Source organism: Nycticebus coucang, chromosome 2 (assembly GCF_027406575.1).
Source record: "Nycticebus coucang isolate mNycCou1 chromosome 2, mNycCou1.pri, whole genome shotgun sequence".
Classification (NCBI taxonomy): domain Eukaryota; kingdom Metazoa; phylum Chordata; class Mammalia; order Primates; family Lorisidae; genus Nycticebus; species Nycticebus coucang.
Window position 1 is genome coordinate 8561119 of NC_069781.1, and position 230991 is coordinate 8792109.

The window sequence follows — 230991 nt, forward strand, 5'->3', positions numbered from 1 at the left end:
GAGGCTGTGGCAGGAGACTCCCTTGAGCCCAGGAGTTTGACGTTAGAGTAGGCTATGATCAGGTCACTGGACTCAACCTGGGCAACAGATTGATACACTGTCTAAAGAAAGGAAAAAGAAAGAAGGAAGGAAAGGAAGGAAAGAAAAGCAAGAAAGAAAGAAAGAAAGAAAGAGAAAAGCAAGTCAGGAGGGAGGTGAAGAGAAAAGCACCTTAACTGAGACCAGAAGGCACAGAAGCAGTGTGCTGGATATGGATGGGTGCAAGTGTTTAGTTTCTAGCCGGGCGTTGTGGCGGGCGCCTGTGGTCCCAGCTACTCGGGAGGCTGAAGCAAGAGAATCGCTTAAGCCCAGGAGTTGGAGGTTGCTGTGAGCTGTGTGACGCCACAGCACTCTACCGAGGGCCATATAGTGAGACTCTGTCTCTACAAATAAAAAAAAAAAAAAGTGTTTAGTTTCAAAGGAATTATTTGAGCCTATGGGAGAGAGGGGGATCATTGTAAGAACCAAAACTGCTTTAAGCTGTCAGGTTGAACAATGGGAGGGGAAGGTAAGGGGACAAGAATGAGAAGCCAGAGAGAAAGACCAGACAGATCATTAAAGTCTTTGTGCTAAGAGTTGTCAGAGGGCTGCCTGATTTATAGTTTGGAAAAATCACTCTGGGACTGCGAGTATGTGGAGGCTGTGAAGGGAAAGGGCAGGGAGTTCTGTTAGGAAGCTGTTGCAGAAATCCAGAGAAGAAATGGTGGTAGACAGAAGTTGGCCCCCCTGGGGGAGGAGAGAAGGGGCTGGTTTGAGGGATGTTTAGGACTTGGTGAGTGGAAGAGGCGCTGAGGGAAGTGCACTCCCAATTGCTCCCGCCTAAGCTCGGTTGCCTGGGGGTCCCTTCACCCGCTCGAGGTGTAGGAGCACGTTTTAGAGGGAGGTGAAGACTGCGTCTGGCCGTGAGTGTGAGCTACCCGTGACCAGCCCGAGAGATGTTCAACAGGGCGTTGGATGGAGAGGGCTGGAGCTCAGAGTCAGTCCTGTCCTTAAGCGCCGCCCGGGCTCCAGTGAATGGCTGCGTCACAAGGTCACACGAGCGAGCCCCTCGAAAGCCTGGGAGCGCCCCTTGAGGGCGCGTGCTCTGAGCCTGGGGAGCCGCGACGCTCGCTCCTCCACGCGTCCGGGAACGAGCCGCCTGCCGGGCCCCGGAACCTTCTGCAGCGCCTCGCGCGTTCGCCGCGGGAGTCATCGGGGGAACCCGTTCTCTGTTGCTAAGGGGCGGCCCCGGAAGTGACGCGCCCGGGGTTTGTTGACAGCGGAGGCGGCGGCGGCTGCAGGCTCCGAGCTGTAGGAGCCGGATCGGGGGAGGGGCCGGGCCCGGGAGCCAGCACCCGGTAGCCCACAGCCCCGCCGGCAGCCCTAAGGGCAAGGTAACGGCCGCGGGGTGCCTGTCGCGACCCCCTCCCGCCCGGAGCTCCAGTCCCCGGATCCCAAGCTCCTCCCCGCCGACCCGGTCTCCCCCGGACCCCGGCACTAGCCTGACGAGATCCCCAACCTACTGAGGCGCTCTGGCCCCAGATTCTCCCGGGCTTCATCCTCCGCTTCTCCTCGCCTACGAAGCATCCTGTCCGCCTCCCAACGCTGAGGGCAGCCCCATCCCAGGGTAGGTCCTGGACCCCGGGCCAAGGGATGTACCTGCGTCTCCCTCCTTCGCCTCCAGCCTCCAGGGCCTAAGCATCTCCGCTGCAACCGTTTGCAGAGGTCCATCTCAGCCAATGGTGGGAGGGCTCCCTTCTCCATCCCTGCCGCCAGATCTGAGAAACGTGCTGTTAAAACTGAGCTCCCTTCCTCCAGAAAGAAAATGACGCCCTGTCGGATGCCCCTACAAGATGGGGGATCGATGTAGGGCTGAAAGGGCCAGCTTCTGCCCCTCCTACCTGTTGGATGAGTTTAAGTTCCCTCAGAGCAGTGCTTAAAAGCTCAGGGACGACTTGGATTACGAGTCAGCTCCCAAAAGGGATGACAAGGTGCAGGGAAATCCAGCAGGGTGGGAAAGAGATGGGTGGGGTTGCCACCTGAGGGCAAAGGGAGCCTGATAGGTGAGTTGAAAGTGGAACTGACTCTACTGGCCACTATAGCTTTGTGGGTGGAACTTGACTTGACTACTCTTGGACGGAAGGAGTCCAAGATTTCCAATCTTTGCCTGTTCCTATGGGTGCATTCGATTTTTAAGGGGGAGGGGGAAATGCCTGATGCCTTGGGAGAATCCTCCTATATGATATTTACCACGGAAGTTTCTCATTAGGGTTCAAACTGGCTAGGATGAGCATGAAAGACAGATTTGAAAAGGGTCACATGAAAGACAGATTTGAAAAGGGTCATCTGTATCTCAACACTCTGGGAGGCCTAGGTGGGTGGATCACTTGAGCTCACAAGTTCAAGACCAGCCTGAACAAGAGTGAGACCCCTGTCGCTTTAAAAAAAAAAAAAGAAAGAAAGAAAGAAAAAGGAAAAAAAAGGTGGTCGGGGCAGCAAAGGGGTAGGGCGCCAGCCCCATATGCTGGAGGTGGTGGGTTCAAACCCAGCCCCGGCCAAAAACTGCAAGAAAAAAAAAGGTGGCCTGTAGCACAGTGGTTGCAGCACCAGCCACGTACACCAAAGGTGGCAGGTTCAAACTCGGCCCAGGCCAGCTAACCAACAATGACAACTGCAACAAAAACAACAACAAAAATAGTCGGGCGTTGTGGCAGGTGCCTGTATCCCCAGCTACTTGGGAAGCTAAGGTAAGAGAATTGTTTGAGCCCAGGAGTTTGAGGTTGCTGTGGCTATGACGCTACAGCACTCTACCAAGGGTGACATAGTAAGACTCTGTCTCAAGAAAATAAATAGGGTGGCGCCTGTGGCTCAAAGGGGGAGGGCGCCGGCCCCATATGCCGGAGGTGGCGGGTTCAAACCCAGCCCTGGCCAAAAAAAAAAAAAAACTGCAAACAAACAAAAAATAATAAGAAGAAAATAAATGAATAAATAAATAAATAGCCGAGCATTGTGGTGGGCACCAGTAGTCCCAATGCACCAGCTACTCTGGAGGCTGAGGCAAGAGAGTAGCTTGAGCCCCAGAGTTTGAGGTTACTGTGAGCTATGATGCCATGCACTTTACCGGGCCCCAAAAACAAAAAGGGTCACAGGAGGCTATACTTAGAGCAGGAGGTGGTTGCCTGAGATGAAGGGCCTCTCTACTTTGATTCATTTGTTCATTCAGCAAATAATAAACATATAATCTGTAGAGTGGTAATAAGTGTTGTGGAGAAAAATAAAAAAAGAAGAACCATGAGGAGGGGCAAAGAGTGGGAGACACCTTTGTATAGAAGGTGGTCAGAGACGGTCTCTAATAAAGTGACTTTTGAGCAGAGATGAGTGAGGGAGCAGGCCGTGCAGCTCCCTAGTGTCAGAGTATTCAATAGCAAGTACAAAAGTCCTATGTGGTATGCCTTTTGAAACACAAAGAGGACAGGGGTGCTGGAGTAGGGTGAAGGAGGGGAAAAATGGTTGGGGAGGAAGTCATAGAACAGTGGAGACCAAATAATGGTGGGCGTGTCAGCAGATGTCTGTGTGATATAGGGCCACAGGGTATCTAACGGGGCACCCTTTCAGAACTGTACTTGTTGAAGGGTCTGGTAGTTGGAGAAAATACAGATTTGTTTTACATGACAAATAGCTATTGTGTTCTGGGCTTGTGTTATAAGTATGCCTTTTCCATCTTTGTAATGACCATTGATGGAATAAATACAAAGAACCATGTCCATAGAGTAGCATTTTAGATGATGCTGCTTCCTGGTTGTGTTTGGTCAAGGGACCTTTGTCCACCTCAGTCTTCTTATCTGTACAGTAGGGTTATTGAGCTAAATGAGATCATACGCTGACATGCCTAGTACAGTGTTTTGCACGGAGTAAGTACTCAGTATATAGTGATTGTGATAATGAGGATGGTGTGATGATGAGGAGTGTTTTCATGTGTTTCTCAGAGCCTTTCCTTAGCACCAGCTTGTGATGTCACAAGCTCTGGCTGCCTCCTTGAGGCACTGAGATTTGGGGAAATATAAGGGAGGCAAGGTAGAAACTTCATGACACTCCTTAGTGGTAACAGTGGTTGCGTATTCTACAGGGAAGATGGCGGCTTTTTTGACACCAGTAGAAGGTGATGGAGCTTTTAAAAAGAACCCAGAATCCCCAGCACTTGGGAGGCCGAGGCAGGTGGATTGCCTGAGCTCACAGGTTTAAGAACTAGCGTGTACCAGAGCGAGACCTCATCTCTAAAAAAAATAGCCGGGCGTTGTGGCAGGTGCCTGTACTCCCAGCTACTTGGGAGGCTGAGACAAGGTAATCACTTAAGCCCAGGAGTTTGAGGTTGCTGTGAGCTATGACACCATGTGTGACAAAGTGAGACTCTGTCTCAAGAAAAAGAAAAAAGAAAAGAAAAAGAACTCAGAATCCCTATTCTGCCACATAAAATAATTAAAGTGGCTTGGCTCCTGTAGCTCAGTGGTTGGGCGCCAGCCACATGCACCGAAGCTAGTGGGGTTGAACCAGGCCTGCTAAACAACAACGACAACAACAACAACAACAACAACAAAATAGCCAGGCATTGTGGTGGGTGCCTGTAGTCTCAGATACTTGGGAGGCTGAGGCAAGAGACTTGCTTAGGCCAAAGAGTTTGAGGTTGCTGTGAGCTGTGATGCCATGGCACTCTACTGAAGGTGACATAGTGAGACTCAGTTTCAATAATTAATTAATTAACTAATTAAATTAAATAGTTAAAGTGATGATGGTGTTGAAATGAATGTGGCTTGGAGACAGATTAGGAGGGGCAGTGTATGCTGGGCCTAGATGTGCAGGTGAGGTGGGTGTGGTCAACCCGCGAGTGGAGACTCCTGATCCTGAAGTGCCCAGAAGAGGCCAAGGTTTTGCAGCCTACCTATGGGGGACAGAACTACAACTGATCTCCTTCCTCGCCTCCCAAGCATGGACTATGTCATCAGACCTGGGTCACAGGCTGAGCAGGGCAACTGGGCCACAGGATTTGAACATGAAAGGTGGGAGAGCTTAGAAGCTGAGAGCCAGGCTCTGCGCCTGTGGCTCAAGTGGCTAAGGCACCAGCCACATACACCTGAGCTGGCAGATTCAAATCCAGCCAGAGCTTGCCAAACAACAATGATGGCTGCAACCAAACAACAGCCGGGCGTTCTGGCCAGGGCCTGTAGTCCCAGCTACTTGGGAGGCAGAGGCAGGAGAATCGCTTGAGCCCAAGAGTTGGAGGTTGCTGTGAGTTGTGATGCCATGGCACTCTACCCAGGGCGACAGCTTAAGGCTCTGTCTCAAAGAAAAAGAAGCTGAGAGACATGTTAGATCAGGCTGAAGGGAGAATCAGAGTCCCAGGCTAGTGACCTGGGGATCTGGTTCAAGACCCAGCTTTGCTGCTAGCTCACTGTGTGGACTCAGGCAAGTTCCATCTCCTCTCTGGCCCTCAGTTTTCCTGTTTGTATACTGAGAAGGATGGCCTTCTCATACCTCCTGTTAAATCTGATGGCTACTGGAAGGATGAAATGAGACACAGGTTATGAACGAATTAGGCAGACTATAAAGCTCTCTACAAAGTAAAGGTTCTTTTTTTTTTTTCTTTTTTTTTGAGTTTTTGACCAGGGCCAGGTTTGAACCTGCCACCTCCGGTATATGGGGCCAGCGCCCTACTCACTGAGCCACAGGCGCCACCCGTAAAGGTTCTTATTATCATTACTGCCACCAGGATTGGTGAAGATACATTTTGAGGGCACACTAGGGAAGGTCCTATTCTTGGCACCATGGTTTTTTTGTTTGGCTTTCCAGCTGTGAGTTCACAGACCCATGTCAGTTTATCTATTCGGGGGCCAACATATCTTATACCTGGTTCAATCACTAATGCTGATTTTCCAGCTTCAGAAATGAGAAGGGTCTCTCTACACATTATTTTTAGAAACATTCCCATTCATAATTACTGGTTACCACCTTCCTGCTGTTATTTCATAACATCTCCACAGTAACCCCACAAGGCAGGTGCCATTCACAACACATTGACAGGTAAAGACCTTGATGCCTATTGAGGTTAGAAAATATTGGCTTATAGAGCTGAGTCTCCTTCACCTGCAACTATCCATTCACACATTCGTTGTGTAATTGAGGCCCCAGGAATTGCAAAGTGTCCCTCCCTCAGGAAGCTTCCAATCCTATGGCCAGAAAATGTCATATGCCCATGGAATGGTTGCCAGCAAAACTGGATCATCTGTGCTCAGTGCAGACAGAGTTGTAAGGAATCAGTGGAAGCTCATATAGCAGGAGGGAAAGCTGAGTCTTGGAGAAACAGTTTCTGCCTGTAGCATAAAGGTAAAGAGCCCGAGCTTTAGTTGGGCACTTATTGGGGGACTTTGCATAAGCCATTGGATATTTTTAAATCACCATAGTTTCTTCATCTGGGAAAGAAAGCTCGAAATACTGAGTCTTGAACTAATGAATATATATATATGCATATCTGTTGTACACATACATAGTCCATGGGAAACTATGTCACCACTCAGCTTCAGCTACTTCTGTAAGCTGTAGATTATAACTCCTGCCTTTTTGGATGTTGAGATAATTAAATGAATTAGTGCTTATCAAGTACTTAGCAGGGTTTTGGTGTACACTTGGTACTTAGCTCGGGTTTGATCACTAATATGTTTGATTACAAGAATAGAACCCAGGCAGTCTGATTCCTAGCCTAACTCAGCCTCCCAAGGCCTCTCTGCCTCCAGGTAGCACCAGCAGTCCCTTAGCTATGATGGGTATTCCTCCCTCATTCCATTTTTACATCTTTCTAACAAACCTTCCCTGAAGATTTAGTCTTCACAGCTTTTTCAGGCCAGATAACCTCTGGTCATCACCTGCACTCCTGGAGACCCCAATGCTTGCCCTGACTTCCTTCACAGTAGTCTCAACACCTGCAATCTCTGGACCATGATCTGTTCCTCCTGGAAAGCGTCCAGCCCCTGTAAATAGGGCATTTGTTTGGGTTTCCCCCCCAGCTCCTGGGTTAATATTTCACAGGTGGACATAGCTCCAAGGCTCAGAGCTGCTGGCTTCTCCAGTCACTCCATCCCATACTTCCTCCTCTGTACCTCAGTTTCTTACTTTCCTCTGTCATGTCAGTGGCTGGACTGAAGATGGAATGATGTGGTGAGAAGCATGGGTTTGCTTTAGTTTGCATCTCACTCTTTTTTTTTTTTTTTTTTTTGTAGAGACAGAGTCTCACTGTACCGCCCTCGGGTAGAGTGCCGTGGCGTCACACGGCTCACAGCAACCTCTTAACTCTCGGGCTTACGCGATTCTCTTGCCTCAGCCTCCCGAGCAGCTGGGACTACAGGCGCCCGCCACAACGCCCGGCTATTTTTTGGTTGCAGTTTGGCCGGGGCTGGGTTTGAACCCGCCACCCTCGGCATATGGGGCTGGCGCCCTACTCACTGAGCCACAGGCGCCGCCCCTCACTCTTTTTTTTAAGAAACAGAGTTTCACTTTATTGCCCTTGGTAGAGTGGTGTCACAGCTCACAGCAACCTCCAACTCCTGGACTTAGGCAATTCTCTTGCCTCAGCCTCCTGAGCAGCTGGGACTACAGGGGCCTGCCACAATGGCCGGCTATTTTTTTGTTGTAGTTTGGCCGGGGCGGAGTTTGAACCTGCCACCCTCAGTATATGGGGCTGGCGCCCTGCCCACTGAGCCACAGGTGCCGCCCTGCATCTCACTCTTGTCAGTTTTGTGACTAGCTTCTTATTAGTTGTGTGCACCTCAGTGTCTTTATCAGAAAATGGGGTAGCATTCTCTGTCTCAGTGAAGTACTGAGATAATTCCAACAACAGCAAACCTTTGTCCTGTTAAATGCCCTGCACTGGTAGTGCTTGCCCCCCCAAAGCAGATGTTGGTCCTGTCCTGCAGGGACTCACAGGCTGGGGGAGGGATCAGCAAATTGTTACACAAATGATTAATAAGCTACAAGTACAGGCTGTTAGGAAATGTTTCATTGGTTAAATGAAAGAAGATAATGTATGAAATAGAGCCCGTAAGGAACTTTAGGACCACATCTGGAAACATCCAACATGGAGGCAGTGCAGTAGTGATTACTGCTGCTGCTGTTTTTTTCCCTTTTCTCTCCCACTGCCCATCTCCAAGGATGTCCTAAGTCCCAGATCCAGTTTTAGAGAATCTGCAAGGGAAGGAATGGAGAAAGACCACAGATACGGTAGTCTGTCATAGTCCCCTCTCTCCCCAAGTTGCCAGGATTCAAGATGGCCAGTGTCTGCCCCAAGAATGAGAACCCCTAAAGGCGGAGTGGGTAGAGATGGCTGCCTCTTCTGGGTGCCACACCTGCATCTGAGTGGGGTGCGTCGGAGGGCTGGAGCCCTAGGCCTCTCTGCCTCAGTGCCAAGATGAGGATGGCTTCTTCCTTCTCCAGCTCCCCCCAATCCCAAGAAGCAGGGTTGGCACGCCAAAGGGAAGTCAACAGATGGTACCATCTTCCCAGGTCATCTTTGGGGGGCTTTTGGTGACCTTGGTGACTAATATACCCTGTTTCCCCGAAAATAAGACCTACTTACAGGAAAGATAAGATGTCCCCTGAGAATAAGACCTAGCGCATCTTTGGGAGCACACCTTAAAATAAGACACTGTCTTATTTTCGGGGAAACAGGGTAGTGTTGTTTCTTCCACCTGTGCAGCAGTGTTAAGGCAGAGTAAGCTACCTGGGGAATGGGCTCAGACCTCCGGGAAGAAGGCAAAGCCTTGGTGGCTCTTTCTCATTCAGTGTCATGAAGTGTCATCTGCAGTCACGGGGTGCCCAGCAGTGCCTTGGGCACCAGGCAGGGAGAATGCAAGAGCAGAGAACACGTGCTGTGCCTCCAAGGCGTCCTGCAGATCACAGTCTGTGGGTCCTTCTTGGTTTCTTTCACAAGCCTTTGTTGAAAGCTGCTGTGTGGCAGGTCCTATGCTGGGTGCTGAGTGCTTTCTTTGTTCATTTAGCAGTCCTGTACCTGGGCCTGTGGTGCCAGTGCCCCATGCACCCCCTCTCCTTGCAGCCTGGGTACTTCTTTTCCTCCTTCCTCAGAGTGCCTTTCCCTTCCTTCTTTTTCCACAACAAGAGTTAACTAGGACTTTTCTTTTGGGTCTCAGCTAAAATGTCACTTCTAAGGACACCTGCTCTGACACCAGGGTCCAGGGCAGGTCCTCAGGTTAGGCACTCAGAACCTCAGAACACTGGTCCCAATTACATGATATGCATTTATGTGCTTTTTAGGTGGGTAAGGTGGATTCTCTCTCCCTCCAAAGCTGGTTTGCAAGGTCCTGCCTGGCTTGCTCACATTGGACCCACAATGTCCAGTAGGTGGTTACTGAGTGAACAGTCCCAAGGGTGCCATGCCAAACAAAACAGACTGCTTCTGCCATGGTGGAGCTGGCCGTCTGTCAGGGAAGCAGATGATTAAAGCAGCATCAGTACAAAGCGTTCATTGCTGTGGGAAGGCCTGCACACACAGCAGGAACACCCTGGCAGGTCAGGGATGGCTTCCCAGAGGAAGTAACTTTGACACTGCAAACACTGGCAGCAGTTGAATTTGGATGGGGTCCATTGAAGAAGAACAGGGAGGCAAAGATCTGAAGGTGACCTGTGCCTAGGGCCCATTGCTGAGGTGCTGAAGTGGGCCAGGCTGGCTGGAGTAGGGGATCAGTGGGGACCAAGTAGGCTAGAAAGCTGGATCTGATTCTGGAGGCCCTGCTAGACGAGATTGGACTTGTCACTTTCCAGCAGGGCAAGGTCTCTCTGCCAGTAGCACTCCCTTCAGCTCCAGTTTGCCAGGCAAGAGAGGCTGTAGGGCTCCTGACAATCTGGAAGTAAATGAAAGCAAAAGAAGGCCATGCCCTTTGTGACTTCCCTTGAGGGTTTTACATTGCCAGTGGGACAGTTAACACAATGTGCCTTGTGGGAAACCCAGGCCTCAGAAGCACAGTCCCGGAGCTGGGCTAGGACAGATCCTGCTCCTTGTAGAGATGAGGTCTCTCACTATGTTGTGCAGACTGGTCTTGAACTCAGGACCTCTACTAATCCTCCTTCCTTGGCCTCCCAAATTGCTAGGATTACAGACATGAGCCATTGCACCTAGCCTTAAAAAAATTTTCTTTGAGACAGGATTTTGCTATATTGCCCACACTGGTCTCAAACTCCTGAGCTTAAGCAATCCTCTTGCGTTTGTTTCCCGAGTAGATGGGACTACAGGTATGGGTACCATGGCAAGCTAAAAAACTTTTTTTGGGTTCAGCACCTGTGGCTCAAGAGGCTATGGCGCCAGCCACATACAACTGAGCTGGCAGGTTCGAATCCAGCCCAGCCTACCAAACAACCATGACTGCTACAACCAAAAAAAAATAGCCGGGCATTGTGGTGGGCCCCTGTAGTCCCAGCTACTTGGGAGGCAGAGGCAGGAGAATTGCTTGAGCCCAGGAATTGGAGGTTGCAGTGAGCTGTGATGCCACGGCACTCTACCCAGAGCTTGAGGCTCTGTCTCAAAAAAAAAAAAAAAAAAAAAAACTTTTTCGAAGTATAACATACACAAGGAAAGATGCACAAAACATGAGTGTAGAGTTTGTTGAATTTCCACAAGTGAGCACACTGTCCTAGCACTCCCAGAAGACTCTTCTGCCACCTTCTAATTACAGCCCGCCTGCAAAGGTAGTCACTACCCTGGCTTCTAACACCATACATTAGTTTTACCTGTTTTTTCCCACTTTCTCTGATATAGACCCTGGTAGGAAAATGTTGGCTTGGGATTAATTTATGCTTGTTCTTCATTCTATAAATGGTTTATTGTTCCTCATTTGAATGTGAAGGTACAGTTTTCATTCTCTATAGCCACTCAGCTGGGAATGCGCTATCGGTCGGATTATCACTTGCCTGAAGCCTAAACTTCTTCTAAATGTGGAGCTCTTTGGTGTCCTGGCCACTTCTTAACTTCAGTTATAATATACATTTGTAAAAGTGCACACATCATGATATACAGCCCTGGGGTTATTCACAAGTGAATATACCTGCACCCAGAGAAGCCCATCAGCACCCAGAAACTCCCTTCCAGACACCCCCCAAGTAAAACCACAGTCCTAACTTCTTCTCACACCACAAATTAGATTACCCTGTTTTTGAAAAACATTTTTTTTTTTGCAGTTTTTGGCAGGGGCTGGGCTTGAGCCTGCCACCTCCAGCATATGAGGATGGCACGCTACTCCTTTGAGCCACAGGCACTGCCCCTTGAAAAAAAATTTTTTTGAGACAGTCTTACTCTGTTGCATTGGGTAAAGTGCTGTGGTGTCATAGCTCACAGCAACCCCACACTCTTGGGCTCAGGTGATCTGCCTGCTTCAGCTTCCCAAATATCTGCAGATGCCCCCCCTATTATGCCCAGTTAGTTTTTCTATTTTTGGTAGGGATGGGGTCTCACTCTTGCTCAGGCTGGTCTTTACCCCTGACCCTACCTCTACCCTGGGCTCAAGTGATCTCCCTGAGTGTTAGGATTACAGGCGTAAGCCCCCACACTGGCCTTTTTTTTTTCTTTTTGAGAGAGTCTCGGGGGGGGGGGGACCTTGGTGTGCGCCACACCTTTTGGAGGCAAGACACGATTGTAAGAGGGACTTTACCTAACAAATGCAATCAGTGTAACCTGGTTTCTTGTACCCTCAATGAATCCCCAACAATAAAAATAAAATAGGGCGGCGCCTGTGGCTGAAGTGAGTAGAGTGCTGGCCCCATATGCCGGAAGTGGCGGGTTCAAACCCAGCCCTGGCCAAAAACGGCAAAAAATATAAATTAAATAAAATAAAAATAAAAAGTATAGCAATCAAAGTAGCTATACTTTAAAAATAAAACAATAAAATAAAATCTATTTTCTTAAAAAAGAGAAAGAGAGTCTCACTCTGTTGCCCAGGTGCCATGGTATTAGCCTCTATCACAGAACCTTAACTGGGTTTAAGTGATCCTCCTGCTTCAGCCTCCTGAGTAGCTGGGGCTGCAGGCCCCTGCCACCACACCCAGCTAATTTTTTTTTTTTTTTTTTTGTAGAGACAGAGTCTCACTGTACCACCCTCGGGTAGAGTGCCGTGGCGTCACACGGCTCACAGCAACCTCTAACTCTTGGGCTTACGCGATTCTCTTGCCTCAGCCTCCCGAGCAGCTGGGACTACAGGCGCCCGCCACAATGCCTGGCTATTTTTTTGTTGCAGTTTGGCCGGGGCTGGGTTTGAACCCGCCACCCTCGGCATATGGGGGCCGGCGCCCTACTCACTGAACCACAGGGGCCGCCTCTTTTTTTTTGTAGAGACAGAGTCTCACTTTATGGCCCTCGGTAGAGTGCCGTGGCCTCACACAGCTCACAGCAACCTCCAACTCCTGGGCTTAGGCGATTCTCTTGCCTCAGCCTCCCGAGCAGCTGGGACTACAGGCGCCCGCCACAACGCCCAGCTATTTTTTTGGTTGCAGTTTGGCCAGGGCTGGGTTTGAACCCACCACCCTCAGTATATGGGGCTAGTGCCTTACTGACTGAGCCACAGGCGCCCTCTTTTTTTTGTTTTTTTGTAGAGACAGAGTATCACTTTATGGCCCTCGGTAGAGTGCCATGGCATCACACAGCTCACAGCAACCTCCAACTCCTGGGCGTAAGCGATTCTCTTGCCTCCCGAGTAGCTGGGACTACAGGCGCCCTCCACAACACCCGGCTAATTTTTTTCCATTTTTAATAGAGACAAAGTTGGGTGGCGCCTGTGGCTCAAAGGGATAGGGCGCCAGTCCCATATGCTGGAGGTGGTGGGTTCAAACCCAGCCTCAGCCAAAACCACAAAAAAAAAAAATAGAGACAAAGTCTCACTCTTGCTCAGGCTGGTCTCCACAAACTCCTGAGCTCAAGGGATCCTCCCGCTTCAGCCTCCCAGAATGCTAGGATTACAGGCATGAGCCACTGTGCCTGGCCCATTTTTGAACTTTAACTAGAGTAAAACATAAAGGGATTGATACATTATATATTCTTTTTTTCTTGCCCCTTTCACTAAACCTTTTGAGGGTCATCCAAGCTGTTAACAGTTGGTTGTATGTTCTCATTGAATGAGTACTTCATGAGTGAATATATCATAATTATCCGTTCTAATGTTAGTGGATATTCAGGTTCTCTTTCATTTGAGGCCATTACAAGTAGTGCTACCGTGAACATTCTATTTAGTTTACACTCAGTCTCCGGGTTCTGTAGCTGTGTTATTAAATTGAATTCGTACATAAGTTGGAACAGGTACATTTATTTTTTTAATTTTTTTAATTTTTTTTTGTAGAGACAGAGTCTCACTGTACTGTCCTCAGGTAGAGTGCCGTGGCGTCACACGGCTCACAGCAACCTCTAACACTTGGGCTTACGTGATTCTTCTGCCTCAGCCTCCCAAGCAGCTGGGACTACAGGCGCCCGCCACAACGCCCGGCTATTTTTTGGTTGCAGTTTGGCCGGGGCCGGGTTTGAACCCGCCACCCTCAGCATATGGGGCCAGCGCCCTACTCACTGAGCCACAGGCGCCGCCCCAGGTACATTTATTTATTATGTGTAATAGCCTCCATTCATAAGTTCATATGTCAGATATTTGTAACTCAGACACTTACCATAATAGCTTCCATTCATAACTGTGAATTGTACACAGTAGGATCTTTGTAACTCGGGTGCAAATTTACATATGTTTCTGTTGGGTATGAAACTAAGTGTGTGAAATTGCAAAACATTGAACACATGAATATGTTCAACTTTAGCAAATAAGGTTCAACAAGTATTCCAAGGCACGATATGGTAGCTCACATCTGTAATTTTAGCACGCTAGGAAGCTGAGGCAGGAGGATCACTTGAGCTCAGGAGTTAGAGACCAGCCTAAGCAAGAGCAAGGCCCTTTGTAGGGGTACATACAGTCCCAGCTACTTGGAAGGCTAAGACAGGACGATCACTTGAACCCAGGAGTTTGAGGTTGCTGTGATGGAGGCTAAGGCCATGGCACTCTAGCCTAGCACTCGGTAGAGTGCTGTGGCGTCACACAGCTCACAGCAACCTCCAACTCCTGGGCTTAGGCGATTCTCCTGCCTCAGCCTCCCGAGTAGCTGGGACCACAGGTGCCCGCCACAACGCCCGGCTATTTTTTTGTTGCAGTTTGGCCGGGGCCAAACTGCAACAGGAAGACACTATCTCAAAAACAAACACAAAACAAACAAACAAGTGTCCCAGTTCACACTAATTTACACTCTGACCAGTAGTATACAAGATTTCTCACTGTTCTGGGCGGCGCCTGTGGCTCAGTGAGCAGGGCGCCGGCCCCATATGCCGAGGGTGGCGGGTTCATACCCGGCCCCTGCCAAACTGCAACAAAAAAATAGCCGGGCGTTGTGGCGGGCGCCTGTGGTCCCAGCTACTCGGGAGGCTGAGGCAGGAGAATCGCCTAAGCCCAGGAGTTGGAGGTTGCTGTGAGCTGTGTGACGCCACAGCACTCTACCGAGGGCAATAAAGTGAAACTCTGTCTCTACAAAAAAATATATTAAAAAAAAAAAAAAAAAAGATTTCTCACTGTTCTGGGTAATGTCTATGTTGTTTTCTATTGAGCCAGCTGGTGGGTGGGAAATGGCCTCTTCTTGTGGTTTTACCATGCATTTCCCTAATACTAATGAAGCTGAGAGCTTTTTATATGTTTATTTTTTTCATATGTTTATTGTTTGTCCATTTCACGATCCTCCTTTATGAAATGCCTGTTTAAGTCTTTTCCCTTTTTTCTTTTTGAGACAAAAGTCTCAAGCTGTTCCCTGGATAGAGTGCTGTGGCATCATAGCTCACAGAAACCTCCAACTTTTGGGCTCGAGCAATCCTCTTGCCTCAGTTTTTCTATTTTTAGTAGAGATGGGGTGTTCCTCTTGCTAAGGCTGGTCTTGGTCTCCCAGAGTATTAGGATTACAGGCATGAGCCACTGGGCCCAGCCTCTTTTCCCATTTTCTAATTCTCTGTGTCTTTTATTTTTCCAAACTAATTTGTAGAAGTTGCTTATGTAGGTCGGACACGGTGGCTCACGCCTGTGACCCAGCACTGTGGGAGGTGCAGGTAAGTGGATTGCTTGAGCTCATAGGTTCCAGACCAGTCTGAGCCAGAGCAAGACCCCATCTCTAAAAATAGCCAGGCGTTGTGGCAGACACCTATAGTCCCAGTTACTAGGGAGGCTGAGGCAAGAAAATAACTTGAACCCAAGAGTTTGAGGTTGCTGTGAGCTAGGACACCACAGCACTCTACCCAGGTGACAGAGTGACACTCTGTCTCAAAAAAACAGAAAGCTCGGCGCCTTGTAACTGAGTGGTTAAGGGTGCTGACCTCATACCCCGGGGCTGGCGGGTTCAAACCCAGCCTGGGCCTGCTAAACAACAATGGCGACTACAACAAAATAAAATAGCCAGGTTAGGTCAGTGCCTGTGGCTCAAAGGAGTAGGGTGCCAGACACATATGCCAGAGATGGTGGGTTCAAACCCAGCCCTGGCCAAAAACTGCAAAAAAAAAAAAAATAGACAGGCATTGTGGTGGGTACCTATGTCCCAACTACTTGGGAGGCTGAGGCAAGAGAATTGCTTAAGCCCAAGAGTTTGAGGTTGCTGTGAGCTGTGACACCACAGCACTCTAACTAGGGCAATAGTGTGAGACTCTGTGTCACAAAAAAAAAAAAAAAAGTTGCTCATGTATTTGAAATACAAGTCCTTTGTTAGATATGCTATTATAAATACCTTCTAGTTTATGGTTTGCCTTTTCTTTTTCTTAGTAGTATCTTTTAATGAACACTTTTTAATTGTGAGGCTGGTCACTTTATTAATTTCTTTCTTTTTATGTGAAATCATTGCCTACTCTGAAGTCATAAAGATTTTTAAAAAGATACACTCCTAATAAAAAAACAAACAAACAAACAAAAAAAGATACACTCCTATGTTTCTTCTAGAAAATTTATTCAGCCGGCCAGGTGGCTCACTCCTGTAATCCCAGCACTCTGAGAGGCCAACAGGTGGATTGCTTCAGCTCACGAGTTTGAGACCAGCCTGAGCAAAAGCAAGACCTTGTCTCTACTTAAAATAGAGAAACAGAAAACTGAGGCAAGAGGATCACTTGGGCCCAAGAGTTTGAGGTTGCTGTGAGCTAAGATGCCACAGCCCTGTACCCAGGGTGACAGCTTGAGACTCTGTCTCAAAAAAAAAAAAAAAAAGAAAGAAAAGAAAGAAACTTATTCTACCTTTGACATTTACATCTATCATCTAACTCAAATTAATTTTTGCATATTCATAAACAGATATTTCTTCACTTCAGTGTGTATCAGTTATGGTTAGCTTTCTTTTCTTTTCTTTTTTTTGATAATGAGTCTTACAGCTCAGGGCCCATAGCACAGTGGTTACCACGCCAGCCACATATACCAAGGCTGGTGGGTTCAGAAACCGCCCCAGGCCAGCTTTACAACAATGACAACTGCAACAAAAAATAGCCGGATGTTGTGGCGGGCTCCTGTAGTTCCAGCTACTTGGGAGGCTGAGGCAAGAGAATTGCTTAAGCCCAAGAGTTTGAGGTTGCTGTGAGCTGTGACGCCGTGGCACTCTACCGAGGGTGATATAGTGAGACTCTGTCTCAAAAAACGAAATTGCGTCTTACTCTGTTGCCCAGCCTAGGGTGCAGTGGTGTCATCATAGGTCATTGCAGCCTCTAGCTCCTGGGGGCTCAACTGATCTTCCTATCTCAGCTGTTCCAGTAACTGGGACTATAGGTTCAAGCCAACATGCCCAGCTAATGTTTTTTTCTTTTTTCTTTTTTTTTTTTTTCAGAGAGTCTCACTCTGTCACCCTGGGTAGAGTGCAGCGGCTTCCTAAAAGCTTACGGCAACCTCAAAGTCTTGGACTGAAGTGATTCTTTTGCCTCAGCCTCCCTAATAGCTGGGACTACAAGTGTTAGCCATTTTTAGAGACAGAGTCTCACTCTGCCTCAGGCTGGTCTCAAACTCATGAGTTTAGGCAATCCACCCACTTCAGCCTTCCAGAGTGTTAAGACTACAGGTGTGCACCACTGTGCCTGGCCTGTCCATCTTACTTGTTATGGCCATCCTAGTCGGTGTGGAGCAGTTTCCTATCGTGACATCTCCCTGATGATTGACATTCAGCATTTTTTCATGTGCTTGTTGGCCACTTAGGAGTCTTCTTTGGAGAAATTCAGAGTTAGGATTTGCAAATATTTTCTCCCATTCCATGGGTTGTCTTTATTTATTTATTTTTTTGAGAGTCTCACTTTGTCACCCTTGGTAGAATGCCGTGGCGTCATAGCTCACAGTAACCTCCTACTCTTAAGCTTAAGTGATTCTCTTGCCTTGGCCTCCCAAATAGCTGGGACTACAGGTGCCACAGTGCCCAGCTGTTTATTTATTTATTTATTTATTTTTTTTTTTTAGACAGAGTCTCACCTGTCACCCTTGGTAGAGTGCGTGGTATTACAGCTCACAGCAACCTCAAACTCTTTGGGCTTAAATGATTCTCTTGCCTCCGCCTCCTAAGTAGCTGGGACTACAGGCGCCCACCACAACACCCAGCCATTTTTTTGGTTGTAGTTGTCATTGTTCTTTGGCAGGCCCAGGCTGGGTTCGAACCCACCATCCTCAGTGCATGTGGTTGGCGCCATAACCACTGTGCTATGGGCGCCGCCCCCAGCTATGTTTTTAGAAATGAGGTCTTGCTCTAGGTCCAGCTGGTCTCAAACCTGTGAGCTCAATCCACTGCCTTGGCCTCCCAGAGTGCTAGGATTACACGCATGAGCCATCACATCTAGCCTTTTATGTTTTTTTTTCTTTTATGTTTTTTATAGAGACAGGGTCTCACTATTGCCTGTCCTGGTTTTGAAGTCCTGGCCTGAAGCGATCCTCTTGCCTGCGCTTCCCAAAGTGCTAGGATTACAGGCTTGAGCCATCGAGCCAGGCTGGTTAGCACCTTTTGAACCCTATTTAAAAAATCTTTACCTGCCCCCTAGGTCATCAAGATAGTAGGAGCCTTCACTTTTTTAAATAAGGATTTTTTTTTTTTTTTTTGAGAGAGAGAGTCTCACTTTGTCACCCTGGGTACAGTACTGTGGTGTCATAGCTAACAGCAATCTCAAACTCTTGGGCATAAGCTATTCTCTTGCCTCAGCTTCCTAGTAGCTGGGACTACAGGTGCCTGCCACAATGCCCAGCTATTTTTAGAAACGAGGTCTCACTCTGGCTCAGGGTGCTTTCAAACTTGTGAGCTCAGGCAATCCACCTGCCTTGGCCTCACAGAGTGCTGGGATTATAGGCATGAGCCCCCATGCCCAGCCTAAATAAGGATTTTATTGAGATACATTATTATTCACATGTCTTGTCAGTAACCCATTTAAATTGTACAATAAAAAAAATTTTTTTTTTGAGACAGAGCCTCAAGCTATCGCCCTGCGTAGATATCACAGCTCACAGCAACCTTCAACTCCTGGGCTCAAAATAAAATGATTTTTATTTATTTATTTATTTATTTTCTTTGATACAGAATCTCACTCTGTGGCCCTGAGTAGAGTGCTATGGCATCATAGCTCACAGCAACCTCAAACTCCTGGGCTCAAGTGATCCTCTTGCCTTAGCCTCCCAAGTAGCTGGGAACACAGGCACTTGCCACAATGGCCAGCTAGTTTTTCTATTTTTAGTAGAGGTGAGGTCTGGCTCTTGCTCGGGCTGGTCTTGAACTCCTGAGCTCAGGTGATCCACCTGCCTAAGCCTCCCAGAGTGCTAGGACAAGAGGTGTGAGCCACCCCACCTAGCCAATAAATAGAATAGTCCAAGAGTGTGTGCTCATCATCACAATCAATTTTAGAACATTCTATCACCCTAAAAAGAAACTTGATCTCCTTTTGTAGTCACTCCTCACTTCCCCCAACCACCAAGCCACTTCTGTCTCTGTAGATTTGCCTATTCTGACTGGACATTTTATATAAATGGAATCATATAACATGACTTTTTGTAACTAGTTTCACGTAACATAATGTTTTCAAGATCCAGCATTATGGTACATATAATACTCAGCATTGTATGACTGAATAACATTCCATTGCATGGATACACCACATTTCGTTTATCTATCAGTTGGATATTTGGATTGTGTACACTTTTATTTATTTATTTTTTATTTATTTTTTTTTGTAGAGACAGAGTCTCACTTTATGGCCCTCAGTAGAGTGCTGTGGCGTCACACAGCTCACAGCAACCTCCAACTCCTGGGCTTAAGCCATTCTCTTGCCTCAGCCTCCCGAGTAGCTGGGACTACAGGCGCCCGCCACAATGCCTGGCTATTTTTTGGTTGCAGTTTGGCCGGGGCCGGGTTTGAACCCGCCACCCTCGGTATATGGGGCCGGCGCCTTACCGACTGAGTCACAGGCGCCGACCGGATTGTGTACACTTTTTAACTATTACAAATAATGCTGCAATGAACATTCATGCCCAAGTTTCTATGTGATCAGGTTTTTTCTTTTCCCTCAGGAGGAAGGAACCATCATTTTTTGTTTGTTTGTTTGTTTGTAGTAAGACTCTGTCTCACTTTCTTGCCCTCGGTACAGTGCCGTGGTGTCACACCTCACGGCAACCTCCAACTCCTGGGCTTAGGCGATTCTCCTGCCTCAGCCTCCCGAGTAGCTGGGACTACAGGCGCCCACCACAACGCCCGGCTATTTTTGTTGTTGTTGTTGTTGTTGTTGCAGTTTGGCTGGGGCCGGGTTTGAACCCGCCACCCTTGGTATATGGGGCTGGCGCCCTACCCACTGAGCCACAGGTGCCGCCCTGTTTGTTTGTTTTGTGACAGTCTCACTTTGTCGCCATTAATAGAGTGCTATGGTGTCAGAGTGCACAGCAACCTCAAACTCTTGGGCTTAAGCGATTCTCTGCCTTAGCCTCCTTGGGGAAGCTGGGACTACAGGTGCCTGCCACAATGCCTGGCTATTTTTAGAGATGAGATCTTGGATTTGCTCAGGCTGGTTATTGAACCTGTGAGCTCAGGTATCCACCTGCCTCGACCATGGAGCCATCATTATTTATTTATTTATTTATTTTGGAGACAGAGCCTCAAGCTGTCGCCCTGAGTAGAGTGCCATGGTGTCACAGCTCACAGAAACCTCCAACTCCTGGGCTTTAGTGATTCTCTTGCCTCACCCTCCCAAGTAGGTGGGACTACAGGCGCCCGCTACAACGCCCAGCTATTTTTTGTTTTTTTTTGGTTGTAGTTGTCATTGTTGTTTGGCAGGCGCAGGCTGTATTCAAACCCGCCAGCTCTGGTGTATGTGGCTGGTGCCTTAGCCGCTTGAGCTACAGGCACCAAGCCAAGCCAAGCTACACTAATAGTGTAGCTATTAGGGTTATGGGAAGCAGATCGTAAAAGTCCCTATCATCTCCATCCATGCATTGGGTCCCCAACACATACATGTCTGCCCACCCTAAAGCAAAGAAATGGTTGAACAAGGCCCATGTTCTTTGCAGGTCAAATGAACAGATCGTGACACAGCAGAAAGGAGCAGAGACGGAGTCAGGAGTCTTGGGCCTGGCCCTACTAAGCTGCTAATTTGAGAGATTTCTACGGCCTCAGTTTCCCTGTTCAAAGGGTGGATATGAGACAGCCAATGGCTCTCGCCCTTATGTGTTGCTCAGCTTCTTTCTCATTCCCCAGGCTCCAGCTCTGCCAATGATCTTGTGAGGATTGGGGACTTGTTATCGCCCCCTGGGGTCCTTATCCTGGAGTGGCCCACCTGCCTGCCCCCAGCATGGCATCCGACACTCCTGAATCCCTGATGGCCCTCTGTACTGACTTCTGCTTGCGCAACCTGGATGGCACCCTGGGCTACCTGCTGGACAAGGAGAGTTTGCGGCTACATCCAGATATCTTCTTGCCCAGCGAGATCTGTGACCAGCTCGTCAATGAGTGAGCAAGGCCCAAGCTGGGGGTAGAAGCAAGGGTCTTAGCATAGCATGTGTGGAGAGATTGGGACTGTGTATGATCGTGGGGGGGGCGCTGTGGGTACTAGTGTGTGTGCACATGGATATCCGTGGGTGCGAGAGAAGAGTGGCGTGTCCATAACCTCAAAGGTATATATGTGTGCATGTAAGTATGTGTATGGAGGGTGGGCATGTGAAGGAATGGGTGTGTGTACACATTCAGGCTTATGTAGACATAAGGTGTGTTTGAGTGTGAAACTGCATGTGTGCATTTAGGGATATAGTGGTGTAAAAGTCTGCATATAAATGAGGGAGTTATATGCTGTTTCTACATGCACTTGTGTGTGTGCATGTTCATGCACTCACCTGTGAACCAGCTGAGCATGGACACATGTGGGTCCACATGCCAGTGCCACAATACTTGATCCATGAGCAGGGATGGAATCATCCAGAGGATCTTTATGTGGCCTCTCTGAGGGACTCCCACTGCTAGGGGTGCTTGGAATCTGCCTTCACCCGATTCTGGGAGTTTGGTCCAGATGCCCCAAAGGGAAATTATTAGCCCAAACAAGTGCACAGGAAAGCAGCAGCCTGTGTGGGACCCGAGGGAAGAGCTGGATTGTCCCCTTAGTATTTACTGTGAGTTAGGCACTAGGTTGAACGTTGCAGATAAGAGTTATGTCTATTTTACAGATGAAGAAATTGAGGTCCAGGGAAGTTCAGTTACTTTTGTGAAGTTGCCCAGATTGGGAGTAGCCAGGATTTAGATTCCAGAGTGTTTGAATCCAAAACCTTTTCCACCAGACCAGGATTTCTGCACAAATTAGTACCTCAGTAGGGCTTGCCTGTTTCAAAGGGTTCCAGGAGGGGCTTAAAGAAAGTGATGTGTGAGGTGTGTGACTATGGGGGTGGGGCTGCTGCTGCAGTGTGCGTGGAGGGCGTGGGCATGTGCATTTGGAGAGGAGGCATCAATGTCCATGTTTGTCCTGGTAGTGTCGAGGCTTCCAGGGGGGAAGAGCTCAGGATTTGCTATTGATAAGAGGCTTTGAATCCCAGGAGTTACCTGGAGAGCTACCTTTAGACTCTTCCTCCCTGGGTACCCTTAATCTCACCTGTAGTGTAATCAGGATCCAACCAGATACTACCAGGAGGAGGAGAAGGCTTCAGGGAGGGGAGGGCTTGTGCTTTGAAGGGAAACCCTTCCTCTGAGCCAGGTCTTCTTCTCTCCCAGGTATGTGGAGCTGGTCAACGCTGCCTGCAACTTTGAGCCACACGAGAGCTTCTTCAGCCTCTTCTCAGACCCTCGCAGCACCCGTCTCACCCGCATCCACCTCCGTGAAGACCTGGTACAGGACCAGGACCTAGAAGCCATTCGCAAGCAGGTGAGAGCTGCTCACCAGGGCACCAGGGCACCAGGGCACCAGGGCTGGCCAGATCGAGTCTGGCCCAAGGGGGTCAAACACTGAGAGGGGCAGGGCTGTTGGCCTCCCACACACCCCTCCCAAAGCCTCTCCAGTGCTTTCCCCAGCTGTGCAACCCCCCTTCCCAGCCCTCCTGGAGCCCAGGGCAAGGCCTGGGGGGAGGAGGGCAGTGGCAACAGTGATAATGATGGTGCTGTGACTGCTACCAGGACCTGGTGGAGCTGTACCTGACCAACTGCGAGAAGCTGTCCGCCAAGAGCCTGCAGACGCTGAGGAGCTTTAGCCACACCCTGGTGTCCTTAAGCCTCTTCGGCTGTGCCAACATTTTTTATGAGGAGGAGAACCCGGGGGGCTGTGAAGACGAGTGCCTCGTCAACCCCACTTGCCAGGTGCTGGTTAAGGACTTCACCTTCGAGGGTTTTAGCCGCCTCCGCTTCCTCAACTTGGGCCGAATGATCGATGGGGTCCCTGTGGAGTCCCTGCTGCGGCCGCTCAACTCTCTAGCTGCCTTGGACCTCTCAGGCATTCAGACAAGCGACGCTGCCTTTCTGACTCAGTGGAAAGACAGCCTGGTATCCCTTGTGCTCTACAACATGGACTTGTCAGATGACCACATCCGTGTCATTGTCCAGCTACACAAGCTGCGGTGAGCTGCTCACCAGGGCAGGGGTGGGCAGGGAAGTGGGTATTGTCAGTCCCACAGGGTTCAGAAGCCCCTGACCAGGCAGAGGGTAGGGGTGGAAGAGACTTTCCCATTCCTTAAACCTAGTATTTCAGCAGGATATGGGCTATTTAGGGTTTTTTCCCAGAATTTCCTGGAGCAGTTGTGACAGGCATGCACCCCCAACACTGCTAAGGACTAAAGGAACATGGGTCTCCAAGGCAGTCCCACCCTGTCCCCAGATCCTGACCCATGGTCTCTACCCCAATCTCCAGACACCTGGACATCTCCCGAGACCGCCTTTCCAGCTACTACAAGTTCAAACTGACTCGGAAGGTGCTGAGCCTCTTTGTGCAGAAGCTGGGGAACCTGATGTCCTTGGACATCTCTGGCCACATGATCCTGGAGAACTGCAGCATCTCCAAGATGGAAGAGGAAGCGGGGCAGACCAGGTAGGGGTCACCCTCCATGGTTGTTAGCAGGGAGTCATTCAACAAGCCTTTACCCAGTGCCACTCTGCCAAGTGCTGTGCTGGGCACTGGAGATTAAGAAACAAATCAGGCACTGCTCTCTCAGAGTCTATGAGCTGGTGGGGAGAGACAACTCATTATAAAGGCTGTGGTAGGGGAAGTACAGGGCTTGGGAGTTGCCCTGAGGATCAGAAAGGCAGAAGGAGGAGGAATGGCATCTGGACTGCCCTGAAAGCTCATTCTGAGTTTTCCAGATGAGGGGTATGATAGCATAGGGAACAGCATGTGCAAAGGCCAGAGGTGAACGCATAAGGATCCACCAAAATGACCAGACGCTCAGACCAGCCGGAGTACAGTATAGTGGGGAGGCTACTATGGTGAGGCTGGCAGCATTTGCTTGTCGGTGTTGCTGCAGGTAGGCCAGCTCCTAGGTGGGTTTGGTTGAAAGCTCCAATCAAACCCTACCAGCTGTGATGGCCTAACCCCGGCCATGCTTTATTAATGTTTAGGTGACGAGCTTGTCCCTTCATGATTGTTGGCAAAACCTAAAGGTTACATACCCTTACTAGAGGTTACAGATCCTTGCTAGAGGTTACACACCCTTACTAGAGGTTACATACCCTTACTAGAGGTTACACACCCTTACTAGAGGTTACACACCCTTACTAGAGGTTACAGATCCTTACTAGAGGTTACACACCCTTACTAGAGGTTACATACCCTTACTAGAGGTTACACACCCTTACTAGAGGTTACCGATCCTTACTAGAGGTTATAGATCCTTACTAGAATGGCAGATGGTATTTTCTAAAAATGGTGGCAATACACAACATCCCACATATTTCTCTACAACGTGACCATGACTCCTGTGCTTAAAAGGAATGAGGTTGGAGGACAGAACATCAAGGTTCGGTGCCCATAGCACAGTGGTTATGGTGCCAGCCACATATACCGAAGGTAGCAGGTTTGAACCTGGCCCAAGCCTGCTAAACAACGACAAAAAATAGCCAGACATTGTGGTGGGTGCCTGTAGTCCCAATCTACTTGGGAGGCTGAGGCATGAGACTCGCTTAAGCCCAAAGGGTTTGAGGTTGCTGTGAGCTGTGATGCCACGGCACTCTACCAAGGGCGACATAGTGAGACTGTCTCAAAAAAGAAAGAAGACAGAACATCGAGTAAATGGCTAGCCACCTCCAGGGGTAGGCCCAGTTCAGGCCTGGACCCCAAGCCACTGACCCCAGCACCCTCTTTCTCTAGCATCGAGCCTTCCAAGAGCAGCATCATGCCTTTCCGGGCTCTGAAGAGGCCACTGCAGTTCCTCGGGCTCTTTGAGACCTCCCTATGCCGCCTCACCCACATCCCAGCCTACAAAGTGAGAGGCAGGAGGCGGGGGTGGGGGCAACCATGGAGTCCTGGGAGAAGGGATGGGGCTGGCCTGGGAACCAAGGGTTAGCTCTGGAGCTAGAGACTAAGCTGGGATCTGGAATGCCATCTTCTGGCCCCTTCTGGATTGTTCTGAGCTTGTCTAATCCTCAGGTAAGTGGTGACAAAAATGAGGAGCAGGTGCTGAATGCCATCGAGGCTTACACAGAACACCGACCTGAGATCACTTCCCGAGCCATCAACCTCCTTTTTGACATTGCACGCATTGAGCGCTGCAACCAGCTGCTGCGGGCCCTGAAGGTCAGTCCATACCTGGGGCACTTGGTTCCTATCCAGCCCCACCTGGAGGGTGCTGAGCCTCCATGTCTCCAGAGACCCTGTCCCCAGATCACAGGCAGTTCTGGCTCCTGAACCCCACCCCTACCCCCACACACCTGAGTTGTTCAGCAAGGGCCTTGTTCACCAGCCCTGATCCCCACTCCTGCCTTGGTGGGCAGTACCGGCACAAGCCCAGCCTCTCACAGACCCCAGGCCCAGCCCTGCACAACTTTCACAGCACTTGCCAGCCCAGGCTCCTTCCCTGTCTTCATACAGCTGGTCATCACAGCCCTCAAGTGCCACAAGTATGACAAAAACATTCAAGTGACAGGCAGCGCTGCTCTCTTCTACCTGACCAATTCTGAGTACCGCTCAGAGCAGAGCGTCAAGCTGCGCCGGCAGGTCATCCAGGTGGTGCTGAATGGCATGGAATCCTACCAGGAGGTGACGGTGAGCCCCCTACCCGCTATGGCCCGCATGCTCTGGCCCAGCCACCCCCTGCCTGTGCCCTGTGCTGCCTCCCTCCCAGCTCCTCTGTCCCCAGCAGCACTCCCAGACACGTGGCACTCAGGGGCCCCAGCCCCACCCATAGTCCGTTACCCCAGATGTCCTCCACCCTCTTCCACCTGCTCCACATGAAGGCCGAGGGCTCTAGCCTCCTGCCTCTGGGCCTCTGCCCAGGCTGCCCCCTTAGCCCTTCTGCCCCATAACACTCTCTGGGGGGTATTTTTTCCAATAGCTGCTCTTGTTATACAAGTAATACAAAAATTTTACTATAGAAAAATTATAACTACAACTCGGCACGGTGGCTCTGGACTATAGTCCTAGTACTTCAGGAGGCTGAGGTGGGAGGATCGCTTAAAGCCAAGAGTTCAAGACCAGCCTGGGAGAACTCATTTCTACAAAAAAATAGAAAAATGAGCAGGTGTGGTGGCAGGCCTGTAGTCCCAGCTACTCAGAAGGCTAAGGTGGGAGGATTAATTAAGCCGAGGAGTTTGAGGTTGCAGCAAGCTGTCATGATACCACTGCACTCTAGCCCAGGTGACAGAGAGACTGTGTCTAAAAAAAAAAAAAATAAAGGAGGGGCGGCGCCTGTGGCTCAAGGAGTGGGGCGCCGGTCCCATATGCCGGAGGTGGCGGGTTCAAACCCAGCCCCGGCCAAAAGAAAAAAAAAAAAAAAAGGAAATTATAACTACAGATAGACAAAAATCCTCGCAGCCCCACCACCCAGAGATACGGGATACCAGTTGTTTGGATTGCAGCCTGTGCAGATGTACGCATGTTTAGAAAATGGAATCATTCATGCAAACTGCATACTATTTGCATAATGTGGACTTCAACACTAAAAATCACATGTGAATGTGAACATCTCTCATATCAGCAAATATATTTTTACAACAAAAATTTTAAAATAATTTTTCTTTTCTCATCATAAAAGTAAAATACCTAGTGGTAAAAAAAATCAAGCAATACAAGAATGCATTGGATAGAACGTGAAAATGGGTCGGACGTAGTGGTTCACACCTGTGATCCCAGCATTCTGGCCAAGGCGGGTAGATCACTTGTGATCACGGGTTCAAGACCAGCCTGAGCAAGAACAAGAACCTGTCTCTAAAAATAGCCGGGCGTTGTGGTGGGCGCCTGTAGTCCCAGCTACTTGGGAGGCTGAGGCAAGATAATCGCTTGAGCCTAAGAGTTTGAGGTTGCTGTGAGTTATGACACCACGGCACTCTACTGAGGGCGACAAAGTGAGACTCTATCTCAAAACAAAACAAAAAAAGGTAAAATATCTAGTGGTTTAAAAAAATTAAGTAATACAAGAATGCATTGGATAGAAAATGAAAGTTGACTGGACGCAGTAGCTCACACCTGTAATCCTAGCATACTGGGAGGCCAGTGTGGTGGATTGCTTGAGCTTAGGAGTTCAAGCAGCCAGCCTGAGCAACAGTGAAACTCCCATCTCTACTAAAAATGAAAAAATAGCTGGGCGTTGTGGCAGGAGCTTGTAGTCCCAGCCACTCAGGAGGCTAAGGGAAGAGGATCACTTAAGCCTAAGAGTTTGAGGTTGCTATGAGCTATGATGCCACGGCATTCTACCCAGGGTGACAGAGTGAGACCCTGTTTCAAAAAAATAAAAAGTGAAAGTCCTTCACAATCCTGTCTTTCCTCCCCCAGAAATAGTTGGTTGTTTTTTTTTTTTTGTAGAGACAGAGTCTCACTTTATGGCCCTGGGTAGAGTGCCGTGGCCTCACACAGCTCACAGCAACCTCCAACTCCTGGGCTTAAGTGATTCTCCTGCCTCAGCCTCCCGAGTAGCTGGGACTACAGGCACCGCCACAACACCCAGCTATTTTTTGGTTGCAGTTTGGCCGGGGCCAGGTTTGAACCCGCCACCCTCAGTATATGGGACCGGCGCCTTACCGACTGAGCCACAGGCGCCGCCTGAAATAGTTGGTTTTAACAGTTAAATTTCACGTTTGCTGACACCAGCATAATGTTCAGTGTCCACATCCAGGGAGAGGCTACTGTATTGTGGACAGGTGGCTAAGCCCCACACCAGAGGGGTTGCAGGTAAAGACCCTGTCCAGGGCAGGGCTGCAGTTGTTGAATCAGCCCCCTTGGATGGACGTGTAGGTTGCACTTTTATCTTTTATTCCTTAAGTAATGTTTTGCTATAAGTATACTTAAGTGATTATCCTTATACTACATTTCTTTTTTGTTTGTTTTTCTTTTGTATTTTTTTTTGTTTTTGGGCAGGGCTGGGTTTGAACCTACCACTCTTGGTACATGGGGCTGGCGCCTTACTCACTAAGCCACAGGCACCACCCCCTTTCCTTACAATACATTTCTAAAAGTAGAATTATAAGGGCCAGGTGCAGTTGGCTCACAACTTGTAATCCTAGCATACTGGGAGGCTGAGGCAGGTGGATTGCCTGAGCTCACTGGTTCAAGACCAACCTGAACAAGAGCGAGACCCCATCTCTAAAAATAGCCGGGCATTGTGGCAGGTGCCTGTAGTCCTACCTACTCAGGAGACTGAGGCAAGAGAATGGTTTTGAGCCCAAGAGTTTGAGATTGCTGTGAGCTATGATGCTACTGCACTCTACCAAAGGTGACAAAGTAAGACTTTATCTCAAAATAATTTTAAAAAGTAGAATTATAGAAGCAATACATATGTGTATTCTTTTCTTTTCTGTCTTTCTTTTTTTTTTTGAGACAGAGCCTCAAGCTGTCACCCTTGGTAGAGTGCCGTGGTATCACAGCTCACAGAAACTTCCAACTCGCTTAAGCGATTCTCTTGCCTCAGCCTCCCAGGTAGCTGGGACTACAGGCGCCCACCACAATGCCCATCTATTTTTTGGTTGTAGTTGTCGTTGTTGTTTGGCAGGCCTGGGCTGGATTCCAACCCACCAGCTCCGGTGTATGTGGCTGGTGCCTTAGCCGCTTGAGCCACAGGCACCGAGCCACATATATCTATTCTTCAAGCATTTGGTATGTATTACCAAATTGTCCTCCAGAGTCATTAGTGAAGACATAGCCTCTGCAGGGATGAGAACATCTGCTTCTCTGCTGCCTGCCAACTCTGGAGTGGTTGTTTCTACATTGAGATTGGTTTTGTAATCAGGCAAAGGAGAGTTTTTTGTTTGTTTGTTTGTTTTTGTAGAGACAGAGTCTCACTGTACCGCCCTCGGGTAGAGTGCTGTGGCGTCACACGGCTCACAGCAACCTCTAACTCTTGGGCTTACGCGATTCTCTTGCCTCAGCCTCCCGAGTAGCTGGGACTACAGGCGCCCACCACAACGCCTGGCTACTTTTTTGTTGCAGTTTGGCCAGGGCTGGGTTTGAACCCGCCACCCTCGGCATATGGGGCTGGCGCACTACTCACTGAGCCACAGGCGCCGCCCCGAGATTTTTTTTTTTTTAATGAACTCCCAAATCAATTAAAAAACCCATCAAGGAAATGGAAACTAAAATAACAAGATGGATGGCATCTGTGGCTCAGTGAGTAAGGCACCAGCCCCATATACTGAGGGTGGCGGGTTCAAACCCAGCCCCGGCCAAACTGCAACAAAAAAATAGCCAGGCTTTGTGGCGGGCGCCTGTAGTCCCAGCTACTCCCGAGGCTGAGGCAAGAGAATCACCTAAGCCCAAGAACTGGAGGTTGCTGGAGCTTTGACGCCATAGCACTCCACTGAGGGTGACGAAGTGAGACTCTTGCCTCTAAAAGAAAAAAATAATAAATAAAAATAACAAGATAACGCATTTCATCTTAAGAGATTTGGTGATGCTCATTGTCAATAAAGGCGGGAAAGAGCACCCTTGTATACTTTCTATTGGTGAGGGATGAACTGAACTACCTTTCTTGTGTGCAGACGGTAGGACTTGCCAAAATTGTAAATGCACTAATCTTTGAACCGAGGCATTCCAAAGTTAGAAATGTTCTTGAAAGAAAAAGATATACGTACATCTGCCCTTGTTTGATAAACTGGAAATAAGAACTAAAATGCTTTAGGAACAGGGACCTGGAAAGGTAAAATATGATCCATCTACACAATGGGATATTAAGGCAGAATCTGTACATCATAACCTAGAAATATGTCCATAGCATATTCACAACTAAAGAGAAGTTCTGGGCCAATATGTATAATATCTTCATTGCATCTCCTCTCCCTCAAATGTATGTTTAAACATAATATTTGCATGATGGAAAAATCTCGAAAGATAGGGCAATGCCTGTGTCTCAGGGTAGGGTGCCGACCCCACATACAGAGGGTGTTGGGTTCGAACCCAGCCCTGGCCAAACTGTAACAACAACAACAAAAAAATAGCCAGGCATTGTGGCGAGTGCCTGTAGTCCCAGCTACTTGGGAGGCTGAGGCAAGAGAATCGCCTAAGCCCCAAACTGGAGGTTGCTGTGAGCTGTGACGCCACTGCCCAAACTGGAGGTTGCTGTGAGCTGTGACGCCACTGCACTCTACTGAGGACAACAAAGTGAGACTCTGTCTCTAGAGAAAAAGAAAAATCTTGAAAGATGTACACCAAACTTTTAACAGTGATTACACCGGGGGAATGAAGTGGAAGGCTTTAACTTTCTGCTCAGATAGTATTATTTGACCTTTTTACAGTAAGTATTGCTTTTTTTTTTGAGACAGAGTCTCACTTTATCGCCCTCGGTGGAGTGCCATGGCATCACAGCTCACAGCAACCTCTAGCTCTTGGGCTTAGGCAATTCTCTTGCCTCAGTCTCCTGAATAGCTGGGACTACAGGCACCCGCCTCAACGCCTGGCTATTTTTTATTGCAATTTGGCCGGGGCTGGGTTTGAACCCGCCACCATGGGTATAGGGGGCCAGCGCCCTACTCACTGAGCCACAGGCGCTGCCCCAAGTATTGCTTTTTATAATTTAAAATAAACTTTTTCTCAAATTGAGGGGAAAGGAGAAAAGTTCATTGATATTCTTGGCAGTGCTCAGTGGTTCACGCCTGTAATCCTAGGACTCTGAGAGGTCGAGGGAGATAGATTGCTGAGACCAGCCTGAGCAAGAGCAATACCGTGTCTCTAAAAAATAGCCAAGTAGGGCTCGGCGCCTATAGCTCAAGTGGCTAAGGTGCCAGCCACATACACCTGAGCTGGCGAGTTTGAATCCAGCCCAGGCCTTCCAAACAACAATGACAACTACAACTAAAAAATAGCCAGGCGTTGTGGGAGGTGCCTGTAGTCCCAGCTACTTGGGAGGCTGAGGCAAGAGAATCGCTTAAGCCCAGGAATTGGAGGTTGCTGTGAGCTGTGATGCTACGGCACTCTACCCAGGGTAACAGCTTTTTTTGTCTCAAAAAAAAAAAAAAAGCCAAGTAGGCTAAGGCAAGAGAATTGCTTTGAGCCCAAGAGTTTGAGGTTGTTGTGAGCTATGACACCATGGCACTCTACTGAGAGCAACAAAGTGAGTCTCTGTCTGAAAAACTAAAAAAGTTATGGCTCTGCGCCTGTAGCACAGTGGTTATGGCACCGGCCACATGCACCAAAGGTGGCAGGTTCGAACCTGGCCTGGGCCAGCTAAACAACAATGACAACTGCAACAACAACAACAACAAAATATAGCCAGGTGTTGTGGTGAGCACCTATAGTCCCAGCTACTTGGGAGGCTGAGGCAAGAGAATTCCTTAAGCTTAAGAGTTTGAGGTTGCTGTGAGCTGTGACGCCATGGCACTCTACTGACTCTGTCTCAAAAAAAAAAAAAAGTTACATTCTCTAAATTACAAGATTAATGAAGTATGATGGACTAATATCTAATAAGAAAAAAAGGAAGGAAATTGTGCTGAGAATGTTGTAAAAAAATTAATAAACCTGCAGACATTTCAAAGAGAAATTGCAGGTATGGAGCAACTAGAAATCTCATACCCTGTTGGTAGGAGTGTAAGCTAGTGTACTCGGCTGGTACTACCTAGTAAAGTTGAAGACATGGTGTATCTTGTGGCCCAGAAGTGCCATCTGGCATGAACATCCTAGAAAAGCCCATGCCTGTGGACACCTGGATGCATGTGTAAGGCATTGTTCACAGTAGCCAACCACTGATGTCACATCAGATGTCACATCCATCAGCAGTAGGGTGAAAGAAGTGGGGTGTCATTATGGTGGAATACTACCCAGCAAATGGAAAACTGAATGCATTTCAGTTACATGTAACAGCAGCTTATCTTGCAAACCTACAGAACCATACATATAGAAAAGGAGGGGCTGGATGCTGTGACTCATACCTATAATCCTAGCACTCTGAGAAGCCAAGGTGGAAGGATCCTTTGAGCTCAGGAGTTGGAGACCAGCCTGAGCAAGAGCAAGACCCCATCTCTACTAACAATAGGAAAACTAGCCAGGTGCTGTGGCCCGCAACTGTAGTCCCAGCCACTTGGGAGGCGGAGGCAGGAGTTTGCTTCAGCCCAGGAGATTGTTGTTACTGTGTGCTAGGCTGATGCCATGGCACTTTAATCTGGTTGAGAAAGTGAGACTGTCTCAAAATTAAAAAAAAAAAGCAGGGAGAATGGTTCTCCCCATTGGAGCAGAGAGGCCTGTGATCAGGAAGAGACAGACAGTGACTCCCAGGTAGTGCAATGCTCTGTTTCTTGACCCAGGTGGTGTTACATGTTTATAACCACTTACAATTGCTTGTTAAACTGTCTATTTGGGCTTTACGCATTATTCTGTATGAATATTTCATATTAAAAATATTTTTTAAAAGAGCCTCACAGCCTCCTTTTCCAGAAAGCCTTCCTGGACCACCACAGCTCTGGATGATCTCATGTCTCTACAGAGCTCCAGCTCTGCTCCCAAGTCTGACCCTGAATGTGCCCCACTTGTCTCCTGTCCTGGCCCAGGTGCAGCGGAACTGCTGCCTGACCCTCTGCAACTTCAGCATCCCCGAGGAGCTAGAGTTCCAGTACCGCCGGGTCAATGAGCTCCTGCTCAGCATCCTCAACCCCACACGGCAGGACGAGTCGATCCAGCGCATCGCTGTGCACCTGTGCAATGCCCTGGTCTGCCAGGTGGACAATGACCACAAGGAGGCAGTGGGCAAGATGGGATTTGTTGTGGTACGTGCAGGCAGGCTGCCCGCCCTTTTCCCTCTGAGCTCCGCCACTCTCCACACTCCTCTACTTTGGGAGTCTCAGAGGAGGCCTGAGCCTGGGAGTCAGGGCTGGGGAGGAGAGTGTGCTGAAGCATGAAGGGTTTAGGCTGGACCAAAGGAAGAATTTCTTAACGGTGAATGTTGCTTATGACCCTGTAGGTTTTTTCCACCTAGAACACGCTGTCATCCTCTCCCACCCACTCTGATTTTGTAAGCTCCATGGGGAAGGACACTGCATTCTCCTTCCACCTTTGTGTCTGCAGCACAGTGGGATGACAAACATTGCTGGTGAAATGAAGGAAAGAATGAGATGAGGGAGGAACGAATGAGCATCTGGTCTCCTCTCATTCTATTGCTAGGGAAACTCAAGCTGAAAGTCCCATAGGGCATCAGCACAGAGCAGGGCACCCAGGCCTCTTGGTGCTAGGTGCCAACGGTCTGTGCGGTGGATGTCTTCGAAGAGCCTCTCAGATGCAGAGATTGGATATTGGCAGGATATGTGAACAGAACCCACGTCTCTGACTCTCCTCCTCCTGTCTTGGGTTCTGAAGGGATGTAGCGGTTCTTGAGCTCTGGCCTAACGTTTTTTTTTTGTTTTTTTTTCTGTCCATAGACCATGCTAAAGCTGATTCAGAAGAAGCTTCTGGACAAGATAGTAAGTTAGGTCTTCATAGAGCCCTTTTCCCAGCCCTAGAGAGGACTGGTTTGCCCTTGGGGGATGTCCGTGTTTTGTCAAGGGACCCCTTCCGGATGCTCTGAACCTCAGCAGAGCCCTGTCCTCCTTCTGTAGTGTGACCAGGTGATGGAGTTCTCCTGGAGTGCCCTGTGGAACATTACGGATGAGACACCTGACAACTGCGAAATGTTCCTCAACTTCAATGGCATGAAGCTCTTCCTGGACTGCCTGAAGGTAGTGCCCATCTCCGGGGGCAGCAGCCACCTCAACTGCCCCCATGGCCACTCTTCTGTCCCTAGGCTCCCCACCAACCAAATCTGTTAGCACCCTTCATCCATGGTTCCCGTGGAAAGGCAGTGGGGGTCACCTCACAGGCCTACTAGCCTAGGATTTGCTGCTTACAGAAGCTCCAGAGACCTTCCCTGACCCTGATGGCCTGGCAGGACCCTCTTTTTTTTTTTTTTTTTTTGAGACAGAGTCTCACTATATTGTGTGGTGTTGTCACAGCTCACAGCAACCTCAAACTCTTGGGCTTAAGAAATCCTCTTGCGGGCAGCGCCTATGGTTCAGTGAGTAGGGCGCCAGCCCCATATGCCGAGGGTGGCGGGTTCAAACCCAGCCCCGGCCAAACAGCTACAAAAAAAAAAAAATAGCTGGGCGTTGTGGCGGGCACCTGTAGTCCCAGTTGCTGGGGAGGCTGAGGCAAAAGAATCGCGTAAGCCCAGGAGTTGGAGGTTGCTGTGAGCCGTGTGACGTCATGACACTCTACCGAGGGCGATACAGTGAGACTCTGTCTCTACCAAAAAAAAAAAAGAAATCCTCTTGCCTCAGCCTCCCAAGTAGCTGGGACTACAGGCGCCCACCACAACGCCTGGCTATTTTTGGCTGTAGTTGTCATTGTTTGGCAGGCCGAGCAGGGTTCGAAGCCACCAGCTCTGGTGTATGTGGCTGGCACCCTAGCCCCTGAGCTACAGTTGTCGACCCAACTTTTTTTTTTATAAGAATCAGAGTTTCACTCTGTCACCCAGGCTAGAATTGCAGTGGTCTGATCATAGCTCACTGTAACCTCAAACTCCTGGGTTCAAGCTATCCCCCCACCTCAGCCTCCTAAGTAGCTAGGACTACAAGCATGCACCACCACGGCGGGCTAATTATTTTAGTTTTTGTAGAGATGGATCTCACAGCGATGTTGCCCAGGTTGACCTCAAACTCCTAGCCTCAAACAATTCATTCTCTATTTTCTTTTTTGAGACAGAGTCTCATTATGTTGCCCTCAGTAGAGTGCCATGGCGTCACATCTCACGGCAACCTCAAACTCTTGGGCTCAAGCAATTCTCTTGCTTCAGTCTCACAAGTAGCTGGGACTACAGGCAACCCACCAGAATGCCCGGCTATTTTGTTGTTGTTGTTGTAGTTGTCATTGTTGTTTGGCAGACCCAGGCTGGGTTCGAACCCACCAGCCTTGGTGCATGTGGCTGGCACCCTAGCTGCTGAGCTACAGACACCAAGCTGATATTTTGTGCCTTTGTAAATATAACCACGTCTGTCCCATAGTTCAAACCTCTATTCAGCCTTTGTCTTTGTGGCAAGGAAGCTCCACTTTTTAATCCCTTATTGTGTGTACCCAGCACTGTCCTAAGTACACTGGAAGGTAGGAAGGCAGTGTATTGAATCCCCTTTGTCGAGCTGGAATGACCAAACAGACGTCTATGAAACTTTTTTTTTTTGTAGAGACAGAGTGTCACTTTATGGCCCTCGGTAGAGACGTCTATGAAACTTTAAAGTTAACAATACCAGATACTAAATAATTAAGTACTAATTGTGGCTCCAATGGCTCCTGTTTTCCCAGGAATTCCCAGAGAAACAGGAACTGCATCGGAATATGCTGGGACTCTTGGGGAATGTGGCGGAAGTAAAGGAGCTGCGGCCTCAGTTAATGACTTCCCAATTCATCAGTGTCTTCAGGTTGGTACCTTTTGCCTTGTTCCTTTTTTTACTGCCAAGATGCTCAGAGCTCTAATCTGTGCTCAGCTGCAGCAATTGCTCTTAGCCCAGATTTCTATTATAAATGGCCTTCACCCTGTATTGTGGTTTCTTATTCATTCAACCCTCCAAAAATGGTCCTCTTACAACTACATCTTAAGCTGACAAATCGCTTTTACAAGTAGTCTAAGTATAAACAAATGATAAAGAAATAAATATTACCTCTGGCATTTGTTTTATGAGGTGGGGGTCCAACAGCTGGTATCCAAAGAAGGATTGAGGGAGTGGGACTCCATTTCTCTCTTCCTCCCACAGCAACCTGCTAGAGAGCAAGGCCGATGGGATCGAGGTTTCCTACAATGCCTGTGGCGTCCTCTCCCACATCATGTTTGATGGGCCTGAGGCCTGGGGCGTCTGTGAACCCCAGCGGGAGGAGGTAGAGGAGCGCATGTGGGCAGCCATCCAGAGCTGGGACATCAACTCACGGAGAAACATCAATTACAGGTGCAAGGAGGGGACAGGGAGTGGGGTTAAGCACTGAGGCAGAGAGTGTACCCCAGCCGGGAGTGGTCAGAGCACCCTGCTTCTCTTCTGGTCCTCTGCCTGGTTTTTCTTACTCACTGAGGCATAAGGGCATAGATCTCACCTACGTCTTTCAGGCATAACACCTGCATGTACCCAAAGTCTGCTCTTTACACACATTTGATACATGTGTATTTATGGGAGGAAAAGAAGGAGAAAATTCAGACACATAATAGCAAATGAAACAGGAGTCTCACATAAGCTCACTCCCTGAAAGAGAACCCTGTTGACGTTTTGGTATCTGTCCATCCAGCAGTGTTTCTGTGCAAGGATTTTGTTACTTTAAGTCAAGCTGTCATCAATTCCTACTGTATTGTGACCAAACATTCAGTTACCAGGCCAAGGTCTCCCGTGTCATTTTAGGACACCATCGCTTTCTACATGTCATCATATACTGCTGGACATTTCAGGTGAAAGCTGTACTGGAAGAAATGGGCTCATGCTTATAGGTTTACTGATACTCCATGTACTGCAAAGCTGGGGGAGAAGGGAAGAGGAATCACAGGCCCAGACGATTCACAGGCACATTGCAGGTTTTAGAGCACAACTCCAGGATGGCCCACACGAGGCCCTTATAACAAAAGCAGTCATACTTGCTCCCACGTGAACTCTTCTCCTCCAGGCTGGGTCTCCCTTCCTGAGGTTCCTAGCTTTTCTGCTGCACCTAATCTGGGTCCCTCCTGCCTCCCTCATGTGCTTGTGCATCCATCTTCTCTCCCAAGGGAGCTCCTCTGCCGAGCCTCCAGTGGGGTGAAGGCCCAGGTGGCTCTTCTCTCTGGCACTCTACCAGCCTATCAGTTGGTCCTCAGGGGGAAGACACCCCAAGCCCATCAGAAGTGACCTTGCTTTCTCTTTCTGCAGGTCATTTGAACCAATTCTCCGCCTCCTTCCCCAGGGCATCTCCCCCGTCAGCCAGCACTGGGCAACCTGGGCCCTGTACAACCTCGTATCTGTCTACCGTGAGTGCCCACTGCCCTTGGTTAGACGCTTGCCCAGCCTAAAACAGATGTGCCCTCAGGGAGCGCGTATCAGGAGGGAACACTGAGAAAGCTGCTGTCAGTTTTGGTGCCTCAGAGCAAAGAGCCCCCCACTCCCAATGTTCATGGGATGCCTAGCCTAATGGCTGCCCTGCCTCATTACCAGAAGCAAGCCTGGCAGGGAAGACAGTCTAGGCAGCTCCCCCCGCGGCTCTTAATGCTTCCTGCCTCCCTATGAGGGAACAGTCAAAAATCTCCATGTCAGCCAGTGCTGTGGCCCATACCTGTAATCCCAGCTATTCAGGAAGCCGAGGCAGGAGAATGGCCTGAGGGAGTTTGAGGCCTTAGTGAGCTGTGATCATGCCTGTGAATAGCCACTATGCACCAGCCTGGACAACATAGCAAGACCTTATCTCAAAGAATTTTTTTTTTTTTTTTTTTTAATTAAGAAATCCCTATGCCGGGCGGCGCCTGTGGCTCAGTCGGTAAGGCGCCGGCCCCATATACCGAGGGTGGCAGGTTCAAACCCAGCCCCGGCCAAACTGCAACCAAAAAATAGCCGGGCGTTGTGGCGGGCGCCTGTAGTCCCAGGTACTCGGGAGGCTGAGGCAGGAGAATCGCTTAAGCCCAGGAGTTGGAGGTTGCTGTGAGCTGTGTGATGCCACGGCACTCTACCGAGGGCCATAAAGTGAGACTCTGTCTCTACAAAAAAAAAAAAAAAAAAAAAAAGAAATCCCTATGCCTTTATGCATGACAGAAGACCACCAGCTGGCTCCGACCTATCTGGTCACCAGAAGCACTTGGTGGTATTTAAACATGCAAATAATGACAGGTCTCTGCATCTGTTGAATCAGAATATCCAGGGGCAGGGATATTCTTAGGAATCTATATTTTTACAGAAACTTCTCAGAGGATCATCATGTTTAGGAGCCACTGGTTTGGGTGATATTTACCATAGGAAGAGCTCTGGAAAAGATGCAACAACCTCAAACCAAAGTAGGGAAAAGACTTTTCCAGCAATTCATCACCTGCTTCCCCCAGGTGGACATGGGAGCTGGGCCCTGTGGCTCACTGTTCCCAGCACTGTCCTTCCACCCAAGGCCATGGCTTCATCTGCCTCCCACCAAGGGTAGTCCTGACAGCGAGGGTGGGTTTCTGGGCCTGGGCTGGTTAGAAGGAAGACCCATCCTGGGCATCTGCTGTCTGCTTCTATCCACAGCGGACAAGTACTGCCCCCTGCTGATCAAAGAAGGTGGGATGCCCCTTCTGAGGGACATGATCAAGATGTCGACTGCACGGCAGGAGACCAAGGAAATGGCCCGGTAAGAGACAGCAATGTCTTTCTGCTTGGAGCCTTGATTTGGGGGAGTAAGGGACTTAGTGGGGGCCCTCAGGCGGGTAAAAATGGCAAAAGTTCCCAGGGGCAACTCAGAGTTAAATGTGGAGGTGTATGGTGTTTTGATGTCCCACTGGGGTCTGTCCAAGTATCATCTGGGCCACAAATGTAGCTGGAAAACAATGATTATCTCATTGCCCTCATTTGTAAGCTTTTTTTTTTTTTTTTTATTCCTCCAAAAGTCCATCTGCTCATTACTAGGCATTAGCTAGTCAGGTCAGAACTTCTCAATATTTTTGAGCAAAAACATTCCAACTAAAGAGAAGACACAGTGTGGTAATATACATTCTAGAGAAAAGACAGCACAGTGCAAGTGAGTTTTGAAGTGCAGGTCATGGACGTGGCAGAGTCACCGCCTTCCATTGCTCTGTGACTTTCACTGCAGTGTCCAGAACATCACTGGCTCTGGTTCTCTGTTGATCTAGACACAAGAGAGATTCTTAGGGATGTTGTGTGTCAGTAGTAGACATCTTGCTTTCTTTAGGATCCATTCTAGTGGGGAGTATAATAGGTTGACCCTCATAGACTTTTGTCATAGTTCTGAAATTGGTACAGAGCAAAAGGTCACGTCCAGGAAGGCCCGGAGCTCAGAGGTTCCCCAGATGGTGACTTGCTGGCTACAGTGGTGTCAGCTGGCTTTGCCATTATTTCTGGCAAAAGTCACTACTAATTGACAGATTCATCTCAGTTTAGGAATGGCAAAATGAGTGGTTCTCAAACTTAATCTCCCTAAAGAATCATGTTTTTGTTTCTTTTTAAGAGACAGGTTCTCATTCTGTCACCTGGGCTGGAGTGCAGTGGTGTGATCATAACTCACTATAGCCTCAGACTCCTGAGCTCAAATGATCCTGCTGCCTCAGCCTCTTGAGTTGCTGGCATTACAGGCATGAGCCATGGTGCCCTACTGGAAAGATTGTTAAAAATGCACAAGGCCAGGCGGCGCCTGTGGCTCAAGGAGTAGGGCGCCGGTCCCATATGCCGCAGGTGGCGGGTTCAAACCCAGCCCTGGCCAAAAACCAAAAAAAAAAAATGCACAAGGCCTTGGGCAGCTCCTGTGGCTCAAAGGGGTAGGGCACCAGCCCCATATGCCAGAGGTGGCAGGTTCAAACCCAGCTCTGGCCAAAAACTGCACAAAAAAAAAAAAAAAAAAGTACAAGCCCCAGGTGGCACCTGTGGCTCAGCGGGTAGGGCCAGCCCCATATACCGAGGGTGGTGGGTTCGAACCTGGCCCTAGCCAAACTGCAACAACAACAAAAAAAGCCTAGCATTGTGATGGCCACCTGTAGTCCCAGCTATTTGGGCAGCTGAGGCAAGAGAATCGCCTAAGCCCAGGAGTTGGAGGTTGCTGGGAGCTATGATGCCACAGCACTTTACCGAGGGCAATAAAGTAAGACTGTCTCTGAAAAAAAAAAAAAATGCACAAACCCCAGGTTTTCTTTTCCAGTAGGTCTTGGAGGTGGGCCTAGAAATATTCATGGTTAACAGGGATCCCAGGAAATTTGAGAAGCTCTGGGTAAGACTGGCCAGTAACCTACTCCAGTCATTTCGAACATTTCTGAGATGGGTATTTAAGCTACCTAGCCTATCGGACAGTGAGGACACTTGGGAGAAGAAGGTCTTCAACCTATCCACAGCTCCCTGTTGGCACATAGATCATACAGTGAAACCCTTCCCATTCCAGAGGCTCAGTGTTGGGTGGGAAACGTCATACCTGACAGCAATGGCAGCAGCTCCCAGGAGTCAGGCTGAAGTAAGCGAAGCTCAAGCTCTAAGCTGGAGTGCTGGGGCCTGGCTGGCATGGGGGACAGGGGCCCTTGCAGTAGCATGGCTGCCCTTACCCCACCCTGGACCTGCTGCTAGATCACAGCCTCTGGGTGAATCTGATGTGTAGCCAGTTTGGGGACCACCATGAGACTTCCAGAAAGAGAAAGATCTGATGTGCAGGGAAAATAATGAAGGAAGATGTTGCTAAAGAAGGACCAAAGGGTTTTTGGAAGTCAGGCTTGAGCTGATTTGGGGACTCCCTATTGACAGATCCCCAGGAGTGAGGAGATTGGGAAGGAAAGTCATGGAAAGGAAGAAGGGAAGGGGATGGTGATGGGTGTCAGGCCACAGGTGCCATTCCTTGGACACCCAGCACATGCTGGCCACTCTGCCAACCACTCTCTACATGTCCTTCGGTCAGCATCAGCATCAATTAACACGTGTTAACCCAGCTGCCCGATTGCCCAGGCAGGCTGGACTCACCCACCTGAGCCCACCCTCCAATTCTGTCTCCCCGTTGTTTGCAGCAAGGTGATTGAGCACTGCAGTAACTTTAAAGAGGAGAACATGGATACATCCAGATAGAGGCCTCTGCCCCCACTGCTCTGGATCACAGGCCGGGAGGAAGCGTGCTCAAGCAGCCCAGCGGGTAGGCCCTTTCCAGGGATCTCCCACAGGACGAAGAGACACAGGGGACTTTTGCACAACTGATGCTTTTCCTTACATTAGTGAGATATATATATTATATATATATATTATTTTTTTTGGTTAGGAAGTGTGAAGTTTTGTGTGTATGATTTCTGTACAAAAACAAAAGAAACTCCCTGAGTCCTTGCAGCTTCCTTGGCCATTCTCAAACCCAACTCAAAGCCTTCATCGCTGCCACACTCACTCCTACCCCAGCCAGACTAACGCCTGTAATGTTGTGAGTGTCTGGTCCTTTTCCAGTAAATTCAGGCCCTGGCCTGGCTTCCTGTTGTGAGAGGAGCAGGCCTCTAATGGCCTAGCATCCTACATACTGCCCTAGCCCAAGGGTGCCATTTCAGCCCCAGGTGTGGCTGATGGAGTTTGGGGATTAAAACTAACCCCACTGGGTCTCCCAAATGCCTTGGTGCTCCCAGCTGTGGGCCATCTGGGGCAAGAAAGTAAGCAGTTTAGGGTGGCGCCTGTGGCTCAGTGAGTAGGGCGCTGGCCCCATATGCCGAGGGTGGCGGGTTCAAACCCAGCCCCGGCCAAACTGCAACAAAAAAATAGCCAGGTGTTGTGGCGGGCGCCTGTAGTCCCAGCTGCTCGGGAGGCTGAGGCAAGAGAATTGCGTAAGCCCAAGAGTTAGAGGTTGCTGTGAGCCGTGTGACGCCACGGCACTCTACCCGAGGGCGGTACAGTGAGACTCTGTCTCTACAAAAAAAAAGAAAGTAAGCGGTTTCTAGGCCTAGGTCCAGGCAGCGCTGCCCCAGAGGACCCTCAAGGAGTGGGGTGCCCATTGGCCTTGCTGCTCTCCGGCCAGGCCTGCCTGAGGCCACGCTGCTAGGGAGGCTGCCTCCTAGTCTCCCATCAGGTCCCAGGCTGTGGAAGGCCTCTGCCCAGGGGTGGTCAGAATGAAGTGGCAGATTCTACTGCCTCTTCTGCTAGACACTTCTAGAACCTGCTCCCAACTCTGGACGCCAGCATCTCCTGGGGCCAGGACCCTGCTGCCTAGCTCCACAGCCCTCATCTACCCACAAGCACCTGAGGTGCCAGGCACTCCCACCAGCAGAACTGAGCCTGCCTCACCCACCCAGCCTGGCCCCCCACCCCGAAGACTCCACACCTCTCTCAGATGCAGGAGCTCCCCTCCCCAGCCTTTCACTTACAGCAGCCACAGACAGCTGCCTCCAGACCAGCACTTGGACTGCTCTGCAGTGGCTGCTGGGCCCTCACTGGGCCCTCCATAGCCCCTCGCACCCTGCCCCAGGCTTTACCTTGGAAACCTCTGTGCTGTGTTTCAGAGAAGTGTGAGAGGCAGCTGAATCTCTACCTTGTGCTTCTTTCTCCATGTAACTCTGAATTGCTTCACACCCAACACACTTGCAAAACCCTGGAGGCAGCCTTTGGGCAATGGTTTTGCTTCCTTCTTCCTTCCCTGGGCCTGTGTTTGGATGGCCTAGCATCTCTGCCTCCAGGGAGAATAGGCATGGGGAACACCCTCAGGGGAGAAGCACCTGGCCTTTTTCTCCTGGGGCCTCCCTCTCCTGGCCCCAGAAGGGGGCAGCAGCCCTGTGTTACCAGCGTGGCAGGTGGCTGCATCTGCCCTGCCCTTCCATCTCATGCTCAGCGGCCCTAGCCAGACATGGGCAGAGCTCATCACATTGCTTTACCACCTGGGGCCTGGGGAAATGTCTGTACTTTGGGGATGTCACAGAAATACATTTTTGTGCAAAGTGGAGAAGAATGGAGTTTTGTTGTTTTTTTTTTTTTTTGTGGAAGGGGTGGGGATTGATGTCCTGGCTTTTGGCCTCAGAAGATGGTTTGGGTTGCCCCCCATAGGGGGCCTGAAGTGTGGGCCATTCTGCAGTGGGAAGGAGAGTATTTGGGGTGCTTGTGAGCCAGGCCCACGAAGCAAATCGACGACAGATGGCACAGTGGGCTGGAGAACTTGATTCCTCTGAATTCTCCTCACACCTCTGTGCCCAGACACAGCTGACAAGCAGACCAACAGGGCCTCTGTCCAGGATGGCTCAGGATGATGGGAGAAACAGATGGTGAAAAGAGAGTACCACCCTGTGGGACAGGGAGAAGGTGCCTCCTGCAGGCTGGCAGGAACAGGAGGGCGGGCAGGAAGATGAGGTGCCCACAACAGGGCTGCAGGGATTGAGAGGAGCCAGAACGCCGTTCCCGAGGAGTCTGAGAAGCTTCCCACGCAAGGAGACAGCTGGGCTGAATCCAGCAGCAATGCACGGGCTGCCAGGAAAGAGTGTCCTAGAGAGGCCCCTGCCAGGGAGGACATTGAAACAGCCCCATGTGGCTGCAGGAGAGGACAGAGAAGTAGCTGGGCCCAAATTGTGAGGTGACCAGACTCCAGCTTGGTTCAAGACAGTCCTGGTTTATACCTGTGGTCCCACTGTAACCATAAAGTGTCATCTCTCATTCTCATTTATTGTGCCTTTGCTGCAATGATAAATGACATGGTCATATTACTTACAGGCCATGGTGAGGGGAAGTTATTAGAGGATTCAAGCCAGGAGCATCAGGACCTGATTAAACATGCCCAGAACCTGAGCACCAGGACTACTTCCATCTCCTATATGGAACTGAGTTCCCTTTATTTCCCCTCTTTTCCCCCAAAGCAAGGCCTGCACCAGGCCTCTCTCTCCCCTGGGTGAGAGACCCTGCAACTGGCCACCCATAGGACCTGGGCAGAAAGGGCATCAGAAACGGTGGTTTGGGCTCGGTGCATGTAGCTCGTTGGTTAGGGGGCTGGCCACATACACCAGGGCTGGCGGGTTCTAACCCAGCCTGGGCCTGCCTAACAACAAGGACAACTACAACAAAATGGCCAGGCATTGGGGCAGGTGCCTATAGTCCCAGCTACTTTGGGAGGCTGAGGCAAGAGAATCTCTTAAGCCCAAGAGTTTGAGGTTGCTATGAGCTGTGATTCCACAGCACTCTACCCAGGGTGATAGCCTGAGACTCTGTCAGTGGGTAGGGGGCAGCCACATGCACCAAGGATGGCAGGTTCAAACCCAGCCTGGGCCAGCTAAAGCAACAATGACAACTGCAACAAAAAAAATAGCTGAGCGTTGTGGCAGGCGCCTATAGTCCCAGCTACTTGGGAGGCTGACGTAAGAGAATTGCTTAAGCTCAAGAGTTTGAGGTTGGCTTGGCGCCCATAGCACACTGGCTATGGTGCCAGCCACATATTCCGAGGGTGGTGGGTCAAACCCGGCCTGGGCCAGCTAAACAACTGCAACAAAAAAATAGCCGGACACTGTGGCGGGCACCTTTAGTCCCAGCTACTTGGGAAGGCTGAGGGCAAGGGAATCTCTTAAGCCCAAGAGTTTGAGGTTGCTGTGAGCTGTGACGTCACACCGAGGGTGACGTAGTGAGACTCTGTCTCAAAAAAAAAAAAACAAAAACAAAAACACTGAGGCTCAGCGAGATGAAATAACTTCTTGCCTCAAGACTGCCATAGTAATGAGGAAGGAAAACAAGAGCTTCCCAGATGTGTCAAGTGCTCTTCCCACCATTCTCAGCCCTGGCACCTGCCATTTCCTGTGTGGGGAACACTCTTAATTCCTGCTCACCCCATCACAACTCCTGCTTTCCATGAGGCTGAAATTGCTTTGTCTGCCTCCACTATTGAACCGTGAGCAACCAGCTACATAAAGGTTCTGCTACAGCCCAGAACAGAGCACAGACTTTGGCACACCAACAGCTCTCATTAAAGACTTGCCAAGCAGTCAGGCATGGTAGCTCATGCCTGTTATCCTAGCACTCTGGCAGGCTGAGGCAGGTAGACTGCTTGAGCTCAGGAGTTCGAGACCAACCTGAGCAGGAACGAGATCTCATCTCTAAACAATAACTGGGCGTTGTGTTGGGCACCTGTAGTCCCAGCTACTTGGGAGGCTGAGGCAAGAGGATCACTTCAGCCCAGGAGTTTGAGGTTGCTGTGAGCTATGATGCCACATCACTCTACCCAGGGTGAAAAAGTGAGACACTGTTTCAATAAAAGAAAAAAAAAAAAGACTTGCCAAGCCATGTGTAGTGGTATGCACCTATAGTCCTAGCTACACAGGAGGGTGATGCAGGAGGATCCCTAGAGGCCAGAAGTTCAAGGTTGCAGTGAACTATGATGACACTTGAGAATAACCACTGCATGCCAGCCTGAGCAATATAGCAAGACTTTATATTGCTTTTTTAAAAAAAAATTGCCATGAAACTAATTTATGGCTTTCATATGAAAGCTAAAACCCAATTATAACATAAGAATATGGAGAAGCCGGAGAGGGAAGGGAGGGGAGAGGGGAGGATGGGCAGACAGAGGGTGATTGGTGGGATCACACCTATGGTGCATCTTACAAGGATACATGTGAAACTTACTGGATGTAGAGTGTAAATGTCTCAACACAATAACTAAGAACATACCAGGAAGGCTATGTTAACCAATATGATGAAAATATGTCAAATGGTATATAAAACCAGTGTATGGTGCCCCATGATTGCATTAATGTACACAGCTATGATTTAATGATAAATAAATAAATTGCCAGATTCCCTGGTGATCTAGGGGTTAGGAAAACAAAAACAAAAAATAATTGTCAGATGAATGGAAAACAGGGAATATCTTAGCTGGTTTGTGCTGCTATAACAAAATACCTGGAAATAAGTAACTTAGGAAAAACAGAAACTTATTTCTCACAGTTCTTGAAGCTAGATGTTCTGATCAAGGTGCTAGCAGGATTGGGGTGTCTGGTGAGGGCTGCTCTCCACTTCTAAGATGGTGCCTTGTTGCAGCATCCTCCAGGAGATGGGTGAGACTGTGTTCCAACATCCCAGGAGGGATGGAAGGGGAAGAGGGGGACAATCGCTGTGTCCTTGCTAGCAGAAGGGCAGAGTAGAATAGGCAAAGTGCCCAAGCTAATTCCCTCCCTCCCTTTGATAAGGCCATAATCCATCATTAGGGTGAAAGATCTCACCTCTAATACCACTACTACCACCAAATTCACTTGGTGAATTTTAGAAGGAACACATTTAAACCACATCAGGAGGGCTTTGGAAAATCTCTGTAGCCCAGGATCCAATCCTCTGTTTCAAAAGGTAAGAAATTATATTTTGCCACTTAGTGCCCTCAGACATGACCCACCTCTCCAAAAGTAGACTAATGTCTAAACAAGAAAGCCTTATTGAGTCTCCATAAGAAATGTGATCCCACTGAGAACTAGAATCAGTGCAAATCTCTATGTGAAGCCTGATGTCAGGCTAAAGATGCTCAAAGGATGCAATCCTTGAGCAAGAAGGTTGTGAATAGCGGGGGTCACCAAACTGTAGTCATCTGAGGTCACCCTCTCCACTGTGGGAAGACCTGAGCAAACTTCCACCTGAGATGAACCCAGCTTCCTGCCTGTCCTATTGCCCCCCCCAAAACTGTAATCAACTTATGTCATGTCTTTGCCCAGCAAGATGTGAGCCTTCTCAAGGCAGGGATCAGTCTCACCCTGGACCAATTAAGGTACAGGTAACAAAAACCCACTCTGGATGTCAGAATGTGGGAGGGCTCACAAAACCAAAGAACAAATTGGTCTATCGGGCTTAGGAGGGGTATACACCATGGTGACTTGGGGAACTAGCTCACAGGAGCCCATAGCCAGTCTCTTTAGGGCACTGCCATCAGAGTGATGAATCCTTCCCAGCTGTGGCCCTCCACTCAAGATTCAGAGTTCTGGATTCCAGGAGAGACTGGCCAGCTTGGGGGCTGTGGAGGTCTGAGCACTCTGATGGTGCCACCAAGGCTGCTCCCAATGGAGGAGGGCTCTTTCCCAAAGAATAGTCTAGATAATGGCACCAGATCAGGGGAGAGTAGAAGCCAGGCAGGTGTGTACCCAGTGTCTAGTGAAAAGATTCTCTCCTTTTTTTTGGTTTGAGACAGAGTCTCACTTTGTCACCCTCAGTAGAGTGGCATGGTGTTATACTTCACAGCAACTTCAAACTCTTGGGCTTAAGCAATTCTCTTGCCTCAGCCTCCCAAGTAGCTGGGGCTACAGGTGCCTGCCACAACGCCCGGCTATTTTTAGAGACGAGGTCTCACTCTGGCTCAGGCTGGTCGTGAACTCCTGAGCTTGGGCAATCCACCTGCCTCGACCTCCCAGAGTGCTAGGATTACAGGCGTGAGCCACCACACCAGGCCTAAAGATTCTCTCCCCCAGCAAACTCTAGCCAGGTTCCTCCAAGCCCTCCTCTTAACTAGGCCTCAACATTGGCCTATAAAAACTACAGACTCGGCACAAATGAATTCATCTGTCCCCTTCCCCTACATTAAAAGACTAAACAAACACTATCCTGGCAGTATGTGGAGAGAGGGGAACACTTTTATGCTGTTGGTGGGACTACAAACTAATACAGCCTCTTTGGAAAGAAGTATGGAGAATCCTCAAAGAACTCAAATTAGATCTCCTATTTGATCCTGCAATCTCATTACTGGGCATCTACCCAGAAGAAACAAAAAAAATCATTTTATCATAAGGACATTTGCACTAGATTGTTTACTGCAGCTCAATTTACAGTTGCCAAGATGTGGAAACAACCTAAGTGCCAACCCTGGAATGGATTAACAAACTATATGAATACTATTCAGCCATAAAAAAGATGAAGACTTTACATCTTTTGCATTAACCTGGACGGAGTTGAAACACATTCTTCTTAGTAAAGGAAAAGCAAAATCCAATTTTTGGATTTTGCAATAAGAGGGGCTAGTGGGAACTAACTCAACTTCTATTTGTGCAGAAGTGGATCTAATACCCATATAAGAGAAAAAAATTCAATTCAAGTTGGGGGTAGGGGGAGCAAGGGAGAGAAGAAAGAGAAGACAGAACTGGTGTGCTCCCATTTAATGGGCACAATCTAAGCTATGGTGTATGGCACACATTTTGGGTGCAAGACAACTACAAAAGGGACTCTACCTAACAAATGTAAACATTGTAATCTAGTTCTTTGTACCCACACCCAGGCCCACGCCTCTTCAGGCACCTGTTGGCTTGAGGACCCACTGGGCCGCAGCTGCTATCCAATAGGAAGTCTCCCTGCGCCAACTCAGCTCCGCCCATCGCCAGGATTCACCAATCCTCGCCCTTTGGGGTGAGGGGCAGCCTCTCCAGAACCACATGTGATGGGAGGAGTCAGTTCCCCAACAGAAAAAGGGATGTCGAGCTGACAAGAGCAACAGATGTCAGACTGGTATGCAGGAGCTGGGATGGGGCCAATCAGTGGAGTCAAAGGTGGATGATTTCCACCTTTGCCTTCCACGTCAGTGGGAGGTGCCTTAGAAAAGCAGGGCTGAATGAGGAAGGCTCTGGAGCCTCCCATTGGCTTGAAAAGTCATCCTAGCAGAGGGTAGGTGGTGGCTTAGAGCAGTCAAGAAAGGAGAGTCCTAGGGTAGGTACTGCCTTTCCATCATTTAATTCCCCCAACCATCTTATTATCAGCCCCCCTTATCAAGATAGGAAATAGAGGCTGAGGGGTTCAGTAATGTGCCCAAAATCACAAGATAGGAAGGGGCAGTTCTGGTATTTCTGACTCCCATTGAAGGTGGCCTGTGCACCTCGCGGACCTCCACTTTTCTTTCATTCATTCGCAGTATCTGAAAATAAATCGCAAGGAGGTAAGAATGTAACCAGAGAGCAACCCTGGGTGAGCCGTTCCCCTCCCGATGCCTGAGTCATCACATCTTTGATAATGGGCACAATTTTTTTGTTTTGAGACAGAGTCTCACTATGTCGCCCTCAGTAGAGTGGTGAGGCGTCGCAGCTCACAGAAACCTCAAACTCTTGGGCTCAAGAGAGCCTCTTCCCTCAGCCTCCCAAGTTACTGGGACCACAGGCGCCCGCCACAACGCCTGGCTATTTTTGTTGCAGTTGTCATTGTTGTTTAGCTGGCCCAGGCTGGGCTGGAACCCGCCACCTTCGGTGTATATGGCCGGCGCCCTACTCACTGAGTACAGGCGGCGAGCCTTTTGCAGTTATTGTTGCTTAGCTGGCCCGGGCTGGGTTCGAACCCGCCAGCAGTGGTGTATGTGGCCGGCGCCGTAACCACTGTGGCATAATTTTGCCACCCGGAGCTAAAGCAACTCACCCGGCTTTTCGAAGCACCCAAGGAGCTGCACGCATGCGCGAGCCTGTGAGGGCGGAGACACAAGCCTACTCCCTGGCTTTCAAAAGTTACCTGCAGTGGGGGCGGGAGTTGGGGGAGTTACCGGCTGCGCGCGCGCTGGCCCCGCCCTCAGCCTCTTCAGGCACCTGTTGGCTTGAAGACCCACTGGGCCGCAGCTGCTATCCAATAGACAGCCTCTCTGAGCCAACTCAACCCCGCCCATCTCCAGGATTCACCAATCCCCAGCTGGCCACTGCCCCGCTCCTGCAGAGGGCCCGCCCCTCTGGGTGTTTCTTCCGGGTAGGGGCCCCGGGCCGAGGCGATGGCGCCCTGGGCGCTCCTCAGCTCTGGGGTCCTAGTGCGGACTGGGCACACCGTGCTGACCTGGGGAATCACGCTGGTGCTCTTCCTGCACGATACCGGTGAGCCGGACCCCGCGCGACCCTGGACCCACCCGATCCCGCGTGGTTCTTCAGACATTTGGGTCTCACGGGGTCCCCACCTAATCCCCAGATCCTGGGATTGACCCAATCCCTGCCTGCTCCTGAAGCCCCCTCTCCATCTATCATTCCAAGCGCCACCTGCTTCCCGTCTGATGTTCAGTTGATCCCTAATTAATCCCAGCATCTTTCTGATCACTGCCAGATGCCCTGTCCATCCCAAGACCCATCTGGTGTCCCCCAGGCCCAAGCCCCATCTTCCCTGATCCTTCCCAGAAGTTGACTCCCAACCTTCTTGTCCATGAGGATTCAAGGACTGGCATCCTGCCTACACCCTTTCCTACCCCCATAACCACTAGCTGCCCAAGTCCATAGGGGGCCTGTCTCCCATCTTCCTATGGTAGTGCTCATTCACCCACCCACCTCCATTCCCATCATTCCCCTCAGTAGCCCCCTACCCAGTGCTTTACCTGCCCACCTCAATGTTCCAGCCTCAGGACTGGGAGCCCTTCTCACTTTCCCCTCAAGATCTTATATCTCTCCCAGGTCCCCCCATTAAAGGACACCGTCTCAAAAAGCCCATTCCTTCTCTGCTCCCCTTTACAACCAAGGGGCACCAGAGTTGTCCATACTCGGCCAATGCTCCCTCATTTCCCACCACCCCCCACCTCCCCAGAATCCTCAGTCGCTCCCTTGGGCTTAAAGTGGATGCTTCCTGACCTGGGCCCCCCATCATGTCTCCCACCAACTCCACCCTCCTGTCTATCTTGGGCATTTCAGACATGGCCAGTCTCCCTGCTGGAGAGCCAGAGATCCAGGACCCCTCCTCTCTCTTGCCCATGTCCAGTCAGGTCTGGCCTCTTCCGCCTCCTTTTCCTCTCCCTGCCAGGCCTTGTTCAGCCACCCTCTTTTCCCTCTTTGCCAGACTACCACCAGGCTTCCCCTCTGATCCATCTTTTCTTTTTTTTTTTGAGACAGAGCCTCAAGCTGTTGCCCTGGATAGAGTACTATGGCATCGTAGCTCACAGCAACCTCAAACTCCTGGGCTCAAGCGAGTCTCCTGTCTCCACCTCCCAAGTAGCTGGGACTACAGGCTATTTTTTTTTTTTTTTTGGTTGCAGCTGTTATTGTTGTTTGGTGGGCCCGGGCTGGATTCAAACTCGCCAGCTCAGGTGTATGCGGCTGGCGCCTTAGCCACTTGAGCCACAGGCGCCGAGCCTGATCCATATCTTCTACAGCAGAGGGCTTTTAGAAAACAGATCTTGGGCGGCGCCTGTGGCTCAGTGAGTAGGGCGCCGGCCCCATATGCCGAGGGTAGCGGGTTCAAACCCAGCCCCGGCCAAACTGCAACAACAAAAAAAAATAGCCGGGCGTTGTGGCAGGCGCCTGTAGTCCCAGCTGCTCGGGAGGCTGAGGCAAGAGAATCACGTAAGCCCAAGAGTTAGAGGTTGCTGTGAGCCGTGTGACGCCACGGCACTCTACCCGAGGGCGGTACAGTGAGACTCTGTCTCTACAAAAAAACCCAAAAAAACAGATCTTGCCCTATAACCTTCCATGGTTCCCTATCACCCTCCAAAGTGCAGATGAACTGCTGGCCACCCATGGAACCCCATCTCTAGGCCTTTGCTTTGCCAGAAACCCATTTCCCCACCACCCCAGCCCCACCTCCTGTTCTGCCCCGGGCCCAGCCTCACTATCCTCCTCTGGTCTCTCCAGAGCTGCGGCAATGGGAAGAGCAGGGGGAGCTGTTCCTGCCTCTCACCTTCCTGCTCCTGGTGCTAGGCTCTTTGCTGCTCTACCTGGCTGTGTCACTTATGGACCCAGGATATGTGAACGTTCAGCCCCAGCCCCAGGTAACCAGGGCTCTTACGGGACTGTACCCCTTCTCCTGCCAGCATGAACTCAAGGCCCTAGTAACAGTCTCCATGGCAGGACTTGTGCTACACATTCTTGGGGGACATCTCAGTGAATCCTCTTGCCAGCCCTATGATGAGGAAACCACCAAGGCCCAGAGAAGGGAAGCTACTTGCAAACGTTACACAGCTCAGTCCAGGGCACTCTTTCCAATCCTACCCCCAAACCTTCATTCTGGATGGGATGGGCCCCATGCAAACTCTCCACACCCAGGAGTAAATTGGCCCCAAGGAAGAGGCCCACCGGTGTCATTTGCCTCCCAGGGACCCCATCTTATACCCTGTCCCTCATTTTCAGGAGGACCCTAAGGAGGAACAGATGGCCATGGTTCCTCAGGCCATCCCACTGCGGCGCTGCAGATACTGCCTGGTGTTGGTAGGTGATGCAAGGACCCCTGTGGGAGGAGTCAGGGCAAAGTGGAGACTCCCTGACCTCCTGCCCCAGTGCTCTGCCCTCACACCTCCTCTAAGGCCTCCCAGATTCAGGCCCTGACCCCTAGCCCTCTCCTCCCCTCAGTAGTGGGCCCAAAGGGGGCCAGTGTTGAACTCCAACTCCCGTCTATACTTACAGCAGCCCCTGCGGGCCCGGCACTGCCGTGAGTGCCGACGCTGTGTCCGCCGCTATGACCACCACTGTCCCTGGATGGAGAACTGCGTGGGGGAGCGCAACCACCCGCTCTTTGTGGTCTACCTGGCGCTGCAGCTGGTGGTGCTTCTGTGGGGCCTCTACTTGGCATGGTAGGTGCCACTTGGGGGAAGGCAGGCAGTGTGCACCCGTGTGTGTAACAGAGCCAGGGCTCCTTGGGGCCTGGCACAAGGAGGGAAGGGCTCCCCTGGCCTCCCCCAGCTCCGGGTCCCTGTCCATCCCACAGGTCAGGCCTCCGGTTCTTCCAGCCCTGGGGGCTGTGGCTGCGGTCCAGTGGGCTCCTATTCATCACCTTCCTGCTGCTGTCTCTCTTTGCACTGGTTGCTGGCCTGCTCCTGGCCTCACACCTCTACCTGGCGGCCAGCAACACCACAACCTGGGAGTTCATCTCCTCATACCGCATAGCCTACCTCCGCCAATGCTCCAGCAACCCCTTTGACCGTGGCCTGACCCGCAACCTGGCCCACTTCTTCTGTGGATGGCCCTCGGGGTCCTGGGAGACCCTCTGGGCTGAGGATGAAGAGGAGAGCAGCAGCCAGGCTATTTAGGCTTACTGGGGACAGGGCGGCTATCTTGTGCCTACAAACCAGAGGGGCTCTACCTGCTGAGTCAGCCCTCGGGGACCTGGGGCAGCTCACTCCTGCCCTTCTCCTGGGCCTCTTAAAGCAGGCTTTAAGACAGAATCCCTGCCTCAGGGGGCAGCTCTACCTTCAAAAGGAAGAAGGGAAGAGGACCTGTAGGGAACACAGGCCCAAACAGACCCTGTGCTCCCAGATGCCCCAGGCCAGGATGCCTCCAAGCACAGTTTTCAAGTTTAATCATACATAAAACAAGTCAAGTATTAAAAAGAAAAACCAAACCACTCCTCACTGTGGCATCCTTGCTGGTCTGGGTCTAGCTGGGAGGCAGGGAAAGGGTGGGCAGAAAGAAACAGTGACATGCTTCTCCAAGTGACACTGAGCAAAGCCTCCAACAGCAACCTCATGGCTGCCACCACAAGTCCCAAGGGCTCAGAAATGCCAGGCAAGGCCTGGGCCTCCATGCAGGGCACACAAGCGGGTGAGCACGGGGTTTAACCATCTGGGCAGGGGGCAGAGGTGCCAGGAGTATCTCTCAGGGCTCCAGGAATTGCTCTGACACGAAGTCAAAGTCCTGGAAGGCAGCCTGCTGGCGGGCACTGAGGGGGCTGCAGGGTGCAGGTGGGGTCAGGGCAGGCGGCAGCCCAGTGAACTCGCCCTCGAAGTATCGCAGGTCTGCAGGGCCACAAAGCACCGGCACAAAGGGGGGCCGGACAGTGCGGGCAAGCAGGGCTTCCCAGTCAGTGGTCTAGAGGTAAGGGCAGAGGTGCCTGAGACTGCAGGAACAGCAGTCCCCCAGGGTCACACAGTGCTGCCCACCTTGCTAGGTGCTGGGGATCACAGCTACCCCAGCCACTCACCCTGAAGAATGGCTGGACCTTGATCTCCTCAGCATCCTGCTCACCTGCCCCCAGCCGCTTCTCTGGGCACTTATGGAGGAGCTGGGCAAAAGGACAGGTGTCCAATGGGGCATCCAGCCCCAGACACTGCCTACCCGCCAGGGACCCCAAGCACAGGAGGCAGAGGCACCCCTAAAACACTCACCTTCTGAATGAGCTCAAGCCCCTGCACGGACAGAAAGTGGGGGTATGGGGCATCTGCGTTGATGATGCAGTCAAACACCTCCTCCTCAGTGTCCCCTGGGAAGGGGCACTGTGGAGATAGAGGCTCAACAGACAGGGTGCCTGGGCCACCACCACCACCCACCAGGGCCCTGGCAGCCCACTTCAGCACGCACCTCGCCTACCAGCATCTCATAGAGCAGCACACCCAGCCCCCACCAGTCCACAGCCCGCGTGTACGCCTCCTGGGTCAACACCTCTGGGGCCAGGAACTCTGGGGTGCCACAGAAGGTGCTTGTCCGGTCCCCAAAGCCAATCCCTGCAAATCAACACACATACAATGCGGTGTGTCCCATTCAACCTGTGCAATTGAAAGAACCAATAGCCAACCAGGAGGATTCTAGGAACCCAAACTTGCCCAGTGCTGCCTGGTACCTGAAGAGCTGGAAATGATTACAATGCCATGTGACTGCATGAGGAGACAGAGTCTTGGCCACACTCACATGGTCCCACAGAGGGCAGGACCAATGCCCAGACCTGACCAGAGACTTTCCCTCTGGCCAATTGTAGGCTAGGGCTCTTTGAGAGCCTCTAGGGCCAGGAAGGAGAAGCCAGTGTGGCCAGCTGTCCCCTAGAACAAGGGCTGGGGTGGGAGGGTACCAGGGCATCCATAGATGGGCAGAAGATTTCTTGGAAGATTCCACCTGCCCACCACCTGCCAGCCTTGGTTGGGTAGGTGATGCTGGAGGATATGATCCTGACAGGTGACCCCCACCTTCCTTGCATAGCCCAAAATCTGCAATCTTCAGGAATCCCTGGGCATCTAGCAGAAGATTATCCAACTTCAGGTCCCTGAGTGAGAGGGGAGTGCATCACAGCGGCTGAGAAGGGCTAAGACCCAGGGAACAGCCACTGCCCCCAGAGCAGCCCAGGAAGAGGGTAGCATCTGCCCCTTTCCCACCCCACCTTCCCCATGGACCCCTGAGCCAAAAGCTACCTGTAAATGATCTTCTTCTCATGTAAGAACTGGAGCCCCAGGACCACACAGGCCAGGTAGAAGCTGTAGGGGTGGCATATGGGTAAATTCAGGCCCAGTATAGGCACAAGGAAGACATGGCCCGGAGACATCTGGATGTCCTACCCAGAGTGACATGTGGGCAAGAGACTGTGACAAACATTATGCCTGGAGCTGGGGGACTCATTCAGTCAACAGTCCAAGGTGGTCCTAAGATTGCAGAGCACTCAAACCCTATCCTTCCTGGGTTCTTACCCAGTGTCCTGCACCCCTTCCTTCCCGGGCATCCTCCCATTACCCTGCAGCTGACATTCATTACGCCTATTTTGCAGATGAGGATCTGAGACTCCACATAAGTGACCTAACAGATGTGGTCACACAGCCAAAGGTAGGGATGGGCTCAGTGGCTAGGGTGCTGGCCACATACACGGGGGCTGGTGGGTTCAAACAATGCTAAAAACAACAATAACAAATACAACCAAAAGATAGCCGGGCATTGTGGCAGGTGCCTGTAGTCCCAGCTACTCGGGAGGCTGAGGCAAGAGAATCGCTTAAGCCCAAGAATTTGAGGTTGCTGTGAGCTGTGATGCCACAGCACTCTACTGAGGTACTCTACTGACGGTGACATGGTGAGACTGTCTCAAAAACAAAAACAGGGGTGGCGCCTGTGGCTCAAGGAGTAGGGCGCTGGTCCCATATGCCGGAGGTGGCGGGTTCAAACCCAGCCCTGGCCAAAAACCACAAATAAATAAATAAATAAATAAAGCCTTGAAAATGTTTAAAAAAAAAAAAAAAACAGGGATGATGCCAGTTTAGGTCTAACTCTAAAGCCCTCCAGAATAACTCTAAGAGGCCCTCTTATAAATTCTCCTCTCATCTATGCACCAACTATGGGAAATGGTTATTATAAGCCTAATGCACAGCCTCATAAACAGAGGCCCAGGGCACAAATGCTGTCAGGCTGACCAGGATGTGAACCAAGGTCTCTCTGACTGTGACTCCTCTGCTGACGGGCACCCTGGAGGAAGCAGGATGAAGGGAGCACTGTAGGGAACCAGGGGAAGTTTGCTGGAAGAGGCGGGCTGGGGAATGGGAACCCACCAGGCCTGGGGCTCAGGGAAGACGTCCTCATGGATCTGCATCATGAGGTCACCACCAGACACAAACTCAGTCACAAAGCAGGCATGGCTAGGGGTCTGGAAGCAGGCGAGAAGGGAGAGCAGGAAGGGATGCCCCGTGCGACCCACAGTCTCCAGGATCCGCTTCTCGCAGTACAGGCTGCAGGGGAGGGTGGGGGTCTTGGAGGGAAGGAAAGCCTCCCCCAGCTGTACCCTGCTTAGTTGGGCCCTCAAAGTGCTCAGGGGGTAGAGCTAGTTTCTATATATCAAGGGCTCACGTGGGTCATTGAACCTAATCTCCCCACTTTACAGAAGAACAAACTGAGGTGCAGAGAGAAGAGGAAACCTGTCCAAGGGCACATAGTTAGCTATACGCACCAACAAGGGAATGCAGCAGGCCTGGCTGGCCCCACAGGGTTACCTTTCCAAAGCCCTAGGGGCCTTCATCTGCCTTCTGGGTGATCAAACCCCAGGCTAGCCATCTGGGGCAACTTCTGGGGTCAAGGGCCAAGGGCCCACGTGCCTGAAGCCCGTGAGCCCCATTACACACCTCTCTACCTCGTCCCGGCTGAGAACCTCCTGTTTCTTCAATGCCTTGATGGCGTAGTATTTCCCTGTCCCCTTAAACTGGACCAGGAGGACCTGGGTATCAGGGAGAGGGTGGGCTCTAGGTGGTCCACACAGGGGCCTTAACTTCCCCACTTGCACACATTAACCAGTATCCTCCTGGTTAATGTGCTAGGGCTCCCCATCCCACCACACACTCCTCAGCCCACTACCTTCCCAAAGTGTCCCCGGCCAAGCACAGCCACGCAGCGGAAGTCTTGAAGTCGGGGTGGTTTCCTGCAAGAGAGAGGGCACAGGAAGCCCCCAGGACAAGGGCTGGGTCTCCGCCCAGAGCCATTCCAAGCCCTCCATGCCCAGTCTCAGGCTGTCCACCTATAGGGCTGGAGGAAGGGCCTGCAGTGAGCACTCCTAGAGGAGTGGACCCCTGGGGTCTGCCACACCGCTGGGCTAGGTAATGTGGGTATAGCAAGTAAGACCCTGGGAGCCAGCATACACACAAGGAGCCACAGAGCAGTGCAAGGATGGGGACACCAACACTCAGGTGAGCAGATGAAAGTCTCCAATATACTGCACTCTGGGCAGGGTACCTGCTAGGGGAGACTGGTGGCGATGGTCCAAGTACAGTCCTGGGCTCCATGTGGGGGCGTTTGGTGCGCTGTGAGGGCAGAGGGGCTTAGGGCAGGGCTAGGTGGCCTCCCCACTTTCCTTCCAGGCTTGCCAGCCCCTCCCGGATAGCCCCCAAGGCCCACGAGCCCCACGAGCCCCTCACCGGGGTCTCCTCAGGGGTGGGCTCCTGGGACAGGTAGAGGCGTGGGGGCTTCGGTGGGGGCTTCATCTCCTCTGCCAAGAGGCTCTTCTTGGGCAAGAAATTACTGTGGGGAGGAAGCAGACATATGGCCCAGCACAGGCAGATAGCTGGAGGGACAGACACACAACTGTGGGAGACAGACAGACAGACACCTACTGAACTTGGAGAAGCATGCAGGCTGGGCGAGGCACCTCCTCACCTGGGGGAAGCAGGTTTGAATGCCCCCTGGGGTGTGGTCAGGGTCTGAGGACACCCTTTGGGAGGACTGATTGTGCTTGGGGAGCTGCAGGGGGGCAGCAGGCTCATGACCAAGCGTCCCCAGGCCGCCATGCTGAGGTTCATCTGGGAAGCCCTCAGGAAGTCCTGGCCTGGGAGCAAAGGGGGAGCTCAGTCCGGCCCCCTGGGGGCCAAGCCCTGCTCCCTGCCCACAGAGCCCCACATCCTCCACACCTCTGCGTTTAGAGAAAATGCGCTTCTGCCTCTGTAGCCGGGGCCGTCTCTCAATGACAGGATCACAGAAGGTCACCTGCAGGAACAGAGGTAGGATTGAAATCTAGTCCCCTCCCACCCCATCTGCCATGGCATCTCCTCTGCCCCAAGAGTTCCCAGTGTCAACATATGCAGGAACCAGAAAAAGGGCTTCAATATCCTCACTGGTACTAGAGGAAAAACTGAGGCCCAGAGAAGAGAAGCACTTGTCCAGGGTCACACCTGAAGCAGGGCACAGTTAAGACGAGGACACAGGCCTACAGATGTGGCCCCCTAAGGGCAAGAGCACTGGGAGTCCTTATTCCTAGAGACCACCTCTCTCTGGTCCACAATCTATGCAAGGCAGGTCAGTCCCGAAGGCTGATCCGCTTTGTATAGACACCCAGGGGCCCACCAGGTCAGAAGATAGGGGCAGTGAGCACCTGGGTGAAGAGACGCCCCTGTGGCACCAGGCTGAGGGACAGTTGGTGACAGGCATTGTCTAGGAAGTCCTCAAGCCTCAGGAAGGCCACGCCACACAGCTGCCGCCAGTCCCGCCAGTGCACCCCGATCTCTAGCTCACGGGCCTACACAAGGGAGGCCAGGCTCATGACTAAACCCTGAACTGGGCAGCTCCACCCCAAGTCCCAAGGTCAACCCAAATACACAAAGGCCAGCCTTACTCGCTCCAGCGTGATGACGAAGGTCTGATCCCAGGCTTGCTCGCCCATCCGCCCCCAGCCTGTCTGGCCCACAATGCGGTTGTCCACCTTCAGCACAGCCAGCACCTCACCTGCAGGGCCAGAGCTAGGGATCAGAACAGGCCTAAGGCAGAAGTCCCCTGTACCCCACAACAGCTCCTTCCCCACTCACAGCCCAGCTCGCCTCCACCACGCTGTTGCTTGGCCCTGGTACGAAGCCAGCCCTCAGAAGGGCTGCCAGCCAGTGCAGCCACCGGAGAACGTCCAGGCACAGCGGTCAGTAGCTGCTCACAGCCCTGGAGGTGAACCTGTAGGGTCCCTGTGGCGGAGTGAGGGTAGGGGGCATTGTCAGCTGCCATCTTCCCCCTGCCACCACCAATGTGCCCTGACACCCTAGGAAGGCCACTCTCTCCAGAAGTGGCCGAATCCAGATCCTACCCACATTAAGCCATGGAAGCCCCTAATATCCTCAGGCAGAACAAGTGGCTTTGCCCTCCATATGTGAGGGCAGCAGGAACACAGGTGAAGAGCAGGGCCTAGACACTGGCCAGGCTGCACGTGACAGAATCCTGTCTAGGGCATGGGTCCAAGACATCACCAAGGCAGGGATAAGAGTTTGGGGCAGGTTTATATAAATATATTTTTTCCTCAATAAAAAAAAAAAAGAGTTTGGGGCAGGGATCAGGAAACCCTGCTACCTGGGCCTCAGTTTCTCTATCTGAACAATGAAGGTTAAGTCCCAACTCTGCCTCTTCCCTCAATAATCAAGAAACACATTTTGCCAACTGAGTAAGTTCATTCTTAGGTTCATTAGAGTTTTGTCTCTCAAAAGGTAGAGGAAGCAGTGGGAATCTAGATGCTTTTGAGGATATAAAGAGGGCCCAAGAGCACTGTTTAGAGAGTCCAGGCCTGGGGGCTACATTCAGAGAAACCTTATAGACAAAGGCAAGTGTTCAGGGTGGGAAGATCTTGGAAAGACTAACTCAAGGAACTGGGGCGTTTAGCCAGGAGCTAGGATAAGGTGGCCCCAAGTAGGTGAATTCCTTTTAACAAGCTGTTCCCTCTGCCTTCCCCAAATTGTCTGTAAGTTCTTCAAGGGCAAGCTCAGATACCACTTCCTTTATTCACTGATTTCTCAAGACCAGGAAAAGGGACCCAATCCAGCCCCTGTACTTCCCTTCCTCTTCTCAGCCCTGTGACAGAAGAATGGGGCCCATCTGCCCCGCACCAGAGCCCCATGCAGGCAGCTGCTGGCTCCTCCAGCTCACACCATAGCTCAGGTGGGAATGGGGCTTCAAAGTCCATGTTCTCGGATTATGTGTTTTTTGGTTTTTGTCTTTTTTTTAGACAGAGTCTCACTATGTCGCCCTCTATAGAGTGTGGTGGCATCACAGCTCACAGCAACCTCAAACTCTTGGGCTTAGGCTCAGCGTCTGTAGCTCAAGCAGCTAAGGAGCCAGCCACACATACCACAGTTGGCGGGTTCGTATCCAGCCTGGGCCTGCCAAACAACAATGACAACTACAACTAAAAAATAGCCGGGCATTGTGGCAGGAGCCTGTAGTTCCACCTACTTGGGAGGCAAGAGAATCACTTAAGCCCAGGAGTTGGAGGTTGCTGTGGCACTCTACCCAGGGTGACAGCTTGAGGCTCTGCCTAAAAAAAAAAAAAAAAAAAAAAAAAACTCTTGGGCTTAAGTGATTCTCTTGCCTCAGCCTTCTAAGAAGCTGGGACTACAGGTGCCCGCCACAATGCCCGGTACAGATTATGTGCTTTTTTGGTTTCTTTTTTTTTTTTTTTTTGTAGAGACAGAGTCTCACTGTACCGCCCTCGGATAGAGTGCCGTGGCGTCACACAGCTCACAGCAACCTCTAATTCCTGGGCTTACGCAATTCTCTTGCCTCAGCCTCCCGAGCAGCTGGGACCGCAGGCGCCCGCCACAACGCCCGGCTATTTTTTTGTTGCAGTTTGGCCAGGGCTGGGTTTGAACCCGCCACCCTCGGCATATGGGGCCGGCGCCCTACTCACTGAGCCACAGGCGCAGCCCGTTTTTATTTTTCTTGAGACAGAGTCTCACTATGTCACCCTTGGTAGAGTGCCGTGGTGTCACACCTCACAGCAACCTCAAACTCTTGGGCTTAAGCAATTCTCCTGCCTCAGCCTCCCGAGTAGCTGGAACTACAGGTGCCCGCCACAATGCCTGGCTATTTTTTGGTTACAGTTGTCAGTGTTGTTTTAATAGACCCAGGCTGGGCTCGAACCCGCCAGCCTCAGTGCATGTGGCTGGTGCCATAACCACTGTGCTACAGGTGCCAAGCCCAGATTATGTGTTGATTGCCACAAGAAGACATTATCTTAGCACAAGATAAGAAAGGACTAGGTGGCGCCTGTGGCTCAGTGGGTGGGGCGCTGGCCCCATATACCAAGGGTGGCGGGTTCAGACCTGGCCCCGGCCAAACCGCAACAAAAAAAAATAGCCGGGCGTTGTGGCGGGCGCCTGTAGTCCCAGCTACCCGGGAGGCTGAGGCAAGAGAATTGCCTAAGCCCAGGAGTTGGAGTTGCTGTGAGCTGAGACGCCACAGTACTCCACCAAGGGTGATAAAGTGAGACTCTGTCTCTACAAAAAAAAAAAAGATAAGAAAGGACTTTCTGTTTTTTTTTTATTTTTTATTTTTTTGTAGAGACAGAGTCTCACTTTATGGCCCTCGGTAGAGTGCCGTGGCCTCACACAGCTCACAGCAACCTCCAACTCCTGGGCTTAAGCGATTCTCTTGCCTCAGCCTCCCGAGTAGCTGGGACTACAGGCGCCCGCCACAACGCCCGGCTATTTTTTGGTTGCAGTTTGGCCGGGGCCGGGTTTGAACCCGCCACCCTCGGTATATGGGGCCGGCACCTTACCAACTGAGCCACAGGCGCCGCCCAAGAAAGGACTTTCTAATAGTCCAGGCTACCAAGAACTGGGTACCAAGGCCTCCAGGCCTGTGGGCCTCCTAACACTAGTGCCTGAAGCATTATTAGTTGTTTAAAAAATAGCTACACTGTCCCAGTGCAGACTCTGGCAGGCACTCTACCTGAGTGCTTCATTTGCAACAAGGCACTGTACTTTTCTAGCAATCCTGCAAGGGAGGTGGCTTTTATCAACCCCATTTTATAGATGGATAAACTGACATTCAGAGAGAAGATATCAGTTGCCTGAGGTCACACAGCTAGTGGGTGATTCCCTGAAGTGTTTCCCCACTGTGCTTCTGGGTCCTCCCCAAAAAGGAAAGAGAGCTCTGAAGTGGGTGGGACTCCTGTTTACCTGTCAGAGCGATGGGCTTCACAAGTGTCCCCGAAGGTAGGGTGCTCCTAGGCACAGCAGTCTGCAGCTCCCGGGCCACTCTGCTCCGCAGAGGGTGGGCAGGAGGCAGTCCTTCCAGCAGCTGCTCCAACGCCAGCCGCAGGAGGTCCAGTTTCTGGGAGGACTCCTGGAGTTGGGCCTGGGCCTACAGAGGGGACTCAGGCAGGGGCAGGCCCATGGGTATGTGGGGCAGCAGTGGTCTAGGCCACCCAGAGACACCCCACTGCATGACATCTCCACAGAAAGTACCTCCCACCCTGGTAGACCCTCCTGCCAACTGCCATGAGTTGTATGGGAACAGGCAGACCCACAGAGGGGCAGCAGGGCCCCTGACCTCAGCCAACGCCTTGCGATCCTGTGTCCTCCGGCTACCGAGCAGCTTCACCACGTTCTTGGCGCCCTCGGCCACAGCAGCCTCAATGCGCAGTCGGTGCTGCAGCTCCTCAGCCAGCAGCTCAGGCCCTGGGCGGGGAGCAGGACAGCCCTTAGCCCCACCCAACCACCCCCAACACCACTGCCTTCTTAAGAACTCACCTGTCTCAGGGGACCCACTGGCCTCCAGGCTGCTGATCTTCATCCGCAGCAGGGCCACCTTCAGCTGGCTGTCCCGCAGCATCTCCTGGGCAGCCTCCAGGAGCTTCTTCTCCTGTGGCATCATGACACAGACCCCATCAGGCCGGGTCTCAGCCACAGCCTCTCCTATCAGACCAGAGTGGGGGGAAGGGGGTGCTCACAGGCTTCTCCATCAGACCAGCCAGATCTGGGCCTAAACTTCCTCTATCCAATCAGGGCTGGGCCAAGCCTTCTGTCAGACAAGGATGGGGGCTCCCACATCATACTGGGAGGTGGGGCTGGGGGCAGACTCTGCTGGACCAGCAAGGTCTTCACTGCTAGTCAGGACTTAGAGCCACACCTTCCCAGCCCAGCTGCGGGTTGGGGTGGTATTTCCCCCATCAGACTGACCTACAGGGTCAATGGCTGGGCTGTATTTCCCAGTCAGGATCAGGGCAGAGCTGCACCCCCCCCCCCCCAATATCTGAGGGCCAAGTCCCTCCCACCAGAGTAGGGGCCAGGACTATATCAGGCTGGGGAAGGCCTCACCTTGGGGGTCCCACTGGCACACGTGTAGGTCATGTTCTCAGCCCCCTGCTTCACCTTCAGCTCCACCTGCAGCTGCCTCCGCAGAGCCTCCAGATGCCGGGCCCTTGGCTGCTCTGCCCGTGGCCGGGGTCCCAAGCCTACAGGTTCTGTAGCAGGGAGAGTGCCTGTCACCTAGAGCTAAGACTCCCATGGCCTAACTCTCCCCTCCTGCCCCTCCTAGGCTATCAGCCAGGGCTCCAGGAGGAGGTTTAGGGAGGTGAGAAAGTCTGGGCATAGAAGTCAGCGCCTGTTTGGCCCACAGCCTGCTGCGCTGAGGGGTCTCAGCTCCTCACCAGCCTGGCCAGGCAGCAGGATGCGGGCGTGCAGTTCCCTCAGCTCGCCTTGCAGCTGCTCCAGCCGGTGGTTGGAGGAGCGCAGCAGCTGCTGCACGTGGCCCAGGTGGCGGCGGTCTGTGGCCACCCGCCGCAGGTTCTCCATGCCCTCCTTGATTTTCAACTCTTTCTGGATGGCACGACGAATCGCCTCTTTCTCATCCTCTGGAGGCCGCTGGCCTGGCGCAGGCTGCAGAGGGCAGGGAGGAGGCATGGGGTACAGCCCCACCAGCAGCTCCTTCTCCCCAAGACAGAGTGGGCAGAAGGACCACACCCAGGCCCCACGTACACAGGGCTTGGGAAGCATCTCTGTCCTTACAGCTCAGGATGCCTCAGCCAGACGGAAAGCCCAAGGCCACTCACCCATGCTTCTGCCCTGTGCCATTTAAAGACGGGGAAGGGGAGATCACTAGTGCTTACCTGGTGCTTACCAGGCCAGGTTCTGTTCTAAGAGCTTGGCAGGTGTCATCTCATCACTCCTCCCAGCAACCCCACCAAGTAGGAGTTACTATGCCCACTTTATAGATGAGGAAACTGAGACCCAGAGAGGTGAAGTAACTTGCTCACAGCTGAGGCACAGAGAGGCCACTATCCCTCAGGCCCAGCTTCTTCCTACCAGCCATGGGTAACCAGGCTGCTCTAAATCTGGGATGCAAAGTAAAATCTAGGAGCTAGAAAAAAGCTCAGCACTGAGAAGGGATTCACCCAATGTCACATGGAGAAGGCAGCCAGTGGCCTGTGAGGCCAGGGCTTGTTCCTGATATCCAAATGCCACAGGTGGCAAAGCAGAGTCACAGAGAGGGACTGGGGAGGTCTTGGGGTGCACGCTCCCAGCCTGGCTCTTGGGAGGAAGTACAAGTCTCTCTCACTGCCTCACCCTAGCTGGAGCCAGGAAGAAGAAAACCTCCTTCCCAGAGGCCAACATTTCAAACCAACCTAGTGCCAACAGTGACCTCAGGCCAAGGTGGCCCATGACTCCCCTCCCAACACAGACTTTTACAGGGACCCCACCTTACCTCTCTGTGTTCCATCTCCTGAGCCTAGTGGAAGTGACCCCAGCCTCAGGGACCTCCCACTTCAGTCCCAGGCTAGGTCTGCTGGCTGAGCTGTCAGAAGGCAAGGGCGAGGCTCAGGAAATCCTTTGGCGGCCCTAGGCAAGAGGGCCAAAGCCAAAGGTCTGAGCAGACAAAGATCCCATGGAGCTGGAGGCCCAGCCACAGGGGTCCTGAGTCACCCAGCCACCCGCCACAGGGTGGAGGCTTGCAGGAAATCGGAAAATGTGTACCAGCCACGGCTGGAACAGGCGCGGGTACCTCCGGAGGAAGGGGACTGGAGGGAGTAGACCCAGCCTGAGGCTGCTTAAGCAACTGGGACACTCAAGGAGTCTCTGTCTACTACACCTCACCCCACAACACACCCCATGGACCTAGAGCAGAAATGTAGGCTGGAATCACGACACACCTCCTCTCTGCTCAGCTGGGACCCTGTGTGATACACAAGTGTCCTCGCCCACTCCCACTCGCTCGGGACCAGGACACCATCTTTCTCCTCGTAACAGACACACATACACAGACTTGGCCCTCAGGGCCCGCGCACACCTACTGCCAGCTTTGGGCAGGAACCCCTTGACCCTCTCCGAATTCTGGAACACTTTGTACCCTAGGGTTCCAGCTCCAGCGCTGGGTAGGCCCCGCCTCCCACGCCTCGTGGACTTTGGGAAAGACCCCGGCCCCGAGTGTGCACACGCATCCCTCTCCCCGGGCCCCCTTTGCTTGCCCGCTAATTCCTGTCGGCCTTGGAATCCCACCAGGAAGAGCCGATTTTAGGGAACTCTGGGGCCCGCCCCGTGGAGTCAGATGTGCCGCAGGCTGGTCTGACTCGAGGCTCCGAGTCCCCTGGAGGAGGACCTGGAGTCGATCTCCAGGGCCCGTGACTGACCTAACCCGGTACTCAGGTCTGCCCTGCGAAGGTGACCCTAGGGCCCGGGCGGGGCGGGAGCCGGGAAGGATCTGGGAGGGTCTGGGGACTCCGCGAAGGAGCCTTCCCGCCCCCAAGTCCCAGCGTAGCCCGGCCATCCCGGCGCTGTTCACCTGCCGCGGAGCCCCTTCCTCCATGGCGCCGCCCCGGCCCCTCCTCTCGACCACCCGGTTCCGGAAGCCCGGGCCCCTCTGCCAGGATTTTCAAACTTGAAACTTCCCGGGAAGCGGCGCTCGAGACACGGGATCGGGCGCCCCCTTTCGAGACCCGCGTGCCCTCCGGGGACCTGAGCCCAGCGCCGCCTCTCGGACGCAACAGATCAACGCCGCAGAGCCTGGGGTCCAAGGCCCAGAGTCTACGCCGATCCAAACTTCCGCGGGATTCTGGGCCCAGTACCAGGTCTTCTACAGTCACAGTTCCCGCTCGGCGTGACACTAGCCTCTGCCCCGGGGCGGGAGCGCAGGAGGGGTAACCCCGGGCCCAAGTCCTCTAGCATTGCCCCTCCGCGGTCTCAGAGGAGCCGGTCCGGGTGGGGACAGCGCCCCCTGCCGGTTGTGGGGCCCTAGGTCACCCAATTGAGGCGCAGCCTGTGTAGTGGGTCCACTCTTGCCAAAGGCTGCCCCTCTCCCGCCGGGCCTCGACCTAGCCGCCGCCCCTAACGCGTTAGGCCTCCTCGCCCAAGTTCTTCAAATCTCTCTTGGTCTCAGATGTCGTGGGTGTAAATTGGCTATTTCCAAACTGTCATGCCTTCGGAGTGGTTGGCCCTATGTAGATAGTATTCACAAGAACGCTTACGTCTGAGAAAAGTAAAGGCTCATCCAAATTATGGTAAATTACAAATTGTGGAAGAATAAACCAAACGTCTCTCAGGCCCATCATTTAATTGGACTAAGCTTACTGCTTAGCCAGAGCCACTGTTGCCCCTTTGCGCTAAAAGGCCCATCTAAACGAAGAGAAGACATTTACACTTTGTGAAATAGCCACTATCTCAGGAAAATGATGGCCCGCATGGGGTGTGCTGGCAATGGCTTGCCCGCCTGGGTGATTCGGGTTCTTTACTGCCTACTTTATGATGGGTCATTTTAGCCACTTTCTGGGACCCTGTGCTTACCAGCACTTTGTACCTGGACTACACTGGAAGAAGCCTCCTTTTAGGGTCAGAAAGTGATGAAAGGTCAAATATTGACCCTGACTTGGAACAGGTACCCTCCAATACTCTTACTAGAGGAAGCCACATGTTTTAGTTTACATTGATCTCCTCACTCCTCACTCAGTCCACTGGAAAAAAATGAAATTGGTCAGCCATGGACAATGCTGGGTTGTCCCACAATGGGAAATCAACCAAGTGGCATCAGCTTAACCACAGGCAGCTTGGTTCTCTGAGACATGCTCAGATTTCAGAATCAAAAGCAAATGTGAGATACATCCAAGCCGTTGGATTGTTTGTGTTAACGTCTAGCCCTCAACGGCCAAGCCGTTGAGGGCTAGACGTTAACACAAACACCTGGCACATAGTAGGATATTGATTGATTGAGACAGAGACTCACTCGATTGCCCTCGGTAGAGTGCTGTGGCATCATCAGAGCTTACAGCAACCTCAAACTCCCACGCTCCAGAGATCCTCCTTGCCTCAGCCTGCCACAATGCCCAGCTTGTTTTTTTTTTTTTTAATCTATTTTTAGTAAAGATGGGGTCTCACTCTTGGATTCGAACTCCTGAGCACAAGCAATCCACCCCCTTCAGCTTCCCAGACTGCTAGGATTAAAGGGGTGAGTCACCACGCCCAGCCCATAGTAAGCTCTTTAAAATGAGGTTTATCAAGCTGCTTGAGGTGCAAGTTATTATCCATCATTTATAAGTAAAAAAGTGTCAGTGTAAAGATTGTTATTGTTATTAAATTTTAAGCCTTTTTAATTTCGTGAAGGCAAAAAAATGGAAACCTAATAAACACATGTATATGTTAAAAAAAAAAAAAGCATCAGTGTCTTACCACAACTCATCAAAAGCCCACTAATCCTTGTCCCTTTTTAGGAACTCTGCAGTGGTGCCATCAGTCCAGCCAGCTAATTAACACTTAAAAAAAATATGTACTTGATTTGATAAGTAAATGTTACTTCTAGGAGCCAAATGGGTAATCTGATCAGACAGTCTTCCATGGGAGAGGAGTGTTTACTTCTCATCTCCAGGTACATTTAGCTGGGAAGCTGAATTAGACGGTTTCCCAAGTTTTTTTGTTTTTTTAAGAGACAGTCTCATTTTGTCGCCCTCTTATAGAGTGCCATCGCGTCACAGCTCACAGCAACCTCCAGCTCTTGGGCTTAGGTGATTCTCTTTGCCTCTGCCTCCTGAGTAGCTGGGACTATAGGTGCCTGCCACAACACCTGGCTATTTTTTGTTGCAGTTTGACCAGGGCCGTGTTTGAACCCACCACCCTCGGTATATGGAGACGGCACCCTACTCACTGAACCACAGGTGCTGCCCAGTTTCCCAAGTTTGCAGAGAAGTGTTTCACTGTCTTACACTTAAGGATAGTAGTTCAATGGTAGCAAAATCATCTAATGCACCCAGGATTGGCAAACCAACAGCGAAGCAGTGTCCTGAGCTGTTGGATGAGTCTGACCAGATACCTAAATCTTATATCTGATGGTGATGATACTCCATGAGATCAGAATTCTTAGGAAAATCTAAGTTCATGTTCAACATGCAATGGATAGTGAATAGTTCAAACCAACTCTCCAGCTAGTTGGCCTTTAAGACTGTACAAAATTAGGGCTGGGTGTGGTAGCTCACGCCTGTAATCCTAGCACTCTGGGAGGCCAAGGCAGGTATATTGCCTGAGCTCACGGGTTCTAGACCAGCCTGAGGCAGAACGAGACCTCCTCACTAAAAAACACCCAGGCATTGTGACAGGCACCTGTACTCCCAGCTACTTGGGAGGCTGAGGCAAGAGAATCCCGTAAGCCCAAGTTTGAGGTTGCTGTGAGCTGTGATGCCACTGCACTCTGAGGGCAACATAGTGAGACTGTCTCAAAAAAAAATTGTCAGGCGGTGCCTGTGGCTCAAGGAGTAGGGCACCGGTCCCATATGCCAGAGGTGGTAGGTTCAAACCCAGCCCCGGCCAAAAACCAAAAAAAAAAAAAAAAAATTGTCATTTTTAAATAATTGGAATAGCTATTCACTCATCTCTGAAATAAATTATTTTTTTAAGAGACAGAGTCTCACTTTATCACCTTCGGTAGAGTACCGTAGCATCACGGCTCACAGCTCCCTCCAACTTCTGGGCTTAAGCGATTCTCTTGCCTCAGCCTCCTGAGCAGCTGGCATTACAGCCACCTGCCAGAACACCCAGCTATTTTGTTGTTGTTGCAGTTTGGGGGGCCACCCTCGGTATATGGGGACGCGGCCCTCTGAAAGAATTTGTCAGGTGCCGTGAGTGATGGGCACAAGTAATCCCAGCTACTCTGGAGGCTGAGGCAAGAAATTCAAGACCAGTCTGGGTAACACTGTAATAGTCTGTCTTAAAAAAACGTTTTAGGGGCTCACCACCCGTAGCATGGTTATGGCACCAGCCACATTACACCGAAGTTGGTGGGTTCAAACCCAGCCCAGGCCAGCTAAACGACGACAACTGCAACCAAAAAATAGCCGGGAATTGTGGCGGACGCCTGTAGTGCCAACTACTTGGGAGGCCGAGGTAAGAGAATGCTTGAGCCCCAGAGTTTGAGATTGCTGTGAGCTGTGATGCTACAGCACTCTACCGAGGGTGACATAATGAGACTGTCTCAAAAAAAAAAAAAAAGATTTTGGGCGGCACCTGTGGCTCACTGAGTAGGGCGCTGGCCCCATATACCAAGGGTAGTGAGTTCAAACCTGGCCCCGGCCAAACTGCAACAAAAAGTAGCCGGGCGTTGTGGCGGGCGCCTGTACTCCCAGCTACTCGGGAGGCTGAGGCAAGGGAATCGCCTAAGCCCAAGAGCTAGAGGTTGCTCTGAGCTGTGAGGCCACACCACTCCACCAAGGGAGACAGAGTGAGACTGTCTCTTAAAAAAAGAAAAAAAACGTTTTGGGCTGGGCAAGGTAGCTCATACTCGTAATCCTAGCACTCTGGGAGGCCAAGGTAAACGAATTGCATAAGCTGAAGCATTCGGGACCAGCCTGAGGGAGAGCAAGACCCCATCTTTTAAAAAAAAAAAACTAACTGGGTGCCATGGTGGGCACCTGTAGTCCCAGCTAATGGGGAATCTGAGGCAAGAGGATCACCTGACCCCCAGGGTTAGAGGTTGCTGTGAGCTGTGATGATGCCATAGCACTCCACTCAGTGCTACAGAGTGAGAGTCTATCTCAATAAAAATAAAAAAAAATAAAGTAAGAAATAGAAGAAATTAGCCAGGAAGCATTGTGGCAGACACCATGGCAATCTACCCAGGGTGAGAGAGTGAGACTGTATCTCAAAAATAAAACAAATAAGCTCGGTGCCGATAGCTCAAGCAGCTAAGGTGCCAGCCACATACACTTGAGCTGGTGGGTTCGAATTCAGCTCAGGCCTGCCAAATGACTGCTGCAACCAAAAATGAAGAAAATAGCCGGGTGTTGTGCAGGCGCCTGTAGGTCCCAGCTACTTGGGAGGCAGAGGCAGGAGAATCGCTTGAGCCCAGGAGTTTGAGGTTGCTGTGAGCTGTGATGCCATAGCACCCTACCCAGGGCAACAGCTTGAGGCTCTGTCTCGAAAAAAAAAAAAAAATAGGCTCAGCGCCTATAGCTCAGCAGCTAGGGCACCAGCCACATACACCAGAGCTGACGGGTTTGAACCCAGCCCCAGCCTGGGTCTACTGGACAATGACAATTACAACAACATCAAAAATAGCCGGGCATTGTGGTGGGCTCCTGTAGTCTCAGCTACTCAGAAGGCTGAGGCAAGAGAATTGCTTAAGCCCAAGAGTTGGAGGTTGCTGTGAGTCGTGATGCCACAGTACTCTACCAAGGGTGACATAGTGAGACTCTATCTCAAAAAAAAAAAAAGAAACAAAGTTAAAACAATGAAAATAACAGGTGGCGCCTATGGCTCAAAGGAGTAGGGCGCTGGCCCCATATGCCGAAGGTGGGGGGTTCAAACCCAGTCCCGGCCAAAAACTGCAAAAGAAAATGAAAATAACGGGCACCTGTGGCTCAAAGGAGTAAGGGGCCAGCCCCATATGCCGGAGGTGGTGGGTTTAAACCCAGCCTCGACCAAAAACTGCAAAAAAAAAAAAAAAAAGGGGCGGCACCTGTGGCTCAAGGAGTAGGGCGCCGGTCCCATATGCTGGAGGTGGCAGGTTCAAACCTAGCCCCGGCCAAAATAAAAAAAAAAAAAAGAAAAAGAAAATAACTAGTCGGGCCTCGCGGTACATGCCTGTGGTCTTAGCTACTTGGGAGGCTGAGGCGGGATATCCATTGAGCCCAGTGTTCAAGGTTGCAGAGATCTACAAAGGTGTCCCCACATCTGAGCCTGTTACACAGAACAATAACTTGAGCAAGATTCAGTGTCTTTTTTTTTTTTTTGTAGAGACAAGAGTCTCACTTTGTGGCCCTCAGTAGAGTGCCGTGGCATCACACAGCTCACAGCAACCTCCAACTCCTGGGCTTGGCTTAGGCGATTCTCTTGCCTCAGCCTCCCAAGTAGCTGAGACTACAGGCACGTGGGCGCACAACGCTCAGCTATTTTTTTGGTTGCAGTTCGGCTGGGGCCGGGTTTGAACCCGCCACCCTCGGTATATTGGGCCGGAGCCTCATCGACAGAGCCACAGGCACCGCCCAAGATTGTATCTTTAAGACAAAAAAAAAAAAAACAGCTCAGCGCCCATAGCACAGTGGTTACGAAGTCAGCCACATACACCAAGGTTGGTGAGTTCAGACCCGGCCCGGGCCACCTAAACAATGACAACTACAACAAAAAATAGCCAAGCATTAGGCAGCACCTGTGGCTCAGTGGGTAGGATGCTGGCCCCATATACCGAGGGTGACAGGTTCAAGCCTGGCCCCGGCCAAACTGCAATAACAAAAAAAAAAAAAAAAAAATAGCCAGGTGTTGTGGCAGGCGCCTGTAGTCCTAGCTACTTGGGAGGCTGAGGCAGGAGAATCTCTTAAACTCAAGAGTTTGAGGGCAACATAGTGAGTCTGTGGCTAAAAAAACAAAAAAAGCTTATATTAGTTTTTAGGAAATCCTGAAAGACCCTTTGCAACAGAACTACATTTTTACAAGTCAGAAAGGGTTCGTAGCAAAACCAAACCCGGTTCTGGGACCAAGCCAAACTATGAAACTATTATGAAGCAGTACTGACAGACTACCAAATGAACCCAGAGACACAGTTTAGCAATTCCTTGACACCCAACCATCTATGCCAGATTCAAATACTCTTGGGAACCAAGCAGCTAACACAAGTGAAACAAGCAGGCAAGATGTAAAGCAAATCTGTGAGTCAAACAAAATGTCTTAAATAGGGCGGCGCCTGTGGCTCAGTCGGTAAGGCGCCGGCCCCATATACCGAGGGTGGCGGGTTCAAACTGCAACCAAAAAATAGCCGGGCGTTGTGGCAGGCGCCTGTAGTCCCAGCTACTCGGGAGGCTGAGGCAAGAGAATCACTTAAGCCCAGGAGTTGGAGGTTGCTGTGAGCTGTGTGAGGCCACGGCACTCTACCGAGGGCCATAAAGTGAGACTCTGTCTCTACACACACAAAAAAAAGTCTTAAATATTATGTGGACCCTTAACACTCTACATTTTTGGAAGGCTGAGGCAGGACAGTTTGAGCCTTAAAGGGTACAGTGAGCTATGATAACATCACTGCATTCAAGCCTGGGCAACACAGGGAGACTGTCTCAAAAATAAACACTACATTTTAAAAGCCAGCCAGAGTTGGGTAAAAAAATTTAAGAGCCTGTTAATGGGGGTCAGGGAATCCAGTTCAAATTAAGCCTTTTTGAAATCACTATGAAAACTGCAGGGATTGGGCGGCGCCTGTGGCTCAAGGAGTAGGGCGCCGGTCCCATATGCCGGAGGTGGCAGGTTCAAACCTAGCCCCGGACAAAAACAAAAAAACAAAAAAAAAACAAAACTGCAGGGATGGTATGAAACAGAACATTTCTTCCTTAAGGTTTTTGAGTCGCCCTGGCTAGAATGCAGTGGTGTCCCATGCAACCTCAAACAATCCTCCAGCCTCAGCCTCCCAGGTAGCTGGGACTACAGGTGGATACTGCCACGCCTGTCCTCAAATCTCACTCTTGCTCAGGATGCTCCTTTAACTCCTGGACTCGCGATCCTTCCACCTGGGCCTCCCAGAGGACTGGGATTGCAGAATGAGCCACAGGCACAGCCCCTTCCTTAGGGTTTTGAAACTAAATTCAAGGTTATCTTCCCAGCTGTCTTCTATTCCCACCAATTCATAGGTATTAAATTTGCCTCATGAGTTGAATATGGTCCAGCTTTTGAATACAACAGCCCCTTCCCAGAGAAAGAAAGTACATGAAGGGCCATTACTTGCTTGTCTTTCTAAAGCAAAGCAACATACACATTTGCCTAAGGGTCAGCCCAAATTCGTACTGTAATTGGGCACAAAGCTGGCTGGCTGCTCTGCACTAATTTTCCCAAGTTGCCATTTCACGGTCTCAAAATCTAGTCCTTTTGTTTTTTCTTACAAGACTTGCCCATATGAGGTAGACAGTAAATGCAGTAGTTTTGCCTTAAAGGGTTCCCAATTTTTGACTTTTCCCAAAGGCAACATTTGCTTTTTTTTTTTTATTGTAGAGACAGTGTCACTTCATGGCCCTCGGTAGAGTGCCGTGGCCTCACACAGCTCACAGCAACCTCCAACTCCTGGGCTTCAGCGATTTTCTTGCCTCAGCCTCTCGAGTAGCTGGGACTACAGGCACCCGCCAGTTTTGGTTGCAGTTTGGCTGGGGCCGGGTTTGAACCCGCCACCCTCGGTATATGGGGCCAGCACCCTACTGACTGAGCCACAAGCGCCGCCCTGCCTTTTTTTGCAGTTTTTTGTCCGGGGCTGGGTTTGAACCCACCACCTCTGGTATATGGGGGCTGGTGTCCTACTCCTTGAGCCACAGGCGCCACCCTGTATTTGCTTTTAAATCTACAACCTAACAGCCCTAAAATCTAACCAGTATGTAAAACCACCAGATGTGGTAACAAAGTCACAGGTTTAAGTATTACTCCACTTATTTTAATACTCCGTTTTCCCTGAAAAGTATTACCTACACCCCTCCGGTGGCTGGGTAACTATGATAAAACTTACCAGTACTGTCCTCAAGATACAGGGCTTAAAACAAAATTTACAACTTAACTAAGAAATTAACAATACCCAGTAAGTGGTAAGATTACAGGCCTGAGCCACCAGACCCCGCTTGTTTTCCCCCTCCCCCAGACACCAAGAATGTGAACAAGACAAAAACTAGCTTATCATCTAAATTCAGCAAGTAACATTTCTCTACAAAACAAGGAGAATGACCCCAGTCCAAAAAAAATCTTTATGTTCCTTTATTGGAGCAAGATTCCTGATTGGTATACAGTGATGTATTTACTAAACAGAGACCTGTGCAGAAATTACATACTATCCATCTAGACAGGTTTTTGTTACACTTTGCCTATTGATGGAATAGTTCCATTTATAAAGTTTTATACATCAAAAAGCTTTGAATTTGACCAGGCTGTCCATTAATTCACCTCTGAAAAAGTGGCATTTAATTTCAGCTACTATATTTTACAGCGTTAAAAAGCTTATGCATTAGGGAGCTTCTCTGCACAATGGCACTGAGCAGACAGAGTCCATCATACCACCTAGATTCACAGTCATGAGAGCTTTGTGCTAGAGAGCTGGGACTTAAAGTGACTCCTAACCACCAACAAGGCCTTATTACTCTGTCTTCTTGACTGCACTTTATAGGGCCAAGGGAGACATGCCAGTAACTGCCCCAAAGCATAACTTGGCATTAGGGCACCAGGTCTGATGGTGGTGGCAGGCACTATTTTATATCCAGCTAAAAGGCCCATTTTAAAACTGCCAATTGTGGAGATAAAAATCAAGGGCACAACATATTCAGAACTGAGTTTTGAGCAATCTGATATCCCAAATAATGAATTTCAGAAACCAATGACAAATTGTACCCACGTTTCCTAGCCATGAAGACATTTAACACATTGATTCAAATCCCTTTACTCAATCCACATAGCCCTGAGGTCATCCTGCAAAGTGCGTATCAAAAAATATGAAGTTGGGGGTGACAAAGTTTGACGATGATGCTATACAGGTCAAACTTGGAAGAGCACAGAAAGTACATCTATTCTGAGAGAAAAGCATCAAATCCTTTGTGTACACATTTAGTTTTATTGTAACAAAGCAACTTGTACACTTTTAACGTTTAAAACTGAGCATCATCTTTCCTTTCCAGTGAAACAAAAAGAAAATTTAAAAATAAACAGGAACAAAATTACAATAGAGAATGTCAATTCCAAATAAGATCCTACAGGTTCTGCTGATTCTCCCATTTGAGTGGCAGGGCTCAAGTCATCATTAGGAGAGAATTTATTTTGAAAGTGTCATCTTAAACTGCAAGGATGTCCGTTAAACATCACAATTAAACATGCCAAAGGAGAAGCCATGTTGTCAAAATGCCCACTTAACCCACCCAAACATCTCAAACCCACCCTCTGCTGACCTTCTATACCCCATTTTTTTAAGTTTTTTTTTTCTTTTTTTAAACAAGAGAAAGTAGACAGATACATGTTGGTAAATGCTAACTGTCCATATTCACATAGAGACACAGTGTACTCTCTGAGCCCAATATACAGAGAAAGGAGGAAAAAAGCTAGAATTCTATGCACTACTACACAGGGGCCTAGCACCCTCCAGCTTCCAGCAGAGCGAAGGGAGCAGGTTTTTCTTTTTTCCCACAGAGCTCGGTGGTGTTGCTTCCATACAGTTTTTGTTGAGACAGGAAGGGATAAAAATGAATTTGGAACAGAAACGAGTAGAGATTCTTTTCCCATTGTATTCTGCTCAAGGTATTTCCCCCCAAAATAAGTTGAGAATCATGGTGTAGAGAAAAGAGACCTCAAGAACAGGGCGACTGAGCACAAGAGGAAAAAAAAAAAAAAAGACTGCAACTTGCTCCCAGGGACTGGAGAAAATTTTAAAAAAGGTTGGAATCCATCAGTGTTCTGTTAGTCATCTTCTCCTTCATCCTCCTGAAAGAAAAAGTAGGCAGTTAATCTCCATGGTTAATTCTAAAATCAGTCGCTAGCTTTCACATGGACCATGATGCACCTTACAGAACATGACAATATGCTCCAGAGACCCAATTCTCTAAACCTGTATATAATATGCATAGAAATGAGCAAAAGACCACTAATGTTTCAGATAAATGAGAAACTTCACCACTAAACAAACCATCACTGACTATCCTTTAGAACAGATCATCCAAACCAAAACCAAACTGGTCTATTTAAGAATTTTCTAAGTGTGGGTGGCGCCTGTGGCTCAGTCGGTAAGGCGCCGGCCCCATATACTGAGGGTGGCGGGTTCAAACCCGGCCCCGGCCAAACTGCAACCAAAAAATAGCCAGGCATTGTGGCGGGCGCCTGTAGTCCCAGCTACTGGGGAGGCTGAGGCAAGAGAATCACTTAAGCCCAGGAGTTGGAGGTTGCTGTGAGCTGTGTGAGGCCACGGCACTCTACCGAGGGCCATAAAGTGAGACTCTGTCTCTACAAAAAAAAAAAAAAGAAAAAAAGAATTTTCTAAGTGTGTCCAAAACATACAAAGATTTGTTATTTAGGACATAATTTCAGAATATGACCAGCAACATACACTATCCATTATCATTTTCAGTAAGTATTGGCTAAGGATAGACAAGGTGATCATCAACAACAGAAAAAAACAGACCAAGTTGAATCATTAATTAATACATGAGCTTATCAAACATTTCCTTGATTTTCTGGCAACAAAATAGTTTTCTTTTTCTTGGCCGGGGCTGGGTTTCAACCCACCACCTCCAGTATATGGAGCGGGCACCCTATTACTTGAGCCACAGGTCCTGCCCTCTCTCTTTTTTTTTTAAACAATTTCACTATGTCACCCTCAGTAGAGTGCTACGGTGTCACAGCTCACAGCAACCTCAAATTCTTAGGCTTAAGAGATTCTCTTGCCTCAGCCTCCCAAGTAGCTGGGACTACAGGCGCCCGCCACAACACCCGGCTATTTTTTTTGTTTGTTTAGCAGGCCCGGGCCAGGTTCAAACCTGCCAGCTCCAGTGTATGTGGCTGGAGACCTAACCACTTGAGCTACGGGCATTGAGCCAACAAAATCGTTTCTTTTATCTATTCCAGCAACTCCCACAAACTCCCAGTCAGCTGCATTATACTATATATGAATTGAGCCCCCAAAATGAGCTGGTGAATACTTCAAAGGTTATCTTTCAGGGTTTAGTCAAATTTTCTTTTACCTCTCCTTCCTCCCCTTCATCATCATCTTCGTCTTCTTCACCTTCATCCTCATCTCCTTCTTCATCAATATCTTCCAAACCTTCTTCTTCTTCATCATCATCATCATCTTCTTCTCCTTCTCCTTCTTCATCATCCATATCAGGAACCTTAAAAAACCAAGGGTTACCAAAAAAAAGAAAAAAAAAAAAACCAAGGGTTACCTTACCACTGCATTATTAAACAACACAATCATCACCTTGAGTAAATGAACATTCTCAACTCACCAAGTAGTACTGTAATGGATTTGGCCAAATATCATCTTTGATGACCTCTCCTAATTCATCTGCACCTGCATCAGAATGGTCAGTAAACCAGGTAAAGAAGCTCTCTGGTTCCTCATGCTGCCTCTTCCTGCTGGCTTTATTCTGTGTTTGACTGGAACGTTTCGTCAAATCCTTAAATGGAAAAGAACTTAGGATATAATCTCTCCACAAGGCTTAATCTCTAGGCAATTTAGAAAATAAGAGGTTTTTTTTAGGGGGGGGAGTGTGCAGTTTTTCCACTACCTCGGGTATATGGAGCCAGGCCCCTACTCCTTTGAGCCACAGGCGCCACCCAACGATAAGATTTTCAACACAAAACAACAACAAAGGACTTTCTGCAAAAGCCAAACGAAGCTTAGACATCAGTATATTACCTATGATATTATAAAGAGCAATTATAAAATTGTACAGCAGGTAAAGAAAAGTCCTAGAATTAAGACCACCAGATTGTTGTCCCTAGACGAGAAGACACCAACTAAATTTGGCTTTTTCATGAAATTCTTCTTGGGCGGCACCTGTGGCTCAGTGAGTAGGGTGCTGGTCCCATATATTAAGGGTGGTGGGTTCAAACCCAGCCCCAGCCAAACTGTAACAAAAAATAGCTGGGCATTGTGGCAGGCGCCTATAGTCCCAGCTACTGGGAGGCTGAGGCAAGAGAACTGCTTAAGCCCAAGAGCTGGAGGCTGCTGTGAGCTGTGATGCCACAGCAGTCTACGGAGGGCGACGGAGTGAAACTCTGCCTCAAAAAAAAAAAAAAGAAATTAGTTCTTCTTCAACAACCACTACAATAGTTATAAATAGTTAAAATATCTTACTACTTAAATGAAAATGTACAAGGATTTTGGGAGATGACAAGCCATTTAAACAGTTCAATCACCATTGTAGAAAACAAATTTAGTCTAATCTTAAATAATTTCTAATGAGAGATCTAAGCTATTTTATATGCAGCTTTAACACTGGAATTTTGGGTGGCGCCTGTGGCTCAAAGGAGTAGGGCGCCAGCTCCATACAGCAGAGGTGGCGGGTTGAAACTCAGTGCTGGCCAAAAACTGCAAAAAAACACACTGGAATTTTTAACACATTACATTACCAAAGCACCACATACAGGCTAAGTGGTTCACCTAAACTAAAACACACAAAGTATTTGTCTAACTTCCTTAGAGCATACCTTTCCAGATTTCCATTTGATTTCAGTGGACTTTGAAGATGGATCACCACTCTCATTCAGATGAAATTCTTTGGAGAGAACTTTATTTTCAAAGTAAGGGTTTTCATCAAAATACTGTAATAAATAGAGGATTAGAAATCAATGAGCAGTGCTTTTAACAAAAGTTGAATTGATTTCCATTGTGGAAAACAAGTTATGGATACTTACAAAATCTATTCTGTAACCTGATTTAATATCTTCAAATTCCGTCACTTCAACTCTGGTCAAATAATGCAGCGCCTCTTCATCCTCCTCCCCAAGCAGCGCGGACACTAGACCAGAAAATTATAGGTCAAATTTCGAACATTAACAACAAACAACTTCAGTGACCCCTTATAAAATTTCCCTAATTTTCCAGGCACAATGGCTTAAGACTATATTCCCAGTTACTCAGGAGGCTATTGGGAATTTAGCCTGGACAACATAGCAAGACCCCATCATATTAAAAATTCCAAGTCCAAACTCAGCACCTTTGACTTTATATAAATCCATTATTAACTAAAGGCAAACTGCTCAAGGTCAAAGTATCACTATCTTTCATCAAGTAATTAAACTCAGTCCCAAGTTTCCAAGTTAAGAGAATAACCTCTTCTAAACAGAAGGCATTAACTGCAATTTTTCTTCCTTAAGAGTTTCAACCCCTGCATGCACCCCAGCATGTTGGACTAAGTCCTCACCACAGTCCCTCCATTCTAACAAATAAGCACCACATATCTTTTAATAATGCTCCGTCCATGCATACCTTGTGGATGGTTGACAAATGTTGTTACCCAAAAATTTGGGATTTTAGCGATCAATTCTGACCTCTTCTGAAAAAATGGTTGGCGGAGTTTGTTATATTTCTGTTCTACTTTCAAAATCTCCTCACTGGCTTGTTCATTAAGTCTGAAGCAAATGAAAAGGCATGTTGACAATGACAGTATGTGATAAATAAAAGAATTGATAAGACTACAGAATTCACATTCACTTATTAGCTTTAGAACTGTGCAAAGTACCTAGTAATATAAGAACCTCATCACCTAGGTTTATAAATACAAAGGCAATTTTACCTGCCTTATTAATAAACACTCAATGAACTGCTCTTAAGAATACTAGAACTGGGGTGGCGCCTGTGGCTCAAGGAGTAGGGCGCCGGTCCCATATGCCGGAGGTGGCGGGTTCAAACCCAGCCCCAGCCAAAAACCAAAAAAAAAAAAAAGAATACTAGAACTGGGGGTGGCGCCTGTGGCTCCATGAGTAGGGCACCAGTCCCATATGCCGAGGGTGGTGGGTTCAAGCCCAGGCCTGGCCAAACTGCAAAAAAAAAAAAAAAAAAAATACTAGAACTGAGCATTCTGTTAACATTATGAGTTTACTTCATCTACTCTGCTTCCAGGCAAACTTTAATTCTTTTTCTCTCAGGCAGGATTTCTAAATGAAGCTGCTGATCAAGTAACAAAGTTATAATGCAAGTTAGAGCAACACTGATGCCATACTGCTAAACTATTAGAAGTCAGACACTGCAATTCAGACAATTTGTAATCTTTGAAAGCAGTCTTTGCAAGGTCAATGTACTTTCATCAAAAACTTTTGAGACTGTACAAATATTTCAGACAAAAATAACACTGACTCTATATAGTATTTCCAACCAAGTTATAACCAACTTCTCTTAGCAAATGGACACACATCTGACCAGTTTCAATGACTGCCATGCCATTAGATGCATGGCAGAAAACTTTGACACAGTAAATTAAGGAAAAACATTACCTGTCTATTTCATTTTGTACTTCATCGATATGTTCAATTGCTTCCTGCTGTTCTTTTTCTGCAAGAAAAAGGATCATAAAAATTCTAATTCAAAGACAAATTTAACCAGTTTCTCAGGTGTTAAGAAGACTGCCTAGGACACATACATTACATCTCAACAGAACTGTTAAAAAGAAACAGTACCTACTACACCAGGTATGGTCTCCTGATGTTCACGAAAGTAGTTGACAAATCACTTTTTAATTAAAAGACCAGTCACAAATCCATAGTATCTGCTAAAGGTTACTCAGAAGTATTTTCCTTTACTACTTTTTGAGTCCCATTACAAGAAAACAAGAAATCTTAACAAAGTTTCTATAGATGCAAAGTAAGGAATAACCTTATTTGGAATTCTTCATTATTCTTTACATTATATACTTGCAATACAATAGTATCACCTGCTAAGTAGAATACGGTAATTAACTCTTGGCAATGACACAAATTAGGCCACCATCATCCAGCGCAATGGTAAAACCACTTTTTACATAAAGTTGAAGATTCTGCTCAGTATCCGTTACAATGAAAACATTAGACACGCCTACAAAGACAGGGAAGGCACTCCTTCTGAACTATCTCATCACCCTAAACGTTCAACCTTTGCCTTCCTACAACCCCAGGATGTGAATCTGAATTTTCTCACACCTCCAACCCAACTCAGGAAGACTGACCTCAGATGGGGCCCCACTCGATTTTGGAGCACACCATTACTGGAAACTATGAGGTCAAAAACCTACGATGCACAGAAGGGAGAGAAAGAAAAGGGGGTATGCTCCGGAATAGGTGCCCTTTTGTCCTGTAGCGACGCAAGCCCCACAAAGCTAAGTGGGCGTGAAAGGGCCTGATCGCGCGGTTCATTTCCGGTAACCAACCCCGGACTGGCAGCCCCCCTGCAGATAGAGCCTTCCATGGACAGAATAGGTTTCCCTAGAGCCATTTTAAACATCCCCCCCCATCCGCTGGCCGCCGCGCCAAAGCTTCTCCGCGTGCTGGCGCGACGGGGTGGCCGCCCCACGTGCGGAGCGCGCCCGGGCCGATCAGAGCATCCTCCGGGCCGGCCCAGGCCCAGCGCGCGTCCGGCCGCGTGCTCCCCCGCGCCCCTACCCCGCCCCAGCTCCAGGCAGAAGCCCCGCCGGGGCCGGCCTCCGGGCGGGGGTGCGGGGCCGCCGCCGCGGGCCGGGCGGGAAGGGGAGCCGCGCAGGAGGCTGGGCGCGGGGCCGCGTCCGGCCGCACCATGTGGCGGCGGCGGCGGCTGATGGGAGCGAGGCATCATGGCGGAGCACAATAAAGAAAGGCTTCTCGGGAGGGAGGGAGGGGGAGGAGAGCGAGGGAGGGGGGAGAGGAAGGGGGGGTCTCCTCCGCCCGCGCCGAGCAGGCCGCAGCGCCCCCGTCTCGCTGCGCCGGCCGCTGCCGCGGCGCCACCCAGGCCCCCAGCTCCGCCGCGCACATAAAGAGGCGCCGAGACCGCGGGTTCCTGCGCCGCCGCGCCGCCCCCCGCCCGGCGCTCCCCGCGCGCCCCGGGCCCGGCCGGCAGCCTGCGGGCCGGGGCGGACGGCGAAGATGGCGGCGCGGGCCGGCCCCCGGCCTCGCCTGCTCCTCACCTGAGGTCTCGTCGGCCCCGTCGTGGTTGGAGTTGAGCTCCTTTTTACTGACTTTGGCCGCCGGCGCCGACATGGTGCTGCTCCGCGGTTGGGGGGGATCGGGGAGGGGGAGAGAAGGGAAGGCGAAGGGGGCGGGCAGGCGGCTTCCCCTCACGCCACACGCGCGGGCGCTCGCTAGGTCCGGCCGCCTCCTCCCGGCGCTCGCTCGGTCGCTCTCCCTCCCCCTCGCTGGCTCGCGCGCGCTGTCCTCCCGGCCTGACGACGAGGGAGGGGCTGGGGCGGCGTGCCGGGCCCCGGTCGGGGCTCCTGCTTACGGAGGGGAGGCGGCGGCGGGCGGCTCGGATCCCTCACTCGCGCTCCGCGCTCCAGCTCGCTGCTCGCTCTCCCCAGCCGCCTCCTCCTCCACCTCCTCCTCACCGCGAGGGGCGGGCAGCAGAGCGCAGGCGCGCCAGGCCCCGCGCGTACGCCCCGCCTCCGGTCGGAGAGGCTCGCGCCGCGCCGCCATTGGCCGGGGCGCCGGGACGAGGGGGCGGAGCCGCGGAGGAGACACTGGGCCTGGCGAAGAGGCGGGAGGAAGGAGCGCCGGGACGTACGGGCCGGCCCCCCGCGCCGCGTCCCCTCCCCCGCTTTCCCCTTCTCCAGCCCGACCCGGGACATTTGCGCGCGACGGGCGCGCGGCGGACCGAGGGGCGGAGCCTCGCACGGCTGCGCGCGGGCCCCAGGCCTGCGCGTCACGTGGTGGCGGAGTGGCTTCCCTTCTCCGTGGGGTGGTTCGGGGCGCCGAGGAGAAGGGGCGATCAAGGCCGCCAGAAGTACAGACCTGATAGTATCTGGGCTTCGCACGGGGGCGCCCATTTCTCCCCGGGGTCCTGGCGCCTCCCTCTTGGGGCGAGGAGGGGACACCTCTAGCCTAGATTCCAGAAGGGGAAGAAGCCGCCGGTTGGACTCAAACTCGGGCTTGTTTGCAAAGCCCGAAGCTGTCCATTTTGCTCGAAGGGGGCCCTTGCTGGCTTTTAAGTCCACACCCAGCCCAGCAGGCTGTGTACCCTTGGGCAGGTCACCTTTCCTCCCTGGATCCATTTCGGTTAACGAAATTATAAACGTGTCAGTTGTGATACTTAAGCAGGACCACACTTAAACTGGAAGTGCTCTGAAGACCGGAAGGTACCGCATTCTTCCGCGGGTCTTTTTGGTGAAACTCAGCGCCTAGTGCTTGCAGGAAACCGTACATACTAAGTGCAAACCTGCATGGGACAGGCCCTGTTTTGTTCCTTTCACTACGAGAGAGAAACCGGGACAAGGCTAAAGACTAAGGAGGGCTGAGGCATTTCTGTTTAATGCTTTCCTTGTAATGTGGATGCGCCACACTCTGCTGGCATGCTCGCTCGCTCGCTCCCTCCCTCCCTCACTCACTGCCTCCTTCCTTCCAGGGCCCCAACACAGGGATCGCAAAAAGCCTGAAATCTCTCTCTGGGTGTTTGTAACCAGAATCTGGAGTTGAGTTATTTGCATTCCAGAACTCAAATTTTACTATCAGCCCTTAAAGCTCAAGACAGTCCATGTTGGTGATTGACAAATGTTAAATAAATGGCAGTCTATGGGCAGAGACTATAAATAAAAATCTTGGAACTTTTCCTTCACTCCCAGAAATTATCTAATCCTGCCCCTCCAAACTATCCCAATTGGACAAGCTCTTTAAAAGAAAAATCAATAAAACCAAAGATAAACGTAAAATGTTTGACAACCAGTTCCCAGGGAAAAGAGAAACTAAGAAACAAAGAACCTTGATTTGTACCACTTGCAAATTTCAGTGATACTTTCACCATGGCCAATTCCAAGCTCCTACAGTAAGGTCAAGAAACAGTTGCAAAAAAATACCACAATTGGCTCCAGCAAGCAGGCTCTGCTCTGCATTATCACTGCACTGTGATGGGTATCTTTTAGTATCTTCATTTTACACAATAAACTAAACTTTGATGGAAATGGCAGAACCAAGATTCTGAACCAGGCAACAGGTTGACAAAGCCCTTACCCTAAAGCAGCTGTTTTTTTTTCAGTTTTTTAAAAAATATGACCAGCAGTAAGAAGTACTTGACATCATGACCCAGTATATACAAATCAATACCTACACTCACTATGGGTGATGTGACTGTAATTTTCTATTATTTTTTTTTTGGGGGGGGTGACAGAGTCTCACTTTGCCACCTTCAATAGAGTGCAGTGACATCATAGCTCACAACAACCTCAAACTCTTTGGGCTCAAGCGATTCTCTTGCCTTAGCCTCCCAAGTAGCTGGGAGTATATAGCCACCCACCACAACGCCCACCTATTTTTTTGGTTGCAGTTGTCATTGTTATTTAGCAGGCCCGAGCCAGTTCGAACCCTGCCAACTGAGCTACATACAGGTGCAGCCAGGACTGATGTTTTCATCCACAAAGCCTGCGCCATAGGGTGGTAACACAGACCCGCAGCGTCACCTGAGTGCCTGATCTACCTGTTTCCCACAAATCTGCAGGGGTCCCAGGGACTTGTAATGCCTCCAGCCAAGGCAAGGCTCCCAGGCTCCTTTCTAACCTTCCCCATTGCCCTTGCAGCAATCCCGTCCTTTCCCACAGTACTTTCCAAGAGGAATGCCAAGGAGCACACTAGGAGGAGGAAAAGGAAGAGAAAAAAAAGCCAAGGGTAAGAGGCTTGATGAACAAGGGAGTGGCCTGGGCACACTAAGAGGTCATTCATGGCTCAGCACCTATAGCTCAGTGAGTAGGGCGCCAGCAGGCTTAAGGGTTCTAGCCTGGCCTGGACCTGCTAAACAACAATGACAAATGCAACCAAAAATAGCTGGGCGTTGTGGTAGACACCTGTCTCAGCTACTTGGGAGACTGAAGCAAGAGAATCGCTTAAGCCCAAGAGTTTGAGGTTGCTGTGAGCTGTGATGCCCCAGCACTCTACCAAGGGCAACATGGTAACACTGTCTCAAAAAAAAAGGTCTTTCGTTCACTCCAAGGACTACGATCTTTCCAACACTAGCAGCTTGCAGTGTCTCCTTGGCCTCTCACCTTACCCTCAGAATTCTTCCCTCTCCTCCCCTTCCCAGCTTTCTTTGAAGAAAGAACCCCACAGCCAGAAAGATGCTGTCAGTCCCCATAGTGCTACAATGTCCCAAGGGCTGACAGGGAATTCTTCCACTAGGATGGCCTTGAGTGCCTACCCCCTCACACCTTGTTTGAGCCTCCTTTTCCAGATCTGTGAAATAGAAATATCTAAAGCACACTGTTGTCTAAGAGCAGGCAGGACAGAGACGTCCTTGGCACAGGGCCCAGCAGGTTGTCCATGCCTACTGACCAGCAGGAACTGTTATTGGGTTAGATGACCACCTCGGAGGGATTGTGAATGCACCTTCCTGTACCGCTAGCCCTGTTAATTCTGGCAGGAAGCTAAATGAAGGAGATCAGAAGTACTCACCCACATTTTGCTGCCCACAAGTGAGAAGGAATTTATTGCCCATAGCTAGAGTACCAATTATGTGCCACTCACTGCCTTAGTGCCTTACTTAGATTTAAGCTTATCAACAAGCCTGGAGACATGAGACCACATTTTACAGAAAAGTAAATAAGCACAGGTTACATCTGATGTTCCTTGTGCAAAATGGTAGGTTCAAACCCTAGAAGTCCCAACACTGGGGCCTCAGCTAGGCAGGAGGTCTTTGTATCCCATTTGGAAGGTAAGAGACTGAGACGCAGTAAAGTGAAACTGGTCCTCAGGAGCACTGAGATGAGAACTCCTTCCCCAAGTGTGGCTCTAGCTCCTTCCCCAAGTGTGGCTGGCCCTCAGCCAGTCAGTACTTCCTGCCTGCTCTCCTACCTTTTACTAATCTAAACTCACTAATCCAAACCCAAGGAGGCCCTGCCACATGCCCAGTCTTTCATTGAGACCTAATCACAACAACAGTCAACTTTGTGTCCAGCTCCAAGCTGTGTCTGTGAAAAACAGCCCCACCTCTAAGTTTACGGGTCTAATGGGGGGAAGAGCAAGCATGAAACTAATGATTACAATGTAATGACACCATGGCCAGGATGGAGTGACTCTGGGCTCTGCCAGGACAGAAGGCTCCTAATGCCCTGTGGCTGCAGCTCGTAGGAGAATTCTTGCAAGAAATGACATTTTGGCCTAATGCAGTGGCTCACCCTGTAATCCTGACATTCTGGGAGGCCAAGGTAGGTGAATGCTTGAGCTCAGAAGTTGGAGAGAAGCATGAGCAAGATTGAGACCCCATCTCTACTAAAACCAGAAAAACTAGCTGGGTGTCATGGTGGGTGCCTATCAACCCAGTTACTCAGGAGGTTGAGGCAACAGGATCACTTAAGCCCAAGAGTTCGAGGTTGCTGTGAACAATGGCAACATAGCACTCTGTGCAGAGCACAGCTCAAAAAAAACAAAAACAAATGAATTTTCAGCAGAGAGGTGGAGGGTATGCACAGGTAAGGAGAGGAGAGTGATCCTTGCTGGGGGTAAGTGGGTATTCAGGACCCAACGTGAGAATATAAGTCCCAGGAGGAGAGGAAAGGTTAGGAGCGTGAGAGGGAGACCTCCAGGTGGGGAGTGTCAGAGTGTGAACCTAGAGAGGTCGACCGAGACTAGATGGGCCAGCCCCAGAGTCTCTTAGTACCTGGAGGGTAAATGGAGAGGAAAGGGAGGGTTTAAGCCAGGCAAGGGGCCACATGATTGGCTTTGCTTAAGCTGGATGGGAGGAGGAGGAAGCTGGAAGCCAAGGGGAGGAGGTGGCAGTAATTCAGGCCGCAGTTGTGGGCCACTGGAGGTAGCAAGAAAGAGGTAGACAAATTGAGGTAGAACCACCAGAGGTCAGGGATGTGGCTGGACATGGACAGGGAAGGAAGGACCTCAGTCTGGCTGGTGGTGCCATCAGCCCAGCCCAGGATCCCCAAGAGGGAGTTCGGGAACTGGAGAGACGAGTTTAGGGTCAGCGTTAGGGTGGGGGCAGGGAGGAGCTCCCACGTGCTCTGGGTCTCCCAGTTTGACCCCTTCTTTCTTCACGTAAACCTAATCTACCCACCCAGATTTAAAATGCTCCAAGGGAATTCACATCTCAAGAGGGTTTGGGGAGTGTAAAAAATCAAGAGTCAATCCTTACAAATCTCTTAAATCTCCAATAAAATGTAGTGCAGAAACCTACCTTTCTTTTTCGGCAATCCCTGAGAGCCTGAGGTGTCCTCCGGTCTGGGAGCAGTAGGCAGTCTTGGTTTCTTCTTCTGAGGCGGGAGCGGAGACTGGCGTTTGGGGGCCATGCTGCCGGGAAACTCCGAGAACCTAACCACAGGTCTCCTACCTCCGCAGAAAGACTCTCTGAAAACTGAGACAGCCCCAGGTGCTGAGGGTTTAAATCTGCCCTGGAGCCGCCCTGCCCGGAGGGATATTTACATGACAGTGGGACACACGCCCCATGCCCCCTCCCCCAACCCCTTCCCTTCCCACCACCCTCCAATCAGGATAAACTTCTTTTAGTTGCTCTTTGCTCTGCTCTGCAGGGGCACTCTTGGCTTTGGAGAAGGGGGCAGGTTCTTCCTGGTGGAGAGCAGTTCTGTGTTTCCCAGATCTACTGGTCTTCATGTGAAACACCAGCAGCCCATCTCCAGTTAGGTCCCAAATCCCTCGGGTAAGCAGACTTGCCCCTCTGGAAAACTTGGCATATTCTTGCTTCTGCCTCACCTCACATTCCTCAGTCACTGGCATCTCCACCCCATGTCTGGCTAGCTCCTTCCCAACCCCCAGGTCTCTGATTGGAGAGGAAGGGATTGCCAATCGAGAATTACAAAGGGGAAAAAACAGACACCCTTGAGAACAGTTGGAGCATCCATTCATTCTTCACATATTTCAGAAAAGGGTAAAGGTTAAGAGGTAGGCATCTTGCTTTGAGGGTGTGGCAGGTCACAAACCCCAGTACCCTGCGGGGCCTGACAGGTAATAACAAATGACTGAGGCAAGCAACAAATTCCTAGTAGCTGAAGGAAGGTAGAGTGGTACAACTACTCTGGAAAAGTGTCAGGTCCACCAGAACCGAGCATGCACATACCGTCACCCAGCAGGCCTCCTCCCAGCTGTATCCCTAAGACAAATGCACATACAGGTGCACCAATATGTATACCAAAATGTTCACAGGAGTGTATCATAATACCCAAAATCTGGAAACAAAACAAATGCCTGTCAGCGGCACGACGAATGCATTGTAAGTTACTCACACAAGGGAATATTATAGGCTTGGTGCCTGTGGCTCAAGTGGCTAAGGCGCCAGCCACATACACCTGAGCTGGCGGGTTCAAATCCAGCCCAGGGCCTGCCAAACAACAATGATGGCTGCAACCAAAAAAAATAGCCAGGCATTGTGGCGGGCGCCTGTAGTTCCAGCTACTTTGGAGTCAGAGGCAGGAGAATCGCTTGAGCCCAAGGGTTGGAGGCTGCTGTGAGCTATGATGCCACTCCACTCTACCAAGGTGACAGCTTAAGGCTCTGTCTCAAAAATAAATAAATAAATACATACATAATTTAAAAGGGAATATTATAAAGCAATGAAAATAAATGAACTACAGCTACAGAGAACGATGTGAAGGAAGCCTGCAAACAACGTTGAGTGAAAGACGCAGCATACAAAAAAAGTATATGCTGGGTGGCGCCTGTGGCTCAGTGAGTAGGGTGCTGGCCCCATACACTAAGGGTGGTGGGTTCGAACCTAGCCCTGGCCAAACTGCAACAAAAATACATAAATAAAAATAAAAAGTATATGCCGTGTCAAGTACAAAAACAGGCAAAACTACCAGTGTGCATGCTATATACAGGGTTGTGAGTATCCTTGGCTTGAGGAACTACGACTACGTGTGGGAGAATTATTACTAAAAGAAGAGATGGTCTCAGCACCTGTGCACAGTGGTTATGGCACTGGCCACATACACTGAGAGTAGTGGGTTCGAACCTGCCTTGGGCCAGCTAAACAACAATGACAATTGCAACAACAACAAAAAAAATAACCGGGTATTGTGGCAGGCACTTGTAGTCCCAACTACTCAGGAGGCTGAAGCAAGAGAATCAGCTACACCCAAGAGCTAGAAGTTGCTGTGAGATGTGATGCCACAGCACTCTACCGAGGGCAACAAAGTGAGATTCTGTTTCACTAAAAAAAAAAAAAAAAAAAAGGCGGCGCCTGTGGCTCAGTGAGTAGTGTGCGAGCCCCATATACCCAGGGTGGCGAATTCAAAGCTGACCCCAGTCAATCTGCAACAAAAAAAATAGCCGAGCGTGCGCCGGCCCCATATATGGAGGGTGGCGGGTTCAAACGCAGCCCCGGCCAAACTGCAACAAAAAAATAGCTGGGTGTTGTGGCAGGTGCCTGTAGTCCCAGCTACTTGGGAGGCTGAGGCAGGAGAATCACCTAAGCCCAGGAGTTGGAGGTTGCTGTGAGCTGTGTGACGGAACGGCACTCTACGGAGGGCAATAAAGTGAAACTCTGTCTCTACAAAAAAAAAAAAAAGAAAAAAGAAAAATAGGGCGGTGCCTGTGGCTCAAAGGAGTAGGGTGCCGGCCCCATATGCTGGAGGTGGTGGGTTCAAGCCAAGCCCTGGCCAAAAACTGCAAAAAAAAAAAAAATAATAATAATAAAAAAAAAAGAAAGGGGCAGCACCTGTGGCTCAGTTGGTAAGGGCCGGCCCCATATACCGAGGGTGGCGGGTTCAAACCCGGCCCTGGCCAAACTGCAACCAAAAATAGCCGGGCGTTGTGGCGGGCGCCTGTAGTCCCAGCTACTCGGGAGGCTGAGGCAAGAGAATCGCTTAAGCCCAGGAGTTGGAGGTTGCTGTGAGCTGTGTGAGACCACGGCACTCTACCGAGAGCCATAAAGTAAAACTCTGTCTCTACAAAAAAAAAAAAAAAAAAGAAAGAAAAATAGCCGAGCACTGTGGCAGGCGCCTGTAGTCCCAGCCACTTGGGAGGCTGAGGCAAGAGAATCGCCTAAGCCTGGGAAATGGAGTGGAGGTTCTGTGAGCTGTGTGATGACAGCACTTTACCAAGGGCAATAAAGTGAGACTCTACAAGAAAAAAAAGAAAAAAAGCTGGGCAGCGCCTGTGGCTCAAAGGGGTAGGCGCCGGCTCCATATGCCGGAGGTGGCAGATTCAAACCCAGCCCCCACCAAAAACTGCAAAAAAAAAGCTATAAAAATAGAAAAATTAGTCAAGCATTGTGGTGGGTGCCTGTAGCCCCAGCTACTTGGGAGGCAAGACGATTGCCCAAACACCCAAGAGTATGAGGTTACTGTGAGGCAAGAGGATCCCTTAAGCCCCGAAGTTTGAGGTTGCTGTGATCTATGACAATGCCACAGTACTCTATCCCAGCAACAGAGTGAGACTCTGTCCCCCAAAAAATCATAGTGCACGGCAGTGCCTGTGGCTCAACGGAATAGGGCGCTGGCCCCATATGCCAGAGGTGGCAGGTTCAAACCCAGCCCCGGCTGAAAAAAAAAAAACTGCAAAAAATAAATAAATAAATAAATCATAGTAATAGTAATAAGCAATAAAATACAATAAAACATTTTTAAGCTGGACATAGTGGTTCATGCCTGTAATCCTACCATTTTGGGAAACTGAGGCTGGTAGATTGCCTGAGCTCATAGGTTCGAGAACAACCTAAGGAACCCCAAGACTCCCGTTCTACTAAAAAAAACACAAACTAGCCACACATGGTGGCAAGCACCTGTAGTCCCATCTTCTCGGGAGGCTGAAGAAAGAGAATTGCTTGAGCCTAAGAGTTTGAGGTTGCTGTGAGCTATGACACCAGCGCATTCTACACTACAGGGACAGAGTGAGACTCTATATCTAAATAAATAAATAAATAAATCACATTTAAAAATATACTTAAGGGGGCAGTGCCTGTAGCTCAGTGAGTAGGGCGCCAGCCCCATATACCAAGGGTGGAGGGTTTGAACCCAGCCCTGGCCAAACTGCAACAAAAAAATAGCTGAGTGGGCGGCGCCTGTGGTTCAGTGGGCAGGGCGCCAGACCCATATACCGAGGGTGGCGGGTTCAAACCCGGCTCCAGCCAAACTGCAACAAAAAAATACCCGGATGTTATGGCGGGCACCTGTAATCTCAGTTACTTGGGAGGCTGAGGGAAGGGAATCGCCTAAGCCCAGGAGTTGGAGGGTGCTGTAAGGTGTGTGATGCCACGGCACTCTACCATGGGCAATAAAGTGAAACTCTGTCTCTACCAAAAAAAAAAAAAATAGCTGGGCATTGTGGCGGGCACCTGTAGTCCCAGCTACTCAGGAGGCTTAGGCAAGAGAATCGCGTAAGCCCAAGAGCTGGAGGTTGCTGTGAGCTGTGACACTACTGCACTCTACCGAGGGCGACAAAATGAGACTCTGTCTCTAAAAAAAAAAAAAAAGAATAAAAATACACTTAAGCTTGGTACACGTAGCTCAGTGGTTAGGGTGCTAGCCACGTACACCAAGGCTGGCGGGTTCGATCCTGTCCCAGGCCTGATAAACAACAATGACAACTGCAACAGAAAAATACCTGGGCATTGTGGCAGGTGCCTGTAGTCCCAGCTACTTGGGAGGCTGAGGCAAGAGAGTCGCTGAAGCCCAAGAGTTTGAGGTCACTGTGACCTGTGATGCCACAGTACTCTACTGAGGGTGACATAATCAGACTCTGTCTCAGAAAAAAAAAAAAAATACACGTAAGGGGGGTGGTGCCTGTGGCTCAGGGAGTAGGGCACTGGCCCCATATACAGACGGTGGCGGGTTCAAACCCAGCCGCGCAGAACTGCAACAAAAAAATAGCCGGGCGTTGTGGCGGGCGCCTGTAGTCCCAGCTGCTCGGGAGGCAGAGGCAAGAGAATCGTGGAAACCCAAGAGCTGGAGGTTGCTGTGAGTCCTGTGACGTCATGGCACTCTACCGAGGGCAGTAAAGTGAGACTCTGTCTCTACAAAAAAAAAATACACTTAAGGAGGCTAAGTGGGTGGATGGCATGAGCTCATAAGATCAAAACCAATCTGAGCACGAGCAAGACCCCATCTATAAAAACAGTCAGCCTGGCTTGGCACCTATAGCTCACTGGTTAGGTTGTCAGCCACATACACCAAGGCTGGTGGGTTTGAACCCGGCCCTGGCCTGCCAAACAACAATGACAACTAGAACAAAAAAATAGCTGGGTGTTATGTCAGGCATCTGCAGTCCCAGCTACTTGGGAGGCTGAGGCAAGAGAATCACTTAAGCCCAAGAGTTTGAGGTTGCAGTGAGCTGTGATGCCTTGGTTTTCTACTAAGGGTAACAAAGTGAGACTCTGTCTCCAAAAAAAAAAAAAGTATAAGTTAGTGGCCAGGTGGCTCACGCCTGTAATCCTAGCACTCTGGGAGTCCCGGGTGGGTGGATTGGCTGAGCTCAGGAGTTCAAGACCAGCCTGAACAAACTGTGACCCTGTCTCTACTATAAATAGAAAAGCCAGTTTCCTGTAGTAGTCCCAGCTACATGAGCAGCTGAGGCAAGATAATTGCTCCAAACCAGGCATTTGAAGTTGCCGTGAGGTATGACGCCATAGCATTCTACTCAGGGTGACAGAATGAGACTCTATCTTAAAAAAAAAAAAAAAAATGGGCTGGGTATGGTGGCTCACGCCTGTAATTTCAGCACTCTGAGAGGCCAAGATGGGCAGATCACCTAAGCTCACGAGTTCCAGACCAGCCTGAGTTAGAGTGAGACGTGGCCTCTAAAAATACCTGGGTGTTGTGGCGGATGCCTATAATATCAGCTACTCAGGAGGCTGAGGCAAGAGAATCACGTCAGCCCAGGAGTCTAAGGTTGCTGCGACACCATGGCTTGACAAAAAAAAATTATATAGCTTTCCATCCAATAGGTACAACGCATGGCTATATGGTACACTTCCTGGATGTAGGGCACAACTACAATTTTGATATTTACCTGTCATGTGTAAATTATATAACCTAATGGTTTGTACCCTCATTAATCTGAAATTGAAAAAAAAAATTACATCTTGCCTTGGCACCCATAGCATAGTGATTACGGCGCCAGCCACATGCACCAAGGCTGGTGGGTTCAAACCCTGCCCGGGCCAGCTAAACAGCAATGCAACAAAAAAAATTCGGGCATTTGGCAGGTGCCTGTAGTCCCAGCTACTCAGGAGGCTGAGGCAAGAGAATTGACTAAGCCCAAGAGCTGAAGGTTGCTGTGAGCTGTGATGCTACAGCACTCTACCAAGAGTGACAAAGTGAGATTCTGTCTCTAGAAAAAAAAAAGAAGAGAATCTCTTAAGCCCAAGAGTTGGAGGTTGCTGTGAGCTATGACGCCATAGCACTCTACTGAGGGTGACATAGTGAGACTCTGTCTCAAAAAAATGTATATATCGGGCGGTGCCTGTGGCTCAGTGAGTAGGGCGCCAGCCCCATATGCCGAGGGTGGCGGGTTCAAACCCAGCCCCGGCCAAACTGCAACCAAAAAATAGCCGGGCGTTGTGAGGGCGCCTGTAGTCCCAGCTGCTCGGGAGGCTGAGGCAAGAGAATCGCGTAAGCCCAAGAGTTAAGAGGTTGCTGTGAGCCGTGTGATGCCACGGCACTCTACCCAAGGGCGGTACAGTGAGACTCGGTCTCTACAAAAAAAAAAAGAAAAAAAAATGTATATATCTATATATTTACATACACTGTTTCTGGATTTCCTGTTCAATTGAATTGATGCCCCTGAAAAAAATTCTACATTCTTTTCTTTTTTTTCTTGAGACAGAGTCTTACTTTATTGTCCTTAGTAGGATGCCATGGCATCACAGCTGACAGCAACCTCAAACTTTTGGGCTCAAGCGATCTCTTTTTTTTTTTTTTTCTCGCAGTTTTTGGCCAGGGCTAGGTTTGAAGCCACCACCTCCGGCATATGGGGCCAGCACCCCACTCCTTGAGCCAAAGACACCACCCTCAAGCGATCTCTTGCCTCAGCCTCCTAAGTAACTGAGACTACAGGTGCCTGCCACAATGCCCAGCTATGTTAGAGAGACTGGATCTTCCACTTGCTCAGGCTGGTCTCCAATCTGTGAACTCAGGCAATCCACCTACCTTGGCCTCCCAGAGTGCTGGGATTACAGGTGTAAGCCACCTGGCCCTGACTTTTTTTTTTTTTTTTTTAAAGTCTGTTTCCCTGGCTGGAGCGCTATGACATCATCATAGCTCACAGCAACCTCAAACTCTTGAGGTCAAGTGATCCTCCTGCCTCAATCTACCCAGTAGCTGGGACTACAGGTGCAAGCCAGCATGCTCAGTTAGATTTTTGTTTGTTTTTTCTCTTTAACAGAGACTGGATCTCACTCTTCAAGCTCCTGAGCTCAAGAAATCCACCACCCTCAGCCTCCTAGAGTGCTAGATTTCAGACATGAGCCACCCCACCCAGGCAATTCTACATTCTTTAAATTATTTCACTTTGACTATTTCTCTCTCTCTTTTTTTTTTTTTGTAGAGACAGAGTCTCACTTTACCACCCGTGGTAGAGTGCCATGATGTCACAGGACTCACAGCAACCTCTAGCTCTTGGGCTTTCGTGATTCTCCTGCCTCAGCCTCCCGAGCAGCTGGGACTGCAGGTGCCCGCCACAACACCCGGCTATTTTTTGGTTGCAGTTCAGCTGGGGCTGGGTTTGAACCTACCACCCTCAGTATATGGGGCCGGCGCCCTACTCACTGAGCCACAGACACAACCCGACTATTTCTCTTTTTTAACCACTTCATTTAGGTAGAATTTTCATGCCATATATTTTACTTATTTTAATTACACAATTCAATGATTGTTAATAAATTTACAAAACTGTAAGGATCATCACCACAATTCAATTTTATTATAGAACATTTCCAATACCTCCATAAAGAAACCTCATGCCATTTTCTACCTTCTGTCCTAATCTGTTTTATGCTTCTATAAATTTGTCTTTTCTTGACATTTCATATAAATGGACTTATACACCATGAGTATTTCTGTTTTATTTCTGTTTTTTTGTTTTTTTTTTTTTTTTTTTGTAGAGACAGAGTCTCACTGTACCGCCCTCGGTAGAGTGCCGTGGCGTCACACAGCTCACAGCAACCTCCAGCTCCTGGGCTTACGCGATTCTCTTGCCTCAGCCTCCCGAGCAGCGGGGACTACAGGCGCCCGCCACAACGCCCGGCTATTTTTTGTTGCAGTTTGGCCAGGGCTGGGTTTGAACCCGCCACCCTCGGCATATGGGGCCGGCGCCCTACTCACTGAGCCACAGGCGCCGCCCTGTTTTTTTTTTTTTTATTGTTGAGACAGAGTCTCACTTTGCTGCCCTCAGTAGAGTGCCACAGTATCCCAGCTCACAGCAACCTCAAACTTTTGGGCTCAAGTGATTCTCTTGCCTCAGCCTCCCAAGTAGCTAGGACTACAGGAGCCCACCACAATGCCTGGCAATTTTTTGTTTCGCAGGCCTAGGCCAGGTTCGAACCCACCATCCCTGGAGCACATGGCTGGTGCTCTAACCACTGAGCTATGGGCACCACCCAAGGCCTTTATTTCTGATTTGTCTAATTCTTTTTTCTTTCTTTCCTTTTTTTTTTTTTTTGCAGTGTTTGGCGGAGGGCTGGGTTTGAACCTGCCACCTCCAGCATATGGGGCCAGCACCTACACCTTGAGCCACAGGTGCCGCACCCCCCACTTTTCTTTTAAGAGACAGAGTCTCACTCTGTCGCCCTCCATAGAGTGCTGTGGCGTCACAGCTCATAGCAACTTCCAGCTTTTCTGCTTAGGCAATTCTCTTGCCTCATTCTCCTGAGCAGCTGGGACCACAACACCTGGCTATTTTTTTGTTGTTGTTGCTGTTTGGCCGGGACCAGGTTTGAACCCGCCACCCTCGGTATATGGGGTATATAGTGCCCTACTCACTGAGCTACAGGCGCCACCCTGATTTGTTTAATTCTTTTATGTATTTTTTTATTTTGTTTTTAGGGGTTTTGTTTTGTTTTTGCAGTTTCTGGCTGGGGCTGGATTTGAACCCGCCACCTCTGGCATATGGGGCCAGTGCCCTACTCCTTTGAGCCACAGGAGCTGCCCCTTGTTTAATTCTTTTTTTTTTTTTTTTTTTGTAGAGACAGTCTCACTGTACCGCCCTCTGGTAGAGTGCCATAACGTCATACGGCTCACAGCAACCTCTAACTCTTGGGCTTACGCGATTCTCTTGCCTCAGCCTCCCAAGCAGCTGGGACTACAGGCACCCGCCACAATGCCTGGCTATTTTTTTGTTACAGTTTAGCCGGGGCTGGGTTTGAACCCGCCACCCTCGGCATATGGGGCCGGCACCTTACTCACTGAGCCACAGGCGCCGCCCAAGACAGAGTCTCACTTTGTCGCCCTTGGTAGAGTGTCCTGGAATTATAGCTCAGCAACCTCATACTCTTGGGCTTAAGCGATTCTCTTGCCTTAGCTTCCCAAGTAGTTGGGACTACCGGCACCCACCACAACACCCGGGTATTTGAGGCTAGCGTTACAGGCATGAGCCACCTCCCCAGGCCTTGAGCCTAGGGGTTTGAGGTTGATGTGAGCTATGATGCCATCGCACTCTACTAAGCATGACAAAATGAGACCCTGTCTCAAAAATAAATAAAATAAAATAAAAGTAAAATCCATCTTCAAGGGATAGAGGATATTTTTATTTTTACGTGCTATCAGATTAAAAACATAGTTCTAGAGAACAAGTTGTTATTAGATGAAATTTAACTATAGGGCAGCACCCGTGGCTTAGTGGGTAGGGTGCCGGCCCCATATACCGAGGGTGGTGGGCTGGAACCCCGCCTCCGCCAAACTGCAACAAAAAATAGCCAGGCGTTCTGATGGTTGCCTGTAGTCGCAGCTACTTGGGAGGCTGAGGCAAGAGAATCGCTTAAGCCCAGGAGTTCGAGGTTGCTATAAGCTGTGATGCCACGGCACTCTACCGAGGGTGGTAAAGTGAGACTCTGTCTCTAAAAAAAAAAAAGAAAAAGGGGAGGCACCTGTGGCTCAAAGGAGTAGGGCACTGGCCCCATATACAGGAGGTAACGGGTTCAAACTCAGGTCCAGCCAAAAACTGCAAAAAAAAAAAAAAAAAAAAAAAAAGGACATAGTGGGTGAATCCTTTGAGCTCAGGAGTTCAAGACCAGCCTGAGGAAGGGTGAGCACCCGGGCTCAGCACCTATAGCTCAAGTGGCTAGGGTGCCAGCCACATACACTGGAGCTGGCAGGCTTAAATCCAGCCTGGGCCCTCCCAGATAACAATGATGACAAGGGGCGGCGCCTGTGGCTCAGTGAGTAGGGCGCCAGCCCCATATGCCGAGGGTGGCGGGTTCAAACCCAGCCCCGGCCAAACTGCAACAAAAAAATAGCCGGGCGTTGTGGCGGGCGCCTGTAGTCCCAGCTACTCGGGAGGCTGAGGCAAGAGAATCGCGTAAGCCCAAGAGTTAGAGGTTGCTGTGAGCCGTGTGACGCCATGGCACTCTACCCGAGGGCTGTACAGTGAGACTCTGTCTCTACAAAAAAAAAACAAAAAAAAAAACAATGATGACAAGTACAACCAAAAAAAAAAAAACAGCCAGGCGTTGTGGCAGGTGCCTGTAGTCCCAGCTACTTGGGAGGCTGAGGCAAGAAAATCACTTAAGCCCAAGAATGGGAGGTTGCTGTGAGCTGTGATGCCACAATACTCTACCCAGGGCGACAGCTTGAGACTCTGTCTCAAAAAAAAAAAAAAAGTGAGAACCTGTCTCTACTAAAAATAGAAAAATTAGCCAGGTGTTGTGAAGAGTGCCTGTAGTCCCAATTACTCAGGAGGCTGAGACAAGATCACTTGAACTCAGGAGTCTTGAGGCTGCTGTGAGCTAGGCTGATGCCATGGCACTCTAGCCTGTCAACAGAGTGAGATTCAGTTTCAAAAAAGTAAATAAATAGGGGTGGCGCCTGTGGCTCAGTCAGTAAGGCACCGGCCCCATATGCCGAGGGTGGCGGGTTCAAACCCGGCCCCGGCCAAACTGCAACCAAAAAATAGCCGGGCGTTGTGGCGGGCGCCTGTAGTCCCAGCTGCTCGGGAGGCTGAGGCAAGAGAATCGCTTAAGCCCAGGAGTTGGAGGTTGCAGTGAGCTGTGTGAGGCCACGGCACTCTACCGAGGGCCATAAAGTGAGACTCTGTCTCTACAAAAAAAAAAAAAAAGTAAATAAATAATAAAAAATCAATAAATAAAAAGAGCTAATGCTGCCTTCTGGAAGGCCAGCATTCCATACTCCAGGCAGAGGAAACTGTGGCACCGAAAGGGACAGGAATGGCATGAAGTCACACAGCAGAGCACAGACGAGACAATATTCGAAACCATTGTGCCAGACTCTGCCTTGCATCCATGACTTCGTGACCAGGTCATGCTTGCTTGATGCTGGGCGGACAGAAGTCTGCTCAGGGTTGGGGCTCATGAGTTTGGAAGGTAGATTTGAGAGATTTCTCTTGTCTCCCTTCTTAGCACTATTTAGAATAAACTCTTGCTTTGCTGCAATACCCTGTCTCTGGATACTGGCTTTCTCTTGGGTAGCAGATAGATGAACCTGGCTGAGTGGCAACAGTTGTCCTTCTCTTCCTGCCTCAACTTCATCTCTCACTGAGCTGTTTTAATAAGTTTATTAAGGGCCTTTTGTCTTTAGTCCACGTTAGAACTGGGGACTTTCCAGTGGGGGTGGACTGAGGGGAGGAGGTTGAGGCAGAGGCTTTGGATGGAGAGAGGAAGGACCTGGAAATGTATCTTGAGCACTGAAAGGATTGAATTGTCTTCTCAAATGTCACCTCCTCTGAGAAGCCTTCCTAGTCTGCCCTGGATAAAATAGTTGTTCCCTGATGCAACTCTTTCCTTGTCTGTTTCCCTTCTCTACGTGACTTTTTTTTTTTTTTTTTTTTGCAGTTTTTTGGCCAGGGCAGGGTTTGAACCCGCCACCTCTGGTATATGGGGCCAGCACCCTACTCCTTGAGCCACAGGCACCGCCCCCGTTACTTTTTTTTTTGAGACAGAGCCTCAAGCTGTCATCCTGGGTAGAGTGGTGTGACATCACAGCTCACAGCAACCTCCAACTATTGGGCTCAAGTGATTCTCCTGCCTCTGGCTCCCAAGTAGCTGGGATTACAGGCGTCTGCCATAACGCCCGGCTACTTTTTGGTTGGAGCCATCATTGTTGTTTGGTGGGCCCGAGCTGGATTCAAACCTGCCAGCTCAGGTGTATGTGGCTGGCACCTTAACCACTTGAGCCACAGGTGCCGAACCACCTACGTTACTTTTCTTCTAGTACTTGGCTCATAGTAGGCATTTGAGGGTTTTTTTTTGTTTTGTTTTTATTTTTTATTTTTTTGAGACAGAGTCTCACTATGTCACCCTGGGTAGAGTGCTATGGCGTCACAGCTCACAGCAACCTCTAACTCTTGGGCTCAAGCGAGTGTTCTGTCTCCACCTCCCAAGTAGCTGGGACTATAGGCGCCCGCCACAACACCCAGCCATTTTTTGCTTGCAGCCGTCATTGTTGTTTGGTGGGCCCGGGCTGGATTCACACCCGCCAGCTCCAGTGTATGTGGCTGGTCCCCTAGCAGCTTGAGCTACAGGCGCTGAGCCATATTGTTCTAGTTTTAGTAGAGATGAAGTCTTTCTCTTTCTCAGGCTGGTCTCAAGTTCCTGAGCTCAAGGGATCGTCTGGCTTTTGCCCCCACCTTGCCTGGTGCATCTTTCAAGAATATATACATTGCTGGCTTGGTGCCTGTAGCACTGGTTACAACATCAGCCACATACACTGAAGGTGGCAGGTTTGAACCCAGCCTGTGCCTGCTAAACAGCAATGATGACAACTGCAAGAAAAAAATAGCTGGGTGTTGTGGCAGGTGCCTGTAGTCCCAGCTACTTGGGAGGCTGAGGCAAGAGAATCGCTTCAGCCCAAGAGTTTGAGGTTGCTGTGAGCTGTGATGTCACAGCCTCAGCACTCTACGGAGGGCAATGTAGTGAAACTGTCTCAGAAAAAAAAAAAGAGAAAGAACAAAGAAAAGGCTCGGCGCCTGTGGCTCAAGCGGCTAAGGCACCAGCCATATACACCTGAGTTGGCAGGTTTAAATTCAGCCTGGGGCCGCCAAATGACAATGAGGGCTACAACAAAAAAATAGCCAGGGGTTGTAACAGGTGCCTGTAGTCCCAGCTACTTGGGAGGCAGAGGCAATAGAATTGCTTAAGCCCAGAAGTTGGAGGTTGCTGTGGGTTGTGATGCCATGGCACTCTACCCAGGGTGATACCCTGTTTCCCCGAAAATAAGACATCCTCTGAAAATAAGACCTACTTACAGGAAAGATAAGACGTCCCCTGAAAATCAGACCTAGCGCATCTTTGGGAGCAAAACTTAATATAAGACACTGTCTTACTTTCGGGAAAACAGGGTAGCTTGAGGCTCTGTCTCAAAAAAAAAAAAAGAAAAGAAAAAGAAATATACAACCAAATGACTATTATCCATTCATTCTCCAATATTTAGTGAACACCTGTTGTGTGCCTGCATTTTTAGCCTCATTGCAGTACTGTTCTGTTATGATAATAATACTATTAATAAAGGATGCACTGCTGAATATTCCTGGGGCTCAACATTTGTGTAAATATGTAATCTTTTTTTTTTTTTTTAGAGACAGTGTCTCACTTTGTCGCCCTGGGTAGAGTGCTTAGGCGATTCTCTTGCCTCAGCCTCCCAAGTAGCTGGGACCACAAGTGCCCGCCACAATGCCTGGCTATTTTTTGTTGCAGTTTGGGCGGGGCCAAGTTCAAACCTGCCACCCTCGGTATACGGGGCTGGCGCCCTACTCACTGAGCCACAGGAGCTGCCCATAAATATGTAATTGTTACACTCACACCTACTTCCTGTGCCTCCCAATTTCTCTGCTTTCTCCTTTCTTTTGTTTACCTTCTGCAGGCTGGCTTTTGCCCCCAGTATGCTACCAAAATTATTCTCAACCAGGCCACCAGATATCACCCAAAATGCCAATTTCTGTGCTTGATCTATTTTCTGGCCTTATCCCTTGTCTTCCTGAAATATCTGTCCCTCCTTCAGGTGAAGCAATGGTCTTATCTCATTCTGTGGCTAGGACACTACAGTCAGAGAGGTTCTAGCCAGTTAAAGAGGATGAACCCACCCTCCAGGCTTCAAATCCAGACCTCCCCACATTCCCACAATTGTGAGCTGTGTTTTTTGTTTGCTTGTTTAAGACTGGTTCTTGCTCTGTAGCCCAGGCAAGCTCACTGCTGCCCAGAAGTCCTGGGCTCAAGCCTCTGGAGTCTTTCTGCCTCAGCCTCTGGAGTAGCTACTAGCTAATGTTTACTTTTTTTTTTGTAGAAATGATGTCTGCTATGTTGTCCAGCCTAGCTTCCAATTCATAGGCTTAAGCGATCTTCTTGCCTTGGTTTTCCAGAGGATTACTGGTGTGAGCCACTATGCTAGCACCCAGTCTTGAGCTTCTTCTTCTTCTTTTTTTTTGTGAGACAGAGTCTCACTTTGTCACTCTCAATAGAATGCTGTGGCATCATAGCTCACAGGAACCTGAAACTCCTGGGCTTAGGAAATTCTCTTGCCTCAGCCTCCCAAGTAGCTGGGACTACAGGCACCTAACACGATGCCCGGCTATTTTTAGAGATGAGGTCTCACTCTGGCTGAGGCTGGTCTCCAACCTCTGAGCTCAGGCAATCCAACCCCATTGGCCTCCTGTGTTCTGGGATTACAGGCTTGAGTTTAGCTTCTTTTTGAGTGTGATTTTTAAAATCCTTGGTGATGTTGGGAAATTCTTCAAGTCTTTGTTTTTTTGTTTTCAGTTTTTGGCCGGGGCTGGGTTTGAACCTGCCACCTTGGGCATATGGGGCCGCCGCCCTACTCCTTTGAGCCACAGGTGCTGCCCAAGTCTTTGTTTTTTTAAGCACCCTATCCCCTTCTCTTCCAGTGTTAAGATTTTTTTACTACAAGAATTTTGTTTAGTTTTACTTTCTAGAAAGAAATTTCTACTGCATTTGATTTTTCTCCACTGTTGCTAATCTAATCAGTCCTTGTGGCCTTGCCTGCAACAAGGCTGTAACGGGGAGAACTCTATCATTGGGTGGTGCAGAGGGGATTGGAACTGGGCATGTTTCCATTTCTCAGATGGAAGGAAAGCGGTTCAGAGGAACTCGCCAAGAGATTCCTGTTCAAAGAGGCTCAGAACTAGGCTTTGGGATCTGGCTGACCACCTTCGAGGTCTTGCCGGGTCACTTGCCCGGGTTACTTCTTGGCCATCAGCATCATCATGAAACACACGTATAAATAAAAGTTGCTTCCAGATGGTGAAGATTTTTTTTTTTTTTTTGTAGAGACAGAGTCTCACTTTATGGCCCTCGGTAGAGTGCCGTGGCCTCACACAGCTCACAGCAACCTCCAACTCCTGGGCTTAAGCGATTCTCTTGCCTCAGCCTCCCGAGTAGCTGGGACTACAGGCGCCTGCCACAACGCCCGGCTATTTTTGGTTGCAGTTTGGCCGGGGCCGGGTTTGAACCCACCACCCTCGGTATATGGGGTCGGCGCCCTACCGACTGAGCCACAGGCGCCACCCAAAGATTTTTTTTTTTGTAGAGACAGAGTTTCACTTTATTGCCCTCCGTAGAGTGCCGTGGCATCACACAGCTCACGCAACCTCCAACTCCTGGGCTTAGGAGATTCTCGGGCCTCAGCCTCCCCAGTAGCTGGGACTACAGGCACCTGCCACAACACCCAGCTATTTTTTTGTTGCAGTTTGGCCGGGGCTGGGTTTGAACCCGCCACCCTCCGCATATGAGGCCGGAGCCCTGCTCACTGAGCCACAGGCGCCACCCAGATGGTGAAGATTTAAAAAACATACATAATGCTCTGGCCTCATTGCTTGACACACAGTAGGCACTAATTATTTGGTAGTTAACTTGTGTCCTTAATTTAAATTTATTAAACATTTTCCTGTAAAAGACCTCATTTGGGCCTCCGAATTACTTAACTATACTTGGTATCCGCATATGGATTATTATTATTATTTTTTTTTTTTTGGTGGTTTTTGGCCAGGGCTAGGTTTGAACCCACCACCTCCGGCATATGGGACCAGCGCCCTATTCCTTGAGCCACAGGCGCTGCCTCGCATATGGATTATTTTTTATCTTCATTCTACTGAGGCAGAAATAGAATATCAGAGGGAAAGCACTTGGGTTCAAAGTAAGGGCCAACTCCAGCAGGGCAGTTCCAGCCTGTGCCGGGGCCAGCCGGCATCTCAACCAGCTCTGTGCCCCCAGGCCCCAGACCTCGCGAGCCGCCACGGCCTCAGCGCCATCTTTGAGCCTGGCACCAGTGCCTCTTTTCCGCACTTCCCTTCGCCCTCGAGCTGTCGCTTCTGCCCAAAGCTTGCCCTTTCTGGGTATAGGGTATCTAAAGCCAGTCATACTTGAGATGTGGCCGAACAGAGTCATTCATCTCGTTTTCTTGGACCTTGGAGGAAGCGTTCTGACCAAGTCAAAAATGGCGCCGTCAGCCTGAACTTCCCAGTCTTCCGCTCGTGAAGGCGCGGGGGCGAAGGTCATGACTTTAGTGCGTCGGCGCTAGGGGGGAAATGGGCAGAGCCGTCTCCGTGGCAACCCGCGCGCAGCCGGGCCGCAGCGCTGGGCGCGAAAGCTGGTGTTGCGGCGCTGGCGACAGGCGGGGCTACGAGCGTCAAGGGGCCCGGGAGGCCGGGGCTGCTGCAGGATGAGACCCTGGGCGTGGCATCCGTACCCTCACAGTGGAGGGGCGTCCAGGGCATCCGCGGGGAGACGGTGAGGGTGCGGGCCCCGCGCAGAGCTACGCGGCGGGAAGGCTGGGGCGCGGCACGTTGGCTGGGCGAGGTTCTGACGTCCCACCGTTTTGCTTTGTTTTAATCTTCACAAACTAACCCAAGTGGCATCTGGCCCCAGTCTTTCCCTAATCTATGAGTAAAACCAAAAAGTACGTTTTGAAGGATTTTGTATGAACTGCAGTTTTTAGTCATGTCAAACTAACTTGTTTAAAAAGAAAGACCAGACTAGATCTTAAGGTCTAGTAGATAAGCCAGTTTGCTGGTTGTTAACTCAAAAGCACATAGAAGGTGCTCTGATGAGCTGTGGGGCGGGACTACTGGGTGTCTAGAGGGGTCTTTGTGCAGACTTTGCGTAAGCTGTGGGCCTGGAGCAGTTCTGGTGCTGGGGTGCATCAGGAGACCACAGATCTCTCCCCTCCTGGAGTTTACTTGGGTCAGTTGCAGGGAATGCAACACTAACTGTATATGTAGTAAGTAAAGTATACAGTGTGTTGGAAGGTGAATAGTGCCCTGGCCCAAAGAAACAGAAGGATTTGGGATTAGAAGGACTGGGTTGGGGAAAGGGTGGGTTTCAGGGTGAACCTCAATGAAAGAGTGACATACGAGCAAAGCCTTGGGGGATTGAGAGTTGGCCAAGTTCATACCTGGGGTAGCATCATCCAGGCAGAGTAGAAGTCTGAGTAGAGTAGAAGTGCAAAGGCCCTGAGGTTGAAGATGAGGGAGGGTAGGGGAAAGTAAGGAGAAGCTGGCCAAGTAGATCGTTGTAAGGGCTTAGGCTTTTCCTCTGAGTGAAAATAAGCAGTGTTCCCAGAAGAGAAAATGGAGGTTTAGCTTGCTGCCCAGGTACTCAAACCTGCAGAGTGTCCAGTTCCTCATCAACACCAGTGAGGTTTCTGTGAAATAAATCTTACTTTTGAAGAAGGTTTCTTGCTTCAGGCCTGGCAGTCTGCAGGGCTCACACCAGGATTTGATGTGGCTTCCAAGAATTTCCCACTTGGCCTTGCTGCATAGGAATGGTTCTAGTCAAAATCAGAGAGTGGGCTTGGTGCCCATAGCACAGTGGTTATGGCGCCAGCCACATACACCAAGGGTGGCAGGTTCAAACACAGCCTGGGCCAGCTAAACAGCAATGACAACTGCAACAAAAAAAAATAGCCGGGTGTTGTGGTGAACGCCTGTAGTCCCAGCTCCTTGAGAGGCTGAGTCAAGAGAATTGCTTAAGCCCAAGAGTTGGAGGTTGCTGTGAGCTGTGGCGCCACAGTACTCTATAGAGGGTGACATAATGAGACTCATAAAAAAAAAAAATCAGAGAGTGGAGGCTGGTGGCTCACATCTGTAACCCTAGCCCTTTATTTATTTATTTATTTATTTAGAGCTAGAGTCTCATTATATTGTCCTCGGTAGAGTGCTGTGGCATCACAGCTCATAGCAACCTCCAACTCTTGGACTTAAGAGATTCTCATGCCTCAGCCTCCCAAGTAGCTGGGACTATAGGCAGCTGCCACAATGCCTGGCTATTTTTTGGTTGTAGTAGTCATTGTTGTTTGGCAGGCCCGTGCTGGGCTCCAACCGCCAGCTCCAGTGTATGTGGCTGGCGCCCTAGCCGCTGAGGTGCATTTTTAAAAAAAATTTTTTTTTTTGTAGAGACAGAGTCTCACTTTACTGCCCTCAGTAGAGTGCCGTGCTATCACAGGACTCACAGCAACTTCCAGCTCTTGGGCTTCTGTGATTCTCCTGCTTCAGCCTCCCGAGCAGCTGGGACTACAGGCGCCTGCCACAACGCCCAGCTATTTTTTTTTTTTGGTTGCAGTTCATCCGGGGCTGGGTTTGAACCTGCCACCCTCGGTATATGGGGCCGGCGCCCTACTCACTGAGCCACAGGTGCCACCCAATTTTTTTATTTTTATTTTTGAGACAGTGCCTCAAGCTGTCGCCCAGGGTAGAGTGCTACGGCATCACAGTTCACAGCAACCTCCAACTCCTGGGCTCAAGTGATTGTCCTGCCTCTGCCTCCTGAGTAGCTGAGACTACATGTGCCTGCTACAACACCTGGCTGTTTTTTGTTGTAGCCATCATTGTTTGGCGGGCCTGGGCTGGATTCGAACCCGTCAGCTCAGGTGTATGTGGCTGGCGCCTTAGGTGCTTGAGCCACAGGTGCCGAGTCACACTTTTTATTTTTTTTTTGAGACAGAGCCTCAAGCTGTCGCCCTGGGTAGAGTGCTATGGCATCATAGCTCACAGCAACCTCAAACTCCTGGGCTCAAGCGAGTCTCCTATCTCCGCCTCCCAAGTAGCTGGGACTACAGGCACCCGCCACAACGCCCGGCTATTTTTTGGTTGCAGCCGTCATTGTTTGGCGGGCCTGGGCTAGATTCGAACCCACCAGCTCAGGTGTATCTGGCTGGCGCCTTAGCCGCTTTAGCCACTGGTGCCGAGCCACACTTTTTATTTTTTTTATTGAGACTGAGTCTTATTCTGACACCCTGGGTAGAGTGCTATGACGTCATAGCTGACAGCAACCTCACACTCTTGGGCTCAAGCCATCTTCTTGCCTCAGGCTTCTGAAGTAGCTGGGACTATAGGTATCTGCCACAATGCCTGGCTAGTTTTCTACTTTAGTAGAGACTGGGTCTTGCTCTAACTCAGGCTGGTCTCAAATTCCTGAGCTCAAGGGATCTACCTACCTTAGCCTCCCATAATAGTAGGAATACAGGTGTGAGCCACTGTGCCCGGCTTCTTTCCAAAAGGTTTTCTTTCTTTCTTTTTTTTTTGAGACAGAATTTTACTTTGTTGCCCTCGGTAGAGTGCCCCATGGTGTCACAGCTCATAGCAACTTCCAGCTCCTGGGCTTAGGTGATTCTCTTGCCTCAGCCTCCTGAGTAGCTGGGACTACGGGCGCCCGCCACAATGCCTAGCTATTTTTTTGTTGCAGCTTGGCCGGGGCCAGGTTCGAACCTGTTACCCTTGGTATATGGGGCAGGCGCTCTACCCACTGAACCACAGGCACCGCCTTTTCCAGAAGGTTTTTTTTTTTTTTTTGTAGAGACAGAGTCTCACTGTACTGCCCTCGGGTAGAGTGCCGTGGCGTCACAGGGCTCACAGCAACCTCTAACTCTTGGGCTTATGTGATTCTCTTGCCTCAGCCTCCCGAGCAGCTGGGACTACAGGCGCCCGCCACCATGCCCGGCTATTTTTTTGTTGCGGTTTGGCCGGGGCTGGGTTTGAACCCCCCACCCTCGGCATATGGGGCCGGCGCCCTACTCACTGAGCCACAGGCGCTGCCCTTCCAGAAGGTTTTTAATTTCACCCACATCCATCAGAGAAATTGCTACCTGTGGCAGCTATAGCTTTATGAAATGTTCTTTTTGGGGGGTGGCACCTGTGGCTCAGTGGGTAGGGCACCGGCCCCATATACCAAGGGTGGCGGGTTCAAACCTGGCCCCTGCCAAACTGCAACAAAAAAATAGCTGGGCATTGTGGCAGGTGCCTGTAGTCCCAGCTACTTGGGAGGTTGAGGGAAGAGAATCACCTAAGCCCAGGAGTGGGAGGTTGTGGGACTACAGGCATCTGCCACAAAGCCTGGCTATTTTTTTTTTTTCTTTTTTGAGACAGCCTCAAGCTGTTGCCCTGGGTAGAGTGCTGTTGCATCACAGCTCACAGCAATTTCAAACTCCTGGGCTTAAGCGATTCTCTTGCCTCAGTCCCCCAAGTAGCTGGGACTATAGGCGCCCAACACAACGCCCTGCTATTTTTTGTTTGTAGTTGTCATTGTTGTTTGGCAGTCCCAGGCTGGATTTGAACCAGCCAGCTCCAATGTATGTGGCTGGTGCCCTAGCTGCTGAACTACAGGTGCTGAGCCAGGACTGTTAATTCTTTTTTTTTGCAGTTTTTTTTGGCCAGGGCTGGGTTTGAACCCACCACCTTCCTGCATATAGGGCTGGCGCCCTACTCCTTTGAGACACAGGCGCTGCCCAGGAATGTTACTTCTTTTTTTGTTGTTGTTGCAGTTTGGCTGGGGCCAGGTTTGAACCCCCCACCCTCGGTATATGGGGCCGGCGTCCTACCCACTGAGCTACAGGCACCACCCCAGGAATATTAATTCTTTTTTTTTTTTTTTTTTTTTTTTGTAGAGACAGAGTCTCACTGTACCGCCCTCGGGTAGAGTGTCGTGTGGCGTCACACGGCTCACAGCAACCTCTTAACTCTTGGGCTTATGTGATTCTCTTGCCTCAGCCTCCCAAGCAGCTGGGACTACAGGCGCCCGCCACAACGCCCGGCTAGGAATATTAATTCTTAAATAATAGGACTTGAAAGTCTAAATTTCTTCTTGGTTCATGGGTGGCAGAATGGATATTGTGTTAGTAGACATGAAAAGACATTAATCTGTGTATGTCCATCAGAGCTCTTGGGTGACAAGGTGCATTGTCAAGGAACAGTGATAAATTTAGTAAAAAATTTTCTTTTTGTATGCCATTGGTTTCAACAGTGAACTTAATATTTTCAGTAAACCATGCTATATTCAGATGTGCTGTAATCCAGGCTTCCCCATTCCATTTATAGAGTACAGGCAGAGTAGATTTAGCATAACTTTTTTTTTAGAGACGGAATCTCACTCTATCGCCCTTGGTAGAGTGCGGTGGAGTCACAACTCAAAGCAACCTCCCACTTTTGGGCTTAGGCAATCCTCTTGCCTCAGTCTCCCGAGTAGCTGGGACTACAAGCGTCCGCCACAATGCCCGGCTATTGTTTATTGCAATTTGGCTGGGGACGGGTTCGAACCCATCACCTCAATATATGGGGCTGGCGCCCTACTCACTGAGCCACAGGAGCCGCCCAAGGGCCCTAGGATTTTGCTAATGGCGAGTGAGCATTGTCCTCTACTTAGTCACCAGATGCATTAGCCCCTAATAAGAGCATTAGTCTGTGCCTTGAAGCTTTTTTTTTTTTTTTAATTAAAAGTAGAGTCTTGGCTCCATGCCTGTAGCTCAAGCGGCTAAGGTGCTAGCCACATACACAAGAACTGGCAGGATCAAATCCCGCCTGAGCCTGCCGAAACAATGATGACAACTACAACCAAAAAATGGCCGGGCGTTGTGGCCAGCTCCTCAGGAGGCTGAGGCAAGAGAATTGGCTTCGCCCAAGAGCTAAAAGTTGCTGTGAGCTGTGATGCCACAGCACCCTCCTGAGGGTGATAAAGTGAGACTCTGTCTCAAAAAAAAAAAAAATAAATAAAGTGAGAGACATGTGACTCTTCCTTTTACTTGACCACTTAGACACTGTTTTAGGGTTATTAACTGGGCTGATTTCAATGTTGTTGTCTCAGGAAATAGGGAGGTCCAGGGGCAGTGCCTGTGGCTCAGTGAGTAGGGTGCTGGGCCCCATATACCAAGGGTGGCGGGTTTGGGCCTGGCCCCAGCCAAACTGCAACAAAAGAGTAGCCAGGCTTTGTGGCAGATGCCTATAGTCCCAGCTACTCGGGAGGCTGAAGGAAGAGAATCGCCTAAGCCCAAAGCTGGAGGTTGCTGTAAGCTGTGATGCCACAGCACTCTACTGAGGGGAATAAATTGAGACTCTGTCTCTTAAAAAAATAAAAATAGGGAGGTCCAAAGAGATCGGGGAATGGCTTGTGTGGGGAGTATTAAGCATACACAAGACATTAATGGATTGAGTTCACCATTATATGAGCATGATTCATGGTGCCCTAAAACAATTAAAATAGTAACATCAGAGGCTGGTCAAGGTGGCTCTCACTTGTAATCCTAGCACTCTGAGAGGCCAAGGCTGGTGGATTTCCTGAGCTTAGGAGTTCAAGACCAGCCTGAGCCAAAGCGAGACCCTGTCTCTAAAAATAGCTGAGCATTGTGGCAGGAGCCTGTAGTCCCAGCTATTTGGGAAGCTGAGGCAAGAAAATCACTTGAGCATCAGAGTTTGAGGTTACTGTGAGGTATGATGCCATGGCATTCTCTGTCTCAAAAAAAGAAAAGTAACATCAAAGGTTGTGTATCACAGATCCCCTGAATGGGTATAATAATAGTGAAAAATAGAGGGTGGTGCCTGTGGCTCAAAGGAGTAGGGCACCGGCCCCATATGCCGGAGGTGGCAGGTTCAAACCCAGCCCCAGCCAAAAACTGTCAAAAAAAAAAAAAGAAAAATAGAAAATGTGAGCATTACCAAAATGTGACTCAGAGTCATGAAATGAGCACATGTTGTTGGAAAATGGTACTAATACACTTGCTCGATGCAGGTTTGTCACAGACTTTCAGTTTGTAAAAAAACACTCTATCTGTGAAGTGCAGTAAAGTGCAACACAGTAAATCAGGTATGGTTGTAGTGCTAGGATTTTAGAGTATTTGGGAAGGATGCCATGATAGGGAGGTAATTTATTGTCACAAGGTCAATTTAGTGTCAAGAGTCAGGCTGAGCACAATGGTTCATGCCTGTAATCCTAGCACGCTAGGAGCTTGAGGTGGGTGGATTGCTTGAGACCAGTCTGAGCTAGAGTGAGACCTCGTCTCTAGTAAAAACAGAAAAATTGGCTCAGCGCCTATGGCTCAAGCAGCTAAGGCGCCAGCCACATACACCTGAGCTGCCAGTTCGAATCCAGCTCGAGCCTGCCAAACAACAATGATGATGGCCGCAACCAAAAAAATAGCCGGGCATTGTGGCAAGTGCCTGTAGTCCCAGCTACTTGGGAGGCGGAGGCAGGAGAATCACTTGAGCCCAGAAGTTGGAGGTTGCTGTGAGCTGTGATGCCATGGCACTCTATCCAGAGTGACAGCTTGAGGCTCTGTCTCAAAAAGAAAGAAAAATTAGGGTCAGCGCCTGTGGCTTAAAGGAGTAGGGCGCTGGCCCCATATGCCAGAGGTGGTGGGTTCAAACCCTGGCCAAAAACTGCAAAAAAAAAAAAGAAAAGAAAAATTAGGCTCGGCACCTGTGGCTCAAGTGCCAGCCACATACACCTGAGCTGGCAGGTTCGAATCCAGTCCGGGGCTCACCAAACCATGATGATGGCTGCAACCAAAAAAACAAAAATAGCTGGGCGTTGTGGCGGGTGCCTGTAGTCCCAGCTACTTGGGAGGTGGAGTCAGGAGAATGGCTTGAGAACAGGAGTTGGAGGTTGCTGTAGGAGTTGGAGATTGCTGTGAGCTGTATTGCCACGGCACTCCACCCAAGGCAACAGCTTGAGGCTCTGTCTCAAAAAAAAAGAAAAGTTAGGCTTGGTGCTTGTGGCTCAAGCAGCTAAGGCGCCAGCCACATACACCTGAGCTGGTGGGTTCAAATACAGCCTGAGCCCGCCAAACAATGATGGCTGCAACCAAAAAATAGCTGAGCGCCTGTAGTCCCAGCTACTTGGGAGGTGGAGGCAGGAGAATCACTCGAGCCCAGGAGTTGGAGGTTGCTGTGAGCTGTGAGGCCATGGCACTCTATCCAGGGCGACAGCTTGAGGCTCTGTTTCAAAAATAAAAGAAAACAGAAAAATTGGGCCGGTAGCATAGTGGTTATGGCACCAGCCATATACATGGAAGGTGGTGGGTTTGAACCCAGCCTGGGCCAGCTAAAGAACAATGATAAATGCAACAAAAAATAGCCGGGCTTTGTGGTCTGGGACCTGTAGTCCCAGCTACTTGGGAGGCTGAGGCAAGAGAATCACTTAAGCCCAAGAGTTTGAGGTTGCTGTGAGCTGTGACGCCACCGCACTCTACCCAGGGTGACATACTGAGACTCTGTCTCAAAAAAAAAAAAAAAAGTAGAAAAATTAGCCAGGCATTGTGGTGCCTGCTTATATTCCCAGCTACTTGGGAGGCTAAGGCAGGAGCATTCCTTGAGCTCAGTAGTTTGAGGTTGCTGTGAGTTAGGCTTGATATCATGGTACTCTAATCTAGGCAACAGAGTGAGACTCTGTGTCAAACAAAAAGGACCGAGTTTGTGACCAGCCTGGGCAACATAGTGAGACCCCCATCTCTGTAAAAAATTAAGAGGAAGCAGACTGCCTGGGTTCAAGTTTCGTTGCAATCACTTGGTTGCTGAGTGACCTTGAGGGAGTTACTTCTCTGTGCTTTAGTGCTAACATGAGTAATTTAAAAATAGGTTTACTTCCTACGGTGGTTGTGTGGATGAAATGAGATGATGTGGGGAAAGCTCTTGGAACGCTGCTTTGTGGTTAGCACTTAACAAGCAGCCCTTACCATCATCTAGCTTCCCTAAAGTTTGAAATTCACATCTTTGCTCATAATTCATACTTTTCCCTCACTTGTTCATTCTTTTGTACATGCTCCCTCTGCAGCCCCTCCAGTCCTGTGGTTCAACTCCCACCTTTGATCGGAAGTTTTCCAGAGCCTGTGACCTCTTTTGGAATACTCCATGCTCCATGTGGGGGTGTGAGAGGCATCTTATCTATGTCCAAACCAGGCCCAATAGAACTGCCCCCGCTCTCTTGTCCCTGAGTTTGCCCTCTCATCCAGGTACATGTTGTCCACCCATTCTCAAGGGATAGTCTTTCCTTTTTTGATTTTTTTCAGTTTTTGGCCGGGGCTGGGTTTGAACCCGCCACCTCTGGCATATGGGGCCGGCGTCCCTAAGACAGTCTCACTGTGTCGCCCTTGGTAGAGTGCCGTGACATCACAAATCACAGCAACCTCAAACTCTTGGACTTAAGCAAATCTCTTGCCTCAGCCTCCTGAAAAACTGGGACTACATGTGCCCGCCGCAACACCTGGCTATTTTTTTTTTTTTTTTTTTTTTTTTGTAGAGGCAGAGTCTCACTTTGTGGCCCTTGGTAGAGTGCCGTGGCCTCACACGGCTCACAGCAACCTCCAACTCCTGGGCTTAAGCGATTCTCTTGCCTCAGCCTCCCGAGTAGCTGGGACTACAGGCACCCACCACAATGCCCGGCTATTTTTTGGTTGCAGTTTGGCCGGGGCCGGGTTTGAACCCGCCACCCTCGGTATATGGGGCCGGCGCCCTACCGACTGAGCCACAGGCGCCGCCCAACACCCGGCTATTTTTTTACTGTAGTAGTTGTTGTTGTTAGGAAGCCTGGGCCAGGTTTGAACCTGCCAGCCCCAGTGTATGTGGCTGGTGGCCTAATCACTGAGCTATGGTGCCGCACCTTTTTTTTTTTTTTTGAGACAGAATCTCACTTTGTCACTCTGTGTAGAGTGCTGTGGCAGCATAGCTCACAACAACTTCAGACTCTTTGGCTCAAACGATCCTCTTGCCTCAGTCTCCCAAGTAGCTGGGACTACAGGTGCCTGCCACAACGCCAGGCTAGATTTTTCGATTTTTCTATTTATTTATTTATTTATTTATAGAGAGTCTCACTTTATCTTTTTTTTGTAGAGACAGAGTCTCACTTTGCTGCCCTTGTTAGAGTGCCGTGGCATCACACGGCTCACAGCAACCTCCAGCTCTTGGGCTTAGGAAATTCTCTTGCCTCCCGAGCAGCCGAGACTACAGGCGCCCGCCACAACGCCCGGCTATTTTTTTGTTGCAGTTTGGCCGGGGCTGGGTTTGAACCTGCCACCCTCGGCATATGGGGCCGGCGCCCTACTCACTGAGCCACAGGCGCTGCCCGAGTCTCACTTTATCATCCTCAGTAGAGTGCTGTAGCATCACAGCTCACAGCAACCTCCAATCCTTAGGCGATTCTCTTGCCTCAGCCTCCCAAGTAGCTGGGACTACAGGCGCCCCCCCACAATGCCTGGCACGCTCTCTCTCTCTCTCTCTCTCTATATATATATATACATCTTTTATTTTTTGCAGTTTTTGGCCGGGGCTGAGTTTTAACCTGCCACCTCCAGCATATGAGGCCGGAGCCCTACTCCTTTGAGCCAGAGGCGCTGGCACTGGCTATATTTTTGTTGTAGTTTGGCCGGGGCCGGATTTGAACCTGACACCCTCAGTATATGGGGCCATTGACCTACCCACTGAGCCACAGGCTCCACCCTCTATTTTTATTTTTATTTATTTTATTTATTTATTTTAGAGACAGAGCCTCAAGTTGTTGCCCTGGGTAGAGTGGTGTAGCATCACAGCTCACAGCAACCTCTAACTCCTGGGCTTAAGCGATTCTCTTGCCTGAGCCTCTCAGGTAGCTGGACTACAGGCACCCGCCACATGCCTGGCCATTTTTTTGGTTGTAGTTGTCACTGTTGTTTTTTTTTTTGTAGAGACAGAGTTTCACTTTGTTGCCCTCGGTAGAGTGCTGTGGCGTCACACAGCTCACAGCAACCTCCAACTCCTGGGCTTAGGCGATTCTCCTGCCTTAGCCTCCCGAGTAGCTGGGACTACAGGCGCCTGCTACAACGCCCGGCTATTTTTTTGTTGCAGTTTGGCCGGGACTGGGTTTGAACCTGCCACCCTCTGTATATGGGGCCGGCGCCCTGCTCACTGAGCCACAGGCACCGCCCTATAGTTGTCATTGTTATTTGGGAGGCCTGGGCTGGATTCGAGCCCACCAGCTCTGGTGTATGTGGCTGGCATCTTAGCCACTTGAGTTATAGGTGCCGAGCTAATTTTTCTATTTTTAGTAGAGGCAAGATTTCCTTCTTGTTTTTTTTTTTTTTTTTTTTTTTTTTGTAGAGACAGAGTCTCACTGTACCGCCCTCGGGTAGAATGCCGTGGCGTCACACGGCTCACAGCAACCTCTAACTCTTGGGCTTACGCGATTCTCTTGCCTCAGCCTCCCGAGCAGCTGGGACTACAGGCACCCGCCACAACGCCCAGCTATTTTTTTTTTTTTTTGTTACAGTTTGGCTGGGGCTGGGTTTGAACCCGCCACCCTCAGCATATGGGGCCCGCGCCCTACTCACTGAGCCACAGGCGCCGCCCCTTTTTTTTTTTGTAGAGACAGAGTCTCACTTTATTGCCCTTGGTAGAGTGCTGTGCCATCACAGCTCACAGAAACCTCCAGCTCCCGGGCTTCGGTGATTCTCTTGCCTCAGCCTCCCCATTAGCTGGGACCACAGGCGCCTGCCACAAACACCCGGCTATTTTTTGTTGCAGTTTGGCCGGGGCCGGGTTTGAACTCACCACCCTTGGTATATGGGGTCGGCACCCTACTCACTGAGCCACAGGTGCTGCCCAAGATTTCCCTCTTGCTTACGCTGGTCTCAAACTCCTGAGCTCAGGTGATCTACCCACCTTGGCCTCCTAGAGTGCTAGGATTACAGGTGTGAGCCACCAGGACTGCCTCAAGGTGTATTCTTGGAGCCACCTGGAGACCTTTCCATGATTTCCAGGCCATCATGTCCCTTCCACACTACGTTATTCTAATGTCTCTGTGTTGCCCATATCTCCCCACCTCTGCTCTGCAGCCTCCACTCCTCACTGAGTAGCGGAGTGGCCTGTTGTGCATGGTATTATGTCCTGGCCCTGCTGTGGCCTTTCCTAGAGGGAAATTCGCTCTCACCCTGTCCTCCCTGCCCAGTGCTTCTGCCCGTCTTCCTAGGTACACTGCCTAGTCTCTGAGCATGTGGACCTTTTCCACCACAGGGGTTTGTCCTTGTACTCCCACCTGGCCTGTGATACTTTCCCATAGTTCTGTACTTGGCTGGCTCCTTCTTGTACTTGACATTCCAGATGCCACCACCCTGAGAGGCTACCTTTGCTATCCTATCCAGACACCTTCTCCAGCTGTCCCTTCGTCACTGCATGTCTGCATGTACTGTGTACCATGTGTATCTGGTGGGTTTTTCTTTGTCTTCCCCCACCCCATGTGAGTGCCTAGGGTTCAGGGATCTTGCACGCTTTCCTTTCTGCTATATCCTATCCTGATTCCCAGATACTGCCTGGCAAGCAGATGCTCAATAGGTAACTTTTTTTTTTTTTTTTTTTTTTTTTTTTAAGGAGATAGGGTCTTGCCCTGTCACCTAGTTTGGAGTTTAGGAGTGTCACCATAGCTTGCTGCAGTCTCAAACTCTTGAGCTCAAATGATCTTGCCTCATAGGTGTGTACCACCATGGCTGGCTAGTTTTTCTATTTTTGGTAGAGATGGGGTCTCGCTATGTTGCCCAGGCTGATCTTAAACTCCTGGCCTCAACCGATTCTCTTTTGATATAAGGTCTGGCTCTATTAACTAGGCTAGACTGCAGTGGTGTGATCATAACTCATTGCAGCCTTGAGCTCCTGGGCTCAAATGATCCTCCTTCCTCAGCCTCCTTAATAGCTGGGATTAAAGGTGTGCACCACCGGGCGGCGCCTGTGGCTCAGTCAGTAAGGTGCCAGCCCCATATACTGAGGGTGGTGGGTTCAAACCCGGCCCCGGCTGAACTGCAACCAAAAAATAGCCGGGCGTTGTGGCGGGCGCCTGTAGTCCCAGCTACTCAGGAGGCTGAGGCAAGAGAATCGCTTAAGCCCAGGAGTTGGAGGTTGCTGTGAGCTGTGTGATGCCATGGCACTCTACCGAGGGCCATAAAGTGAGACTCTGTCTCTACAAAAAAAAAAAAAAAAAGGTGTGCACCACCACACGTGGGTAATTTTTAAATTTTTGGTAGAGACAGGGTCTCACTATGCTGCCAAAATTTGTCTTCTGTTTATAAGTAATCCTCCTGCCTTGGCCTCCTGTGTTGCTAGTATTATAGGCATGTGCCACCATGCCTAGCTCAAGCCAGCACAATTCTGATAGCTTTCAGCATCTCCAGGAGTGTCCCCTCTGAATAGTTCAGCTAGAAGTCCTTTGACAGGCTCTGGCCTGCTTGGGTCATGCAGCCACCCTTATACCAGTCATTGTGGCTGGGTGAGGGATACAGTGCTCTGATTAGCTACCTAGAGGTCATGCAACCCCCTCCACCGCCCCCAGTGGGCTATAGGAGGCCTGAGTGGTCATCTCTAACCTAAACCTCACGAGCGAGTTCCTGCTGAGGAAGACAGGCTGCGTAGAGGAGGAGGAGCAACCTCTGGGCAGACCAGGTAGACAGAGACCTGGTGGCCTGGGGTCTGCAACAGCAGGAAGTGAGTTGTACAGTGGGGTGGGAGGTGCTGGGCAAGTGATGCTGAGAGTCCAGTGGAGTGGTCACACTAGTTTTGATCTCCACCCCAGAAAAGTTGCCAGACGGCCAGCATCGCCACCACCGAAGCGTCCACCCAGGCCCAGAGTCATGCCGATGCTCAAGTACAGACGGAGGCCCCTGTGCCTGTCAGCATGCTGCCTCTGCCCCGTCATGACACCCCCCGCCTGGCAGCCTTTCTTCGCAGTGTGGAGGCCATGGTCATCCGAGAGCTGAACAAGAATTGGCAGAGCCATGCATTTGATGGCTTCGAGGTGAACTGGGCCGAGCAGCAGCAGACGGTAGGGAGCAGGTTGGTGTGGTGGTGTGCCGCCCCTCCACCTCTCATGGAGCCTCTGCCCCACTTTAAGGCCTTGTTTTGCTCCACTCAAAGAACAGTAGAGCCAGTGATGGTAACAGCTGGTCTTTACCAGGCTCTTATTTCCAGCCAGGTGCTGAGCTAAGTTTTAGAAGAAGAAGTCCTGAGGCTTTACTTCCATTCTTGAAGTAGGCACCTTCTTTCTCTCCACTTTACAGTTAGGAAATGGACAGCCAGAGTGGAAGTAACTTATCCAGAATTATACTCAGCCAGTAAGCACAGGGGCAGACTTGAACCTAGTCAGCTGATACTTGTGCCTTAGTATATATTAGGGTGGGCCCTGTTTTAATCTCTGTGGAGTCTCATTCATTCCTCAAAATGACTGTATGAGATAGTACAGGTGCCGTCTCTAATTTATTTTTACTTTTTATTTTTTTGGCCGGGGCTGGGTTTGAACCCGTCACCTCTGGCATATGGGGCCAGTGCCTTACTCGTTTGAGCCAAGGTGCTGCCCCTCCATCTCTACTTATAGATGAGGCTCAGAGATACTAAATGACTTGCCCAAGGTCACATAAGTATAAACTGGCCTAGAACCTTGGAACTTGAACCCTGGTGTCTCTGGTTTTGTTAACAAGCTCTAGGCTGGGGGAGGTTGTTCACGCCTGTAATCCTAGCACTTGGGAGGCTGAGGTGGGTAGATTGCCTGAGCTGATGGCTTCAAGACCAGCCTGAGCCAGATGGAGACCGCATCTCTAAAAATAGCTGGGGGCTTGGCGCTTGTAGCATAGTGGTTATGGTGCCAACCACATACGCTGAGGCTGGCGGGTTCGAGCCCAGCCCAGCTAAACAACAACGACAACTGCAACAAAAAATAGCGGGGCATTGTGACAGGCACCTGTAGTCCCAGCTACTTGGGAGGCTGAGGCAAGAAGATCGCTTAAGCCCAAGAGTTTGAGGTTGCTGTGAGCTGTGATGCTACGGCACTCTACCAAGGGTAACATAGACTCTGTCTCAAAAAACAAAAAAAACAAACAAAAAACATGCTATAGTGATGTCAGCATCTCCAAATTTTTCTGTACTCCGGGCACAGTTTGGAGTTGTCACCCTGTACAGACTGAGATGTCTAACTGGACAGATGGCCTAGGCTTCTAGATCAGGGAGCCTTTGAGTAAGTAAGGATCTCTTGGTTTTTCCTCCACTTTGGGCCTAAGGCATGTTCCTCCTAACTGGTATATTGTTCACAGCTGCTTGCTAAGTGCTGCAGACTGCCAAGGTATATCTCTCTGTCCCCTGGACTAGAGTGTCATGGCCTCAGCTTAGCTTGCAACAACTTCATACTTCTGGGCTCATACGATCCTCCAGCCTCCTGAGTAAATGGGAATGAGTACCCACCATAATGCCTGGCTAATTTTTCTATTTTTAGTAGGGGGGGGGTCTCACTCTTGCCCAGGTTGGTCTTGAACTCCTGAGCTCAAGGAATCCTGCTACCTCAGCCTCCCAGAGTGCTAGGCTGCCATACCAGCTTTATTATTATTATTATTATTGTTATTTTCTTTTGAGACAGAGTGTTACTATGTCACCCTTAATAGAGTGCCATGGTGTGACAGCTCACAGCAACCTCAAACTCTTGTACTTAAGTGATTCTCTTGCCTCATCCTCCCAAGTAGCTGGGACTATAGGCACCTGCCACAACGCCCGACTATTTTTTGTTGTTGTAGTTATTGTTTTAGCTGGCCAGAGCTGGGTTTGAACCCACCACCTTCGGTATATGTGGCTGGCACCATAACCACTGTGCTACAGGCACCAAGCCAAGCTTTATTATTATTAATATTAGGCCAGGCATGGTGGCTCACACCTGTAATCCTAACACTCTGGGAGGCTGAGGTGAGGAGATTGCTGGATTGCTTGAGCTCATAAGTTTGAGACCAGCCTGAGCAAGAACAAGACCCAATCTCTGAAAACAAAACAATAAAAAACTGGGCCAGGCGTGGTGGCTCACGCCTGTAATCCTAGTACTCTGAGAGGCAGAGGCAGGTGGATTGCCCTGAGCTCACAGGTTCAAGATTAGCCTGAGCAAAAGTGAGACCCGATCCAAGTGTAACAAAATGCAGCTCTTTCTCCAAAAACAAAACTAACTGGCCTGGGCGGCGCCTGTGGCTCAACGGGGGTAGGACGCTGGCCCCTTATGCTGGAGGTGGCGGGTTCAAACCCAGCCCTGGCCAAAAACAAAACTAACAAAACAAAACTAACTGGCTGGGCGCCTGTGGCTCAAGCAGCTAAGGCGCCAGCCACATACACCTGAGCTGGTGGGTTGGAATCCAGCCCGGCCTGCCAAACAACAATGACGGCTGCAACCAAAAAATAGCCAGGTGTTGTGGCAGGCACCTGGAGTCCCTCCCCGCTACTTGGGAGGCAGAGGCAGGAGAATTGCTTGAGTCCAGGAATTGGAGGTTGTTAGGAGCTGTGATGTCACGGCACTGTACCCAGGGTGACAGCTTAAGGGTCTGTCTCAAAAAAAAAAACTCCAACAAAAAACAGAAAAACAAAAACAACAACCCCCCAAAAACTAACTAACTAATAATAATAATGTGGCTGGTGTGCCTGCCTGTAATAGCAGCACACTCTGGGAGGCCAAGGGTGGTAGATTGCTTGAGCTCAGGGGTTCGAGACCAGCCTGAGCAAGCACAAGACCCTGTCTCTAAAAAATAGAAAAAAGTTAGCTGGGCACAGTGGTGGGTGTCTGTAGTTCTAGCCACTCAGGAGGCTGAGGCATAAGAGTTGCTTGAGTCCGGGAAGTCTGAGGTTTGCTATGAGCTAACGTGATACCACAGTACTCTACCCAGGGCTTCACAGTGAGACTCTGTAATAAAAATAATAATAATAATAGTAATATTAATGGGTTGGGCTTGGTAGCTCAGGCCTGTAATCCTAGTACTCTGGGAGGCCGAATCAGATGGATTGCTTGAGCTCAGTAGTTCCAGACCAGCGTGAGCAAGAGCAAGATCCAGTTTCTTAAAATAGCTGGGGGCTGGGCGGCGCCTGTGGCTCAGTGAGTAGGGCGCCGGCCCCATATACCGAGGGTGGCGGGTTCAAACCCAGCTCCGGCCAAACTGCAACCAAAAAATAGCTGGGCATTGTGGCGGGCGCCTGTAGTCCCAGCTGCTCGGGAAGCTGAGGCAAGAGAATCGCGTAAGCCCAAGACTTAGAGGTTGCTGTGAGCCGTGTGACGCCACGGCACTCTACCTGAGGGCGGTACAGTGAGACTCTGTCTCTACAAAAAAAAAAAAAAAAAAATAGCCGGGGGTTGTGTCGGGCGCCTGTAATCCCAGCTAACTGGGAAACTAAGGCAGAAGGATGGCTTGAGTCCAGGAGTTCAAGGTTGCTGTGAGCTATGATGACACCACTGCACTGTACCCAGGGTGACAGAGTGATACTCTGTCTAAAAAAATAAGAATTTTATTAATTTAATTTTTTTTTTTTTTTTTTTTTTTGAGATAGAGTCTTACTTTGTTGCCCTTGGTAGAGTGCTGTGGCGTTATAGCTCACAGCAACCTCAAACTTTTGGGCTTAAGTGATTCTCTTGCCTCAGCCTCCCGAGTGGCTGGGACTACAGGTGCCCGCCAGAACGCCCAGCTATTTTTTGGTTGCAGTTTGGCCAGGGCTGGGTTTGAACCCGCCACCCTTGGTGTATATGGCTGATGCCTTATCACTTGAGCTACAGGTGCTGAGCCTATTTATTTATTTTTTTCAAGGTGGCATCTAAGTAGCGCCCTACTCACTGAGCCACAGGCGCCGCCCAGTTTTTTTTTTTTTTTTTGAGATTAGGGTCTCACGATATTGCTCAGGCTGGTCTTGAAATCCTAGGATGGATAAATAATCCAGCCTCAGCCTCCCAAGTAGCTGGGATTATTGGTATATGCCACTGTGGCCTGAGTTTTTTTTTTTTTTTAAGAGACAGAATCTTATTCTGTCGTCCTCGGTAGAGTGCTATGACGTCACAGCTCACAGCAACCTCCAGCTCCTGGGCTTAGGCAATTCTCCTGTCTCAGCCTCTCGAGTAGCTGGGACTACAGGTGCCCGACACAACGCCTGGCCATTTTTTTGTTGCAGTTTGGCCGGGGCCAGGTTCAAATCCGCCACCCTTAGTATATGGGGCTGGCCCCCTACTCACTGAGCCACAGGCACTGCCCATGGCCTGAGATTTTTAAATCGTAGCTAATCATACAGTAATAAGTAATGTTATGACAAATAATGTATACATTTTGCTTCTATTTAGGTCTATTATAATTATTTTTATTTATTTATTATTATTATTTTTTTTTTTTAGACAGAGCCTCAAGCTGTTGCCCTGGGTAGAGTGCTATGGCATCACAGTTCACAGCAACCTCCAACTCCTGGGCTCAAGCGATTCTCTTTCCTCAGCCTCCCAAGTAGCTGGGACTACAGGCGCCCACCACAACGCCCGGCTATTTTTTTGGTTGTAGTTGTCATTGCTGTTTGGCAGGCCTGGGCTGGATTCAAACCCGCCAGCTTTGGTGTATATGGCTGACGCCTTATCACTTGAGCTACAGGTGCTGAGCCTATTTATTTACTTTTTTCAAGGTGGCATCTAACCATGTTCCATAACCTGGTCTCAAACTCCTGGGCTCAAGTGATCCTCCTGCCTCTGTCTCTTGAGCATCTGGGAATATAGCCTATGGCACTGTGTCTGGCTATAGTTAGGTTTTTGTTTTTTTTTGAGACAGAGCCTCAAGCTGTCGCCCTGGGTAGAGTGCTGTGGCATCACAGCTCACAGCTCACAGCAATCTCCAACTCCTGGGCTTAAGTGATTCTCTTCCCTCAGCCTCCCAAATCGCTGGGATGACAGGGGCTCACCCCAATGCCTAGCTATTTTTTTGTTGTAGTTGTCATGATTGTTTAGCAGGCCCAGGCCGGGTTCAAACCTGCCTCCCAAGTAACTGGGACTACAGGCAACCACCATAAGGCCTGGCCATTTTTTTTTGTAGTTGTCATTGTTGTTTGGCAGGCCTGGGCTGGATTCGAACCCGCCAGCTCTGGTGAATGTGGCTGGTGCCTTAGCCGCTTGAGGTACAGATACCGAGCCCAGACTATTTTTTTGTTGCAGTTTGGCCAGGGTGGGTTTGAACCCGCCACCCTTGGTATATGGGGCTGTTGTCCTATTCACTGAGCCACAGGTGCTGCCCAGTTTTTTTTTTTTTTTTTTTTGTAATTAAGTGGTTTTTTTTTTGTTTTGTTTTGTTTTTTGAGACAGACCCTCAAGTTGTCACCCTGGGTAGAGTGCCATGGCATCATAGCTCACAGCAACCTCCAACTCCTGGGTTCAAGCGATTCTCCTGCCTCTACTTCCCTAGTAGCTGGGACTACAGGCGCCCGCCACAATGCCTGGCTATTTTTTGGTTGCAGCTGTCAATGTTGTTTGGTGGGCCCGGGCTGGATTCAAACCCGCCAGCTGAGGTGTATGTGGCTGGCTCCTTAGCCGCTTGAGCCACAGGCGCTGAGCCTAAATTTTTTTTTTTTTTTTTTTTTTTTTTTGTAGAGACAGAGTCTCACTGTACTGCCCTCGGGTAGAGTGCCGTGGCGTCACACGGCTCACAGCAACCTCTAACTCCTGGGCTTCCGCGATTCTCTTGCCTCAGCCTCCCTAGTAGCTGGGACTACAGGTGCCCGCCACAACGCCCAGCTATTTTTTTTTGTTGTTGCAGTTTGACCGGGGCTGGGTTTGAACCCGCCACCCTTGGCATGTGGGGCCGGCGCCCTACTCGCTGAGCCACAGGCGCCGCCCGAGCCTAAATATTTTTTAAGAGATGGTGTCTCACAGTGTGGAGTGTAATGGTTTTAATTTATCTTCCCAACTCAGCCTCCCAAGTAGCTAGGATGATAGGCACATGCCACCATGCCCAGTTAATTTTTTAATTTTTTTTTAATTGAGACAGAGTGTTGCCCTGGGTAGAGTGCTGTGGCATCACAGCTCACGGCAACCTCCAACTCTTGGGCTCAAGCGATTCTCCTGCCTGTGCCTCCCAGGTAGCTGGAACTACAGGCAGACACAACGCCTGGCTATTTCTTGGTTGCAGCCGTCATTATTTGGCAGTCCCGGGCTGGATTCGAACCCGCCAGCTCAGGTGTATGTGGCTGGCGCCTTAGCTGCTTGAGCTACAGGCGCTGAGCCTAGTTTAGTTTATTTTGAGACCAAGTCTCAAGCTGTCGCCCTGGGTAGAGTGTAGTGACATCACAGCTCACAGCAACCTCAAATTCTTGGGCTTAAGTGATTCTCTTGCGTCAACCTCCCGAGTAGCTAGGACTACAGGCGCCCACCACAACACCTGGCTATTTTTTGGTTGTAGTTGTTGTTTGTCAGGTCTGGGTTGGATTCGAACCTGCCAGCTCTGGTGTATGTGGCTGGCACCCTAGGCGCTGAGCTGCAGGCACAGAGTCCAATTTCTTTTTTCATTTTTATTTTTGGGACGGCGCCTCAAGCTGTCGCCCTGGGTAGAGTGCTATGGCATCACAGCTCACAGCAACCTCCAACTCCTGAGCTCAAGAGATTCTCCTGCCTCTGCCTCCCAAGTAGCTGGAACTACAGGTGCCTGCCCACAACGCCTGGCTATTTTTTTGGTTGCAGCCATTATTGTTGTTTGGCAGGCCCCTGCTGGATTCCAACCTGGCAGCTCAGGTGTATGTGGCTGGTGCCTTAGCTGCTTGAGCCACAGGCGCCGAGCCAAATATATATATATATATTTTTTGAGACTCAGTCTCAAAAGAAAAAAATAAATAAATAAAAAGACCAGCCTGGGCAACCCGATCTCTGCTAAAAAATAAAAAAAAGTTACCCAGGCATAGGGATGTATGCCTACAGTCCCAGCTACTCAGGAGACTAAGGCAGGAGGATCGCTTGAATCCAGGGGTTTAAAGTTGCACTGAGCTATTATGTTACCACTATACTCTAGCCAGGGCAATAAAGCAAAACAATGTCTCAAGAATGAAACAAACAAACAAAAAACAGTCTAGCATCTTTCTTTCAGCCCAAAGGGAGAGGGTGACCAGCACATGAGGTGGGCTACTTAGGTGAAATGTGACATGCACCAGGGATCAAAATAATCTCACAGGCTAGGCGCAGGCTTACGCCTCTAATCCTAGCACTCTCGGAGGCCAAGGCAGGTAGATTGCCCGAGCTCACAGGTTCCAGACCAGCCTGAGCCAGAGCAAAACCTTGTCTCTAAAAATAGCCGGGCATTGTGGCGGACACCTGTAGTCCCAGCTACTCAGAGGCTAAGGCAAGAGAATTGCTTGAGCGCAGAAGTTTGAGGTTGCTATGAGGTATGACGCTACAGCATTCTACCAAGAGCAACAAAGTGCAATTCTGTCTTAAGGAAAAAAAAAAAGATCAAAACGGTCTCATAGGCTGGGCACAGTGGCCCATGCCTGTAATTCCAGCATTTGGGGAGGCCTAGTCAGGAGGATCACTTGAGATAAGGAGTTCCAGGCCAGCACAGACAACACAGCAAGACCCTATCTCTAAAAAAAATGTTTTTGATTTTTAAAATTTTATTTTTTTTATTTTTATTTGTTAGAGACAGTCTTTATCGCCCTCAGTAGAGTGCTATGGCATCGCACAGCTCAGCAAACTCCAGCTTCTGGGCTTAGGCGATTCTCTTGCCTCAGCTTCCCAAGTAGCTGGGACTACAGGTGCCCGCCTCAACACCCAGCTATTTTATGTTGCAGTTTGGCCGGGGCTGGGTTTGAACCCACCACCCTCGGTATATGGGGCCGGCGCCCTGCTCACTGAGCCACAGGCACCGCCCTGATTTTTAAAATTTTAAAGAAACTTTTTTTTTTTTTTTTTTTTGAGACAGAGTCTCACTATGTGGACCTGGGTAGAGTGCCGTGGCTTCACAGCTCACACAAGCTCAAACTCCTGGGTTTAAGTGATTCTCTTGCCTCAGCTTCTCAAGTAGCTGGGACTACAGGCGCCCACCACAATGCCTGGGTATTTTTTCTTGCAGTTGTCATTGTTAGTTAGCTGGCCCGGGCTGGGTTTGAACCTGCCAACTTCAGTGTATGTAGCTGGTGCTGTAACCACTGTGCTGCAGGCATGGGACCTAAAAAAAATTTTTTTTTTTTGCAGTTTTGGCAGGGGCCGGGCTTGAACCCACCACCCCCAGTGCATGGGGCCAGCGCCCTACTCCTTGAGCCACAGGTGCTGCCCCCTAAAAAAAAAAAAAATAAGAGGTGGCCTCTGTGGCTCAAAGGAGTAGGGCACTGACCCCATATGCTGGAGGTGGCAGGTTCAAACCCAGCCCCGGCCAAAAACTGCCCTGAGTAGAGTGCCGTGGCATCACAGCTCACAGCAACCTCAAACTCTTAGGCTCAAGTGATTCTCTTGCTTCAGCCTCCCAAATAGCTGGGATTACAGGTGCCCGCCAGAACACCCGGCTATTTTTAGAGATTAGGTCTCACTCTGGCTCAGGCTGGTCTTGAACTGGTGAGCTCAGGCGATCCACCCACCTTGGCTTCCTAGAATGCTAGGATTATAGGCGTGAGCCACCGTGCCTTAGCCAGGCCGGTGTTGAACTCTTAACCTCAAGGGGTCCTCTTTTTTTTTTTTTTTTTTTGAGACAGAGTCTCACTTTGTTGCCCTCGGTAGAGTGTCGTGCATCACAGCTCACAGCAACCTGATCTCTGGGGCTCAGGCAATTCTCTTGCCTCAGCCTACCGAGTAGCTGGAACTATAGGTGCCTACCATAACAGCCGGCTATTTTTTTTGTTGTTGTTGCAGTTTGGCTGGGGGCGGGTTTGAACCCGCCATCCTCGGTATATGGGGCCGGTGCCCAACCCACTGAGCCACAGGCACCGCCCCCTCAAGGGATCCTCTTGCCTTGGCTTCTCAGAGTGCTAGGATCATAGGTGTGAGACACCACACCTGGCTGATGCCAGAGCTTTTTGTAAAAATTATGTGTGTGTGAATGGGGATAAATAAGATGCGAAATGGACTGTTACTTCTTGTCAAATGTCCAGCTTGGTAACGTTGAGCACCCTCACATTGCCCTGCAGCCACCCCAACCCTCATACTGCAGGTGCTTTGAAACTGGAGCAAGCTGGTGAGAGCAGCTGGAACTCTGGGATTCTCAGGTCCTGTGTTTTGGGCTTCTAGAAGCATCCTGTTAGGGCCAGTGTCTAGATGTGGGCTCCATATTTTCCTCCAGGATTGGGTGGTAAACTCGAATAGCTTCTGAGGATGAGGGCAGCTCCAGCCTGGATGTGATTTTTGTTAGGTGCTCATGAGGCTGTGTGGCTTTGAGGCTAAGGGTTGTGGATGGTCTCTCTCTGCAGGTGTCTTGTCTGCACACCCTGTGCTACCCCACAGCCCAAGGGCAAGGTCTGCATGTAACCAGCGTTTCCTGGAACACCACTGGCTCTGTGGTAGCCTGTGCATATGGCCGGTGAGTGGGAGCAGGGTGGGTGAGGGGCAGTGGATAATAGCCCTAGGACCCTGGCTGGGCTTCTTTTTTTTTTTGCAGTTTTTGGCTGTGGCTGGGTTTGAACCCACCACCTGTCATATGGGGCCAGCAACCTACTCCTTTGAGCACTGGCGCCGCCCCTGGCTGGGCTTCTGTCTCCCCTGCTGTATGGTAAAGGGTTGGCCCATGAGCTTAGCTATTCTAGGAGTCTGTTCTTCCAAGCCTGCCTTGGCAAGGTTGGCAACAAGTTGGCAGAAAAAGAGCAGGGGAGGAAATTGAGCACCCAGGACCCTCTCTAGCTACCAGTGTCCTCACCTGATTCATCATTATTTCTGCGTGCACGTGTGTGTGTGCGTGTGTGTGACAGTCTTGCTCTGTTTCCTGGGTAGAGTGTAGTGGTGGTGTCATAGCTTATTGCAGCCTCCAACTCTTGGGCTCATGCGATCCTCCTGCCTCAGCCTATAGTAGCTGGGACTGTAGGTGCACTCCACTGCTCAGCTGGTTTTTCTTATTTTTTCTAGACATGGGGGTCTTTGGTATGTTGCTTAGGCTGGTCTTGAACTCCTGGGCTCAAGCAGTACTTCTACCTTAGCCTCACAAAGCGCTAGGATTATAGGTGTGAGGCACCACAGTTGGTCTGGTGCTTGGTGCCCCCCCTCCCCCGCCATTGCATGGGCCCATCCTTGGTGCCCAGGGATCCTTTTCCAGAGAACATCATGCCTTTGGGTGCCATAAGTAGCCTGTGCCACTTGGACACCCAGAGTCTAGTGCCTGTTGTGCAGAAGACACTGAGGCAAATTGCTGGTAGCTGGGTGGGGAGACACAGGATAATCTTGCCTGGGAGCAGAGCCAGCTCAGGCACATCCCCTCTGTGCAGGCTAGATGACGGGGACTGGAGCACACTCAAGTCTTTTGTGTGTGGTTGGAACCTGGACCGGCGGGGCCTGAACCCCCAGCAGCCATCGGTGGTAGTGGAGGTACCCAGTGCTGTCCTGTGCCTGGCCTTTCACCCGACCCAGCCTTCCCACGTCGCGGGTGAGCTGCCCACCCACCACTGGCCTGTGTCCTGTCAGGCCTTTACTTCCTGCTTTGTGGCATACAGGTGACCAAAGGAAGCTTTCCATGGGCCTTCGATGTCCGGGCCTAGCAGGGGCACGTCTGCTGCAGGAGAGACAGGTGTGCCCTGACCTCCTGGGCTCAGTTTGAAGCCCAGGGGGAGCCTTGAGGTGGACACAGGCAGGTGCCCCACTGAGGTAGAGGTGCAGAGTCTGGAAAGCGGCCAGGGTGGGGATGTGCGGACACCTGGAGACAGGCACCGTGGGGCTGTCAGCAGTGACAGCAGCTCATACAGTCAGGAAGGGGTGAGTGATGGTGGAGGCAATGGCAGGGCTCTGGGCAGGGTGTCATCTGGGTTGTGGGAAAAGTTCCCTGGGGTGCAGCAATGAGGGCCTGTGGGACCTGGACCTTCCCTCTGCCGGGATGGCCTTAAGGCAAGTGGCTGGGCTTGGCGCCCATGGCTCAGTGATTAGGTCACTGGCCACATACACCAGGGCTGGCAGGTTTGAATCGCGCCTGGGTCTGCTAAACGACAACTACACCAAAAAAGTAGCCGGGCGTTGTGGTGGGTGCCTGTAGTCTCAGCTACTTGGGAGGCTGAGGCAAGAGAATCGCTTAAGCCTGAGTTTGAGGCTATGAGCTGTGACGCCATGGCATTCTTTTTTTTTGTAGAGACAGAGTCTCACTGTACCTCCCTCAGGTAGAGTGCCGTGGCGTCACACGGCTCACAGCAACCTCTAACTCCTGGGCTTACATGATTCTCTTGCCTCAGCCTCCCGAGCAGCTGGGACTACAGGCGCCCACCACAACGCCCGGCTATTTTTTTGTTGTTGTTGCAGTTTGGCCGGGGCTGGGTTTGAACCCGCCACCCTTGGCATATGGGGCCGGCGCCGCCATGGCATTCTACCAAGGGTGATGAAGTGAGACTCTGGTTCTTTAAAAAAGAAAAAAAAGGGTGGCGCCTGTGGCTCAGTGAGTGGGGCGCTGGCCCCATATACCGAGGGTGGCAGGTTCAAACCCAGCCCCTGACGAACTGCAACAAAAAAATAGCTGGGCGTTGTGGCAGGCACCTGTAGTCCCAGCTGCTCGGGAAGCTGAGGCAGAGAATCGCAGAAGCCCAAGAGCTGGAGGTTGCTTTGAATCCTGTGACATCATGGCACTCTACCAAGGGCGGTAAAGTGAGACTCTTGTCTCTACAAAAAAAAAAAAAAAAAAGTGGCTGCATAAACCTGCCTCTGTGGGTGGAAGGGGCAGATGCTTAGCTGGGAATCTGGGCTGCTAGGTAGGGTTGAGCTCCTGCCCTAGCCTGATTGTCCCCACAGGAGGACTCTATAGTGGTGAGGTACTAGTGTGGGATATGAGCCGTCCTGAGGACCCGCTGCTCTGGCGCACAGGCCTGACAGATGACACTCACACAGATCCTGTGTACCAGGTCAGGCGGCAGATCCTATCTTCCCTCTGAGTGGGGGGCCTTGAGGCAGAGCTCCTAGGAAGGTCACAGGCATTGTCAGGCAGCTGCCTCCTACATTCTCAGAGCTCCCCCAGCATGAGTCACCCCATGGCATTGTGGCCATCCATTCTCAGCCTCCTACACGGCGCTGCCTGGGGAGTGGCTGTCAGCTGTCCTGCCTTCCTGTGGGCTCTGGGATTCTGGGACTGGGGAGGATACCTGAGAACCATTGAGGTGGGTGGGTGAGGCTAGCTCTTTTTCCTGGAAGAGTAGGGGAGGGTGGGAGTGGAGACAACCCTGGGGGCAAGTGTCTCTTTCTCCATCCTGCCCCTGTGCCTATTGTTTCAGGTGGTTTGGAGGCCAGAGCCTCGACATAGCCACCGCTTCCAGGTGCTGAGCGTGGCCACTGACGGAAAGGTGCTGCTCTGGCAGGCAGTTGGGGCGGGCCGGCTGCAGCTCACCCAGGGCTTTGCCCTGGCTGTTCAGCAGCTGCCGCGGAGCACGAAACTCAAGAAGGTACATGGGCATGGCGGACCCAGGCCCACAAGGTAGCCCCTGGTCTGTGGGGCCTCAGTCTGGAGGCATCTGCTGCCCTGTGAGCCGAGAGCGTCTGAGGGGGTGGGAGCAAGATATGGTTGCGAATTGCTTGGTGACCTCCCCTCTGGTCCACTGGCTTTGTTGGGACAGTGCCATCGAATGCCCTTGGTTCTGACCCTGCTGTTGCCATCTCTCCAACAGCCTCCCCGTGGTGAGACTGAGGTGGGTGCTACGGCAGTGGCTTTCTCCGGTTTTGACCCCACCATTTTTGTTCTGGGCACGGAGGGTGGCTTTCCGCTCAAGTGCTCTCTGGCAGCAGAAGAGATGGCCCTCACACGGATGCCCAGCTCTGTACCCCTTCGGGCCCCGGCACAGTTTGCCTTCTCTCCCCATGGTGGTCCTGTCTACTCTGTGAGCTGTTCCCCCTTCCACAGGTAGGGAAGGCCTAGACTGGGGGCTTGGGGGCCTTCTCTCTGTCAGAGAGGGCTGGGGTCCCTGCTAGGCCCCGTGACAGAATTGCTTCAAGCAATTTCGTTCTCTGATTCTGCCCCATTTGACCCCCCACCTTCAGCTCTTTGGTGGTCCCAGAGATTTTGCTCTCCCTACTGATGACTGACCCTACGTTTGGGGGCCAGGGAGGTACCAGCCCCTGATGCCCGGTGCTGATTACTTTGCCTCCTCTCTGCCCTGCATCCTGTCTAGGAATCTCTTCCTGAGTGCAGGGACTGATGGCCATATCCACCTGTACTCCATGCTGCAGGCCCCGCCCCTGATTTCACTGCAGCTGTCTCACAAGTATCTGTTTGCTGTGTGTTGGTCCCCGGTGCGCCCCTTGGTTTTTGCAGCTGCTTCTGGGGAAGGTAGGAAACAGGACTCTATGTGATGGTACTCTCCTGACTAGACCACACATAGGGTTAGGACAGCTTCCCTCAGATACCCACTGCAAGTGACCCGGGCTGTATAGGTGAAGAACCAATTGAACTTGGGTATCAGCCTTATTTTGTAATGTGTCAAGGGCTAACCTCGTGTCAAGAGGCTTAAGGTTGCTGCCCTGGGCCTCTCTTACCCTCAACTTTTTCTGCAGGTGATGTGCAGCTATTTGATCTCCAGAAAAGCTCCCAGAAACCCACAGTTGTGATCAAGCAAACTGAAGATGGAAGCCCTGTCTACTGTCTTGAATTTAACAGCCAGCAGACTGGGCTTTTGGCTGCTGGTGATGCCAAGGGCACAGTCAAGGTGTGGCAGTTGAGTACTGAGTTCACTGAACAGGGGCCCCGGGAAACCGAAGACTTGGACCAGCTGGCAGTAGAGGTGGCCACCTGAGCAGGTGACGGGGGTTCCCCCACACAGAGGCCACTGGCATGAGGTTCTACTGTCCTGAGCTGTTTTCTGATACAAGCTGAATAAAGAAAACTTTTAGGGGGAAGAGTCAAGTCATTTATTTGTCTTTTATGTGAAAACAAAGTTTGGGAGAGGAAGGGAGAACAAGAAGGGAATGAGCCAGCTTGCTTAGGTTTTCTGAAGTCGGAATGAGGGCAACTGGCTTCAAGACATGTATCTGGGTCCCCACGGTAACAGGGTGATTGTAACTGGATCAGAAGCGGTTTAATGAAGCACCATTTTCTACTAAGTCTTATCCCAAGCTAAGCAGGCTTAAAGTTACATCGGAGAATAACACTGTTTGGAATATTTTTTTAAGAGCACAAAGATGAGTTGACATGCAGCAGGGCACGCAGCAAGGGGCAGGCTGACCTCTGGGCTGAGGATCAGTTCACGAAGAGTGAGCGGGTGAACTCGACATAGTCGAAGGCGGTGGGGAGCTCGCGGCCCTTCCCGTCCACATAGGGCTTCATGTGGGAGACACAGTAGTCTGCTTGTTCCCGGGTCAGGTTCTGGGGCAGAGACAGCACCTGTTAGCTAACCGTGCCAGGCTTGCTTGAGACCCCTGCCTCCATACATCTCTGGAGGATTTGGGTTCATTTCACAGCCAATTCTCCCAGCAGATACGGGACTTATTTTCATTTATAAATGGAGAAAACAATCCTATACCCAGCATAGGTAGCACTTAAAACTGGGGAATGACCTCCAGACTCAGCTCTGCTGCACACCCAAGCACGACTTTTGGCTTTAGTTTTCTTGAGGAAACACCTTTATCCCACCTCCCAAGGGCCCTACCTGGTAGAGCTCCTCCTTGGTCACATAAGGTTTTCCTTCTGAACTGAGGGCCCGGAAGGCGCTCTCGATCTCTTCACTGGACTTAACGTTCTCAGTTTCACGGCTGATCATAAAAGCCATGTATTCTTGCAGAGAGACATGGCCATCCCTGGAGGGCAGGGGAGTAAGTGTAGTGAGCAGGGAGAGCAGAAAGGCGTTGAGGGCACAGGCTACTTCTCCCTGCCCACAAGTTACCTGTTTGGATCCACGGTATCCAGGATTGCCTCGAACTCAGGGTCAGGTTCTCCTTCCTCCACCATGGGCAGGTCATAGCCCAGGGATCGCAGGCAGGATTTGAACTCCTGGTGGTTCAGCCTGCCAGACTTGTCCTTGTCAAAGTGTCTACAGTACAAAGCCCAGGGCTGCTCAGCACCCAGGCTCTGCTGCTGAGCCCACCCCGGCCCTGGTGAGTGGGGTCTACTCACTTGAACATCATGCTAAATTCTTTGAGGGCTTCCTCGGTCACACCTGTTGTGTTCCTGCAAATAAGAACAGAATCAGGGACCAGGCCCACCACACAGCTGCTGACACTTTCCCTCCTACCACCTTAGCTCTCTGTGGCCTGTGGGCAGGTACCTGGCCTGGATCTGCTGCTCTAGGTTGTGCTGCATGCGCATGCCCAGCTGGTCCAATTGGTCCCACTGCTGCGCCAGGCCCACAGTGCTGTGCTCCGTGTACTTGTTGTCCAGGATGAGGGCCTCCTCCATGGCGGCCCCCAGATCCTCAATCTTCTTGAGCTGACTTCTCATGGCTCGAATTTCCTGGTGCTTGCGCTGCAGGGTGGGGAACAAAGATGTGGGATGGGGCCTATGCCTTAGTACCCAACCCTAAAACCCTCCTCAAGTGCTTGCTCCCAGCCTGGCCTGCGACCTAGAACAGGAACATTGTCATATGGGGAAGTGATGGGGTGAAGTTGATGAAATCCAAGCAACCTTAGTAGAAGGAAACTTTTTTTTTTTTTTTAGACAGAGTCTCACTTTTGCTTTGGGGTAGAGTGCCATTGCTTCAGCCTAACTCATGGCTACCTCAAATTCTGTAGTCCCAGCTACTTGGGAGGCTGAGGCAAGGGAATCACCTAAGCCCAGGAGTTGGAGGTTGCTATGAGCTGTGTGACCCCGCATCACTCTTACTGAGGGCGATAAAAGTGAGACTCTGTCTCTTAAAAAAAAAAAAAAGAATATGGGCTCGGTGTCTGTGGCTCAAGCAGCTAAGGCACGAGCCACATATATCTGAGCTGGTGGGTTCAAATTCAGCCTGGACCTGCCAAACAACAATGATGGCTGCAACCAAAAAATAGCCGGGCGTTGTGGCAGGCGCCTGTAATCCCAGCTACTTGGAAGGCAGAGGCAGGAGAATCACTTATGCCCGGGAGTTGGAGGTTGCTGTGAGCTGTGATGCCACGACATTCTACCCAGGGTGACAGCTTGAGGCTCTGTCTCAAAAAAAAAGAAAAAAAAATACAGAATGCTTCATGAATTTGCATGCCATCCTTGTGCAGGGGCCATGCCAATCTCTGTATCATTCCAATTTTAAGTATATGTGTTGCTGAAGCAAGCACGTAAAGACTTTATTTAAAATGATGAGCCCCAGCTGCTTTATCCCAAGGAAGAAGGGTAAACCAGTGCACCTAGTTCCTGACCTTGAACTAGGAAGGAAAGTGGGGGTAGCTGGATGAGGGGGCGGGGGTCTCAGATGGCCCAGAAGACCCAGGGGCACTTACTTTGGTAGCCTCAAGCTGGGATTCCAGAGTTCCTGACTCTTCCACCATGCAGGACCTGAACACAAAAGCACAGTGAGGAAGGGGCCCAAGTGTAGCAGACCTGGAGCTCAGAACTATCCTCTGGTACAATGGCAACCTCATGTTCCTTTCATGAAGGAAAGAACACCTATCTAATTGGCTGTCAGTTCATAACTGGCCCTGGGAGTCAGGGAGGGCAGGTAAAAGTTCTACTATTTCAGAGACAGGAAGCTGCCACCTGACGTGGGCCAGGATGACCTTTTCTCAGGTGGCTCCTCAGGTGACAGAACAGTGGAGTTTAAGTTCCCCTGTGGGAGCAGAGCATCCTCTGCAGCCATGGGAAGGAGACACCCTGCACACCCTGTCCCCAACAGATGGGCGGCTTTAGGGCAGAGGCTGAGAACACGACAGCCATCCTCAGAAACCCAGCCATCCTCAGAAACCCGGGAGACCCTGGCAGGTTCCTGAGGAGGGAGGGAGCCACAGCCCAGGGTGAAAGCACAACCTTCAGACACAGGAAGAGTGGGAACAGGGGCACCAGGAGCTCATGACCAGTGTGGGTTTTTAAAGTGGTTCTAATAGTTCCTAAGGAGGGAGATGGCTGTGACTAAGCCCCAGGTTTGGGTTCTGTAATCTTGACATAGCCAGGGCCAAGGTCTCCTTTCCAGGGCCAAGTTCTGAAGAACAGATGGGTTTTGGGAAGCTTCCTTCTCTCCAAGATGGGACAGTATGAGGTCACAGAAGGCTACCAGTGAACAAAGACTACAAATGAGTTGGGGTACGTGCAGGGACAAGTTCACACGGTGCACATATACTCAGTAGGGAGGATTTCAAGCCCAGCCTCCCTTATACCCCCATCTGTCCCCACCTACCCTTTTGACACCCAGCGAGCCAGGGTTAGCTCTGAAATATCCCCAATTCAAAGTGCTCTAGCAAGGCAAGGCACTGAACCAGGCTTCCTACTACCCCAGCAGGTCAGACTCACAGTCACACCATGGCCTCCGGGAAAAGCACACCCCCAGGACCTGGGGGCAGGAGGCGGGGTGCCAGTGCAGTGGGAGGAGGACAGACCCTCCCAGACCCTCCTTCCCAAGCGGTGAGTTAGTCAGAAAGCAGAGCCGCCTGGGAAAGTGCATTGGTAAAACCACAGTGAGGTAAGAAGAGAAATAAGAGGAGAAAAACCTTCCAGACAGATCATCCCCAACTTCATACTGATAGACACGAATGACGCGACGATACGCTATGCTAGTCAAAGGAAAGAAACCAGTGAATACACCAAGGGGAGAGGCAGGAGCACACCGCAAGACATACGCCACAGGGCCCAAGCTAGCAGTGCACAGGCAAAGGCAACCTGGCGCCGGGTGGGTACCTGGAGGTTGGAGGCCCCATGGTCCAGCTATGCTGGGACTAGGTGAGATGGGATGGGGCTGGGGAGGAGCCACAAGGTGAGGTGATTATGTCCCTCCATGGAGACAAGACCAAGACCAGTAGACATGTGGGCAGAAGGAGAGCCAGGTGGCCAGGTTGTCCCTGGGGCTCAGGCCAGAACAGGAGGCCCCATATCCCCACTGGCTCTGCTGCCAGCATGTGCAGCTAGACTGGTTTGGGCACCTTTCTCTCCCGGCCACCCCTGCAGCCTGACATGCAGCCTAAGCCACTGCAATCCCACTGGCCCTGGCCTGTGCAACAGGGAACACAAAGGGGATCCACCTGGGCAAAGGCCCTGGGCCTGCCTCGTGGGAGGTCCTGCTGTCACATCATGACAAGGGCATTTTTGCCTTCCATTGTGTCAGATGGTCGCTGTTACCCACCCCTCCACTGGAGGACATGGAGGGCAGCCTCAGCCTGCTGGGGGCAGGGTTACCACGTGGCCCTTCCTCTCAGCTCTGGACTTAACAGACGCAGCCTGAGCCCCTAGCACTGTCATTAGCTTCATGCCCATGATCACCCTGGCACATACTAGGGCAATGAGGCGAAAGAGTTCAGCCCAGCAGCTGACAGGCACAGACTCCCCAGGTTTTATTCTCCAGCTCTGGCCTCCTGGCTTGATCCCATTTCCTTAGAATCTCAACAGAAAGGTGGTGTGGCTCCCTCCCCAGCCCGAGAGCTCTGACAGGACAGTGGGCTGTTGTGGGACAAGGCACTTGCTCCTTGTGAGGTGACAGAGGCATGGCGGGTGGGGGAAGTGCAGCCCGCCCCGGGGTCCTTTGCAAGCCAGGCCCTGGGATGGGGCAAGCACACGAGACACCACCACACGATGGCCCGGGAAAGAAGGAGACAATATTAACCCGTCGAGGAGATACGTCCTGTGGAGAGGAGATCCAAGCAGCCGCGAGACAAGGTGGCGTCCGGACAACAGCGGCATTCAGGAGGTAGGGGACAGAGAGAAGACACAGGAAGAAAAACAAAACCAAGAGCGTCAGTGCCACCATGGCAGACGCTGTGCCATCTGTTGTTGATTCGCAGCTAGGGGCTAATAGGGGCCCTGCATGGTCTCACCCGATCTAGGACCCCCAGCAACCCAACCTCTGCGCAGACGGCTGTTCTGACTCTGCCTCCCCTCCCGCTAGTGGCCTGACCAGGTTGTGTGGACCTCGTTTATTGTAAGCCAGCCTTTGTTTTGTTTCTTCTTGAGACAGAGTCTCACTTTGTCGCCCCCGGTAGAGTACTGTGGACTCATAGCTCACAGCAACCTCAAACTCTTGGGCTCAAGTGATTCTCTTGCCTCAGCCTCCTAAGTAGCTGGGACTACAGGCACTGCCACAATACCCAGCTATTTTTTATTTTTATTTTTTTTTTAGGGACAAGGTCTCGCTTTAGCTCAGGCTGGTCTTGAACTAGTGAGCTCAGCAATCCACCTGCCTCAGCCTCCCAGAGTGCTGAGATTACAGGCATGAGCCACCACACCTGGCCTTTATTGTCTCTAAAAAACAAAAACAAAAACAAAAAACCAGAGGCTAGAGTCTCACTTCCTTGCCCTCAGTAGAGTGCTGTGACATCACAGCTCACAGCAACCTCCAGCTCTTGGGCTTAGGCAATTCTCTTGCCTTAGCCTCCTGAGTAGCTGGGACTATAGGCGCCCACCACAACGCCCGGCTATTTTTTTGTTGCGGTTTTTGGCCGGGGCTGGGTTTGAACCCGCCATCCTCAGTATACGGGGCCAGTGCCCTAACCACTGAGCCACAGGCGCTGCCCTAGCCTCTGGTTTTAAACAAAGCTCCTCAGGCCTGGAGCTGGAGGGTGGGGATTCAGCCTTAGGGACCAGAAGGCTCCTCAGGGCCTAAGCACAGGAAGGACTCGGGGCTGGCCCTGCCTGCCAGGCACCTGGTCTCTTGGATCCACTGGTGGAAGGCGTTGGCGTGCTGGGCGAACTCCTGGCGCAGCTTGTCATTCTCCTCCTGACGCCGCTGCTCCTTCTGCAGCTCCAGCTCCCGCTCCTAAGGATCAAAGCGGGAAGATGCTATGTGCTGCAGGGACAGTGACCCAGTCTCTCCTCCCCAGGTGGCTCAGGGTGGAGAAGGCTCTCCCTCAGGAGCTGACCAGCTGGCCTTCAAGTCTAAGAGGAGCAGGAAGTAACATTTGAAGCTGACCAGCTGACCACAATAAACAGCAGTCCCTCTGAGGGTGGGGAGGCTTGGGATGTTAACCTCTCCAGGGACAGCAGGGGAGGGAGTCTAGACATTATGCCAGATCAGAACACTCAGAAGGTCTTTCTGCCTCCACTGCTAAGGCCTCTGGCAAGACTAGGAGGGGAAGTGACTGATCACGGTCAAGGAGGGAATAGCTAGTCTGATACATGGAAACTTCTGATAAATAAAACCATGCTGTTTCCTCCTTCTGCTCCTAAGTTTTGTTTTATAAGAATAGGATCTGGGGCGGTGCCTGTGGGGTAAGGCGCCGGCCCCATATACCGAGGGTGGCGGGTTCAAACCCGGCCCCGGCTGAACTGCAACCAAAAAATAGCCGGGCGTTGTGGTGGGCGCCTGTAGTCCCAGCTACTCGGGAGGCTGAGGCAAGAGAATCGCTTAAGCCCAGGAGTTGGAGGTTGCTGTGAGCTGTGTGATGCCATGGCACTCTACCGAGGGCCATAAAGGGAGACTCTGTCTCTACAAAAAAAAAAAAAAAGGAATAGGATCTGACAGGAGCCCAGGCTGGCAGATGCTCGGCAGTGGGGGCAGGGGAGGGGCACCTTGATGATTTTCTGCAGGTTCCTCCAGGTCTCCTCCAAGGCCTCCATGGTGAACCAGGTGTAGGGGTTGGAGGCCACACGGAAGCTCTTAATCTGGCGGTCCAGCTCAGCCAGCTGGTTGAAGTCTGCCTGGGCAGAGCTGAGGGAGGAGCGGAAGGCGTCGTGGGCCTCCCGCAAGGCTTTGATCTCCTCCAGTGAGTTGCAGCGCACTGGGTCTGTTAAGTCCTCCTCTGCATTTTCAAACCAGCTGTTGAAGGCAGAAGCCTTCTTGGCAAAGGTCAGGAAGAGGTCCTCTACCTGGAAGCAGAGGAGACTGAGTTGGGAGAGCTGCCCAGGGCTGGATGTGCAGCTCCCTGGGCGGAAGGTGAGCAGTGGGGTGCATGGACAGGAGATGGAGGGAAAGAGGCATGCAGGGCACACTGGATTCACATAGCTCTGTTCTCTGCCTATCTCCCCTTTCCGCTTCTCAAATCTTCCCTTTCTATGCGTTGCCAATCAGCATAGGCTAACACCAAGAGAGTCTTGGGTGCTTCTGAGTGGAGGCTCACAAGGCAGAGGCCCTGCATGCCTTGGTGACTCTGTGCCCACATTCAGCAACTCTGTGTGAAGCCAGCTTCCTACCAGGATTGTGGCAGAGCATGGCAGATGGAAGGTGGGGTGCCTCCCCTTGCGTGGATCCAGATGAGCTTCACCTGCCCGTCCTCACCTTTCGGAAATGACTCTGAGCCTCCAGCAACTTCTTCTTTCGGGATGCCGAGTTGGCCAGAAGCTGGCTCCATCTTTTCATGAGGGAGGCATGCCGGGCCTCAATGGCTTTGGACTGAATGTGCTTGGCAGCCAGCAGCTGGTCTTTAAGGGCTGTGATGTTGGCAATGCCTTCCTGCTGGAAGGCCTGTAGGCCGGCATCGAAGGTTTCCTGGAAAAAAGAGCAAAAAGCCAATGTATGGTGACTGCAGTGAGACTATGTAACTTGCTCTTCCTGGGTGCCTCAGTGCAGAAGGGCCAATACCTGTCCCTTCAGATGCCCAAGCCAGACTGTCAGCTTAAAGTCCTCCCCTTCTGCCAATGCTCAGTCACATCTGCCCACTTTCTTGCCTTCCTTCAGACCACAGATTATTGCGGTGGTCTCCTCTGGGTTTCCTGCTCCCTGGCAGGGAAACGTTCCTCTCTAGCACCTCTGCCTGGAACACTCACCCTGCTTCTCCTCTGACTTATTTTCTCTTTCTTGTTTTCAGATAAGGTCTTGGTCTATTGCCCAGACTGGAATGCAGTGATACAATCATAGCTCACTGCAGCCTCGAACTCCTGGACTAAGTGATCCTCCCACTTTAGCCTCCCAAACAGCTGGGGTACAGGTGTGTGCCACCACTCTGACCTCTTTCAGCTAACCCTTCATAATTTAATCCTCAAGCCTCAGGAAGGTTTGCCCCAATCCACCTGCTGAAATCCGAATGAGGCAGCCCCTGCAGTGTGTGCATATGGCAGGTGATGTGTTTGCTTCCCCAGTTAGTATGGAAGCTCCCTGAGGATCAGGACAGGATTCTGTTCACTGATGAATCCCCAGGGCCTGACAGAAGACAGTCAAATACCTCAGTGAAAGGCACTGAGTATCCCTCATCAGTATCTACCAGGAAATGCTATTTGCATAAATTTCAATCACTCGACAAATTGGCCACACCAACCTGTTTGGTAAGGAGCGTCTGGACAGAAGACAGATCTCGGCCATAATCATCTGTCTTCAAGCTGTTCTCCTTTTCACCTAGAAAACCAGATGTGGAAATTATACTATAATTTGTCTCAGTGTAGTGAGAGGGATTAAAAAGAAAAAACTCCCATGAAAACTATTACTTTGTTTATATTTATTAATTTTTTTTTTTTTTTTGTAGAGACAGAGTCTCACTTTACTGCCCTTGGTAGAGTGCCGTGGCGTCACAGCTCACAGCAACCTCCAGCTCTTGGGCTTAGGTGATTCTCTTGCCTCAGCCTCCCGAGCAGCTGGGACTACAGGCGCCCGCCACAACGCCCGGCTATTTTTTTGTTGCAGTTTGGCGGGGGCTGGGCTTGAACCCGCCACCCTCGGCATATGGGGCCAGCGCCCTACTCACTGAGCCACAGGTGCCGCCCTATTTTTTTGAGACAGTTTTACTTTGTCGCCCTCAGTAGAGTGACGTGGCATCATAGCTCACAGCAACCTCAAACTCTTGGGCTTAAGCGATTCTCTTGCCTAAGCCTCCTGAGTAGCTGGGACTATAGGTACCTGCCACAGCGCCTTTTATTTATTTTTTTTGTACAGACAGAATCTCATTTTATCGCCCTCAGTATAGTGCCATGGCGTCTCAGCTCATAGCAACTTCCAAACCCTGGGCTTAGGTGATTCTTTTGCCTCAGCCTCCCCAGTAGCTGGGGGCTATAGGCACCCGCCACAATGCCCGGCTATTTTTTTGTTGCAGTTTGGCAGGGGCCGGGTTTGAACCCACCACGAACCTGCCACCCTTGGCATATGGGGCCAGCGCCCCACTCACTGAGCCACAGGCGCCGCCCGCTCCTGACTCTTTTTTAGAGACAGGGTCTTGTTCTGGCTCAGGCTGGTCTCGAACCCATGAGTACTGGCAATCCACCTGCCTCAGGCTCCTAGAGTGTTAGGATTACAGGCCTGAGACATCACGCCCAGCCTATTTTGTTTACATTTAGATGCCAATATTACTCATAGAAGTCTCTGAGCTCACTTTAGCTGCCCCTCCCTGCATCCCCAGATCCCCAGCCTGCAACTGTACCATAAGGAGTCCTTCTGGCCTGTCCTAGGTGCATCCGGCTGCTACTTATGTGACAGCAACTACCCAGGACATGTGTGTCCTGATATTAGAATCTAGCTCTCCCCCCCTCAGGAGCTAGATAAAGCTGGAAGGATGGTTCTGGCATCTCTGGTCCCTTTGGTTATCCATTTTATTCATGTTATGACGTCTATGGCTCAGTTCAGGTTTACAAGCCTTTTTTTTTTGAGACAGCATTTCACTATGCCACCCTCGGCAGAGTGCTATGGCATCACAGCTCACTGCAACCTCAAACTCTTGGTATTAAGCAATTATCTCCCCTCAGCCTCCCAAGTAGCTGGGACTACAGGCACCCACCACAATGCCCAGGTATGTTTTGTGGCAGTTGTCGTTGTTTAGCTTGCCTGGGCTGGTTCGGACCCACCAGGTTCAGTTTATGTGACTGGTGCCGTAACCACTGTGCTACCACGAACTTCCCCCACTTTTTTTTTTTTTTTTTGTAGAGTCAGAGTCTCACTTTATGGCCCTTGGTAGAGTGCCATGGCATCACACAGCTCACAGCAACCTCCAGCTCTTGGGCTTAAGCGATTCTCTTGCCTCAGCCTCCCGAATAGCTGGGACTACAGGCGCCCGCCACAGCACCCGGCTATTTCACTTTTTTTTTTTTTTTTAAAGACAGACTCTCACTATGTCGCCCTCAGTAGAGTGCTGTGGTATCACAATTCACAGCAACCTCCAACTCTTGGACTTAAGTGAGCGATTCTCTTACCTCAGCCTCCCAAATAGCTGGGACTATAGGCACCCGCCACAATGCCCGACTATTTCTTAAATAAATTTTATTTATTTATTTGTTTATTTTTTTGAAACAGAGCCTCAAGCTGCCATCCTGGGTAGAGTGCCACAGAATCACAGCTCACAGCAACCTCCAGCTCCTAGACTCAAGTGATTCTCCTGCTTCTGCCTCCCAAGTGGCTGGGACTACAGGTGTCTGCCACAACACCGGGCTATTTTTTGGTTGCAGCCATTGTTGTTTGGTGGGCCCAGGCTGGATTTGAACCCACCAGCTTGGGTGTACGTGGCTGGAGCCTTAGCTGCTTGAGCTACAGGTGCCAAGCCAAACCCAGCTATTTTTTGGTTGTAGTTGTCATTGTAGTTTGGCAGGCCACCTGGCTCGAACCCACCACTTTTGGTGTATGTGGCTGGCGCCCTAGCCACTGAGCTATAGGCGCTGAGCTTTTTTTTTTTTTTTTTTTAAGGATATAAAAGTTTGTATTTCAGAAGAAGAGTAAGAGAAGGGAAGATATGGTGGGAGAGAGAGAGAAAAAAAATAATGGGGCAGAAAGCAAATAGCAGGTATATGGTGTGGCATCCCAAAGAAAGAAAAAAGGAAGAATTCTGACTTATAGGCCTTTGTGTTGATAAACCTGGCGTCAGCCCACAGCAGGCCACGGTGTCAGGACAATGTCCCTTCCTAGCTGGCCTGCCCTGGTGGTAGAGTTTCCGATATGCCCACATTTGATCTGTTTCTTCTCTTTAGAAAAACCCAGCTGCCAAAGAAGCAGATAAGGTGTGGCTGTGGGAACAATCTTTCTGGCCTGGGAGAGCGAGAAACCTGGGGCCCTTAGCACTCACCGATCCAGGACTCCACCACGTCAGCCTTCCAGTTGAACTGAAGGAAGGCTGAGTTCTCGTCCAGCTTTGCCTTCCTCTGGGCTGCAGCCTTCTCTAGGTCTGACACTTTTCCATTCAGGCCCTTCATCTTTGAAGAGATGTTCTCCTCGTGGTGATTGTTCTAGACCATGAAGAGAAGCACGTGCTTGTCTAGCTGTGCTTGTCTAGCTGTGCTTAACTGCCCTGCACCCTCCTTGGGAAGGTAAATCAAGACACTTGCTCCCCATCCACTGCCCCAAGAATGGCAGGAAAGCCTTTCTTTTTCCCTTTTCTTCTTTTTTTTAAAAGTTACCATCTCAGTGGACAGAGTAACAAGAAAAGCCTTTTTTTTTTTTTTTGAGACAGGTCTCAGTATGTTGCCCTCAGTAGAGTGCTGTGGTGTCATAGATGATAGCAACCTCAAACTCCTGGGCTTAGGCGATTCTCTTGCCTCAGCCTCCTGAGTAGTTGGGACTGTAGGTGCCCGCCACAACGCCCGGCTATTTTTTTGTTGCAGTCTGGCCGGGGCCAGGTTTGAACCTGCCACCCTCAGTATATGGGGCCGGCGCCCTACCCACTGAGCCACAGGCACCGCCCAGGAAAGCCTTTTCTTTTTTTTAAAACACAGTCTCAAGCTGTCGTAGAGTGCCGTGACATCACAGTTTACAGCAAGCTCAAACTCCTGGGCTCCAGTGATTCTCCTGCCTCTACCTCCCAAGTAGCTGGGACCACAGGCTCCTGTCACAACACCCGGCTATTTTTTGGTTGCAGCCATCATTGTTGTTTGGCGGGCCTGGGGCTAGATTCAAACCCGCCAGCTCAGGTGTACGTGGCTGGTGCTTTAGCCGCTTGAGCCACAGGCACCCTGCCAGGAAAGCCTTTTCTAAGAACAACACAGAGTAAAGCCTGGAGGAAAATACTCTAAATAACACTCCTCAGAATTATCCTAGAAAAGTAATATGGCATGTACTAAAATTTGAAGTTACGATGATGTATTCACTAGCATTATTTTTGACAGCATAAAATGGGAAAAAGCATAAATAATCACTTAAATAAAATATTGTACATATAAAGTATGGCTATTGTACCTATGCAATAAAAACAATGGTTCAGAAAAAAAATTTTTTTTTTTTGCACTATTTTTTTTTTTTTGGCCAAAGCTGGGTTTGAACTCTCCACCTCTGGTATATGAGGCCGGTGCCCCACTCCTTTGAGCCATAGGCGCTGCCCCAGAAAAATGCTTTGACACCATAGACCCTGAAAACTGTTAAGCCTCGAACACTTTGGGGCCTTTGTTATAGCCATATTTGAAAACATACATTACATCTGAAATTAGTTTCATATTAGTTTATTTATAGATCAGGGCAAGGATCTCCAGTGAGCATGGATGGATTTTAAATATGTTGTTACCTCCTAGGATCAAAACTCTAGTCTCAAGACTATGATTACTGAGCGCAAATTTTGTGATGAAAAATCTTACTCATGGCTCAGCGCCTATAGCACAGTGGTTACAGCCCCAGCCACATATACCAAGGGTGGCAGGTTCAAACCCGGCCTGGGCCAGCTAAACAACAATGACAACTGCAACAAAAAATAGCCGGGCGTTGTGGCGGGTGCCTGTAGTCCCTGCTACTTGAGAGGCTGAGGTAAAAGAATCCTTTGACCCCAAGAGTTTGAGGTTGCTGTGAGCTGTGACATCGTGGCACTCTACCGAGGGTGACATAGTCAGACTCTGTATCAAAAAAAAAAAAAAAAAGAAGAAGAAAAAGAAAAAGAAAAAAAAAAGAAAAATCTCACTCGTGGTGTGTTTGCTATAGGAAATCAGTTAAAATATGTGTTCTTTGGCACTAGATAATTTCAATGTGTGGGGACATGGGTTCACTGCTACAGAGAAAGCACCAAAATGCCCTTTTTTTTTTTGTAGAGATAGAGTCTTACTGTACCGCCCTCGGGTAGAGTGCCATGATGTCACACTGTTCACAGCAACCTCCAACTCCTGGGCTTACGTGATTCTCTTGCCTCAGCCTCCCAAGCAGCCGGGACTACAGGCGCCTGCCACAATGCCCGGCTATTTTTTTGTTGCAGTTTGGTGGGGGCTGAGTTTGAACCCACCACCTTCGGCATATGGCGCCCTGCTCACTGAGCCACAGGTGCCGCCCCCAAATGCCTTTTTTTTTGGTTTCTCCAGAATGAGCTGTTAGAACAAAACAGACTCATTTCTAAAACATCCTGTACAGCAGGCAGGCTTTTGATAACTTACGCGATGATGTAATCCTATTGGTGGTGCTATGTAAGAGGAAAAGAAAAGGTCTGGAAGGTTAGACATGAACGTCTTAATATGGTCGTCTCCAAGTGGTTGCTTTACGGATGATTTTATGTTTTGCTTATTTGTATTTTCTACCATCTCTTTCTTTTTTTTTTTAGAGACAGAGTCTCACTTTGTCGCCCTTGGTAGGGTGCTGTGGCGTCACAGCTCACAGCAACCTCCAGCCCTTGGGCTTAGGTCATTCTCTTGCCTCAGCCTTCCAAGTAGCTGGGGCTATAGGTGCCTGCCACAATGGCTGGCTATTTTTTTGCTGCAGTTTGGCTGGGGCTGGGTTTGAACCTGCCACCCTTGGTATATGGGGCTGGTGCCCTACTCACTGAGCCAGAGGTACCACCCTATTTTCTACCATCTCTGAAAAATGCTTATATTGCTTGAGAAATAATCTAAGAGCAGCATTCTGTCAGTTACAGAAGGACCAAAAGGGATGTTCCTCTGCTTAATTAAGGCAGAGAAAATAAGCACCATAGAGTAACTTTACTAACTGGCTTCAATATGTGGAAAAATCCAGCCTGTCACATGATCGACTTTTCTCCATGAAACCGAGGAATATTAATGGTCACCAGTCTTCACACAGACTTTTGGGATATTTCCCCTTTGGTGGGAGCTTTGTGGGCCCACTGAGAGCCAGCATGGAGGTATCCAGACTGGATTTTATCAGGGGGCCTGGCTCACCTTCTTAATGAGGTCTTGTCCATTAGTGCAGACGTCATTCACACGGTCCTTGTGAACGGTGAAGTCTGTCTCGAAAGCTTCATGTTTCTTGAGTAAACCCTGGAGTAGAAATAGCAAGGCCAGCTCCTGAGAGCCTGGCGGTCTGGGTAGGCCCCAGAGACAGAGGGTGAAAAAACCAACACATTCCTGCCCTAACACGCATTATAGTCTGGTTGGGGAACAGGACAATAAAGGGTACACCAATAAATAGATAATTATAATGCTAGGAAAACCGGGAGGCAGTAGGTGGGCTTAAGCAGCTACAGTCAGAGAAGGACTTTTGGTGGGGCTATGCCCAATCCATAGTGTGCCCTGTCCTTCCAGAAAACCACAAGAAAGAACACAAAGAAAGTGGAAGATAAACACCCACCCAACCAACGATGCTCGATTTTAAGATTTAATTTGAGACCATCTCCTTTTCCATGTTAGAACTGAAGCACTGGAGGCAACACCTTCACTCTGTAGAGGAGGGAGATCACTGACTTTTTCTAAATTCCACCCAAATCACCTTGACTAGCCATGAGGAACATGGTTCACGGGGGCCATCTCCATTACTAGAAACGTAGACTTTGCTTCCCCATCTGGTGGCAGAAATTTAGGAATATTTAATAATGGTGTTTTGTAGCATTGCCTATCAAGATGGGTTCAGCCACCCTGTGACTATGGGATGCCTGAGGACTTAATCTGGCTGGCAGAACGCAGTGAGGATCATGTGTAAGGCCTCAGACGCCCTGTAGCTCCTGCCTGTCCCTCTCTGGATGCTGCTAAAGGAAGCTGGTTTAGCCACTAGAAGATGAGAGGCCACATGGAGGGGAACAGAGACATCCCAGCCGGCCAGCAGCCAGGCTCAGCTGCTAGCATGTGGCCAAGGCCACCTTGGATTTCTCAGCCCAGCAGTGTTCCACTTAAATGCAGCTGCATAAGGGACCTCAAGTGAAAGTAACAGAGGAGATGCTGCCAAGCCATAGAGTTGTGGGAAATCAGAAGTGGTTGTTGTTCTCAACCACTGAATTTAGGAGAGTGTAGCAATAGTTTGCTAATTTAGGAAGGAAGTTGTGGGTTGAACTGTCCCACCAAAAGGTATGTTGAAGTCCTAACTTCTGGTACCTATGAATGTGGAAATAGAGTCTCTGCAGGTGCAGTCTGCAAAGCTAAGATAGGCTCTTTAGGACAGACCTTGGATTACCAATATGACTGATGTCCTTGTACAAAAAAAGAGATATGGACAGACACACATAGAGGAAAATTCTAAGTGAAGACACAGACGCAGAGGGAAGAGGCTATGTGAAGACAGGCAGAGACTGGAGTGATGTTGCCACAAGCCAAGGACGCCTGGGGCTATCGAGCTACAGTCAAGGAAGGATTCTTCTTTGCAAGTGTTAGAAAGCATGGTCCACCCTACACACTGATTTAGGACATTTAGTCTTTAAAATCAGAAAACACTATGTGTTGTTTTAAGCCACCCAGTTCGTGGTACTTTGTTACAGCAGCCACGGGCAACTAATACAATGTACTAGAAACCGCGGCAATGACACTGCTAGAGTAAAAATGAAGCTCAACAACTGAGGCTGACGTAGTCATGCCAATTCTGTATATGGAGGGTACCATCCCGAGGGTGTTATCTTGAGGTCTAAAACAAATCATTGAGACCTTGGTTGTTGGCTCTGTGCTCTCCTGGTCAGAATAGGGCCATTTAACAAACAGCTAGAAAGTGACGACCATTTGCTAAGAGAGAAGGAAGACATCTCCTTTAGTTATTTTCTTACCTGGATGGCAGCGAGAGTGTCTCCGTAATCTTCACTGGCCACCAGAGTCATTTTCTCATTGATCCAGGCTTCTTCCTCCTCTACGTTAGCTACGAACTGCTGATATTCCAAGGACTCTTCTAGCCGCTGACCCCTAATTAGAGGGGATAGGAAAAAAAATCAGCTGTAATCTCTTTCAACTTTGGTTCTGGTAGTTGACATGTGCTTAAAAACATTCACACGCAGGGTGGGTTGTCGATGGTCAGTCAAGCCTTCCATGTCCTCAGACGTAAGATTCTGGAATCACACATAGGGTACAGCCCAGCACAGCCAGTTGCAGGTGACCCTGGAACAAGCCACTATGGAAGCTGCATGCCTAAAGGTCTAGGAATTGGCGAGAGGACCCAGCAGCTCCACACATATCCCAAACATGCTCCAATCTGTGCCCACTCACCGGGCGGCTGCCAACTGCTTGAGCTCTTTCCAGTGTTCCACGAACTGCGCCAGACGCTGCTGAATCTCTTCCTTCCCAATGGTGTTATCGTCAGACAGCTTCTTCCCAGTGTCCAGGACGCCCTGACAGGCAAGGAAGACCAGATTAACAGAGGCAGCTCTGCTGGTGCCCAACCTCACAGCTCCCAGAAAAAAGGCCCTGACATTAAGCATACAACTGCTCCTGGTTGGGGCTAAGAAGTCATTAACACTATAGGGACCTCAGTGAAGTAAGAATAAAGGATCTGTTTGCCCTCTGGGGTCTACTCAAAGGCTCCGCCCACTCAGCCAGAAGACCACCGCCCACCTGAATGGCTGGCTCATGTGCAGCCAGTTCTGCCTCCAGCCGCTTGTGCTTCTTCCTCAGGTTCTGAACACCAGTCAGGTCCCGGCCATAGTCTTCTGAACTCACTAGCAGCTTCTTCTCCCTGGACAAGAGTCATGGTACAGGCTGGGCTGGTGGCTCACGCCTATAATCCTAGCACTATGGGAGGCCGAGGCAGGTGTATTGCCTGCGCTCACAGTTTTCGAGGCAGGTGTATTGCCTGCGCTCACAGTTTTCATACCAGCCTGAGCAAGAGCCAGCCCCGTCTCTAAAAATAGCTGGGCATTGTGGTGGGCACCTATAGTCCCAGCTGTTTGGGAGACTGAGGCAAGAGAATTGCTTGAGCCCAAGAGTTTGAGGTTACTGTGAACTATGAAGCTACGGCACCCTACTGAGGGCAACAAAGTGAGACTCTGTCTCCAAAAAAAGAAAAGTCACAGTACAGTCAGTGAGGATGTTGGGCTAATAACAGATCCAATGATGTTCTTTCCATCCACCTATCTCTCCAGGAAAACTTTTGCCAGTTTTCTGGAAAACAAAAGCTTCTATTTCTGAAATGAAAAGTTTCCATGAATATCCTGTGTCCGTGTATGCACCTATGAGCCCTACTATGTGTAGGTCCTATAGAGGGCCAGGGAAAACTAGAAGCACCACTGGCTTTAAAAACCCTATTTGAGGGTGGCGCCTGTGGCTCAGTGAGTAGGGTGCCTGCCCCATATACCGAGGGTGGCGGGTTCAAATCCGACCCTGGCCAAACTGCAACAAAAAAAATAGCCGGGCACTGTGGCGGGTGCCTGTAGTTCCAGCAACTCGGGAGGCTGAGGCAAGAGAATCGCCTAAGCCCAGAAGTTGGAGGTTGCTGTGAGCTGTGTGACGCCACGGCACTCTACCAAGGGTGACAAAGTGAGACTGTCTCTAAAAAAAAAAACAACCCTATTTGAGGCTCGGTGCCTATAGCACAGTGATTATGGCACTAGCCACATGCACTGAGGCTGATGGGTTTGAGCCCGGCCTGGGGCCAACTAAACAACAACTGCAACAAGAAAACAGCCAGGCATTGTGGTAGGCGCCTGTAGTCCCGGCTACTTGAGAGGCTGAGGCAGAATTGCTTGAGCCTGAGTTTAAGGTTGCTGTGAGCTGTGATGCCATAAGCACCCTACCGAGGGCAACACAGTGAGACTGTCTCAAAAACAACAACAACAACAAAAAACCCTATTTGAACATTATATATAAATACAATAAAATACATATACACATATATAATATATATCAATCTCATGTAAATACATAAAAGTATTATATATAAATCATTTTGTTAAGGTTTTAATAAAGTGAGGAATTAGAGGATTCTGATTTTGTCCTTAAAAGTACTTTGTGTACCTGCAACATCAATTGGAAATAGTAGATTGACCTTTTGGGGGTTAGAGGGAGATTAAAAATAATTCACCCTCCTTCTTTAGAGAAGGGATCTTCCCCAGGAGATCAGATGCACACTTGCTAACTTTTCCAGGGATCTGAAGGGCAGGGTCTAGACAGGATCTACCAGGGGTCCTCAAACTACGTCCCGCGGGCCACATGAGGCGGTGTGATTGTATTTGTTCCCATTTTGTTTTTTTACTTTAAAATAATACATGTGCAGTGTGCATAGGAATTTGTTCATAGTTTTTTTTTTTGTAGAGACAGTCTCACTGTACCGCCCTCGGGTAGAGTGCTGTGGCGTCACATGGCTCACAGCAACCTCTAACTCTTGGGCTTACGCGATTTCTCTTGCCTCAGCCTCCCAAGCAGCTGGGACTACAGGCGCCCACCACAACGCCGGCTATTTTTTTGTTGTTGTTGCAGTTTGGCTGGGGCTGGGTTTGAACCCGCCACCCTCGGCATATGGGGCCGGCGCCCTACTCACTGAGCCACAGGCGCCGCCCCATAGTTTTTTTTTTTTTTTAACTATAGTCCAGCCCTCCAGTGGTCTGAGGGACAGTGAACTGGCTCCCTGTTTAAAAAGTTTGAGGACCCCTGATAGCCTAACCATCATGGATCACTACGAGCACATCACCACTTTCACTGCGCCCATGGACAGACGACATGAGGCATCCCAGGGAGTGTGCGGTGGAGCTGGGAGCCCTGCCTAGAGGGGGTTCTGGCCTATACCCTTCCTGCCTCACTACCCCAGCGGAGACTGAAACCTCCTGCCCCTCCAGCCAGCTCATGGCTCCCACGCCTGCTATTAAAAGTACAGGGGTATTCTTGAGGTCTCAGAATATGAAGCCGCAGCTTGCATACTTGATCCAGGACTCCTCATCATCCATGTCCCGGAAGAACTGGTGTAAGCGATGGGACTCATTTAGTCTGGCTCTCCGGGAGGCTGCCATGCTCTTGATCTTTTGGAAGCGCCCATTGACGGTGTCTCGCTTGTCCTTTACTTGTGAAGTGTCAAAGGCACTGCTGGTCATTAGGCTATCTGCCTGGCTGTTCAGGTCCTTCAGGCGATCCTGCGGCAAGGGACCCAAAGAAAGGAGTTAGAAACCTGGGTCACTCCTGTAATCCTAGTACTCTGGGAGGCCAAGGTTGGTAGATAACCTGAGCTTAGGAGTTTGAGAACAGCCTGAGCAAGAGCAAGACCCCATCTCTACTAAAAACAGAAAAACTAGCCAGGTGTCCTGGGGAGCACCTCTAGTCCCTGGTACTTAAAAGGCTGAGGCAAGAGGATCACTCTAACCTAGGAGTTTGAGATTGCTGTAAGCTATAACATCATAGCATTCTACAAAACAAACAAACAAACAAAAAACAACCTGGGTCTCCTGTGAATATCTGGATGACAGTAAGAACTCAGGAACAGAACTTAGGAATTCCTGCCTGAGGTGTGGAGTGTTGATATACTCGAGGTGTGGTATGTGGACAACTAGCATTCTATGAGTTCAAATCATTTTCCTTTTTTATTTTGAGACAGAGTTTCACTTTGTTGCCTTTGGTAGAGTGCATGGCATCATAGCGCATAGCAACCTCAAACTCTTGGGCTGAAGTGATTCTCTTGCCTCAGCCTCCCGAGTAGCTGGAAGTAAAGACGCCCGCCACAATGCCTGGCTATCAAATCACTTTCATAACCAAGTACTAAGACATGATTTGCCTTGTTCACTGTGCGGACAAATGCCATAACACCCCACTGATCCGCCAATGGTGCAAAAAAAATGATGCGGGAAGGGAAATGTTGGTGCCTCAGCACAAACCAAGGTAGTGGCAAACTGCACTGCAAAATGTATTTTTTTTCTTTTTGCAGTTTTTGGCCAGGGCTGGGGTTTTTATTTATTTATTTATTTTTTTTTTTAATTAAATCATAGCTGTGTACATTAGTATGATCATGGGGCACCATACACTTGGTTCATAGACCGTTTGACACATTTTCAGCACACTAGTTAACATAGCTTTCGTGGCATTTCCAGGGCTGGGTTTGAACCCGCTACCTCTGGCATATGGGGCCAATGCCCTACCCCTTTGAGCCATAGGCGCCGCCCTAGAAATGGATTCTTCACTGCTATTCCAGACATGGTAAAAAGTACTGTTTCATTTAAGAACATCCTTTAAAAAAGCACAAAAGTTAGTTTTAAGTACCAACTTATTTTTATTTGAAAAAACAAAAAACAACAACAACAAAAAACTAACAGACAAAACTGTTCATTCAGGCCTGGTTCTCTGGTAGATACTTTCTCAAAAATAACAAAGTGGGCTAAGCGTCCATAACACTGGTTATGGCGCCAGCCACTTACACCAAGGTTGGCAGGTTTGAATCTGGCTGGATCTAGCTAAACAATGACAACTGCAATAACAAAATAGCCGGGCGATATGGCAGGTGCCTGTAGTCCCAGCTACTCAAGAGGTTAAAGCAAGAGAATCGCTTAAGGCCAAGAATTTGAGGTGACTGTGAGTTGTGATGCCACAGCACTCTACCGAGGGCAACACAGAAAAAGACTCAAAAAAAAAAAAAAAAAATCCAATGTGGTAGGGTTGGGCCTAGGCAGTGGCTCATGCCTATAATCCTAGCATCTTAGCACTCTGGGAAGCCAAGGCAAGTGGATTGCTTGAACTCACAAGTTGAAGACCAGCTTGAGCAAAGAGCAAGATCCCATCTCTAAAAACAGTGGGGTGTTGTGGTAGGCGCCTATAGTCCCTACTACTTGGGAGGCTGAAGCAAGTGAATTGCTTGAGCCCAGCAGTTTGAGGTTGCTGTGAGCTATGATGAAACGCCACAGCACACTACCAGGGTGACAAAGTGAAACTCTGTCTCAAAAAAATAAATAAAATATAAATAAATAAATAAAATCCAAAATGGGACGAATGGATTTTAATATAATTCAGAACAAATTTTTTTTTGAGACAGTATCTTACTTTGTCACTCCCAGTAGAGTGCTGGGACTTACAGCATCCGCCACAACACCTGGCTATTTTTAGAGATGGGGTCTAACTCTGGGTCAGGCTAGTCTTGAACCCATGAACCCAGGCAATCCACCCTCCTCATCCTCCCAGAGTGCTAGGATTACAGGCGTGAGCCACTGCACCAGCCTGCATCTCTTAAAAAAAAAAAAAAAAATTGGGGGGCCAGGCGCAGTAGCTCACACCTGAAATCCGACCACGCTGGGAGGCTGAGGAGGGTCGATTGCCTGAGCTCATCAGTCTGAGACCATCCTGAACAAAAGCAAGACCCTGTCTCTAAAAAATAGCTGGGCATTGTGGCAGGCGCCTGTAGTCCCAGATACTTGGGAGGCTGAAGCAAGAGAATCACTTGAGCCCAAGAGTTTGAGAGTATGGTGAGCTGTGATGCCATGGAACAATACTAGGGTTGACAAAGTAAGACTCTATCTCTTGGCTCAGCGCCTATAGCTCAGCAGCTAGGGCGCCAGCTACATACACTGGAGGTGGCGGGTTAGAATTCAGCCCAGGCCCGACAAACGACAACTACAATCAAAAAATAGCCGGGCACTGAGGCAGGTGCCTGTAGTCCCAGCTACTTGGGAGGCTAAGAGAATCGCTTAAGCCCACGAGTTGGAGGTTGCTGTATGCTGTGATGCCATGGCACTGTACAAGGCAATATAGCGAACTCTCTTAAAAAAAAAAAAAAAAAAAAGAGAGATGTGCCTTACTGTCATGTAGGCTGGAATGCAAAAGCACTATATTAGCTCACTGCCACATCCAAATCCTGGGTTCAAGGACTCCTCCCACCTCAGCCTCCTGAGTAGCTAATAATACAGGTATGTACCACCATGCCTGGCTAATATTTTACTTTTTTTTTTTTTTTTTTTTAGAGATGGGGACTTGCTATGTTATCTAGCTGGGCTCAAATAATCCTCCTGCCTTGGTCTCCCATTGTGCTAGGATTATAGGCCTGAGCCATGGTGCCAGGCCTGGTATAAAAAATTGACTGATACAGTTTCACAGTCTACTTTGCAACTGTTAAGAAATTACCTCTTGTTGGGCCTGGTGGCTCACACCTGTAATCCTAGAACTCTAGAAGGCTGAGGTAGGCGGCTTGCTTAAACCGAGGAGTTCAACACCAGCCTGAACAAGAGTGACTCTGTTTCTACTAAAAATGAAAATTGAGGCAAGAGGATTGCTTAAGCCTAAGTGTTTGAGGTTGCTATGAGTTACAACGCTACCGGCACTCTACCCCAGGGTGAAAAAATGAGACTCTGTCTAAAAAAAAAAAGAAACTACCACTTATTGATGTTGGTGTGGTATCGAAGAACAGTATTCACAATTAACCAGGATTAAAATATTCCTTTAGGCTGGGCACAAATGGCTCATGCCTGTAATCCTAGTACTCTGGGAGGCCTAGGAGGGAGGGTCATATGAGGCCAGGAGTTTGAGACCAGCCTGAGCCAGAGTGAGACTCCCTTCTTTACTAAAAATAGAAAAATCAGCTGGGCATTATGGCAGGTACCTATAATTCCAGCTATTCAGGAAGTTGAAATAGGAGAATAACTTGAGCCCAGGAGGTGGAGGCTGCTGTGAGCTAGGCTGATGCCACTGTACTCTAGTGTGGGTGACAGAGTAAGACTCTATCTGAAAAAAACAAAAACAAAATCCCATAAAAAATGAGACAGTTTCACTTTGTTGCCCAGGTTAGAGTGCCAAGGCATCAGCCTACCTCACTGACTGCAATCTTAAACTCCCAATTTCAAATGATCCTCCCGCATCAGGAACTATGGGCACCTGCCACGACGCCCAGATAATTCTTTTATTTCTTTCTTTTTTATTTATTGTTTGAGACAGAGTCCTACTCTGTTGCCTTGGGTAGAGTGCCCTGACATGATAGCTCACAGAAACCTCAAACTCTTAGGCTCAAGAGTTCCTTCTGCTTCAGCCTCCTGAGTAGCTGAGACTAAGGTACCTACCACAACGCCTGGCTATTTTTTTTTTTTTTAGCCAGGGCTGGGTTTAAACCTGCCACCCCCAGTATGTGGGGGTGCCACCCATGCCTGGCTATTTTTAGAGACAGGGTCTCACTCTTGCTCAGGCTGGTCTCAAACTCCTGAGCTCAAGTAATCCACCTGACTTGGCTTCCCAGAGTGCTAGGATTACAGGCATGAAACCACCAGGGCCAGTCAAATTTATTTTATTTTATTTTATTTATTTATTTATTTTTTTTGTAGAGACAGAGTCTCACCTTATTGCCCTTGGTAGAGTGCAGTGACATCACAGCTCACAGCAACCTCCAAATCCTTGGGCTTAGGCAATTCTCTTGACTCTGCCTCCCAAGTAGCTGGGACTACAGGCGCCCGCCACAACGCCCGGCTATTTTTGTTGTTGTTGCAGTTTGGCCGGGGCTGGGTTTGAACCTGCCACCCTCGGCATATGGGGCCGGCGCCCTATCCGCTGAGCCACAGGTGCCGCCCAAATTTATTTTATTTTTAATAATGATAAGTATTGACAGATAAATCTGTAAAACAGAATTGCTTAGGGCCTGCAATAATTGTATAATGGCCCTGAGGCCATCACAAAAAATGCTGAGGGCACATTACAAATGTGCTCCTTACCTCATGGGCAGACACATCCGCCTATATTCCTTGAACCCAGGATTTGGATGTTGCACTGAGCTATGATCCTGCTACTGCACTCCAGCCTAGGTGACAGAGTAAGGCATATCTTTTTTTTTTTTTTTTTTTGAGACAGAGCCTCACTTTTGAGAACCACTGCTTTAAGTGATAGACGTCACTCTCCTTCCTCAAATGTGCTAGGTTCTCCTTTGGAGTCACACAAAGCTGAATCCAGACACTTTTCACCTGACCTGCTTCCCTCTGCTTACCTCATGGGCAGATATATCCGCCTCCAATAGCTGATGTTTTTTCAGCAAGTTGTTCACAGAAGCCAGGTCTTTGCCGTAATCTTCAGATGCCAGCAGGGCCTCCACCTGACATTGAAAACAAAGAAGGGAAAGGCTACTATATGGTGCACATATTTAATGTTCTAGAAAACTGAGGACACCCAGGGGTTATTGTAGGTCCTTTTTTGGACCATCACAAGGTATTACTGTTATTCCTGTTCAGCTTATAGCAGCCTGCTTGGTGTGAGACACGGCTCTATCAGTCAATGCAGCCTCAACAGCCTACTCATTTACATAGTACAGCTAAGGGTAGAAATCCCCAAGCCTTCCCTTTGGTTCAGTGGCAAAATGCATAGCAAGACCACTTCAAGAAACTCCCCTGGGGAGAATATCAGCAAGGTGTACAAAGATTAATATAGAAAGATGTTAAATGCACAAAATTGATAATCTAAAAACCTGGGAACACCTGAATGTCCAACAATTATGGGAATCGCTGAATTATTGGACAGCTCTCTGATGGACTTACACATCATTCAAATGTTTAGGAAAAATTACACTGTGAGCCCACCACATATAATGAAAACATTATCTATACAAATGTTCATGGAACAGTGTCTGAACTGGAAAGACACTCTAGAATGTCAAGAGTGAGGCCAGGTGCAGTGGCTCACGACTATAATCCCAGCACTCTGGGAGGTGGAGGTGGATGGATCACCTGAGTGCAAGAGTTTGAGACTAGTCTGAGCCAGAGTGAGACTTCATCTCTAAAAATAGCCAAGCACTGTGTGGGTGCCTATAGTCCCAGCTACTTGGGAGGCTAAGGCAAGAGAGTCACTTGAACCCAAGAGTTTGAGGTTGCTACGAGCTGTGATGCCACGGCATTCTACCAAGGGTGACAAAATAAGACTCTGCCTCAAAAAAAAGAATGTCAAGACTGGTGGTTTCTACAACTATTTTTTTTTTTTGTAGAGACAGAGTTTCACTTTATTGCCCTCGGTAGAGTGCCGTGGCGTCACACAGCTCACAGCAACCTCCAACTCCTGGGCTTAGGCGATTCTCCTGCCTCAGCCTCTCGAGTAGCTGGGACTACAGGCGCCCGCCACAACGCTCAGCTATTTTTTTTTTTGTTGTTGTTGCAGTTTGGCCGGGGCTGGGTTTGAACCTCCCACCCTCGGCATATAGGGCCGGCGCCCTACTCACTGAGCCATAGGCGCCGCCCATACAACTTTTTATTTCTCTGTATTTTCTGTGTGTAGAACACACTGCAAGCCTGCTCTCCTGACCCATTGCTATTTGGCCTCTGTCTTGGCACTGGCTTGTTAGCACTGCCTGGCACACGCACCCTATCACCTCCTGCTACTTGCATTTGCTTTGCAGATGTATGATCTGCAGTCCACGTCCCACCCCAAATCCATTTTCTCTAAACATTCATTCCTTTTGTTTATAAATCCCTTACAGCACACAACTCATATTTGATAATAAAGATGTCTGCTAAAATGCCTATCTGCCGAGCCCTGCCTTTTCTAGCTTTGGGCTTGCTAACTGACCTATTATCCCAAATGGCCAGAAACTCCACTGGTGGGCAGGAAAACTACTTAGCCTTACCTCAGAGAGCCAGAAGTCAAAGTCCTTGATCCCAGTATTGAAGTTCTGTTGCTTATTGGCTTCTTTCAGTTTCTGGCTCTTTTCAGCTGATTTTTGCACCAGGAACTGCCACTGGTCAGCTAAGGCAGCCAGGCGTGACTGGGGAAGAGAAAGGAGCCAAAATGATGGTGCAGCTACAAGGAATTCCCTCCCTTTAGGTCCAATGTAAGAATGTCCAAGAGAGGAGCATAAAGAACACTCATAGAAGCCATTCTCACTAGCATCCCCCATTTGTGAGATAGCCAAAATTCTTCTAATCTATATTTTCTTTTTGTTTTTGTAGAGACAGAGTCTCACTTTATGGCCCTCGGTAGAGTGCCGTGGCATCATAGCTCACAGCAACTTCCAACTCCTGGGCTCAAGCGATTCTCTTGCCTCAGCCTCCCGAGTAGCTGGGACTACAGGCGCCCACCACAACGCCCGGCCATTTTTTGGTTGCAGTTTGACCGGGGCCGGGTTTGAACCCGCCACCCTCAGTATATGGGGCTGGCGCCCTACCGACTGAGCCACAGGCGCCGCCCTAATCTATATTTTCTTAAGGCTGTATGTCAAGTCATCAAGTTGACAGTAACATGGCGACATCCTTCCCGGGACACAGGGAGCCATACCTTGACAGCATCCTGACTGCCAGCACAGGGACACAGGGAGCCATACCTTGACAGCATCCTCACTGCCAGCACAGGCTCCACGCTCAATGAGAGAGTTGCCCATGTCAATGACCCCACGGATCCGGTCAGCATTGGCGTGCAGCTCTGCTTCGAAAGCTTGGTGCTTCTGATGCTTGCTCTAGAGACACCAAAAACCACCTTTCACAACCAGCTCCCATTGGGTTACACATGTGTATTCTTGGGAAGAAGGATTCTCGGAAAGGAGTAAACTCTAAAGAACTGGGGCAAGTGTCACCTCTTTTTATATAAAGCAATCATGGAATTTGTGCGAAGTATTTTAGGGCTCACATGGTCCACTGGGATACTCAGTAGGGGTCTGAACCACAGGGGAAAGGAAATGGACCAGTTTTGACCAGCCTGAGCAAGAGGGATAACCCATCTCTAAAAATAGCCAGGCATTGTGGCAGGCACCTATAGTCTGCACTATTAAGAAGGCTGAGGTAAGAGAATCAATTGAGTCTAAGAGTTTGAGGTTGCAGTGAGCTGTGACGCCATGGCACTCTACTGAGAGCGACAAAGTGAGACTATGTCTCAAAAAAAAAAAAAAGAAAGAAATGGGCATGCCTGTAGCTCAGTAGATGGGGGCACCGGCCACATACACTGAGGCGTTGTGGCAGGTGCTTATAGTCCCAGCTGCTTAGGAGGCGGAGGCAAGAGAATTGCTTAAGCCTAAGGAGTTAGAGGTTGCTGTAAGCCATGACGCCATGGCACTCCACCCACGCGACATCTTGAGACTCTTGTCTTAAAAATAGAAGAAATGGATTGAAAACCAACTTCAGTTTTAAATCTACTGAATTGAAAGAGTCAGAGTTTCATATGTTTCCTAGACTGGCCTCTAACTCCTGGGCTCAAGGGATCCTTCTACCTCAGTTTCTCAAGTACCTGGGACTATAGGCATATGCTACCATGCCCAGCCTTTTAAAAGTCAATTCTCAAGGTGGCTGGACTAGCTATTTGGGAGTGAAGTCCTAGAATTTTATACTTTCTAACATTTTGCATAAAATGGCAATTACCAACTTCAGTTTTTTTATTGAGCAGAGTGTTAATATGTTGCCCTCGGCAGAGTGCTGTGGTGTTCATAGCTCACAGCAACCTCAAACTCTTGGGCTCAAGCGATTCTCTTGCCTCAGCCTCCCAAGAAGCTGGGACTACAGGAGCCCACCACAATGCCCAGCTATTTTCTGTTTAGTAGGTCCTGGTTGGGTTTGAACCCACCAGCCCCGGTGCATGCAGCCAGCGCCCTAACCACTGAACTACGGGTACTGAGTTGACCAACTTCAGTTTTAAATCTACTTGTATGCCCATTTCCATTCATTCAGAAGCTCTAACAACTAACACTCATATGGGTCTCTTATCATCTAAGGCAGGCATTCTCAAACTGCAGCCTGCGGGCCACATGAAGCGGTGTGAATTATATTTGTTCCTGTTTTGTTTTTTACTTCAAAGTAAGATATGTGCAGCGTGCATAGGAATTTGTTCATAGTTTGTTTTTTTTAAACTATAGTCCGGCCCTCCAACAGTCTGAGGGACAGTGAATTGGCCCCCTCTTTAAAAAGTTTGAGGACGCCTGATCTAAGGCAATAATCACCATTAAGCAATCTGTGTAACCATACAAATTATAATAACCAGTGAGATCATATTTGATGGTCAATCTTTTTTTTTTTTTTTGCAGTTTTTGGCCAGGGCTGGGTTTGAATCCACCACCTCCGGCATATGGGGCCAGCGCCCTACTCCTTTGAGCCACAGGCGCCACCCTTGATGGTCAATCTTATTCTTCTATTGACAGGAAAAATTTATAGCTCCTACAGACCTTGGCTTTGTTAGTTTATGATTTGGTAGCAGTTATTAATTAAAACACTGGGACTGTCGAAACCCAGGCTTGACTGCAGGAGGGAATTTATTTTTCCTAAGAAAAGAGAGAGCTGGAAGAATGAGAGGTTCCTGATGGTGGGGACCTTCACAAAGAAACAGGAGGTGCTGTGACACCACAGGGGACAATTGCACGGACATAGCAGCTGTGATACAATTCTGGGAAAACAATTGTCTGGGTGAGAAATGCAGGGGAAGTGTTATTTGCAAAAAAACTAAAAGAAAAAGGCAGTAGAGTTGGGGAAAGATTCCGCACCAAATGTTTCATTTCAAGGCGGTAGAGGAGATAGCCTCTGGCAGGCTCACTTCAACACTGATGTGGAGTGAGTGGCCTTGTTATAGACTCCAACCCCAATTCCAAAGGCAAGAAGAAAAAGAGTCTTAAACAGCCATATGTCCTGACCAAAGTCCAGTTCCCCTCTCCTTGTTCTGATTGTTCTTTGGTTCATATCCCATTTATCCTCCTCTATATGTTCATTTCTTCCACTCACTTAAGCAGCTTTGAGCTACATGTTGACTGAGGAGCCTCCTTTCAGAACCTGTTGAGTAATGTCTGCCTTTATTTTAATATCCCGTCCCTGATTCTGCTTAGATCTGGAGGCAGGTCATCAGCCTCTCCACAGTTCTCTGGCTGTCCTCTCTGGTGACCAATACTTCTGTGTGCCCAAAGGGGGTGCACTGATGCTCATCTTGAGTTAGACTCCTCTAGTCTAGGCCACTGAACACCATGAGCCTACAGCAAGACCCAGCCAATGTTGATACAGAAAAAGTTGATCATTCCCTTTTCAAAAAGAAGCATGCTTTGAAAGAAAGCACTCAACTACTGCCTCCAAATTGAACATTGTACAGAACTTGCCTAAGTGATACACTGGGGTGGGGGGGGATGGAGGCTGCAGGCTAATTACAACAGAGAAAGCCACATCTCACAGGGACACTTGAACGGAGGGTGATGGGTGATTAGAAATGAAAAGGATGGACAGAGAGACACCAGCGGACTATGTGTGACCACAATAATGATAATCTATACAGAGGAAGACAAATACTGAAGCTTGTGTTAACTATAACTCTTAAAAAAATGAAGAACTTACCAGCAGCTTGGAAAGCTACAAAAATAGATTAAAAGAACAACAGTTCAGTACACTGATATGGAATATACGCATCAGCCATTAAAAAGAAACTCATTTTGTCATCATACTTCCCCTGGGAAGTTCAGAATTTGGGAACAGTAAATAGGAGGGGATTCTGTATACTTTCATTACAGCAAATATAGTTTCAACAGAGACAAATGCACAAGCCAGGTTTTACATGACTCTGACAACAGAAGGGGACTTTTCCAGTGGCTTCACCAGGGGTACAAGAAACTTTTATGGGTACGTCTCCTTTTAAAGATGTTTTAATTAACAAAATCTACCCAAATACATAGGGCCACTCCAGGACAAACACCCCATCAGCTCAGCTCACCTGAATGTTGGTGGGATCCTTGTATGACTCATCACTTGCGGTCTGTAATTTTTCACTGATCCAAGCCTCAATCTCATCCACATCTCGGCTGAACTGCTGGAGGGTTTGAGATTCTCCTAGCTTTGACCTTTTCTCAATCATCTGGGCTTTTAGACGTCGCCACCTGAGAGAGTGAAACCATGAGACCAAATGTTTATGTACCTTACCACGGAGGAAGAAGTGGAAAGATGGAGTAACCCATTTGAGAGGACATATCCTCTAGGGATTGGTGAGTATGTCAGCACCACAGGGTACCCACCTGTCCAAGACCTCATTGCGGCGGCTAGAAATGTCTCCTTTGGCATAGTGACCAGCAGCAATAAGCTGGTCGGCAAAGGACTGCAGAGCGGCAATCTTCTCTTCCTATTGACAGACAAAGGTGTAAGGTGAAGGTGGGCCTGCAGCGGGCCTTGTGTAGACTGCTAACCTTGAGAAGAGGATGGCTATTTTGGGTACTTGAGAACTAGCTGGTGACACACAGGATCAGAATACACCGCAACTTTAGAAGCAAGCGTGTAAAAAGCCAAAAGAAAGTTTGATTTCAATCATTACTAGAGTAGAGTTTAATTCAAGAAGATTCCAGGTCACCCTAGGTGGGTAGGTACTAGAATATCAATGGATGCCACACAAAAAATTAAGCTTAATAGGAAAAGATTCTCAACAAAACAGTTTATGTATCACAGAGTTACATAACTTTCTTGACGTTTATGTTTCTATACTCCCTTACCTACCCATAAATTTGTTTTCTCTGCCTTTACAATAAAATATATTTTCTTTTTAAAATTATTTTTTAAAAATGTATTTTTTTTTAGGCTGGGCATAGTGGTTCACACCTGTAATCCTAGCACTCTGGGAGACCGAGGCAGGTGGATTGCCTGAACTCATGAGTTTGAGACCAGCATGAGCAAGATCGAGACCCCATTTCCAAAAATAGCTGGACATTGGGGCAGGAACCCATAGTCCCAGCTACTCGTGAGGCTGAGGCAAGAGAATCGCTTGAGCCCAGGAGTCTGAGGTTGCTGTGAGCTGTGACACCACAGTTCTCTACTGCAGACAACAAAGTATGACTCAAAAAAAAAAAATTTTTTTTTTTTTTTTTTTTGTAGAGACAGAGTCTCACTTTACTGCCCTTGGTAGAGTGCCGTGGCGTCACATGGCTCACAGCAACCTCCAGCTCTTGGGCGTATGTGATTCTCTTCCTCAGCCTCCCGAGCAGCTGGGACCACAGGCGCCCGCCACAACGCCCAGCTATTTTTTTGTTGTTGCAGTTTGGCCGGGGCTGGGTTTGAACTCACCACCCTCGGCATATGGGGCCGGCACCCTACTCACTGAGCCACAGGCACCGCACCAAAAAATTTTTTTTGAGACAAGAGTCTCACTTTGTCGGCCTCTGTAGTGCCATGGCTTCATAACTCATAGCTACCTCAAACTCTTGGGACTCAAGGATCTTCTTGTCTCAGCATCTCAAAGTGCCCACCACAATGTCTGGCTATTTTTTAGAGATGGGGTCTTGCTTTTTGGTCAGGCTGGTCTTGAACTTGTGAACTCAGTAAGATCCACCTGCCTTGGCCTCCCAGAGTGCAATGATTACAGGCATGACCCACTGTGCTCGGTCCCAAAATATTTTTCCTATGGCATACTCATTATTAAAACTTTAGAAACATTGCACCTGTAGCTCAGCGGCTAGGGTACCAGCCATACACCAGAGCTGGCGGGTTCGAACCCATCCCAGGCCTGTCAAACAACGACAACTACACCCAAAAGATAGCTGGGCGTTGTGGCGGGCGCCTGTAGTCCCAGCTACTTGGGCGGCTGAGGCAAGAGAATTGCTTAAGGCTAAGAGTTGGAAGTTGCTGTGAGCTGTGATGCCACAGCTCTCTACCAAGAGCACCATAGTGAGACTGTCTCAAAAAAACAAAACAAACAAATAAAAAGCTTTAGATACATCAGAATTTATATTTAAGGTATTTTTACAGAATTATTCATGTATATATCATTTTTTTCTAGACAACACAGGTATTCCTTGGAGATCCAACAGTGATAAGACTACTTTTTTTTATAGTCAATTCAAATGTATTTTCAGGAAATAAGAGTCAAAGCTCTCTAGCTGAGATAACTAAGTCAATGGCTATCTCCTATTCTCATAATTAAGAGAAATTGAGATTCTGACTCCAGGGTACAAAGAGCTCACCTGGACATTAATTGCTTTGTCAAAGTCTTCATGTTTTTTGATCAGAGCCTCCACACTGTCCAGCGAGTCTCCTTTGTCTTCTGTATTCAAGAAGGCCTCCCGGGCAGCCATCCAGTTCTCAGCTTGCTCACAGTCCCGATGAAAGAGCTAAAGGAAAGAAAAGAGAATCGTTTAAGCCCAAGAGTGCTAGGTTGCTGTGAGCTGTGATGTCACAGCACTCAACCAAGGGTGAGAAAGTGAAACTGTCTCAAAAAAAAGAAAAGGAAGAGCGACAAAAGAGGAGAGTCATGTGAGAAGATGGGCCTTTAGCAGGGAAACATCTGGTCAGAAACCCAGAGCACACGTACCTGCAACTCAAGGCACTGATCCAGCATCATCCTGCGCTGAACCCAGGCCTTTTCCAGGTCTGTACGCTCCCGATCGAGAATATCAAGTTTCTCTTTGATCTCTGGGCTGGCATAGTGCCCATGAGCCAACAGTTGCTGCCCAAACTGCTCAAATGCCTGGAAAGTGCCAGCTCTGGCATCGATTTCTGTCCGGTGTTCCTGCCAAGAGGAGGAAGGGGATTAGGTGACTGGCAGTAAATGGCCACGCTAATGTCAATGGCCACAAAGGGTAGGGGGGGCGAGCCTGTGGGACCCAACAGAACTCCCGTATTCCTGCTTCACAGTAGGAAGTCTACCCACCTGGTGTCGCTCCAGTAGCGCTTCAGCTCCAGTGACATCCTTGGCCAGCTCATCTGAGGACACCAACCCTCGTATTCCATTGATCCAAGACATGAGGTCCCTGGAAACCGGATCCACAAAGAACTGTTATTACATTACCTGGTAAGTAGGCTTTCTGCACAGAAAAAGAGAACTACATAACTCTCACCTCTGAAGCTCATTTGGGGTTAATCTAGTTAATCTACCGAATGGGGCTACATCTCTAGACAAAGTGTCTTAAAGCCTCCTGTGCTTCTTGCTGAGTTTTTTTATTTTTAAGCCAGAAATCCCCAGAAGAAAATTTAACAGGTTTATCAATAAGATCATTTCAGGGCGGCGCCTGTGGCTCAGTGAGTAGGGCACCGGCCCCATATACTGGGGGTGGCAGGTTCAAACCCAGCCCCGGCCAAACTGCAACAAAAAAATAGCTGGGTGTTGTGGTGGGTGCCTGTAGTCCCAGCTGCTCGGGAGGCTGAGGCAAGAGAATCACTTAAGCCCAAGAGCTGGAGGTTGCTGTGAGTCCTGTGACGTCATGGCACTCTACTAAGGGCGGTAAAGTGAGACTCTGTCTCCACAATAAAATAAAAAAATAAGATCATTTCACCCTACAGACTAATAGGTTCTAATAGAGGTAACAGCTACAGTTAAGTTTTTCACAGCTTCACAAGAAAAAACTTTCTTTCTCTTTTTCTTTTTTTTTTTTTTTTTTGAGACAGAGCTTCAAGCTGTTGCCCTGGGTAGAGTGCCATGGCTTCACAGCTCACAGCAACCTCCAGCTTCTGGGCTCAAGCGATTCTCTTGCCTCTGCCTCCCAAGTAGCTGGGACTACAGGCGCTCACCACAACGCCCGGCTATTTTTTTTGTTTGCAGCCATTGTTGTTCGGCGGGCCTGGGCTGGATTCGAACCTGCCAGCTCAGGTGTATGTGGCTGGCGCCTTAGCCGTTTGAGCCACAGGCACCGAGCCTTTTTTTTTTTTATTGTTAAATCATAGCTGTGTACATTAGGGCAATCAAGGGGTACAATGTGCTGGTTTCATATACAATCTGAAATATTCTCATCAAACTGTTCAATGTAGCCTTTATGGCATTTTCTTAGTTATTATATATAGACATTTGTATTCTGCATTTAGTAAGTTTCGCCTGTACCCATTCTAAGATGCACCATAGGTGTGGCTCCACCCATTACCCTCCCTCCGCCCAGGAAAAAACTTTCTTTAGGGTTAACCTTGAAGCCCTGGACCTCTGAACACATGTAATACAGCTTCTCACAAATGTGCAAGGACAAGGGCACAAAATCAAGTGTGTAAGGTCAAAAATCATACGGTTTCTTTCGTGTGACATATTCAGAAGAGGCAAGTCCAGAGACAGAAAGCATGTTCCTCGGGGTGAAGGAACGGGAAGGATGAGGTCAGGGCTATGGGATGTCACTCCAGGGTGAAGAAAAAGTTCAAACCTAAAGATGGGTGGTGGCTGCACAGCAATGGGAAGACATTAAATGACACATGAACAGCTATGTGCTGTGTGACCTTCACCTCAAAAAAACCAAAAACAACCCAACTGGGGGGTGTCGGTGCCTGTGGCTCAGTGAGCAGGGCACTGGCCCCATATACCGAGGGTGGTGAGTTCAAAACAGGCCTTGGCCAAACTGCAACAAAAAATAGCCGGGCGTTGTGGCGGGTGCCTGTAGTCCCAGCTACTGCGAGACTGAGTCAAGAGAATCGCCTAAGCTGAAGAGCTAGAGGTTGCTGTGAGCTGTGACACCATAGCACTCTACCAAGGGCAACAAAGTGAGACTGTCTCTTAAAAAAAAACAAAAAAAAACTGGGACCTCCTACCAGAGGTTGTGAAGGAGAGGAACATCATCTGTCTCCTCCAATTTCAGCAAAGATGATTTCTGCCCAAGATGACAGACATCTGCAGAAGTATATGACTGTATGTGTAAAAGAACACATTTTATTAAAAAAAAAAAAAAAAAAGGGTGGCTCCTCTGGCTCAAAGGAGTAGGGCACCGGCCAAATATGCCAGAGGTGACGGGTTTAAAACCACCCCTGGCCAAAAACTGCAAAAAAAAAAAAAAAAAAAAAATGTAAAAAGATTACATTTTGTTAGTTTATTAAAGATAGAACTACGGCTGGGTGAGGTGGCTCACACCTGTAATTATAGCACTCTAGGAGGCCAAGGCAGGTGGATCGCCTGAACTCATGAGTTCGAGACCAGCCTGAGCAAGAGACCCCGTCTCTAAAAAATAAATAGCCAGGTGCTGTGGCGGGCGCCTGTATGTAGTCCCAGATACCTGGGAGGCTGAGGCAAGAGAATCACTTGAGCCCAAGAGTTTGAGGTTGCTGTGAGCTCTGACGTCATAGCACTCTATGAAGGGTGACAAAGTAAGATTATCTCCAAAAAGAAAAAAAACTGGGAAAAACAGAATGAACTTAAATATTGTGTGTTAGATTTACTGAGCATGACAATGACAATGTAATCACGTAGAAGAATATTCTACACATACGTTGAAGTGTTCAGAGCCAAGTGCCATTTATCTGTGGCTCAGAGAAACAAACATGTACTTAGTGATAAAGCAAATATCAGAAATATTGTGATGCCTACAGACAAAGGCATCGGGGATGCTCAGTGTTATTCTTTTAACTTCTCTGTGGCTTTGAGACTCTTCTAAATCAAAAAAAGGTGATGTAATAGACTAAATTGTATTTTGTAGTTACTGAAAAATACGCCTAAGGAAATGTGGGTGCAGCTGGGGAAGGGGTGGGAGGTGTGCTTGTGCACATACTTGGATTGGGAAGTGAAAACTTCTTTGAGTTTGAGGATTTTACATTGAGCACATACTACTTTCATAATAAAACAACCATTACAAAGAAGGTTAAAGAAGGTTCCATGGGCTCAGCGCCCATAGCTCAGCAGTTAGGATGCCGATGACATGCACAGTGGCTGGCTAATATTTCACACCTGGCCTGGGCTTGCTAAACAACAACAACAAAAAAATGACCGGGCATTGTGGTGGGTGCCTATAGTCCCAGCTACTTTGGAGGCTGAGGCAAGAGAATCGCTTAAGCCCAGGAGTTTGAGGTTGCTGTGAGCTATAATGTCATAGCACTCTACCAAGGGAGACATCCTGAGGCTCTGTCTAAAATAAAAAAAAAAGGTTCTATGGTCTACTATGCTCTAGAGTGAACACTTCATGTGCTGTACCGAAAATCACTGAGGAAGCGCTGCAGATCGTGTGAGTCGCCTAGCTTGGCCTTGCGTTGGTCTGCACGCTTTCCCAGGCTGTTCCAGGCCTGGTTTAACTCTGTGCATTTTTCCTGTAGGTCTTCTGCTGACTCGGGATGGGACTGGATCAGGCGCTCGGCTGTTTCTCCAAGGGAATTTACCTATAGGAAGAAAGTGGGAGAGAAACCATGCAATAAAAGGGTTCTATTCTGCAGACCAGAAGGTTTTGCTCTGCCTGGGGGAAAATACATATGTGAAGATGACTTTGCATCCTCTCACCTTGTCACCGAGAGCTGCAAGGTCTCTCTCGAAGCCCTCATGCTTGCGCTGCAGGGCCTGGACACTGGCAAGATCGTGCCCGTAATTGTCTGTGTTTAGAGCCTGATTCTTCTCTTCAATCCATTCTTTGGTTTCATCGGCATCTCTAGAAGTGAAACACACATTCAGGTTAATAAATACTGAGTACGGATGCCTTGGTTACAGGACATAGGAAAATTTATTTAGTTGAAACTTGTACATTTGTCAGTAGCTACGACCAATAGCTCTATAAAAAGCTAAAGAACACACAATCATTCACACTACAGCATTATGGAGCCTCTGTCCTGCGCCAGATATAGTTTTGGGTGTCAGAGCACAGACATCAACATGATCCATTGTTTCCGCTGAGACCTCAGTCAGCAAGTATGGGGATGGCCTTGTAAACCCGTCACCCATTTCCTTCCCCTTAGAGGAAGGCTAACCCCTCACCTGTGGAACCTCTGCACTTCATGAGCACTGCCCAGGAGCTGGCTCCGTTCCTCAGCCAGCTGCTGCAGGGACCGCCAACGCTCATTCAGCTCCTGCAGGGGGACGTAAAGCTTCTGTTGCAAGCCCTCTTCTGTCATGCCCACAACTGGACGCTGGGAAACGGCTTAATATAAAGGTTAGGCCACATATATGTTCCTGTTTCCAATCTTCCTACTTGAAAAAATTAGTATACAACAAGATCAAAATTCTAGAAAATCAGAACCAAGCCAACACTAGCCACATCTGATGGCTCAAACACCCTAGGAACAGCTGCTCTAGGAATCCCCCTCAAAGCAGCAGAAGATGTAGCTAACTTGTCCTCACTCTTTTTTTTTTTTTTTGTAGAGACAGAGTCTCACCTTACGGCCCTCGGTAGAGTGCCGTGGCCTCACACAGCTCACAGCAACTTCCAACTCCCGGGCTCAAGCGATTCTCTTGCCTCAGCCTCCCGAGTAGCTGGGACTAGGCGCCCGCCACAACGCCCGGCTATTTTTTGGTTGCAGTTTGGCCAGGGCCGGGCTCGAACCCGCCACCCTCGGTATATGGGGCCGGCGCCTTACCGACTGAGCCATAGGCGCCGCCCTTGTCCTCACTCTTGACTCCTAGCCTGGTGTCTGGCATGAGGCAACTGCTTCATGAACAACTGCTGAGTGGATAAATCCCAATGAGCAGACCGCCTCCAGACACTTGCCCATGGTACCCACAGGCCAGAGCAGGCCTGGGAAGAGCTGGCAAGTGGCAGGACCTTGTGCTGGAGCAAGGAAGATGTTCACTGCTATTCTGAGAGCCAGCTCTGCACAGCTCCCCACCGCACTGGAAACCTGAGGCAAGGCTTGCTCTGTTGTTGGCAACTGGCAAGATCTTGACCAGGAGAGCTCACCAAGCCACCCGGTGGCCATGAGAACACCCACTCAATAGCTCACAGGAAATGTCTACCTGCACCCAGGACAGTGAGATGTGTTACAGTTCACCTGATTGGGAGACAAGGATGATAGTTCCACTGTGAACAGGGAAGGAAAAGATTGAAGGAAACCAGGGGAAATCCACTGCTCCTTACCTTGATGGAGTTAAAGGTTGCCACGGTGTGAACCATCAGACGAGCAGACTACATAGGGAGGAAAGAGACACAGGTCTGAGATGCAAGTTCCACTGTGGGTCCCTATGGTCAACCAGATTACCCCACAGGGATACTGTCAACATTCTGAGCAGAAGCATTAATACAAGTATGGACCACTAGAAAGTTATGGAAAAAACTCAAAGTGGGCTCAGCACTGTAACTCAGTGTTTAGGGTACCGGCCACATACACCGGGACTGCTAAACAATAATGACAACAACAACAAAATAGTAAGGCGTTGTGGCAGACGCCTCCTGTCCCAACTACTAGGGAGGGTGAAGCAAGAGAATTGCTTGAGCTCAAGAGTTTGAGGAGGTTGCTGTGAGACACCACGGCACTCTACCCAGGGCAACATAATGTGACTTGGTCTCAAAAAAAAAAGAATGAAAGAAAAAACTCAAAGTAGACATTCAGACCCAGCACAATGATTAATTTTACCCAACAAAAAGTGAAAAAGAGTAGGGAACTCATAATTATAGCAGCTGGTTGGACAGGAAATCCCATCTGAAAGATAATTAGTACCATTTTTTGTCCATACTATAGAAAAACACTTCTGAGGCTCGGCGCCTGTGGCTCAAGCGTCTAAGGCGCCAGCCACATACACCTGAGCTGGTGGGTTTGAATCTAGCTCGGGCCCGCCAAACAACAATGACGGCTGCAACCAAAAAATAGCCAGGCGTTGTGGCGGGTGCCTGTAGTTCCAGCTACTTCGGAGGCAAAGACAGGAGAATCGCTTGAGCCCAAGAGGTGGAGGTTGCTGTGAGCTGTGAAGCCACAGCTCTCTACCCAGGGAGAAAGCTTGAGGCTCTGTCTCAAAAAAAAAAAAAAAAGAAAAAAGAAAAATACTCCAGAAAACATACTAAATATAAAAACACTGGCAACTGAGATTGTTTATTTAAATAATCAAGTGAACTAATAATCATTTTCATTTCTACTTATGGTTTTTAGGCTCCTGTTCTTTTTTTTTTTTTTTTTTTGTAGAGACAGAGTCTCACTTTATGGCCCTCGGTAGAGTGCCGTGGCCTCACCCAGCTCACAGCAACCTCCAACTCCTGGGCTTAAGCGATTCTCTTGCCTCAGCCTCCCGAGTAGCTGGGACTACAGGCGCCCGCCACGACGCCCGGCTATTTTTTGGTTGCAGTTTGGCCAGGGCTGGGTTTGAACCCGCCACCCTCGGTATATGGGGCCGGCGCCCTACTCACTGAGCCACAGGCGCCGCCCTGTTCTTTTTGTTTTTGAGACAGTCTCACTTTGTTGCCCCCAGTAGAATACTGTAGTGTCATAGCTTACAGCAACTTCAAACTCTTGGGCTCAAGCGATCCTCTTGCCTGAGCCTCCCAAGTGGCTGACTGTGGTTCTTTTCAACAGTGTCTCTTTGAAGGAAGGGCAACAGCTTTACCAGAGGAAAGAGAAAATAAACTGGAAATTAGCTTTCTTCTCAACAATGTAGCTACTTCTAAAAATCTACAGTCCTTTAGGATTTACATCCCACCCAGTGCATCTGAAAGCAACTGCATGTGGCCCCATTATAATGCTCATGACCCTTCAAGCAGGAAGGGAAAGGACAGCTCCGTGTGGATGTGTAAGTTCAGCTCATCAGATGTTTTGAGAAGTTCTGGGGAAGCCCCAGGTGACATTTCCAACCAGTGTGGGTGTGTACAGGGGTCAGAATGTAGAGCTGGTGTTTGTTTTTTTTGTTTGAGTCTCACTCTGTAGCCCTGGGTTGAGTGCCGAGGCACCATCATAGCTCATAGCAACCTCAGTCTCTTGGGCTCAAGAGATTCTCTTGCCTTAGCTGCCCATGAAGCTGAAACTACAGGAGCCCACCACAACATCTGGCTAGTGTTTCTAGAAGGCCTTTTGTTTTAGGTTTTCATGCTTTCTACATATTTCTGGAAGCGATTCTCTTGCCTCAGTTTTTCTATTTTTAGTAGAGACGAGTGTCTCACTTTTGCTCAGGCTGCTCTTGAACTCGTGAGCTCAAGCAATCCACCCGCCTTGGCCTCCCAGAGTACTAGGATTACAGGCGTGAGCCACTGTGCCCAGTCTGAACTTTTATAAAGTAGAAATCTCTCCTACCGTGGCTATAAGTGAAGTGATATATTCCTAAAGAGCCAGATTAGGAGGGAGGATAGTAGAATTAAGACACAGGTAGCCAGTGACATGATCCTAAGTACAAATAGGTCACATTAAAAACTTTCTCCTGGTGGGCGGCGCCTGTGGCTCAGTCGGTAGGGCGCCAGCCCCACATACCGACGGTGGCGGGTTCAAACCCGGCCCTGGCCAAACTACAACCAAAAAATAGCCGGGCGTTGTGGCGGGCGCCTGTAGTCCCAGCTGCTCGGGAGGCTGAGTCAAGAGAATCGCTTAAGCCCAGGAGTTGCAGGTTGCTGTGAGCTGTGAGGCCACGGCACTCTACCGAGGGCCATAAAGTGAGACTCTGTCTCTACAAAAAAAAAAAAAAAACAACTTTCTCCTGGGCGGCGCCTGTGGCTCAGTGGGTAGGGTACTGGCCACATATACCAAGGGTGGTGGGTTTGAACCCGGCCCCAGCCAAACTACAACAACAAAAAAATAGCCAGGTGTTGTGGCGGGCACCTATAGTCTCAGCTACTAAGGGAGGCTGATGTAAGAGAATTGCCTAAGCCCAGGAGTTGGAGGTTGTTGTGAGCTGTGACGCCATGACACTCTACCGAGGGCGATAAAATGAAACTCTGTCTCTGAAAATAAAAAATAAGAAAACTTTCTCCCCTTGTATTCCTGGTCAGTTATGCCCATTCTGGATTGGGCTAGAATGTCTACTGCAGTTGGTAACTATCTCTGTTTCTTTACATCTCTCCTCTGGATTTGGCATCTTTTTTTCTTGAGACAGAGTCTCACTTTGTCACCCCCGGTAGAGTGCCGTGGCATCATAGCTCTCAGCAACCTCAAACTCTTAGGTGTAAGCGATTCTCTTGCCTCAGCCTCTCAAGTAAGCTGGGACTACAGGCACCTGCCATAACACTGGCTATTTTTTAGACATAGGGTCTCGCTCTAGCTTAGAGCTGGTCTTGAACTTGTGAGCTCAGGCAATCTGCCTGCTTCAGCCTCCTAGTCTTTTTTTCTTTTTTTTTGAGACAGAGTTGCACTCAGTCACCCTGGGTACAGTGCCATGGCGACACAGCTCACAGCAACCACAACCTCACAAAAACCTCAAGCGATCTTGCCTCAGCCTCCCAAGTACCTGGAACTACTGGTGCCTGCCACAACACCTGGCTTTTTTTTTTTTTTTTTTTTTAAAGATGGGGTCTCGGGCGGCATCTGTGGCTCAGTGAGTAGGGCGCTGGCCCTATATACGGAAGGTGGTGGGTTCAAACCTGGCCCTGGCCAAACTGCAACAAAAAAATAGCCAGGTGTTGTGGCGGGTGCCTGTAGTCCCAGCTGCTCGGGAGGCTGAGGCAAGAGAATCACCTAAGCCCAAGAGCTAGAGGTTGCTGTGAACTGTGACGCTACAGCACTCACCAAGGGTGACAAAGTGAGACTTTGTCTCTAAAAAAAAAAAAAAATTAAAAAAAGTATTTAAAAAGATGGGGTCTCACTCTCGCTCAAGCTGATCTTGAACTAGGACTTGGTATCTTGTCTGAAGCCTTTCTTAGGCCATAGGAAAAAGACATTGGCAGATGGTGAATGGAAGGTCTACTATCCTTTCCTTCTGGACTGTAATCTTGGTGGGCCCCCTCCTGACAATGCAATGCCCCCTAAGAGGAATATTCTGGCACTGACATGGGTAATAAATTTGACCTAACCATACCATGCATTTGAATATGAACATCTTGCTTTTGTGTTAAAACATCACATTTTAAGAGATAAAGAATATAAAGTCAAGATCAAAAAGAAATTAGTCCAATCAAGTCCAGAAATGACCAAAAGGCTCAAGATAAACAGAATACTCAGAAAAGGTATATCAGAAAAGAGCATAAAATGTTTTATGGTCCTATAAAACCCTTGGAAGTAATAATTTACAGAGAAGTTCTTACCTTCCATGGGGAGGCTGTCTTGGAATCAGATTCATCCTGTTCAGAGGAGAAGTAATTTAGGCCGTCATCCAGGTGAGCACAAAACAACAAAGCACCTGACCTTTCCTTCCACGATGCTTCTATTTGTCCAAGGGGACTATACAAATAAATAAACCTAAATAGCATTTCCCCTCTGTAATTCAGAAATTATTATGGGCTAGTAACAAACTGCGATGATGGCTAAGAAAAACTAAACAAACAAGGAGAAAAAAGTTCTAATTTTTTACATAGTAGAAGAAATGGGGAGAATGAAGAAATTTACTAAGACAACTACCAACTTTCATTTATGTCATATTCATAGGATTTTGAAAGAGTCAAAAAACATAAATGAAAGCTATGGAAAATAATTTAGAAAAGTGAGGTAAATTTCTCTGTGCTTGGCAGTGTGCAACTGTAGTCTTAGCTACTGTACTTGTAAGGCTGAGTCAGGAGGATCACTTTAGCCCAAGAGCAGCCTGGCCAGCATAGCAAGACATTACCTCTTAAAAAACAAGCAATCTCCACATCCTACCCCAAAATCCACCAACTTTTTTTATCTTTTGGAAAATGGCAAATAGAAATCAATTTCTGGTATTCTGCACAGATTTTTATAGACAGAAGACATCTGTGAGGTTCAGGAATAGAAATCCTTATGAAGAAAAGTTAACTTTATATTCTTCCCAAGATCTAATCTTTCTCATGTTCAAGTTCCACATAGAGCATCTAGACTTACCTTGGGCATCATGCCATATACCTCCTAGGAGAAGAGAAAGAAATCAGTTTTATTATTAGAGGAAATGCATATCTCTCAGTAATACTCATTGCTGTCAAGCCTGTAGACACAGGAGAGAATTATGAAAGGGAAGCGAGGTATGTTAGCACAATTTTCCAGCAGAACTTCCTAGAGTCAAGAATTTATATGTAAAACCTTTTTACATTTAAGGAACTCAGGCAGTGCCAGTGGCTCAGTGAGTGGGGCGTCAGCCCCATATACCATGGGTGGTAGGTTCGAACCCAGCCCCGACCAAACTGCAACAAAAAAATAGCTGGGCATTGTGGCGGGTGCCTGTAGTCCCAGCTACTCAGGAGGCTGAGGCAAGAAAATCGCCTAAGCCCAAGAGCTGGAGGTTGCTATGCGCTGCGACGCCACAGCACTCTACTGAGGGCCACAGACTAAGACTCCGTCTCAAAAAAAAAAAAAAAAAAAAATTAAGGAACTCATGAAATTACCATTAGTTAATGACTCCATAAGCACTAAACAACTTTCATGACCTTTAATTGGCTTATGGAGAAGAAAGGAATGGTTGGTGCCTGTGGCTCAAGGAGGGAGTAGGGGGCTAGCCGCATATATGGGAAGTGGCAGGTTTAAACCCAGCCCCAGTCAAAAACTGGGGAAAAAAAAAAAAGAGAGAGACAGAAGAAAGGAGCCCTCCGGGCGGCGCCTATGGCTCAGTGAGCAGGGCGCCGGCCCCATATATGGAGGGTGGCGGGTTCAAACCCAGCCCCGGCCAAACTGCAACAAAAAAATAGCCGGGCGTTGTGGTGGGCGCCTGTAGTCCCAGCTGCTCGGGAGGCTGAGGCAGGAGAATCGCCTAAGCCCAGGAGTTGGAGGTTGCTGTGAGCTGTGTGATGCCACGGCACTCTACCGAGGGCCATAAAGTGAAACTCTGTCTCTACAAAAAAAAAAAAAAAAAAAGAAAGGAGCCCTCCACTGCAAAAGGTGGGGGGACACTACTACAAGGACCTGTCCTACAACCAAGTCACAATTTTCCACATTGAAAGGCAGCCTATAGGGGTCTAAAGGACTGGAAGGAACCAAACTGCTTCCTTATGGCAATAAAGCCTTACTCCAAGATGGATATACCTACCTGTTGTTGCACGGCCTGTACCTCCTCTGCCATTAGACCTTCCGACTCTAAGTCTTCAGCCACCTTGTTAATGTCCTTCAGCCGTGACTCGTTGGCCTTCAGATCCTTTAAAGTAAAAGGAGTAATAACTAAAACCCACAATGGCAAATAAAGAGAGGAGGACAACAGATAGTCACGAACTATGGCTTAACCCTATAAAGATCCATTCAATATCATCAAACTTCTTTTGGGGGGAGAGAAAACAAGATTTTATTTTTGTTTATTTATTTTTTGAGACAGAGTCTCACTATGTTGCCCACCCTTGGTAGAGCACTCTGGCAGGCTAACGTAGGAAGATCACTTGAGATGCGGAATTTGAGACAAGCCTGGGCAATATAAAAGACTATCTCTACAAAAAAATTTAAAAGATGCTGTGCAGGATGGCCTACACTGATAGACCTTGCTACTTAGGAGGCAGAGATAGGACTGCTAGAGGCCAGCAGTTCAGGACTAGCCTGGACAACACAGCAAGACTCTGTCTCTAAAAAAAATTAAAATTAAAAAGTTAGGTGTGGGTGATGCCCGAGGCTCACCGGCCATATACAACAAGGCTGGTGGGTTCCAACCTGGCCTGGGCCTGCTAAACAATGACAACTGCAACAAAATAAATAGCCAGGCATTGTGGTAGATGCCTGTAGTCCCAGCTACTTGGGAGGCGGAGGCAAGAGAATCGCTTAAGCCAAGAGTTTGAAGTTGCTGTGAGCTGTGATGCAACAGCACTCTATTGAGGGCAATATAGTAAGACTCTGTCTCAACAAATAAATAAATAAAAATAAAAATTTAGGTGGGTGCATGTGTTGGCATGTGCCTGTAGTTCTGGCAACTTGGAAAACTTGGAAGGCTGAGGCAGGAGGTTAACTTGAGCCCAGAAGTTCGAGGCTGAAATAAGCTATGAGTGTTCCATTGCCAGGTAACAGAACAAGACCCTATCTCTTTAAAAAAGTAATGAAAAATTAATATGTAGCCTTGGCAGAAGAAATTAGCTCCCTCCAGTTTAATTGGTTGTAAGAATACTTTTCTACTGAGAAATGAATAGAAAATATGTGGTATATTAATACAATAGAATATTATTCAGTAACAGAAAAGAATGGAATACTGACACATGCTATAAGGAAACACGATGTTAGGCTGGGCGTGGTCATGCTTGCAATCCTAGGGCTCTGGGAGGCTGAGGCAAGTGGATTGCCTAAGCTCACAGATTCGAGACCAGCTGAGGCAGAGACACCTCTCCTCTAAAAGTAGCCAGGTGTTATGGCGGACGCCTGAGTCCCAGCTACGTGGGAGGCTGAGGCAAGAGAATTGCTTGAGCCGGAGGTTGAAGTTGCTGTGAGCTATGACACCATAGCCCTCTACTGGGGGTGATAAAGTGAGACTCTGTCTCAAAAAAAAAAAAAAAAAAAAAAGAAAACATGATTGATGTTAAGTGAGCAAGCACGTCATAAAATTGTCCATAAGATTGGGCATGGTAGCTCATGCTCAGGTAGGAGGCTTGTTTGAGGCCAGGAGTTTGGGACCAGCCTAGATCACACATAGTAAGATCCCCAGCTCTGCAAAAATTAAAAAATCAGCTAGGCATGGTGGCATGCCTGTTGTCACAGCTACCCAGGAAACAGGCAACAGAAATGCTCAAGTCCAGGAGATTGAGGTTGCAGTGGGCTATGATGCCACTGCACACAGCCTGGCCAACAGAACAAGTTTAAAACAAACAAACAAAAAAAGTCACTCACATGTGATTCTGTTTATATGAATTGTCCAAAATAGGTGAATTCAAAGTCAAAGAACAGATTACTGGTTGCTAGGGTTGGGGAGAATAGCAAACTTTGTTACATGGGCTTTATCCCAATTCAAAAATAATTTTTTAAATTTTTGGTTTAGAAAAGTTCTTAAAGCAACACATAGAGGAAACAGCACATTTTTCCTTAAAAACTAACCTGGTCCAAGAAAAATATCAATTAAAGTCATTTAAAAATAGCCATGCAGATGATATAATCTTGACTGGCACTAGTCTCCAGTCAAAAACCGAGAGAATAGGCAGTGCCTGCATAGCTCAGTGGGTAAGGTGCCGGCCACATACACCAAGACTGGCGGGTTTGAACCCGGCCTGGGCCAGCTAAATAACAATGACAATTGCAACAAAAAATAGTCAGGTGTTGGGGGGGGGGACACCTGTAGACTCAGCTACTTGGGAGGCTGAGGCAAGAGAATCGTAAAAAAAAAAAACAAAAATAACAAGAGAATCAAGTTTTAAACAATTTTCAGCTCAGTTACACAACTGCCCATACCTTCTGGAAATCATCGAACTTCTTCTGTAGCACCTCAACCTGCTCCAGGTCTGCGCCAACCTCCTCACTGGTCAGAGCTGCTTCCTTCTCATTGATCCACTGCTGTAGTTCGTTTGCTTCACGGAACAACATAAACTTCTTGCAACTCTTCTCCAACATGCCTTTACGCTTCTCTCCCAGTTCCAGAAGAGAATGGTATCTAACGTAATTCAAGAGAGTGACAAGAGAGGCAAGGAAGGCAGTTAGCATCCTACAGATGCTAACATATGGGCAAACCACTAGATGGCTCCCAGATGTAGCTCCAAGGCTAGGAGTGTGGAATGATGATGCCCTAGCGACAAAGTCCCAGCACGCATATGAAGACAAAGACCCCAGGTACCTATATCACCTCAGGAATAAGTGTACACTGTCTTCTTCACAGCAAGGTAGCCAGAATAGCCAGGCACACCCATCCCCAGGTCAGTGCTGCACTTATACCATCAGAACCACAAAGGCTGAGACCAAGCGCTTAGCACTAACACAGGGTTCATGCGACTACAGCTGAGATGAGATGAACTTGCTGGCCAGGATGTACACACAGGGTTTTATTCCCTTCTTTTATAATTTCCCGAGAAGCCTCCAGGTGGGAAGTGAGGTGGGGGAAAGCACACTGAGCTTTAAAATAGCCTGATGTAGGATGTCTATACCTCTGGATCATGTGGACATTTCTTTCTTTCTTTTTTTGGAAAGAGTCTTGCTTTGTCACCCTCAGTAGAGTGCTGTGACGTCACAGCTCACAGCAACCTCAAACTCTTGGGATCAAAGTGATTCTCTTGCCTCAGTCTAGCGAGTAGCTGAGACTACAGGTGCCCACCACAACCCCCAGCTATTTTTAGAGACAAGGTCTCACTCTTGCTCAGGCTGGTCTCCAACCCATGAGCTCAGGCGATCCACCTGCCTTGGCCTCCCAGACTGCTAGGATTACAGGCATGAGCCACTGTGCCCGGGCAGTTGGGTATTTGTAAAATGATACATTTTTCTTTCAGTTTTGGCAACTTTAAAATGAAAATTAGGTAGAAGTTTATGTCTATATTTACACAGTATCTGTATAGTTTTGTTACATGGAAGGTTTATCTTAAGAAAAACTGATGGGATGTTCTATCCCTGGGGAACTATGTATAAGACATTGAAGGTTGTCTCCTATCTTTGGAGACATGAAAATGACAAACTGCAGGGCAGGCTCAGTGGTTCATGCCTGTAATTCTAGCACTCTGGGAGGCTGAGGCTAGCGGACTGCTTGAGCTCACAAGTTTGAGACCAGAATGAGCCATAGCAAGACCTCATCTCTACTAAAAATAGAAAAACTGGGCTCGACGCCTGTAGCTCAATAACTAGGACACCAGCCACACACACCAGAGCTGGTGTGTTTGAATCCAGCCTGGGCCTGCCAAACAACAATGACAACCACAACCAAAAAATACCCAGTTGTTGTGGTTGTCATTGTTGTGTTGTCCTTGTTAAGAATCGCTTAAGCCCAAGAGTTTGAGGTTGCTGTGAGTTGTGACACCATGGTTCTCTACCAGGGCAACATAGTGCGACTGTCTCAAAAAAAAAAAGAAAAGAAAAACTGAGGCAAGAAGATCACTTGAGCCTGAGTTTGAGGTTGCTGTGAGCTGCGATGTCATAGCCCTCTACTGAGGGAGACATAGTGAAACTGTCTCAAAAAATAAAATACAATAAAATAAAATAAAAGTCTAGAATCACCATCAAATCTAAGCTTCCCAAACTGAAACAAAAAATGAGCTGCCAAGAATCAGAGCACTTTAAAGAAAGGTGTGTAATTTTCTTCCTACTAAGGAAAACTACAGAATGGCCTTCAGCTTGCTGCTAATAGTAGCTGGACCACCACAACAACCAACAGGAAGGGACCCAACATCACTCTGAATACATAGCTGCATATTCAAGCAACCAATGAGGTAAGCAGTCACCAGCTAACGCGGCTACACTGCCACCACCTCCCTGTGCAGGAAAGCTGCCACGCAGACATGTAGTTCCTCCCACCACCTCATCTTTCTGATGAACATGGGCCTTGGAGAGAAGCGGCAGAGGGAGAATGAATAGGGTAGCAGTGGACATGGGGTGCTCAGCAAGGCTCTCAGCCTACTCACAGTTCTTCCACCTGTTTCATACGCAGAGATACACTGCCAGCCTCCTTAGTTATGCGTGTCCTGCACAGAGGGGGCACAGCAAAAGCATGCACAAATTAGTGGGATTAATCCACCGATCAAAGCGGCAGCTCCAACAGGTGCCAGAATGGTGGATGTGTAAAGTGGGAGAGACTAAGGGGTCATTCAAGCAGTCAAGGCCATGAATGAAATCACAGTAATGAAACAGCAGAAAATTTAAATTAGAGGGTTAGTTCACCTTCATTTTCCTGACGTGTCTACCATGTTTAAGGCAGATTTTTCTGTACTGTAAATAATGACTGGTAACCTCACAGAGCATAGCCAGGGAACAAATGGACTGCCCTTAGAGAGAGATTTTACTCAGTGCTAATAAGCAATGTAGCCACATATTTGATCCACTTTTTTTTTCTCATATTTATGCCTCAGGCCATTGGCAAGAACACAACCCCAAACCCCTCATGCTATGTTAACAGTACAGAATCTATAAATGCACAAATAACTCTGATCTTTTTGAGGTTCACTGGGGTCAGAAAAATTCCATTACTAAACTCTAGTGGGAATGCATTTTCTGGATATTTTCCAAGTGTCCAAAGCTGTTGATTACATTTACATAGAAAGAGCCCTAACGGAGGGAACAGGTCAACATGGTGGCCTGAATATAGAGAAGAGGACACAGCTAGTCTATAGAAAACGAGCCCCATTCTCAGAACAGAAAGCCATGATAGAAAGAGAAGCTCTCTCAGCAGCCTTTCCAAGGGGTATACCGGCAGGATGAAAATCTAATTTCAAAAGGCATCTCAAACCAGTTCAAAGGCAAAGGTTAAAATGGCAATGATTATAAAATTTCTGTTTAGGAAAAGAAACTCAGGAACACTGGTAAAAAAAAATAAAACAAAGGAAAATATGGTATCAGGTAGGTATTTCAGACTCTAACATGGGTCTGTGGCCTACACATGACCTGGTGAAGCAGAAGGAGTGCAGAGGGGTCCAGAAGCCTGAGGATGTGCCTGAGGCTTGGCCGACCAGGTGGCAAAGTAAGCCTCTGGCCCTGTGTGGCCAACTATGTCACCCTTACTGAGTATCAATCTGCTCCTGCCGCAGGGCTATGCTTCCTTGCTCTTCCAGAAGGTTCTCCCGGGAGGCTGACTGGGCTGGGTCCAATTTCTTCACATATGCAGCTGGCACAAAACCCTGACGATCATTCACTTCCACTTTCCACCAGTCCTAAGGGGGAAAAGGGAAAACTGAAAGCAAATTTCCTCTTTGAGGGATGATCCAAAGAGGCCTATGTGTACATAAACATACAAAAGAGGGCTGTAATCATTTAAGAGACTGTGACACTATCAAAGTCACTTCGAGCAATTCCTGAAAATTCAGTACCTTCCTGACCCTGCCTGGGGAGCATCCCAGGTACAATAGCAATGCCGCCTACCACAAAGTCCAGCCTCCTAGTGTTGCGTTGCCCAACACTGCTGCCGCTAGCCCCAAAGGCCCACTGAACTGTCAGTAGGTTGAAATGAAATCTAATTAAAAACTCCATTGCTTAGCCATATGTCAAATGCTTACTGTCACACATGGCTAGCAGTTACACTGAGGCAGCACAGACATAAAATTCCTTCCACCACAGAAAGTGCTAGTGGACAATGCTACTCTTAAATAAACCAGAGCTAGACCACAGGCCTGGTTTAGGCTTAAATTAGAATCCACAGAAAAATATGAATCACAGGTTTCCTTATACTCTTATATGACAAGGGTAAATAAGGTGTGGGGCTAAGGAGGCTCTTACCTATTTTAAGGCTCTCTAACACAAGTATTATAGTAAGGAGGCTCTCGGCAATGGTTGAGAATGTTTCTCTAGTCTTAACCAAAATGGGAAGCAGGCTCCTTTTCAGGATCAGTAAGATAATCTCCGATTGGCTCAGTGCCTGTCAATCAATGGCTAAGGCGCCAGCCATATACACCAGAGCTGGCAGGTTCGAACCCACCCCGGGCCTACCAAACAAGAATGACAATACAACAAAAAAACAGCCAGGCATTGTGGTGGGCCCCTGTAGTCCTAGGTACTTGGGAGGCTGAGGCAAGAAAATCACTAGCTACTTGGGAACGAACAGGTACAAGAATTTTAGGTTGCTGTGACCTGTGATGCCAGGGCGCTCTACCAAGGGTAACAACGTGAGACTCTGTCTCAATCTAAAAAAAAAAAAGGCTCGGCGTCTATAGCTCAAGCAGCTAAGGTGCCAGCCACATACACCAGAGCTGGTAGGTTCGAATCCAGCCTGGGCCTGCCAAACAACAACAACTACAGCCAAAAAATCGCCAGGCGTTGTGGTGGGCGCCTGTAGTCCCAGCTACTTAGGAAGCTAAGCCAAGAGAATCACTTAAGCACAGGGTTTAGAGGTTGCTGTGAGCTGTGACGTCACAGCACTCTGCCCAGGGCAATAGCTTAAGGCTCTGTCTCAAAAAAAAAAAAAAAAAAAGAGCGGCACCTGTGGCTCAAGGAGTAGGGCGCCGGTCCCATATGCCGGAGGTGGCGGGTTCAAACCTAGCCCCGGCCAAAACAAACAAACAAAAAAAGACAATGTGTGATAGATCATGAGACTCACTTTAAGGCTACTGTCACCAGGAAGTACCAAAGACAAAAGGCTGATGAACTCAGATTTTTTAAAAATAATAATAATAATAATTATTATTATTAGAGAAGACAACACTGCTGGCATGAGGTTACAACTGATTTCACTTATCTGCTGGGCAGAGATGTATAGTCCAGCACAGGAACCAACAGGTACAAGTTATAGAAAAATAGACCTAGGGTGGCAACTATGGCTCAGTCGGTAAGGCGCTGGCCCCATATACCAAGGGTGGTGGGTTCAAACCCGGCCCCGGCCAAACTGCAACCAAAAAATAGCCGGGCGTTGTGGCGGGCGCCTGTAGTCCCAGCTGCTCGGGAGGCTGAGGCAAGAGAATCGCTTAAGCCCAGGAGTTGGAGGTTGCTGTGAGCTGTGTGACGCCACGGCACTCTACCGAGGGCCATAAAGTGAGACTCTGTCTCTACAAAAAAAAAGAAAAATAGACCTAGTTCAACAAATGAAGAATTCCACCTAGTGACATCCAGTTGTGAAAAGCTATCCTTGGGAGTGTGACTTCTCTATACTACTTGCATATATTTAAGAAGACAGACTGTGACCTTCCTGATCACAAGTAGTACTGGAAAAAAGGATATTAAGTGGGAGATTGATGAGGAAACTCTAAAACCTCTGTGAATTCCAACCAGTCTTAACATTGGGGAGACATACCCCCCAAAGACACCCAGTTAAGGAAAGGCAGCACTGCCCGTGTGAAACACACACGAGCTACTATACTCCAGGCCTTGCCTTGTTGGTGCTGTTGAGTAAGGTGAGAATGTCTCCTTTTTTCATGGTGACCTCTCGAGGACTCTTCTCCTGGTAGTCATAGAGAGCCAAGACAAGTTCCTTCCCTGTCTCATCATCCATTGGGGCCACTTGTTGCTGAAAATCCAAAGGAAAGGCATATGGTAATGGATGTCCATGTGAGTCATCTGAGCATACAACATCAACAGCTGTACTATGTTTACCAAATACACATCTATGATCACTCTCCACTGAGGCTATCAAGAACTTTAGCTCCTTGATGTCTTTTGAAAATCTCATTTTAAACTCACTATAAAACTTTGTGTCACAAGAATTAACAGTAAAGCCAAAAGAATTCTGCCCATAAGCTTTATATCTGCTGCTCATATCTGGGTCGCTCAACTTCTTCTTCCCCCAACACTACCCCCAGTCATGACTGCTGAAAGCAAAGGCAAATTTACCCGGCATGACTGTGCTTGCTCTCGCAAAGCCTGGATGCTGCTGCCATAGGCGCTGAGGTCTGACATCAAAGCTTCATGTTTTTTCAGCAGGGCCTGGAACAAAAACCACCATGGAACACCCATACAGGGCCAGGGCCTCCCATCCCCACTGCCTTGCCAACTGTCAATATCCCTCAAAATGTTCTGTAGTTACATGATGATGTGATCACGTCTGGCACTTGCGCTCTCATTTTTTTAAAATAAACATCTAATTTGAGGGTGGCGCCTGTGGCTCAGTGAGTAGGGCACCGGCCCCATATACCAAGGGTGGCGGGTTCAAACCCAGCCCCAGCCAAACTGCAACAAAAAAATAGCCGGGAGTTGTGGTGGGAGCCTGTAGTCCCAGCTGCTCAGGAGGCTGAGGCAAGAGAATCACTTAAGCCCAAGAGCTAAAGGTTGCTGTGAGTCCTGTGACGTCATGGCACTTTACTGAGGGCGGTAAAGTGAGACTCTGTCTCTAAAAAAAAAAAAAAAAAAATCTAATTTGAGGAAAATATTATGACTTATATAGTATTATCTTTTCATCCTGCTTTTATATATTTGTGTGGTATTTGAAATATATAAAAAGACATAAAAACCAGCACACATACTGGCAAATTCTCTACCAATCTTTTTTTTTTTTTTTGAGACAGTCTCAAGCGATTGCCCTGGGTAGAGTGCCGTGGCATCATAGCTCACAGGGACCTCCAACTCGGGCTCAAGCGATACTCTTGCCTCAGTTTTTCTATTTTTAGTAGAGATGGGGGTCTCACTTTTGCTCAGGCTGGTCTCTAACTCATGAGCTCAAGCAATCCATCCGCCTTGGCCTCCCAAAATGCTAGGATTACAGGCCTGAGCCACTGCACCTGGTGAATTCTCCACCAATTTTAAGAAACAAGTCGAAGCATGCTCCACCTGTGTCCCATGCATTACCACACTTGGTGCTTCATCATTTCCCACTGACACCATCTTCAAAGTTTGCCAGGTCTCCCATCTTTGGGGAGAATCGTATGTAGTTGATATCAATATTCAACTCCTTCTGGTTTTTGTGAAGATTGGCAAGAAAAGTGATAGGTCCAGGGACTATACTGAGACCTTTATGAATAAAATTTAAAATTTTTGGTCAAGGGCCAGGAGTAGTGCCTCACATCTGTAATCCTAGCCCTCTGGGAAGACAAGGCGGATAGACTGCCTGAGCTCAGGAGTTTGAGACCAGTCCAAGCAAAAGCAATATTCTGTCTCTACTAAAAATAGAAAAACTAGGGGCGGCGCCTGTGGCTCAAGGAGTAGGGCGCCAGTCACATATGCCGGAGGTGGCAGGTGCAAACCCAGCCCCGGCCAAAAACCAAAAAAAAATAGAAAAACTAGTTAGACATTATGGTGGGCACCTGTAGTGCCAGTTACTCAGGAGGCTGAGGCGAAAGGATCACTTAAGCCCAAGAGTTTAAGGTTTGAGTGAGCACTCTAGCTTCAGTGGCAGAGTGAGACTCTTTCTCAAAAAGAAAAGAGAAAAAAAAAGCATTTTAGTCAAGAAATGGTTGTCCAGAGCCAGGCATGGTGGCTCACACCTGTAATCCTAGCACTCTGGGAGGCTGAGGCAGGTGGATTGCTTGACTTCACAAGTTCGAGACCAGTCTGAGCAAGAATGAGACCTTGCCTCTAAAAAACATCCGGGTGTTGTGGCAACCACTTGTAGTCCCAGCTACTTGGGAAGCTAAGGCAAGTAAATCACTTCAGTCCAGGTGTTTGGGGTTGCTGTGAGCTATGATGTCACAGCACTCTACCCACAGAGACGAAGTGAAACTCTGTCTCAAAAAAAAAAAAAAAGTGGTTGTCTAGGAACAATTGCACATAAGCGCATGTGTGACTCTATGTTGGTCTGGGTGTGTGGATGCTGGTAGCATATATGTAAGCACAGGTACAGGGAAGACCACAGATGAAACAATAATCATCAATGTTAATAGCTGAAGTTGGGTGGCAGGTAGATTTCTTCTTTTGTCCACAATAAAAAGTAAAAAAAGAATCACAGTGATGCTGCATTGCATATCCATCATTGCTTCTCCTAACTTGCATCTCACCCCAAGCCTGTTTTGTTACCCTGGTAAGAGCAACACTTCCCAAACTCCACATTACCTCAGCAGAGTCCTCATCCTTGCCATAGTCCGTGCTGCCCACAATGGGCTCCTTCTCACGCATCCAGGACTCAGCCTCATTGGCGTCAGCAAAGTACTGCTGGGCCTGTAGAGAGTCTTCCAGGTCCTGCCGCCGCTGGGAGGCCTTGGCCTTCAGTGCTTCCCACTTCTGGTTCAGCTCGTTCAACTTGGCCTTTACATCCTCTGCAGCAAAATGGCCTGGGGAGGACAGCAAAAAACATATGTTTACACCTCACAGAGGACAAAAAGAGGCCTTTTATGTGTTCAGGGCACTTTTGCCATTATGTTTTGGTGAACTGTGCTCATCATGATTCTGATTTTTATGAGAGGCTCGGGTTCCAACACTGTAATAGACTCTGATTTTTTACCTCCTGAAACCACGACCTTTATTAGTCTCTAAGAAGAAGACAACCCGGCTGACAGTGAGAGTATCATAAGGAAGTAACAGCAAACACAATCCCATCACAGTTCTCAGTCACTGGGACTTCCACACATAGGTGCCCCCTTGGGCTCCTCACCTACTTCATCTCATTTAATCCTCACAACTATTATGAGGGAGAGAGGGGGACTGTATCCTTATTTCACAGATAAGAAATTCAGGCTCAGAAAGGGTAAGGTCTAGTCAAGGTCATATAGGGAGGAAAGAATGAGGATGATATTTGATCCCACAGCCCAGTCTGCTATGACCAAAATGCCCATGCTCTTGGCTAAAGGAGGGGAGACACAGAGAGCAAAGCCTCACGGGTGACAATCACTCACCTTCCTCCACCATAGAGTTCCCCTTCTGCGTAACTGCCTTGATGCGAGGTTCATGCCCAGCAATTTCTGCCTGTAAGGCTTGGTGTTTCTTTAGCAGATTCTGGACCCCAATCAAATCCTTGCCTGAAAGCAAAAACCACTCTCTATGTATCCAACCATGAGCAGAAGAGTCAGCACTAACCTGTCACTCTTGGCTATGAACACAGTTCATAATTTAAACCTGACCCTGCTTATTCTGACACATATCCACCTTACATGTCAGGGCCTCAGCCTTTCCCAGTTCCTTTCCTCTCTGACGGAGGCAGACTGACCTCTGTTAGTAGATGCAGCAATGGGCTCCTTCTCTCGAATCCATGTCTCCTCATCCTCTACATCACGAAAGAGCTGTTGCAAACGCAGAGAATCGGCCAGCTTCTGCTTTCGGGCAACCATGGGCTCTTTGAGAGCTTCATAGCGGGCCACAAGGGCTTCCTGTTTTTTCTTGATGTTCTCAGCATCAAAATGGCCAGCATCTTGGAACTGGCGGGCCTGAATAGTGATGCCATCAATTCGGTCCTGGGAATGGGAAAGGAAAGAGTCTTAAAATCTCAAGACCAGTGATAAGTGACTATGTACTGGACTTTACTAGGCTGACTTCGTTACCTTTTTTTTTTTTTTTTGGTCTCATAGTTCGATTTCCTGTTGTTTAGCATTATCCTTCTATTTATTTATTTATTGGTAGACTTAGAGTCTCACTCTATCGCCCTTGGTAGAGTGCCATGGTGTCACACAGCTCACAGCAACCTCCAGCTTCTGGGCTTAGGCGATTCTCTTGCCTCAGTCTCCTGAGTAGCTGGGACTACAGGTGCCCACCACAACACCTGGCTATTTTGTTGCAGTTTGGCTGGGACCAGGTTTGATCCCGGCACCCTCAGTATATGGGGCCGGCACCCTACCCACTGACCCACAGGCGCTGCCCCTGACCTCATTACTTTAAGTGTGGTTTTATCATGAATGAAAAAAATTATCATGGTCCTTTTTGCTGCTCCTGAGAATATTCTGTCATCTCCTTCCCTCATTTTGGGCTCCCAGAAAGCTCTGTTGGAACAGTTTAATTTGATCAGAAGTACATGTAGCATATAGAGCTATCTAGGAAAAATCAACACATTTCATCCTTTCATCCCTCCTTAAACTAGTCTGGTTTTGAAATTACTTGCTGTTCTTCTCTCTTTTTATTTTTATTATTAATTTTATTTATTACCTTTATTTTGAGACAGAGACTCAAGCTGTTGCCCTGCGTAGAGTGCTGTGGCATTATAGCTTACAGCAACCTCCAACTCCTGGGCTCAAGTGATTTTCTTGGCTCAGCCTCCCAAGTAGCTGGGACTATAGGCTCCCACCACAACGCCTGGCTATTTTCTGGTTGCAGTTGCCATTGTCTGGCTGACCAGGGCTGGATTCCAACCTGCCAGCTCCGGTGCATGTGGCTGGTGCGCTAGCTGCTTGAGTAATAGGCACCAAACCTTATTTATTTATTTATTTATTTATATTTTTTTTTTTTTTTGAGACAGAGTCTCACTACATCACCCTCAGTAGAGTTCCGTAGCATCACAGCTCACAGCAACCTCTGACTCTTGGACTTAAGCAATTGTCTTGCCTCAGCCTCCCAAGTACCTGGGACTGCCACAATGCACAGCTATTTTTGTTGTTGTTGCTGTTGTTGCAGACGTCGTTGTTTAGCAGGGCTTGAACCCACCAGTCTCGATGTATGTGGCTGCCACCCTACCTACTGAGCAAGGGGTGCCAGCTCTCATTTTTATCTGAGGGTCTCATTTTGTCACCCAGCTGGAGTACAGTGGCATTATCATAGTTCTCTGCAACCTCCAACTCCTGAGCACAAGTGATCTCTCTGTCTCAGCCTCCCAAGTAGCTGAGACTACTGGGAGGCATCACAATGCCTGGCTAATTTTTCTATTTTTTTGTTGAGATGGAGTCTTATTATTGGCAGGCTGGTATCGAAATCCTAGGCTTAAGCAATTCTCCTACCTTGGCCCCCCAGAGTGTTAGCATGATAGGCATCAGCCACCCCACCCAGCCCCCTCCTAGAGTTTCTGCATTCACTTGTTCTACACACCCTCCCAATTGACACTCTACCTGGTGAGCAGCCACATCTGCCTCTAGCAGGGCATGCTTCTTCTGTAGGTTCTGGACATTGGTAAGATCTTTGCCATAGTCATCTGAAGCCAGGTGACCTTCCACTTCATACAGCCACAATTCAATATCCTCAACATTGCGGTTAAATTGCTGCTGCTGGTTAGCTTCACGAAGTTTTATTCCTAAAGGAGGCAAGTTCAATTTCCTGTTGTTTAGCATTATCCTTCTATTTATTTATTTTTTTGGTAGAGACAGAGTCTCACTTTCTTGCCCTCGGTAGAGTGCCATGGTGTCACACAGCTCACAGCAACCTCCAACTCCCGGGCTTAGGCGATTCTCCTGCCTCAGCCTCCTGAGTAGCTGGTACGACAGGCACTCGCCACGACGCTCAGCTATTTTTTTTTTGTAGTTTCGCTGGGGCTGGGTTTGAACCCACCACCCCCTTGGGTGGTGCCTGTGGCTCAGTGAGTAGGCGCTAGCCCCATATATCAGAGGTGGTGGGTTCAAACCCAGCCCTGGCCAAAAACTGCAAAAAAAATGAACCCACCACTCTCGGTATATGGGGACGGCGCTCTACCCACTGAGCCACGGGTGCCGCCTAGCATTATCCTTCTATTGAAACTGCTCATAAACAATGTCATCTTAGTAAAGGCTTTAGTTACTACTTCGTTTCTGTCACAAAGATAAAGATAACAAATTATAACCTCTGCCCTACCTATTAGAGGCCGAACTAAAAGTGTGAAAATGATTCTATCTCTCATGAGATAGGGATACTTAAGAAATGGTCTTAGCTCACTGTTGAACTTTGACTTTCAGAGATGAGGCCCAACTGAGGTCCTTCTCCCTTAAGCTTCCCTCACACACTAGCAGGTTCAACACTCCCAACCAGCATAGTCAACATTTACCACCAACCAGGACACTCACCCATATTTACCAAATTAGCAAAGGATGGGAACCCAGGCTCAGTAACTCCTACATGCCCAAGTCTTCTACCTCACCTTACTTACATGATGTGTGTCCCTAAAACGTTTAACCAGGAAGGAAATTTTAGTCCCCCAACACTCCTGTCACCATCCATTGTGTAACATTTTCTCTTACCTTTCAGTTCAGTGGCCTCCAGAAGTTTCTTCCACAAACTAATGACCTCATTCATACGAGCCGCTACCTCATCCTTGGCATAGTGGTTGACGTCAATCAACTTTTGCCCAGCTTTCTCCAGGGCATCAATGCGGCTTTGATTTGCTGAGAGCTCAGCCTCAAAAGCCTGATGTTTCTGTACTTTTCCTTGTAAGTTGGATGGATCCTTCCAATAAAAGAAAGAAAGAAGGGAATTCTATCTTGAATCTGAGTATATAAAATTACCTTCATACTAATGTTTAAAAGTGCCAGCTACAGCATCACAAGAATGGAGAAGCATGAATCCTATGTACTCAATTTTGATATGAGGACAATTAATGACAATTAAGGTTATGGGGGGGGAAGCAGAAAGAGGGAAGTAGGGAGGGGGGTGGGGCCTTGGTGTGTGTCACACTTTATGGGGGCAAGACATGATTGCAAGAGGGACTTTACCTAACAATTGCAATCAGTGTAACCTGGCTTATTGTACCCTCAATGAATCCCCAACAATAAAAAAAAAAAAGTGCCAGCTACATTAAGCTGACTTTTCAATCAGCTTAACTTTTTGAGATTTTTTAATCCTTTCTTTCTTTAACCATAATTTATTTGTGAGAGCTGCATTTAGCTTACTACCAAGCGCTACACAGCAATGCTAACAGTACATTACTTTATAAGCCTCATCTGTGGCAGTTTTCATTTTCTCGTTGACCCAACTCTTGAGCTCATCAGAGTCACGGAAGAACTGCTGCAAATGGAAGGAGTCAGCCAGCTGGGCCCGGCGACACATGGCTCTCTCATGAAGGGCATTGCGGCGGCTCAACAGCTGAAAGACAAGGATCCTTGTGACTCACCACCTCTCACTCTCAAAAGACCTAATGGCAAATCTGTCTTTGATGGGATATCCACGTACAGAAAAGGAAGAGCATGAAAAAGCCGGAAACTTACAGCATCTCTGCGAGTGGCCACATCTTCCATTGCATAGTGGTTGTTCTGAATTAGCTTGGTTGCAAATTCATCAAGTGCCTAGGAAGGAAGATATTGATAAGCACAATTATTGGACTCTAGAAAAAAGTCACTGGTCATAAATATTCCAAAACTTAACACGTGCGAAGTTTTTCACTCTAATGTTGGTGATGACAACATTTTCCCCATAACTTTTGAGTTTTTGCTTGGTGTCATTAGTCAACATTTGACAACATTGTGCTAGTTACTTTCAGGATAAGAGATATTAGATGCAGCACACTCTTCTGACAGGGGTCAGAAAGTGGCGAATAGCCTTCCAATTCTTACTTCTGAGATGTGTTTTCAATGGAAAGAGTATCTCACGTTAACTCTGAACTACTTTTTTGTTTTGTTTTGTTTTTGAGACAGAGTCTCAAGCTGTTGCCCTGGGTAGAGTGCTATGGTGTCATAGCTCACAACAACCTCCAACTCTTGGGATCGAGCGATCCTCTTGCCTCACTTTTTCTATTTTTAGTAAAGATGGGGTCTCGCTTTTGATCAGGCTGGTCTCGAACTCGTGTACTCAAGCACTCCCTGAGTGCTAGGATTACAGGTGTGAGGCACTGTGCCAGGCCAACTCTGAACTACTTTGAAAGGTAAATTTTAGTTTGGGGGTTTCCATGAAGTAAACAATTTTATCCTATAGAACAGAATTAAGTCTCTAACAAGACTGTGAGCATCATGAGATTTTAAGCACCCACCCACCTGTATGCACACAGATCCTTCATCATATGGTTTGAAAACCTTTTAGTAAAAGAGACTTGTGGCTTACTCTAAGGATCAGGTGAAGGCACTGATAACAAGGGGTCTTACTGTAATTTTTTCCTCCTGGGCACTGAGGGATTTCTCAAAGTCCTCATGCTTCTTGAGAAGTGCTTCCACACTATCCAAGGAATCCCCCAGGTCTTCATTCAACAGGAATGCCTTGCAAAAGGAAACAAAGTGTTCAGAGTAACAGTCTATTCCTTTGATATTCTAAGACTTGAACACAAAGGATATTCTGGCCAAAATACAGAAAGAAGGAAAGAGATTCCATGGCTATAAAATTCCCAAGGCATCTTCTGGAAAGTCTCAAGTCCTTTCAGATTCACTTAAAATCAATCCAGCAAAACCATGAAATCCTTGTTTCACATTCTACTGAAACTTCCTTCAAATAACTTTTGTAGCTTCTATTAGACCTAGATTTTATATAATGCTGAATTCTTTTTTTTTTTTTTTATAATGCTAAATTCTAAGAGAAAGCATTTCTTTGATATAACATTTTGCATCACATTAATCTGAAAAACTGGGTCCTTCTGGGCACCCTGCAACCCCAGCAGGCATAGACATTAGCACAGCTGACTGAAGTTTGCTCAGTTCCTCTTCTTACCTGACTCAGAGCTGAAATGGTACTGAGTTGCTGAAACAAGATGAGCAGGCTATCCAGAAGGAGACGGGGCATAGACCCCTCTGCTCCTCACTGGTGAGGCTCCTGCACTCACATTACCTCTTGCTTGCTCATCCAGTTGTCCACTTGCTCGGTGTCCCGGTAGAAGAGCTGCAGGTCCATGCACTGCTCGTACTGCTGTCTGCGCAGCTCCCACAGCTCCAGCAGCGCTGCCCTCTCCTCAGACAGGATGGTCAGCTGAGGGCGACAGAAGACAAGGTCAGGGAGGGAAGGTCAGTCCCTAAAGGTCTCCAAGTCAGACTGAAAGGCCACCCTAGAATTCCTAATCATAGTGCTAATATTCAGTCCTGTTTTCTGTCTTGCAAAAGGGGAAGAACAACATTCGCTTATGTGTGTATGTTCAACATTAACCTACAATTAATTTATTGCCATATTATCATAAATAATTTTAGGTGAAAATGCTAAGTTAACTCCTAGGCAGAAAAAAAAGGCACCTATGTAAAAGTGAGACATTATAAATGGAGTAGAGACTCTCAAATGAGAAATGTCAACTGAGTGGGCACTTTGCAAAATATGTCAAATAAATTTATGAATGCCCTAAAAATAATTTTTAGGAGCCAAAGCTTAGGAGTTCAAGACCATACTAAGCAAGAGCAAAAACCCCATCTCTAACAATAGCTGGGCGTTATGGGTGACTAGTCCCAGCTACTCGGGATACTGAAACAAGAGGATCACTTGAGCCCAATAGTTTGAGGTTGCTGTGAGCTACGATGCCATAACACTCTACAGAGGGCAACAAAGTGCAACTCCATCTTAAACAAAAAAAGAGGCGGCGCCTATGGCTCAGTGAGTAGGGCGCCGGCCCCATATGCCGAGGGTGGCGGGTTCAAACCCAGCACCGGCCAAACTGCAACAAAAAAAAAAATAGCCGGGTGTTGTGGCGGGCGCCTGTAGTCCCAGCTGCTCGGGAGGCTGAGGCAAGAGAATCGCGTAAGCCCAAGAGTTAGAGGTTGCTGTGAGCCGTGTGAGGCCACGGCACTCTACCCGAGGGCGGCACAGTGAGACTCTGTCTCTACAAAAAAAAAAAAAAAAAAAGAAAAGAAATGTCTTTTCTTAGTTGATATAATCTATCTATGTGTATATGTGTGTATCATTATCTAATATTCCTTAGGCAATTTCATACTTTAAGATACTTTGAAACTTATGATTATACATCACTTTATAAAAATTTGTTTCCTCTTTGCTCCAACTCCTAATTCAGGACTAAATTCCCTGCAAAAAGCTGCTGTAACTAAAATATGTGTCACACTTGTCCCAGATAACAGGGACTGTCTCCCAAGCAATCAGCACACTGTATATATATCTTTTCTTTGAGTCTCTGAAGAGAAAAGCTTCTCCTTTTCAAGAAGAACCTCTGGGTTAAGTTTTCTCGAGCATCACGGTGAGAGGAATGTTTGGATGGATAATACCTTTCAGAGCCTTAGTTCTTTAAACAATGTAATTTCCAGGCGGCGCCTGTGGCTCAGTGAGCAGGGCGCCGGCCCCATATATCGAGGGTGGCGGGTTCAAACCCAGCCCCGGCCAAACTGCAACAAAAAAATAGCCAGGCGTTGTGGCGGACGCCTGTAGTCCCAGCTACTCGGGAGGTGGAGGCAGAAGAATTGCCTAAGCCCAGGAGTTGGAGGTTGCTGTGAGCTGTGTGACACCACGGCACTCTACCGAGGGCAATAAAGTGAAACTCTGTCTCTACAAAAAAAAAAAAGAATGTAATTTCCTCATCAAAAGTTCCTTTTCTCCTCTTACCTTCTCCTTCACTTCTTCTGAGGCATAATGACCAGCAGCAAGCAGAGACTGCCCAGACTCATCTGCAGATTTGAAGCTATCTTCATGTGCATCAATTTCACCCTGTAGGGGGGAAAAGGGTACAATTTATGCCCAGCATCTTATAAAACAAAAAGAGATGTTCAATTTTAAATAATCATTACAAGTAAGACTATCGCAACTGAAATGAGGAATGAAAGATTAGGTCAGGCTTCCTAATACGTCATCACTCTAGGTCATCACTCACTGATGAAGTCCTATTCCTACTGGCTTTGCACTCCACCTCTGTCATTGTCAAGGTTCCACACACTGACATGGGTCTGAGCTCCCTCTTCTGTTCCACTGTTCTGTCTTTCTTTGTGCTAAATGAATCTGTTTACTATGAGTACCTGGTAGGGTGAGACCCTGCTTAATCCCTATCATGTACTTCAAAACTGACCCAGCTATTTTTTGAATTTTTTTCTTCCAAACCAATTTTATAATTAGCCTATCTCCATTTCTCACACACACACACACACAAAACCATCCCTATTGGGTTTCTGACTGGAACTGCATCGACTGATCGACTGTGTACATGCTGGTGAGAATTTTCACCTTTACAAAAGATCATTCCATCCTTACACTAAATGAATCATTCCATTTACTGAGTTTTTCTTTAACGACTTTCAACAAAATTTTATAGTTTTTCTCTACAAATATCTTGCACAACTTTTGTTACACTTATTTCCAAGTGCCTTATATTTGCTGCTGTGATTACAAATGATATTTTTAGAATTATGTTTCTAGGCCAGGCACAGTGGCTCAAGTCTATAATTCTAGCACTCTGGGAGGCCAAGGCGGGTGGACTGCTTGAGCTCACAGGTTTGAAACCAGCCTGAGCAAGAGCAAGATCCCCATCTCTCTAAAAATAGAAAAAGTGAGGCAAGAGGATAGCTTTAGCCCAAGAGTTGGAGGTTCCTATGAGCTACGATGCCACAGCACTCTACCAAGGGTGACAGCTTTGAGACTCTGTCTCAAAAAAATATTTGTTTCTGATGCTAGTGCAGAGGAGCAATGTTTAAATTTTATATACTAATTTTACATCTAGTACATTCAAACCTCTCAAAAGGCTTAATGGTAAAAATAATTTTAAAAATACAGTGTAAGGGACCAAGAGACACAACAAACATGGTGGCAGGTGCAGCTATGACAGTAACAAAGATGGTGGTGGCAACGGTGCTGAATAAGGTGGTGGGGTTTACCCTGTGTGCTTGTCAGGAGACCTCTGTATGGCTTTTCAATTTTAGTTGAAATTGCCTCCATGGCCTTTTGGAGTCCCTTGGTGTATCTCCAGAATAAATTTCAATTACTCTACATTTCATCATTGTTGGAGTGGCAGGAAAAAGGAGGAACTGATCTGAGGTGAAAAGGTATAACAAACTAAAACTTTAAAAAAAAGCAAAGATGGGTGAAAAGAAACCAGAAGCTTTGGACTTTGTGTAAGATGTTCAGGAATACCTGACTCAGCAGACCCATCATGTGAACATGATTTGTGGATCAGTAAGTGGGGACAGAAGCAGAGGCTCTTCAGGGAGCCGGAACAGATGATGATCAAAATGACTTGATCACCCGTCTGTTCAAGTTTCCCTGGATGAAAACTCAGGAGTGTTAGTAGACGGGTTTGAAAGGACATTTTTTTTTTTTTTGTAGAGACGGAGTCTCATTGTACCACCCTCGGGTAGAGTGCCGTGGCGTCACACGGCTCACAGCAACCTCTAACTCTTGGGCTTCCGTGATTCTCTTGCCTCAGCCTCCCGAGCAGCTGGGACTACAGGCGTGCGCCACAACGCCCGGCTATTTTTTTGTAGTTGTTGTTGTTGCAGTTTGGCAGGAGCTGGGTTTGAACTCGCCACCCTCGGCATATGGGGCCGGTGCCCTACTCACTGAGCCACAGGCGCCGCCCTGAAAGGACATTTGATGGGAAGCTCAAGTGTCGGTACTGCAACTATGCCAGCAAAGGAAAAGCCCGGCTTATTGAACATATTAGAATCCACACAGGTGAGAAACCTCATAGACGTCATCTATGTCCATTTGCATCTGCTTATGAACGTCATCTGGAAGCCCACATGCATTTCTCATACTGGAGAAAAATCATACAAATGCAAATTATGTTCCTTCCGCTACAGTGATTGAAGTAACCTGTCCCATCATTGAAGGTGCATAAAATGGTACCAATTAAAGGCACTAGGTCTTCCTTAAGCAGCAAGAAAATGGGGGGTTTACAGAAGAAAACAAGCAATCTGGGCTATAGCAGAAGAGCACTAATCAATTTAAGTCCACCTTCCACGGTGGTTTAGAAACCAGACTACCTTAATGATTTTACCCATAAGATCTCAAATATCCAGACTGATTCCTATGAAAGTATGGCAAAAACCACACCAACTGGTGGCCTTCCAAGGGACCCCCAAGAACTCAGGGTTGACAACCCTTTGAATCAGCTCTCGACTCTAGCAGGACAGTTGTCCAGTTTGCCTCCTGAAAACCAAAACCCTGCATCCCCTGATGTAGTCCCCTGCCCCAGTAAAAAGCCTTTCATGATTCAGCAGCTGTCTGCCCAGGCAGTAGTCTCAGCTGTGTCAGCAAGTACTCCCCAGAGCTCCTCTCCCACAAGCCCTGAACCTCGGCCATCACATAGTCAAAGGAACTATAGCCCAGTGGCAGGTCCGAGCAGCGAGCCAAGTGCCCACACGAGCACTCCTAGTATAGGAAATAGCCAGCCAAGCACTCCAGCCCCCGCCCTGCCGGTCCAGGACCCTCAGCTTCTGCACCACTGCCAACACTGTGATATGTACTTTGCAGACAATATCCTTTACACTATTCACATGGGGTGTCATGGGTATGAAAACCCTTTTCTGTGTAATATATGTGGATGCAGATGTAAAAATAAGTATGATCTTGCCTGTCATTTTGTAAGAAGGCAACATAACCAACATTGATTGAAAACAATCACATTGGGGCGGCACCTGTGGCTCAGTGGGTAAGGCGCCGGCCCCATATACCGAGGGTGGTGGGTTCAAACCCAGCCCTGGCAAAACTGCAACAACAACAACAAAAATAGCTGGACATTGTGGTGGGCACCTATAGTCCCAGCTATTTGGGAGGCTGCAAGAGAATCACTTCAGCCCAGAAGTTGGAGGCTGCAGTGAGCTGTGACTTCACGCACTCTACCGAGGGTTAGTAAGTGAAAATCTGTCTCAAAAAAAAAGAAAGAAAGAAAACAATCAATTTGGCTAGGCAACCATAGCATAGTAGTTACGGCACCAGCCACATACACCAAGGGTGGCGGGTTTGAACCTGGCCCAGGATAGCTAAACAACTGCAACAAAAGAACAGCTGGGCATGATGGCGGGCGCCTGTAGTCCCAGCTACTTGGGAGGCTGAGGCAAGAGAAATGCTTAAGCCCAAGAGTTTGAGGTTGCTGTGAGCTGTGACGCCACTGCATTCTACCAAGGGTGACATACCGAGACTCCGCCTCAAAAAATAAATGTTAAAAAAAAAAAAAAAAAAAAAAAAAAGCTTGGCATCTGTGGCTCAAGCGGCTAAGACGACAGCCACATACACCTGAGCTGGTGCATTCGAACGCAGCCCAGGCCCGCCAAACAACAATGACGGCTACAACCAAAAAAAAAAAAAATAGCAGGGTGTTGTGGCAGGCGCCTATAGTCCCAGCTACTTGGGAGGGGGAGGCACAAGAATCACTTGAGCCCGCAAGTTGAAGGTTACTGTGAGCTGTGATGCCACTGCACTCTACCCAGGGGGACAGCTTGAGGCTCTGTCTCAAAAATACCAAAAAAAGCAGATTATGTTTTACCTGATTTTACCTTTTTGTGTTTTGTGGTTTGATTTTTTTTTTCCATCCCTAATTTAAGGTTTGTACACATAAAAACAAAAACCCTGCATCCCTTAATGTAGATTATCTTTATAGTACATAAATTTGACAGTGGAAACATTTTTCCCATTTGTTCCATAAAAGTCTGGTCAGTCATTTATGTATTAAAAATGTAGACAGTTCAAGACATGATTGCAAGAGGGACTTTACCTAACAATTGCAATCAGTGTAACCTGGCTTATTGTACCCTCAATGAATCCCCAACAATAAAAAAAAGAAAAAAAAAAAAATTTAGGCACTTACATCTCTTTCCTTTCATTTAGACATTTGAGAATTAGAGTGTAGGGTGGCACCTGTGGCTCAATGGGTAGAGTGCCAGCCCCATATACCAAGGGTGGCAGGTTCAAACCCAGCCCTGGCCAAAATGCAACAAAAAAATAGCTAGGCATTGTGGTAAGCGCATGTAGTCCCAGCTACTCAGTAAGCTGAGGCAAGAGAATCGCCTAAGCCCAGGAGTTGGAGGTTGCTGTGAGCTATGATACCAAAGCACTCTACCAAGGGCAATAAAGTGAAACTCTGTCTCTAAAAAATAAATAAATAAATAAAATAGACAATTGGAGTGTAATCATAATCTTCCAGGTGTTCATTTAAATTTCTCACATTTATGGTCTATAAAACTTTAAGGCTTATACATACTTTTGATATTTCAGTAGATACATTGAACTAGATGTAATTTCTGCCATATTTCAAAATGGTAGAGTGAATTATTTTCTCTTACAAAATCTGTTACAACTTATTTCAGTGTTTAGTAGAGAAATTGCCTTAAAAATTGGTCTTGGGGGGTGGCACCTATGGTTCAGTGACTAAGGCACAGGCCCCATATACCAAGGGTGGTGGTTTTGAACCCAGCCCCTGGCCAAACTGAAACAAAAAAATAGCCGGGCATTGTGGCGGGCGCCTGTAGCCCCAGCTACTCAGGAGGCTGAGACAAGAGAATCACCTAAGCCCAAGAGCTGGAGTTTGCTGTAACGCCACGGCACTCTACCAAGGGTGATCAAGTGAGACTCTGTCTCCGAAAAAAAAAAAAAAAATTAGTCTTGAGCAGTGCATTTGGCTCAATGAGTAGGGCGCTGGCCCCATATACCGAAGGTGGCAGGTTCGAACCCAGCCCCGGCCATGCAACAAAAAATAGCCGGGCATTGTGGTAGGCACCTGTAGTCCCAGCTACTCAGGAGACTGAGGCAAGAGAATCGCTTAAGCCCAAGAGCTGGAGGTTGCCGTGAGCTATAATGCCATGGCACTGTGCTGAGGGCGACATAGTGGAACTCTGCCTCAAAAAAAAAAAAAAAAAAAACTATTGGCTCGGCGCCTATAGCACAGTGGTTATGGCACCAGCCACATATACCGAGGCTGGCGGTTTTGAACCCAGCCAGGGCCAGCTAAGAACAATGACAAGCGCAACAAAAATAACCGGGCATTGTGGCAGGTGCCTGCAGTCCCAGCTACTTGGGAGGCTGAGGCAAGAGAATTGCCTGAGCCCAAGAGTTTGAGGTTGCTGTGAGCTGTGATGCCACAGCACTTTGCCAAAGTGAGACTCTGTCTCAAAAAAATAAATAAAAAATAATAAATAAATAAATGATAAAAATACCATGTAACAGTGTTTTCTTTTTTTTTTCTTTTTTGCAGTTTTTTTGGCTGGGGCTGGGTCTGAACCCACCACCTCCAGCATATGGGGCCAGTGCCTACTCCTTTGAGCCACAGGTGCTGCCCATAACAGTGTTAGAAAACACCCTTTCTTTTTAGGGGAAAGTCTATTAAGAGCTTTTAACTAATTTTCTATGGAACATACTTTGGGGAAATACCAGAATAAGAAATTTAGGTTTTACTCAAACCAACTATGAAATTTAACATTTAAACAAAGATATTTTTTAAGATGAAAAGGTATGGTTGTACAAAGTAGCAGCACTTCTATCTCACCAGAGCTCACCTCTTTGCTTTCAGGGATCATAGTTAACTTTTCAACATATAACACATTTAACCCTCTACAGAAGCAGACAGAGGAGATCTCTAGAGGCAAAGCCAACAACAATCCTTATGATGAGAGACACCTGTGAATGATGTTCTACCACCTCTGATCATGGGCATCACTGGATATACTGATGCATTATAAACTAAGGCCTTTACTGCTATAAGATCCTAGAGATTTACCTTGTGCTCCTGGTGCCTATCCAGGAGGGCTTCAGCTCCAGCCACGTCGTTGGCAAGTTCATCTGCATTGATGAGGGCTTTCATCTCAGTCACCCAGCTGGTGAGGTCACGGAAGTCTGCAAGGAAGCGCTGAAGCCTAGGGAACACCACAGATAAGTCATTGGATATTACCAGTGAAGGTCCCATGGTGGAAAACAGCCTTCCTAAAGCTCTGAATTCTGTGTTCTCAAAAACCTAACAAACCATACAAACTTTAGTCCTAGGAAATATAGAATTATCTCAACTGAGAATGTAAAGTAAAGCAAGAGAAGGCCGAAATTGATCCTTTATTATAGTTTTTTTTTAAATTTAAAACAGATTCTCACTTTGTCACCCTTGGTAGAGTGCTGTGGCATCATAGCTCACAGCAACCTCAAACTCTTGGCCTCAAGCGATTCTCTTCCCTCAACCTCCCAAGTAGCTGAGACTACAGGCACCCAGCTATTTGTAGAGATGAGGTCTCGCTCTGGCTCAGGCTGGTCTCGAACTCATGAGGCTCAGGCAATACACTTGCCTTGACCTCCCAAAGTGCTGGGATTATAGGCATGAGCCACTGTACCTGGCCTTGAAAATGGTCTTTTAAAACTTAGGTTCTGGGTGGCGCCTGTAGCTCAAAGGGGTAGGGTGCTGGCCCCATATGCCAGAGGTGGCAGGTTCAAACCTAGCCCCGGCCAGAAATTGCAAAAAAAAAAAAAAAAAAAAAAATTAAATAAGTAAATAAATAAAACATAAAAACTAAACAAACAAACAAAGAAAAAAAAACCCAACTTAGGTTCTATCCATCACTCTCATCTTGTCCCACATTTTCAACTTCTTATTGTGCCCAGGTTCAGGCCCTGGTAGGAAGAGCCATTCTTTTCCTTTCCAATCTTTGACTAAATTTTAACAAGATACTTCACATGATGCTGAGATCTATGGAAGTATTTCTACTTCCTTCAGGCACAATGCAGGATGTAAGAATTTATAAAGTTAGGGCAACGCCTGTGACTCAGTGAGTAGGGTACCGGCTCCATATACTGAGGGTGGTGGGTTCAAGCCCAGCCCAGGCCAAACTGCAACAAAAAAATACCTGGGCATTGTGGCGGGCACCTATAGTCCCAGTTACTTGGGAGGCTGAGGCAAGAGAATCGACTAAGCCCAAGAGCTGGAGGTTTCTGTGAGCTGTGAGGCCACAGCACTCTACCGAGGGCAACAAAGTGAGACTCTCTCAAAAAAAAAAAAAAAAAAAGAAAGAATTTTTAAGTTATAAATGTTGTATCTATATCATACTTATACACTACAAAGCCGCCAGTCCCCAAACAAATATAACATAAATAAGAAAAAACCTAGGCGGCGCCTGTGGCTCAGCGGGTAGGGCGCCGGTCCCATATGCCGGAGGTGGCGGGTTCAAACCCAGCCCCGGCCAAAAAAAAAAAAAAGAAAAAAAAGAAAAAACCTATTGGCGGCGCCTGTGGCTCAGTGAGTAGGGCGCTGGCCCCATATGCTGAGGGTGGCGGGTTCAAACCCAGCCTGGGCCAAACTGCAACGAAAAAAGAATAGCCGGGCGTTGTGGCGGGCGCCTGTAGTCCCAGCTGCTCGGGAGACTGAGGCAAGAGAATCGTGTAAGCCCAAGAGTTAGAGGTTGCTGTGAGCCGTGTGACGCCACGGCACTCTACCGAGGGCAGTACAGTGAAACTCTGTCGCTACAAAAAGAAAAAAAAAAAGAACAGCTCTCGGTCTTAGCGCCATCTTTCTAGAAACCTCCGCGCCATGAGAGCCAAGTGGAGGAAGAAGCGAATGCGCAGGCTGAAGCGCAAAAGGAGAAAGATGAGGCAGAGGTCCAAGTAAACCGCCTGGTTGTGCACTCGTGAAGGCCACAAGAGAAGGAACATGGAATGCCAAGAGGCTAAGGAGGCTAGTACAAGCTGCTGAACTTGCTCTCAGTGGATCTAAGACCTCATCGCCATCCAATCACCAAGACCACCCCTAAGAGACCCACCTTGTTCACACCAAAACAGTCCTATTGGTCCCTTGCCCTGGACCTGACATCCTGGACTTGTTCTGTTCTCGCTTGTGGCTGAGTGTAACCAGTATACAATAAATCATACCTTCTGCTGTTTCGGCTGATGAAAAAAAAAAAAAAAAAGAAAAAGAACAAACCTATCCCTATAATCCTAGCACCCTGGGAGGTGGAGGTGGGTGGATTGCCCTGAGCTCAGAGGTTCAAGACTAGCATGAAACAGAGTTGAGACCCCGTCTCTACCAAAAAAAAAAAAAGCCGGGCGTTCTGCCAGGCACCTGTAGTCCCAGCTACTTGGAAGGCTGAGGCAAGGGAATCTTAAGCCTAGGAGGTGGAGATTGCTGTGAGCTATGATGCAAGGTACTCTGCTGAAGGCCACAAAGTGAGACTCTATCTCAATAAAAAAATAAGAAAGAAAGAAAGGAAGGAAGGAAGGAAAGAAAGAAACCTCAAAGTAAGAAGATTCAAAGCCAATAGAAAGCAAAATTAAAAAAAAAAAAAGAAAAAAACCTATCTTCATTTTCTTAGTAGGTGACACCTGGCAGGCTACACAAAAACTGTTGCAGAACATAGAATTGAACCTTAACTCTGCCTTCCCCTTTCTCTAAAAATAAGTCAAATGATATCCATTAAGCCCTGGAGGATTATTTGCACCTGTATGAATCATTGAGCCTCGCATGTCTCTCTGCTGCCAGAGTTCGGATCTGTTCCCAGTTCGTAATCAGCTCCTCTTGCTTCACTTGAATCTGAGAAGCACTCAGTGGGTGGGATTGTTGCAGGCGGTCAGCTTCGGCACACAGAGCTTTGACCTAGAAGCACACTGTCAGAACTTTGTCCTGACCCTTGGTAACTTATTTATAGAATCAGCTGCTCTCAAAACCTACCTTGTCCTCTAAGGCAGCAAGATCTCTCTCTAGACCCTCGTGCTTCCGAAGCAGAGCCTGAACACTCGCCAGATCTCGGCCAAAATCATCAGAGGCCATTAACTGCTCCTTTTCCTTAATCCAACCGATGGTCTCATCCACATCTCTGAGAAGATAGGACCCAATTAATCCATAGCAACAATTGTCCAGGAAAGCTGGGAACACCCCATGGGGGCCAAGACCCAATCAGCTCTAGCATCTCATTGGCCTAAGCCTTGAACTTCGCTATGCCATCCAGGGAGATGCCCATCCCTTAAAGCCCTTTTTGGCTTGGTACCTGTTAAAGCGCTGAACCTCAGCGGCCCCAAAGAGCTTGCCCTGCCTCTGAAGAGCCAGTCCCTTTAGCCGCTGCCAGGCTGCATTTACTTCATCCTGCTTAGTCTTAATCAGCTCTTCTTCAGGGTGCTGTTCCTAAACAAGAATAGACTGCATTGGATGCGGCTCTTCCAATCAGTTACCCTTGGGTTGTCTCCTTGAATTAACTGTGTTAGCCAATCTTCATCATTCCAAAGAAAATCACACAAGATAAAATACTGGTCTTCTGGGTGAAATGCGATGAACGACAACTCAAAAGAGCTCTTATTTGGGTGGCACCTGTGATTCAGTGGGTAGGGCGCCAGCCCCATATAATAAAGGTGGCGGGTTCAAACCCGGCCCCGGCCGAACTGTAACAAAAAAATGGCTGGGCATCACAGTAGGCACCTGTAGTCCCAGCTACTCGGGAGGCTGAGGCAAGAGAATCGCCTAAGCCTAGGAGTTAGAGGTCCCTGTGAGCAGTGTGACACCATGGCCCTCTACTGAGGGCGATAAAGTGAGACTGTCTTTATAAAAAAAAAAAAAAAAAAGAGGGGCAGCACCTGTGGCTCAGCGAGTAGGGCGCCAGCCCCATATACCGAGGGTGGCGGGTTCAAACCCAGCCCTGGCCAAACTGCAACAAAAAAATAGCCGGGCGTTGTGGCGGGCGCCTGTAGTCCCAGCTGCTCGGGAGGCTGAGTCAAGAGAATCATGGAAGCCCAAGAACTGGAGGTTGCTGTGAGCCGTGTGATGCCACGGCACTCTACTGAGGGCAGTAAAGCGAGACTCTGCCTCTACAACAACAACAACAAAAAAAAAGAGCTCTTATTTGTTTTTATACAAAGGAAGGATTCATTATCTACCCCTTGGAGTAGTGTAGTCTATAAAGTGGTTATGTGCTAAAATATCAAAACCTTTTGTTTTTTGGGGGTGTTTTTTGCAGTTTTTGGCCGGGGCTGGGTTTGAACCAGCCACCTCCAGTATATGGGGCTGGCGCCCTACTCCTTGAGCCATAGGCACTGCCCCCAAAGCCTTTTATGTTAACATAACAAACATTTTGGCTATGACTTTGTGGTAGCTTCACCAACACACCCAATGGCCCCATCTGCCTGAAAATTTAGTATGTCAAATATTCATAAGGCTATTAAGCGTTCTTGTTAATATACATGATTTCCAGGGCTTAAGGGTTTATTCTTAGTTTCAGACTGGGACATTTCTGTAAAAGTATCCTTTCCCATCCCATTTTTGTTTTAACTAAAAATAATATGTAAAGTAATAAGATGAAGGATTTCAGGGTTCTTAGATTCACTGGGAGGTCATGGACCTGGCTTGATTGCTCTTCTCAAGTACAACACTGGGATGGCTCTGGCTTTGGGAGGAAACAGACCTGTCACTTTGGAAGGGTGAGATATTTCTGAGGAATGGTGCTATTCATAATCACTGATCAAAAAAGGGGAACAGTGATTGGGCGGTGCCTGTGGCTCAAAGGAGTAGGGCGCCAGCCACATATGCTGGAGGTGGCGGGTCAAACCCAGCCCAGGCCAAAAACTGCAAAAAAAAAAAAAAGCGGGGGGGACAGTGATTTATGAATTTAAAATTTATACTCCCCCAATCAAATTTCCCTAGAAGTAAAAAATATGCTTCAGTTCCTACTACTTGGTGTTAGAGCCCTCTGAACCCTGCAGTAGAAGGAGAAAATAAAAGCGCTATGGAGCTGCACAAACAGGCAAGGGGGAAGGGTTGTCATTCCCTTCCTGTGGGAAACAGAGCTACCTGGAGAACCTACACATTGTAAGGTTCCTTCAGGCTCTGAAGAGAGCCCAGGGAAGCTTCAAATCTACAAGGAAGGAGAGAGCAAAAAGGTACTGAAAGGTACCTGCCACCACACCCTAGTCTGAGAAACCCCAAGACCCAGCTTCAGCCACCCAATAAAAGCTTCACCTAGCCCCACCCAGTGCAAGGCAGAGGAAACAGATCAAATGAACTCTGCCCTTCCTGCCCCAAGCAACAAGTGAAAAAGCATTTTCTAATTAAGGAGTAATCAGTATTAAGCCTTACTTTCATCTAGACATGCTCACAAAAATTTGCTTACTCAGAAATTAGGGTACCAGTCATCAAAATTTTTTTCAGAATACACCAGAAAGTTAACATGATGATGTTAGGAGAAGCACTTTGCTATTTACCTGAATGAGCTTAGCAGCAAACTGGTTCACTTCATTCACTCTTTCTTCATGAGCCGCCATGTCTGTTTGAAACTCTTCAAATTTCTTCTGTAAAACCTCCACATGTTCCAGGTCCTGGCCTAGCTCTTCAGAAGTCACAATTGCTTCCTATGTAAGGATCATAACAGAGCCAGAGTCATAAACTGTCATAAACCAGCACCTGGTGACAATGGCTCCTAGAAGCATAAGCAGACACATTACAAATGGGGCCATGACAGGGTAGTGAGTGCAGATTTCTGTGTGGCTTGTGGTTTTATTTGCTCCCACAGCTTAGATATTGAATTCATACATTGCTATCTTGAAGACCCCAGGTTTCAGAGTTCCCAGGGAGCAGTGGAGCTGCAGCAATCCCACTTCCCCCCAGATTACGCTTCCCCACCTGGGCTAGCCCTGGCCCTCCCTGCAGACCACAGAGGAGTCTCCTCCCTTTCCTTAAGTAAAACTTAGCAGTCCTTCTTTCTTAAAACATACCTTGTCGTTAATCCAGTCCATCACATCTGCACATTCTCGTAAATACTGTACCAGCTTCTGGGCCTGTAACAGTTTGATGCCTTTCTCCCGCATCTTTTCCAAAAGTAATTCCCACTGGCGGTGCAGCTCCATCAAACGAGTCTGGAGGTTAAAAGATTTTTAATTAGATCACAACTGGCTCTGTGGGATCTGGCTCTTCCATAGAGTTCTGACAAGTTAGAGACCTCACAGAGCTCTGAATAAAAATCTTTCAAAATCCGGGCGGTGCCTGTGGCTCAGTGAGTAGGGCGCCAGCCCCATATGCCGAGGGTGGCGGGTTCAAACCCAGCCCCGGCCAAACTGCAACAAAAAAATAGCCGGGTGCTGTGGTGGGCGCCTGTAGTCCCAGCTACTCGGGAGGCTGAGGCCAAGAGAACTGCTTACGCCCAGGAGCTGGAGGTTGCTGTGAGCTGTGTGATGCCATGGCACTCTACCAAGGGCCATAAAGTGAGACTGTCTCTACAAAAAAAAAAAAAAAAATCTTTCAAAATCCCTAAACTAAATGAAATGATAAGTTTAACTGAGAGTAGAAAAAAGTACACACTTCATGGTGGTTTGGTAAGTCTGAAAATTAAAATAACTGACCTTTCATAGGTGGATTTATTCTAGTTTACATCAGGAAAATTATGAGTGTGTGTATTAATCATACAATTAATATTGATAATTATGTAATTACTATAATTCATTTATAATTTAATAAATAACTAGTAAATTATTAGAGTGGGATTCCTAGGCCAGATGAGGAAGTAATAAAGAAACTGAGCAGAAATTACTGAAGGGTATACTCTGAACTAATGGAAGGAATGAAAAACAAAGGAAGAGGTCCTACAGTCATCATATTAATAAAGTAAAAAGTATAAGGTGCAACAGGAAAATATTAGTATAAAAGCAGAAAAGATGGAGTGTTGAAAAGTAATCAGTTCTCAAAATGGATTCTTGGCAGAAAAAGTTTTGGAGCTATGAAAAGATAATTTATGGAACAATGTATCCCAAGTCAAGTTTATTTCAAAATTCACCCAAGTGGCCACAGGGCCAAACACACTCACTTCCCAGCATCTTTGGGTTCTCACAGCACAGGCCCAGTAAGGACCTGGCAAGAAATGGGGGAAATTGATAATCAATTCAAGCTTACAAGATGCACTCCCATGTTCCAATCCAAACTCAGTGCCTTGATTATGCCTACCCAAGATACTGGGAGTTTCTATATAACACTAACAGACATGAGTAAAACAAACAAAAAGGTTTAAACACTACCACAAAAGAAGTTTAGGATCCACCCATCATTGAGATGCCACTCCTGGCAAAATACAAACTTGAAAGCCATGAGACAGTCAACATGGGTGGATTCTCTTAGGAACAAGAGGATGTTTCATTTGAAGGGAAGAGGGGTGTGATAAATATGCACACAATTCACTTCTATCACTGAGAAGGAAGTGAAAGGCATTCCAAGGCGAGGAGAAAAAGGCAACCAACATCAAGTCATACTCCACCTACTCGGATGTGGGACCCAATGTGGGTGGCGGTGACTATGGGACGCCACGCGGTCCGGTACGGTGTGAAAGTCTAAACCAGTGACAGACAGGTTATCCAGGACACAGACATAGCCTTCACATTGCCACCCACCTTCCTCTGTGCTACTGCTGCCTACTAAACTAAGTTACTGAGATATGGGACCAAATATATTACCAAGCCAGACTCAACCACAGGATTTGTGAACAGGAAAGTAAAGATAATTTGGACCACAAGAAAGACTGAAAAAAAGGAAAAATAACAATAGGCCGGGTGAAGTGGCTCAGGCCTATAATCCTCGCACTCTGGGAGGCTGAGATAGGTGGACTGCTTGAGCTCACGAGTTTTAGACCAGCCTGAGCAAGAGCAAGACCCTATCTCTATTAAAAATAGAAAAACTAGTGGGCATAGTAGTGCAGGCCTATAGTCCCAGCTACTCGGGAGGCTGAGGTAAGAGGGTTGCTCAAACCCATGAGTTTGAGGTTGCTGTGAGTTATGATACCACAGCATTCTACCCAAGGCGACAGAGTAAGACTCCGTCTCCAAAAAAAAAAATAATAAAAACTAAAAGTACACTGGGAGGCCAAAGTGGGTGGACTGCCTGAGCTCACGGGTTTGAGACCAGCCTGAGCAAGAGCAAGACCCAGTTTCTAAAAATAGCTGGGCATTGTGGTGGGTGCCTGTAGTCCCAGCTACTTGGAAGGTGGAGGCAAGAGAATAACTCCATCCCAAGAGTTGGAGGTTCTTGTGAGCTATAACACCAGGGAACCCTACTGACAATGACAAAATGAAACTTTGTATTAGAAAAAAAAAAAGAAAAGAAAAAGAAAGTAAAGATTAGATGAGAGTTCTTTGCTTGAATTAAAAATAAAACCATAGAAGACATGAGAGAAGCCTCTCAAGCTCAATTCAATTGTCAGTCTTTCTAATTTCATTTTCACACCCTCAGGTGAAAAACTAGGGCAGAGCCTGTCCCAGCACTGCAACAGCTTTCCTATTCCTGTTGTGTCTGATCTTGTCACTACTGCCAGGTGGAGCCCAGTTTCCAGGCTCGCTACTGTTTAAGGGTGTGAGTGGGCAGCAGGTGTGTTCAGAAACACTGAAAGCCAACAGGGTGGAGAAGAGAACCTGGTTCTGCCTCAGGTGGATTTCTCAATAGGGGCAGGTGCTAGCAGCAGGAGCCTTCAGAGAAGCACTTAGCAGAAACATTAAGGAAAGAAGGCAAGAATAAAATATACATTGGAAAAAAAATAAAGCAAACAATTGTGACTGGAAAAAGGAAAAGTATAAGAAAATTCCACTTCTGTCACCTACAAGCTGGGTGACTTTGGGCAAGGTATTCAAATTCTCTGAGACTAACTTTCTACTCTTTTATAATATGGAGATAATGGCCACCTTGCAAGCTTACTGTGAAAATTAGACATTACCAAAGTATCTGTATATAAATAGCTACTCAACAGACAGTAGCTAACAGTATTTTAATGTTGCATTTTTTGTTTGTTTTTTGCTTGTTTCCATGATGGGAATCAAAGCCAGGCCACAGCAGTGAGAACACTAACCACTACACTCAAGGATAATGTTGCTGTAATAAGCTCTCTAAACAGGGTAGAGGATATTAATAAATATGCGTGAAGTCAGCTTTGGGTCCCCCTTTCCCCCTAGGTTAATTACAAAGCCAAGCACTTGATCTATCTCTCATGTTCCCCATCTATAACCTGGTTATATACTATTAAGAGAGTAGCCCCATTCACTTAAACAATTTCTATCAAGGAAAGAACAAAGCATGCTGACTACATTTACTTTCATAAGATTGTAAGCAAAATACTGGGGAAATGGGCAGATAAATATCTGTATCTAAAAGGCTTAAATGAAATTATGTAGTTAGTCATATGGCATTTGGAATTCACTTGTATTTCCTATTTACAATCATTACTAGTAATTGTTTAAAATCATTAATTTTAAGCTTAATTAATTGCAAATCTTCAATATGAGACTGCAGAGTATAGCCAAGCAAACATGAGACAACAAATATTTATCACTGAGGCTAGGTGAGGTGACTCATGCCTGTAACCCTAGCACTTGGGAGGACGAGGCAGGTGGATTGCCTGAGCTCACGAGTCTGAGACCAGCCTGAGCCAGAGAGAGACCCTGTCTCTAAAAACAGCCAGGCATTGTTGTGGGTGCCTGTAGTCCTAGCTATTTGGAAGGCTGAGGCAAGAGAATCACTTGAGCCCAAGAGTTTGAGGTTGCTGTGAGCTATGATGATAAGGCACTCCACTGAAAGCCACAAAACAAGATTCTGTCTCAAAAAAAAAAAACAACAGAACAAATATTTATCACTGAAAATCCCTAGACTGGATCCTCAGGGAACAAAACATCCGAATGGTTATTATAGAAGAGTAGGAGACAAAACATTTCCAGCTGGAGCCTAAGGACTGCAGCTTTCATCTAAATCAGGGGTGTCCAACTGTGGTCTACAGCCACATGCTAATTCGAAGAGGACTTTTTTTTTTTTTTTGTAGAGACAGGGTCTCACTTTATGGCCCTCGGTAGAGTGCCGTGGCCTCACACAGCTCACAGCAACCTCCAACTCCTGGGCTTAAGCGATTCTCTTGCCTCAGCCTCCCGAGTAGCTGGGACTACAGGCGCCTGCTACAACGCCCAGCTATTTTTTGGTTGCAGTTTGGCTGGGGCTGGGTTTGAACCCGTCACCCTCAGTATATGGGGCAGGCACCTTACTAACTGAACCACAGGCGCTGCCCTGGAAGAGGACTTTTTTTGCTTATCTGTGGTGTCAGATTACAGAAAAAGTATGCACAGACCTTTTTGTTGCTAATCAGCTTTCATTAGTGTTTGTGTATTTACTATGTGGCCCTGGACAATTTTTTTTTTTTTTTTTTTTAGACAAGAGTCTCATTATGCTGCCCTGGGTAGAGTGCTGTAGCATCATAGCTCACAGCAACCTCCACCTCTTGGGTTTAAGCAATTCTCTTGCCTCAGCCTCCCAAGAGCTGGGACTACAGGCGCCCACCACAATGCCTGGCTATTTTTTTTGTTGTTGCAGTTGTCATTGTTGTTTTAGGCAGCCTGAGCTGGGTTTGAACCCGCCAGCCTCGGTGTATGTGGCCAGCGCCCTACCCACTGAGCTACGGGCGCCGCCAGGACAAGTCTTATTCTTCCAATGTGTGGCAGAGAAAAAAAACAAAGGTTGGATACCCCTGAAAATGTTCAGTACTGCTTTGACAGGTAAAGGACTAGAAAAAAGCTGGCTTTCAATGGAAGGAGAGGGGTTTGACAAAGAACAAAACAGAGCATAGCCAGACATGAGGTGTATCAAAGAAAGATCAGAGCATCCAGATAGGAGAAATTCAATGTGTATGACCTAATTATAAAGAGATTTGTTTTCCCTTGTATCCTATTGGAAATGTGAAACAATGCAGAGAAAGATCAAATATTGCCTTGAACTGGCACCAAAACAATCCAGACCAGTGACTGAGGACTCCTACCGCAAAGTCAGTCCTATGACCATGGTCACCAACCAACAGGTGTCACAAGTCATTCCTTAGAGGAGCTGGACCTTAAACGGGCCTGGTGCCTAGACCTCAGTAAGTCCTTTGTAGGGTAAGCTATCAAAACTCAATAAGCTTTCCAACAGAGAACTTTCTTTACAGTGTCTGTGACTGTTTCTAGTTACCTTTGTATCCTAATCCCTAAATTTACCAATTCCATTAATATGTTCTCCCATCTAATAACTATCAGGGAATGTTAAGAGTTAATTTATACAATCTTCTTTAAAGTATAATCACATTTTAATTTGTTCTACAAAAAGAATATTAATTTCTTCACCGAGTATATAAACATTTATTTAATATTCTGCTAAGTCATATTACAAACAAAGGCAAGATTTGAGTAACTCCTTCAAGAGACTTCACAAATTCTTTTCCACATTCCTCCACCCACAGGAAGGCCATCTATAGAGGCAAGATTCATACTTACCCGTATGGTTTCAGATGCAAAATGCCCTTCTGAGATCATCAGGTTTCCAGTTTCATCCAGCTTGACAATGGCTCCTGAGTTGGCCTGTACTTCAGCTTCAAAGGCCTGATGCTTCTGAAGCTTTCCCTGTTAGTGGACCATGAAGTGAATCACAGATGCAACCACACGACACCTAGTTCCTTGCTGTCCCATTCTCCAAAGTGCCTCCACTCCTCAATCCCACTCCCTCTAGTTACAGCTGTAGCTATCACTCAGCATCTCGCCCATCCTCTGCCTGCTCAATTCATCAAATATGCTGACCACATTTCTACTGACCCTCTGAAAGGTTTGCCAGGGAAGACCACCAACTTTGTAAATGGAAGATGCTACAAATATTTTAATTGTATTGTCTTTCTATGGATATTTAATCTCTTCTAGAAATACAGAGCCACACGCAGTTTCCTTAGCATGCAGCGTTTACCCTTACATAATCTATCCACATTCACTCACATATAACACTTTGTTTCACTTACTTTAGAGGGCACACTCCCATCCTGTCTATGTTCAAATTTTCTCAATACCTCTATTCCATTAAGTACAGAGCTAGGAAAGGGCCACACTAAACTAGTGTTCATCATTTGATGTTCTTAGACTACTTTGGTGTAGTTAAAAAACAAACAAACAACAACAAAAAAAAAACACATGGGCTCTACTTGCTATCAAAACAAAATGATGGGCTGGTCCAAAGGTAGTGAGTTATCTCACTTGGTTGTTCACAGTTACAGATTGAACTCCTTGTTCTGCTCTTTCCCCCCTTCTCCCTATTGCACTTGACTAGTCTTAAAAAAAAAAAAAAAGAGGGGGGCGGCGCCTGTGGCTCAAGGAGTAGGGCGCCGGTCCCATATGCCAGAGGTGGCAGGTTCAAACCTAGCCCTGGCCAAAATAAAAAAAAAAAAAAAAGGCTTGGTGCTTATAGCTCAGTGGTTACAGCGCCAGCCACATACACTGAGGGTGGCAGGTTTGAATCCAGCCCTGGCCAGCTAAACAATAATGAAAACTGCAACAAAAAATAGCCAGGCCATGTGGCAGGCACCTGTAGTCTGAGCTACTTGGGAGGCTGAGGCAAGAGAATCGCTTAAGCCCAAGAGTTTGAGGTTGCTGTGAGCTGTGATATCACATCACTCTACCTAGGGCAACATAGTGAGACTCTCAAAAACAAAAAAAAGAAAAAAGAGAAACTGAGGCTAGAGGATCACTTGAGCCCAAGAGTTTGAGGTTGCTGTGAGATATGATGCCAGGGCACTCTACTGAAGGCGAAAAAGTGAGACTTTGTCTCTAAAAAATAAAAAAAAAGTTATTTATTTATTTATTTTTTTTTTTTGGGGGGGGGGACAAGAGTCTTATTCTGTCACCCTCAGCAGAGTGCCCTGAGGTCACAGCTCAGGGCAACCTCAAACTCTTGGGCTTAAGCGATTCTCTTGCCTCAGCTTTCCGAGTAGCTGGGACTACAGGTGCCCGCCAAACGCCCAGTTATTTTTTTATTTTTATTTTTTAACGCTCATTTTATTTTATTTACTTATTATTATTATTATTATTATTATTATTTTTGGCCAGGGCTAGGTTTGAACCTGCCACCCTTTGTATATGGGGCCAGCACCCTACTCACTGAGCCACAGGCGCTGCCTGCCCCAGTTATTTTTGGTTGCAGTTGTCACTGTTGTTTCAGCTGGCCGGGGGCTGGACTCGAACCCACCAGCCTCGGTGTATGTGGCTGGCACCACAACCACTGTGCTACAGGCACTGAGCCCAGGCTTTGCTTTTGATAAGATTATCAATTAAGCCTCCTAAAGTAACTCACATTTATTAATTTTTTCCAGTAACATTGTTAGCATGCCTTTCTCGAAACATATACTCCTTGGGCGGCACCTGTGGCTCAAAAGAGTAGGGTGCTGGCCCCATATACCAGGTGGTGGGTTCAAACCCAGCCCTGGCCAAAAATTGCAACAACAACAACAAAAATATATATATATATTTTCCACGTGTTGAGTTTAACTGCTCCCTCACTGCAAGACCTTTCTGCAGTGGTCTATTAATTAAAAACGAAGAAAAAAAGCACATGTTGCAAGAGATCAACCTAGACCTTCCCTGAAAAATGTTTAAGGATCACCAGTTATTTCAAGTCAGTGGATTGAGAATCATCAGTTTAAAGCATCAAAAAAAGATAAATTAATACCTGCAAGATTCTACAGTCACCCTAATACACTAAGGGCTATTTTTTTATTTTTTGCGACAGAGCCTCAAGCTGTCGCCCTGGGTAGAGTGCCGTAGCGTCACAGCTCACAGCAACCTTCAACTCCTGATGCTCTTGCCTCAGCCTCCCAAGTAGCTGGGACTTACAGGCGCCCACCACAATGCCTGGCTATTTTTTGTCATTTTTTGTAGTTGTTATTGTTGTTTGCCAGGACCGAGCTCTGGTGTATGTGGCTGGCACCTTAGCCACTTGAGCTACAAGCCACTAAGGCAGGGGTCCTCAAACTACGGCCCGCAGGCCATATGTGGCTAACCGAGGACATTTATCCGGCCCACCGTGTTTTTGCCACCGCTGCCTGTCCTGCTTAGCAGCAGACTGTTCTCGGGCCCGCAGTGCACATGTGTAGAATGTGCACCCCACTCTCCAACTCCCCTCCTTCTCTCTGTCTTTCAACTCCTCCTCTCAGTCTCGGGACTAAATGATGCACACTTGCATCACTTCTTACAACTGGCAGTGACAAATATGGAACCGGACATTGACCATCTCATTAGCCAAAAGCAGGCCCATAGTTCCCATTGAAATACTGATAAGTTTGTTGATTTAACTTTACTTGTTCTTCATTTTAAATATTGTATTTGTTCCTGTTTTGGTTTTTTACTTCAAAATAAGATATGTGCAGTGTGCGTAGGAATTTGTTCATAGTTTTTTTTTTTAAACGGCCCTCCAACTGTCTAAGGGACAGTGAACTGGCCCCCTGTTTAAAAAGTCTGAAGACCCCTGCACTAAGGGCTTTTTTAGAATAGTACAGTCTTCCTCATTCTTCTTTCTGCCTAATCTCTCAAGGTCATAATTAAATAACTTTGTCTGATTTTTGGACAAGAACATGTAGGCTTTTGAATTTTGGCAAGAATCTCAGGGAGATCAGACACACCTGCAAGTTGGTTGGATCTTTATAATTCTCATCAGATGCAATCTGAAGTTTTTCCTGGATCCATTTCTCCAGTTCTTCAGCATCTCTTTGGAAAAACTGGAATCGATAGGAATCTTCCAGCTTCTGACGCCGAAGGGTTGACAGCTCCTTGAAGCGGTGGTACCGGTCTAGGACTTGCTGCCGCCTCTCCTGGATGTCCTCTGCTGTTTCCAGTACTTTGACCCCGCTTGGGTCCATTTTCTGAAAACAAAAAATGCCTTGAGGTAAGTATGAATAAACACCAAAATAAAGTCAATGGAATTAGCCTCCTTGAAGGAAAGAATTATCAGATAACCCCAGCATACAAATGAGTTGAGAGGGTAGCCCCTTCCAAAGGTCTAACAGGGAAGTCTGGACCCCATTCCTTTATAAAAAGGGCCATCCACTCCCCAGCAACAGAGGATGCCCAGCCAACATGGCAGTGAAACCAAGTGAATAGTATGAATGAGAGAACTATGGTTCATGCTGTCAATTCTATAAGACTTCAAGGATTCAAAGAAAACACCAACTTTGGTACTTTGTTGACAAGCCCATTCAGGAGTCCCTTCATCTGGTCTCCGCATTTCCTTGTGTGGAGATTAGAAAGAATGGACCCTGCGTGGCGCCTGTGGCTCAGTGAGTAGGGCGCCGGCCCCATATGCCGAGGGTGGTGGGTTCAAACCCAGCCCCGGCCAAACTGCAACCAAAAAATAGCCGGGCGTTGTGGCGGGCGCCTGTAGTCCCAGCTACTCCGGAGGCTGAGGCAAGAGAATCGCTTAAGCCCAGGAGTTGGAGGTTGCTGTGAGCCGTGTGACGCCACAGCACTCTACCCGAGGGCAGTACAGTGAGACTCTGTCTCTACAAAAAAAAAAAAAAAAGCCATAAAAAAAAAAAAAATGAAAGAATTGACCCTTACTTAAATCAGCTTTTCTTTCTACCTTTCTAGATTTTAGCCTAATATTTAATAATTATTGTGGCACCATAGCTCAGTGGGTAGGGTGCCAGCCACATGCACCAGGGCTAGTGGGTTTAAACTCAGCCCAGACCTGATAAAACAAAAAAATAGCCTGGTGTTGTAGCGGACGCCTATAGTCCCAACTACTCAGGAGGCTGAGGCAAGAGAATCTCTTGACCCCAAGAGTTTGAGGTTGCTGTGAATTACAACGCCACGGCATTCTACGGAGGGCAACAAAGTGAGACTCTGTCTCAATAAAAAATAAATAAAATAATAAAATAAAATGAGTTCTTAACAGCAACAGTCAACAGAATTCACCTAGACAAAGTAGTTGATTTCTCAGTTACTCCAAATTGTCAACCATACAAGTCTTCAGACTATCATAGAGCCTGGACAATGAACAGGCTTAGTTTCACCTAAATGTACACAACTAAAAGAAAACCAAATCAGTTTATCTTGGAGAAAAAAAGTTGTGAAAGATTTACCCTCCTATTTCTTTCTTTTTTTTTTTGTCTGAGACAGAGTCTTACTATTTTGCCCTTGGAAGAGTACCATGGCATCACAGCTCACAGCAACCTCCAACTCTTGAGCGTAAGCGATTCTCTTGCTTTAGCCTCCTAAGTAGCTAGAACTACGAATAGCCCACCACAATGCCCGGCTATTTTTCAGTTGCATTTGTCATTGTTGTTAGCTGGACGGGGTGAGCTCGAACCTGCCATATTCGGTGTATGTGGCCGATGCTCTACTCACTGAGCTACGGGTGCCGAGCCTATCCTCCTTATTTCTATCTGCTATTTTGGAGAGAGAGAAGACTGCACCAACTTCAAGTTAACCATAAATGCAGGCTAACTGGGTAGTTGATACTTCCCTGAAGCACTCAGTCTGCCCCAACATTAAACCCTTAGATTTCTGAGAAGTTTTACCAAACTTTAATGTCAAAAAGACAACCTGACCTACGTGATTATTTATTTTTTGGAAGCAGTCTCTCACTCTGTTACCTTGGGTAGAGTGCTGTGGCATTATAGCTCACAGCAACATCAAACTTGGGCTCAAGCAATCCTCTTGCCTCAGTTTCCCAACTGGCAAGGACTACAGGCGCCCTGTGGCTATTTTTTTGTTGCAGTTGTCATTGTTGTTTAGCAGGCCCAGGCCGGGTTTGAATCCACCAGCCTCTGTCTCAAAAAAAAAAAAAAACAGGTCAGGTTGGCCGGGTGTGGTGGCTCACACCTATAATAAGCACTCTGGGAGGCCAAGGTAGGTGGATTGTCTGAGCTCAGGAGTTCGAATCCACCAGCCCACAAAGTCCACTTATTTTTTTGTCCTTTTTTTTCCCTCACCACTATACAAACGAGGATAGTTTTTCTATTTTTATTTTTTATTTCATTTTTTTGAGACAAAGTCTCATTATGTCGCCCTCTATAGAGGGCCATGGCATCACAGTGCACAGCAACCTCAAACTCTTGGGCTTAAGCAATTCTCTTGCCTCAGCCTCCCAAGTAGCTGGGACTATAGGCATCTGCTATGATGCCTGGCTATTTTATTTTATTTTTTTGAGATAGAGTCTTACTATGTCACCCTTGGTAGGGTGCCATGGCACCACAGCTCACAGCAACCTCAAACTCTTGGGCTCAAGTGATTCTCTAGCCTCAGCCTCCCAAGCAGCTGGGACTACAGGTGCCTGCTACACACCCGGCTTTTTGTTGCAGTTTGGCCGGGGCTAGGTTTGAACCTACTACCTTTGGTATATGGGGCCGGCGCCCTACTCACAGAGCCACAGGCGCCACCCTGTGGCTATTTTTTTGTTGCAGTTGTCGTTGTTTAGCAGGCCCAGGCGGGGTTTGAATCCACCAGCCTGGTATATGTGGCCGGAGCCCTAACCACTGAACTATGGCGTTGAGCCAACAGTTTTCCACTTTTAGTACAGATGGGGTCTCGAACTCCTGAGTTCAAGCAATCCACCCACTTGGGCCTCCCAGAATACAGGCATGGGCTACCTTGCCCGGCCAATTTTTCTATTTCTAGTAGACACAGGGCCAGGCTGGTTTCGAACTCCTGAGCTCAGACAATCCACCTACCTTGGCCTCCCAGAGTGCATATTATAGGTGTGAGCCACCACACCCAGCCAACCTATTTTTTTTTTTTTTTTTTGAGACAGAGCCTCAAGCTGTCGCCCTGGGTAAAGTGCTGTGGCATCACAGCTCACAGCAACGTCCAACTCCTGGGTTTAAGCAATTCTCTTGCCTCAGCCTCCCAAGTAGTTGGGACAACAGGCACCCGCCACAACGCCCAGCTATTTTTTGGTTGCAGCCGTCATTGTTGTTTGGTGGGTCCAGGCTGGATTCGAACCCGCCAGCTCAGGTGTATGTGGCTGGCGCCTAAGCCGCTTGAGCCACAAGTGCCGAGACTAACCTGACCTGTTTTTGTAAGAAATCTAGCATATACTTAATCTTATCAAGAATAAGCCATTTTATCCTCTAACCAATTAAAGATCACAGAAGGAAATAGGTATAGATTAATGACAAAAAGCTTCTAAATTTGTCAGTAACCAGCAGTGCCTGTGGCTCAAAGGAGTAGGGCACTGACCCCATATGCCAGAGATGGCGGGTTCAAGCCCAGCCTGGGCCAAAAAAAACTACAAAAAAAAAAAAAAATTTGTCAGTAACCAATGACTTTCCATGTAACAAGCCATCTTCCCTTTCTAAGCCTCAATTTCTTTTTCTTTTTTGCAGTTTTTGGCCGGGGCTGGGTTTGAACCCGCCACCTCTAGCGTATGGGGCCGGCGCCCTACTCCTTTGAGCCACAGGCGCCACCCTAAAACCTCAATTTCCTAGAGCAACTAAAAATGGCATGAAAAATGATAGTTGGGGGCGGTGTCTATGGCTCAATAGGTAGGGCGCCGGCCCCAAATACCGAGGCTGGTGGGTTCAAACCAAGCCCCAACCAAACTGCAACAACAAAAAATAGCCAGACGTTGTGGCAGGTGCCTATAGTCCCAGCTACTTGGGAGGCTGAGGAAAGAGAATTGCCTAAGCCCAGGAGTAGGAGGTTGCTGTGAGCTGTGATGCCACAATGCTCTACCCAGGGCAACATAGAGATTCTGTCTCCAAACAAAAAAAAAGAAAGGAAGAAAGAAAAATGATAGAGTCTTAAGTCCTTTCTAATGTAAAAATCACAGTGTACACAAGTGTTTCTGGGTTTGGTAAGGAAGCAGACTAGACAAGCTTTAGAGTTCCTTCCAGTACTATTCTAGAAGTTATAAATATATAAAGATGGTGTGGTCATCTGGGAATATTGTTATCCTGTTGTCTGCCCCAGCTACCAGAGAAGGGTAAGCAAGCTACACATCAGGAATGAAGCCTAAGTGCTGTCTACTTCCAGCTGGGAGGTAAACAGCACCTCAAACCTTGGTGACGCTAGAGTTTCCAGCTCACATCCCAGCTCCTTAGGGATTCAAGCAGCTCCCAGAGGTTGTGAGAAGGCACTACCTAGTAGCCTGACCTGAGCTTGTCTTCCTAGGGAAGAGTACATAGTCATTTTAGCCATGTCTCCATTCCTTGCCAATTATTCTCCACATTTTTGTTGCATTACTGGTTTTTTTAATTTTTTGACACTCCGAAGTCTTTGGCTCCCTCCTGACAAAGGAATCTACCCTGTTAGTGGGACCTTCATGATCTGGCACAACTTTCCTGCCTGATACCTTTCACCCATGCCCCCAACCCTCTTGGGATATAAAAATATTCTTTCTTTTCTGAAATACATGATTCCCTTTAAAATTCCAAGTCATGTGTACATGCATTATCTGCCTAGAATGTCCCATGTCCCTTTTCTGCCTGGATAACTCCTCTGTTTATATCTCGACACCCACTGAAATGAGTGAACTGCAGGATCCTGTCTGCTCACTAAACTGTACCAAGTGTTTGTTCCTTCCCTCTTTCTCAGAGGTAATCAACGTCTCTGTAGATTCACAAAGCACTTGTATATACTTCCCATGGTATGACTGGACTGAGCAACCTAATCTTTATATCCCTCATTTCTAGCACACAGAGGTCATTAAACAACGTTTGTTAAACAAATGACCAAATACATGCTGAGTGTTGTAGCCGCTCTCAGCAGCTGAGAGAAAGCGCTGTCTGCCATGCAGCAGTCCTGAGTTCACTTGGAAGGGGTAGGGAGAGAACTCAATGAATTCTCCACTTCCCATGTTGTAAAACTAGAATCCTATCCAGTTAAGTGCTGGATTTGTGGCAAGAATGACAACAAAGAATGACTGACTAAAGCTCCACAACTAGGTGTCAACCTAATGAGTAAGTCTGAATTACTAATCCTGGGTTGACCACATGGCAGTATACTCTGAGAAGGTAGCTGCTCTTTTTATTAGGATAGGGCAGAACCTCAAGGAAATAAAGCTCAAGAAGGCCTAGCTTTGTATGCTCAATAGATAGCTGTGTCTAAAAACGTATTTTCTATTTTTAAAACAGATGTCAAAAGAATCCTTAAAACCAAAAACTGAGAGTGACCTTGAAAAAGTATATGTCTGCTCATGTCAGTTTCTGTGATAACATTTATTTATAACAGGCAGTTCTGGTTTACACTGCTGGCCTGGTTTGGAGAAGTACCAAAAACACCAGGCACATTTACTAGCAGTTAAACATGGCATCACTCAGTCCCCTTCTAGTTATTTATCTTCTCCAGCCACACCTCCCATCAAATTCCCTCACCAACCCCAATTACAGGCCCTCAGCAGGGTTCATTTCCCAAAAAGTGACCTTTGCCAGTAATGTGCTCGTCTCTCCCATTCGGTACACACAAATACCTCAGCCTCCATGAAGTCTCTCCGCATCACCGGTCTCACTCCCCGTCTCCTTCATCTCTCATCTATCTTCCAGCACATCACATCCGCCATGTAATCACTGTGTCCTCCCTACCAAACTGATGAGTTCTTTAAAGAACTATAAAGACGACCGTTATCTCATTCTTACTGACCACAGAACTCAGAACTTGGCATGTATTATAGAGCCTATTATATTCCAGATTTGGAAATAAAGAAACTACTATTACTTTATAATTAAGTAGTCAGGAGACTCTGATGATATAGTAAGCTAGTCACAGAGCCCAGGTGATCTGGGATCCTCTAGTTCCTAGACTAACACACAAGAACCAGAGACTCTTAACATTATTGGTGCTGGTATACTCTTACTGATGGTTATTTATTAATTCCTTTCACTCCCTCTTATCTTTTCCATCCCGACTTCGAGGTAAAAACAGGAGACGGATGTATTAATCAAAATTATTTTTTAAAGATTAAGGTTTCTTACATTAGTAAACAAATTAGGGTTAGAATATATGTGCTGCCGAAGCGAGCACCAAATTAGGGTTAGAATGATTTATTTACATACTTCCTCCCCTATGCTGGAGGTGGCGGGTTCAAACCCAGCCCTGGCCAAAAAAACTGAAAAAAAAAAAAAATTTACATACTTCCTTTGTTCTCATCCCTCCGGCAATCAGTTAAGATGGAAAAACATTGGGAAATCATGTACCTAATTTGCTTGCTTATGAAAGTTGCTTGTAAACAAAATTTCCAAATTAAGTATAGCTATACAATCAAATAATAACTATACTACATTAAGTTCCCGAAAGATATCCAAAGTACATGATGTTGTCCTGCTTCTTATCACAGGATTCCCTACATTTCTTCAATCCTTTAGTTACTATAGAGTCTCTGAGAAATCACATTTGGGAGCAGCCCTTCAAAATAGAATGAAAGAATCTCCATTACAGCACGGCAAAGGCTCCACCTGAGTATGTCCTTCTAGTTGTGCCCAGCTTGCGGACTGGACCCACCAATCCAATGAGGCCCTGTTGAAATTAACCAACCTAAAAGGCCCTCTTTGTTGCCCCAGTGAAGTAGAACAAGTCAATTCTATACCAAGTGCTTTGGTCAGGCAATAATGGACTTTTCTTCCTGCAGTAGATCAGCTGATGTCAGTAGGTGGGAGCTCAGCCAAGCCATCACTGGCTGTTGCTGGGCATCTGAAAGTCACCAATGCGTTCCCATTGTGGTCAGCATTCAGAATTTTCATTTGCATGATACAGGAGATGTCAAAATAGCTTATAGGTTAATAAATTTCCTCACTCTCATCCTGATAGAGAACTATCTCTAGTATATGTACACGAGTTCCAGTTTGTTTTTTTTCCCCTCAAAGGGTCATTCCCAAACACTACATTAAACACAGGAAAAGTCTCATTAATTCCACCCCAAACTACTGCCACTCAAAGGTGCTACAACCTCTCACCCAAAACTATGTCAGAGAGTTACTGGAATTTCTTCGAGGCTTCCTTCCCTGACTGAGGCTCCAGAGTGCAAGAACCCCACCCCTGCTCTGGAAATATGCAGCATACTGATAAGGCGGAAGCCACAGAGAATGTTCCAGGCTGTTCCCAGCCATATGGGATTAATACCTTTTGAGAATTTAAGAAATGAAAAATCTGGGGAAAGTGCCATTAAAAGACAAACTCCAACCTTACCAACATTAACTATTCCACTGACTGACTAAAAACCGCAATGAAGGTGACTTCCTACAAGTGCAGTTAACTGACTTCTTATCTGACTCTGATTTTGCCAATCAAGTCTGTGCACATGGAGATTGAATGAGGGGAACCAAGTGGTAAATACTTGTCTATGTTTAAGGACAGCTTTCCATTTGAGATAACTGAAGGAAAAGATCCTATTTTTGCAAATATTATTAGAGAAGACTGAAGGTGTTGGCTATTTATAAATGCTGCAATGCAGCAGTCAAAATGTAAGCTGCATCATTCAGCAAGTAACGTGAATTGATCGATCTCAGGGGGATAAAACAGGAATGACAACTATGTCCTCTATTGTAACAAATAAATAGGACTTGTCAGTGTCCTTATACTACTGCCAAAACTCTGGGAAGGAAAGAGGGAGGTCTAAAGATATTAATCTTGGGCCGTGCCTGTGGCTCAGAGTAGGGCGCAGGCCTCATATGCCAGAGGTGGTGGGTTCAAACCCAGCCCTGGCCAAAAATTGCAAAAAAATAAACAAATAAATAAAGATATGAATCTTGGCTTGTACTTTCCTATTTAATTCAAAATTGCATCATGTCTCTGACTCTTCATATCCAACACAAACTTAAACACACTATTAACTGAAAATGGATTCCTATAAGAGACAGCTGTCTGAGGCAGTTATTGGTACTTAGGGATTTTTTTTTTTTTTTTTTTGAGACAGTCTCAAGCTGTCATCCTGGGTAGAGCGCCATGGCGTCATAGTTCACAGCAACCTCAAACTCTTGGGCTCAAGTGATCCTCTTGCCTCATTTTCTATTTTTAGTAGAGATGGGGGGAAGGGGGGTCCTGGGCTTTTTGCTCAGGCTGGTTTCGAACTTGTAAGCTCAAGCAATCCACCTGCCTCACCTTCCCAGAGTGCTAGGATTACAGGCGTGAGCCACTGAGCCTGGCCAGGGAATTTTTAAATGCCCCACCATATAGAGGTTAGATCTATCTATCTTTGGGGAGTGGGTAGAGGCAGTGGGTGAAAATAACACTTTTGTGTTAAACAACACAAAAGACTGCAGATACAAACCAAAGGTCAAATGCTTTGGACTTTGTAAACTTGACCCCTGCAGTGAGTGGTTTAGGACACCCTCACGTGGATCTTAGGAAAGAATTTGGCAGTTTCTCTATAGAACCCATTAAAATTACAGTGCTGTGAAAAGAGTCTTTATTCAAAACAGAGCATCAGGGTTCATATTCTTTCAGCAAGCTGAATATGCTGGATGTAAGAGACATTTGGAATACTACAAAATGAATTCCGATTTTCAGGATGGACACCAGATACATTGTTTTGCAAGAAAGAGATTTTTAGGAACTAAAAGTATGAACGAATCATTTGGCTCTATGGAAAAATCCATAAACATCACCCAAAGCAAAAGGTCACAGAAACCATTCATCAGTTCTGTTTTGTTGCTTAGTCAGAGCCCAAATGTGCAGAACCGACAATGCCTTTTTTCCATGGCTTAGAAAGCCAGCCTACTACCAAATTGTAGATTTGCAAAGCAAGAGAACTATATCCATGGATGTGGAAGGGCTCTGGGAGAATGAACCACCAAAGAATTGGTTAGCACCCCCATAAAATTGTATACCAGTGGATTCTCAAACTAAATGAACTCAAAACCAGCTTAGCTGCAGATTTTAGTAGCATATCTGATGGTAAGCAGAGAGGTAATATAATACATAATGTAAGAGTTTTAATTCCTTGAATAAAAACAACAAATTTTTTGCTTAAACCACATTCCAATCAGGATTGTGGATCCACACGTCAGCCTTCAAATTGATTAATTCATTTCAACTCATTAGTGCACTTTCTGCAGAGGTGAGTAGGGACTTAGCTTTAAGAAAGCAAAAGATTTATACTGCATTGCATCAAAATCCAGAAATGCAGAGCAATGTTGAGAAAACTTACTTCTGAATGCTTCCCAAATACTATCTTGCTGCTACTTACCTTTTAACCTGTAAAATTCAGATGAGAGGTATTTAAGTATAACATATTGTTATTATGATTTGAAACAGGAAAAGGTTATGAGGCCCATTTTTATAAACCTCATTTAATTAATTGATCTGATTTATAAATGGGCCTACCTTGGATTTATCACCTATAATCAAACACTAAACATTTCCAAAGTTTTTTTGCAGTTTTTGGCCGGGGCTGGGTTTGAACCCACCACCTCTAGCATATGGGGCCAGCACCCTACTCTGTTGAGCCACAGGCACTGCCCAACATTTCCAAAGTTTATATTTCTCATTTTGGGATATTAATTTTAAACATTTTTTTCTTTTTGAAAAGGTTCAATTTAGGAAACACTCAAAAACTGTAAACAAATTAAGGAAGCAAATAAAGGGAGCTTTCTTTTTTTAAAACATGAAAATGTAAGCTCCATTTCATTACAGGATTGTGGCAGAAGAAATAAGTTAATGGAACAGGAAACAAACCCAAGTTTATAATATTTGTCAAATTTAAATATAAATACTATTATATTTTTACTGTATTTTTTCAGATTATTTTTCCCAAATAATTAGAATAATCTGTCTTAGTTCCTTGGTTCTTAAAAACCAAGTAGCCATCAATAAAAAAGTCAGCAAACATTACATGCAAACACCAGTTTGGTGATAAGTTAATATATTCATGCCTTAAAGAGAAAGAGAAGAAGGTAAAAAACAGGAGGCTTTGTAAATTTTACAGTAAATTTACTAAGACTTTTGATAACATAACACCAAAAAAGAAAAAAGAAAACCCAAACAAATCCTAACCAATCGGCTTAACAGAAAAGTCATGCAGACAGGGATTTTTCCCCTCTCTTTTGATCATTCGACCTCTTTGCCACAAATGTGTCTTCACTGCAAGCCAGGCAAAACCAAAGAGGCAACACATTTTCTGCATGCTAGTCAAATACCTGGACTCTGCGTTTACGAAACGATGACAACATGATGGAGGAATGTGGAGTCTGAAGGAGGAGGGGGAAGAGCAAGATAACAAGCTTCTAAGGGCAAACTGAACAAAATCATTTCAAATAAAATGAATATGAATACATTTAAAGGTACTTAATGAATACACACAAAAATCCAATTTCAGATATTTTCCCAGTGCTTCTCTTTATTCTAGACAGTGTGTAAATCCCACTGCCGATTCAAAATGTGGAAAGAGAACCAAGGGTCCCAGGTCTTGGCAGTTACTATGTCTGTAGATGTCCTGCCTTGGCCCAGTCACACTCTTTTGGGCCTCAGTTTCCACACTTGTCAAAGTAATAATACTGAATATATATTTTTAAAACTAAACATGCCCTCCCCCAATCCACATTCTGATAAATCAATTGAGAATCCTAGGATTAGATGATTCCTAAATCCCCTTCTATTCTGTAATAAAGAGCTTGATTTCATGAAATCATCAGAAATAAAGACTCAAACTACAAAGATCTGACTTGGGCCTAGTTTGCTGGTATACTCACTCTACAAAATACATTTTCCTGTTCAAAACTGGTACCAAAGGAATATGCAAAAAAGGTGGAAGGGAGGTGATGGTTCACAGCACAGCTGTTCCGGTCAACTGTCCCAAGTGATCTGCTATGCGGTCCTCCTCCTCCTCCGCATTCTTGGAGTCAGCATTTGCTACTACAGCATTGCATTCCTCTACCGCCTTGCTGTCCCAGACCCCAGTGCATAAACTAGTGGAGTCTTCCCAGTCCATGGAGAATTGATTATAAAGGCTGGCCAGCCTCAGCCCACTGTCCCTAGTGCAGGTTCAGCAATGACAGGATGTGGGAAACTATTCCTGAGATCCACTTCTTAGGATGTGGTGTCAGCCCCACCCTTTAGGATGAAGGCAGGTAAGGAAAAGCAGGCAACCAAAAGAAATACCTAAAACAGCTCTTCCCATCTTAACCTCTTCATCAGGTTGCTTGACAGGCTTACTTTAGAGCCTATGAATATCGGATTTCTCCAATTATTAGATTACTACAAAACACACTGCCAAACCAAAGGCATATCAGAGAGAAAGTTACTAAGCTGATGGTTTACCACAAAAACTGCTTCCCACTTGTCCAGTACTGAGCAAATCCTCCTTTTCAGTTTCTCCATCTGGGTCCCTGGATAACAGTTAACACACTTTGAGGGTCCCTTTGAGTAATTATTGGCCCACTTACTAAAAAAGGCTCATTGTTAATTTCCTACAGAGGCCCTTACTGCAGCCCTTACCCTCCCTCCCCCAACACATTTTTTAAACTTTGACCTCAATCTGACCTTTCAAAAAACTAAGACATTAGCTGCAATGAAAGGGAAAATAAAGGACTAGTTTAATGAGTAGGCATCTTGGCTCAATGGCTTCATACACCTGAGTGTTCCTGCTGGTAATCCTAAGATTTTCTGTTCCCTGGCTGCAAGACACCCCCACCCTTCCATCCTTGATATATTCTGTTATACTTAAGTCCAATTGCTATGACGACGCAATTTCTCAGCACATTATGAAAATACTTCATAATATGGTCTTTTATTCTTCCCAGACGGCCATGATGTTAAGTTTTTCTAAAATATCACGATGAAGACAGAACAAAGGGCCTAAATATTTTAGGATCTATTATATAAAGGATCTGACAAGATTTTGAGCCTTTCAAACATCATCTCAACCCAGCGTTCTGGGCTATTTAGAGTTTTCATTGAAATCATATTCAACTCTTAACTCTATCTAACAAGCCCCTTGTTTTAAAATATATTTTATTGCAGTACATGAAAGAGACTTTTAAAAGCAATTTTCTTTGGGAACGGTCTAATCAAATTCAAAGCCAGGGCAGCTTTCAAACAAAAGACTGCTCTATCATTCAGCACTAGTATGGTTGTAGAATTTTTGACAAATATGCTGTCCTCGACTCGAAAGACCCAGTCTCAGGGAGAAAAAATAAATAAAAGAAATCAAGATATTAAGTTATTTAATTGGGTTCTCATACCAAACAAGTCCCGCATCTACCTATTATTTACAAGCAAAACACAACCGGGGAAGAAAGAAATGTTTATTACAAGGACAGGAAAGGAAATGGCCAGTCCCGGATACTTTTGCATCTAGAGAGAGGTGCAAGATTCGCCACACAGGATGAAATTAAGGTCACAGAGCCCTTTACTCTATGCTCTCAGGTCTTCCTCCTTCAAGGGCTGGCCGGCATTGCTCGTGGAAAACGAGGTGCAGAAGTCGCTCCCCGCCGAGGGAAGGGACCGGGGGCGGTGCGGGGAGCGCTCTGCAGGAAGGGGGATGGCGAAGACTCCGACAAGGGGGCCCCCACCCACCTGCCGCAGCCCGATGGGCCAGGGCGGTGCCGCAACCAGGCGGCTACGGACCTGGCGGCCTCCGGTCCCCCTCCCCCAGTCAATGACATTCCAGCGGCCGGCGCCCAGGCTCGGCAGCGCGGCTCCTCGCAGCCCCCGCGCCACAAAGGCGGTGGCGGCCTGTTCGCCCGGCTCCTTGGCCGACAGGAAGGAGCAGCGAGGCCCGTCAGACTCACCTGTCCGCGCGCCGGCCCCGCCCCAGCCCGGGGACTGCCCGGCTCCCACCCAAGGGTCGGCTGCCTAGAGCCCCACATCCGCGCTCGCACCCTCCCCGTCTCACCGGCTCCAGGGGGTGCTGGGCGTGGGTGCGCCTGGCCGAGGGGCGTCGAGAAACTGATGCGGCTCCTCAAGATCCACTCTGCGCCGCTCGTTCCGCAGCGGGTAGTGGCGACGACGCGCGCGCCCCGCTTCTTTTATAGGCGGCGAGCGCGCTCCCGCGGCGTCGGACGCGAGCGCGGGGGAAGCGCCCCGGCGCGGCGCGAGGGGCGGAGGAGCTCTCGGGCTGAGCGGCGGGGGCGGGGCTCTCACCCGCCTGCCGCTTGACCGCCCTGGCGGAAAGGGCCGAGCAGTCCCGGAAGGAGTCGAGGCGGTGATGCGGCAATAAAGAGGAGAGCGAGGTGGGAGGGCCGCGAGAGGATGGGGAAATAGGGCGCGCGCAAGGGGTGGGGGGGTGATGGTGCAGTGGAGTCACTGCCTCCGCCCTTGCAGGCAGAGACGCTCTAGCCTCACCACCCTCCCGCAGCCTTTGCCCTGCAATCCCGCCCCTCCCTCCCGCCCTGTGGAGAGTCGTATGCACCGCACCCCTCCGCCCCTGGGAGCCCTTCCAAGACTGCGGCGAAGGGCGGGGCAGGGACCATCGCTGCATTGGGGCTGGGGATGCTGCGCGTCCGGGCCGGAAAAACGCCCGGTCCCAAAGAGTGAGATCACCATCGGGCTTCTCTTCTTCCTGCCCACTTTCCCGCGGAGGAGGCAGACTGGTGCTGGGGACCCAAGTCATTCTACTCTGGTGGGGGCTGGGGTGCAGCAAATGAGGATGATTTGGGGCCTTGGGTTTGGGGATGTGGTAAGAGGAAAAAGCCAAATCTGGAAGTCGATAAACTTGGGACAAGTCCGGCATTTCGGGAAAAGAGTTAATAATTTATTGTATTCTTGAAGCAAAAGCTCTCTCACAGGTGGAATGAGATGCATTAGTCATATTCATTACAAGACATCAGGATTTTTTCTGCCACAATTAATTGAGCTCTGCTTGTGTACCAGGTACCATGTTAACCATTTCATGTATATTACCTTTTTTTTTTAACTTAGCAAGAATTTTATGAGGTAGACATTATTTCTCCATTTTACAAATGAGCGCCCTGACAGAGGCTAAGGGATCTTGCTAGCAGTCAGACAACTGGCCATTGAAGAGCTAGGATTTGAACCTTCTCTTTGAAACAGAATATAGTATAATATATATTGCTTTCAAGGAGAAAAGGAAGGCATTTGACTCAGGTGGATGCTGGGGTGCTGAGAAGAGAAAAATGAGATTCCCCGAATTTCTGTTCCTTAACAGTCCTCCCAGTTCATGGGTTGAGCTCTGGACCCTGCAGCCAGAAGCCCCTGGTTAGGAAGGCCTTTTCCTGTCCCCATTCTGGTAACAGCTGGGGACAGCCATTGTAACCCAGATCATTCCTGTGCAGTCAGGCGGACCCAGAGCTCTGTACCTCCAGAAGGCCTCAGCCTCTTGCTTAGCAAGCAGTCCTCCTCTTTAAATAATCATAAAAGCACTGGCCACTGCACCAGAACTTGGACCCAGGCCCAGCCCCAAGCTTCCCGATCCTCTGCAGTTTGGCTGCTTCTCCTATGCCTGGAACCTGTAATCTGATTTCTGAGCTGCCCTGGCTGTAGCTATGGTACTGATAAAAATTTTTCTATTTCCCTGCTGCATTTGGAGTAGAGAGAAAAGAAGTGGCCACACCCCAGTATTGCTTTATAGAATCTGAAGGAAAAGTGTAGGAGCCTGAGAGACATTTCCTGCAGTCTTCTATGTCGAGAAAACCGGGCTGGGTAACTCTCCCCTGGGGTGTACATTTCTGGGAACAGCTGATGGCAGCCATGGCCTCTTCTCCAGCCAGTAGCAACAAAAATGTGTAGTCAGATATTCAGCTCTGGATACAAGAAGGCTTAACACTATCATAGCTCTCCAAAATTTCCAAGACTTGCTCCAGCAAAGATTGCATCTCAAAGAAAGAACTAAAAAAAAAAAAAGATTGCATCTCAGGGCTGTGTGCAGAGCTATTGGCACCTGTGGCTCAGTGAGTAGGGTGCCGGCCCCATATGCCGGTGGTGGGTTCAAACCCAGCCCCAGCCAAACTGCAACAAAAAAATAGCTGGGCGCTGTGGTGGGCGCCTGTAGTCCCAGCTGCTCGGGAAGCTGAGGCAAGAGAATCGCGTAAAGCCCAAGAGTTAGAGGTTGCTGTGAGCCGTGTGACGCCACGGCACTCTACCCGAGGGCGGTACAGTGAGACTCTGTCTCTACAAAAAAAAAAGAGAGGGTTTTTCATCGAAATGACCCTGGAACCATAGTGAAAAGAGGTTTTGCTGCTTTTGCCAGATGCGAAAGAAAACAGACATCTAAAAGAGAGCCCTGTATTGATACAGAAACTAAAATCTTATTTGTTGATCCTTTGTAGGACCTGAGACATGGCCAAGAAACAGTATCCCCGGCCTTTTCCACTTCCCACTCACTCACCCACCCTGTTCTACACTTGGAAATGATTCCTTTATAAAGCCGTTCTTCACATTTTCTATTGTCTGCCTACTTCACCTCCCACCAATTTCACCATATGCCTAAAACTCTACTAAATGTGGAAAGCAAAGGAAAAAACAGCAAAAAAGCACAGGACAGTGTAATGGCTCTGTAACCAGTCAATTCTATTTTTTAGTCACACCTCTCCCAGCAACCTGAAAAGCACAGGGTAGGACTGAATTCCAAACTCCTTTTTCTAGTTCCAGCAGTCCTCTGAGGGTTTGTTATGCCTTCCAAATTGTTCAAAAGGTCAACTGTTGGAAGCCAGGCATGGTGGTTCATACCTGTAATCCAGCTACTTGGAACGATCATTTGAGCCCAAGAGTTTGAGACCAGCCTGGGCAATTAAGCAAGATCCCAACTTTAAAAAATGCCTTTTTAGGGTGGCGCCTGTGGCTCAGTGAGTAGAGCGCCGGCCCCATATACCGAGGGTGGCGGGTTCAAACCCAGCCCCGGCTGAACTGCAACCAAAAAATAGCCGGGCGTTGTGGCGGGTACCTGTAGTCCCAGCTGCTCGGGAGGCTGAGGCAGGAGAATCGCTGAAGCCCAGGAGCTAGAGGTTGCTGTGAGTCCTGTGACATCATGGCACTCTACTGAAGGCGGTAAAGTGAGACTGTCTCTACAAAAAAATAAATAAATAAAAATGCCTTTTTATTTATTTATTTTTAATTTATTTTATTATTATTATTATTTTTTTTTTTTTGCAGTTTTTGTCCGGGGCTGGGTTTGAACCTGCCACCTCCGGCATATGGGGCTGGCACCCTACTCCTTTGAGCCACAGGTGCCACCCATCCTTTTAATTTTTTTTTTAAAGTTCTATTGTGGCAGTGCTTGTGGCTCAGTGGGTAGGGCACCGGCGGGTTCAAACACGGCCCCTGCCAAACTGCAACAAAAAAATAGCCTGGTGTTGTGGCGGGCGCCTATAATCCCAGCTACTCAGGAGGCTGAGGCAAGAGAATGAGAATCACCTAAGCCCAGGATTTGGAGGTTGCTGTGAGCTGTGTGACGCCATGGCACTCTACCTAGGGCGATAAAGTGAGACTCTGTCTCTACAAAAAAAAAAAAAAAAATTCAACTGTTGGGAAACACAAATTATAGTGATGTTTTCACATGTTCTGGCCATGAAAAGTCACTTGCCCACTCTCTCTGAGAAAGCCCTGTCTCCCCAACCCCTACCACCCACAAAGTTAAAGGCAAGCACTTCCACCAGTTTCCCCTCTAAAAAGCTGATTGAGAAGAGTATGCTGGCAAGTGGACTATACTTCCCAGATGACATTCTGCAGTGTCAGAGTTGGCAAGGAATAGTGCAGATTTTCAAAACAAAGTGACTGAATCAACTTTGAAGATATTATGCCAAGTGAAATAAGCTAGACACATGAGGAAAAATACTGTATGAGTCCACTTATATGAGATCCCTAAAATTGTCAGATTTATAGAGACAGAAGGTAGGATAGTTGTTACCAG

At 48.3% G+C, this 230991-nt stretch overlaps 6 protein-coding genes, 1 non-coding gene and 1 pseudogene across 25 annotated transcripts; 4 read left to right on the forward strand and 4 right to left on the reverse strand.

Annotated features, from left to right (window-relative positions):
• The first annotated feature begins 450 nt into the window (after positions 1-450).
• ZER1 (zyg-11 related cell cycle regulator) lies at positions 451-42751 on the forward strand. 3 transcript variants are annotated; one of them, XM_053560184.1, is made up of 16 exons: positions 451-1645; positions 20809-21060; positions 22306-22456; positions 22705-23141; positions 23432-23608; positions 24884-24998; positions 25163-25309; positions 25604-25777; positions 32698-32913; positions 33562-33603; positions 33739-33858; positions 35474-35589; positions 35923-36111; positions 37051-37148; positions 38386-38488; positions 40854-42751. In XM_053560184.1, exons 2-16 carry the CDS (start codon positions 20903-20905, stop codon positions 40909-40911), a joined length of 2301 nt encoding a protein of 766 aa, XP_053416159.1. In that variant the 5' UTR covers positions 451-1645; positions 20809-20902; the 3' UTR covers positions 40912-42751. The 3 variants fall into 3 exon arrangements, with proteins under 3 accessions (XP_053416159.1, XP_053416178.1, XP_053416170.1); XM_053560203.1 differs by having other exon boundaries at positions 25604-25771; XM_053560195.1 differs by having other exon boundaries at positions 451-1412.
• Positions 42752-49437: 6686 nt separating this feature from the next.
• Positions 49438-53025, forward strand: ZDHHC12 (zinc finger DHHC-type palmitoyltransferase 12). Of its 3 annotated transcripts, none has more exons than XM_053560634.1 (5): positions 49438-49589; positions 51324-51460; positions 51819-51896; positions 52092-52258; positions 52393-53025. In XM_053560634.1, exons 1-5 carry the CDS (start codon positions 49490-49492, stop codon positions 52712-52714), a joined length of 804 nt encoding a protein of 267 aa, XP_053416609.1. In that variant the 5' UTR covers positions 49438-49489; the 3' UTR covers positions 52715-53025. The 3 variants fall into 3 exon arrangements, with proteins under 3 accessions (XP_053416609.1, XP_053416615.1, XP_053416622.1); XM_053560640.1 differs by having other exon boundaries at positions 52095-52258; XM_053560647.1 differs by having other exon boundaries at positions 49447-49589; positions 51390-51460.
• PKN3 (protein kinase N3) lies at positions 52967-65749 on the reverse strand. 9 transcript variants are annotated; one of them, XM_053560550.1, is made up of 23 exons: positions 65385-65749; positions 64311-64395; positions 63256-63484; positions 62924-63069; positions 62357-62468; positions 62157-62284; positions 61784-61967; positions 58655-58801; positions 58465-58574; positions 58225-58368; positions 57764-57839; positions 57513-57681; positions 57275-57377; positions 57093-57160; positions 56718-56781; positions 56489-56580; positions 55922-56098; positions 54803-54865; positions 54581-54657; positions 53982-54124; positions 53789-53896; positions 53605-53685; positions 52967-53492 (listed from the first exon to the last, which is right to left on the reverse strand). In XM_053560550.1, the coding sequence occupies exons 2-23, from the start codon at positions 64323-64325 to the stop codon at positions 53280-53282; spliced, it is 2649 nt and encodes an 882-aa protein (XP_053416525.1). In that variant the 5' UTR covers positions 64326-64395; positions 65385-65749; the 3' UTR covers positions 52967-53279. The 9 variants fall into 9 exon arrangements, 8 of the variants coding, with proteins under 8 accessions (XP_053416525.1, XP_053416517.1, XP_053416510.1 ...); XM_053560542.1 differs by having other exon boundaries at positions 64311-64400; XM_053560535.1 differs by having other exon boundaries at positions 64311-64444.
• An 8019-nt stretch (positions 65750-73768) lies between these two features.
• SET (SET nuclear proto-oncogene) lies at positions 73769-87072 on the reverse strand. 2 transcript variants are annotated; one of them, XM_053560616.1, is made up of 8 exons: positions 86838-87072; positions 80009-80066; positions 79005-79147; positions 78431-78534; positions 78224-78337; positions 77017-77187; positions 76753-76899; positions 73769-75499 (listed from the first exon to the last, which is right to left on the reverse strand). In XM_053560616.1, the coding sequence occupies exons 1-8, from the start codon at positions 86947-86949 to the stop codon at positions 75476-75478; spliced, it is 873 nt and encodes a 290-aa protein (XP_053416591.1). In that variant the 5' UTR covers positions 86950-87072; the 3' UTR covers positions 73769-75475. The 2 variants fall into 2 exon arrangements, with proteins under 2 accessions (XP_053416591.1, XP_053416601.1); XM_053560626.1 differs by lacking the exon at positions 86838-87072 and adding an exon at positions 81646-82083.
• A 16261-nt stretch (positions 87073-103333) lies between these two features.
• DYNC2I2 (dynein 2 intermediate chain 2) lies at positions 103334-130788 on the forward strand. 3 transcript variants are annotated; one of them, XM_053561347.1, is made up of 9 exons: positions 103334-103520; positions 116580-116828; positions 126197-126306; positions 127202-127359; positions 128703-128812; positions 129179-129346; positions 129569-129801; positions 130070-130227; positions 130452-130788. In XM_053561347.1, the coding sequence occupies exons 2-9, from the start codon at positions 116682-116684 to the stop codon at positions 130688-130690; spliced, it is 1323 nt and encodes a 440-aa protein (XP_053417322.1). In that variant the 5' UTR covers positions 103334-103520; positions 116580-116681; the 3' UTR covers positions 130691-130788. The 3 variants fall into 3 exon arrangements, with proteins under 3 accessions (XP_053417322.1, XP_053417305.1, XP_053417313.1); XM_053561330.1 differs by having other exon boundaries at positions 103377-103520; positions 129221-129346; XM_053561338.1 differs by having other exon boundaries at positions 103377-103520; positions 130070-130190; positions 130452-130685.
• On the reverse strand, positions 130787-227172 carry SPTAN1 (spectrin alpha, non-erythrocytic 1). Of its 3 annotated transcripts, XM_053560694.1 has the most exons (57): positions 227020-227172; positions 213878-214117; positions 210717-210842; positions 205173-205313; positions 204663-204809; positions 202463-202596; positions 202147-202291; positions 201917-202071; positions 199225-199360; positions 193131-193232; positions 191427-191564; positions 190754-190864; positions 189884-189961; positions 189606-189761; positions 188921-189125; positions 187823-188004; positions 186001-186244; positions 185690-185812; positions 184911-185128; positions 182760-182852; positions 182302-182436; positions 180006-180154; positions 178913-178972; positions 176766-176964; positions 174445-174549; positions 173310-173333; positions 172559-172594; positions 168485-168532; positions 167389-167480; positions 166921-167065; positions 166621-166802; positions 163399-163498; positions 163060-163257; positions 162713-162859; positions 160781-160884; positions 160483-160645; positions 157139-157270; positions 156446-156583; positions 154823-154927; positions 149809-150017; positions 147511-147631; positions 147166-147287; positions 146733-146865; positions 144928-145026; positions 141912-142071; positions 139191-139267; positions 138215-138424; positions 137509-137805; positions 136644-136756; positions 135608-135625; positions 134502-134564; positions 133302-133356; positions 132158-132354; positions 132007-132060; positions 131777-131923; positions 131543-131690; positions 130787-131259 (listed from the first exon to the last, which is right to left on the reverse strand). In XM_053560694.1, exons 2-57 carry the CDS (start codon positions 214112-214114, stop codon positions 131134-131136), a joined length of 7482 nt encoding a protein of 2493 aa, XP_053416669.1. In that variant the 5' UTR covers positions 214115-214117; positions 227020-227172; the 3' UTR covers positions 130787-131133. The 3 variants fall into 3 exon arrangements, with proteins under 3 accessions (XP_053416669.1, XP_053416650.1, XP_053416659.1); XM_053560675.1 differs by lacking the exon at positions 134502-134564; XM_053560684.1 differs by lacking the exons at positions 134502-134564; positions 178913-178972.
• LOC128580063 (U6 spliceosomal RNA) lies at positions 133035-133139 on the reverse strand. The gene has a single exon (XR_008378422.1). It is a non-coding gene; the product is annotated as a U6 spliceosomal RNA (small nuclear RNA).
• LOC128565098 (zinc finger protein Pegasus-like) lies at positions 194439-196439 on the forward strand (annotated as a pseudogene). Its single transcript, XR_008374208.1, has 2 exons — positions 194439-194818; positions 195100-196439. The product of XR_008374208.1 is annotated as a zinc finger protein Pegasus-like (transcript).
• Positions 227173-230991: the final 3819 nt, after the last annotated feature.

Bases quoted from the DNA above. Each gene is read 5' to 3' on its own strand.
- ZER1 (XM_053560184.1), top strand. From the start codon at position 20,903: ATGGCATCCGACACTCCTGAATCCCTGATGGCCCTCTGTACTGACTTC. The intron at 21,061-22,305 runs GTGAGCAAGGCC...CTTCTCTCCCAG, and splicing joins TGTGACCAGCTCGTCAATGA to GTATGTGGAGCTGGTCAACG. The intron at 36,112-37,050 runs GTGCAAGGAGGG...CTCTTTCTGCAG, and splicing joins CGGAGAAACATCAATTACAG to GTCATTTGAACCAATTCTCC.
- ZDHHC12 (XM_053560634.1), top strand. From the start codon at position 49,490: ATGGCGCCCTGGGCGCTCCTCAGCTCTGGGGTCCTAGTGCGGACTGGG. The intron at 49,590-51,323 runs GTGAGCCGGACC...TGGTCTCTCCAG, and splicing joins GCTCTTCCTGCACGATACCG to AGCTGCGGCAATGGGAAGAG. The intron at 51,897-52,091 runs GTAGGTGATGCA...CTATACTTACAG, and splicing joins GCAGATACTGCCTGGTGTTG to CAGCCCCTGCGGGCCCGGCA.
- PKN3 (XM_053560550.1), bottom strand. The intron at 62,469-62,923 runs GTGAGGCCTTCC...ATGATGCCACAG, and splicing joins GTGCCAGTGGGACCCCCAAG to GAGAAGAAGCTCCTGGAGGC. The intron at 58,369-58,464 runs GTAAGGCTGGCC...TCCCTTGTGTAG, and splicing joins TCGTCATCACGCTGGAGCGA to GCCCGTGAGCTAGAGATCGG.
- SET (XM_053560616.1), bottom strand. From the start codon at position 86,949: ATGGCCCCCAAACGCCAGTCTCCGCTCCCGCCTCAGAAGAAGAAACCA. The intron at 79,148-80,008 runs GTAATGTTTTTC...CATTTGCTTCAG, and splicing joins GTACAAAATGAAATAGACAG to ACTTAATGAACAAGCCAGTG. The intron at 78,338-78,430 runs GTAAGTATCCAT...TATTTATTACAG, and splicing joins CAGGTTACAGAATAGATTTT to TATTTTGATGAAAACCCTTA.
- DYNC2I2 (XM_053561347.1), top strand. From the start codon at position 116,682: ATGCTGCCTCTGCCCCGTCATGACACCCCCCGCCTGGCAGCCTTTCTT. The intron at 127,360-128,702 runs GTGAGCTGCCCA...TTGTCCCCACAG, and splicing joins CCAGCCTTCCCACGTCGCGG to GAGGACTCTATAGTGGTGAG. The intron at 128,813-129,178 runs GTCAGGCGGCAG...CTATTGTTTCAG, and splicing joins ACACAGATCCTGTGTACCAG to GTGGTTTGGAGGCCAGAGCC.
- SPTAN1 (XM_053560694.1), bottom strand. From the start codon at position 214,114: ATGGACCCAAGCGGGGTCAAAGTACTGGAAACAGCAGAGGACATCCAG. The intron at 193,233-199,224 runs GTAAATCTCTAG...TCCCCCCTACAG, and splicing joins ATAGGCACCAGGAGCACAAG to GGTGAAATTGATGCACATGA. The intron at 139,268-141,911 runs GTGAGTGCTAAG...CTGGTTTTCTAG, and splicing joins CGTGGTGGAGTCCTGGATCG to GTGAAAAGGAGAACAGCTTG.